This window comes from Pieris rapae, chromosome 17 (genome assembly GCF_905147795.1).
Source record: "Pieris rapae chromosome 17, ilPieRapa1.1, whole genome shotgun sequence".
Classification (NCBI taxonomy): domain Eukaryota; kingdom Metazoa; phylum Arthropoda; class Insecta; order Lepidoptera; family Pieridae; genus Pieris; species Pieris rapae.
The window spans coordinates 2,688,728-2,977,085 of NC_059525.1; the positions used below are offsets into that span (position 1 = coordinate 2,688,728).

At 33.0% G+C, this 288,358-nt stretch overlaps 12 protein-coding genes and 1 long non-coding RNA gene across 20 annotated transcripts in view; 8 read left to right on the forward strand and 5 right to left on the reverse strand.

The window, feature by feature from the left end:
- Positions 1 to 1,698: 1,698 nt before the first annotated feature.
- LOC111001222 (tetratricopeptide repeat protein 17) lies at positions 1,699 to 24,557 on the reverse strand. The gene is made up of 19 exons (XM_045631920.1): positions 24,270 to 24,557; positions 23,620 to 23,991; positions 23,077 to 23,303; positions 22,569 to 22,856; positions 22,232 to 22,341; positions 20,858 to 21,130; positions 18,189 to 18,291; positions 17,711 to 17,869; positions 16,420 to 16,530; positions 15,409 to 15,550; positions 14,250 to 14,474; positions 12,916 to 13,093; positions 12,455 to 12,571; positions 11,924 to 12,130; positions 10,599 to 10,716; positions 9,000 to 9,219; positions 7,813 to 7,970; positions 4,748 to 4,853; positions 1,699 to 3,647 (listed from the first exon to the last, which is right to left on the reverse strand). Exons 1-19 carry the CDS (start codon positions 24,384 to 24,386, stop codon positions 3,507 to 3,509), a joined length of 3,372 nt encoding a protein of 1,123 aa, XP_045487876.1. The 5' UTR covers positions 24,387 to 24,557; the 3' UTR covers positions 1,699 to 3,506.
- A 565-nt stretch (positions 24,558 to 25,122) lies between these two features.
- Positions 25,123 to 29,932, forward strand: LOC111001225 (post-GPI attachment to proteins factor 2-like). The gene is made up of 6 exons (XM_022271022.2): positions 25,123 to 25,447; positions 25,513 to 25,644; positions 26,135 to 26,296; positions 26,730 to 26,835; positions 28,214 to 28,420; positions 29,295 to 29,932. The coding sequence occupies exons 1-6, from the start codon at positions 25,343 to 25,345 to the stop codon at positions 29,420 to 29,422; spliced, it is 840 nt and encodes a 279-aa protein (XP_022126714.2). The 5' UTR covers positions 25,123 to 25,342; the 3' UTR covers positions 29,423 to 29,932.
- A 2,326-nt stretch (positions 29,933 to 32,258) lies between these two features.
- On the forward strand, positions 32,259 to 103,901 carry LOC111001221 (transcriptional enhancer factor TEF-1). Of its 4 annotated transcripts, XM_045631880.1 has the most exons (12): positions 32,625 to 32,951; positions 46,695 to 46,771; positions 84,373 to 84,503; positions 88,772 to 88,901; positions 96,311 to 96,441; positions 96,824 to 96,922; positions 98,280 to 98,320; positions 99,930 to 100,104; positions 100,453 to 100,533; positions 100,903 to 101,069; positions 101,314 to 101,548; positions 102,175 to 103,901. In XM_045631880.1, the coding sequence occupies exons 2-12, from the start codon at positions 46,738 to 46,740 to the stop codon at positions 102,286 to 102,288; spliced, it is 1,338 nt and encodes a 445-aa protein (XP_045487836.1). In that variant the 5' UTR covers positions 32,625 to 32,951; positions 46,695 to 46,737; the 3' UTR covers positions 102,289 to 103,901. The 4 variants fall into 4 exon arrangements, with proteins under 4 accessions (XP_045487839.1, XP_045487837.1, XP_045487836.1 ...); XM_045631883.1 differs by lacking the exons at positions 32,625 to 32,951; positions 46,695 to 46,771 and adding an exon at positions 32,259 to 32,427; XM_045631881.1 differs by lacking the exon at positions 46,695 to 46,771 and having other exon boundaries at positions 32,622 to 32,951.
- Positions 103,902 to 105,660: 1,759 nt separating this feature from the next.
- Positions 105,661 to 114,756, forward strand: LOC111001219 (lysosomal acid glucosylceramidase). The gene is made up of 12 exons (XM_045631963.1): positions 105,661 to 105,786; positions 106,504 to 106,634; positions 108,077 to 108,230; positions 108,798 to 108,939; positions 109,447 to 109,603; positions 110,371 to 110,531; positions 110,998 to 111,121; positions 112,189 to 112,302; positions 112,902 to 113,046; positions 113,521 to 113,600; positions 113,911 to 114,191; positions 114,598 to 114,756. Exons 1-12 carry the CDS (start codon positions 105,723 to 105,725, stop codon positions 114,728 to 114,730), a joined length of 1,686 nt encoding a protein of 561 aa, XP_045487919.1. The 5' UTR covers positions 105,661 to 105,722; the 3' UTR covers positions 114,731 to 114,756.
- Positions 114,757 to 116,378: 1,622 nt separating this feature from the next.
- LOC111001214 (lysosomal acid glucosylceramidase) lies at positions 116,379 to 125,292 on the forward strand. 2 transcript variants are annotated; one of them, XM_022270990.2, is made up of 13 exons: positions 116,380 to 116,526; positions 117,088 to 117,180; positions 118,411 to 118,508; positions 119,277 to 119,379; positions 119,908 to 120,049; positions 121,162 to 121,318; positions 121,589 to 121,749; positions 122,316 to 122,439; positions 123,281 to 123,394; positions 123,711 to 123,852; positions 124,073 to 124,152; positions 124,415 to 124,701; positions 125,160 to 125,292. In XM_022270990.2, exons 2-13 carry the CDS (start codon positions 117,123 to 117,125, stop codon positions 125,269 to 125,271), a joined length of 1,578 nt encoding a protein of 525 aa, XP_022126682.2. In that variant the 5' UTR covers positions 116,380 to 116,526; positions 117,088 to 117,122; the 3' UTR covers positions 125,272 to 125,292. The 2 variants fall into 2 exon arrangements, with proteins under 2 accessions (XP_045487857.1, XP_022126682.2); XM_045631901.1 differs by lacking the exon at positions 123,281 to 123,394 and having other exon boundaries at positions 116,379 to 116,526.
- On the reverse strand, positions 125,268 to 126,386 carry LOC111001215 (mitochondrial inner membrane protease subunit 1). Its single transcript, XM_022270991.2, has 2 exons — positions 125,840 to 126,386; positions 125,268 to 125,692 (listed from the first exon to the last, which is right to left on the reverse strand). The coding sequence occupies exons 1-2, from the start codon at positions 125,945 to 125,947 to the stop codon at positions 125,339 to 125,341; spliced, it is 462 nt and encodes a 153-aa protein (XP_022126683.2). The 5' UTR covers positions 125,948 to 126,386; the 3' UTR covers positions 125,268 to 125,338.
- Positions 126,387 to 127,701: 1,315 nt separating this feature from the next.
- Positions 127,702 to 154,653, forward strand: LOC111001228 (zinc transporter 1). 2 transcript variants are annotated; one of them, XM_022271028.2, is made up of 10 exons: positions 127,702 to 128,195; positions 128,488 to 128,669; positions 131,557 to 131,779; positions 135,789 to 136,037; positions 139,981 to 140,156; positions 141,760 to 141,872; positions 146,738 to 146,861; positions 147,967 to 148,059; positions 150,356 to 150,501; positions 151,829 to 154,653. In XM_022271028.2, the coding sequence occupies exons 2-10, from the start codon at positions 128,493 to 128,495 to the stop codon at positions 151,872 to 151,874; spliced, it is 1,347 nt and encodes a 448-aa protein (XP_022126720.1). In that variant the 5' UTR covers positions 127,702 to 128,195; positions 128,488 to 128,492; the 3' UTR covers positions 151,875 to 154,653. The 2 variants fall into 2 exon arrangements, with proteins under 2 accessions (XP_022126720.1, XP_022126721.1); XM_022271029.2 differs by lacking the exons at positions 150,356 to 150,501; positions 151,829 to 154,653 and adding an exon at positions 148,321 to 148,568.
- A 176-nt stretch (positions 154,654 to 154,829) lies between these two features.
- LOC111001230 (glutamate receptor ionotropic, delta-1) lies at positions 154,830 to 177,104 on the reverse strand. The gene is made up of 9 exons (XM_045631928.1): positions 177,020 to 177,104; positions 161,420 to 161,490; positions 160,398 to 160,586; positions 159,635 to 159,798; positions 159,036 to 159,205; positions 157,440 to 157,633; positions 156,854 to 157,146; positions 156,066 to 156,249; positions 154,830 to 155,689 (listed from the first exon to the last, which is right to left on the reverse strand). Exons 1-9 carry the CDS (start codon positions 177,030 to 177,032, stop codon positions 155,435 to 155,437), a joined length of 1,533 nt encoding a protein of 510 aa, XP_045487884.1. The 5' UTR covers positions 177,033 to 177,104; the 3' UTR covers positions 154,830 to 155,434.
- On the forward strand, positions 169,532 to 172,618 carry LOC123689910 (exosome complex component RRP45). The gene is made up of 7 exons (XM_045631931.1): positions 169,532 to 169,759; positions 169,848 to 169,942; positions 170,035 to 170,257; positions 170,351 to 170,571; positions 170,687 to 170,935; positions 171,798 to 171,973; positions 172,375 to 172,618. The coding sequence occupies exons 1-7, from the start codon at positions 169,694 to 169,696 to the stop codon at positions 172,461 to 172,463; spliced, it is 1,119 nt and encodes a 372-aa protein (XP_045487887.1). The 5' UTR covers positions 169,532 to 169,693; the 3' UTR covers positions 172,464 to 172,618.
- Positions 171,688 to 174,796, reverse strand: LOC111001229 (histone deacetylase complex subunit SAP30 homolog). Its single transcript, XM_022271030.2, has 3 exons — positions 174,166 to 174,796; positions 173,865 to 174,083; positions 171,688 to 172,959 (listed from the first exon to the last, which is right to left on the reverse strand). The coding sequence occupies exons 1-3, from the start codon at positions 174,358 to 174,360 to the stop codon at positions 172,831 to 172,833; spliced, it is 543 nt and encodes a 180-aa protein (XP_022126722.1). The 5' UTR covers positions 174,361 to 174,796; the 3' UTR covers positions 171,688 to 172,830.
- LOC123689911 lies at positions 172,874 to 173,586 on the forward strand. Its single transcript, XR_006750781.1, has 2 exons — positions 172,874 to 172,996; positions 173,480 to 173,586. It is a non-coding gene; the product is annotated as an uncharacterized LOC123689911 (long non-coding RNA).
- Positions 175,122 to 184,885, forward strand: LOC111001226 (high mobility group protein B2). 3 transcript variants are annotated; one of them, XM_045631930.1, is made up of 6 exons: positions 175,122 to 175,231; positions 178,767 to 179,297; positions 179,632 to 179,844; positions 181,233 to 181,393; positions 182,202 to 182,376; positions 183,743 to 184,885. In XM_045631930.1, exons 2-6 carry the CDS (start codon positions 178,887 to 178,889, stop codon positions 183,854 to 183,856), a joined length of 1,074 nt encoding a protein of 357 aa, XP_045487886.1. In that variant the 5' UTR covers positions 175,122 to 175,231; positions 178,767 to 178,886; the 3' UTR covers positions 183,857 to 184,885. The 3 variants fall into 3 exon arrangements, with proteins under 3 accessions (XP_045487886.1, XP_022126716.2, XP_045487885.1); XM_022271024.2 differs by lacking the exon at positions 175,122 to 175,231 and adding an exon at positions 176,322 to 177,193; XM_045631929.1 differs by lacking the exon at positions 175,122 to 175,231 and adding an exon at positions 178,527 to 178,666.
- Positions 184,886 to 189,572: 4,687 nt separating this feature from the next.
- LOC111001231 (protein O-mannosyl-transferase Tmtc3) overlaps positions 189,573 to 288,358 on the reverse strand; it is a 152,230-nt gene continuing 53,444 nt past the window's right edge. Inside the window, exons 2-12 of the mRNA XM_022271032.2 lie at positions 220,853 to 220,989; positions 207,825 to 207,906; positions 201,251 to 201,350; positions 197,247 to 197,362; positions 195,799 to 196,004; positions 195,081 to 195,285; positions 194,449 to 194,712; positions 193,315 to 193,800; positions 192,605 to 192,791; positions 191,906 to 192,186; positions 189,573 to 191,447 (exon numbers count right to left, since the gene is read on the reverse strand). Of these exons, the coding sequence (XP_022126724.1) occupies positions 191,148 to 191,447; positions 191,906 to 192,186; positions 192,605 to 192,791; positions 193,315 to 193,800; positions 194,449 to 194,712; positions 195,081 to 195,285; positions 195,799 to 196,004; positions 197,247 to 197,362; positions 201,251 to 201,350; positions 207,825 to 207,906; positions 220,853 to 220,989 (2,364 nt within the window). The 3' untranslated portion in view covers positions 189,573 to 191,147. The remainder of the gene's footprint in view (positions 191,448 to 191,905; positions 192,187 to 192,604; positions 192,792 to 193,314; positions 193,801 to 194,448; positions 194,713 to 195,080; positions 195,286 to 195,798; positions 196,005 to 197,246; positions 197,363 to 201,250; positions 201,351 to 207,824; positions 207,907 to 220,852; positions 220,990 to 288,358) is intronic.

The following is a 288,358-nucleotide window of genomic DNA, read 5'->3' on the forward strand; positions in this document are numbered from 1 at the left end:
TTATTGCAGAAATTAAAAATAAGACAAAACATATGGATGCATATAACTCTGATCGCCTTTCTTTCGGAAACCTTTTAAATTTCTGGGATGTGAAAAGGAGCCTGGAAGACCGTTTCAGATTTATATCGGATGCCATTTCCACCTTTTATGATTTTAATCTTAAATGCCTGTGTTGAATACATTATAATACGAGCGTTTAAGGATGCGGAAGGACATGGATCTTAAGTTTTAACATAATTGTGACCGGCTTATCAAATAAATGTGAATTAATATTTGCTATCAATAATTAAAAATTACTTAAGTAAGCCCTTAAAGTGAAGTGCCGCTAAAAAGAGACCAACTTTACCAAAACCTTCACATTTTAATTCCAAAAGTGCATTTTATTAACACTCATACGTTATAAAATAATTAAAAATTTCCATATACAAAATCATCATCGCAGTATAAAGTAGTTTGACTCATTTCTTATGATAGGTTATCCTATTATACACACTTAGAACAATGACGCTAAAAGCTCTAGTCCAAAGCTAATCGCGCGCCGCTTTGTGCTTATCACTTTACATCTAGGACTGTAAGATCACAAAATCATATGGTAAGGTTTTTACATTGAGTTTAAAAACAGGGAGCAGTGTTGGCCTAGTGGCTTCAGCGTCGACTCTCGTACCTGAGGTCGTAGGTTTGATCCCCGGCTGTGCACCAATGGAGTTTCTTTCTATGTGGGCATTTAACATTTGCTCGAACGGTCAAGGAAAACATCGTGAGGAAACCGAAATCTCTTAGACCCAAAAAGTCGACGACGTGTGTCAGGCACTGGAGGCTGATCACCAACTTGCCTATTAGATTTAAAAATGATCATGAAACAGATTCAAAAATCTGAGACCTAATGAGATTGTAGCGCCACTGATTTATTTTATTTTAATAACAGGGATTAACCCAATTTTATTTATCTCAGGGATATAATATTTAGACCCCTCATTGTAGGAAATTTGTGCAATATATACAATTTTAGAAACAAAAAAAAAGCACGTCGGAGCAGCTATCTCGCTCAATGTGATGACTCCTAAACGCCTGGACTGATTTTGATAAAAAATTGTGTTCAAGTGGATTCAATAATGGTTTAGAATTACAATTGTTTTTTCTTTATTTTATGACCCAGATTGTTACAGCTTTTTCAAGAGGTTTTTTTCTGTTTAAGACGTGTGTATAGAACAAGGTCTTGTCAACGTTAACATATAATTTTTACTACACATTTATTGTACATTTTTCAGAAAACTCTTGTGATTTTTGTTTTACGCTTAAGTTATATTAAATATAATCTCAATTAGCTGCCCCCGCGAACCCCGTTGGGCCCTAATATGATTTTTTATTATAGCCTTCCTTTTAAGTAGCTACATATACATGTCGAAAAAAGACGATATTTACTTTTCCAGAACTAAAACCTTAGTACTAAATAAAAGTTATTTGTTTTTTTTTCTCAAATTTTCTCTCCATAATGAAGGTATCCTAAGTCTTAGGGATAAATTAAAAAATAGTTTAACCAAATTTGGTATGGTTTTAATATAATAAATACTTTTTAGCCTTTTTATCAGCTTATGTATTTTGAAGAGTTTTGAATACTACACACCAAAATATATTTTTTTTAAACTTCTCAATGATTTCTTATAGTACTGGGATTAAAGACTACAAAAAAACCAAAGCTAATTCGAAATGCCTTTATTAACATCTTAAGATTAACATATGTATTACATATACACTTAAATATAATTGGAATGGTCATTGTCATTTTTCGTTGATATCAAACCCTAAACGCTATCCCTCTCATAGCTACAGAATGTGACAAGGACGTCAATATTTTTTTCGCCAAAACAGGCTACCAGTTAACCTAAAACTGATAGAGAGAACCTAGATGAAGGTTTAATATAGTCCAGTATTAATAAATGGCGTACTGAAATCTTTAATCTAAAATAATGAAAATATTAAAAATATTGGAACCTGTGTGGAGGTAATAAATATCTTCTCATTGGTCTAAGGACATAATAATAAACATATAAAATTGTACTTCAGGTCAATTAAATAATACAAAATCGATACAAATTCGTAACAAAACGGGTTCAAAGTTAATAGATTTGTCTTTAAATCTTAAATTCGATTCCCCATATAACACAACTAGGTTTAATATAATTGTCGCAGTAAAGTTGTGAAATGAGAGAGTTAATTGAATCTTTAGACATTTAATTAAAATAATATAAATAAAGTCGCTAGCATTTTGATTTAAATAAAGCAGCGTCGAAAACGTTTATCTATCTGTCTGACTGAAAGCCAGCGAGTTGATTAATAATGTAAAACAAGATGGCGGTCACGACAACAGCTGATTACTTTTAGAGTCTTTCTTTTGGCAAACGTTGGTTTGTTAGTATGAGTGGATTTTTGTTCCAAATTGTGGTCTTTGTATATCGATCTTTAATGAACTTTCTAGAGATTTAATTAACTCTCTGATTTAACCTCTTTACTGAACATACAGATAACAATGAATCCTTTGTGTATAAAAAACAGCTTAAACTCTATATAACGTCATTTCGTTTAACATCAAAGTAAAAAAAATATTTGATCAGTTTGCCTTTTGTTCATACAAAATAACATTTCTTTGACAAATGCAATGTTCTCTATATAAAGTTTAGACTGTATATCTATAAATATTCATAATACGCGTATACATTATTCGATTATAATCGTCGTAAAAATGTTATGTTACGAATTTGAGCAAAACACATGCAGACAATAAGTTAATTACCCAATGGTATGACATAATTCTAACATCGCACCTGCTTGGAACAAATCATTTTGATACTTTTTATAGTAATATGATCGTTTTATTAAAATACCAATAAACAAGTGTTCTTCCGTCTAAACAGAATCAAATTACTAATAAGACCTGTAATTAAATAATTGAGTGTTTTAAAATAATGGCATTAATACATTCCAACTTCAGAAAGACTTAACACTGTTTGTTGTTTTGTTTTATTGCAAACAGGGACAACCAATCAACCATATTGAGTTGTTAATACAAATCCATTTTGCAAATTCTGTATGGAAGGTAAGAATTTTTCGCTGAACCCTGTCCAGATCTTGTACGTTAGTTACGTACGTGTTCTACGTACGTGTCTATTAGTTCAAGTTTCTAAGGCCAAGATTCACAGTTTAATTATACATTTTTGTTAAAATTTCAAATTTCGGACATTTATTTTAGACATACATACATGAGCAACTTTTAATCTTGGTCATTCATTGGAAGTCAACTGTTACTTAAGTTAGTAAAGATCAGATCTGAAGCCAAATTAAACCATTAACTCCAAATTAGACGTTAACTAATTGAGCATTAAAATTCGTATATGAGTAACGACTCTCAGAAGTTATTCTTAAGTATAAGCCTCAATTGGCTCATAAAGTAATTAGGACATTAATTAGATATTAAAGGTTTATAGTATTTATAAAAACGTGTTTTACCCTCATTTATTTTTTATACCCTTATTTGGTTCCGGAATTAACATAAGACACATGGTAGCGTGGAGACAGGCTTTGGCAGGTTTAAATTGTTCGTCAAATACCAGGGAGTAGCGATACATCCACACTGCTTGATCGAATTCTTCCTGTAAATAAATTTACGGTATTAACTTACACTCGTGACTGACAGGCGTGGTTACAAGTGACTGACACGTTCCTACTCTCGTTTTCGTTAATATGAAATCCTATACATTTTTGACGTACGAAAGTCAAATCTAAATTGAAATCATAAAAGTTTTTGGCACTAATTTAAAAGCTTAAAGCAAAAGTGATGTCAAAAACTGATAAACTGAAATCATTTCCCATGAATGGGGCATTTAACTGGTGCACTATTCAAACAGAAACAATATTGCGATCTCTCTTATTTTATTTATTAGCAATAGTTTTATAATTGCTATAATTTTTGTTAATTCATCTGTATGTATCGTAGCCAATGATAATTTCATGAACGGGTCAATAAATAACTGATTAAATATATAAACAATTAACGATCTCATCACATCATTTGTTAGTGCAAATAACTTAAAACATTTACATTCACCATTAAAGCCTTTGTTTTCTTGACGCATCATGACACAGATTAAGCAGGAGAAATTGATTTAGATTACGAAGGTATTTTAAAATGATAAATTTTACGAAATATCTATATATACAAACTATTACGTCATTATAGTTTGACAGAAATCTTGATACTTTATATGAAAATTTAATGTATAATTTATGTGAATAAAACAAATGTAAATAAGATTTTATACGTTTAATAAGTTGTCTTAATATCTAATATATAAAATTCTTGTGTCACGGGGTTAGTAACCGAACTCCTCCAAACGGCTCGACCGATTCTCATGAAATTTTGTGTGCGTTTTGGGTAGGTCTGAGAATCGAACAACATCTATTTTTCATCCCCCTAAATGTTAAGGGTGGTCCACCCCTAAATTTTTTTATTTATTTTTTAGACAAAACTTTTCGTTTTTATATTTTTAAGATACACCATACAAAAATACATGCAACCCTAAATTTTCACCCCTCTACAATCATCCCTTATGTTTTTTTTTTTTTTGTTAATTATAAACTTTATTTTTTTGCCACAAAAACATGGCAAAACAACGTTTGCCGGGTCAGCTAGTATTTTATAAAGCACTGAAGATCAAATTATAATTGCATATTATTAAAAAAGTATACTTACAAGATATGTATGAGAGATGGCGACTAAAAATGCTTCGATTTTGCTCTTTGGTGATCCATAGAAGGAGAGATAGGCCACGTCCTTGGCGTCTTTTCCTTTGGAATGCCTGTAAAATATGTAATGTTTGTATAAGATATGAACATGACTAGGAAAGAAAATGGGTCCTATTGATCAAAAACAGACTCCAAAATGGCGGATCCTCGATTGACATATCACATAACCAATTAACAAATACATATTGTAAACTTTTAAAATTTATTTTATTAATTTCTGAATACGAAAAATCCATCCCATCAAACAAAGCCTAAAGCCAAAGCCTTTCTATGTGCGCGTTTAGCATTCGCTAGATCTGTGAAGGAAAACATCGTAAGAAAACCGGCTTGTTAAAGATTGATCATGAAACAGATATAATAATCTGAGGCCCAGACCTAAAAAGGGTTGTACCCGCATTGTGCACTGTTGAACTATCGACTTTGTCAGGTTACAGAGTACTGCCTTCGACGCTAGTAGTCCAAAATTTATATAAAATCTTTTAAATGTAAATCATACTTCATAATGTACATCAAATATAGAAAATTAAATAATAGGACAGAGCACTAACGTTTTACTATGAAATTAGTCATTAATGCTATGAGAAAATAAATATATAAAATTATATCATTTTTACATTAGGAAATAATTGTGTACCAACAAATATAATCATAATCTAAAATATGAATTCAAATCTTAATATGAATTAAAGTATGCTAATATAATAATGCAAATAACAACCACAACTGTTTACATTAGTTTTTTTAAATCAATATATTTATATCTCTTCCTGTTAACTTAAGTTTATTATAGATATGTGCACTTTAATTTGCTGTGCATAATATAAATGTCAGACCTGGGGGTCCGTTGTATATAGTATATATATATGTTGATTTGTTATATATGTATAAATTGTATACATATTGATTTATTATTATATGATATCAATTGAATATTGTACTGTAGTAATTATATTTTTTATATAATTTTGAAATGTATTATTCTATTACAACTTATTTATTGACGTCAATTTGAAATGTAATCTTTTTCGGCAAAGTTTCTCGCGAGTAAAAATAAAATGTGATTTTGTAACTTAAAATTAGAAATTTAAGTTATATTAAATTAGATTTTATTTTGAAGTACTTTTCTTAGCAAGGAAATGTTTAGTTTCATTTATATCCTATATTTATTTGATATGTCTTAGCTATATCTCTAATATTAATATGTATTGGTAGCTGCTGTTTGAAGTTTTACGTAAGTGAATTTGTATGAAATTTTATTTCATTTATTTATTTATTTACACTTCGTTGCTAAAGAAACATATATAACAATATATATACATTACAAGGGATGCAACGGGCGGCCTTATCGCTAACAAGCGATCTCTTCCAGGCAACCCTAGTAAGAAAAGAAATAAATAAAAAATGATGGGTGCAAGAAAGAAAGAAAGAAAGAAATAACTTTATTAGACACAAAATACAATAATTGTTTCTATAAAGTAGAGTGCTCTGGCCCCCACACTAGGATTCCCTGTGTTGTGGGCAGCCAGTCTCTTCCTTTTACATCTAAACGTTACTTAATTAATTAATTATACTTAACAAATTTATACCTATTCTATTTTTTTACGATAAGAATGTTTTCTGTGTTAGTATATGACAGCTTAATAAGATATTTTTTGAGTTTTTTAGTGAAAGTATGAAGGGTGATTTTTGAAAAGTTAGTAATAATTTTATTTTTAATAAGGTGGTTAAAGATGAATGGACCTCGGAAGGAGAAAAAGCGTTGAGCGAAGAAAGTGCGTTTTTTAGGATGCTTATATAAAGGTTTGCGTTTGGTTAGATTTGGTGTAGGGGGTGTTTGTTTCCAAAAAAGCCTGCATATTGCCATTAAATAAAGTTGTCTTACAGTTAGGAGCCCTGCTTCGCTGTACAATTTTGAGGTTGAGTATCGGAAAGGTTTACTGAAGGATATTTTAAGAATGGCCCGTTGGGTGCGCTCAATTTTCAGCATCGAGGACAATGCCGCTCCACCCATACCGATATGCAGTAAGATAATATCGACTGGCATAATGCAGTATACACTATCTTGGTTGTATGTGGGTCAGAAGGTTTTCTAAGGCGTTTGAAAACATTTATAAGTTTGCGAACTCGTGAACATAGATAGTTTATTTGAGGGCTCCAACAAAGCCTTGAATCTATAATTAATCCCAGGTATTTGGTTGTTTTCGTGGGCTCCAGGAGAGGACAGTTACATTTGTTGCAAGGGTTCAAACATGAGTGTAATTTAATAGGGGGGATAGGGTTTGGTTTGCTGGTTTTCGAGATGTGAAAACATATGTATTTGGTCTTAGACGTATTTAGAGATAGGAGATTATCTAAAAGCCATTGAGAGATTTGTCGAAGACCTAAATGAGCTAACCGTGAGGCTTGCAAGAAGTGCATAATCAGAAGTTATATAAAAAACAAAATAAATTTATATGAATAAATAGAACCTTAATCTATTAATAACTATATATATTATAATAACTAACTAAAACTGAAAAGCTAATCTTACAAATTCAAGAATAGCAAATAGAGAATTACATTTACATAACAATTTATTTTCCATTTTTTTCCTAATTTACGATCACTTTATTACAAAATATATATTTTATATAGTCATTAAAAGTTTATAATAATTTTTTTTTTTAAATTAATAATACACATCATATTACATCCTTAAACAAATAAAACTCGCCGTGGTTTATTAAAAACGCCGAAGTAGTACTAGTACAAGTACTACCTAGTACAAGACTAGGCTGGAAAATCATCCTAACCACCTAGCTGTTCAACTCACCCTACCCGAGTGTATAAGCCGTCTCAAAAGACGAAGAACCCTTGAGCTCGGCAACATTGTCCGAGCTAATATTATTATGGTAGATATTCCTATTGAGGAATGTCTCCACCCGTCAGTCCTCCTACAACTTATCTGCTCATAGTCAGAGGACTGATTGCACGATGCGCTCTTGAAAAAAAAAAAAAATTAATAATACTCACATATGCAACAAGGCGACCAATGCCCGAAGGGGGTATGAGGCATAATGCTGCGGTGCGAGTGAGTGAGCGGCGGCCGCGCAGCGTACTGCGCAGGCGCCGTGTCCGCCTGCCCCGCACCACCAACTAGCGCTTAGTGCCGCCACCCACGACGACGGACGCTATAAACAGTCAACAAAGAATACCGCCATTGTTTAATCACAATAAGGTTAATTTTTTTTTTGATGTGAAACATTGTTTGTTTGTTTGTTCCCTTTTTTAAATCTTTTTATTATAATGTATCATGTATTCCGTTTGTGGCTATGTTCTTGGTGTATTTGTTTGTTATTATATGTATTTTGTGTTAGCTGTAGGAGTACTATATAAATAAATAAATAAATAAATAAACATCTATAGCCGCACGTAAAACCGATTTCTGGCGTGGCGACGCATGCCGTGGCGTCGCGTCGCCACGCTATATGATATACAACAGTCCAAATGCAGTAGAAAATTTTACATTAAAAATATTTAATGAAAATAATTTTTATTCAACAAATAGACACTGTTATCTGGAAAAATATCGTAATATTATATTTTATCATTATGACATATTTAGTTCCTATCACAGTTTGTTCTTTTCTGCATATTACTTTTACAAAATAATGTCGATGTTTCACATCTGCTAGGCGTGCCGTGACGGCTCACATTTTGTTTTTAATAATAAGTAATCCAACAGCTACTTAACACATATTATTATACAAAACACAAATACAATACACAAAGCCAAAACAGTTTTTAAATTTGTGTTATTTATTAAATTTAAATTAAACCGACCATTAAAAACAAAATAATTAAAATAATGGAATTAAGTTATAGTTTCCTTTTTTTTTCAAAGTTAATTATTACTATTATTATTATTACACATTTGAAACAAAATATTACACTTTTCGAGAAGCAAATAATAAGTTAATAATTACTATCTATTTCTTGGTTTGTACCTACCGCATGAATTTTGAAACTTAAGCGTTCAAATGTAAGCGAATTATAAAAATATCCTTTAATTTATATCAGCTCAAGATTTAAAATATGTACATTTTTGAAAATTATATCCTCCAAGAATAAATTGTACCAATTCTTTTGCCTTTAGCATTGGGAGTGCCCATTTGCACTGTTATAAAAAAATACAAAACAAGACAGGTTTTGGTACTCACAGCTTCCACGTATTTAGCGATCTTAGCTCCCAATGTAACATAGTCAAAGTAGTTGAACAGTTCAGCAAACTGATGAGTCAGTGTCATGATGGGTTGCCAGCCTTCTGTATCGATGCGACTAAGTCTCTCATAGTAAAAATCTTCCAATGGCTCGGATACCACCTTGCATTCCGGTATTTTCTTATTCGACGGATTCATTGTTATAATGTCTGACGGTATTCTGAAATAAGGTTCATTACATTCATATATCAAGATTTTATGAAACTATTATCAACAAAATTATTTCGTTTGTTAATGAGGTTGCAGCCTCAAACCTCACAACCGCCCCTTTTTCCGCACCGACTCACACAAATTGTAGATAAAAAGCAGCAGTGTGCAGTGTTTTTGTCGAAGAAAAGGGAGAAAGCGATTGAGACCGATTGAGAGAGAGTAAGAGAGTAAGAACGCTATTGGTGAATGTATCCGTTTAGTAGTTACACATTAGAACTTTAGATGGAAATTCTATCGCATAACATTTATAATATCATTGGCACGTACACAGTATGTAAACAGTGTGAATAAAAACAAATACATACTGATTATAAACTGGTACCGAATCATCTATTGGGGCTTTTACCTCAGTAATAATTTACAAAGTTTCACTTCAGACATGTGCACTTTGTACGCACGCACGTTTTTTTAACATACATTGATCATTATCTCATTTTAATTTCGTACCCGTAATGAACACGTATACGTACACGGCAGTTATACAGAAATATTATTTATTTTCATAATCACGCCTTTGTCCCGAATGGATAGACAGAGAACATTTATTTATTTATTTATTTATTTAACATGAATCACTTGGTACGATCCTGATATACCTCTCGCTTCATCCAATTTCATCAAATTCGGCATACTTGCTCATATACTTTTAACTTGTCTAGAATTTAGTCCAGGCCAATTGATTTGTTGACCTCTTATAATACCAGAAATATACATTATGAAAAAAACCTAACCGATTTATTAGGAATCACTAGACATGATGTTTACTTGAGTTTAATGGCCTTTCTTTTTTTCTTATATTCTACTTCTTCCCGGATTCTTTCACAAGAAAGATTGTTGATGATTTCATTAAAACTTCTATTTATTTAAGAATTGTTATAGAATGTTTCTTCAACATTGGAAATAATGTAAAAATATGGTATTGTCTTTTATTAACATAACTTTTACACATTTAAAGAAAAACACTTTTTTAACGCATTGAAGTGATGTATAATTGTAAACTTATAATTATTTAAACATAATTTTAAATTTAACCGACGTTTCGCGTGCTTTACAGCGTGCGTGGTGACTATAATAATTATAAGTTTACAATAATACATAACTTCAATCCGTTAAAAAAGTGTTTTTCTTTAAAAATATGGTAATTTTTTACATAATTCTTGTGTACGATTACCCAAATTATTTAATACACCAAAGTGAAACCTCTCAATAGGAAAAAGAGTACCGAAAACAGTTAAACGATTCTTATGGATGCTTCACTCCTATTTGTCTATGGATTTTCTCGAGAAATCAAGAATTAGAATTTCCAGTTTGGTCCCATAAAAAACTTACCGTATATTTGTATCAGAAAAGAGTTGTTTAAAACTGACAATGTGCAGCCAATATCCAAGTTGTATATAATGATGCGAACATTCTTCTTCTGTAAGCGCTAAATCAGCGGGTTGCAGACCTGGAATTACATTTATAAAAAAAATGTATATACATTAGAACCTCTTTAACCCAAAAACCTCTTTCAATCGAAAACTCAACCCTCTATTACTAGAAATAATCTAATATATATATTTATAAAATAATTGGACCTCTGTATCTCGAACATAGCAATGATTTATTTTACAACTGCATAATATAAAACATTACTTCTTCATTACTTCTTTTGAAGAAAACTTAGTTATTTCACTTCTCTTACTCAAAATTAACAAAAATAAATCTCAATCCTAACTCAAAATCTTCCATAAGTCGAAAACTATTACGAGTTTTTGTTGCGTTTCCCTTCTTTTGAGTTCGTTCGACAAATCAACAGGTAATAATAGTAATAATATGTATATACCCTAGACGTATACGTATACGTATTACGTATAGCAATATATTTATGTATTTCAATCACATCTGAATTAAATTAAATTTATTGGACACATAGTAAGAGAAGGCAATGAAACCTCTATAGGATACCAGAGGGAATCTGCCGGGATTAAAAGAGAAGCTAAGGAAAGCAGATGAGGCGTGGTTGGTTCAAAAAAGCAATAAGACTAATTGTATTTATTTATGTATCATCTGTGAAAATATGAGTATCGTGAATCTACATAATAACTAAATTATCAGTTTCATTCTTTTTATAAGATCATGCGACTATTTTTTTAGTATAGTAGTTATTTTATGCTAGCTACGTGGTCTTGACATACAATTATAAAATCAATTTATATAAAATATTGTAGAAACTCTTTTATAAGTAAGTATCGAGTTTCTTGCCCGTTTTCCCCCATATAAAACCTTATCTTATGCAACTAGCATTTTTTAAAATGTGAAATCTTGTAATTTTGACTTTCAAATGTGCCTTTTGATAGACTTAATGCAATTGAAAATAAGTGATTTGACTTTTTGAATTAAAATTAATTAAAATTGAATAATATTAAATATTTAAATTTTCCATCAATAAGAATAATATGTTATGTTCCGGTACGGGTTAAAGTGTTTATCTACATAGGATAGGTCAAACAAGCCTACGAGATAAAAAAGGGCCAACGCCATCGACCCCCTCTTTAGAGGATGCGTTACCGGCCTTTAAAACTTTTTCGCATGAATTACTTGAGATATACGACTAGAGGTGTTAAGAACGGAATTAAACCTAAAAAAAAGTGTATTTTTCTACGTGTACTTACTCTTACACCCCAAAGGCCCACATCCATGCAAAACCGTCTCTACTGCCTTCATCATATGATCGTAGTTCGCTTGATGCGCAAGCCTGTCCGTTCTATCGCTAGGCATTCTCTGTATCACGAAATTGAAGAAGTCATCGCTCATCATATCCTTTGATTGATACGTCTTATCATGTTGTTCTAGAAGCTTCATTATCATGCTCGTATCCGCTGAAAAATAAAAATAAACTTTACATAAGAAAAACATTTTCATAAAATTTATATAATAAAAAAATTTATATATTTAAAAGTTTTGTTTTATTGTAAATGGAAAGGTTAGTCTTATTGCTAAACGTTTAGGAAACTTGTTAAACGTTTCATTCAGCCATTTGTTTGACGTCTTAACTCTTTAATTAATTGTCTAGAGATTCAATTAACGCTCTCATTTAACTATTTTACTGCGACATATATTTCACTTATATAAACATAATACACTTCGCACATACATATGTGTATCGAGAAAGTGCCTTAAAATAAATTTAAATTGTAACTTACATCTATCCTGACTACTGAAGCACTGGATGTTAGTCATATGACAATTTTCTCCTCCCTTCTCACACACCATATTCATTCCTGGCTCCACTTGTGTACAGATGTCTCCTTCTATGAAATCTAAAAAATAAGGTGTCAGACGGTCAATAAATATCGTAATCCTAGCGTTCTCGCCATTATTGATTGTGTGTGAAACGGGGCAGAAATAAATCTAAATTTTTTTGTAATCCATCAGTATCTGTCAAAATTTATTGAATGTGTGCGTGCTGTTAATATCGTCAGTACAATAAAATTAAACAAGCAACCACAAAAAAAATAACTGAGAAAATAGTAATATTAATATGAGTTTTATGGTAATCAAGTATAAATAAATAAATATTACACATAAAAGAAAAACATGGTCGCTACTAAGCGATCTCTTTCACATTGAAAGACCTAAAATCTTTCATGAAAAATCCACTCACCCATCTCTTGAAACTTGTTGACTTCCTTCATGATGCAGGCCCACGCATTTAGGAGATTCTTCGCCAGACCATTCATGAACCCCGGCTCCACTCGCACAACTTGTTGTAGGTGGAACATGTGTGTCCATCTGTGCCGCTTTATCATGTTTAGTTCGCCTAAGAGGAAATTTGTTGCTGGCTGAAATTGTAAATATTTCTTCACATTCCATAGATGTGGGACTCTATCGAAGGCATAGTGTAAATCTTTTTAACTTTGTACTGATTGTGCCATAATATGATCTTCTCATATTATTACAACGCTTAACGAATTTACATTGCTTTTTTTATATTCGTTGGATTTACTCGCCAATAAATCATAGGCTATTATTGTTTTGCGCTGCGCCTGATTCGTATTTAAAAATTTCATAGGATTGTTCTCACTTTAACATGTGAGATGTTTAAAAGCACGAAGACAACAAAAAAATAATAATAATTTAAATAAAATCGGATAAAAATAAACAAATAAGATTAGGTGAGAATTTCCCTTCGATATGACTATTCTAAGATACACCTACGCCACTAAATTGAAATTGATTTTTCGCGACACATACAGTGTAAACTCTATATAACGACACTCAAGGTACTTTGCACATTTTGACATTACGTTAACTGTCTTTAAACAGAAAGAACAAAATTTTATTAGAAAAAAAAGTTTTTATCAGATGTTAGTAATTACATAAAAAAAACAATTCTTATTTGATATATTTTTATTATTGTACCAGTATTTTTTTATATCCTGCGATATTGAGGCATTTTCGTGATAAAGTATATAGCAATCCCAATTTGTATAGGATCGGAGTTCTTATAAAGTCGAGTTTATTTAATGCTAGAAAAGTAAAGCGACAAAAGAACGTACCTACAAAAGTCCGCGGTTTAAACTAATTTCGGCAAATGAAATAGTTATTATATATTTCATTACGAGTGCGGTATTGCAATGAGTTAGGACAAATATCTGCAGTCTTGATTAATCAGTTTTGATTATTTGTACGTGTACTGTGATATTTTTAATACAGTTGCAGAAAAATTAAGCAATTTAATAAAATATACTCAACTAAATAATAATTTATTTTTTATAAAAGAATATACCTAGGCAGATATTTTTTGTTGTCTTTACCCTTTCTGGGTAGGCAAAGGGAACTATGCCCATACAGCCAAGTCTATAGTAGATTTTTTTATTTATAAAGACGTAACGACGTTGTAAAAACTTGAGAAATTTTATAAGTTTTTTCGTAACATAGAAAGTTAAATAAAAATATTCCTTAAATTTGTATCTCAAATAATTTACGATTTATTACCTCATACAAATTCAACCTAAAGGCTTCTTCGGTGGCTGCCACTGCCTCCTCGAAGCATCCCATCTCAATAAGTACGGAGCCCAAAGACACCAAAACCACTTCTTTGTACTTCGGGGGGACAACTTTATTCGCCGCTTGAAGGCAATGCAGGGCGTTCACCCTATTACCCCGAACACGCCAATAGAGAGACGCTAAAACTTGAGTTATCCATTTTGGGGCTGATTTCTGAAAAAATCAATAAACATACTTATCGGGGATAATGTAATAATGTGCAATTAATTTTATTAGAATGGCAACACCACAGATTAAAAATTAAAAATCAGTGGCCCTACAGATTTCTGAATCTGATTCATAATCATTTTTAAATCTAATAGGCAAGTCGGTGATCAGCCTCCAGTGCCTGACACACGTCGTCGACTTTTTGGGTCTAAGACATGTCGGTTTCCTCACGATGAGTTCCTTCACCGTTCGAGCAAATGTTAAATGCGCACATAGAAAGAACGTCCATTGGTGCACAGCCGGGGATCGAACCTACGACCTCAGGTATGAGATTCGCACGCTGAAGCCACTACGCCAACACTGCTGCAACACCACAGATTAAAGGTCCAAAATAAATTATCAATATCAATATGTCAGGGCCCGAACGATCTTGATATTTTTTCCAACCACGAATTTGATTATAGCAAGGCCAATAATGTTATATCAGACGTCCCGTTTTTCCCGGGATGCCCGTATTTTAGGCTTAGTTTAAAATGCCCCGGCGGGACTGTCTCTATCCTGTATTTGAGGCGTTGTCCGTTTTTTTTATTAATTAATCTATGCACCTTATAATAAATATTATATATTTATTAAAAAGGTAGTTGGGAAGAATATTCTAAAAAATATTGTCTCCACATAATTTTGTTTTTTATTTGTTTTTTTTGAAGTTATACTTCTTTGGCTTACTATGGTAAAAAAGTAACTAAAATACAGCAGTGATTAACGATAAATATTATAATCAAAAAGATTTTATTTAAATAAATAAATTATTAGTTAATACTATTCTTCTAACGCGTGTACATAAGTCGCACTCTCTTTTTTTTACTTAGAACATTTTAATTTAGTATTAAAGGATAGTCCGAATTTTATAAGTAAATATATACATATAATATCGACTCACCGTCTTCATTGCTACATATATTCGGTGCCCAATTTCAGCATCTTGCATATGTTCCGCTTTCTCTATATCTCCATCGCCAACATATTCTAGCAACTTCTGTCTTAGAATATCCGATTCGACGACTTCAGTTATTAATTGTTGCCTGTAATATAAATTTATCCGTTTTTTTGAGGGAACTTTTATATCTCATCAAGAAATTGTTAATTACTGGGTCAACTATACTATATTTTACTCAGCCAATAGTCCCTAATCAGCATTTCTTACGTTGAAGAATAAATATATAGGAGTGATGTTTTCATTAATGTTCGGAGTAACGCCCCCGAAAGTATTGCCAGACGCATTTGTATCATTAATTTCTTTTAAAACACCTCCTAATTATGACAAGAAACACAAAATTGTTCCGTGTGCCTCGTACGTCGAATTACCTGCATAATTCGCTAATGTTTCGGGTTTTATCGAACTATGACATCCATTATCAGGATACTGATCTTTTCCACATCAAAAAAAAGATGTCAAGGAATACTTGAAGAAGCGGGAAGACTCTGATTTTGTTTAAGTAGTAATTTTATATTATTTCAAATGTTAAATTTCAGTTTACTTTAGTTTTTGTTTTTTATACATCTTTGTCTATTAACGTAATTGCTTGTTTTTTTATTTTATATACATATATTGTTTATCTATGAAATGTGTTTTTTATATAATATGTATAAGTGTAAGCTGTAAGATTACTTATAATTAAATAAATCGTTTGTCCTAGGCGCGACAGACAGCCCCATTTGCAGAAGCCGTTTCAGCGCAGAGGAATCAGTCACCCACGCAGTCCTGGAATGCGAGGATGTGGCTTACCAACTTACAGAAATCCTCGGAACAGTGAGGTCACTCCTGCGAAGTACCCAGGCTTCAGTGCTTTTGGAAGGAGTTGTGCTGGCTTAGTTAACCAGGACTTTACGTACAACGCACCTATTGCACGTATACGTGCGTAACAGAGTCCACAAAATATACCATACTTACTTAAAAGATTTCCTTCCTTCCTTATCAGTGGGGCAGACGGGCGGATGCCACGGCAACTCATGCTCTTCGTCAAGAGGAACTCCGATCTTGTCAGTAAGAAGTGTCTTCACTCTGTAAGGAGTGCCTATATCAATGTAAAGTGTTGTTTAAAAATAAAAGATTTCCACGAATTTCTCGAAAGGGTCGGGTTACAAAAGATATTGAGATAACCATGAGAGGTATTGTATGATATATGTATCGGCCAAGCCAAAAGAATTCTATCCTTTAAATTTTTCAGGTAATTGAAGAAATTAATTTCACTTTTGGTACATTATTTTCTAAGATATATTTATCCAATGACAAACGCAATATGGCAAATAAATAATAGCAATATATATGTATATGTAAAGTATATGTATATGTTTGTTGAACATTTTGGATTATAAAAGAAATAGGATTAAGGTAATTGTTTCTAAATAAAATAACAAATTCTAAATGCTGTTACTAAAAAAACATACTTCAGCAACACATTAACATGAACAACACACCGAAATAATCATGGCGGAGTAGACATGTTGACAATTTCTTGTTTTATTAATAAAAACGCTGGCTTTCGGTTAGAGAGATAGTTAAACATATTCGACACTGCTTTATGTAAGTCTAACTGCTAGCGACTTGATTGAATATCAATCTTTAATGACCGGTCTAGAGATTCAATTAACTCTTTGATGAACTACTTTGCTGCGAGAAATATATTATTAAAACAACGTTTTAATATTGATATTGTCACTAGAGGATAATATTTAAGTTAGCTAATAACTTTACAGAAATTCCCTTAAGTAGGGATTGAATAATTGATCCAATTTGATATTACATAGATTTCAGACATTTTTACGGTAAGATAAATGAGTTGCAAGACTTTTGCAAGGCTTTACTCTTTCTTATTGAGAACTTTTGTATTGGATTTGCGCGTTATTCTGTATTACATACTGCTATTTATAGGTAGATATCATGTAAGTAATGGTTAGGTTAGGTTAGTCCTGTTGCCTATCAACGTTTAGGAAACTCGTTAAACGTTAAGTTCACTCATTTGTCTGACGGAACTTTAGCGACTTGATTGAATATGGATCTTTAATTAACTGTCTAGAGATTTAATTAAGTCTCTGATTTAACTACTTATCTGCGACATGTATATCGTTTTGGTACTGCTTTAAAAGGTTTACGTAGAACACGCCGTTTAGAGATATCTTAAAAATATGAACAGGGTTTTATGGGGCATATTATCGGGGTTTTGGGATCATCAATAGAATACCTTATTCCTTTATTCTCCAATGGCAAGAACACCGGGTACATCGCCTCCATATTATCGGGAAACGTATGCAATGCCTGTGCACACATTGCATCTGACGGCCAATTTGCGTCTTTGTCAAAATCTTCGACATTTCTGTTTATTTTTAGTGTTGGTGGGTATCTGAAATAACAGTTATTAAGTAATAGATAATTTTTTTAAAGATTGGGCGGAGAATTTTATGGGAACCGGAATGTACGTACGTACGAACCGTTTTTTACGTGCGATCATTGTTAATTACACAAATAAACGTCAGGAAACTTCAAGAAAGCGTATCAATTCTTAAAAGGCCGGCAATGCACTCACCAGCCCGCTGGCATTTAGTGTCCATGGGCGGCGGTATTACTTAAGATCAGGTGAGCTATTCTTTATTTATTAATATAAAAAAACAGTTAATTTACAGAGTAACACTGCAGGTTACGCAAAAGAGTATTTTACTTACAAAAATATGCCACTTTCAAATTCAGAGAATTGATCACTCGTTTGAGTTTTCTTTTCAACATCCGATTGGACTTCTTCACTCTGTGCAATTTGTTCGGGCTTAGCTGTAATAAATTACATAACAAATTAAAAAATCCATTTTATCTTAGTTAATATTTCAATAAAATAAAAGAAAGTGTGTGCATACAAAGTACACGTGTCAGACATTGTAATTAATACCTATTTAATAAAGTTTATGTACGAAACAGATAATATAAGAATACTTGACTTAGAGCCTGTTTCACAATGTATGGATTAAGTGCCAAATGGCTATGCAACACATAAATTATTCGAAAGATAAAAGTTCCAAATAAGATACTTCGCATTTCATGACGTATAGCGCTATCTGACAGTTGTGAAACGCAAAAATACTATTTATCCTACCAATAGGTAATAAATAGCTTATTTGGAACTTATCCGGACATTGTGAAACAGGCCCTTAGACTAATAATGTAAAATGTAAATTTAGATAAATTTGCGCGCCACTGTGTGGCAGAATATGCGAACGATTTACGATTTTACCACCTTAACATTTTGTACCATATTCATACAATAAATAAATTATTAAGTGAAACTTCTTTGTAAATTAATAATAACTAAGGAAAGAAGACCCAATTAATGATCATGTGCCATTATATGATCACTCCATGTATTTGTGTACCTATATTTACACTGTTTATATAAAATATAATAAAATAAAATTATAATATTTTATTTTATTATATTTTGTATGCTGCTTTACTACACAAGACAAGAATAAATAAATCTATATATATAAAAGAAAGTCGTGTTAGTTACACCACTTATAACTCAAGAACGAAAGAACAGATTTGAGTGAAAATTGGTATGGAGGTAGCTTAGAGCCAGGAGACGGACATAGGATACTTTTTATCCCGTTCGACAGCGTTCCCGTGGGACTTGACATGAAACGTCAGTCACTATAAAAAGTGGTATAACAAATAAGAATCAGACTTGGAATAATAAAACGCAAATGATAGCTATGTAATTGACGTATAATGACAGCTATGTAATGACGTATATATGACAATTTGATATTTGTAAGAAATCAATATTCAAAATATTTCTATTAAATAAATACGTTTAATTATTTTTACAATTTACAATTTAATTATAATGATAGTGCTATTGCCCATTCGTATAAACAGTGAAGAGAACTATAAAACTCGGTATTGTCGTATGTATACAGTTCATCCAAAGAATGATGAATGTTTCTATTTGTTGTTGTTGTCGAATGACGCATTTAATCGAGTATTGGAACGGGAACGTGAATATGATCACCAGGAATTAGATTTAGTAGTTCAAACGAATGTACCCCTGTTGAAATACCAACAAAAGGAAGTTTATGATACTTTAATGAAGGCAAACGATGATGAAAATGGTGGTTTATATTTCCTAGATGCCCTTGGTGGAACTGGCAAGACATTCCTCATGTCATTAGTTTTAGCAACTGTTCGGGCGAGATCCAACATAGCGGTTGCAGTTGCTTCTTCTGAAATAGCAGCCACATTGTAAGAAGGATGCCGTACGGCTCATTCAGAATTAAAATTACCGTTAAATCTTCAAACTATTGGAGAACCAACGTGTAATATTGCAAAACACTCAGCAATGGCCAAAGTTTTAGCGGCATCGAAAATCATCATCTGGGACGAATGCACAATGGCGCATAAACGTGCATTGGAAGCACTTAACCGAACATTAAAAGATTTACGCAATGAATCGAGATGTTTTGGAGGAGCAATGATTTTACTGTCTGGCGATTTCCGCCAAATACTGCCAGTAATTCCAAGATCTACGGCTGTCGACGAAATAAACGCTTGCCTCAAATCGTCAAATCTATGGCGCTATGTGACGAAACTGCAGCTGACAACAAACATGAGAGTTACATTGCTTACTGATAAAAAAGAAGAAAAAGAATAAAGATGTAGATGACCTGAACTACATAATGGTATGCGTTTGGTGGTTAGAAAATTGAAGAACAATGTAATTTACGCTACGATAATGATAGGAAAATTCAAAGGTGAGGAAGTTCTTATTCCGAGGATCCCGATGATCCCAACCGATATGCCGTTTGAATTTAAAAGACTTCAATTTCCGATACGTCTTGCATTTGCCATGACCATCAACAAATCACAAGGCCAATCCTTAAAAGTTTGTGGTTTAAATCTAGAACATTCATGTTTTTCCCATGGTCAATTATACGTGGCATGTTCACGGGTCGGAAGACCATCAGCGTTGTTTGTTTTTGCGCCTGATAATAAAACAAAAAATGAAAAAATGTGTATCACAAGGTACTTAAGTGAAGAGCAACCTATGTACTAAAATACAGAAATAATAATGAATGATTAATGTAGGTATTTAATTTTTTTGTATATTTTCCAATAAAAAAACCCAAACTGCTTATTTATTGCCATTAAGGCGGAACAAAGTTCGCCGGGTCAGCTAGTAAATAAATAAATAAGACGTTATGGTACAGAATTGCCATCTAAAGTTCTAATAGAAAATTATATTAGATATGTATAAATAAATAAACTATCATCAAATCGTAACTGTTCTATATAAAAATTTATTTGATTACAAGTTATTTTACTCCATAAGGTTTTTAAGGCTTACCAGTTTGGTCTTCAATCGGTTCGTCCTTATTGAAATGCACTAATATGTCCGCCATATTGGCATGTCTCTGTATATGACTTACGATCCTTTGCAACGTGTAAATAGCGTCCAAATTGGCAGTACCGGTCACTTCCATTAACCTATCATTGTATATCGGACCATCAAAAAAGTATTTTATCAAAGAGTATCTATCACCCAACATTTTTACTTCACTGATCCTGAGTCCTGTCAATTCTGACATCTTTGCGCAGTTCTTTTCTACGTTTTTATAGTCTGAAATGTTACATACCGAAATGTTATACAAAGAGTTTTTTGTAGGAATGCATCGATACGCCTATTTGCCGATACCGATACTCTTATAGAAATATCGCCTATACGGATACCAACGCTTATTGATATTAATTAAATTAAGGTAAAATATTTCAAATGGCTTATGGTTTTTAATTATTATTAATATAAAAACACACAATCTTTGAATAGGATTAAAGGTTTAGTTTATAAAATTCAGAATTAAGAGTAATAATTAAATTATAAGAAAATACTTAAATAACTATAAATAATTAAAATTAACATTGGTAAGATTTTTGTTATTCTATTTTTTATTTAATTTAATACATTAATTTTTAAAGTGAAATATTTGAAAAGTATCGTTGTGTCAGCAATTAAAATATCGCTGATACCGATATATCGGCAAACCCAAAGTATCGCCGATATATCGGTATCCGATGTAAGCCTAGTTGTTTGGCAAATAACTAGCCTTTGAAAATTTAAATTTTGACTATATTTTTTTGACGTTCACACTGTTCTCTACATGAATAAATACATATTTTGATTTGATTATTATTAATTAAAAAATAAAATGTACCTCAGTTTTTTATAAAAACACCCACTAAAGCAAGTGAAAGTTAGAGTATGGGCATTTATAACATTTGAAGCAATAAAACATGTATCTAAAATAAAAACTTTACTGTGCTTATCATTTTGACTAGTTATTTGATTAGAATTTTCAACAAAATGTCCTTATCAGAAATAGCGCATGATCTAAGCACTGTAAATAAATTAATTAGGGTTTAGTATATTATTTGATCTTGAAGAACAATCATAAAAATATTCTATCCTTTTTGTGCATTTTTTTAGTATATAGGATATAATAGCTACAAAACAATCAGGCAGGTCTGGCGCCTGTCATATCCCTCTTTCCTAAAAACTGACTGTATTTACTTAAACTAGGTCTGGTGGGTATTTAAGGCATTTTCAAGTTGGTTCTAGGAAATAACCGACTGGGTTAGTAGTAATAAGTAATAGTATAGTATAGTAAATAAGTAATAAATAATATGTAGTAGAAAGTAATAAGTGTATTACAAAAATACTCACCGTATCCATCAATTGGTTTCATCGTCTTTAAAAATTCGCTCTGCGTTTTAATCCACATTGATTCTTTAAGAATATATTCACTCAACCCTTCGCGCAGTTTATCTATTTTACTTAAAAATAAGATATCTTACGGTTGATTCTTTAGTTTAAGGGTCTGTTTCACAATGTATGGATCTATTTCTTTTCAATACATTGTTAACACAAATTAACAGAAAGAGATGATAGAGTGCACTTATACTGATTTAGTTTTTATAAATATGGGGAAGTTAATTAGTTTTATTATTATCAGTTTTAAAATTTATAAAAATCTTGATTAAAATTTCTTCAAAATACTTACACTTTTAAATTCCGTATTCTTCCACCCAAATGTACATGACATAATGTTGCATATTTGTGTTTCTTAGCTATATCCATCTTTGGATTAATTCCCAAGGACACTTTATAGTGAGCAAGTGATATATTAAATTCACCCAAATACGTATAAATATTCCCAAGCACAAAATGTGCGATAGAGTTGTGGGAATCATGGTCGAGGGCACCATTTAATATTGTTATAGCATCAGCATACTTTTTGGCACGATACAGCAGAGATCCTAAGTTTAATAAGGCTATATCTTTATATTGTCTGAAAGTGTTTAAAATTATTTTATATTTAAATAAAATCTACAAGCTATCATTAATGGCTTTCCAGAATTAGAAGTAGAAGAAAAAAATTAAAAACCTGTTTTAAATTTAACTTTTAAAATGTTTGTTTTACCTAGCTAGGTTTTTTTTATAATTTTTTTAAAGAAATTCAATTTAAAACTTAAAAATATGTTTTCACAAATGTAGTTTAATTCATGTACCTTGGTGCATAATGCACTGCTCGACGGCAGCACTCTAAAGCTTTCGGTGCATTTCCTTTTATTCTCCAAAATAAAGCTGCTAAGTTATAGTGCAGCCACGATGAACTATTTTTTCTTAAGGCACCTGCTAACCAATGCCCAAATTGCTCAACAGATGCTGCAGGTGATATAATATCCAGTGAAGGGTACTCTGGTGTAATTGAAATATTTGTTCTTTTTATCATACTCTGAAAAGAGGAATGCAGTTGAAAATATAATAATTCAGGTGCAAGACAGTAAAAATTTAAAGTTTACAACAACCAATATAATTTTTTCAGTAAACATATACAATACCACTTACTTCGAAAATGCACACTTGTTTTATTATAATCACAAAATAAATAAATGGAACATTAATGTATCATATATGTGAGATTTTAAGGTAGAGTTTAGGATTAGATACAAAAAAGAAGATCTATACAATTCATATATTAATTATCCTATTTAGATTAATAAAACATCAAGGAAGAACCATTGTTATTCAGATAGCTAAAATAAACTTACACTCAAATGTTCAAAAGTAAACATACTGAAGGTCAGGGATGATATCTTTTTACAATCAGGTACATCAATACTTGGCCCATAACTGCTTGGGAGCAAAAATTCTTCTTCTGCAATATTTTTTATGGTACCATCTTCTAAAGGTGTATGATACCAATCAATCATGTTAAGAGGGCCTGCCCTCATGCAATTTTCATCCTTTCCAACATCAACACCTAAATCTGTATCTTTTTCAATATCTGTCCAGAGGTCATCAAGAAATTTTTGCTTTTTTGATAACTCATGGTGCATCTTAATAATTTCATCCCAACGAGTTTCTTGTTTTAAAAATGATAAGAAGTCATAAGGTCGAGCCATTTCAAATGGAGAATCCAGCTGAAATTTGAATTATGTAACTATTTAGTAAATTAAAAATTAAACCCCACACCTATAGCTTAGTCAACATTATCATGAAAACTCTAATAAATAATCGTTTTATATTGGTGTCATCAAGAGCTAACAATTATCTTCATTTAAGGAATATATAATGTTAGAAGTAAATATTAAAATTACTAAATAATATATATTAAGCAGTAGTACAATTTTATAAATAAAATATAGGTTTACGGTAAAAGCTTAATTAAAGAATAAAACAATCAAATAATTTTTGTTACCCTGGGCTGAATTAATCCGCTTTCAGTAACCATCCAGTGGGACGAAGCCTGCAGTCTTTCAGCGCATGTTATTAAAATTAAGAAACGAACGCACAAAATAAATTTACAACTAATCATTGTGTTAAAAATTTAAAGTAATTTAAAAAAACATGATCTTTATAAGCAGACACAACAAAGTCGGCAATAAATACTTTATAATTTTTTAAAAGCACACGGCTTAAATTTATTATTTTTTCAAGTAAATCTCACACTGGTGACTGGTCACTGACACAAGCGGCAAGTCGACAGCCTCAAGCACAGATCACGCCTGAAGCTTAACCACTAGCCAATCGGCAGTCGAGAATCGATGCGATCGGAAGGCGACGACAATACCAACATCGCGCGCACTGCTTAACATCAACGTCACTGTCAAGCACAATAGCCACTGATAGCACAGACAAACACACATTAATTTCATATTGTCTTATAAAATATTATAAAGAATTTTAACTTACAATTATGTTTATATTTAAAAAAAGTATCACAATTGTAAAATTACACAGGTCAGAACTAGGGATGTGCAACTGTAGAAAGAAGTTTATGGCAATCCAGTCTCTAAAGATGTCGCATTACTAAATTATTTTTTACAGAATAATGATGAATTATATGTTACTAATAAAATAGATGTAATCAATTATTTTTAATTCCCTTCATAGGCTCCTTTACACGAAGTTAGCAGTGACACAGTTTAAAATAGGAAAGTAGGTATCGAATAATTAGAGTGGAACAAAGGGCTCTTTTTTCACGGCATGAAATGCGCAAGTCCAAACAACCTGATTTTACCACGCAAGTCACTAACTTTAGTCGACAATTTTACCCTGTAACACATAGTGCACGGCTCCTGCAAATACCAATCTATACTTTTCCAACCCAATGTACTATTCTATAAATATGTCGAGCGAGTGTAAAAAGCCCTGTTTTTAAAGTCAATATGCATTCCATACAAATCAATACGAATGACTTGATTATGTTTTTATCATACGTTCTGTTTTAAATATGTAATAAAATAATGAAAAGTGAGTGAGAGAAAGAAAATGTTAAATGACGCACAGGAAGAGTTAGCACAATCTTTACCAAGAGCTAATTATCGCATAAATGAAGCAGAAAATGTGAATTCACTTATAGTTGTAGAACATAAGGTATTCAATTGGAATATATTGCAATTGTTTTAGGATATAGTATCTAATAGTTAATACAATTTCAGGGTGATTTGTGGACATGTGCACTAAGAAAGATCTGTTTGACTGCTCTCTGGCTACCACTAGGCGCTCTAATATTTTGTTACGTGACAGCTTCTTTATTCCAGGCAGATGACATTCATGAAACCCACTGTAGGGTATGTTTAATTTTTTATATAAGAATTGCCTTCAAATAAAGTTCATACTATAAAATAGCCGGTTTAAATAAAGAGTTGTGTCAGATCCTAATAATATATTACGTAATAATATAACAATACCTTGGAAATATAACTGTCTCCAATTCAGCTAAGTAGTATCCACAGAAAAGCACGGTTAATGAAAAGTTACATTACTAAGCTATGTATATCAGCTTGTCTCAAGACCTATTAATCTACCCTTTAAGTGGTTCAGAATCGAATTTGTGAAAAAAGGAGTCAGATTTACATCTAGATTTTGAGATACTGTATCGTATTCTGCTCTTAGCCTCTACCCTGGGCGCAAGATTCAAAGACTTGAGACAACATATAAGATTTTGACATACAGGAGTCATAGTGCTATTAAGTTCTCAAACTTACCCAAAGACAACCCTCTGATTGTCTTTGGGTTGTTGGTTTCTGATCTTACGCCTTTAAATATTGTTTTTTCCAGGTTTATAACGTAGTACCATCAATAAGTGCAATTACTGGCATCAGCCCTCAAAGGTACGTCTGGAGGATATGCATCGCCTACCACCTAGGACCAAGATTATTGATAGGATCTCTATACTTTAACTACCATAAAGAACGCACTTTGCACATAACGGATGAACAGGTATTACTCGTAACTCGAAAGTATATTTGTTATATTTTTTTTAAATTCATACTTAAAATACCTTACTTATTATAGGTAACCAAGTACACTTATGAACGAACGTCAACAGAAAAGACGTTAAATTGATTCTAAATTTTAATTTACTACAATATCTAGCCAATGGCGTAGAGCAAGCAAGAAACTCTCCGCCACTCTTTTTAACCGCCAAGTTTTGAGTCATACAAATTGTTTGTAAGGCAGATCAGCCATAAATATTCTCGTCAAGTAATTCTCTACTTTCGTTTGAGAGTTTGTTGTAAAAACGTTACTAGATATTTGAGATCGTTTTTTGAGGTCTCACGTAATCTAGTTGCCTTAAAATTATTAAATATAGTAGTGTAGCTTGCCACTGCATTAGCGTGTAAGATTACAATATTAAATATTTTTATTATAGACGCGATTGACAGCAACTAAACTGGGAAAAGCTTGCTATTGGCTAAATTTGGTGGAATTATTTGCTTTGACGGGCGTCACGTATGTCTCTAATAGAGAAAATTATTGTAAGTACTTTCATATTTTTTTTATTACTTAGTACTTTCATATAATTATATGAACATTAATCTATATATTTTGTCAATTGCAACAAAAAAACTTTGTTGTATGTGCTTAGTGTGTAGATGCCTAAACTATGCGTAACTGATAGCAAAAGGTTTTCTGTTTATTTCATAAAGATAACTTAATTGTTTAATATTCTAATTGACCATACATATGCTATTTGGCTATACATAATATGTAAATAAATAAATAAGAACTGAATCAATATTTGCTATTTTCAAACCTGGGATGACGTTTTACCCCGGAAAAAGCTTTACGTCATATATGTATAATTAAGACTGATTTGCAATGAAACCAACATGTCACCTTAAAATTATAATATTAATGACGGTACCTGCCAAGCCTTAATTATCCAACGTGGTCTAATCCATAATAACAAATAAATAAATTTCCTGACTGAAAAATGTGTCAGCCTAATGTCTTATAAGTAGGTCATCTCATGTCTCATAGGTAACGGTATTTCGTTCATATGAACGAACATTGTATGTATATGAAAGAGGTAGAGATGTATTCGAGAACTAAAAAAAAATAAAAATACATCCAATTTAACTTTACGAGCCTGGGGCTTTAGAACACATTTTGCCACAACTTCTACAATGCAGAAAACAACAATGGCGATAATTCATTAATTATTTTTCGCAAAGTGTTTGGAAAAATGCCAGACCAGCACTTAGAACCTTTCCAATTAATGTTTATTGAACGCGGTTCTAGCGCAGGTGGCTTTTTAGCCAAATCAAAAGATTTCCCTGACCTACTTAAAACTAATGCCTGAAACTATTGTGGCATTTAAAATGTAAATGCCCGTTGCAGAATGGCAAACAATGGGTAACGACGACAACTTTTTCAACTAGCGAAGAAAATAGAAATTTTTTAACATTTTCTTTGTATAATTCTATATTGTCTTTTAAAAAAGTAAAATATTCTTGACATAGTCAAATTCGAAATAAAAAGTGTCCTAAAATGCAATTTTACGGGCCAAAGCTGCAAATTTTGCTCAATCTGGCTTTCTTAGTTTTATAAGCGTAGCGCTTCCTAAATCATGGTAATATGTAGTTACGCCCCGAGAGTATAGGCCAGACGTAGACACTCTCTTAAACTGTTAAATGACATTCATTCGTTACATGTAAACATTATTTCACTTATATTCTATTGTTATACGCAAGTGGTTCATATAGAGTAAAACTAAAATCCTTAATTATTTAAAACACCCCGATGACCCAGGAACCGTACTGTAATAATAATAAGAACAATTACCTATCATCTGTTTATAAGAATCAAAATAACTAAATGTCATAAAATTAATACAATTAATTAATTTTTCAGTCATTCACGAGAAGATCTTCATAATTTTCATGGTGGCTTCTCTATTGCATATGTTATGTAGAGCGCGAATTGGATGTATCGGAAATGACGTCTTGGAGCCCGTACGGACCAACAAAATTGTGTGGAACCTATTCTTCATTGCAATAGCAGCTACTACAGGATTAATTATTTTTTTCTTGAGACATCGCCTTCTGTGTAGACCGCTTGGTAAGACACTATGATAAAATACGTTCTTAATAATGTAATAATTATACATTTTTTTTGCATCTTCATAATGTATTTATGGGTTTCCGTGCTGCGGGTATTATGAGATATATTATATAACCATCTTTGTGAGAGGCTGGTGCCTATAATAGGACTAAATTAGTCCTAACAGATAACACCAGCCTTCCATCGCTTACAGATACTATAACAAAACATGACTACCTACTAATTACTATGACTAAGCTAATAAACAAAATTTTCAATTTGTGGTTGCATGAGTGTAAACTGAGTAAGGGTGTGTGCATTGAACGTGTGTAAAAGAGTTGAAATCATTTAAAATATTAACGTGTTTCTGGTGAGCCCAGAACTTTTTTGCCACAGACACAGAGAGGTAAATTTTTGTGTTCTGATTGAAACCATAATTAAAATCATTATTATTCGGCATCTTGTCTCCACACGATTTTATTATGTCTATATTTATTTTATTTATTCATTCACACTTCGTTGCAGTACTTATAATACTTATAAAAGAAACACAAATAACACAATACATAAACCATTACAAGGGACGCAGCGGGCGGCCTTATCGCTAATAAGCGATCTATTCCTCTAGATCTCTTTAACCCTAGTAAGAAAAAAACTAAAAAAAATAAAAATGATGACTACGCAGCGCGAACTAACAGAACAGAAGCGCATAACTAAATCTTATATTTTAAAAAAATATTCATATTTAGAACCTTAATCTAGAAAACAAAAAAAAGAAAATTAATAACTAACTAAAAACTAAAAAGCTAATCTTAAAAGGATTAATGAATAGCGAATAGCGATGAAATACATAAGAAAAGGAAATATAATAATAATATCTTTCTGATTTCAGCTTTCACGTGGTTCTCCGTGTGCGAGTACATTTTGGCCACAACGAATATGGTATTCCACGCGATTGTCGTCTTGGACCTGCCTTTTCACGAAGTAAAAGTAGTTTATTCGGAACGCAAGAGCAATTAATTTTCTATAAATTGTATTTACTAATATAAGTCTTACTGACTATATTCTGCACGTGTTGAGTGTTACAATACAGCACAATTGTATTATATTTGTTTATAAACAATTAGTATTAAAGTTCAATTACTTTACCGCCTATTTTCGATTAAGCTGTGTATTGTTAAGAAAATTTACTTAATTTTTAATTAGACATACTTATCACGGCACTTATTTGATTAGCACAGACATTTTTATTGTACGATTCGTATTCGTATTTCAAAATGTCATTGACAAACAATTTATTATCTGTCAAGTTTGATCTTTGACAGATTTTAAGGCGCGATCGCGATTGTTTATTGATATCCGTTTTGGAATACGAAAAAACAATTATGCATAAGTATTAAATATTGTTAGAGTGATAGGATTATTCTTTTGCTTAATTAGACATTAAATATTTGTCTTTACTGCTAGTATTCACAATTCATTTGTAGTAATTAAGTACTGAAAAATATTCGTTTAAATATAATGTTTTAACACTACACAGAATATATTGTATTGTAAATTATATAAATCATATCTTATATTATATTATATTTACAAATATTAAAATTATTATATTACACTTATATGTAACTGATTTTATTAGATTATTGGAATTTTACCTTATATATAATTTTGTTTTAATGAAAAAGAAACAAATAAGTTTAATAATTTACATTTATGTGTGCCTTAATTATGCACACGCTTAAACGCAATTATATGTTATTGTATTTGTAAAACCGAGATATGATCCATGTATTTCTATTTTATATTCAGTAATGCGTAAATGGCTGATAAGTGTAACACGCGTAAAATGTTGAATATGGATTACTCACGTTAATTAGTATTGTATAGTTTTTATAAACCTTAGTTTCTATAATTGCATATTTAATTTATTTCTTAATAGTAATAATTAATCAACATCCTAAGTCAGAACAGAGAATGGCGAGATATTTTTCTCTAAAATCTTTTTATTTCTGTTTAGGCAGATTGTTATTTTAAGAATTCGGTCGTTAAATGCTGTTGTTATATTAAATTGTCAATAAATTGGTTCAGTTATACTTAGGATTTTATTTATCTCACTTACCTTTACTAGTAGTAGGGGAGCCTAAAAGGGGACTTCGAGATTTACTACAGCGTGGCAGATTAATATACAGGAGGATACCTTGTACCTGGTTAAGTACACCATCCAAATATGATTCCCATGGCCACGCGTCACGGATAAAGTATAAGATTATGAAAAAAATCGCCAGAAATGCTCGGGCGCATCAGATTATGGTAAGGCGAGTTAATTAAATGCTCAAAAGTGTATATTTCACTAATATGACAATTTGCAAGTGAAAGATAGGGGAGGGCTGTAAGTTGTAAAAAAGAAACATCATCTTGACATTCGAGCGTGGCTGATTTTTTTAATTATTTTGAAGGAAATAATTCAAGGATGACGAAAAATATATAATCTGACGATATCCACATGCCGAAAAAATAAAAAAAATCGTCGATAAAATTTTATTTTTAATGGGAATGGTGAATTCGAATCGAAGTAATTAGTAAACCAGTTCTTCCTGTCAAATATTTTTTAAAGAATTATTTAATAATTATTATATAATAAATACAAGTTCTACTTGGACAACATAAACTTTTTGATATTTCCTGAGCTTATCAATCAATTTAGTTCAATTATTAAAAGATTTTTTTTAATTATCAGATTAGGTGAATCCCTCGAGATAATCGTCAGATTATGGGACATCACGTCTAGGACATAAATTAAAGATAAACTTATAATATATATCTATTTAAAAGTATTTCAAATGTGTTTTTTTTGCACATACTTAGAACGACCGCGAGTTTGCGTCACATCCATGCAAAAAAATCACATCAAAATTGAAATCATCAAAGATGGGATAGTTGTATTTAGAATCACTTAACATCGCCTTAGAAAATCTGACGCCATCAATTTAATTTTTTTTTAATTTTCATCCCTTACGTACGACGAAATTAACGTACGTATATTATTAAAAATACGTAGGAAATTGATTCTTTTATTACCAAGTATACGCGAGCGCGAGCGTGATGGACATCCATGGCATGGCATTCTTTACAATTTTGAAAAATATATAGCCCGCGGGGAGACCGCCGATAAAAAGGTAAACATTAAATAACATTTTTTTTATTATTATACAAGCTTCTCAATAGGTCTCTATGAAGTTCGAGTCAATCCCCATTTAGCATCGTACTATAGTATTTATAATTTATATTTAAATATTTGCGTCTACTCATCTACGTGCCTGTATAAAGGTTGGTAACCCTTTTAAAATTTAATATTCTTTACAGAAAATATCAGATGTAATTGTTGTAACTGTAACAAAGTGAAGTTATTAAATTTTTTATATAATATTGTAATGATAAAAATACAATAATAAATAAAACTATGATATCAGCAACCAGATATTATATAAATACAGGTGTATAAGTAGGTATATACTATTATTTGAGTGGCTATATATCATATTATTAATATATATATATGATAACTGCGCAAAGTGCCCTCTACCGTTGCTTTAGAGGTTTTAACATTGCTCGCTAGATGGCACTGCATGTGCAATCAGAAGCATTTAGCAATGTTAGACATTTTCTATAATCTATATTATAGTAGACAGCTCGCTGTGTTTCGTAACAAAGATGGCGGCAAGCGGCAGCTACGCAGGTATATTTTATCACTGTGTGCGTGTATACGTACACTCAATTTCACGTTTGACCACTCTAAACACGCACACACCCTAATATTACCGGGTGTTTGCGGGACGAGGGGAGGAACGTCCGTGAAGTTCTGTCAGCATATGCGCAAACGAGGTGCGCATTCGTCGCGTGCGTTGTCGGGATTCTTTGTGCCATTCTTCGCATACCAATAAGAGTATATTCTTTTAAAATACTCCTAAATTGACATCTAATCAAAATTCGCCCCTTCACCTCATCTTCCAACACCATAATAGGTAAGTGAAAAGTACTTTTTATCGCTTTTTCATACAAATAACAGGAGATTTTAGTGATTTTTATTCGGGAATGTCAACAATGCGATCGCGATCCTGCAATATTTTACATAGTTGTCGTGTTTGCTTGAGTTTGACTTCCGGTCGTTGGGGTGTCGGCATTTCGCGATGTAAACATTATCTAGTTTTAGGCATCAAATATTTGGGAAAGCTCTATAGGGCATGAAGTGTGCTCAAGGTGTTTTTGTGTTGTTAATTTTGCTCGAGTGCTTGCTGAGATGGCGCAATTTTCGAAAGACGCGGTATGGTTCGACCGCGATCCACTTCAGTCGCGTTGGTGGCTTTATGTGATTTGACGTATTCCGTGCGCGGTGATGACACTTGTGAGGTTAATTTATGAAATGTCAAACGTTTTAGATATAATTCGTGAGTGTAATTAACTGCAAACGAATGCAAGTGAAATATATATTGATGCAGTGAATCATTAAGTGATATGGACTGTTATTATTCAAGATTTTATTCAAGGCGTGAGTATTTATCCAAGTTGGCGAAAACAAACAAACAAAATTCCTGAAGTTCCACGAATATTTTTCGGTTTTTACCGCGCGATGTATCTAACTGTGTTTTGTAATCTCAGTTGATCTTTAATAATAATTTTTACTAATTCACAAAAAATCCTATAAATATTAAAAGGTGATTTGGCAGTATTAAATAAGTATTTTATTTAGTTTTTTTATCGTTGAATTATCAAAATTCTATAAATTCTGTTGAGTGGAATAAAATTAGCAAGATTAAAATGTAGATAAAATTGTTAACTTATTTTTTGGGTTGGATCTTATATTCAATACCTTGATTGTGATTAAACTGAGTGTGTAGGAGTCTCGGGGGACCTTGATTCGAAAACCTCCGTGAGATTTGGAGTAATTTTTGCTGCTTAAGTTGTAGTTTAAAATAAAATAATATTTAAAAATTTTTTCGAAATTTTGTGCAATATTAGAAATTTGTAAACAATCCGCCATTGTAAACTTTTCTATTTACCTTGAATTTGCTTATTCAGACCCCTAGATAGGGTCTCGGGGGCCTTGATTTGAACACTTCCGTGACATTTGGAGTCATTTATGGTATCTGAGTTGTAATTTACACTAATTAAATATTTAAAAACACTTTTTGATGTTTTGTGCAACAGTACAAATTTGTAAACAATCCGCCATTTTAACTTTCGAACTTTTCTATTGGTTATCCAATTAATACTTTTCTATTGGTTACTAGAGATTTACTAGAGATGTGACATTTTGCATAAAATTAATCGATTGTTTTTAGTATGAAAAATCGATGATAATAAAGAAGTGTTTTTTTTTATTCCTACTACAATAAAGTTAATTCTTACTAAAAATCGATGATAATAAAGAATTAATTTTTTATTCCTACAGCTTATAAAGCTAATTTTTACTACAATAAAGTGTTTACTTTATTTTCTAAATTTTATATTCAAAAATCAGAGCACCCCACTATCCACGTGGTCCGGTCTTGTCTGTCGGCTTTTGAACGGCTCCGGCGCGAAGGAAGAGCAGCCCCCACCCGCTACGTGCCAAAGGACAGGCATGAAATGCCTGTTCTTTGGTACAGCGGGTGGGGGCTGCTCTTCCTTCGCGCCGGAGCCGTTCAAAAGCCGAATTATTAATTAGAATTATCAGAGCACCCCACTCTCCACGTGGTCTAGTCTTGTCTGTTGGCTTTTGAACGGCTCCGGCGCGAAGGAAGAGCAGCCCCCACCCGCTACGTGCCAAAGGACAGGCATGAAATGCCTGTTCTTTGGTACAGCGGGTGGGGGCTGCTCTTCCTTCGCGCCGGAGCCGTTCAAAAGCCGAATTATTAATTAGAATTATCAGAGCACCCCACTCTCCACGTGGTCTAGTCTTGTCTGTTGGCTTTTGAACGGCTCCGGCGCGAAGGAAGAGCAGCCCCCACCCGCTACGTGCCAAAGGACAGGCATGAAATGCCTGTTCTTTGGTACAGCGGGTGGGGGCTGCTCTTCCTTCGCGCCGGAGCCGTTCAAAAGCCGAATTGTTATATAGTTCGGCTAGGTTAGGTTGGTATATTAATATTTAATTTAAATAACTGTTCAAAAAACCAATTATTATCTAGTACAATTAAGTTAAGTTAGTATATTAATATTTAATTTAAATAACTGTTCAAAAAATGAATTATTATCTGGTTCAGTTAGGTTAAGTTAGTATATTAATATTTAATTTAAATAATAATGGAAAGTGGAAGATTTTCATCGAATATTTAAATCGCGCTCTAAATTCGACTTTTTAAAAATCGATATTTTTTACATCCCTATTCATTTTTTAAACGCAATCGGCCATTTCGAATTTGGATTTTGCCAGTAGAGTGTGTTAGTGTTACAGTACGGATTAGCCGTTAAAAATCCGCTACTTTTTACATTTCTTTTGTTTTTTTGTGAATGTGCGTTATTTTATTTGCATTTTTTTGAAACTTGGTGAACTATGCTTGGTAAACGACCGGCTTATGTGGATGACTTTGAGGACGATGGGTCCGGTTAATGTTAGGTATATATGTTTTGGTTTTTTTTATTTTTTTATTGAAATAACTGTTTCTGGTGCTTGAAATTGGTTGGGGGTGATAAGTAGACCCTCCACCCTCCCTCCCCCCCCTCTCCCCTCCCCCTCTGACCTCAAAATCGAGGTACTGAATTGTAAATTTTACCCCTAATATAATTATAAATTAATATATTATCAATCTTTACAAAATCAACAATTAAATTTACATAATACCTAATATGTTTTTAAAACAATAATATAGATATTCAAACTAGGTAATATTTAGTATGAGTTTTTATATTTTTTTAATCATGATTTTAATACTAACGTTTAGTTTGAAGTGTTTTAGGCCTTTTTAATATAATGGCGTCGGATAACTTATATCGAAATCTAGACAAATTATGCTTTATACTATGCCACATACATAAAAGCTAGCCAAGACCGTTTAAGCGACATACATACTACTTTTTAATAATAAAATTAAAATTTTATATTCAGAAGGGTTTAAGCGGGAAACTATGTATGTTTAGTATACTTACGTTCCTATCCGTCGGACTCACGAATGACTGCCAAGAGTTATTTTGGTGAATATGGTTGATGTTTTTATTGGGCGTCGCGACGCTCAAGACTCGAGTCAAGCAATAAGACGTGTAAACTGCTGACACTCCATGCCTTCTAATGGATGATCTAAAACGATTTATCACGGTGAAGAGAAAATTGAGTGTAATCAAACTTTATTGCTTCTAGACGCACCTAAGCGTCTCTTCTGTTTTATTTGAAATTATATTACAGTGTAATCAAAATGTGTGATACGGATATATATTTTTATGCAACATGACGAAAACGGGCAGGATCCTCGTCTGATGTTAAGTGATACCGCCGCCCATGGACACTCGCACTGTCAGGAAGCTCCCAAGTCCGTTGACGGCAAAACATGAACATGAACTTAGTGAAGTCATTAATTTATTATAGTACATATTATATACTTATAATCAAATTAACTAGTTTGACTATTACGTTAAAAAAGTGTTTTTCTTTAAATGTGTAAAAGTTATGTAAATAAAAGACAATACTATAGTTTGACTATTTTTTTTGCCGGATTATGGAAGTAGGTACTTCTATAGTCTCCGTATGAATAGTAAAATTCAGTGTAAAAAACTATGTAAGAATCGAGACAACCGTATGAGAATTTCCAACTCTGTTACGGTTTTAAGATAATAAAGTTATTGGAAATATGACGTAAGATTTCCTAAGAGTTTAAGTTTTTCAGCAAGGCCCACTTAAACATAATCTGCTCAATATAAGAGTCTTCTTTAGGGTTGTTAACTCAAACAATAACTACTAGAAAACAATTTTAGTTCATGATTTGGTACTGCATTATAATATTTACCTACTTGTATGTAAACTCGAAGTATAACGAATGTTAATTTTTGTATATGTATTTAGTGACTTGCAGTTTGACCTTTAATTCAATATAGCCTAAGTGATCGACTTGTAACACAAAACTATTTTTTTAAAGTAAACTAGTAATTACTGGATTTAACCGAACTGATTACAGCTAAATAATTGAATATTTATAATCTAGTTAATTTAGATTTCCCCATATTCAATAAACCTACCTGCTAGTAATGTCATTTCTAGAAAATCCCTAATCTTAATGTCTAGTTCCCAGCCACGCACCAAACACATTAAGGGTCTCGTAAAATTGCAACATTCGGTTCAATTATGTAAGGATTATTAATACCGTGAAATGCATTAATAATAATATTTCTATTTGGAGTATAACGATATTCACTTAACTGCAATTTTTGACATAGTTTAACCGATATATACTTGCGAAAAATCGTTTTTTGATCTTCGTTCAATCGTAAATAAATTATTTTTATTAGAGGCATTGATGATACGGAAGGCATAAATTGCCAGCGAACGCATATATTACGGCGATTTGATGATTGCGCAAGCTAAAAATCTAATTGACAAATGATAATAATTAGATTTTTTTTCAATTAACTGTTATTTAGTTTCGTTAAAGGTCGTTAATAAATTGATACTTGCAATATACCGACAGTGTTTTTGTAGCTACAATAAATCTACTTATGTATTATCTGTTTTATACATAAAAAATATGCCTAAAAATGTACTGTATTTTTCATACACGAGCCACTTTCTTTCATTAAATCCTTAAAGACTAGTCTGGAATCATGATGCTGCGTCTGTACAGTAGCCTCGCTCTATTCTCGGATTACTATTTGTGGATTATTCCCGCGTTGAAACTGCCGTTGTTCATATATTAGTTAGACGAACCTTTAGTTCAATTACAAAAGTTTCTTAACTAACAAACAATGAAACCAAAAATATCTTAATATATATATTTCTTGTGTGCGTGTGTATGTGACTGAACTCCTCCTAAACGACTGGACCGATTTAGACGAATTTTTTTGTGTGTGTTCAAGGGGATCTGGGAATGGTTTAGATTCACAATTTTGTCCGCTGGACAATGTTTTTTTAATTAATTTTCAATTTATTAGTTGTTGTTGATTTTGGAATGTTTTACATTGGATCCGACAGACGGCGCTACCATCGCAGTGTCAAATTTTAAATAATATTCGAATTTTAATTTTAGTCTGTCCCGAAATTTAAAAAAAGTTTTGTTATCATTGTGTTATATCGTGTGTGACCATGTGCTGGATCGTTAGATATTGTCATAACATTTGAATAATAATTTTCATCAAAATGGCTTATTAAAAATTGAAATTTTGAAATTAAAGACGTGTAGACAGGACAACGTCTGTCGGATCCGCTAGTATTCTTATAATTATTTAGTAAGTAAAAAAGAGTGGCGGAGAGTTTTGCCAGTTCTTCTAACGTTCTATGCCCTTGATTTTAGAACTGGCAGTAAATGTAAAATTAGAAGCGTTTAATGTATATTTCTATTTTTTGACGTTCATAAGTGTACATTATGTTACTGATATGAATAAATGATTTTTGAATTTGACTTTGAATTTTGTTATATTAGACCGAAACAATATTAACGCAACTTTGAATAAATAATCCAAATTCATTCATTTTTGATTCACCTACTACGTGTTTTGTTGTTCCCACAGTAATGTATGCGCCTACTCCTATTTCACAGCGACTTGCTGATAGGAGTGAAACGGTCGGTTTTCTTATTTATTCAAAATGTTTGCGACCACCTGCAACAATTACATCATGGTTGCAGGTGGTTGCAAACATTTTGTCAACAAACCATTGGCGATTTAAAAGAGTGACGTCTCGTCTTCTACCAGTAAATGTAAATTTAGAAAAATGACATTACCCTTTGGTGTTTTGTAAAAAATCCTGTAATACTTGCAGTGGTTAGACAAGAGATTATTAATTTTTTAGTGACGATTTCATAGTGTTAGTTTAAATATAATTCTAATTTTTTCTCTATTTATTCAAAGTTGCATGTACATTGGAGAATATTATTTTATTGATTTATTTATAGCATTCATATGTAGACTAACCTACATACTACATTGTACTACTAACAATTGTTTCTACTTACAAAAGAAATTTGCGAGCAAGACTATCACTGTTCTGGTGATGAGCTGAGGAAACAGTTAAGCAGATCATAAGCGGAATCTTTGACTGCTGGCTGAGTATAGCTGATCTGCACTCAGAGAGCTGTGCATGCTTCTGGGATCTGATATATATTAATTTAATTCATTTAAAACCTTTTCCAGAAATAATAATATCTATCTAAATATATACATTTATATATAAGTCAGCCGTTATCTATTCTCGGTAATCGATTGCACGTGTTAAAATCACTTGTTATTAATATATGTTTTTCATTCTTAAATTCGATCGATAACAAAATATTGAAGGTTTACTCAGAGGTATGTTTTGTAATCAATTTGTTACTGTTTATGTGTAATACTTAACATGTAATATAGTTAGGCTAAAATATAGTTTTATACTTGCAATTATCTCTAGTGTTATATGATATGTCACATTTTTACAAACCGGCCCATAGTTATTAAAAAAATGCATCGCATCCTAGAGGTGTCAATTTTTTTCTAATGTAATAGGAGGCAAACGTGATGTTAAGTATTACCGCCGCCCATGGACGTGTGGGACAAGTGCGTTGTCTGCCGTTATAACATTTCTATATTTACATAACCATATTCATTTTTAACTGCAATATTTACATTACATATTTCTTTGTATGTAACCTAACTTTACCTAAACTATCCAGGGCGACACCGAAACGCATACAAAAAATTACATTCATATCGGTCCAGCCGTTTAAAAGGAGTTCAGTAACATACTGAATGATATATAAAGCTAGTAAATTCGTTTGTCGTTGGTTAAACCTATGGTTGAAACAAAGGATGAAGAGAATTTAGTAAAAAATGTTCACGATTGAGTTAACATTGCAGCTTCAGATACAATATAGAGCCGGGTTCACTTGATAAACTATCGTTATAGTTGGAATTGTTCTTTGCGATTTAATTAAACTTGTTATTTGGTTTTATTTTTGCCCAGGGCTTTGTCCGTTCTGTAAGCCAGCCTTTTGTCTTGTGCAGTCAATTTCTAACTTCCATTGTTGAATATACTGCCTTCCCACGTTTTTTCGTTTCTGACAGATTTTTTTATTAAAGTTTTGCCCGTGATTGATGCGGTGAGTTTTTCAGTTTGTAATGGAAAAAGCTTATATTAATGTTAATGAATATACAGTACAAGTTTCCTTACCGGATGGTGATTATCCTTCTGCACATTATATGTGTGTAAGTGCTAGTATATTAAATAATCCTTCCACAAATCAAACGTGCAACTAATTATCTTAATATAGTCATAAAAGTTATTAATGTATTTAAATTATAATATTGAAAATGCCACCGAACAATCCTTATAATGCAATACAAATTCTCAGGTAATCATATAAAATTACCCTCAATAATTCATTTACTATTCATCTTTATAGTGCCATCATAAGCATATTATCAAACGTATAAGGCTGTGTGCAGTATTATTTATCTGACGTATCAGGAATTATAGACTTATTATATCAACCATTTAAATTATATAAATTAGTATTATTTATAAGATTTTTAATATATAAAACCTGTGCATGTAGAATGGTAATGTAAGAAAACCTATGTCTAATATTAGGTCCTTGCATATGAAATTGGTGTTTTGTCGAACTGACCACTTTGTTATCAAATTGCATTTTTTATTCCTAACCAAAGAGAATTTGGATAACTGGTAAAAATTGAACAATGATAGGGCCGAAACCGCCTTCAAAGATTTGATTGATTTCCATCTGATTTTATTAATTAAAGGGATCAATGAACTACATATAAAGATGGCAAAAGTACATAGATCGAAATGAATTACATACATTCCTCCCATACAAAACGCCAGTTTCATAAATAAGAATATTATAAAGTATAGACGGTAGAAATTTAACGTTTGTGATAGATATTTTTTTTTATGAATTAAATTGTGATTTAAATATTTTTAAAGCATATTCATAAACGTATAATTTAATAGCAATTGACTGTTTTGTCCTTATCCCTCTAGACTCTTTTTTCAAATGAATAAATGTGACAAAAGATTCTCAATCATTTTCTGAATAAGATTTGATTTTCTACAAGTCTCATGAAGTCCTTGACACTAAAAGATTATTTTGTCATAAAAATCTATGCTAAACCACAATCTTTCCAAAGTATAGTCCTAAGATTAGGGGTTATGTCTATATTTATAAATAGTAATGGTGTCTCAGTGATATAGAATGATTGGGATAGTGAACTCGGATCCCAGCTCCGATTTTTATATGCGCATTACGTAATAAACAAGTCGATATCGTATGTCAGAACGTTAACCAATTTGTCTATAAACAGATACATAAAGAAATCATACGGTCAATATGAGTTTCTTAGAATTATTATTGTTAATGTATTAAATGTAAATTATATCACTGATACGGTTATATTGATTTTCATGTCTCCGCCCATACCTGTCCTGCTACTGTGGTTTTTGATAATAGGCACGAATTTCGTAATTTCAAATTAAATCCAACCCCGGCAAAGTGCCGACAATTTCGTTAACAACCTAATAACATACTCCACATGAATTATGTATTTATTACCTCGTTACGTCTTGAAACAAAGTGTAATTCTGATAATTAACACATTAAACGTTGATAAAAATTATTTAGAATTACACAAATATACTCGTATTCATACGGTAATTTTTAACAATACTTACGGGGTTTCTTAGTAGAAAACGCTATGAAATGTTATATAAGTATATATATTATTTTCAGTGCCACTAAAGAAATAATGTGATGTTTTCCTGAACCGGGGATTGCTTAAGAATATAATACCTTAAGCAACAAGTCCATAGCTGGAATATTTTTTCAGAAATTATAATTGAATATAAAAACACTACAATCGTCTCACCTAATACTACGCCATTGATGGAATAACCTACACCAAACAGAATCTTTGACTTATTAAATGCAATTAAGTAGGCGATAATTTATTATAGTAATCCCGATAAATCGTTATTTTATTATCGGTCCCTTTGATTTACATCTGTGGGAGCTGGAGTGTTTTAGCCTCAATTCTCTATCCAGAAGATTGATGTTCCTTTGCTCCCGGCTCGAGCGCGGCTGTCGCGCGATAAATTAAACGCAACTCATATTAAAGCTGAATAATGAAAGTGTGCATCCCATTCCATCCTATATAGATAATCGCTGAGAGAAAAGGATGTGAATAGTTGAGAAAGGACGGCTTTTTTATTATGCCACGACGAAGGTAACCGTTATACGTCTCTTAATGACGGCCTAAGCGATGTCACACGGGATATTCTAAACTCTTTGTTTTAAAATCACATGGTGACGAAAAGTTAAAGAATTAAGTGAAATTATCGTATTAAATTGTCATTTGAATTAATTATTTTTAGAGTTTGCCACATTCTATGTCAACTTACACGTTTGAGGTTTCATTAAATCTTTTCAGAAACAGAACTAAGTAATTAAAAAAAGAACTATGGAAAATCATTTAATTCAATTTTGTTGCTTCTCAAAAATTAAGTTTCATGTGACTGTAATTTTGTGTGTATTATTTACTACATTTAAAACCTATCATAGTGTTAATATTTCAATGCAATATTATTCTTAACAGGAAAACCATGAAAATTAAATAAAAATATAACCAACATATTTAGGTTACGCATTATATGTAGCAACAAGTATGCACTGCGATCCAACGAGATTGCTTGTCCGGCCATGGCGTACCTATCTGCAATCGGTAAATGGTTAAAGTCTCGATATGCGAAGTATTCCACGTGGAATGTCACCGTCACCGTACTGGTACTTATGCACTCGGACGCACTGAATTTTTTCTTATCGCCAATGCATTTTCTGCAAGTTTTCAATGCGAACGACATGTTCCATAGTGACGTACGCATTTGAAATTGTAATACTAAGCACTGGACTTATATTATATCAAAAGTAATGAAATATGTAATGCTAATCTAAAATGGATTCTGGGGGTTAAATGTAGAGTAAAAGATGCAACAGTGATGTTTTTTTATTATATCTGCTGTCCACCAATCATAATCAAACTTACTAACCAAATTAAACTTAAAGGTACATAGTAAAGGATAATGGATGGATACTGGAGTGAAGACGTAGAATGAAAGAACAGTAGCGTTTTAGTATTATTGTTGTTGATCAATTTTAATCCAAACTAACTAACCTGTTTAAAACTTTGGGGACACCTTAACGGACCTTGTAGCAAGCCAAATTTTAAATGTCACATAAAATGATTCTATTGATTACAAAACATACAAGATTTATTAACAAGAATTCTAGTAGTAAATTTTTCTTAATATCTTTATGATTGGCATCTTAACGTCGATGAAGATTTTTTATTCTCTAATTCAGTACATTATTAAGCCCGGGGCAATCCTGTCATCCATCACAGACAGTGCAATCGTTCCGCTGTCAGTTCTATTCCGGGACGTTCAGTTTTCGCTAATGATTCTTCGTCGTCTTCAGATTAAATGTTTATACGTTTATTGTGAATGTTATTCATGTTAAATCCTCAATTTTAGTTTAAACTACAGAAGCTAGTATAATTACTGTAGCATCTATGTCGTTTTCTCTATTACCAGGTTTTCGGATAGATTTTCATTAATTTCTTCCTACCTTCCTTTTACTATATTTAAGTAGAATTATAAATAACACTATGTAAGTATTACTGTTAAATGGTCAGTTCAACATATTTGTAACTACCCTTTAATTTTTCGTGCATCCATTTGATGTTCATCTGCCAAAACTGGCACTCCAATTCCTATAGATGTTACTTCAGTAATTTTAATAATATATTACTTAGTGATATTTCAGTATTGTTATAATTCATATATTCATTGTTAGCTCGGGCGCATCACTAGTTTGTCCTGCGGCACAAGTTAAACGTTGCAACAGTCTCTGTTTATGAGTTAACAAATAAAAGCTTAAATGCCGGATCGCGTTCCGTGTGAGAGAGTTTATAATTTATTTGCGTCGCAGTTTTCTGGCGACGATTTTCCCACAGGGGCGGTGTCTCAAACGAACCGCGCCCGCCCTTTATGTGGTTTTTTGTGGCGGCACAAAATACTCCGGTGGAAAACATTCAGTGATAACTGGTAACAATCGCTGCCGACGGATGCCCCTGCCATTCCTCGAATACCTTTCGTTGGATCTCGGCTCATGCTTTTTCATCTAGCACCGCCTCGCAACAAAACCTATATTTTGTGGAGCTTCCAATTATAATTAATACTTTGTTCTTTTTCTCAGAATAATCCAGTGTAGGAAATATTTAAGAAAATCTATTATGTTTTAATACTTTATTGTTTGAGTCAAATCTAAACACTAGAACAAATTCATGCATAAATGCTTCAATACATGTAGCGTTTTTATGAACGTTCTATTGTTTCTTAATCGCTCCGCTTAAGATTTGATACAGTGATAAGTTTAAAAGTAAAATGTTACGTAAGGGGCGATGTTGTCGATGTATTCCATCTAAGAAGCGTCTGATTTCTTATCGTCTATCTTTCGATCTTAAGAGGCAAAGAATTTATTTGTACAATTTTACCGACTCGTGGGTGAATCATTATTCAAATAACTAAACTTCGATTAGTTTTACATATTTTGGTTTTGGTATGCGGGATTTATTTGTCTCTCTGGATTACCTTTACCATCGAGTTCATCAGTTTTAAAACACTATTTTAACTAGTAAATGGTTTTTAGATAGCCTTACGTTTACAACATGAAAAGTTGAAGAACTTTTTTTGTATGCATTTGTCGCGATTCAAAACGAAACTGCTGTTTTTACATTAACACAAACCATAGTGGTTATCAACTGTAATATACTCAAACTCAAAAATATCTTTATTCAGATAGGTAAACATGAAAACTTATGAACGTCAAAAAAACAAATTAAATTAATTGTAAATTTACATTTACAACCAGTTCGCAAGTCAAGGGCGTAGAGCGGGTAAGAAGAACTGGCAAGAAACTTTCCGCCACTCTTTTCATCATCACTTCACTATGATGTAATGTAAAAAATCTAACGCGTTCATTTGTCTCTTTCTGTCAAAGTGTATATTAAGATAATTGCTTTAATCAAAACCGTTTATAAAAAAAATATAGGGAGGACTTAATACGGTATCGTCGTAGACAGAACACTGCCTCCAAAAAGCCTGTAATGATCTGTAGAAAAGTAGCATTAGTCATATGACATTTGACATTCGGTACTTTTTCAAAGCATTAGAACCATTCATCTAGTTGCGAAATTGTAAATCTCACGGTAGATGTATAACTGTTCTAGTTAAACGATAATAAATCGTATGCTTAGCGGCGCGGTGACTTGTGTACATAATTAACAATAGTGGTATTATACGCGATTTCCAAATGCATTGCAGATAGTTTGTCATGAGCAAATTGCTATTTATGACAATCCATTCTTAAACCCGGATTATACACGCAATGCGTGCGTGAAGATTCAACTAACTTTAGAATAAAATAAATCTTATTATCAGTAAGCTACAAAGTATATGAATAAAAGTGCGGGCGTACAAAGTACACATGTTAGATTTAAACTTCTCTATAAATTAATTATTACTAAGGTAAAAGCCCTAATAGATAATCATGTACCAGTATATCGTATTTGTATTTATATTCACACTGTTTACACATTGTATATGTACTAATGAAAATGTAAATAAATAAAAATCTTCGTTTACTGCACAAGACATTTGGCAACAGAATTGCAATCTAAAGTTCTAATATGTTATCGAAAATATCAACCAATAGCGTTTATTTTTTCTCGACCTCTCTTTCTCACTCTCTCTCAGTCGGTTTGAATCGCTCTCTCCCTTTTCTTCGATAAAAACGCTGCACATCTTCGTGACGTTCCGTAAAATTAACCCTCAAGCGCTTTAAGAAGTTTCACTTCAAAAAATAACACAAGCCATATAAAGCGTCTTGAACGAATACAAATTTTAATGAAAAATGATATCTGCTTCTAATAATTCTTATAGACAATTGAACGAATTAAAACAATTTTGTTTCATCTAATGTTACCTCAGAGCGAAGACAATTCTCTTCATTCAAGGTAAGATTTAGTCGAAATTTAAATTATGTATTTCGCATACATACCCCTTTGACATACGGCATACTTGGCGCTGGACTCCAAATCTAACCTTAAGACCTTTCGGTTAATTGAATAAGCCAAGTGAGCCATACGTGAATCGTTATTTCGCGCAGCAAAAATTCCTCGTACAACATTGTTTCCGTAGTGATAAATAGTCCATTGCTATTTAGCCAACAATCGAGCTTCGATGGGCATTTGGTCAGATTCCGAGGCAGGCAGCCGTGGCAGCCACGTGTGCTCGCATGCCTCAGGCTGAATATGCAACCCTTGCTTGAATTTTGGCCCCTATTCGGAATATTCCATGCACATCGGTTTATGTTGCCGAGCAATGTATCGGTCGAATGAAATGTCCGATCAAATATCTACAGTCTACCTTTTATTCATTGAGTATTATGGGTTTAGGCGAATTTGTTTTTAAATATGTATTTAAGCAGGTATATTTGTATTAATGTATAAACAATTATTACCTAGGTGCATAGTTATGGAAATACTAGCGGACCCGGCAAGTCTTAAATGCAATCTTTACCAAAAAATCGTCGAAGAATTCGTATACAGTTGAACGCAAACAAAAAAAAATCTAGCCGTTTATGAGTTTTAAAATTATTTCCTTGATAATTCTAAATTCTAAGTCGATATATAGCGCAAAGACTATGACTTCTGTCATATTAAACGTGTTGGATGATGTCGCCTGTATGTCATACTTTGTCTTACAAAATCTCGATTTTGTATAGAAAAAATAAATTCCAATTTCAAAATTACTGTTAATTATATTTGGTTGATTTTAAAAGTTAATACTTTCCGTAATTTTAATACTGTTATTATGATTAATAATTTAATCATTATACTCAATAGTATTAAAATAACAATTTTAAGAACTAAACTTTTATAATACCTCTTTATTAAAAACACGAAAAATAATAATTTCTTACTTACGTTATTTTACCAGATTTTTTCTTATTATGAGAGATGGGAGCGCGTATGCAACGAAGTGTTAAACAAATATATATTATTTCAGGTAAGTGACAAATGGAAAGTTTAACACGGTGATCGATACACTCATGATGCACCCAGCGGGATACTACGCTAACCTTGGTAAGAATACCAAATTATTTATCGGAAACCGAAAAACCACGGCATACAACAACACCGCCTGAATATGTATTATGAATTTCAATTACTGCAAGATATGATAATAGTAATTTATTTTTGGTTGCCAACGGCTTACTTAAAAATTACAACTAAGTGTATACAAAAAATTGCCAAAGCCCTGTCTTATTTTATGTTATTTATATAGGTAAAGTTGTGGATACGTTCGTGTATGTATATGAAAGTACTTCATATCCTATACATAGATACATAGTAAGAAACAGAATGGATAAATAGAAAAATAAAAATGCCGTGGTTTCAAGTTCATCACCTGCTACGTAATTCTGTCAGTATAACAGGCCACGCGAACTATAGACATGACGAATATCCCAATCACTATCAACAAATTTTGTTTATTAAAATTACTGTAAATTTATATTCACTTACCTTTTCCTAGTTTAATTAGGTTCAATTTTTAATTTTATATTTATTTAAATTATAGTAGTGAAAATAATCGTTATTATACAATACTGAGAAATCACAGGCTCTAGAAATACAGTCCTCACTACATCAGGACTCGAAGTACCAGTTTTGCATTGGAAATATTCTTAATAAGTGAGCCGATCTTCAAGTGTTTTGCCACCACCCATGAAAAGCCTTGGTTTAGTGCTTAACGCACACGATAAAGTTAGTTATATCCATGTTATCATGACGATGTTGAGCTACAACAGATGAATGAAATATACAGTTATAATATACAAAATATTACATAGCCTACAATCGAATAACGTAATGGTTATCAAACATTTTTTTTATCTAATCATTTAGCAGAAGTCTAGTCTGAAGGATGTATGACGTCACATCGATATCTGTAATTATAGTTAAGACGTAAACAATGATGATACTTATATTTTACAAATTACCTTGAAACGTGAATTTTGTGTTGCAAGAAGTGAGGCCTACTTTTGTCGTCTTCTGAGGGCTAGGATAGCTGTAAGATTTAATCAAAAAATATCGGCCTATGTTCTTTTCCTGACGGACATATATTTGTTGTAATACGAAAAGTCTTGTTACAAGTTTATTTGTTATGGATATATAAGTTGTAATTAATATAATAATAGCCTCGAGCAATATGTAGTATATATATGACAAAGTGTTAAAATTTTCTTTTTATTATATTCAAGCCAAAGTTTATAATTCATCTTTACTAATGTATATACAAACGTTTGTTCCAAGGGACTGTATTAATAAATTAAATTAAATTTAGTTGACCCTTTGAGATAGAGAGGCAAGGTAAAAATCTGATACGGAGAAAATGAAAAAATAACAATATTAAAATTTCGTTAGCTTCACGTTAAACTTTTAATTTAAAACGTCTAAAATCAACAGATTGATCAGTCTTATTGACATTAAGAAAATATATTAAACCTTATAAAAGCTATAGATTGAAAGGAACTGGGACATTTAAGCCGTCTCAGGCTTTCACTTCTTAATTAACCGACAAGTCTCCCTGGGAAACGGGTCCTTGCTGTATAATTTATCTTGTAACTTCCTATTGTAATAATGTATTTTTGATCCATACTAAATATCCATAATCTAATATCTCTTTTCTTATTTATGTTATGAAAATATCCATGCGTTGACGTCAAGACTCAAGGCAGAATACGAAATACCACCTGTATCACCTCAATCTCCGTCAGTTTTTGCCGCGCGCCACCACTTTTGGGAACCAGCTGCTCACTGAAATATTTCCAAACCAAAACTTCAAGAAAACAGTACTAATTAAAAAAAGGCCAGCAGCGCATTTGCGAGCCTTCTGACAATGTGAGTGTCCATGGGCGGGGCAGTACAAAATAAAACACAAATAATTGCGATGTTTTATTTCATTCTTTATGTTCAAGTATATCTTATATAGTTCTATGTATGCGCTTCTTGTCAAATTTTTTTTTCTTCAATTTATCCCTAATGGGAAAGGCAAAGGACTTTAGTCCATACAGCCAGGACTTGTCAAATTATTTTTGTGACAATGGTCTGGAAAACATCACTCGAAAGAGGTGAGGTTTAATTGTACCGTATTACTGGATTACTGCAACGAAAGTGTGATTAAAGTGGTGTCGATTGAACTTGTTACGGAAATTCTCGCTGACTATCTTACAAATGGGTAGCAATTTGTGTACATTTGCGAGGGTTTAATTTATGGAGATCCGATTGATTGGCCAATTAACAACCACTAGTACCAGATCTTAGCTAACACACTCGTTTATTTTGTACTTTTATCTTGGTTTACGGGATTTCTTTTTATAAATCGTCTCTGCACTGATTATTATCATTTAACATTAATTAATTGACTTAATTTAACATTAATAATCTAACACTTACAGTCTCTATTAAGAAGAAGACACTCGGTTCTTGTGTACTATTTTTTCCACTTACTAAAAGACCAAAACGGGAATATTTAAAAGACTTCTTCATAAATATTAATGCAACCGTATATTAAGTATAGTTTAAATAAATAATATAAATAAAACCTTACAAATAATATTAAAATATACATGTCTATGTTTAAAACATATCAAATAACTTCTTAATTATTTTAAAAACTGCTGTTAAATGTTTAAAATCTTAAGATAGGATATTGGCACAGTTGAAATGTCATTTTCATACATAGGTCTATCCACATGTAGATTCCTTTCTGTGTGCATGGAAGTATGATAACATAAATAAATAAAATTATTTGTGTGTAATTCTGCGTTAATCTTGCATACGTCTTATCGTATCTGAACGCCAAAATTTGTTTCCCAGACTATTCGAACACGTACCGTTAAACGATCATTTCTATTCAAATACTTTTGGTTGTTCTGCTAAATTACGAGCGTGAGTGAATTAAGTGGAATATGTCGTGTTTTGAGTTCTTCTTGTTTGAAACTTATAAATGCTCTGTGATGGTCTTATTTTAATGTTCATTTATATATGTTTATTAATTAGTTTGTTATATATTCTAGACATAGGTGGCATCTTAATGGGTAACTAAATACTGAGTATATATCAGAAAATCTACCGTTGGATATTAAGATTACCAAATTACAAAATGAACTTTTCAAATAAACCTAATGAACGTTAATGAAAACCCGGAAAGTGCAACAGATGCAAGTGCTACGCTTCAACTTCGGACGCCTCTATCAAACCCGGCGTGACATAATACCGCACGCCACGCCCCCAGCCTCTCGCTCTAACGCGCTGCGAGTGAGCGGGACAGCCTACATAAAGCCTCCATCAACTGTTTCTAAGAAATGCCAACTGTTATTATCCGTGGATTGTTCTCGGCTTTTGCCTCATGAATGAATACGGCGCCTGCAGGTGCGCGCCCCGAAGCAATTTGGCAATTACCCTCTTCTCAATTTGAAGCACGCCACTTGATTCGGTGGCTCCAATCTCGGCGGGAAGTTGCAGTTTAAAAATTGCCTGAATTAGCATATTCGCGTGTTCGTCCAGATGAGCGATCACCCATCAATCAATCCCTTTGGCACTAGTGCATGCGATTATTTCGGCTTGCATATAAAAAGACTCATTGCTTTGCCAATGATTGAATAATCAATTTAATTTCACGCTTGATCAAGTTTGCAAATGATGTATCATTTCTGTATATAAGCGATTAACCCCTTTGCCTAGGTCGAATAAGGAACGGTATTGAGGCAAAAAGAATTCTTAATGGGGTGTTTTCAGAGGCGAGGATTTAAGAGTTCGATTCATATGCAAAATATTAGCAGTCAATAATTGAACTTGTAACAAAATTTTTGTCACTTTTATAATGTCACAATAATTACACAATAGTGTAATTAGTATTAATCGTGGTAGTGTTTTATTATTAAGTTGATAAGTAATCTTCTTTCTGGCAGCTTATACTTATACATATAATTAGACAAAACACTAAGACAATACAGAAAGCCAAAACAGTTTATATAGATAAACAATATATGTATATCAAACAGAAAACAAGCAAGTACATAATTAGACATAGATACATTATTAAAAACTAAAGTAAACTGAAATTTAACACTTGAAACAACAAATAAAACTAAGAATATAAAATTACTACTTAAACAAAATCCCTTCCCGCTTCTTCAAGTACTTCTTGACATCTTTTTTTGAGGTGGAAAAGATCAATATCCTGATAATAAGTTTTATTTTGTTTGGATTAACTATAATGTAATTGTTACTTAAAATTCAATTAAAGCGTTTATATGCAAACAATCAATGGCAAGCCCCTCATAAATTGTCATTTCAATTGCTTTTTGGATATGTGACAACAAATTCGTGTTATTGTAAGGAAGCTCTTTTGGCACGATTTTCAACTCACCGATGCTCATAAATTCTCTGCTTTACATCAATTCAATACACTTCAGTGAATCATTAAGTGGATTTACGTTTTATTACTCTGCTGTCATATAAAAATTACTACATTTATTTTTGGGTCTCGCGACGCGTACTTTACATTAATAATCTAAGATATTCGTAACCAGACGAAAGACGGTACACATTTCATCGGTAGACGTAAACTACTGTTATAATTAAACACTTTTGCTGGAAAAACCCAAGATAAAGACATCAAGACATTCACAAGACAGAGCGAACTATAACACAATATCCAACAACAAATCAAAAAATCCAACAAAAAAAAAAAACATTATTGACGAACGGGAATCAGAATTAGCGCTATCTAGTTTCTAAATGTTACCATACACCAAATGTCTGTTGAAAACCGGTGATATAATTTCAAACAATGATCAGAGAAAGTAATAAGATTATCAAGTATATTTAGTGTTAGGAGCGTTGGCTATGATTGGCGCCGTTTCGGCAGAGAAGTGGTTGAACCGGTTCCCGGCTTCAACTTTACAGTAGCCTTAACGACTTGCCCACAATAAAATTATACCTTGTTGTGCCTTTATAACGTGTTTGTTTCACGTCTTTCACCTTTTACTAACCGTTCTACTTCTACTTGACATTTTAATTTGATAGCTAATGCTGATTATTAAACGCTAAAACAACGTGGCGAATTGATCAACACGTGCAGATTTTTATTTCCTTATTCACAGTCGTTTAAATGCAAATCTTCGTTTTGTTTTGAAGTATTAAATGATAGTTCTATTTTGTTTCAAGGTATCTAATTCTACTGTGAAATCCGTAATAAAGCCGGTTTATTTCCCATTTTTATTAATGTATATTAAAATTTAAACTATATATTATTATAGTTTAAATTTTAATATACATTTTTTTTCTTGTTACTCGTTATCATAACGTTTTCAGTAGGTACCATTGATCGGAATCGCTTCAGGGGTCTTTCATTCAAATTTATCCTATCCATGGCTTTCTCCATTCTCTTCCTGTTTACGTCTAGTCTTCTTATTCCCTTTTGCTTTTATCTGTGCTTTTTATCTATATACCAAATATCAATCGTCATTGACCATTCTCTTTTCACTATCTATATAACTGATATATTTTGACAGAAATTAGATAAGATTAAGTGTAAGAAATTACACAAATACTATGTAACGTATTTCTAGGTCAACCACTCGTTTACAATTTCTTTTGTTAATTAATGCATATGTCAATACTCCACGAGCCAGTTATGGATATGCACGAAGGAGTGCAATTATTTTTTGAATTGCAAATGTTGAATCAATTTAATTTTATGACAAACTAACAAGATTTTCTCTGCTAGTAGCAAAAAATATGTAATGATTCACCGTGATGCGATCGTTTCCATCCAATCGGAAAATTCCTATAATCTTACAAGACTTTCTTCAGCTAACGTGGTTCAGGCTCTAAACACGCGAACTCGGTATCAATACGCGATTATGTTGCGCAATAAATACACAATTTAGCTTATTGACATAGGCGTAATTTGGTTAAGTACCGGCGCGTGCGATTCGTATCCAAACGTTACAGAACATTCTCAATGTTATCAACGAGATAAGAACTGAGTGGAGGATGACATCACCGCTAAGACCCATGTCTCCATAAAGAAAGCGTTCAGTAGGTAATCTTTGTCTGATAAGATATTATTCAGCTAATTGACAATGCGCGTTTGTTAAGGATACATTGGTAAAAACTGATTGAGGAAGCGGCTGTGATTAGTTGGAAATTGCTTGTTCGACCGTGAAAAGTCGATAAAAGGTACAAAAATGAGATATCAATCCCGAGTCTTTGTGCAAGAGGTCTACTCAAAGTTGACTTGAAACAGACAGGAGCATATCGGATTGAAACTCGAAATCTTAAACCGGTTCCCTTGGATTGTTTATCCCTTTCTATCTCAGTGGGGCGGGTATTAACTCTCCTTCTTCGTCAGTCACTGTTTTTACGTATCTACCGCGGCGCGGGCGACGGGCCGTTCTACGCACTTCAGGGTCACTCGTCCGACTTCGTCACGCTTCGACTTCAATGATTATGCGACAATACGTTAATGTTCAAATTAATTATAACTTTCCAATAATATGCATTTAACCTGATAATAATTATTCATACAGTAAAGGATTACACAGACGTCTAATTAGTATTTTTTATATATACAATATATATGATTAAATTTCAAAGGCAGGTGCAATATGAATTATCCAAGAGTGGTTGTACTTAAAGTGTTTTATTTGTCATCATTAATATACTGCTTTTTAAGCGTTTATGTGCTACTTGGCATGTTCACGAATAAACAAAAACATTCACGGTACTTCGTGACTTTATTTTAAACATTTGCACCGTTTTGCGCACGTAATTCTCTTGTTTTTTTTTGTTCACTGCACATCGCTTATGCCCGACTTTTAACTGTTACAAAGTAAATAGAATTTGCGGTTGGTGTGATTTTTCGGTCTGTCTTCGAGTTTGTGTCTTGTTGACGTAATGAATGGCCCCGTACACCACTCGGAGGTGTAGAAAGAGAAAGGGATCTTATTCAAAAGTAGGTAATGTTTTTGCTGTTCGTGTCGTGTTGCGGCGACGGCGCGCATGATTCATCGACGCGTGGGCGAGCTTATTCTTGTTCTATTCGCACTGTAACTTTTCTTTTTGTATCTATAAGCTTTAATTGTTTATGAGGATCATCATTAAATATCATAATTGATTTCAGAGTAACATCAAGCATTTCTCATCTTGCTTGTTCCACCTACGTGTCTTGACTATTGTAAAGAGAACCAAACATCTGTTCATTAAGATTCGTTTATGTTACCATGTTATCAGAATGCGTCTTTCTATTTACTCTACCTGTTTTGAGTGAGGTGCAGACATTTAAACCTGGTATCACTCTCTATTCATCTTTATCAGTTATTTAACGGTCCACTTTGTTAGCCCTCTTATTTTTTACTGTTCTGTTGTCACAGACGCCACTTTTATGACGTAACAAAAGATTGTAAACGTTCTGTTACCGCTTCAAAGAAATATTAACTTAATTGTCGTTTTAGTTGTATTATGTTTAACAATATAATTGTTCTATATTTAACAAAAGGTGACTTATGTTTTAAATTTATTTTAGTTTTAAGTTTTATTCTATTTGTTAGCTACCTTTTATAATTATCGTTTAATCGTTTTTTTCCACCGTGTCTTGGTGACTTGTTTGCATAAGATTTGCCAGCTGTGAACAAATTTTAGTACCTACTGACGTAGTCAATATTTGTCCATACATAATAAGCATAAAGTAGATATTTAAATAAAAATATATGCCGACTGTTATTTACGAGATTAACGTACGATTCAGAGAGTCTTAAAAGAAATTGAAATATTGTCATTATTTGGGGGCATTTTGAAATAATATAGACTTTATTTACAGTATATTAGGTCTGATGAAGCGGAAACTAATCTGGGCTAGAGAATATATGTAGCACTTAAACATATTATACAATGCATATATGAATAAACGGTTTACGAGAACTATACAAACTTTATTTAAAAAAATCAATATCGGGCATGTGTACTTTATAGTATATATAAAGTTACAATTTATTTTTTGACTCAAAACGGGACATTGCTTTAATTTTGGTCAATTAAAAGTGCATTAAAAACAAAACACTTTTTTAAAGTAATTTATTTAGTAACAGTTACTTGGCTTCAAAGTTACGTATCACAAAATATAAAGGTACCCAAAATGTTTTTATTAATATTTATCAGGAGAGCAATTTTTTTAAAGAGATGGTGACGATCAAATAAGACTTATTAATATTCTGCTTCTCAAATTTTCGCGCGGTTTCTGAAAACGGGACATTTTGCGTCTCACGGTTCATTTCGGGGACACTGGGACTCGTAATTAGAAAAAGGGACAGTCCCGTTAAAAACAGGACGTCTCTTCACGTTACGTATACATTGGCTCGTATACGTTAACATTACAATATTATTATATTATATAATTATATTTTTTTTTCATTCTGACCTGCCCTAGACTAGCTGCTGCTATAGAAAATATTGTTACGATCATTATAACAAATGATGAATCAATATGCCTTTGATATGATGGCACATTGCCGAAGAAACAGTGACAGAAATACAAACTGTACTTCAGAAGACGCTTCGCCTCGCTACACGTGTTCCTTCTTCTATCTGTCTTAGGATGTCCAATACAAATTCGTAATAATCTATGGATGTAGGGTACAGATCATTTAAAGGTCTTCTTAGGAGAATGGATTACAATGCCACCGCAAAACAAAAAGCTCTGCGCGCGCACAATACATTTGCGACATGATCCATTACTCTCACAATAAAGGTCATATTAGTGATATTGAAAGTTGTTTGGGCAATTTATTAAAATATATATATTATATTATATATTCGCGACATTTCTAAAATTTGTTTGTGTATTTAATTAATTAATGTAACGGTATATTCACGATGTCGAGACTTTTATAAGCGAGTCGTGACTGTAATGTTAGCTTTTGGGAAATAATTTTAAGCGCTGTGTAAGAGGAGATAGTGTATCAACTCTTTGCTGGCTTTGAGATATTAAAAACTTAGCTCGAAATTGGACAAATACCGCCTTTTTAAATATGCAGACCCAATGTGTCAGGTATTGATATGGGTTAAGTGGTTTAAAGATATGTTAAACACTTATAAGTAAACAGAAAGTTTTATTCAAAAAAGGCCTGGTACAATCTTTATAAGGTCTCAGATTTTAGTATCTGCCTATTGTTAATTATGTCCTTTATGAAAAGAGCGTATCTACCGATTCTTAAAATCCCGCCAATTTACTTCCGATCTTCTGGCGGTGTGTGCGATTTTTGCGACCCCCTTTTTTGCCCGCTTGCGCAACATCTGTTCGCAAGTGTTGCGCGTGGTACACAAGAATCTGCTATTCTTGGTGAACTATACCCACTGAAACCATCTCGCTGTCGCTCTCGCCTTTTACTTGGGCCTCAGCGGCTTAACTGTTACACTTCTGAGACTCCCATATGTATATTGTCATGTGCATTTCCACTTCGGATATAAGGTTTATATTATAAAAAACTCAATACTCAGAGCATCCTTAGAACCTATTGGTTGATTAATTAAAATTAATTAAAGAAGTTTATATAGTCCCGCTCAGTTTACGTTTAGTGTTTGTTATAAACAGCTATTTATAGTTCGCACTTCATAACAGCGTTTAACGCAATTCACATGTATTGTTACGTGTATTCTAATGAATACGTAAATGTTTAAACGAACCAAGTTCAAGATCTTGGTCCATATTGTATAAGAAATGCATTACAAGAGAATTTCGGATCTCGAATTTAATGACGTGGAATAAGTGATACCATGATGATCATATGTTCCAAAATAAAGATTTTTTTTTTAGAAGTTTGCTATTATCATTTAAAGCCCGGTTCAGATAAAAATTCATTGGACGCAAATGGGTTCCTTTGAAAGGAATTATATCGCCACAGGTTGAAATTCAGAAATGCGGCCAGGTCTGACTCCAATATGACAAAAATGTATTGGATTTTGACAAACGGAAGTCATAGTTCGCGCTAAGTCTTGATTCTGATGCCCCGCCTTAGACCTAAATAAACTGGGAGGAAAAATAAAATAGGAGGTTCTAGTGCATAAAAAACTTAAAAAAAGAGTGTGTACTTATGTACACGCGTTAGAAGTTTTACTTCTTTGGCGTATGGATAAAAATAACTAATATGCAGTAGTGATTAACGTTAAATATTAAAATTAATCAAATTTTTTTTATTTAAATAAAGAAATAATTAGTAAATATTATCACCGTCGTATATTAAATTGATTTAAAAACACCAAAATAATGTTTATTTATTCACACTGTTTAATTGTACTGTTACGAAACACTTGTTCTGAGTATAAAAATACTAGAATATACAATTTGAACATAGTTTTCGATTTTCATGCCACCTATACCTAACTTTACGATGTCGAATTCAGGTGTCGGTGTCCGCGCGCATCGTAAAAATTCACTCTCATCATTTTTCTCCATCGCGCCAAAAGAAGTATAACTCCAATAATCTTAACGGTATTATGGTCTTGGTATCGGAAAATTTGCTTAATTAAAATGGAAAGTACTATTGCAACTGAAAATAGAGTTAAGCCGTAAATGGGGCAATTCATATGCATTTTGATTGCAATCTGTTAATGTTCCGTTACTTACCGACGCCCGACACGTGTTTTGTTGCTATATTTGATTTTATGAGTGCTTCAAAGAAAATACAATTTTAATTAGCGTTTAATTATAAATATTATTATTTACTAACTTCTTAACCATTAATATATTATTACTCTAATCATGAGCTTCTAGATTTGTATAAAATAATAATAGTATTTAAAATCAAGAAAGTAGAAATTTTTCTGACTATAAGTATATAATAATATTTTATTATATGTGCCCTAAACATTATTCCAAAATTTATGATCGCACCAGTAGCCCCAATTTCTGGGTGAATTTATTGAATAATTTACTAAACCGTGTTTCATATTTATGAATTAAAAACAATTTACTAATGTTTACAATTCATCATACGATATTAATTACGAGAAATATCATTAAGATAATATTGTAATTAGACTTACCTTATCAGTTGAGTTTTTTATTATTATAATTTAATAGTGAATGATTAAACAGATGCAGAACGTAGAAAATTAATTCTGGTTGAGAACTAATGACTACGAAACTAATTATTTTTTAGAACTTACATACTACTAAATTCACTATTTTTTAAAACTACTTCCGACTGAATTAATATTTGTCATAACTAATTACTACTTTGTACGTACCATTGTCACGTCATAAGAATTTTCCTTGAAACATTATGAAATTTATCTCAAATGTATATAGTGTCAAATACCTAATACTTAAAAATTTTGACAAATACCACAGACTAAAGATATAATGAGTTACCATGGTTACCATATTAAACTTTATATTTAAAGACTTTTTTAGCAGTGTCGGCCTAGTGGTATCATAGTGCGACTCTCATGCCTGAGATAGGTTCTATCCCCGGCTGTGCACCAATGGACTTTCTTTCTATGTGCGTATTTTACATTTGCTCGAACGGTGAAGGAAAACATCGTGAGGAAACCGACATGTCATAGACCCAAAAAGTCGACGACGTGTGTCAGGCACTGGAGTTAATAGTTGATCGCTTGCCTATTAGATGTAAAAAACAGATTCAGAAATCTGAGGCCAACACCTAAAATAGGTTGTAGTGCCACTGATTTATTTTATTTATAGACGTTAATCTTCACGAAATGCAGTTCATTACTGTGCACACTCCACTTAAACCGATAAAATATGAAAATTTTCAAAGGCTTGAATAAAATTTGCTTATTTAATTAAACGAATTAAACTCTTAGCAATAAATCTGCAACAAATCTGTGAAATCTATTTACAACGGTAAAGGAACCAGTTGTAGATCGTGTTGTGGCAACATCGAAGCAAATCGGGGGGGAGGGAGACATACATGCATTATTCAAGGCTCATTTCTATTCAACGCCGACAGGCCGACCGATAAAAACTTCTCGTTTGACAACTTGGACGCCTGCGCCCTTTGTACTATTGTCATGTTACCCACATTTAACACGAACTTAGTATTTATTACTGTTCTAACTCAAAGATAGATCATGAATGAAGGTCTTCATTCATACGAAACTCGCTCGACAACTTTGCTTCATTTGAATTACTAAACGGTCTACAACCTGGAAGTGAGGTGAACCTGTTCCAAAATCTCTACCAACGTATAAAAAATTTTGGAGTCCTCAGCATCCGCTTAGTTTGGTGTGGGTTTTTTTCTGATGGTTTCCCAAGGTTTGAGGAAACATAGTAAACAATTACTATCTTCTCTATTTGAAAATTTTGTTTGTCCTCACGAAAACTGAAATTTTTTCGCACTGATTAAAAGAAAATAAATCTATTGAACAAATCAAGAGCATTTTTCTACCAATACCGCAATATTAGCAACAGGGGTACCTATATGAGACTGTACTCTATCAAGGCACTCTTCTGTGTCTTGGTAAATTAGAAGAAAAACAACTCAGTAACTCTTGTTGTTCTTTACATATATAAATATTAATCTACCATTTGAGTATGTACGGTTAGTATAGGATAATTTATAGGTGAGAGTTCAAATCTATTATCCATGTATTGGTGAGTAAAAAACCAATTCGATGCGTGATTATTTTGACCTAGTTATAATAAATTAACGTCATGTTTTGTGGTCGTGTGATGTTATTATTAATGAGTCATATTGTTACAAATATAAGGATTAAAGGATTACTAAAGTAAGCTTTCTTAGTCACGATTGTCAAAATGTTTGAAGAGTTTTAGGACAGTTAGAACTCTCAAGATTCATACACACTTATTATGTGTATTGTAATTTAAGGAAAGAAATACATATTTTAGTATGTATTATCTTTTAGATGGTACCTTTTTAATTATAATAAATCATAATGTAAAACAATAATTATAATAATTACTTTAATAATATAAAAGTTATATATGAATTCACAATGTATGGATAAAGTACCAAATAGCAAACTTCGCGTTTTATGACGAATAGCGCTATCTGACAGTCGTGAAACGCAAAAATACTATTTATCCTACCAATAAGTAATAAATAGCTTATTTGGAACTTATCCGGACATTGTGAAAATAAAAGACCCTAAGACTAATTTAAATCAAATCAACTAAGCAACAATATTTAAATTATTATTAGATTGTCGTGTAACGACTTGTCATACGTAGCGTCGCGGAAATGGTGCGAGAACTGGATTACTGTTGGCAACGAGCCCGCGACCACTGAAACATTTTAGATGATTGAAGCTTGTCAAGAGCACAGGAAAATCGGAAAATGTTACGTTAGAAATAAAGCGGATTTTCTAGAATGTTGGGAAAACCGATTATCTAAATCAATTCCTTTACTTATTTTTGGATTCAGTAAGTGACATTACAGCAGCGTTTTTATTTATTTAAATCGTAATCCTAGCTAACTAAAATTTTATATATATAACAATTATACTAAAGATGTGGCCAAAGATGGAATACTGAAATGTTCAAATATTTACAAAGGGAAACAATCATTAAAAAATATTAAACACTTTTAACTATGTAATACCTAATTCGGATGTCTTTTGTAATGGTGTGTGATGATGATGCAGGTGATTTAAAGTTATGGATATTCATACTCCTCATATGCATATTTTGCTTTAACAAGGCTTAAATATTGGTAATTGTGTATCCGGGCTGCGCGATACAAACTTGGTTTTTTTATATTTTTTACAAAATAATATATCACAAAATGTTACTTTAGAAAACCGCTGTGGTTTTGTATTAATGTTACGATAGCAGTCTTGTTTAGGAGCGCGACAAATGCATGTAAATGAAGTTTCTTAATTTTTTACATTGTTGTTGTTGATGTGAGGAACGTGAAACAAAGCAAGATTATGAAAAAAATAAAAGAAAATACGTTTACTTTGGAATATAAGATCATCAAAGTATCAATTATTCCATCATACGTCATTAAATTCGAACCTGTAGACATCCCTACTCATCGGCAAAGAAGCCAGAGGGTGTAGGCCGAGAGAAAAAGCCGGCGTATAAAACTCTCCGTACTCTTTTAAAAAAGCAAATCATCAAACAATACTACAATATTTGAAACATAAATATTATAACCATTTAATTAGTAACAAATATGGACTTCCAAAACTGAATGATTTCTAAATACTATGTCAGCGTAAATCATTTTGCACGTGTATGAAAATAATAACATAACTTGTAACTTCACGCATGATAATAAGATGGAAAGGTACTGTATAGTGTATACACAACTTTACGTCACACCACCGCGTACTGACGCTTGTACATGTGACCTGCACTATTATGTACATTTAGTTGAATAGAATTAAAAGTCCACAGATCACCCACGCACGGGTTGCTATGCAAGGCGCCAAGAGGTAACACGTCAGGCACAACACAGACAAACTTCACAGTTTTTTTTTGTCTATTATAACTTTAACAATAGTTGCACATTCTTGGACTGTTTTTAGTTATTTAATTTGTATGGAAGTAGATATGTGGCCGTTTTAATTAAATGAAATAATATTTCATAATTATAGCCCGTACTAACTGATAAAAACGAACGAGAGCCTCAAAGTGTGAAGGGTTTAAATTTAACTGCTTATAAATTAACTCCGTTTTAATTTAACTCCCTTAAGCCTTAGCTTACAAAAAAAAATAATGAAAAAAACATTGTTCCTAGATAATTAGTGCTTATTTTGTTAGATTACGTTTGTATAGTTATGCAAACATGAAAAACAGTTACTGAGGTTATAATAACCCGCATAGTGGATTGTGTGGCAATGCAATGACATTTTCTAATATAACCAATTGTATTAACCAATTGCTTAACGTTTCAATTAAATCAATTTCGCAATTTCCTCATTCTTAATAGATCTAAGGAAATTATTTTTCAATTATAACTCTTTCCTCGGGATTTCGTGTAAGAATATTAAACTAATAAAACTATGAAGACAAATTGTATACATACACTCATAGTTATTCATACGCCTGAGGGGATGCTACATATAAAAATATATATTAATAATAATAAAAGAATAGTCACAACAGAAATATGTTTGTGACAAAATTCATCTATCCTTGGTGGGACCACATTAGGGAGCTTCTGTATTGTTAATAACAAGATAACAGTCATTCTGTGGTATATGTTTAAAACAATGTTTTGTAAGAATAAATAATTTTGTGTTACAGCTAATCAAACACATGTCATAAAATACATGACGTATATGAATGGGGGTGTGTGCGTATGTATTTGTTAGGTATTATATGCGTGCGTGTGTTAGATTTTGAAACTTCAGAGTCATACTAAATTACGTAATAAGTAATCCCTGTGTATATAACCAAAATACACAAAAACTATCTCAAAAAACAAGTTCTAAAATCTATTTTGTGTTTTTCAATGACTTCTTTGTAATATAAGTGTTGATATAATATTTGTTTGTTTAGGTGTAGTGTTAGGTATAAAACAGGCAATTAAAAAACACGACATAAAAAGAGCATTAACGCTGGGTAGATGCATCGGGCAAACCAATCATATACATATACGGCGAATCAAGACTGCATATATGTCGCAAGCTTTTTTAGCTGCATGTTCTTTTGCGGAGTGGAATTCTGCTAATCGTGGCCGGCAGCATTTTGCGAATACCAACCATGTCGTTACTCGTTACAGTGGTTGTTAAGCGAATGCAATTTTTAATAGCCTTTTTAGTATCAATAGTTTGCTTACGTGGGATAGTCATGGCTCGCAATATAATACATATAAGTATTTTTGCGATTTTTCACCACGCCTTCTAATGATCTTATATAATATATTTTGACGTGACGTCTTATAATAAGATAGAGCCGGCTGCACGCACGAAAAAACATGACGTATGCGGCGTTAACTCGCTCTGAGGCGTTCCATTTAAGGCTTGAAGTGCAAAATTGACATAATTGTATTTATGCGTACACATAAATGTAACTTGATCAATTCAATTGTGATTTCCATTTACCTCCTCTATTTCCATACAAAATATCTATCAAACAATGGCCTGAACTCTTTCGAGAAAAGAATGCTACTGTTTATTGCTTGACTTGGGGGCGTGCACTGTTGTGTCCCCAAAGTGTAAATGATTAGTGAACTAGAGTGGTTCATTGATGGGTTGTGCAATGCTATAATAATTAGGGAAGGTAAATTCTAACAGATTTGTTTGTATGTTCTTGTTTCCTCTGAAATGTTTTCCTTTATTTTCCTTAAAGTGACGACGCTTGTGACATTATTGACGTAGTGTACATTTTAGATTATATTTGCGTATTTGAATTTTATTTTAAGCTTTTCGAAGAGTAAATGTCTGCAAGCCGCGTTTTGTAATGTAATAATAGGTCACAACTATTAGCGAAACAGCAACTTGCTTAGCACATAGAACTTGTAGTAGAGGAAAGAAATTTCTCGAATATGAAGTTAAAATTATATCCTAAGTTTTTGTATACAATTTCTTTAAAATATTATCGTTACTAAATAGTATTCTTGATTTTATTTATTCTCCAACTTATTTCTGGTAATATGAATGATGTTGGATATATACATCAAAAATACATATTACGTATTAAATCAATAGTATATCTTATTTATTGCAGTTCTTGTTTTATTAAATTTTTTCCTTACTACTATTTAATACTATTTGACCTTACTTCATGGAAGAGATCGCTCGAAAGCGATAAGGCCGTTGCTCACTCATTATTTAATTATTTTAATTGTACTATACTTCTTGCAATAAAGTAAATAAATAATTTGACGTTAAGATCTCTCGCTGGCCAGGATTACATAAAATCAGTCAATGTCATGTTTTAAATTAAGTCAGTTTTAAAAATATTAAGCACAAAACATTAAGGCCGGCAACGCTCTCGCGAGCCTTCATGAATTTAGTATCCATGTATCACTTAACATCAGGGGAGACTCCTGCCTGTTAGGCCCATGTTATATTTAAAAAAATAATGTCGAACTAGTCTGTTGTAAAATCATTGTACTGTGGCTCAGCAGTTTAGTGTCGGCGGGTCGCGTCGCCCACGCGCCGAGTCTGTAAATCACCGAACGAAGCGGCTTGCTTCGTACAATCTATGCAAATAGCGACTTAAACTTATTGCTCTCGCCTCTACCTTTCCAAATGCATACTAAACAGCGCCAAACTACGCCTTTGTTCCCGCTTTTCACTTAACAGATATAAACGCTGGCTAACATCGGATTTAGAAGGTTTTATTTGTCGAGATACGATCGCAGTTACAAAATCGCTTGTTACGATTGTGTCGCTTTGTGTAATTTACTAAGTAATGGCTGTTTGAGACTTAAATAAGTCGAATTGGTTCGGAAATACTTCAGTGAGCAGCTGGTTCCACAAAGTGGTGAAGTGCGGCAAACCTGCCTTGTTGCCATCGGTGCCTGACACATGTCAGCCGTGACTCAAATACCACCTTAAGTTTAAAAGGCTCTTTCAAGTCAGGCCAACACTGATTCAGTTCCGTAACATAATTTAATATGAGCCGATGGACTGATCAAACCAGAGTCTGTGTAGACCCGTACAATTTATTTATAATTTTAACCAATGATTTATTAAGACAAATCAATGTTGATACAAGTAATGTTTGAACGGCTACTAAATTTTTTTATACTAGTACTTTTTATTCAGGAAAACAGGGGACTCTATGGGGTAGCATATCAAAATGTTTCATATGCTACTACTAAAAAGTATAAATTACAAACAAAACAAATGTGGCGAGGACAGTCATTCCACAAAGTAATTATAAATCCCATTTTTTATGTCATAAACTATAAATATAAGTAATTTGGGCTAATTAGCCTTAAAAATGTCAGGCTTTTGCAAAATAATTTCCCGCTACTGTGAGAGTTGGTTATGAAAGAATATATTTTATTGTTTGTAATAAAGGTATTTCAATTATGTTAGTTTCGTGAAAGCAGTCTTGTTCCGTACAAAAAAATTGCTTAACCCCAATATTATGTTTTAATTATTTTTAACCGACTTAAATAAACCAATACGTGGACAGAAACGTATTTTCGTATAAGTAGTTTTAAGAAACAGACTTCTGTGTTCAAATGCTTTCAGACTGGCTCGCTTTATAATGCATATAGCATCAAAAGTCAAAGCCAAAAGTCATATATTTATGTAGGTAACATTGTACACTTTTAAACGTCAAAAAAAGAAATATACTTCTAAATTTACGGAAGAGAAGTACTGACAATAAACTCTCCGCCACTCTTTTTAATCACCAGGATTTTTCTTTATACAACGTTTGTAAGCAGCTGCATCCATTACACCATGACCACCACATGACATCATAAGTAAAAAATTATAATAAAAGAAATTAAAAACAATGCTTTGTGCTCTATCAGTAACTGTTTTCCTATAATAATACATTCTGAATAAACACAGATGTATGTTTTCTTTTATGATCTTTAAATTGTTAATCAAGATCTTGTCACTTGTTTATCAAGATCCACCTACCGATTCCCATGCTTTTCTTAGAATTAGACATAGAATGTAACCGGACTCTGCCCGCGTTCTTCCGCATAGATATACGCATTGCGATCCAATTATATACGATACTGAGATATATAAAATGCTAAGTAATTACTGTGAGAATCATTATTCATGCAATTGTCGGCCACCGAACGTTTAACTTAACTTATATAGGCAATAATTAATGCCTATTATAATTGTAATAATCGTGTATTAAGAAAAATATATATATAACATTTTACTAGTAATTTTTATTTAGCAAATAATTATTTTAAAATCTAAAATTGGAAGTGTTATATTTTATTTTTTGTGAATAAATGTTTCTCAAAATTGTTATGTATTTTAGAAAATGATAGCTTGTAAGATATGACATTATATATAATGTAATATAGTGAGAGTGTCCTCTGGCATTCAGAATGTAAATGGGCCGCGGTATCACTTAACATCAGATGAGCGACCTGCCTATTTCCCCTGTGCTTTAGAAAAATGTGGTGAACCTTAATAAATAAATATAAGATTAACCAATTAATATTAGTATTAATTGTAAAAACATGTTTAGACATGTAGAAATTAGTTTCATATCAATTAATATCAAAAAGTGATTTAAAATATATTTCAAATAATTTTTTATACAACAGTATTTTCAATCACATCTAAGACTCCAATCCTTAGTATTAAGACGGTATCATACAATTTATTAAATTGCCATTTACCGTTTACCAAGACAAACCAGATCGCTATCTAGGAGTTGGTCAATGAACGCGAATTGTCCGCTGCAATTGTGAGGCAGCTGGCCCTCAGGGACCCACGACCGTTAGTGCTAATTGCGATTATTTTATGGCCCTTCATGACATACATCCGTGACGGCATGACATCAGTGGGTTTACAGTGATGAAAATTTAATAATAATAATAAATAAGCCTTTATTTTTTTAAAGAACAGGGGGCAAACGGGCAGGAGACTCACCTGATGTTAAATGATACCGCCGTCCATGGACACTAAATGTCAGAGGGCTCGCGAGTGCGTTGCCGGCCTTTTAGGATTGGTACGCTCTTTATTGCTGTATTTACATATTAGGTACATAAAAGTGTGAAATACTAAAAAGTTATCATTAAAAATTAATACTAATAATTAATCGGCAAGCCGGTTGATTTTATTATACAGCTTAGCTTACATAGGCCTCCTCTAAGGACTTCCACTCTTCTCTGTTTCGGGCTTAACGCATACAATGAGGGCCAGCTACTCTTCGCAAATCATCAATTAAGTGAGTAAAACTACAGATTACACACGTTGTAAATCTAATCTAGCGTAAAACGCCAAACAAAACAAGTCTGCAATAGCAATAACTTTCACTATACAGGTTAATCATGAAGTACGTTACGGTGCGATTTGGCTTAACCGATTTCAAAGCACTCAAGATGCAAACTTGTTGCACCTAAGAGCATACTCATAAACTAAGTTAAGCCCTCGTCGGCTTCGAATTAATTCGATTACCAGCGCACCTACATCTCTAAGGCACTCAGATTCCCTTCATTATATACCGGTAACCATAATGAAACTAGGTGTACCGGCTTTGCTTAATTGGATTACGGCCATGTGCTCCAGTAATTACATGTCTTTGTACGTTATTACATCCTTAGTCATATTATGTGCTTAACATGGCTGCTATATAAAAAGCTGTAATTAAACATGCGAAAGCAACAGAGGGTATCCTAGAGACCTTTTAGGCCTCAGTTGTCTGTGTCTGTTTTGTGATCATTTGTTTATTTCGAAACGGTAAATGTGCATGACACACGCCGTCGACTTTTCGGGCATAAGTCACATGGGATTGCCCCCCATAGGTTTTCTTCGCCGTACCAAATGTGTACACATAGAAACTTCGTTTGTGCAGGTCGGGAATAATAGAAATACGAGATCATCCAATAGGTTTTCGCAACTGCAGTTATATTTGGCGCAAATTCTTGGTTCCACTACCATTAGACATTTCCAAGTTCTTTGATGACAAGGACAGTAACAATTGCCACAAAAACATCTCTATCAATTTATGAAAAGCCATCGTTCTTTCATAACTAATTTCAGTTCATAAATATAAACCATTACTTATAATATGCTAAAATCGTTCAGTCGGTTGTAAGAAGGAAAATTAGGAAACATTACCTTTTACAAATAATTTCCCTTACTTGAATTTCGACATTTAATAAAACAACTTATATACATATCCTTGCCTGATTGTGTGCTTATAATTATCCAATACGAATCAAGAACCTCTACTCAACTCAAACATTTCCATGTTGAATCATGACAGGTAACATAATATTAAATATATGCGCTGTCGTTAAAACAGGTAGTGATCAATAAATCTAATTAATAATCTAATGCGGGCTATTTATGTGGGACATGTAGGAGTGCAGAGTAATGTCCTGGCACGGCTTTAACTATGTCAATTATATGGTTTCTATAAGGTAAACCATATGTACAATTTCCTTTTAAGTCTTGAAAACGTGATTGGACAGCACCATTTGGATTTCAATTAAATGCGAATTAAAAACACGTTTGCCGTCTTTGTGGCTTTGTGAAGTATTTATTCGAACATATACGTAGAAATGCTAAGATCTATTGTCGGGTTAAACTTTCCGTTAGCCTTCCTTTTAACTGACTTTAAAAGTGTCGTGTAATCTTGATAAATAACAGACCTCAAGAGAATGCTAGCTGATTAGCATCGTTCTATAAAAAATTATATCGAAAAATTCTATGACTATAATCGTTCTATCGCTCTCAAAGGGAACTATATTAAATAAACAAACAGAAAAAATATATTTCTATGTTAACTTACGAACTTTTCAGTCAATATAATAGTTGTATATTGTATAATCTATATAATCAGCTATTTACTTATAATATTTTTTATTACACACTTCACATTAACGATCAGCGCATAAGTTATATATTTACTTAATGTCCCGTTACCCCTAGATGGGGCATCGGGCGTCCACGGTTAGTCTCCATCACGTCGGTCTCGAGCCTCGTATTTCACCTTGCTCCAAGTCTTTCCGGATCTCTTTGCCTCGTCTGCAACTGGACGGGCTTCCTTGCGGATTCTAATTAAGCGCCTTCTTGGGATTATGATTGGGAGTGTATAGCCTATCCAATTCCATTTGCGTCGCTTGATCTGCTGAATGATCGCGGTTTCGAAATTCGGTTAAACTGCTCGTTAGAGAACTTTTCAGGCCAGTAAATGCCCAGAATACGGCGAAGCCAGCGTTGATTATTTCAAACGGTGTCCAAATAATCATTTGTTTGTATCGATATCAAATATATAAAAGGTGTATCAAAATTTCATTGAGTATCATTTACTTTCATTAAAAGTGTTCAGTATTCTGTCGGTTGATTCTCGCTGGAAGTTGGTCATGAATTCATTGTTTTTGAGGCACAGTGTGATATTGAACCACGAGGAAAGGGTTCAGATCACGTAGTGACAACGACACAGGAATATTAAAGTTCAAATATTCAATGGGTCGAGTTTTTGGAATTCTATACATATTTATGCAATGAATGCTTAAGGAGTTTTATGAATGTAAGTCTTGTGTTGCAAGTTGTAGTCTTGAATATCGAGATCTTCTATCTGCAGGTTGAACATTATGATGTATATAAATTATAAAGTTTTAATTATGTTATTTAAAAAATAGGCTTTTGCTGTATCATTCAGGCCGACGACTTTACAATCAAAAAATAATATTTTTTAATAGAAGAGTTTTTAAAATTAGAACGACACTAAGGTCATATAGGAGAGTAGTGGAATTACTTATTTCATTTATCCGTTAACTATATTTTTTCTATACCTTTGCCTCTTCTAGAAAGGTGTTGTGAAAAGATCAACGTCTTTGACAAAAAAACGTGTAATTATCGATCAATTACCAATATTCATTGGGAAAAGACCGGACCTAGATAGCCAATGTAGTGTAGCGTGGTGCTCCGCTATCGTATCGTTTACGTCACGCTCGTCCACCGTAACAATTCGAGATGTTTCTACTGTTCAGTAACTCTGTATGTAAGAGTTAATTAGTGTTTTATAGCTTGCTTAATTTCATGTTAATGACTTTTTATTTGTGAAAGATTTCACGCTGTACGCGTTACGCTCAGTTTGTTTTAAATTTCATTGAGCCTATGTTGATTTTAGAATTATATATTACCGAAATGTAATAGTAATTGCGTAAATAATAAATATGAATTTAATGATGTAAGTTTAATTCTGATTCAAGAACCTACATTTGTCTAAGTACGGAAGCAGCGAATACATTTTTGTATAAAACATTTAAACACAGAAACTGAATACACTGCATGTTCCGAAATGGTTGATGTCTTTTAGCGCTACAAAATGTACTAGGGCTAAGAGCTGTTGTCTGGTCATCCACAACATAGGAGCTGCGATTCCGTCAGGGGTTCACAACATCTTTCGTTATTAAAAAAGCCTAACTAGCCAAATAATTATTTGACAGGTTTTGATATTGTTATTGTGTTACACGTTCTGGAATACGAACATAACAGCGTGGTAAGTAGTCGGTGGTTCTTATCTGTGTACTGTTTCGCGCTGTCGCCTCCATTTACCAAACTGATCTCTACATCCGTTTTACAAAATACTCTGATGTACTGTATGCATAAAATATTTCATTCGCTGTATATTGTTTTGTTGAAGTGATTCGTTTTTGTGAAAATTTAAACTCTTCTTTAATAAAGGCTCTTTTTTCTCTGCTCTACAATTTAAGAAATGTATTAAAGAAAAGCTGTGTAAAAAGGCTTACTATAAAGTTAACGATTATCTAGTTGATAAAAGGCTATACTATTGCTAGGCAGGCTATTCTTCTATTTAATTTGCTTTTAATTTAATGGTTTGCTTTTATAAAAGGGATGGTTTATTTTTTTTAATTTTGTAAGTATAAAAAGAAGTGGCGCTAGACCCTAAGTCTCAGATTTCTGTATCTGTTACGAAAAATGATGAAAAAGTAAGATCAGCCTCCTGCGTCTAACACGCCGTCGACTTTTGAGTGTAAAACAAGCCGGACAAAGAAAGGAGGTTACCATTGGTTCACAGCCGAGCATCGAAACTACGACCTACTACTACGAGACTTACACGCTGTAGCCACTAGGCCACCATTGCTCTTATTAAACATATATAGGTGTTTTTAATAGTAACATTATCTTTTTTATCATTGTCAAAAAATTATAACGTATTTTTTGTTTCTTAAATATTTGTCATTTCACATAATTGTCCCAATTTTCCTAGTCTAAATCTTTCGTTTCATGTATTGTTAAAGTTTCATATTTTCAGACCAATACTTTATTCTAAACATTACACACAGCACAGGTTTTCTTTCATATTTCTTCTAAAATTTGATATCGTTTAATTTATCAATCCGCGCACGTTTGTGTGTTTATTCCTTTAAGCTAATCAGAATTCCTGTTATTGCTTGAATCGGTTATTAATAGATTCTATGATCAATCACTGTGAATGATGTCCTATAAATTATTTTTAGTATTCAGGCTGGGCCTCCACTAGGGCATCGAAACTCGGTTCAATTCTGAAAACCCGGGTTTTCGGGTCTAAGAGTAATCAAAACCCGGGTAGACCGGTTTTTTCGAGCATTTCGATCTTTTGGCCTCAATCAATTGTAAGCATTCATGAACCCGTGAATGCGTATGAGACCTAGATTTCGAAAACTGCTATCCCTTGCAAAATTTGGTGAAAGTAAAGTGATCCCTATATATCTTCTATTTTTCATAGATGTCCATTCATCGAATGATATCGAAAACTTCTTTTCATCTGACAGTATAATTTTTATCTCGTTTATTATTTCTAGCTTCCTTTTATCAAAGTCTTTGAAAATTATGTGGCGGTAATTTGTTGCCGGTCTTTTCAGAAAGGTACTTTAAATCTTGTGATTTTGAGAACGTTCTAAGAGAAATTCCATCAACTGCAGCCATATGAGACACCATAACCTGCATACTTGGGTTGGCATCAGTCTCAAATGGTGCCGGTATTCATCACCCGCGCAACGATACACCCTCCCCTCTCAACTGCTCCACAGTTCACCCCTCTCATGTCCTGAGATGGACGCGCATTTAACTTGCATATCTTGTTTATGGGTAGGAACGTAGCAAGGAAGCTACTTTTTGTGTCATAAATAATAATTTATTAAAGCGAATTTTTATTCAATTTACTTATTATTGCATTCAAAGTGCTTTAAACTTAATAAACAACAAAAACAAAAGTATAAAAAAAAACCGAAAAACCCGAAAACCCGAGTTTTAAAAATTGAAACCCGGTTTTTTTTGTAATCCTCAGAACCGGGAAAACCCGGGTTTTTACGGCCCGGGTAAACCCGGGCTCGATGCCCTAGCCTCCACTCCATGTGTTCATTCCATTCTTCCATTTCATAGTGATGTATCGTTCTAATTTCAATTTTGGGTAGTCACAGCCTCCTAATGCAGGTCTCAATACATCAAGAAATAAATAATTATTATAAAAAATCGTGGACCAACAATCTTTTGTATTAGATACAAAGTACCTGCAGACCATCATGCTGATAACATCATACATTTCGTTATTCATATATTTTTTTAATTTCTTAACCAGTAGCGGGTTCTATACATACGACGAACGTCTGGTAATGAATCAATATAATATGAAAACAGATTTCAAATACTGTGTAAACGTCGAGTAGTTCTCGGAATCAGATCTTATAATATATAAAACAATTGACTGAAGATAATATTTCCTTTTTTAAATTGTATTACTACACGAATCTCCAATACGAAATAGCTGAAATTGTTAATAATCGCGCGTTTGAAATTCAAGGCTCTACTTTTTGTATCTTTCAATCGGTCATTGACCAATCTCATAAAATTCACTTTGTTACACTCGATTTGGTCTATTGGAACTCGATCGCTTCGATTTAGCGCAAAGTGTTTTTAGAGTTCGATTTTTAAATTCAAAAAGTGAAGCGTGTGAAAATGTATGCTATATGAGTATTGTTTATTACGTTGGTAAGTCGAGTCGACTATAGAAGTGCAATCCGAGTTTGAATTCGCAGCTGAATGTATGATTCATTCTCTAGGTTGAGAGCACACGTTTCTAGACTTTCGCTCGGAGACATTGGGTCGCTTTTTGCATATCAATATTAGATTCAGCTTTGTCGTCTTGGCATGAGTAGCCGTGAGTCAGACGCTCCCATGATTATCGTTAGAAAAATTGGCAGTGTCCACAAAAAATAGGGAAGCGATAGGGATCGGATTTCTCTAATGGCTCATTAGAATGGGTTTAAAGGAACCGCATTTTTAATCACGTCCGCCATTCACACGTGCACGTACAACCGGAATATGTGGATTTACGCCCAAACCCAATAACCTATCTCAATCCATTTTTGACTATCTGAGATAAACATCTTAACCAAATATTGATAAAAGTGTTTTTTTTTATGGCTTTAATTTCGTGTCAACTGGGCACAAGGTACGTCGCCAGTGTCGTGTAGATGGAGAAGGCAACCTATATTTAAAGACGTTCTTTAATTTTATGGGAGAGTTTACCCTGTGAACATTAAATGTTTGACAGTTACGAAACATGAACATTTTGTTATTTTCTTAATAGTTTTAGTTATTTTGAGACAAAGATACAAGAAACTAATTAATCAGAAAGGTGATGCACAATCAGGATTTAAACCCATGACAGTCGAAGACTTGGCTAGTATTCATAGAATTCATAATAACACTTATGTATCTTTATAACGAAGAGACGAAAGATTTAAAAGGTTGAGTTGTTATACATGTCATGTCAAGATTGGCGTCGACACATGCCCCTATACTACAACTTACTTATTCTGGTAGTGCCATATACTTTTCTTGCCCGGTATAAGCATCGCTATAATGAATTTAAGTATTGCCAGTAAATAACCATTATAATATTTGAAGTGATGCAGGCCAATTTAATATATTGAAATGTCTTAATACAACATATACACTATATACTAGTATCTAGAAAATACAGTTCTAGGCTTAATTAAACTATGTACTATTAAGATATTACCTAGCAATAAAACAAGAAAACACTTTGTTATTATTATTAATAATGCAAGGTATAAATAAATGAATTTTGGTTGGGTTTTTATAAGATGTTGGTAGATAGTAAAATTATTTATTGTAAGCACCAAGAACACTGACAGTGTCAGTCTGAGATTTAAAAGTAGCGTCTAGCACCAGTCCCAGGCCTTTTTATCAACTAGATAATCGTTAACTTTATAATAAGCCTTTTTACACAGCTTTTCTTTGATATATTTCTTAAATTTATTAAAAGGCAGATATAAAATAGCCTCTGGGATTTTACTATAATAGATTATCCGTTTTCCCAAAAAAGAATTACTATTTTTAGGTAGTCGTGTACAGGAAAACTGCAGCCTCATTTTATTCCAAGTACCAACATTGTGCGTATATTCTATTCTAGTAAACTCATCACTATTTTTGTATACATATATAATATTTTAATGAATATACTGCCAGGGGAGGGTATGTAAATTTCCGTTAATTTATCTCAGAGATTGCCTACATTTAAAATTATAGATTGCACGAATAGTCCTCTAAGTAAGAGCCTTTCTTACGTATCCTACCATACCCATATATCTCGTAAATTTATTTTGAAAATAACATAATAGTATAATGGTAAAGTATCATCAAACAAGGATAATATAACTCTTTACAGCTCATTATGTTATTGATATCTCGCTGACGTTCAATTCTCGATACACGTGCGTACGTATTGTGTGGTGGGCCATAGTACGGTATTGTTACCAGTTAGTAAACATTCACACAGATAAACATCTTTGTAAGCACGCTTCTAACGAATGCAGATGCAACTGTTATGTGATATTTGAAATGATAGTAGGTTTTTTTAACAAGCTACGTCCGCAAACCATTTCGCCTTAATATTTTTTATCTATGCCTATGGTTTTTCCTAATACTTTTCTCCATTAAAACCTTCAGTCGTCGTCGAGTTTTGCCGTTATTTTGCGATTAATTATTATTTATATAGAATACAAATTGGTTGAAATTCTCAGGCATTAAGGTGTCAATAAAAACAATTCTGCTTTCCTAAACATCACAATACTGGTAATGAAATGTAATTAACAATTTTGCAGTCAGGTACGGGTTTATTAAATTTTTCATACATATATTTTTTCAACTTTTATAACTATTCATTAGAACTTTTGTGTATATCGGCGTTATAGTATTTTGTTACATATATGTTAATGTGTTGTTTTTAGTCAATTGTTTGAGATGAAAGTGAAAAAGTCGAATCCAAATTGTATGTATTTTTAATACATTTGTTAAGTGATTGGTTTGATACGCTTTCGTTGTAATTAAACATATTCTGATGTAACTACCATAAATAGAAACTTGCATTTACATTTTACTTACTTCAAAAATAGTTTATTTTTTATAGTTTAAGTTGCTTGCTTTTTGTGAAATACAACAAAACTTACCAACTTATATTTTCCCAATTTCTTTATTATCAACATACTAATAAAGCTTTTTAAATGTGATATCCTAACATCGTGTAATAAAGTCTTTCGAGAGGATAAATATCATATCCGATATCTGAAATGCATTTAAAAGCTACATTGATTTTTAAATGATTGAAACAACCCCTTCCTAGCCGGGGGCGTTTTCTCGAACATATTGGATACTAAGAGAATTAGATCGCCATATTATCGAGTAGACCGAACAGTTATGCCGTTGAATAATGAATAGAGTGGGGTTCCTATTCAAGTCACGTGCGTTATTGATTTGCTTTTAGCTGTTATTTTAGTTCAACGGTATTTATTACGTATTTTCATCGTCAACTACCATCACTACCGTCTTTAAAATTCGTTTTTACATCAAACTCCCAAGCGAAATTAGAGAATACTTACTGATTAAATTCAAAGCCCTCGTTAAAAGTAAATAAATCAATAAAGCTTTTTATATATGTGACGAATACTTCAGTGATCCTTATCCTTGGGATTTATTTGCTCCAGTCCAAACATAGGCATATAAAACTTTTTACTTTTTTTATTGTCAACTTTACTGAAAAACAGTATATACCAATAAAATGTTTAATTCGTTATTCATTATAATATTCTTTTGTAACACTTTATTATTAGAACGATAAACAGTTGTACATAAGATTTAACACTGATATAAGCATGATTAAAATGATGTATTCCTAACAATCTAGTTATTAGTAAACATTAAGCGGCCCTTTGTTATATGAAAGCGTGGGCAAACCGCAGGGCCGATTCGAGCGTTGAACGGTCAACCGAAAATTAATTAACATACTTTGGTGCGCAGGACAGGTGACCACCCACCATACGTGTATTATTTCTACATTTCCCCCCTGGTATTGGCCATTTTTGTTAATGCACTGAGGGGTTGAATTTGCCCTGCACAAATACCCCTTATAAAAAGCGCTTCAATGCTTGGAAATATGCTGGTCCTGCTTCATAGGACAGTCACTGAGCCGTGACAAAATCAATTGCTTGCTGATCTAATTTATATATTTTTGTTTTATAATACTACAAACTATTTTTTTAATTTTTTACACACTGTTTAATTTTTTTTTATTACTCTTTAATGTATAATACGGATTCGATATTTGTAAATATGTGAGGAACATTAATACTAGCAATACAATAATAGACCTGTATAATAGTTTTATTCTAGTAGTATATTGTCTTTACGTATAATTATTTAACTATTACGTAGTTTCTCGCCCATTCTTCTCCACACGAAACTACCTTTTGGAAGGGATAACTAAAATATAAAGCTATTTAGCGTTCAAATGTGCCATTTTGGGTGGTCTAATTGGAATAAATGATTTGATTTGTCGGGACACGTGGTAAAAAGTACTTTGCTCTTGCATGGTATTGTAGACTCGGGGAAACATGACCGTCAAAGAAGGACAGATTACCATATTACATTGTTAATATACCTTAAGTATTTTTTAAGAGGACAAAAACCACGATTAAGATGTGGAGCTAAAGAAATATTTGAACTTCCATGCAACTTGGGGTAACAAAATACATACAAACCATGATTGGTTGTTAATCTGATAGGGGAATGCAACCCCATAAAGTAACTTTTTTAGTGTAATAATAATGTTCTCTAGACGGATTCTGCAACGCCTGGCATGGTACACAGATATAAAGCTCGAATCTGCAGATACTATTTTATACTACAGAAGTCCGACACGTATTATACAATTGGCGCTACAAGCTTCAACGTGGGTCTGAGATTTATGTATTTATTTCGTGATCTTTTTTTTTCTTCTAATAGGTAAGTAGGTGATGACATATGTCGTAGATTTCTTTGGTACACATTCCGGTTTCCTCACGATGTTCCACTCCATCGTACGAGCCACTGTTGACAGTACACAAAGACAGGAAGTCAATTGGTGCACAGCTGTTCGAAACGTTCCAGAGATGAGAGTCACACGTAGAAGCTACAAGGCAAATTCTTCTCTTGACACAGAAATGAACTAAATAAAAGAGTTAAGAGGAAAAATTCAATAGATTTGCGTAATATCTTAGGAGTCATAATCATACCCTTTAACGATTAATAACTTACAATGGTGTTTATTAACATTGAATCCTTCAAAAATATTTGTATAGGATACCTAGTATGTAAAAGTTAAAACCTTGGTCCATTTTCGTTACATTTTTGTGTTACGTCGGCCTTCTACCAAATTTGGTTTTACAATTAAAAACACTAGGTGTTTACGATTATAATTATGGTCAGACAAGTTTAACAAATAAAATTTCTTTATTTAATAAAGGAGAGCGTGATTTTAAACCAGTTAAAACAATTCGGTGGCGCAACAAAGTTGAATGATTTATTATAATTATTTATATTAATATCTACCCGATTTAATGTACTGATGACCATCCTAAGTACTCGTCCGTCGTAACTCTGATAGCTACTTCGACAGTTACTATGCAGTCAAAATAGGTATTCAACGCATGTTAGGTAGGTAGGATAGGATATAAAATGTACAATTTATATTTTTAGTCGACGGAAACCTATCTGATTACTTTAATTTATATATTGATATCTCTAATTAAGAAGTATTTATTTTTACCAAATTGAATATTTGATATGTCTTCACATATTATGATAAGAATTTGGTATAACTTACCCAACCACTTTGCCAAAATGAAAGGAAACGCACCTGCAACTCCTTTTATGTCAGCTATTCATTGAAAACATGATCAGTGGACATTGTTAATACCGGACCAAATCTTAAGGCTAAAATCCTTTCCATATACAAATATCATTTAAAGTTTTTTAGGATTGTAATAAAATTAAATGAAATAAATACTGGATTTCATTCATTTCATTTTAGTTTACTTCATAACGTTAACAAAAGTAGGATTTAGCTTAGGGTTTCCACAATTATCAATGATTGTTTTTAATAGATTTACATTCGTCACACTTTACTAAATAAGCAAACTTATTTCATATTTTTACCTCCACAGTTATATTTTTAAAACCAGTATGCAAAAACATTTTTATACTAGTCAATAAATTAGCGCCTATTATCATTTTATATTTACACCAGCCTTCATTGTGTGGCAGTGACCACCACAAACCACAACCTTTAATGTCAACGAACAACACGTAATTATTGTAATACATGTAGAGTATTATTTGTTTTGCCCTTAACAAGGTGTTTTGTTTTAACTATAAGTTCACCGACTTTTTAATAGTGCGCTTTACAACGCGGTTTATGAAACTATACTATAATACCTGTACGAGTATTGACCCCTGAGGTAGAACTGTAAGTATGAGTAAATAGTCTCTATAAAACGGAAGATTTGATGTGTGGGTGTCATTGTTACATTATTTTTTACTTTAGTGTAGTACAATTTTTTTAATTTATTTATATCCAAATCATTTAGTTAGGAAAATGCATGTATTGTACTTTTTCTAATATATGATAAATGAAACGCTAGCGTGCAAGTTTAAATAAAAAATTATATGGAAAAAATTACAGTTTCTAGTGTGACAAAACAGATATTTTAATATCGTGTTTTAAAGGACGATATTAATACTTTGCCAACCTCACAGATTTTATACCTTGAAAAGGCTATTAACTACTGAATTTTATACACATAGTATAGAACACATTTTGTACACATAGTATAGAAGATATCTATGGGCTACCAACGAAATAAGTTTATTTTATGTAAGTAACATATAAAATGCACAAATTTTAATAGAATGATTAATCACGTCTACAAGTCTTTTGGTCAATTAAAGGACAGTTATAGTGCATGCAAACAAAAAGCTAGAATTGTAGCGATTTTTAAGTGTATTAAAAGCACATACGTCCTTCGTTTGAAACACGCGATTTAGTGGAATGCATTTAATACCAAAGTACGGAATTATTCCGGTAATTTAGTGCCGTTTAGGCTATCGCGTGTGTTCGTAACGCTTTTTCAGCTTATCAATCTATACGCAATAAGGGGCAGTAATTTTTCATAACAATAGGTGTAAAAAATTCCTAAGATTCCACGAACTGTGATAATAAGTTTAATTTGAATTTATTTAATCCTATTTGCATCAGAAAACCATTAATCTGGTGGAAATATTCGGTTTTGGTACGGTTGGGTAAATCGTGAATCCAAATGCAAGGGGCAAACAGGCTAAAAGGCACGACATGTACAAATGCCAGATGGTCCAAATTAGAAATATTCTTTTAATTATTAAAAAATAAATTTAATGTTATCTTTGTATATACGTCTTCAAATATAACAATTGATGACGTAATTGATGTAGTGAATGCGTCTAGAATTACTTAAATATATATTAAAATTCGTAATGCAACGAAGTTTTAATAAATAAATAAATACAAGGAAATAGAGACTGGCAACAAAAAGCATACAGATACTAAAGCACGGATGTTTGAAATGGAACATGTGTTTGCAGTATCTGAAGTAAGGCTTTTGTTTAAGTCAACGATACTAACATTTACTGAAGTCTATATACCTATAACTAAGGACTAAGGGAGTGGCACTTTAGCTCGGTCAAAGGTACGTTTAGTTGGCATTTCGACGATACCAACTTAAACGTTTCATCACTTTATAAACTCCATATACTTAATACGAAACACTGTTAAGACATTACTATAGTATCATAGGATTGATATTACTTAATTTTGTATTGGATACTATGTTCAGTAGTCATAGACACGTGTCATAAACAATAAGATCTATACTATATAGTTTTATTAAACACATACTTATTCCAGATTAGTATGAATTCGATGAAGTTTATGGTTATATTTATTTTAATGTCGTTGCTTGTTTATTTTTTTTTCCTTGCTGGCTTGCTAATGTTTTAATAGATGTATATGTGTGTAAAATTGTATGCATTCACGTTGTTCGACTTATAAATAAATATGAAATGTAACAGATACAATGTTAGCACGAAATTTATTTTCTTTGTGATCTGTAGAATTCAGTGTGGCACAGATTTTGTTAAGATTGTATGTCAGTAAAGCACCGAGCATCGAAAAACACTGCCATACCCCAGAAGGCAATATTAAAAAACCCAGTGTTAGTGATGGCTATTTTACTCTTGATTTCACTTTTCGTTGCAGGCTTAAATGAACATTATTGACAATATTACCATCTGAGTTATAGCGAGCTATTTGCTCCGCCCCCGCTATTTCAACGCTCAAGTGTCCATTTAACTGCAATCTCAAAGAATCCTTGATACACAGGTTATTAATGGAATGAAGCTATGACGTCTTAGACACTACTAATCGAATTAATTCCATGATTAGCTTGAACTGACACTGATATGATAACATAATGCTGTTTTATTTACGTTCATCCATTGTTTTTTGGCTTATAAGTCCATTGCACTTCTACATAGTTTGACGTTTTTATAATATGCATAATGTCTATATAAATAATAACTATATAAATTGTAGTCAATAAAAAACCTTAATATGTTATTTACAAGACTAGGTGGACTGACGACATCAATGAGGTTGGCTCAAGAAAGACCAGTGTAGTTGGAGGAGGCCTACGTCCTAAAATGGACCAAATAAAAAAATAGGCCTGCCCTTCACAAAGCGAAACTTTTTAATGTGAAACTTCTTTAGACGCATCAGGGTAAATTTTTTACGGGTGAAACGCAATAATAATAATAATTAATAATATTAGCGTCACGAAGCTGTGCAGCGATTTTGTCGAAACGAGCAAAGAGAGCGATTGAGACCAATTGAGAGAGAGAAGGGGGAAATACCTTATACAAAATCCTATTTTTAAAATTAAAATTTTGTAAAGAGAATTTTTGAAATATGTCCTACGTAGTATTAAATACTTTATAAAAAGTAATTTATTGAAATCTCAAATGACAAATCACAAGAACAACCGACACTTCATATTTTAATGACAATTAAATTCCTAACAAATCTTCCTGTTATCTAAAGTTTTATATTTGTATAAATATGAACGACTCAAAAATTTGTTTGCCATAGCCTGTTTTACTCTGGGATAACGTAGTGTTTGAAATTGGTTAAGTCAAAACAAATGATCTCTTAAAACTCGTATATAATGTCATAATGGTGGTCACATCAATAGTTGCTCACCAATAATAAATATATGTAATTAAATTAATTTCATCTAAATAAAATTTATAAGGGCTCAAACCGGCTACCCTTATTGGGGACACTTGTCATATCAGCATTCAGCAATGAGGGGGACGATGCTTTATTATTTTAATTATTGCAGCGCCCTTTGTCAGCCGCGTTCACGAATTACTCTCTCGATTGTACTAATTGAACGCACTCGAGCTTATAAGTCTCATAACTTGCCTTTGTATGCTGTAATAATTGCATTTCACTGGATTCAGACACTATTTATTTACAGAAACTACTAGAACCTGTGTTCAAACCGTTATCAAAAGTTGAGATTATATAAGATAAATTAGGGTTGCCTGGAAGAGTTCGTTTGTTAGCGATTAGATTAGGCCGCCCGTTGCATCCCTTGTATTTTTTATGTATTGTGTTATTTGCAACAAAGTGTGAATAGATAAATTAATTACTTTACGTAAAAATTCAGCAAAGTAAATCTTTAAAGTTGGACGTATGTATCTTACTGGGAAGCAATGACAACAGTTGTAATTTTTTGTAATAAACATATTTTTATTTAAATTAATTTATCTTATAAAATTTTATTTTTGTCATATTAATTAGTTTTTACTGCTAACAACAAAACAAGTAACATACCTGTACTATGAAAATACAATTTTTTAACTTATATACTGTAGGTGTATTAATTAAAATCTAAGATTTACACTTTTGATTCAACGCGTGGTCCGATTTCATATATTTTTCAAACATTTATCTAAAACAGTCCATGGTTTATATTAAATAAATTTCCTGTCAAAGGCCCAGTTGCAATGTAGTTAACAAAGCAATTAATGCATTTCCATAAATGCACATTGATTCAATGAATAAACTATACCATAAATGGTTATAATTGTATAACTCTAACAATAATTTATAAAAGCAATAAAACATGAGCAATCGACAATGTTTTGAGTTGTTCCGTCAATACCGTGAGAAATATGATTGATTTATAAATTAATACTTTAGAATAAATATTGTCATTAAATAAAAAAAATTGTCATCCACATGACATTTGAATTATTAATAGCAGCAGGGTGAACTTGAATGTTTGTAAGTTTAATCTACTACAAAGTTTAATATGAATTATAGTACTGTTTTACGTTTTCTGAATCAATTAATATATCATAATATAAAGCGACTAATAAAATCTTAACAAAGGTATTTGATTAGCAATTTTTAAGTTAATTGAATAATAATAATAAATTTTTCGTTCACATAAGTTGTCTTGCAGTGTTATGTATTTTGTTATCAGGGCTTTCAATTCGAAGTTCAGAGCTCATGCTAAATATAAGAATTTTAATTTCTTATAAATATATTTTCATACCTTTATAAAGACGAAAAATAAATCTAAAATATACAGGAAAATTTATCTTACGAGTGGGACACGGCGCAGCTCGTCGCGAGACTGCATACTTTTACTCTCTTCGCCGATCCGATCTTCATAACGAAATTCTTCGTTTTGATATTATATTTATATTGTTAACATTTCTTACCTGCATGTTTGTAACGGTAAATATGAAAATTTCAAGAATTCCTACGACCTCCAGGGTTCTTATTACGAAGCTTATTTATTTGGTATTATGAAAATTTCGAATGGATATCCTTGAGCGTTTTCTTGGTTTATTGCCGGTAATAAAAGTCTGGAAAAACTGTAAATGACCTGTACCTTTGATATATAGATTTACATTAAGATTTGATATCGTTCCAATTAAATGTCTTGGTGTTATTTAAATGATTAAAGCTATATTGGACAATGTTTGTAAAGATCAACTGGTTTTGTACTAAAGATAAATGCTTCCTATTATTAAATTTTCCTCTTTTGTTTACGGCAGCAGTTAAAGGCTTACATTGTGTAAGTCGGTACATTTTGCTCACGTAGGTTTTCTTAGTATTGTAAGCGTCGCGATTACCTAAATCGTCGAAGTATATTCCGAGAGTATATTCTCAGTATAATACGCGTAATAGAACTAATTTGAGTGCGACCAACCAGGCTCCAGAAGATAAACCACTCCTTATATAAAAATTGTATTCGTTTTTACAACAAACTCCCAAGCAAAATTAGAGAACTATCAGTAAATAAATTCAAAGCCCTTGTTAAAAGTAAATTAATTAATAAAGCCTTTTATAAATGGGACGAATACTTAAATGATCCTAATCCTTGGGATTGATTTGCTCCAGTTCAAACAATTTGTATTAAAAACTTGGCGATTGTAAAGAGTGGCGGAAAGTTTCTTGCCAGTTCTTCTTACCCGCTCTACGCCCTTGACAATTATTTGAATTTGTTTTTTTTTTGACGTTCATAAGTGTACATGTTTACCTATATGAATAAAGATATTTTTTGAGTTTCAGACTATAGCCAAACGAGTCTAGTATTTAATTGTACCAATGAATTAGCTTATAATCTATTGCGCGTGAATGTATATTCTATTATTTAAAACATGCCCATGAACCGTACATATAACCGTAAAAATGTTTTCCTATACGATTTTTTAATATCTTAACAATGCTACTGCACTTTCAGCAACATTTACTATTATTAGTATGCCACAATACGCTACGAAGTTTACAATGTGCTTCCGAATTTGTAAACAGAGTTTGACGTCAATAGAGAACTACTGTTATTACTTTTGACTACGTCGTTACATTATTAGTGTTTGATTAATGGCTTAACATTAAATTATATGATATTTATATGTCTTTGTAAAATTATGTTCACCGTAATTGTCATGATTTTTTTAGAATTTAATTATATTTATTAAGTCTACAACATCATACATATGTATTATGTTATTATTAGAAATCTACTAATAATTTTATAAAATCTTCTACGACGTAGGACAATATATGTAAACATCAGTTTTGCTAAAAATAATTTGCTAGAATAGATAGCTTGTAAACATACTGTAGACCTGTTGTGGTGAACATGAATAAATAAATAATAAATTTATTTCATCATACATCTGTCAAAGATCTTGACTATGTAAAATATTTTTCATGTCCGACTTTTAATCTGTATATTATTGGAATTGCATAAACTTGAGTATGATTCTATATTTAGACTTGAAGGCACGTGCGCTACATTTCGAAAGTTTATGATTAATTTAAATCAGGTTAAAACCGGAGCAGTCCAAGTTTCAAAGTTGACAGTAGGAAATAAAGTTGATAGGCACTTAATTTGGTCATTTTTTTTTTATAGAACCGGGGGCAAACGGGCAGGAGGCTCACCTGATGTTAAGTGATACCGCCGCCCATGGACACTCTCAATGCCAGAGGGCTCGCGAGTGCGTTGCCGACCTTTTAAGAATTGGTTTTATTAATGTAATTTTTTCTGTTGCAGCGAGCGGCGCGCTCGCGGCCGGCACCATTGCGTCCCCGTGGAGCGCGGCGGCCGGCGCGCCCGATACCAATGGCTCGGGCGGCGCCGACGCCAAGCACCTCGACGTCGGAGATGCCAGCGACGATGAAAAGGTAAAAATACATATATGTATGTGACTAACAATTCAACTCAAAACAAATAACATAATACATAAAAATATATCTAATAACTAACCTTAAAATTTAATTATTAAAAAATATTATTAAAAGGAGTCCCTTAAGGCAAGGTTTTTCCGAAGATACTGGCAGCGTTCCCCCTTTGAATAGCTAGACTAATTCTTTGTGCGAGGTAGCTGCCAGCTCTTCGTTCTCCTGTGATGTCGACTAACCTTTTTGATAATTCCCTAAAAAGCCTTAACGGGCTAGGACCCCACAGACCAAGGGCCTCGACACCGAATGGGACAAAATCATATTCAGAGCCTAGACCCCTGTATTTGCAGACTTTAGCTTTAACTAACTGTATTTAATGTAGAAATAAGATAAAATGTAACTTACAAGATTGTCAGTAAAGGCTATTTATTTATTTATTATAAAGAACAAGTAAAAACTCCATCCTTGATTAAAGTGACATAAATACTTTTTTAAAGTTTAATACTACATACACGTCATACAATAGCAAGTTGTTTATTAGTTTCAAATCTTATTTACGGGATGTTATTCAGTTCATAAACGCAATATGGTATCGAGTGCCGAGTGATTCTAAGTAATGTTGAATCACTGTATTTTGTTCAGACGCCAGCAGAAGTGTTATTTTTATTCCCTTCCGAATAGAGCTCGTTAATTTAAATGACGCAGTTAACACGAAATAGAAGCAATTCGTGGTAGGTATACTGTTCAGGAAAATATGATCTATTATCATAAGATGAGAAACGCTCAATAACATCTATTAAACCTAAATTTACAAGAAATTACGGTAACAAGTTTAAAAGGCCGGCAACGCATTGGCAAGATCGCAATGTGAGTTCTATCAATTAACATCAGGTGAGGCACCTGCCCATTTGCCTCCTGTTATAATAAAAAGGGAAGAGTATTAATTTAAATTCTCTTCTTAGTTTTTATAGTTTATTTATTAGAGATATAACTGATTATTGATGTAAAATAATTATTATATTAATATTAAACACTATCAAGGACAATACTAAACGCAGATGTATATTCTGTTTCAAATTATTTTACGTAACAAAGTTTGATTTCAACGTTAGCCAAACACATAACTTATTAAATGTATAATATAAATAATGTATTTAATAACATGAGTGTAAACATAATGAATTAAAACCAAAATAAAGATCTTTACAACATGAGTAAGAGAAAGTCAATTGACATAGAGAATTCAGATGACAACATTCAAGTAAAATACATATATATATATATATATATACATATTATTTTTATTTTCATACAATATGTTTAAATAGAAAAACCATAGCGATGACTGTATATACTAGTAAAAAGAGCTTGAAGATATGGATGACCAAGTTTTGTATATCTTTAAATTTATTGTATGGTCATTTAAAAATAAAAATATCCTGTGGTCAAATGTATAAATCTCTTTTCATAGACTAAATGTTATACTACTTAAAAGTTATAATATGCTATTAAAAGATGTAATAAATATGTTTTATTCACTGGTACATGAATAGTTCATAACATCTGTTTAATGTATAACGAAATAACGTAAGGGAATTTCCATAGTTATTTTTAAACCAATCTGGCTGAAGGTTATATGAAATTGGAGTTTTCCGATGAAAGCTTCTTGTAACGTTGTGATAGTTGACCTTTAATTTGTTGTTGTATGTATTAACTGATTGGACTCAACGCACGAAACACTTGTTGTAAACACAGTTTTAGCAAGACTACCTAAATATTTAACTGACTGGTTGGTGTATTTAAAATATTTTCTCTAGAAGTTTCAAAGACTGTACAAAACAAAGATTAAAAAACATTATTAAGTATTAAATAATTAACAACGTATTATTAAGTATGAAATAATTAACTAAGTAATATTAAGTATTAAATAACAATATTTATTATTTGTATTGGATCTTGTGTAACTAAGAGTATTAAACGAGAATTAATTTATGTACATACTGGATGTGAATCTCTAGATATTAGATACTAGATATTTACCTACGTACATTTACACTATAATGTATGAAGAAATTGTGTAATATTTCTTACCAAACAAAAACGTGGAGTTCTAATCGGATTTAATATTATACGGTATGTATACGGTTTACTTGGCAACGCAGTAGAACCCGGAGATCCTAAGTTTGATTCCTGGAGAAAGCATCGTTGGAAAGCTACTTACTGAAGAAAGTTATTTATGTCGCCAATGTGTCTTTGACATTCCCATATTTGTATTTAAGGCATCCGTAAAACAAGTTATACAATTACGAAAATCTACAGAATATTTATTTAAAGCTATTCGAATTATTTTATTCATAACATTAATTATTTTAATTAATTGCTTGTTTTTTGGCACTTGCAATATGAAATAATAATTGGCTAAAATATTTTAAACATCTGAACCTGATTGGCATGGTCGTTTTTAATTTATCTAGATGACCTAGATTTTTCTGTAATTATTTTTTACATACATTTTGTAATTTAACATTACGGCAAGTTATTTATAGTTCTTGTCCTTAGCCAAAATTATTTTCCATATCAAATTGATTGGGGCTTGCAAAATAGTTTAAAACGTACTATTAACCACAAATAGCTGTCGACAATTTGGTTATTATTACTTTAGTTTCACTTTAATAATAAATATGAGAAACGTTTCTTAATGAATTAATTATTTATACTAATCATATAAAGCGAAAAACCTTGTATTGCAAAATACTTGATGTCTTGGCTTGGCTTTAAGCCTGTAACATCAGGTGGTCGATGGCCAGCTTCTTCCTTTTGACCAAATTCAGCGAAGGACTGGTCGTATTGACATTGTATTACTAGCCGATCCTTTATTCTTTCTACGACACATTGCATCTCTATACGTACTCAAAGTGTACTAAATCAAAAAATCAAAATATCTTTATTCATATAGGTAAACAAGTACCTACATTTATGACAAGTACTACCAGTTCGCAAGTCAAGGGCGTAGAGCGGGCAAGAAGAACTAGAGATCGTTCTAGTTCTTTGGCTATCTGTCTCTGCCTTGTTTCACCGTACGAGACGTATCAACGCAAAATTTCATCCGCATCACCTTAATGGCAGGAAGACACACGGTCCGTTCCAAAAGGCATTTTCTTTTGCGAACTGGCGAACTGTGAAACCGTCACCGGGTATCATCCCTGGGAGAAATTACTTCCAGCTTAAAGAGGGGTGTAAATGGGGCGTCCTGAAGGCTGGAAACCACATTCCAAAAAAAAAAAAATACAACGCTGAAATTTTTTCCCCATTTATAATAATGCAATGATTTCTTTAGTATTCATCTATATTACGGTGCTGTGTATTATGTAATGTTGACTTAATGCATGCAAATTACAATGTTGATTCATTTGTAACGATTTTGTAATTTCGTACTGTGTTCTTGTTGTTTCCTTTCAAAACCTTGAACTTAACCAGTTAGTGAGAACTAGTATTCGCATGCAAATTGAATGTAAAATATTGATTTTAATTAATTTAAACCGTGAAATATGAAATATCATTCTTGGGGCCTGTTTCACAATGTATGGATAAAGTGCCAAATAGCTATGCAACACATAAATTAATCGAAAGATAAAAGTTCCGAATAAGATACTTCGCATTTCATGACAAATAGCGCTATCTGACAGTCGTGAAACGCAAAAATATTGTTTATCCTACAAATAAGTAATATATAGCTTATTTTGAACTTATCCGGACCATGTGAAAGTCTCTATCTCACACGTCATACAGAGTTGAGAAGCAAAAATCTCCGAAGTGGATTTCCCTAAGCAAATTATATCCACCTGAAGAAACAGGCTGTAAACTTTTTATTTATTTACACTGCAAGCAATTAAAGATAATTAAATAAAAATGAGATCAACTGGCATTATCGCCTTCAAACGATCCCTCTTCCACTGTGAGGGCAGTAATTAAATTTAAGAAGGCGTGCTAAACTATACATGTACAATTACTACAAAAACAATTGAAACACGTAGAACGACGGTAAAAATACACACATGGAACACGATAATTACATGCATACATATGAAACTAAGATAATGTTAAACAGTCTTAGTGATCGACAATTTTTTGACACTATTCACTAGACTACATTTTATTTCTCTTTCCTTTTTAGTCAAAAGGTTTAATTCTGTTTGTCTTGATCCCGTCGTATCAAGGAGTTGGATTAACTTACGATACCGAGTTTCTAAAATATATATTTAATTTTCCAGGATATGTCAGCGGCAGATGCGGAGGGAGTATGGAGTCCAGATATCGAGCAGAGCTTCCAAGAGGCACTGGCGATATACCCACCTTGTGGAAGACGGAAGATCATTCTATCGGACGAGGGCAAGATGTACGGTGAGTTCGAGCATGCTACATGACCAGCTCTATTGAGGAAAGAGTACCAAGCAGTGTTGATATGCGTCAAATACGCCCAATGTCTTAAGGTGCAAGTCAGAATGCTTACAAATGTTCCTCGTCAAGCTTTTTGCTGTGTATTCGATTTGCATAGTCCAGTGTCAACGAGCTCTCATTCCCCACTTACTCTCGCAGCTTAATAGTTTTCTCGACTCTTAGTAGAGCGGCTTAAGTGTATGGGGGGTAATATAATTATTTAAAAGATTAATAGATAACAAATGCTGTTTATAATTTTATAAAAATCTTTTTTTTAATAATATTTTCAGGTGATACATAAGCTCTCAGTAAATAAATCATCCTATTTTATAATTTCATTAACACATCCAAAACATAAACAGACCTTAAAATATATTATTAAAAGAGGCAAGGTTCCGAAGATACTGGCAGCGTTCTCCTTTTGAATAGCTAGACTGATTCTTTGTCCGAGGTAGCTGCCAGCTCTTCGATCTCCTTTATATTTAAAGTTAATTTCTATCTTGCTCTATATTTATCACATTTTATGGATTAGCTGTAAGGCATGTTTAAAATATATTAAATCGTAACTGAAGAAGCAAATAGTCTAAGCAGCGATACATATATTTGGGAATCTAATTGAATCATCCAACGGCCCGCTTGGCCGATTCAAAATCGCATGTGTCGATATCAAGGTTTCTAAACAGAACAATGGATGTGGCACGAGTGTCAAGACAAAAGGCATTGATGTGCCGACAAAGCAGTTTTCGCAATAGGATTCCACGGAAGCAAACCGACAATTATTATCTTCGGATCGGTTTCGGGGAACTCGTATCCGCTGAGTTTGCGAAAAATGTGTTCTGATTTCGTCAAAATCTTTGGAGGTTTATGTTTTATTGTGATTCCTTTAGAGGCTTTCAAGTTAGGTTCAAACTGCTAAATCAAATTGTATAGAAGGTTACTACGTTTATTTTATTAGTTCTCTCAAACATACCACGTGTTAAAATGAGGACTATTAGATAGTAATGTAAATATGTTATAGAAATGATATGCTCATCTTAAAATAATATGAGGATTAAGAAGCTCTAACCAGGTCCATGCAACACAACTCTCGCCCGCCAATAAACTGCTAATGTACACTGTAAATACATTTGTGTAGAAAAAAAAATATATTTAACATATCAAGGTTTTTCCACAAAATCAAGTCATTTTTCATCTCACTTCTATTGTACAAACAATGATGAAAATGATGAAACGGACATATAATAATTATAGTAGCCTTTATTCAGATACATTTCTCACTTACATTTAAACACATTTCCAAATAATCTTCTTCTACGGTATCTGTGTGCATCTCCACTTCACGCATGATCAAACTACAATTGGCTACTAAGTTTTTTTGCCGCGCACCACCACTGTAGCCTCCGAACCTCTTAAGGTCTTCAAAAAAAGAGAACCAATTGAAAGGCCGTCAACGCACTTTCGAGCAATGCAGGTGCTTGGGTATTTAACATCAAACAGCCTCCTGTACGTTTACATAAAAAAATAATTAAAAAAAAAACAAAATTCGGACACATTGTTTATTAAACTAATCGAGAACTTTCCGTTGATTGGTATCTTGCAATGAAAACCAAATACATTGCGTCCAATAAAAAATGAATGTATTTGGAATTAGTTCTAAAATGGATGTCGTTTCGATGTGCCCTAATTTTCCTTGAAATCAGTTAATTGCTAAAGGAATCCTCTGAGACAAGAGGAATTTTTTCACGTTACAATGTTAAGTAAGGGTGCTCGTTAAGGCGACGTGACGATCGCTCTTCACTTCCTACAGCAAATTAACAACCAGAACAAATCTTTTTTATATTCAACAGTTAATTATGTCAGCTTTTCTTTTCTTTGCCAGTTTTTCGCAATGGAATGATTTGTTTAAAATTACCTAAGAGTTCTATAAAATTCTAATGTAGAATGCTAAGTGATATTAATGGAAGCACCTGTAGTGGTATGGTGGAAATTTATATCGGTTGTCGTAGCTGAGAGCTTGGTAACCTTAACTTATATATGTTATCAAAAAAAATGTGAGCCGTCACGGGACGCCTGGCAGATGTGAAACATCGATATTATTTTTTTAAAAGTAATATGCAGAAAAGAACAGACTGTGATAGGAAATAAATATGTTATAATGATAAAATAAAATATTACGATTTTTTTCCAGATAACGATGACTATTTGTTGAATAAACATTATATTCATTAAATATTTTTAATGTGAAATTTACTACTGCATTTAGACTGTATATATCATACAGTGTGGCGACGCGTCGCCACGGCATGCGTCGCCACGCCAGAAATCGGTTTTACGTGCGGCTATAGATGTTTCACATCAAAAATTGCTAAAATGAAGTATCAATTGTTAAACTGAACTGTATAGAACGTTTTGCTTTAATATGTTTTGGAACAACACGTGGAACATTTTGCCTTGCTATACCACTCTGTTCGCTTTTCATTTTAGTAACCATTAAAACCTTCTTAGAGATCAAAGAATAAATAAAAAAAATACTCGGATACCTCCAGCCGTCTGCTACATAAGAACATTTTTTTAATATATAAAAAATGCTTGAGTCAATGATGAAACCAATCTATAGGGTTCGACTTCAGATCTGAGTACACGTGTCACAATTACTGCTCTTAAAAAATTAATGGAAAGGTACGATGCAACACAACTCACGCCCGCCACTAAAACACTGTAAATACATATTGATGTAGAAATAAAGAAAATAATAATAGTATATAATTAACATAGAAAAGTTTCTCCACAGAATTGTTGAAAATTTTAATCGAGTCATTTTGCTATGCTGCCACAAATCTGTTCGCATTTCCAATTTTTTTCCATTAAATCCTTCTTAGAGAAAACATATACTAAACGAGAAACTTGTAAACGGACATCTAAGATATCAACCCTCGCTCAAATAAAATAGGCATTTCCCTCCACTACGTGCGTTGGGGTATAATTGACGCGTGGCATTAAAGGCCATTTCGCCGGACGTACATTAAGTTCTCCAGCTATAATACCCGCTTTTAATTAAAGGACTGCCCCTAGACGGAATTGCTAAACAAATCTACCGCAATATGTCCACCTCAAGTGATTTAATAGACGGAAAGAAATGCGGAATTTAAATCTTATTACTCAGTAAATTGTTAAAAACAAATTATATTATGCGTTAACGGATTTTTGTGTGATTTTCATGGTAAAAACATATAGTACAGTCAAAATCTAATATAACGACATCGAGGGGACTACACATATTTGGTCGTAAAAACCGATAGTTTTCAAAAAACTATTAAATTCAGCCGGGACCCTTGGTTTTATTTAGTCAATATAACCGGTATGTTGTTCTAAACGATGTCGTCGTTTTTGACTGTTTTTAAAGTTAGCTGATAATTTACGCGTTTTAATACAAATTTGTTGTTAGGGAAGCGTTTAGAAAACATTATTCTGTACTGATATATTCGAGAAATGATTTTATGGATTGATTAATGGGGACATAGATTAGTTGCTAGATATTTAGACATGACTTATGCACTTAATACAGTGAAAACAAAACATTAAATACAGTGGTATATGACTTAAAGGGAAATGAATTTTCCAAAACGCAGTTGTCATATTGTCAAGGCTGGCGTAAGACGAACATAATTGCGGGCGCTGGTCCAGACAATATATGAGAACATTACTCGCGGACGTGCTGGCCCGGCTTAATCTAGCATCGTCACGGGTCATCTAGGGCTGGTACCATTCAAAGAAACTGGAGTTATACTAAAACATGTTTTTTTTTAACGCTCGATACTTTATAATTTATATTTAACCTCGTACCGAAATATCAAAAAGCTAAGCTAACAGAGGTAACAGCAATTTTATTCTACTTGAATGTATTTTTAATGCATGTTTGAAATTACCAAACCAACAAAATTTTTAAAAATGTCTTTACATTTACGAGTATTTGAAGAAGGTCCTAAGTTCATTCTATAAGAGTTGGGATCACTGCTATAAATTGTTGATTTTTTATTAGGTTACATTTTGGTGCGTCCTTTTCAAGTTCACACATTAATCAAGCCATTATTTAATTTTCTAATTTACTTGCTTGGTGACAGCCCTATATCCACCCCACAGTCCGTTCTCGGCACCCTCGAGACCTAATCTGAGCAACCGTCTTCACGTCACTCCACTAAGGTCTACACATGTCAACGAATTTGTCCGTTCATTTTTATAGCCCGACTATTTGTTGGGGATAGATCCATGAAGCATTGTATAGTTGTGCATAGTAAACAGCTAGCCAATACTAAACATGCAAATAGTGTAATTAAAATATTAATTAACATTACATTGTAAATGTGATAATTAAAATCGCTTCAAATACTTCACAAATTACAATGTAATTAAAAAGTATTTCCATCTCACAAAAAGCTTTGAGGCTGAAACAGCATAGTTGCCGAAATAAATGGTTGCCGTATGACTGAAGCAGAGATGCACGTGAGCGGTAATTTAGCCGGCGAAATGTTGTGGCTAGTTGTTGGAAACAGTTTGGTTCAAAGCGTGCATCGGCGCCGCTGCAGGCACGTTCGTGAGTTAAGACATTCAAAACCGCTCAATATCCTCGCTGTATGAAAGTTTCGTCGGCGCACGGCTTCACGTGGTCCGGGGGAGGCCGGGGGTTCACGGGAGGGCTAAACTATGCGAAGAATGCGCAATTAGTGAGCGAGCGAGCGTGTAAGGGGCCCGGCCGCGCTAGGCGGCGAACGCAGTAAGAAAATATAAAGAAGGGGCGGGCACCGCGCCCGTTGTTTAGCGCCCCGCCCGCCCTGGGCATAACTCCCGATTGTCTCCCGAGAAATCCTCCTTAGAACCGTCTCAACTCAACCCTTTAAGGATTCAACTCGCATATCTCCTGTTTGGGTCAGCGTGAAATTCTGCCTCGACGCGAACGCTTGTGTCGCGCCAGCATTTATGTGTTTTTCCTTCGCCTAAAGCAACTATCTACATATACATATTTTAGACGTATAACTAACTAAAAAAGTTGTTCTGCCGATATAGCACCGGTTGACATACATCAACTCCGTACGCAACCGGACAGATATTATTTTGCATTATTTAAATAATGTTAAATTAAAATACATTTATCTTTAAGATATCTTTGATCAAGTTTTTGTTTACAATTACGTCCAAGGCTTTTGAGAACCTTTTTGATAACATTCTATTGTCCTTAATTCGTTAAAGAAAACGCTCTCTGATGACTTTACATGTTTTACAAATCGTTGCTAGAAATATATTTGCGGCGAAGCTTTTAAAAGGTCACGGCTATACGTCCTATCTATCGGACGTTAATGTGTTTCTGATGGATCTTCGATAACTTCCCGCTGTAGAATAAATTAAAACTGAAACACGATTCGTAAACCAATCCTTATTTCATTGAAAATATCGACGAGTATCGAGATTTAATTATTGGAGAGCGCCTCATTGATAAGATGCGAGATGATTCATCCGTGGTTCTCGAAGAAACTGAATATTCATATGCGGGCAGCTGCACGCACAATTTCATCCAACTCGACTCGCGAGAGCGTAGCGTTGGCACTGGACCAAATTAGCCATCTAACGAACTAATAAATAATGATCACTTGTTTTTCTATTCGGTACGGAATAGTAACGTTCCGAGTTCATACTGCACCCCGCTATTTATAGAGGCGCACACGGCGTTTCGGGTGAAAGCACTGTGATGCTGGATTCGCGCGACACATCACACATTGGTTTATTCATGTTCACTTCCATTTGGGTGACTACTAATTTTGTCACACATAGAAATTCAATACTATGCTGCAATGTGAACATTTCTTTATGATACTAACGACGCTAAGAGATTACACAAATCTGTGTATTTGGAACTATTAATAGGCCCTTATGATATTTAATTTTACAATAAAGCTATATAATATATCTACGCACGTTTGCCTCAACGAGCAAGGGGTTAATTAAATTCGCACCAGCCGTCTCTCGACGCCATCGCATTCCCCGAATTCAATGAGATTTCAATTTACTTTGGCGAGTCCCACTCGCTATATGCTGTCCACAAAATTAATACTTTATTGGCGCTGTTAAAATTGTTCCTCTGTTACGCTGCCTACCAGTCGTTTGTGACATTATTAGATCTGATAATTTTATCGGAATGTATAAATTATTTAAGTGTGTAATAAAAAATATGCTTTATTACATTTACGATGATATATTAGCTATGAAATAAAAAAGGAAAGGCTTTAATGGAAATAAATAAATTGTTACTGAAAAATGTTATCTGTAACCTTGCCTTGCTTTAAATATCAAACAATAAAAAATATTTAGCTCCAAGTATGTTTATAAGTGGATTTTATTGTGTTCAGAACAAAAAATAACATTTATCTTATATTAATCACTTCTTAATTACCTTGAAACATTTAATACAAAAACACCAACATTTTCACAATTAAGCTTTTGACTTTGGCTTAAAAATAACTAAATACCAGAATTAATTTATGAAATAAAGTTTGTTTATAAAACAAATTTCAACCCCTGCCAATCGTCCGCATTCCGACTCGGCTGCAGTTTCAATAATTGAAAATAGCTATTCAAAATATTTTGAAAATTGTTTCATAACGATCTCGGTTGGTGCTGCCTGCCCGTCGCATTGTTGCCTGTTGGGGCGCGTACACTTGTGTATTCACTACTCAAAATATTTCGCGAATATCTCAATTGCCACTTTTCGTGTTACATTCTTTTTGAATATGGAATTGACTTGTCGTGGTATTTGAACAATAGACTTACATTGTAGATTGTTTTACATTTAATTCTAGCGTTGTAACGCCTTGATCTGCAGAAAGGGTATTTGTCAGTAAACAATCTTAGATATGCTCTGTCAAATGTATCACCCTCCACTATGGAGAATTAGTTGGTCAAAGTCCCGCTATTTCTCTTAGATAACAAGTTTACTAACAGCTAAATAAATTATGCTAAAAACACTAATTTTCTTTTTTCTTACCCCCCTCTAAACGATTTTATTATATTGAAAAACGTTTTAACTTTAATTTAAGTAATTTTTGTGTGATAAGTATTGTTGTATCTTTCCGCCCTTGGCGCAGGCAATAGTCTTTCGACCACAACGCCTAGTCTTTGGTAGAATTTTTCCTTTAATTATATATGAAGTTCGTGTATGTATTTCGTAAAATTAAGTATTGTGTATTTCGGAAGCTGGTATACACAATATAAACCAAAAATATAAATTGTCTAACTATGTCAAGAGTAGTAGTAGTAGAGGATTTTACACATAATAATAATGTTATGTTTTTATAATCGCTAACTTTAATTTCTCTGATTTACAGGAAGAAATGAACTTATAGCAAGATATATAAAATTAAGAACGGGGAAAACGCGAACAAGAAAACAAGTATCATCACACATACAGGTTCTAGCTAGGCGGAAACTTCGAGAGATACAAGCTAAGCTCAAAGTGGTAAGTAAAAAATCTAGCCAGACTCAATTATAGCAAAGCACAGACCAGATTAATACGCCAAGGGCGAAGTAAATGCTAGGACTATTTGACAATAGACGCGTAAATAAAAACATTTTCAGTATTTTAAAACGTATGTAAATGTTCGTTTATGCCCACATCTAAATTACGAGTCGTAATTGTTACGTATTGATTTATATATAAATATGGCTATAGAATCTTTCACTCATTACGATTGGTGAAAACGGTTGTTAAAGTCCGAATTTTTACTTTAGAGCTGAAATGTTTTTGATATCATGCTCTGTGTAAATTTCCTAGTTTTCGTCTATTATTAAAATAAAATTGCAAGATATGTAGCAAGTTTAAAACTTGATAAATAATCTAGGACGGTGGTGTGATGAAAGAAAAGGCGATGCAGTCTATGAGCACACTATCTAGCGCTCAAATAGTGGCGGGTTTGCCACACCCGGCGTACCATCACACGGTACATTTTTCAAGGCATGCCTTTGTGTTAATTCACACGAAACTAGCCTTTATTGTGTTGCTTCTATCTAGGCATGTTGTGCACGCGAGGATATACTGAAATAACATCGATTGGCTTATAACTTGTGCTTGTATTCCAAAACAAACTCGAAAGTTTACAAGATCAAATCAATTTTTATAACATACCAGAGCTCGAAGCTTGAGATGTTTCGGAATATAGGCCTTAGGTACATTCAAGTCACTTTATAGACACTTAAGTTGACTCAAGTACTGTGAAGATTGTACTAAGCTGTCTAAGACATAGCTGAAAGTGTAACTAAATTGTATCAAGCGCTTTTGTTTACTCTACAAATGCTATTTTACCTATGCTATATTAAAACTGTTTCATCATAGAACTAATTCTTTCTAATATTACAATTAAACCGAAAATCCCTCATTTTTTAATATAACCTCCAGACTCCAGCTGGATCCAGAGTTTTTGGGCACAATAAGCTAGAATTAAGTCATATTTTAGATTTTAATTTACACAAAACTGTTTGAGTTTCGGAATTGTAATCTAAAAGCTTTTCATATAAAGTGATTTGTAAAACAGCCTAATATCTTCCATCTTTAGGCCCAAGTAACGCATTTTTTTTAATGATTCATATGAATCATTTAATTGTTATGTATATCACCTGTATATCAATAAATCATAGAATTGTTTTTTAATGAAATTAGTATGTGGTCCTGAATCTTTTGTTTTAAATGAAAAATTGGCAGTTTCGAAAATAAGTGTGACACGCAGTTTCTACATAGAGGAAACTTTATTATACAGAACATAAATAGAAGAAAATATATTTATATATTAAAAAAGCCCTTAGTCTTTTTTATAGTTAAACGATGTAATTCTCTATGTTTGTAATATTATTTACATAAAAACATAATTTTAAAGATCCTATTTAGTACTCGTAATTCCTGATAAATTAAAAGAACATACTTTGTGTGATTTTTGATAAACGCGCGGGCTCAGATTTGTATGAATCTGCGCTAAATATGTAAATGAAGTTAGCATTAATAAAGTTAACTTTGGGAAATCATGAGAAAAACTTAAATGATTTCATGGTAGTCGTGAGCAAAAACATCAAAAATTCAAGTTTAAACAACTCATTTTTCCATCAGCTTCTTAACAGTCAAAAGGCAATTTTTGTGCGCTTAATTTAAAACTAGTCGTTTTGCTGGTCTAACGAGATACATCAAATAACTTATGGCAACTGTTTGCAAAAGTTAATTATTTTGATTAAGATGTTAATAATCGACTGCCTAGAGTTTTTTGAATAATTTCTTTTTCCATTACTAATACGCCTTTCTTTTGTTTTCAGCAATTCTGGCAACCCGGTCTACAAGCCGGTACATCACAAGAGTAAGTATATATTTGTTTTAATAATATATTTTTTAATCATAATCAGCTTTCTCGGTACTAGTGTGACTACTGAAGATGACAATAGATAAAGTTATTATTTTTATTACTTCAAGTTGTACCTCCCATTTGAAAACAAAAAACATCGCGATGAAATTGACAGCTGTCATTCGTTTTGACAACTGACAATATATTTTACAAGCGTCTATACCTACTATGTGCGCTTGATGCTTAATTTTTCGTTTCACTCTTGAAAGTTGCCGTAATTTACAAATTATGGATTAGAATTTCAGCTGTACCACATTCGTAATATATTAAATCATTAATAACTGTAAGAACTTAAATTTAACCCAGCCAGAATGTTCTAGTATATAATATCATAATCATCATCATCAAATAAAATCATGTTGAATAATTAAGCATCATGCGCACAAACTATAATTTTATTTTACTTACATCTAAGTATGTTACCTCAATGAATAAAATATATTAAGACTGAATGCGTTACTCAGAGCTTGTATATTTCTGTATATTGTGTACGCAATGAGATCACCACGGAAGCAGTGAGAGTGTTAAACAAACCGGTGCTCAGCCGGAGATCTGAGGCTCGCAGTAGACGCTGCTAATCGCCAAAACATTCAGAGCAGATTCCGTTTAAAAAAAAGTCCCATAGTAAATGCTAATTGTCCTCACGTTTCGTTCCAAATACAACTTACTCACATACGATTAGACTTAAAGTATTATTCGTTAGTTTTTGTCGTTTTTTTTATAGAACAGGGGGCAAACGGGCAGGAGGCTTATCTGATGTTAAGTGATACCGCCGCCCATGGACACTCTCAATGGCCAGAGGGCGGCCTCTCGCGAGTGCGTGGCCGGCCTTTTAAGAATTGGTACGCTCTTTTCTTGAAGGACCCTAAGTCGAATTGGTTCGGAAATACTAGCCTCTCGTTTGACATTAGCCTTTATGACGTTATCGTATTGTTTGTCTTTAAATAACAATATCCACAGACAGTACAGATAGTTAAGTGGCAATTAATTAAACTGTAAATGATATAAAGAAACGTGTTGTTTGCACCTGTCAACTTGTCTCTGGAATATAATTTTTTACACATGTTTATTAATATCATCGATATTTACAAAGACAAATAAGTGATTTTCATCAGTAGAATCGATTTCATAAGGGCATATACTGCGTTAAGGTTTAAGAGTACATAAAAATAACATGGTATAAAAATTTAAGGCATGTAACGGGCGGCATTATCGCTAACAAACGATTTCATCCAGGCAACCCTGTTAAGAACCTTGTACTAAAATAATAAAATAAAAATTAAACAAACGAAAATTTGAAGACTATTTTTGACGGATGGAAATGCGCATCAGGCTTATGTCTCTGGTAATCAGAGAACCGAGTTGGAATAACCACTTTCTTTTCTTCCTTTCTCTTCTTTGGAAGGTTCTTACTTGGAGCTGACACAGTAATTCTTTCCCCTAAAATCTAAAGTATTACACCAGTAAAGGCAATTGAATCTACTGGCTTATTTAAGAAGTACAAAAAATATTATTATAACAATTGGTTAAAACTAATGTATTATTATATTTTTAACCTTTCCAGTGTAAAACCTTTCCCCGGTGCGGGTTACAAAGGCGTCCCGGGCGTGGGCGGCGTAGTCCCGGGCGGGACGGATGTGGCCCCCCCGCCGCCCTGGGAAGGAAGAGCAATAGCTACGCACAAACTACGCCTAGTGGAGTTTTCAGCCTTTGTAGAACACCCTAGAGATCCTGATACGGTAAGATTTAATATTTTATTTTCTTCGAAATATTTTTAGCAGAAAGAAACCATTTAAATGTTCAAACAAAATCCTTGAAAAATCTTCGGTTCTTTCGAACCTATAATAAAGAAAACTTAGAAAACATGCAACTTTTCTGATGTATTTCTTTTAAAACGGGATTTCTTAATAGCCGTTCAACGAATCGAGTTTTAGTTTTTAATAATATGAGAGGCTGTTGATGTAAATAATAAAATACTCATACGGTTTAAATTCTAAACACGACAAAATATTGGTTTTTGTTACGCCAAGAGCTGTGCAAAATTTCTTTATTCAACAATTCTTAAAAAAAAAAGTTTTTTTTTTCAGTATCCCCCGAGCACGGCGTCGGCGCAGCATCTCTTTGTACATATAGGTGGTACTGTCACGTATGCGGATCCCTTATTAGAGGTAAATAATGTACTTTATATATGTATTTATGAAGTAATAATATATCTGTTCCATCATCATATTTCCACGAAAAGAATAGAATACATTTTTATGTATAATGTGCGGTTCCTAATTATGTCTCAAAAGATAAACAGTCGCACAACGCTTTTTCTCTTCAGCATAATTACATAAATTATTCTAATATACATTTAGCTAAGAAAAAATAACAGTCATCCTAGTAATACTTAAACTAAAATAAATTATTTTACCTGAAAAATTTTTTTTACGGCCTTGTTGTCCGGGACTGTCTTCATTAAAGAAAGATAAACTTATCAATTTGTGAATTTTTTTTATTAATCTTAGAATTTAAATTTATATTTTTCATTCCAGTCGGTAGACGTGCAACAAATTAACGATAAATTCCCGGAGAAAAAGGGCGGTTTAAAGGAGTTGTACGAGAAAGGTCCCCGTAATGCGTTCTTCCTCGTCAAGTTCTGGGCGGATCTCAATACCAACAATCTGGACGATCCTGCCGCATTCTATGGCGTCACTAGTGTGTAAGTATCTTCTTCATAAAAAAAAATTCGAAGAAATTATTTTATTGATTATGATAGTGAAACTTTGGGGCATGACTGTGATGTGACGGCAAACATTTCTTTTATCAGCCTTTTGAACCGATGTTTAGAAACTTCCTTCACATTATGAGCATCAAATGCGCACATAGAAAAGTCAACCCTGAGGGTTGAGAGACGCAACCCCCTAGATCAATAATATATCTTTAAATATTGAATATCTTTCCAGTTATGAGAGCAACGAAAACATGACGATAACGTGCAGTACCAAAGTCTGTTCGTTTGGGAAACAAGTTGTTGAAAAAGTGGAGACTGAATACGCCCGGTTCGAGGGCGGGAGATTCGTATATCGCATACACCGTTCGCCCATGTGCGAATATATGGTTAATTTCATACACAAACTGAAACATTTACCTGAGAAATATATGATGAACAGTGTCCTGGAGAACTTTACGATACTACAGGTGAGGATTTTGGATTCTATGTTTTTATTAAAGTTTACCACATCATACATACTACTATATCTATGATATATGTTAGGAACTATTTTATCTGAAATGTATAGCAATTAAGGTAAACACAATATTACGTCACGCATTTTTTGGACCTTAGACCCCCCCCCCCCCCCCATGTAACGCGCCGTAACGTTTTTCTGTACCCAATAGTAAAACGTTTCGTTAACACCCAGTGACTGATTAAACTTAAAAGTTTGCATTTATGTGGTGTAAAGCATCGGAAAGTCGAAAATAATATTAACAATAACGCATAATTCGGTCCCAACCCCGCATCGTAACGAAACGTAACATTATACTTGAACGCTCCCTAAGTACAAAAAATTACCAGCAAAACTACTATATACACTGCCTGATGTATCCAGGTCCAATAATATTTAATATATTATTGGAGTAAAAATAATACATATATTTTCAGAAGGAATTTTACTATACACATAAATGAACGTATATGCAACGCTAGCGTTACGTGCGTACGTAAGCACGTAACGTACACGTAGCAGCTAGCTACGTGTAGAGTGTTTTATTTTTATAAGTATGTGTAGACGCGAAAGTTTAATTAATATTACAATTTCCAGGTGGTTTCAAACCGAGATACTCAAGAGACATTACTTTGCGCCGCGTTCGTCTTCGAAGTGTCGAACAGCGAACACGGCGCGCAACACCATATATACAGGCTGGTCAAAGACTGAAATTACCTTTTATGAGTCATAGACAACAAAATTTAATTTAAAACACTCGCTAAGATAATTTGTAGTGAACTTGTCAATATAAAACAACTTTATATTTGAAAGGAGTTTGAGGTTGTAATTCACTAAATTTTTTTACTTTATCTTTTCTTTTGATATCTGATTCTCACTTTTTTATTGAAATATCTTGCCTGATGCGTTATTTTAATATTGCCATTTTATTTTTTGTTATTTCTACTTTAATCGACCGGTTCGATTTTTGTCTGGCATATTTATTACTTTTTATTCAAACCTTTTGTATCATTATCTGAAACGCATTAACTAAAAGTGCAATAGAATGACAGTTGAAAATCACCCTGCAAATGTCAAAAGATACTCATTTATTTTTTTGTGGTCATTGTTTTAATAACTAATATAAAAGTATTTTTGTAAAATGAAACGAAAATTATTGTCTATTCTCAAGCGACAGCCTTCTATTATCTATGGAACCTAAGTGTAAAATGATGTTATTAATGGCTAGAGAAACCTCGGAGTTGGGCTGAATAGAAGAACTTGTCTACTAGAAGTGTTTGTGAATAATTGAAATACACACAGTGCCTCTAATAATTATGTTACATTAACATAAAATTGAGCGTTTTTAATTTTTTCACTATTCTCAAGTTTAGTGAAAATTTTAAAACATAGTGTAGGACATAATAGCTGTTAAGTGAAGCTTAAGAAAGTCTATTCACCAAGGGTGCAGTTTTATTTGCTATCTGTACAGTCGCTTTATATTTCCGAGAGGAATTTTTATACAGTTTGAACACCGTTTAGAGTTTTATACACAAAGTATCAATTTTAATTAAAATCTTAGAATTTTTAAATCTTTCCTTTTTCTTGTCGTATGAGTCATAATCTTGTTTTGAGTTATATCAATAGTATATTTTTATGACAAATCTTTAAACTATATTTTAGTTTCATTTACGTTAGAAAACTTGCCATTGTATATAGACCAATTTATTTTAATATCTTAAAATATTTCTTTACTGGTCACACTCGCCGTTAAGTAAATTCTCTTAAAATCGATGAAGAATTGATACTTTGAGTTATGGCGGCTATACACTCGCTCCCGGTCGTGATGTCTCAGCAAGTGGATAGTCGCCATTATAGTTCACTTATTTTACCACATCAGTTTGCGTAATGTAAATATTAATTGTTCAAATGTATTATACGATTAAGTAATGTTTGAAACTGTACAGTAATAAATATGTATTTTCTTAATCTCATCTCGTGTGACAATAATCATCGGAGAACTGCGTGATTTTTCATGATTTTTATTGGCAGCTTCATACCTTTAAGCACAAGGTACTGCTTTGAATGACTCAATTTTAATATTGTTTATGATATTTATTATCTGTGTGACGTTTTGTTTTCTCTATGGTTAATGTATGCGTTTTGGCGCGTCTATACTATTTGTCTTGTCAATTTGTGTTGACAATTAACTATGAACTCGCAAGCAACAATCTGTCAAACTAAAACTGGACACACAGATATACATGACAAAATCATAATTCGAATGTCAAATGGCCGAGAAGTTTAGTGTTTTTTTTTTTCAATCTAGAAACCGAGATACTTTTTTAAACTTTACCATTGTGGTATAATACTCAGTATCCAATTGGCGGTTTAAAACTTACATTGTACTCTGTGCAATGATTAGTCAATGAACATCATAAATTTGAATAGGTAACATCTATAGTCTATACAACTTGATATACATATGGATGATAAATTAATAAAAAAGTGGCTTAGTGCAATCGAAATTTTCTCCTTATTTACGTCTGAAGTACAAGCACGACGTAGCCCTCTCCATAACGTGGCAATGATTTGATCTCTCTTTTAGTCAAATGTAGAGTCGTAAATGCTCTTAATTTTAACAACGGTTACTGTGCATTACATCTGTGACTATAATTCTGACTAGACAAGTTATTAAATCGTACTTTAGTACTGAAAAACATATGAAACCTCTTTGAAATGAAAACGAAAAAGCTTGTCTATAAGAATATAGTCATATATAGATTAAGTTCGACACGCGATAGGAAATTATATGAAATAAGAGATTTTTGTATTTATTACATAGATTTATATTAGGTAATTTGTAAAGTTAGATAAGCACGGAGTTTTTTTCTAATATGGCGATGGTCGTACGGAAAGTAAGTTAGTACTTAAGTGTAACTTAATTTTTCATTTGCTTCGACTTGTCAATTTTTTCGGCGAGAGATCTGTAATGTTGTGATTTATTATGTACTCAAATGAGATTGTCTCTTGCTTTTAGTTTATGACGATTAGTATAATTGTAAATATAAATTAGTGCATTTTTAGTTAGTGTTCTAAGTATTTTTTTGCTTCTGAAAGTCTTTCATATCGACAATCCGCCATATCAATACGAAAAATTTTATAGTCGGTAGGTTTGTGGTTGGTCATTTGTAATAGATTTTATCGTAGAAGAATTTTAGTTGATTGTTCTTCGAGTCCCTCCTCAAATGATCACCGAAAACTATCAGACACGTGTACAGTATTTTAAAGTTACGTTAAAGATTTGTATGGAAATTTAATTATATTGTCTTCTTAAAATTCTGTGTTTTTTTTTTAATTATTTATTTCGGATTACCTACCTGAGTCAGATCAATCAGAGATCAGCTAAGTAAATGTATTTAAGTGGGGCCATTCAGGTGGGTCCTTTTTTAAGCAAGATTTTCTTATGTTTGCTAAATAAATTCGGCTGCATTCTGGGAAAGTTTAAAGAATATAATTTTTTTGCGTAATAGGCTAAACATTAAATTAATGTAATCTGCCTTTTTCTGAAATGGATTACTTGCGATTAAATATATCGCGTAAATTTTTAAATCATGTTCTATATAAATTTTTGTCATGAAATGAATTCAATGTGTCAAAAATTGGCTATCATTGGATTTTCCTTATATCGAGCACACATCACATAAACTACTCAAATCCACCGTATATATTTTTTTGCCCACTTTAAGAAACGATGACATAAATGGAAAGAAGCAATGTACTTTTGTTGGAGTTTGGCGACTGGTAACACTGTAACACTCCATGGTAAATACGGTAGAAGATGCAGAGAGTCCTCGTTATTTGGTTTGCATAAATATAGATTGTACAAAAACTATTCTTTTAATTCATTTAGCCAGACACTATTAGCTTTTAAAATCGTCGTTTGTTTGAACTATATTTTTCTAAAGGTGATTGATTGCACACTGAGTAGATTCAAAAGTATTAGGAAAAATACAATTTTGGCAATAAAAACGCAATTACAAACAATATCATAAAATACTGATTGTTTTATGAAGTAATAACAAATGATAATATGAAGCTCATATATAATGGTCATTATCATTCACAAGTGTGGACTATGATGGTGATTCTATGAAAGACTAAAGATGGCCATTGCGAAAATAATATATTTAGTGGCTCTGTTATGTTTAGTATTTGTGCTCGGCGAAGGTAAGTCAGTAATATATCTCTATATGTATAGACGAGTTGTGATTTGTAATTTCTGCCTATTACAATTATATTTATGAGTGAGTAAACTGCTGTTTCTCCAAAAGTTTGTTTGAGAATCGAAAGCCGACGTAATGAGTTTGGCCAGGCCAGAGTTACTTCTTAATTTGTTTTTTAAAAGTAGCAAATTTATCCTGTTAATTTACTGGAATCACTAAGATATACGAATATAATATAAGTCTTGTCTGATCTTCGATGTCCATGGTATTAGCAGGAGTAGGTATAAAGTACTATAAATAGCTAATTATTCAAACAATTTTTTTACAAAGAAGCTACATTGACTATTTTGGTAATACGCCTGCTACCGTTCACGATTTTTTAAAAGTTTTTAGTAAATTATTGGCATTAATTGTTTTTTTTTATTTTGTTTAATCGTTTTGCTATCTTCAGCAGGCATATTATAGTAACAAAAACCACAACATTTTAATGTATTAACATAGTTTTGTTTCTTCATAATTTCATCTTAAACATTCGGTTAGTAAAATACGTTTATTTTGGAACATAGGATCATCATGGTATCACTTACAGTATTATAGGCACATATACAAATACAAACTATATCTAATTATATAGTTAATTTTTGATACCACCAGAAGATAAATTTTCAATTATTTAATAAATTATGTCAACATAGACGATATAAATTTAATGAATATTCAGACCAACCCTGTGCCTCACGAGATGGTGATGATGAAGAGAGTTTTGTTTGTGTTTGTAATTCAACGTACTGTGATACCGTATCCCGGGAAGCACCTGCCGTCGGATCTTATGTGATCTACACTAGTAGTAAAGTAAGTGACAAAAGACATTAGTGATTAGAGTAATATGGGTACATAGCTCAGGTAATATGGCACGCCATAAGTACATATATATTTTATTTTTTGTTAAATCAGTTTGAATTTAATAGTACTCAACAATTATAAATTTGAGGGGATTTACTATCCAAGAAACTTAGAATAAACGTTTAAACTTTGACAAATCTTAAGAATTGTACCGTGGTAGGGTTAATAGTATGTAGTGAGCCATATTACCTCAACAAATACAATAGTAAAATAGAAGAAATAAACTACTTTTTAGAACAAAATTCGCATCAAAAAGTCTGTTTCCATTCCTGAGTATTCTTCATAAGCCATATAATAAAAATATGTATTTATTATACATTATTATTGTATATTAGAACCTTCAAAATATTTTATACGTACTTGTGTATTGTTATACGATGTGCAATGTCGTATTCATTTATTGCCTTTATAATCTCGAAGGATTATTGGTGATATCTTTCATAATTTAATTAAATTGATACAGATAAACACAGATAAATGGAGATATATTATCTATTGTGCATTAAATAGCATAAGGCGATAACTCGGTGCAAGTATTAGCGAGTGCATTAGCGAGTTTATCCTTGCCGAGAAAAATGGTTTTGACAATTTAAAAATATAAAAGGGCTTCATCTATGAGATTTGAAACATCTCTAGAGCCGCCACACATGAGACCATACATTTAGCTGGGATGCTCACATCTACATATATATATATATATATATAATTCTACTTCTCTTCTCTTAAACAGCTGGACCGACTTGAATGATTTTTTTGTATGCGTTTTGATAGCGCCCTAGACGGTTTACATTCATAAATCAGCCCAGCAGATAGTTTTTCAGGTACGAGTCTCGGGTAGCTTAACTTAGCTCTTGGCGCGTAACAATCTGGGTTCGATTCCCAGTTTAAGCCATCTGATTAACTTTTCAAAAATGGGTTGCCGTAGTTGCTTCTTATTGCCCACCTGCAGGCTTGTTTTTTTTTCTTCTGCCTCGTAATAAGCTACTACGTATAAATATTAATTGTGAGTCAATTAGCCTTTGGCAGAGCTTTTACATATCTGTATATACATATGTATAAACATTAAACATATATGTAATAATAATATTATTATTACATATATGTTTTTCTTTGGATTTTTCGTTATTCAATTTTAGTTATACTTAGTTGCATGCTATTTCTAGTTTCTTTTTGTAAATTAATTATGCACTTCTTGTACTTTACCCTCTGTCAGTAGGGGTTCCTTTTTTTATTGTTCCATATTAGGGTTGTCTGGAAGAAATCGCTTGTTGGCGATAAGGCCGTCCGTTGCCTAATAACTTATGTTACATACTTACCTTTTGTTTTATATATATAGTTATGTATATTATGGTAACGAAGTATAAATAAAAATAAATAAAGAAAAATTTCAGTCGGGAAAAAGGTTGGAAAAATCAAATGGTACGATTGAAACATATTCCAACTTGGCTCAAGGGCAATCTCAAGAATGTGATATTTCTGACTTGTATAGTGCAATGGCACAAGACAGTAATCAAAACACAACCGATGAGGATGAATCCTGCGCTGGTAAGTCATAAAATATACAATGTGGAAATGCGTTCGCAATTGCTTGCAGTGCTACAGCCGCGTACAAATTTACTCAGAGAAGCACCATTTACGTGTGTCTTGCGCACCTTAAACATTATTGCTTGTGGGTCGGATAAATTAATTGCACACTGGATGAATATACAAGAATTGCATTTTATATATTTATAAGAGGTTTAGGTTATAAGTTTTTAATTGATTTGTATATATTGTTTTGTTCAATTTATGTATATGTAAAATACGAAATAAATAAATACAGATTAAAATTTAATTATTTCAATTTTAGGCTTTCAGAGTAGGACTAGGTGGAGTAAGCTTGATGTTACGTGTGAAAGCAACGTTAAGTACCTAATTAAATAAAGTTAAAAACTCTTTATGTTATGTCCATTAATATAATGTTATTTGTCCACAAATTTCTCGAAAAATATGTCGTGTTGAGATGACCTTTTTAAATTAGATATTATATAGGTAGTCTTTAAAATGTGGGTAAATATTTCCTTTTAAACTGGTTCTTGAGGTAATTGTTTCATATACTTTAATTATCCTTAGAATGGTTTTGGAGTAGTGTCTCGTTAGACCTACAAACGGACAACAGAGAGCAATATGTCGAAGGCTTTGGAGGCTCTATAACGGATGCTGTGGCTTACAACTGGTATAAACTGTCAGAAGAAACTAGGTCACGACTAATAAGGTACAGTAAATAATGCCCAAGAATTCTAAAATACGGAATGTGTCGTGTTTTAAACAAAAATAGCCTAAATATTTCAAACTCAAGTTTTTTGAGTGCCCCTCTCTTCGAGGTCGTAGTTTTGAAACCCGGCAGAACATCAATAGACTGATAGATGATGTATGAATTTATTTCTATGTGCGCACGCCCAAAAAACCGACGACTAGGAGACCAGAAGACTACATGCATACTATAGTCACCTACATGCATATTAGAAAATAATGAACAAAGCAGATGTGTGACAAACCAAAGATTGTAGCACACTGATTTATGTCATATATTAATCGATTTCAAATAACCGAAGTTCACTGCAGTGATGTTTTAAATCTCTACAATCGAATTAAAGTAATTAGTAAAGTATTAAGTCATTTTATTCCTAGAAAGAAACTAAAAACGATCTAAACGCTGTCTTTTGTGTATTACATTATTAAATAAACTATCGTAAATACCTAAAAAGTATATCAATTTAAGCATATATTTTGGCGAAGATGGCTTGGGTTACAACATGATCCGGATACCTATCGGCGGTTCAGACTTCTCAAATCGCGCTTACACCTACAACGACTATCCTCTGGACGACGAAACTTTGTCGAACTTTACTTTAGCTGAAGAGGATACCGTAATGAAGGTAATTTGAAAGTCACAAGAATGCTTTGCTGTTTCTACATATGTATTAATTTACAATCAAGCTGAGCTGAGCTGATAACATTTTTGCCCGAATTCAATGACGTGAATAATTAAAAGTTTTATTTTCAGCAGTATTTTAATAAACCTAGATATTTTTTTTTATATTTAAAATATACTTTGTGTTTAATTCGTTAAATAATAAATTTACAAATGACTGGGGTGATACGGGAAAACTCGTTTTTATTTCCAAGGTTGTGGTGCATCCTACACCCTACCCCCCAAAAGTGTCAGGGGTAAGTGGGACTCGACGCACACCAGAATCTCTGCTATTCAGATACTGAGAAAATATCTCAAGTAGTTCCTACAAAGCTGCGTTCCAAAGGCTTCCGGGGTCACACATTATACCGGGACCTCAACAGCATGTTAAACTCAAAAACCACCGTTGCAGTACATAGCACGTAGGAGATGAGATCTTCTCCTATTTACTCTGCGTCTTCTAACCCTAGGATTCGTCCCTCCCTCCCTCTCTCGCTCTGTCTCCTTTTGTAACATCACTTGGTCAGTTAGGCACAACAGCTTTCCATACTTTGTCACAGCCGACCATTTGGACAACTCCAGATAAATCAGATGACAATGTTATAAAGTTTGGCCGCAAAACCTTTTGTTATACGAAACAGATATGGGGCAATTAAAGAACATAAGTATGAGGTCGGAAAGAAAGAAATTATTTATTTTACCAGTAAAGGAATGTTTATGTTTAATTTACAGATCCCAATGATTAAGGCGATTCAAGAAATTCGCAAAGAGGAAATTAAAATAATTGCATCCTGTTGGTGTCCCCCAGTATGGATGAAGAATAATGAAGATTTCTATGGCTACGGTCAGCTGAAACCTCAGTACTATCAAAGTTATGCTGATTATCATGTCAGGTAGGATCAAAAATATACGTGCACGTTAGCTAAAATTTTGTGTTATTTTTATTGATAATCTTTTCTTTAAAGAAAACTCTTTTTAGGTTTGGGTCTCAGATTTCTGTATCTGTTTCATGATAATTTGTTCATCGGCAAGTAGGTGATCAACCTCCTGTGCTTGACGCACGCGTCCACTTTTATCGGTCTAAGGCAAGCCGGTTTCGTCATGATAGTTTCCTTCACCAGTCAAGCTAATGTTAAATGCGTACATAGACCGAAATTCCATCGATGCACAGCTGGGGATCGAACCTATACCAGGGATGAGAGTCACACGCTGAATCCACTAGGCCAATACTGCTTGTTGCTTAATCTTATTATTATTAGGTATAAACCAAGGGTCAAGTTCATAAATATGTTTATCAATAAAGAAAGAAATAGTAAAACGTGTGTGCGAAGAATTTATATATGTAATATTATTTTCCAGATTCATAGAGGAGTATGAAAAGCAGGATATAAAGATATGGGCCATCACTACAACCAACCGTCCCACGGCTGGTATTATCCCAGACAAAAACATTAATTCATTAGGATGGTTTCCGGCAGATCTGGTATACGTACTATATATATATATATATATATATATATATATATATATGTATGTATGTATACACATACACATATATATATATATATATATATATATAATTCTTTTTTAAAAACCAATTCTTAAAAGTCAGACAACGCTCTCGCGAGCCATTGAGAGTGTCCATGGGCGGCGGTATCACTTAACATCAGGTGAGCCTCCTCAACCCTGCCCGTTTGCCCCCTGTTCTATAGAAAAAAAAGGACTGGTATTATAGATTATTTATTTTATCACTAATAGTTTGGACCATACCACACAAAAGTTGAGAATCGACTTCAGAGTAATACGTTTTTGTTAGTACTAGGTTACACTGCCAAGAACTAAACACAATTTGTATAAAGTTATTAAAAATGTTGTCTACGGCAACAGAAAATGAACCTCTCTTTTCTGTTACCGTCTTTTCCTGTTCAACATTCAATGCTTTTTTTAAAAATCTGTAGCGCTACAACCTTTTTAAGACTGGGCCTCAGATTTTGTAACCTGTTTCACGATCATTGTTAAATGCGCATATAGAAAGAGAATCACACTGCACAGCCGAGAATCGAACCTACGAACTCAGTTTCAGTCACACTGAAACCATAAGGCCAACACTGCTCTTGCTGTGTCAAGTATCTTCACAAACCAACAATGGGTGTGGAGAGGCGGACGCAACCACCGCATCGTATGTCGGGAAGCAGATTAGGCTCTGCTGTTACCGCATTCCGCTAAGGCGATTGTTGTTTGCTTGTGGTTTTAGTGGGTATGCACAATTGTGAGTTCCACATATCCCTCCCAATGAAGCAGTCGCGTTGCGGTAGAGTATGCCCAATGCATTTCCCCAAGTAAAAAAAAGAAACCCCTGGTGATACGCGCTAACGAAGTACCGGCTACTTCTTCCACATACAACTTCTCAACCACTAGGCCCAGCCATCAGTGGTAAAACTGGTCGAGTATCCCTTTAGGTTATTGGAACTTTCCACCATTTTACCTCCTCAACAGCTTTAATAGGTATGAATGAATTAATACCATACGAATTTATTTAATTGTTTTTAGGGCCGTTGGGTAGCAATCAATTTAGGTCCGACACTGCGAAGTTCCCGTTACAATAAGACATTGATATTTGCTGTAGACGATGAACTGCATATGTTGGACTGGTATCTCCATGGTGTACGTAGAAGATCAATAATAATAATATACATTTCTCTCCACGAATGAATGGAATGTAACATTTGAAGAGAGTGCCTGCGTCTGGTTCTAGTCTCGGGGTGTAACTCTGACAGTTTAGGAAATCGCCACGCTTATAAAACTAAGAAAGTCTGAGTGAGCAAAATGTACAGCCTTGGCTCGTAATTTTTTTTTAACAACAATTTTGTAAAATCTCATTTGTAGCTTTACCATAGTCTATGGTATCTAGCAGATAAATATAAAAATAGGGTTAACTCTGTCTTGTTTTTTTTTCTTCTATAAATATTAAAACTAGGCAATCGATAAGAGTTAGTAAGAGTAAATAAGAGTCTAACTCAAAACTGCTGAAAGCGAGATGTTGTTACAAATCGTTGGAGTTACGCCCCGAGAGTATAGCCAGACGTAGGCACTCTCTTCAAATGTTACACTTCATTCATTCGTTACATAGCAATTAACATTTTACTATTTCGCTTATATTCTGTCGTACGCGAGTGGTTAATATAACGTTAAACTAAAATCTTTTATTATTAAAGCACCTCGATGACGCAGAAACCGTACATTAATTAAATATGTAAAAACAGATGCAGAAAGCTGATAAAACCGTTATGAAGTATATAGACGGAATCGCGGTCCACTACTACAGCAGCTCATCGTCACCGTCTCTTCTTCTGGACAGTATCAAAAAGAAATACAAGAAGACCATACTTGGAACACAGGCGTGTGAAGGTATGATATTGTTATGGGTGATACTTTTTCTAGTGTGCAACTCTAATCTTTCAAAAAAATATTGTGTTCGAAAAAGTTTCCAGGGGAAATTTCACCAGTGCTTGCTCCAAAGATTTTTTAAGAGATTCAATGTAGCCATGTCGTGTAGAAGTCTGGGCTAGATGACGGCCAATCTTCAGCTCTCATAAAGTCAAGAACGTTGGTTGCAAGCCATGCTTGGGTAGTTCGTGCTATTACAACTCCTCAATGGATCTGATATATCCATCCATAATATTGCTGATATATCCATCAACCTTACATTACCCTCAAGCCAGTCGATGTCCTAACTCTTATCCGAGTAGACGTGCTCTTATTTTTATATGGCCAGACTATATTAAAATTAACGTTATTTAAAAATAAGATTCTAAAATAGTAAGATATCTGTTTCCATATATTATTATTGTATTCAAATGAAGTATTTTTATAATTTTATAGGATCCACCGGTTGGGATTCTACTGCAATTAAAATCGGCTCTTGGGAACGGGCTGCGCGCTACATTCGTAGTATTATTGATGTAAGTTTATTTGTTACAAGTTAAAAACACCAATTCTATACGACACTTTAATCGAAATATTTGTCATAAAAATATTTTTCACTTCCAGGTCCTGGATAATTCGCAATAGACAATCTTTTAATTTTTTTGTAATATATATTTATTATGAATATTTAAATAACTTATATTTTGTCTCATATATTATGTTGCTTATAAGGCATCGTACGTAATGTTTATTTTTATTCGTGTGACGTCGTATATAACTTATAAGTAAATTAATATGTAAATCATCATTATACATCAAACTTATTCTCATAGCACTGTTTTGCAGGACATGAATCACCACTCAGTTGGATGGATGGATTTTAATCTTTTTCTGGATAAAAATGGTGGCCCCAATTGGGCGGGAAATAATGTCGACGCACCAATATTAATATACCCTGATAAAGATGAATTTATTAAACAGCCAATGTTCTACGCTTTGGCACATATTACAAAATTTATACCCAAAGGCTCACAGAGAATAACGATTGTTACCAAAAGTATTATGGAAATCACAAATGTATCTTTCGTTACACCTGAAGGAAATGTCATAATGATTCTTCATAACTCGTAAGTATTAAACAATGTTTTATGAAAAATAGATCGGACCCTAACTAATCAAGGGCCTAACTAATTTTTTTGGTAAAGTGTTATATTTGTATGAAAATCACGTGACAAAGTTATTTCTTTAAAAATTCATTATTACGTCTGTAAATATATATATATAATAATATGCCTGGAAGAGATCGCTTGTTAGCGATAAGGCCGCCCGTTGCATCCCTTGTAATTTATATGTATTGTGTTATTTGTGTTTCTTTCTAGCAACGAAGTGTGAATAAATAAATAAATAAATATTTTTAATTAATTCAGACCCTTGAAATATGCGTTAAAAGGTGTAAGAGTGATTAAGACTAAAGATTTAATAACTATGTATTTGTCTATGATTAAGATATATTTATATTTTACGTATTTTCAGGAACTCCAGAACTGTCAAAGTCCACGTACGGTTAAGCAGCAAACGTTACATAGAAGTGGAGATTGAGAAAGAGACGATCAAGACCATCGAGATTAATCCAAATGAATCAATTTTGTGTAAAGTACAATGTTAGAAAAAATAATAAAACAATTATCCAATGTTCTTATTATTATTTATACTTCACAAAAAATCGCTTTATTTACTCATAAAAATACGCCAATATGAATTTCTACGTTTGTATAATCATTAAAAATAACATATAATCTATAAGAAATAGTCTTTATTAAAAAAGTTTAAAAAATATATAAACATTAAAAAAAGTAATTGATTTAAGACTTAAATTATCAAACAACATTACAAGCAGCAGTATTTGAAGACTATTGTTAGCTTGTAAAAAGCTACCATTAGCATAGAATAAAAACAAATAGTGGCACTACAACCGTCTTCGCCTTAGAGCTCTGTATCTGTTACACAATATTTTTTAAATAATCAATCAGCTTTATCTGCACGTAGATGTAAGGCATGCTGTATTTCAAGCGATGTTTTTTACGACCAAGTGTTCCGGACATAAGAAAGAAAAAACCTTGGTTTGAGCCGGGGATTGAACCTACGATTTAAGAGATGAGAATCGCTCGCTCAAGTCAACAAGCTAATAATAAAGCAATAGTGGAAGAGATGTAAAATTTTAATGGCCGGGAACACACTTGCGAGACTCTTGGCAATGTGGCCATGGGCGGCGGTATACCACACGGGGTGAAACGTGATGGTTGCATGATAAAAAAATTGCAATGATTGAGATAATTGATTGACAATTGATGAGAAATCATATGAGATCCCCGCTTTAACTCTGAAAGATTTTATTAAATATATTTATAGCTGTAGGTCCTGTAAATCAGCAAGCGATTGTTTTGTAAGTTTGGCAAAATTTGACCATGACATTCTCAAGGATAAGATATATGTATTTTTCGTTTATTATGTGTAATTTCTTCTTATCATATCTTAACTGATATTAATTAATTACCATCATCAGTCAAATTCAGCAAAAGATATGATTCATAAACACTGAATAACTATAATAAATGCAGCAGTTTTTTTTTTATTTTTCAAAGTTTTTTTGTTTATTTCTTTTTATAAAGTTTTGGGTATGTTATTACTATTAATTTCGAAAAAAATGTCCGATTAGAAGAAAGAAATAAAAAAACAAACTTTTTTGTTATGGGCAGATAGTATTGTCTAATAACCACAATTGAAAAAACAAAGTAAGCCTAAAAATAAAGGAAGGACTGATTTAAATACAGGATGTATGTATACAGATCATTTACTTAGCTAAAGAAATATTAGAAATCGTGGAACTCGTCTAGAGAGTTTGCTTATATTGCTGCTATAATTATTTGAAGATGTCTACTAAGTATGAGTTTAACAAATTCAAAAGGGATTATATAATTAAAGATAAATTTCAGAGTGAACCTAGTAGGCTAGAATTGGGTCGGCTAATGGCGACACTCGCTCGTAGGTACATACTAAATTTCTCATGTAATAATTATACATTTTTGTAATGAGAAATATAAATGTGCAAAAGTCTGGACAAATTTATGATTTAATAATTTAAGCATGCATGGTGAATGTCATGAAACGAGAGAGGTATATCTGGCCCGCTTATATATACATGGTCTCTTCCTACACAGAAAAAAGCCCTTGTAAATTATTGAACTGATAAAACCGTCCGTGACAGTTTTCTTCGTTATTTGCTAGTATCGTAATAATATTTTTTAACTCTGCATTTAATGCTTTAAATAAACAATACGGAACCACCAATTTTTTTAGACCACACAAACATGTGATATATTCAATTAATCGATAAGATGTTAATGCCTAGGTCGGACGTACCAAACACCAACAGTCACATAAGGAAGCTCTTACTAGGAAGTGGTAAGTCTTAAACATACCTTACTATTCTCCTTTTTTTATTTGAGAAAAATATGCATTGATTTGAGCACGTCAGTACATCGAAGCCGAGCTCGCTGTCGGATTTTTGGCGAACCCTTTTTAATGTTACATTACAAGTCAGTCGCCACGTACATCCGCCATTATGACTGCAACTGTGTATGAGATGGAGTACAGGCAAATCGCGAATATTCAGGTGTTGTGAGCATTGTTGTGACCACTCGCAATGTCAGACGCTACCTTGAGAACCATCTTTACAGCGTACCGCACGAAACGTACGATTCCGGGCACAAGATACGTTTGCTTACAATCCTTAAAGTGTCGGAATAGCACAAACGATGTGGGAAGGTGCGCCGTAACTCTATAAAAATAATTGCTGTCAGCAATAAGGAGCTGAACAAGTGCGGGCTCTTTTATTTACTTTGAATGGCATAAGGCTAAAGTTGTATTAATGGCAACATTACAAGTCGATAGAAAGAAATATTGACTTTTAAAATCTAGAGCGAGTTACTTGTTCGTTTTTTTTATCGTTTAATTTTGTTATAGTTGCCAGATGTCAATAAAAGGACGATAAGTGAAAAATGCGGAGTCTACACAATATAGCTTTAATATTCAGTTTTATTGTGATAACTAAGAGTGGTAAGTATAGTTTGTGATGAGTTTTACTTATCTTTTCCTTCTATTTATAGAATATCCGTTCAAACAAACCTTTTTGTCACTAAAATCTATCTATTGTAAGAGTCGTTTTTTCTACGTACGCAGAATAAGGTGAACGATATGTTTTTTTTTTAAGATTTTTGTCTTGTTACGCAAAAGAAGTTAAACTTCTAATTCGTGAATGTTTGTTTGTCACATATGTTTACGACATTATTACATAACATTCAATAACTTTTTGATAAAGACAGTTAAGAATCGACAAATAAATGAATTGATAAAAACTTAATCATGACCATCTTTTTAGTCACGTTCTTCATTACTGAAAGTCGGGTTGGTATCAGCGTCGATGTACTAAAGCTTGTTAGGACCTTTACATGTTTTGTCCAGCAAGAAGAGGGGATTGACCTCGGGTTGTCGTAGCTTCCACTCTACCGGTCAAACTTGTGACAATAATTTTAATTTAATTTGTATATCGCATGCATGGTCTTTTTCGGTAGAGTTGACTTATGTATAGCATCCATCGTTTATAGTAAGAATTAGATATTTACGCAGTAATAATAAACATATAAAGCAAAGACGTGTTATTTACACCTTATAACTCAAGGTCAGCTGGACCGATGTTAGTGATCTCTTTTTAGGTAGACTATTCTCCCCTCCGAATAACAGAATAAGTAATAAAATGTCGGTTTGGTTATTAAATATCAATTAAATAATTTTACGCATGCAAACAGCATGTAATGCCATCTGTTGACAGAACTACGCTACATTTTAAATCGAATTCGTGTCAGTTCAAGAAATTCCGATCTTGAGGAGATGCATAACTAGAATTTTATTCTTGATCGAAGACATGTGTTACCTCATCAAAAATGGTGTATATCAGAAATTGCATGCATAAATATGCATAATCGCAATAATAGGTGCTAGAGAGAAGAGGCCTAATGTGCAAAAGTGCCATTCTTCTTTCGTAATGGCAAGCAATAAAATCTTCTGTATTTGGAAAAAAATAAAGTTAAAAGTAAAAAAAAAAGAAAAATTAAGCGAAACGAAGTTTCAAGAGTCTTTCTTCCAACTTAGACTTAGTTTTCCTTTGAAGTAGAGACTCTAGGGCCGCTGTTACAAGTACACATACGCTAATTAAAGATTTCAGTTAGCGCCTGGAAGTTAATTAGTTAGTAAAACTAGTGTGTATTGTAATAAATTGTAATGTTTTAGACCAAAAATGTCGAGAGCGGGATCTAGGTATCGAAGGCCGATCGATAACGAGAGATCCACCAGACGCCAGCAGCTACGTCGCATATACGACAACAAGGGTAATATATCTATTAATCGCTTTATAAAGTACACCGTGGTCAGAATAATTGAATCTTTTGCAATACAGTTAGAAATAGGCCTAATTTTAGAATCTAGGATTTCTTACGTAAGGAGTTCCTAGCCTTTGGTTACTAATGTGGAGGTAGTTCGAACTAATTGAATATACGATGTGATCGGTCGCACGGACGGACGGTTTTAAGATGCGTGTATGTTTGCCCACAGACTTGCATATTGCGTGTCGAACTTAATATCTTTAAAAAAATGGTATGTGTCTATTGGGTTTATACCTCGTAGTAGTGATAACAGATACTCATCATCATATTTTGTATTTAAATCTATAGAAGATAACTGCAAAAAATATAAAAGTAATAAAAAAAGAGTTTTTATCTAATATCTTTAAACGAGCAATTCTATGTATATATATATATATATAATTGGAATCTTGGAATCGGCTCCAACGACTATCGGAATAAATGATAGAAAATAACAAAAAGGTGGTGTTTGAGTAGTCCCAATTTAAACTGAAAAATGAATCTTCCTGACATCTATCGGCGAATAATAATACTATTTTTTTTAATTGCTTTAACAACATAACAACACTAAAGCTATTCTAGCATATATAATCTATATTGTTCATATTTCATCATTTTATTAGTATGTAATTCGTACTTATATATAATTTCCAAAAACACAATTTATAAAAAAATAACAATACCGAGCAAAGCTCGGCCATCCAGGTACTTTTTTTATCATATGTCACTTTTCAGGCGGGAAAGCGCTTTGAGAAGTCAAATGGAAGAATTCAAGCATTTTCAAGGCTACAAAAAGAGTTGAATGATTTTAACAGAAATGAGGAAAATGAAAATGAAGGTGAGATGATATCTCTACTAATACTTTTTGTATTAAATTGTTTCATTTACTTCACACTTAATAGTTTATTCTTTATTTGCCTTATAAAGATTATTTGACTTTTAACCTTTTCCCAAAATAACTTTGTTCTCGTGTATTTGTCGCTTAGGTTTTTATACATATCAAAAGTGGTATATTTTATACATATTACATATATTGATTTAGTAATGAACACGGTATTTTTTCTTTACCGAATCAATTTCGTTCAAAGAGGTTTTATTTAAATGATACACATATGAGGAGCAGATTTTAGTAATTTTTAATTATTTAATTTTAAAATATGTCGTAATTGTGATAACATTTTGGTGGCATTCAAACCCAAAAAATTCGTTTTTAGACTAAATCATCGAAGAAAAATTCCGATAATTTATTATTAATTTCTATTTTAATTTATTAGAAATAATTAAGTACGATTATTCTTATCTGATTATTAGAGGAAAAAATACTGTTTTATCCACGTGCTGTTTTTATCTACCTCGATAATTTCAGGTCCTTTTTGGACAAGAACTACTCTTGTTTTGAACCAAAATAATCGCTATCAAACAATCCATGGTTTCGGTGGCTCCGTGACAGATGCAGCAGCGTACAACTGGAATAAATTGTCAGAAAGGACAAAACATAATTTTATTAGGTGGGTTTGTCGCCATCTTAGTTTATCGTATTTATATTTTTTCGTTCATGTCATCTGTAATAAACTGCTTTTAGCGTTAAGACCACCAATTTAAATGCTTTATCCAATCCAATTTTATTTTTCTCCAGCTTTTGTAAATAAAGTTTCTTTTTATAAGTCCTTATCTTGCAATCAGTCAGCTAGACTATGAGCAGATGTGTTGAGAGCTGTTAGGCGTTCAGAGCTAAATCTTCATCGAGATTCCTCCTCTCTGTCAACCGTGTCCATCAAGACTTAAGATTTGTCACCTTTATAAGCGATAAAAGTCTATTTATTAGGTCTGGTATGGTTGGTTGCGTGGCAAGCTTATTGGCTGCATAATGCATTTCTAGTATTCTGTATTTCATACTACAGGTCTTGATAATGTAAATATAGTGTTATTTTTATTAAGCAAAAATTAATATACAAAACACAGTAAGAAATGTTTTAGGAGCTGTGGCGGTATTAGCACTTTTTAACCTATTGTTTTTTTTATTACGATACTACTTATAATTAAGGTGAATAATTATCTACACGATAAGTTTTCTTTTTATTGTTAGGTTAAATTATAAAAGTTACCAGCAAACTTATACAAAGAACATAAAATGAATCACTCACTACGCCGGTTCTGCCAAGCAAAAAGTGTTTTGGCCTAAAACGAGAGACCTCCTGCTAATTGCTGTTCACCTGCAGCCTGCTGCATATATTAATGTAAATAATTTTGCCGTACACAGTAACACTACCATGAGTTACATAGAGTACGCAAGCGCAAAAGCGGGTAAATCAAATATTTGTGGACACTTACTGTCATTACTAGAGCTAAAATTCAGAGACAACAGAGCATAACAGTACGATTTCTTAAACAAATATTTATAACAAACTCAAAACTCAAACTCAAAAATATATTTATTCATATAGGTAAACATGTATACTTATGCATGTCAAAAAAACAAATAAAATTAATTGTAAATTTACATTTACAACCAGTTCGCAAGTCAGGGGCGTAGAGCGGGTAACACAGACAGACATATTGTACGTTTAATATTTGCCAAACTCACGATAAAGACCATAAAATAATTTATTTGTTATTACAGTTCATACTTTGGTGAAGATGGGCTGGAATATAATCTCATTCGTACTCCGATAGGGGGCGCTGATTTTTCCACTCACCCCTATACCTACAATGAGTATCCATGGAACGATGCTGCGTTAACCAATTTTACGTTTACTTATGAAGATTTATTCTTAAAGGTAATTTTTACTTTAAATAATATTACCAAACTGGTATTAAAAGCGTGAAATTAATTTGAATATCTTCTGCAATTAGATTAGTAACCGATATATAACATGTTTAAATTTTTTTAAGAATATTTAAAGCCAAATTTTTAATATAGTATTTTATTCATACAAACTCAAAAATAATACCTAAGTTTTAGTAGTAAAATTTTGTCGCCTGTGGATGTGTAGCCCTATTTGGCCTGTGTAGACGAAATATATACCTACTGATACCTTTCTTTTAAGATACCGATGATCAAATACATCCAAAGAGTGTCGAAACAAGAGGTAAAGGTGATGGCATCCACCTGGTCACCTCCAGTGTGGATGAAAACAAATGAACACATCACTGGCTTCTCACAACTGAAACCGGAGTTCTATCAGAGTTTCGCAGACTATCACGTGAAGTTAGTATATTGTTAAAGCATAGTTTTCATCCTCATAATATTTTGATCCAATACTTTGAAATGAACAGACCTGAATTTGAAACAAGCCAATCGTTCATGATGTCGTCAGTTGTAAGGGGCAGGAGGTTCACCTGATGTTAAGTGATACTGCCGCTCATGAAAACTCACAATGCCAGAAGGCTCCCAAGTGCGTTGTCGGCTTTACAAGAATTGGTACGCTCTTTTCTTGAAGGACCATAAGTCGAATTGGTTCGAAAATACTTCAGTGGGCAGCTGGTTCCACATAGCTGTGAAAGTGAAAGGTCGAGGTGATACGGATTGATTGGGGTTTACGATTATGGGTCTAAATACTGGACCGGCTTTTAACTCAAAGGCACTAGGTGACTAGTAAATATGCATAAATGTATGCAACATAAATATTATTGTGCGTTTCAGTTTAATCTCTGAACTAAATGTATGGTGTATGTTAAGCCAAGAAAGCAAATTACAATAAACAATACTTTTTTTTATTTAATTTTTATATGAAACATCAGGAGTCTCGTTATTACAATTATCTATTCTTCTAGGTTCATGGAACTATATGAAAAAGCAGAAATAGACATATGGGCGCTAACGACAACGAACGAACCTATCAATGGTATCATACCCTTCGTCACGTTTAATTCCTTAGGCTGGTTTCCAGCTGAAATGGTAACTATTTAAAATATGATTTAATTTATTTAGTAGTAAACTATTAAAGGGAGAACTTATGTGAAAGGTCTGTCTGCCATCTGTTAGAATTGTGTCAAATCTAACAGATGATTATCTTTTAAGTTAGATCCAACTGCACACGGTGTGCAAATTTCATTGATATCGGTTCGGTAGTTTACTAGTCACAGTTAATAGTTATATATTTTAAGAAGATAATGTAGGTAAAGGTTTACTATAGTTATAAAATAATTAAAAAAACACTTACAAGAATGTTAATGCAATGCATTTTTTGGATCTATTTAAATAATTAATATCAATTAATTAAGTCAAAAATATAGAATATTTTTAGTATCACCAAAACCGAATTGGCATTTCTACAGTTTCCAAACTAAAAGTCAAACCTAAAAGGAACGTAATTGGTTTAGCATGTATCAGTATTAAAACTTTATGGGAATATTAAAATGATTAATATTCCCATAATGTTTTGATTGCTGATTTTCGTGATTTGGTATAGAAATAATATAATAATAACTAGCTGATCCGGCAAATATTTATTTAAGTTTATTATTGCGAGGAAAAAAATTTTAGTTCAATAAAAATAACTATTTACTATAATAAAAATAGGAGTTTATCGTAGAAGCGTGAAAATTAAGGGTTGTATGTATTTTTTCTGCTGTAACCATGTGGAGCACCCTTAGGGGAATAAAAAAATTGACGGTCAATTTGCTGATCTAACCGATATGCACACAAAATTTCACGAAAATCCATTTCGTAGTTATTAACAAACATGACGCGAAAATTTTATATATTTGATAACATATAGTCATTTATGTTATTTCAGGGTCATTGGGTTGGAAAGAATCTTGGTCCAACAATAAGAAATTCACGATTTAATAAAACATTAATTTTTGCTGTGGATGATCAGCGGTATCTCCTACATTTCTACTTATTGGGGGTAATAATTTCCTATTACAAACACTATCAGTTCAGTTTCTTCCCGTCAGCTCCAACTAAGTCACGGGGAAGATAGATTGAATGTAATTACTAACGCACAAACCCAATAACCTATCTCAATCCATTTTTGACCGTCTGAGTTAGACATTTGTGGATTTATTATTGAGTTTGGGCGTTAAAGCATTCGTTTTGAAGAGAGAATAGAGAGAGAGAATCTGATATAGAGATCTAGTACAGTACAAGCCTAATATGAAATTAAACCAATATTATAGATATAATATATCGTATAACGTTGTTTTAAAGAAGTTATATTACAGATGGAAAATGCCGACAGCGACTCAATAAAATACATAGATGGAATCGCGGTTCACTACTATGGAAACTTTGCACCTGCAACCATCTTTGATGAACTTCAAAATAGATACAATAAAATACTGTTAGCCACAGAGGCTTGCGAAGGTAATTTTTTTTGTAAGCAGATTTAATGCAATTTATCCCCCTACCCTCCTTCCTTTTGTCAGCAAAAATGAGTAAAGCTCTCAAACATAATTAAATCCTGTTAAATTAATTAATATAATATACACGCTTTAATTCCGATGGTACTCGTTCTTAGATGTACGTTCTTAGGTTCTAAGAAATTATATTTGGGAAAAAATCAAGCAATACACAATTGTTACAGGACCAATGCCATGGGATGTTATGAGAGTGAAACTAGGGTCTTGGGAACGTGCTCATCGTTATACCAAAAATATTATCGAGGTTTGTAAGATTCATTACAAAACTGACTCTTCTATGAATTCTGTACATACTTTAAATTCAAACGACATTAAACAGTGGTTTAATGGTGTAGCTACCATCAATATGTTTTTTTTAATTAAATAAATACTACCTAGAATGAAAAGATTATTCAAAAACAATGCAACAAATAATTATGTTGTCTGTAAGGTAGTATTGGCTTCAGTAGGAGTTAGGTAGTTAGTTAAGAGGGTAGTAAGTCCTCGTAATTTAAACCTTTTTCTAGGACCTAAATCATCATGTAACCGGTTGGATTGACTGGAATCTCTGCTTAGATGAAAGAGGTGGTCCCAATTGGGCCTACAACTTCGTCGACGCCCCCATAATGGTCATCCCGGAAAGAGACGAGTTCATTAAACAGCCAATGTTCTATGCAATGGGCCATTTCTCTAAATTTATACCCCGAGGATCACAAAGAATATCGGTTACTTATCCATTTTTGGAGTTTGGAAGAATTGACAATGTCGCTTTTAGGACGCCACAGGGAAATATAGTTTTGGTCCTTCATAATTCGTAAGTTATTAGTTAACTAAATGTTTTGAAAATAGAATGTTAAAGATTAACAATTAAGTATTCAGGGGACAAATTAATAAAAAAAAATCTACAACGCTTTCAACTTTTTCAATCGGAATATCTCAAAAACGGTGGCTCTTAGGAAAAAAAGTATTGAGACATTTTTTATAGATAATTATCTGATCTTCAATTTTTGTCTGAGCGAATTTTATGATAAAACTTACGATTTTGCTGAAAATCGCGAAAATCCCGTTTTTCTGACCTTTGACCCCGAGTAAATTTTTTTGCACATTTCCTTTACAATAGTGTATTGAACAATCCTACCAATATTCAGCCAAGTGGGAATTTTTGTAACATCACCCCTATTTTTTAGTCCAATTTGACCAGACTATAATGCCAATACACTGCCTGTATAATGTTTCATATTTTGTACAGTTATTTAAAATATTTTTTTACAGGAACACATTTGAAATGGATGTTAGAATAAATGTTGATGCCATAAGACATATTACAATAAAGGTTGAAGCTGAATCTATTATAACAATGGAGATAAATACAAGGCTTTTTTAAAAATATATGTTTTTTTTATTATCTTCGCCTTTTATTTACACAATTAATCTACCAAACTGGACAATCACTACACTTGAGTAAGAGTACTAATTTTATCTAATGGCCAAATTCTGCATACTACTCGACTGCGTATTAAGCCTTGAGGAACTGCTCCATAAATTCTTGAATCTGAAGAATTACTAGAATTGTCTCCTTCCAACCATACATGACCTCTGGGCACATACTGACTTCTCATAAAATGGCCCTTAACTTTGTCACCAGGAAGTCCTGTTATTCGTTTGCATATATTTTGCTTTGGATTTGTCGGGCACTTTGCTATGATTATATCCCCACGACGTAACCTTTGCATTCGAGGTGTTATATGTTCTGTAAACAATATGTTGTTTGTCTCCAAAGTTGGTTCCATAGATGGACCTGAGCACTGAAAATGTATGCTATATTAGTTGGGTACTATGAACAGTAAATAAAAGAATTTGCTAATTTGTAACTTCTACATGAGCAAAACTGTCTGATTAAACAAAGGTTCTTAAAGATTTATTACTATGTTAGAAATACAGTTTATACATACCATTACAAAATCACCCACATATTCAAAAGTGCAGTGTGTAAAACAAGCATATTGTAGAGCATAACCAACAAATCCTAATGTCTTTCCTAAGATTTTTGTATAACCCATATTCTAATTGATGATTAGAATTATAACATACTATACAAAATTCATGACATTATTAGTCTGTATGCTTTATATACTGGAGTAAAAAATTCACATTAGTCTATGAAGTTGTACCACTTAATAGTAGATATTGGAACACCATAAATAATTATATAGGCAAATGTATTGTTGGTTCCATTTGCTTACATTTGCTTTTCTTGTAGACCAAACCAAACCAATTAGTTAAAAAATCATCAGCATATCAAATCTTCACTGTTAAGTATAATAAGTACACATTTTTCTAATTGTCTACTTTCTATAAAAGGTATATCACACTTTTACTCAGTTATTTGTTAATTGGAGATTTTACTCAAATATCTATAAATTACATCACAGTTTTAAAAGCAATGCCGATAATAAACAAATACTTAAAGGATTAGAAGAAAAAAAAAAGGGCCAAAATGTCAAAAGTCGAAACAACAAAAATTTCATCTTTTTTTTTTCAATTTATCCCTAATGGGAAAGGCAAAGGACTTTAGCCCATACAGCCAAGTCTTATTTTTAAGAATATGAGGACCACCTGATATTTTGTGACAATTGACATACACATTTTTTTAAATTTAGTACATGATTATGATACAAGAGTTTAAATTATTCAAAAAAATCTAGCATCAAAGACAAATAGTTAAATGAATAAATAATTATTTAAATAATATATCCTTTATGGACAATCTTGTAACATTTTATGTTATTTCCACTTTATATACTACTTATTAACAAAATTTAGTTAAGGTTTATGTTATCATATTATTTTATTATCATATTATTTCCTATTAGACACCGGTTTCTTGATCGTCTTTATTTTCAGCATAAGCCTGCCCAAGTGTTCCCGCCCACAAAGATCTCTCGCTTTCCTCATCCATGTGGGTCCTGCCACCTTTTAGATGTCATCTTCCCATCTACGATGTTTTCTATCTTTATTTCTCTTTTTAATGTCTAGGGCCCCATTCCATAACTTCTTTGGTCTTTTTGTTTTACCTGTATTCATTGATAATCCAACCTTTATGCTTTCGTGAACAAGTTGTTCAACCATGATTTTTATATTGTTGTTACCAGTTGAAGTTAACAGCCACTCTAGAACACTTTACGTAGTACTGTGTACCTAAGTTGAGTAATAATGTTCCTAAAATTATAAGTATATTGTTTTTTTAAAGCGTTGATTAGCGTTGGTTTTTTTTATATTTTTTATATTACTATAGTTTATTATACGAGGAATAAAAAGACATACATATATGTTAGCTTTAGAGTTTCAAGGTTATAGATTTTTTGTTTGTTTATATTTTATAATTAGAAAAAAGTACTAAATAGTTGTAATGTTTTTGTGATTTCTTGTAGTAATTAAGTAAAAAGAATTGCAGTAATAAAAAAATATTAATTCCATAAAACAAGCGTGTTATTTATGTTTTTTAAATAAAACTTATGTTAAATTGTGGACATTTACATCCTAGAAGCTAAACTGTATTGGGGCCCGACTGACCCCCACAATACAAGTTATGTTAGTGAATTTTACGATACCAGTTAAGGTTTAATAAGCTGTTTTCTTGGAGCGATACCCGTTAAACCGTATAATATTAACTACAGAAGCAGAAGAAGTAGAAGAGCTCCAGGAAGTCACCATGCAATTTTGTATCTGTGATCAAATGCAAGAGAGTTCATATAAATCAAAACGTCAAGTGATCAAATGCAAGAGAGTTCATATAAATCTGACATTCAAATTTCAAACCAATTTATAGACACCGATCGACTTTGCTGTTCCATCTATTTGAAGGTTGAAAAATGAAACTTAAAAATTAGTCAGTTGTCAACTTCTCGTGATTAACACTGTGTACTTCTGAGTGAATCCATATTATTAAAAAAAAATCAGCATCGAAGCATAAACCAACCTGATTAGAGTGTTAATTTATTAAGTACAAACGTTGTGCTATAAAATTTATAACCATGTGTGCCTATTCTATTTGACTTTTGTAAAAATATTATCAATAATTTAATCAGCTTTCACGATAATTTCCATTGTTTTAAAAGTGGGTTTTTAAACAGCTTAAATAATACATTACAATACTGCACAAGTATGACACATTTAGTTAGTGGCCGTGCTTAAAGTTTTTTTTGGAATGACGTTGAATCAATAACCAGGACTGAATAAGTTGTTGACATTGGTTCACACATGGGAACACACTGAATATTTTAAATTGTTAGCTATTTAAAAAAAAATGTAAGTAATACCCTGATCATTTTGTACCATGTTTTTGTATATTTGCTTGTAAACAGATAAATTACTTCTTATGTTGGTTATTTATGATAATTGTTACTGCAATCAATTTTATTAGTGTATTGTTGTCAACTTGCCTTATAAACTATCTATAAGTATACTACCTATTTAGGGTAGCCTAGCATTTTCACGGTTAAAGTGCAAGTGCTTTAATTTATTGTTAAATATATGGTAAGCTGTATTATTTCTACACTGTTTAATTTTGTTATATTAATGCACTTTTTTTTGTATACAGATAAAATGGGGAAGTATACAGGAAAGAAATGCCGTTTACTATCTATGTTATGGCTAACAGGAAGCTTTTTCATAGTTGAGTTAGTTGTTGGATATGTTACAAATTCCATGGCATTGGTAGCAGACTCCTTTCATATGTTGAGTGATGTTGCGGCTCTTGTCATTGCTTTTCTCTCAGTAAAGGTAAATGGTTTGAACTTTAGAATATATTCTAAGTCTTATTTGACATGTTCTAGAATCTAGATGAAATACTTTACATAGTCTATCAATAAAATTGATGGGTTTACTGTCAAATAAGATTTACAGTTAGTTAAGTAGTTAGGAGTTTCACATAATAGTTTGGTTTATTGGTAGACTAGTTTTTAATAGCCTGTGTGCCTTCAGATATCTGTGAAAGATAGTAAGACAAAGGGACTGACTGTGAGTCATGCTAAAAAGTATCTTTAATAGTTTAGTATAATTTTAAACATTTTAAAGCTACTAAACTATTCCTAATAATAAATAAGCTTAAATTTTTGTCTGTTTTTCCCTGTCAAACCCAATAAGTCATTTTAGTGTTATAATCTCACAAGAAAATTGGAAAAACATTATATTGAGTATAAAAATAAACCTATTTTATGTATAAGTTTTATTACATAAATATTTAACAGATTGTCACTCTTTATCATTAATTATTTTATTTTCATAAAAATAAATCAGACCAAAATCACAATTTTTATAACTAAAAAGTGTGCTGACAATAACTATTAAGACTGTTATCAATAAGAGTTAAGACACACATTGTACTCATCAACCTAAATACTAAACAATGCTTATCATAATCTACATGGTATACTTCAGATGAACAACAGTTCTAACTATATTTAATATTAATATTTTTTTGCCAAAGATAAGTTATATTTACTTATTTATAGTGCTTTTTCACAAACAATATTCTTACAGCATTCTTGATATTGTCTGTTAAGATGTATCAGAGAAACAGTTTTTATTTTGATAAGCTTTTATTCATTATAAATATGTATAATATGCTGATGATTGCTTGTTTATTTAAAAAAAGCTCTTTTTTTGACTAAATTAGCTGTGTGTAAATGCCCAGTGCTTATTCTAACATAATATTATAATATAGGCTAAAAATAAATAAATTACAAACTAATCATCAAGCCATATGATTTTACTTTACCATCTATTCCTAATATACAATTAATTTAATTTATTGTTAAAGATAAAGAATTAATTAGTTTGACATATTTTCTGTATTATTGAGGTGCCCCTGAAAACAGGTGTTAGAGCATATAACATGCAGATAAACCTAATTGTGGAGGAATGGTTTTAACAAACTGTTAATTAATAACAACCATTTCATTTAACCTACACTCAATCCCTTTATCTTTACTGTTTGTCTGAGAACAATCATAACAATAAATTTATTCTTTTAATGTTTTACATAATTTAATGTTATTAATAATATTATTGTCCGATATTTTCCACGTGACTTGGATGCTATTACAGGAACCTGTGACATATTGTACATCCCTTGTTATGCTATATTGTATTTACACCTGTAGTGTTTCCTATGTTGTTGTGAATACAGCATAATTATCTTCTTATCAGCCGACGGCTCTCAACATCTTAATCAATAGAATTATATTTACAGTACAACTTTACTGTAAAGTGTTGAAAACAATTAATTACAAGTATTTCCTTCTCTTCTTATTACTATATTGAGTAAGCATTTTTTAACTTTGAGCCCATAGATGGTCCCTTACAATGGGGCACCAAATTAGAACCTGACATAATCTATAAATAACAACTGTTTATAGAAAATGCTAGCCCTGCAACCGAGTGGGAAAAATTAATTAATTTCAGATTTAATTCATTTGTGCCACAGAATAAATTGATCCCTTTTAGTAAATTTGGTGAGACTTAAATTACCATTACCCATAATGTCTTAGTACATGTATAAAAAATTTGAAACAAAAGAGGAAATTCTGGCGTGTTGTTACTGATTAGATACACTGTAAAAGTTTTCAATGTAGTAATTTCGAGAATCATGTTTTCATAAAATGTATGTACTATAGTATAAATCAAAATAGTTCCAAAAATTGTCAAATATGTAGTTCTTTTAAATTTCTTGGCCATGACGATCGATTTTCACATTTCCATTGAGTCTCGATTGCTGGTAAACCATGCAAGAAAATCTATATGCAACTTCCGTATGTCTAGTGTGAAATAGATTTCCAGTCGATTAATTTCCGCATTTCCATGTTTGGATTAGTATGAAAATAGTTGAGACCTCGGATATCGGGCTTTTCACAACCGTGACAGCCTAATGACGTCATCACGGTAAACTACAATGAGTCAATGTGTAAAAATGTGTGGTATAGTTTTTATACCGGTATTTTCCTCTTACTGTCTGGGTCAAGAACGCAATGTACGGGATTGCAATTCTTATAGGAAAATTAGTACATACCTACATATTCTATACCTATATTTGTTTATATTTTAGCCTTATTTAAAAGTATTTAAAGGATGTCGGGTCTCTCTGCATCTTCTACTACATTTACCAGCGGTTTAGATTTATTGTTCGGCCTTATTAGACCGAGCCTGCAGATTTTCGTTATCGGACGTCCGTCGTTCCACAACTGAGCGTTTTTAAAGCAGGTTTGCCGCGCTCCGCAGCTATGTGGAACCAGTTGCCCACAGAAGTATTTCCGAACCAATTCGAGTTAGGGTCCTTCTAGAAAGAGCGTACTAATTCTTAACAGGCCGGCAACGCACTTGCGAGCCTTTTGGCAATGCGAGTGTCCATAGGCGGTATCACTTAACATCAGATAAGCCTGATGCCCGTTTGTTCTTAAAAAAAAATTAAGATTTGTTTGGATTAACTTCCCTTTCAATTTGAACGACGTTATCAAAGGCTTTACCAAAATCCAAGAGTTAGAAACTTATGAAATATTGTCGGTAGTAAGCCATCTAGAATGAAATAATAAAGAATAAAGAAATGAATAAAGACTTATTATTATATTATTATAGAAATAGGCCAAATATATCAACTTATAATCACCAACAGATGTCACCGAAGAAATGGTCAAAGAACACGTTCGGATGGGCGCGCGCTGAAGTGCTCGGTGCCTTAGTTAATGCAGTCTTCCTTGTGGCACTGTGTTTCAGCATCACAGTGGAGGCAGTTCAGAGGTTTATCAATATTGAGACGATACACAATGCGAAACTATTGGTCGCTGTGGGAACGTTGGGGCTGGTTTTGAATATTGTTGGACTATTCCTGTTTCATGGTATGTATTGTACTATTGGTAACATTTCTAGTCGATACTAAGGTGCTATTTATTTGTTATCTTGCAGCTAACACATATCCATATAATAACATAGAATACAGAAAGGCAAAACAGAGTAAATTGATAAACAAAATAATTGAAACAGAAAACAAGTATTAATAGATAAAAAAAAAAAACTGAAATCAAACCTTGAACAAAAGACAAGAAAGAAAACCTAATTGACTAGGTATATGTGTCAGAAACGTATTTTTAGTTCGGGTTTTATATGTATTTCTCGGATTGATTGTTAAAAAGAATGATTGCCTCAGATTTTTGTTTGTTTCATAATTTGTCAATCTAAGAGGCTAGATATAGTAGGGTAGATATAGCATCGACTTTTTTTGGTCGCCGTTGGAGCGAATGTTAAAATCGCACATTGAAAGAAAGTCCATTGGTACAGTTGGGTATCAAACCTACGATCCTGAGATCGTCAACACTGAGGATAAGAGTCGCACGCTGAACCCACTAGGCCAACTTTGCTTTTGAATTTTTGCCGAAAGCTTTTTTTTTTAATTCACATAAGTAACACGATATAATCTGCTAGAGATTAAATTTTGTATTTTTCTCTTAACATTTTTGATGATTACAACTATTTATAATCAGCGTAATAATATAGATACATCATTTTCATTTGAATCTAATTTGTTAAATATGCTTTGCAGCTTTCGATGAATTTTCATTACAATAACTAAAACACCAGATAGATTTTCTTATTTACCTTGATTTCTATAAGTGAACGTTTTTCTTGAATTCATCTCTGTTTAAACAAATGTTTCTTTATGTCATAAATTAATGTGCCCTGTAAAGTTTATATTATTGTAATATTCAAAGTATAACACGCCAGAATTGTTATGATAATATCAACTTTGGTTAATAACATGTACGGAGATTGTGGGAAATGCCTACACATATTGATTCGTAGTATTTGTTTGCCGAATCATAATTGTGGGACCTTTGCAAATATCATCTTAATTATATTTAACTGTAAATATGATAAATTTAAAAACAAATAGTGCATATTTGTTAGGTTTGAATGTGGTATATTGTAAACAACTTTGAAAGCGCAAACAGAAATCAACCAAATTAAACGGAATTTTATATAGTTTTTAAGCACATGACGAAATATCAAACAAGTAAACGAATTTCAAGCACAGACAGTTAGTTAATTATAAAGCCGGAATACGGTTTCTGGGTTAGGGGGTTGTTTTAAATAATCCATCTATATTTTAAAGTCTTTTTCCCGGAGATACACTTGCTACGGCTAGGGTTGCCAGATTTTTTTTCGGCCTATAAGAGGCAAATGCTTCTAAAAATACGAGATATTCGTTTTGTACCGGGGCATTTAAAAACAAAATTATATGGAGATATTTTTTAGGGTTAATTCTTCCGAGGAGCAAACAATTTTTTTTAGTTCTAACATACATATTTATAAAATTCAATTCAATTATAACTGTACATATTTAGAAACTCATTATATATTTCTCTCATCAGTCCACTTATTGGGAATGTGTGGGAGTCCACTTATTAGGAATGAGAAAGGGTTTGAGTTAGGCATACTAAAAACGTTAAGTAATTCGATTCCGTTAGCCGTTAATGCACACATTATTCAATTTTAATTATTAAGGATTTAATTTAATAATAAACAAAACGGAAAATGGTGCGAATACGGGACAGAGACAGTCCCGCCGAGACAGTTTAAACTAGCAAAAATTACGTCTCGGGACATACGGGACGTATGGCAACGCTAGTCCTGACATACCTCTCTTGCGTTATAAAATTTCATGATATGCACCATGCGTGCTTGTCGCTTATGGGAACTCTATAATAACCATTCACGTACAACAGATTATATATTGCTGATAAATGACATGATACATAAAATCCTGATTAATGCTAAGAGAAAGTGTCCACGTAGCTAAAACTAAGGCGATTAGGCCGCCCGCGCATATAGATTTCACTATCAAGATTCGGTGTAACCACGTAAATGATAGTATCGTCAGTGTTAAGTTTTAAACAGAAATATTATATTCTTTATCGGTATGAGTAATATAAATTATAAAAGAGATTCCTACGAAACTTTATATTAAAGTGGTAATAAATGCCATGCTCAGTGCCAAGACATATTCGGGATCATTCACCCGACCTATCAGCTGATTTTTAGAGATAAAAACATTACAGAAAATTAATATGTAAACTGAATGTATCAATGGGGTCTAATGATTACCATGACCGTCAAAGCAACGTTGGAATTTGTATTCATTGTTAAATAAACCTTGACACGAAGCAATAAGGACGACATTGAACTGAACTAAAATTCTAATCATTAAACATGATTTTAAAAAAGGAATGGAACAGTAGATTTTCACAACTCGCTCGCTTATTCAAAGGCATGTCCAATTATTTAATTTAGCTATTTTCAATTGTCAAGGTGACATACAATAGGTGTTTGCCAAACAATAGATGCCGGCTTTGTTTATTGTCCCCGTATTGAAATTAACGTTTGGAAATAGCACAATAACCCGTTGATAACAGAGCTTACTATCAATGCGAACAAGTCGGCCGATTGGAGCCTTTTATTTATTTCCGCATTGAATATTTATAAATGTAGGCCATTATCGTATTCTAATCAACTGTTGAGAAGTGTTTTGATACACTCCTTATACGTACGTACGTAAGTTTAATGTGCTTACAAATTTTGGAAGGTATGATGTGTATAAGTATTATTTATGGCTTGAAACTACCTGCTGTAGCTAGGACTTTTAAAATAATAAGTAGCAGTTATTCTTGCTTAATTATACATTAATGGTCTGAAACACTTCTGGTAGTATTTCTAGTTAAATAATTTTGTCCCATGTTCCGCAATTTCAATAATTAATCTTGGTTTCTGCTGTGAGAAATGTTCAAATAAATTCAAAATAAAATAAAACAGCTAACGGTCAGACTGCTTATTCGGTTCGATTTAACATAAACAAAAAGGTTTCCATCCGAGGTCAACAGACCAAAATATTCCTGGAAGAAACAGTATTAGGTTTAAAAGTGTTTTTGTACACGTCTAACTATACAAAGTGTCTTGTGTTACTACAGAATTAACTGTTTAAAGCCCGTTTAAATCTTTACAAATATTAACAATATACACAGTTATTAGTATATTCGTTATACTAGTTTTAGTCCCTTTTATCTGAACCCCTTCACAGGGCACATGTCTCCTACAGCTTTTACCATATATCTCTATGCATGGCTTTCTTTCTCCATTCTCTTCCTTCTAACGCTTATCTTCTACCTGCCTTTTATAGGGCGCCCCATTCTCCCTTCGTCCTTTCTATATTGACTTTATTAATTATAGTTATAGTTGATTGAATAATTTATAAATTTTTAACTTTCATTAATTGCAATTTTATTTTATTAAAAAAAAATACATTGTTGTAATAGTCGTAGCAGGAAAAACTTAAAAAAGTACCATCCTATTATAGTTAACATAAAAGAAATGCTTGGTGCATGGTTGAATATAATTTGTGATATATTGATAAAAACTTTTTTACCCGTCATATCTGAAATTCTTAAAAAAAATGATTGTCTGTAGAGTCGGATTACTATAGTTTGACGTCACAACGTCATAACAAATAATTGATGATAAGATTGCATACTTTTATGAATCAAATTGAATTGTTTTTATAATAATCAGTTTTTGTATGGATACAAAGGAATGCGAATCCTCGTACGCATAGGTTAATCGAGTGGGAGATAGATAGATGCGGCGCTAGCGTACAATGAGCGTAATGGGACAATGATTCATGCTTTGTCATGCGTGCAGCTTACGTTTTAGCCATCGATTTATTAGTTGTCACGTCAATAATACATAACAGAACTAGATTCTACTAATAAGACAAAACGTATTTAAAACTTCATTGTGTAGTTTCTAAGTAGTGTTAACATAGTTCCTGTTAGTACGAATAAAACTTTACTTTTACAGAACACGGCAGCAGTCATGGCCACACACACGGCGGAGTTCCACCTCCATCGAATGTCAGACACCTCACAGAGTTAGTAAATAGCAATGCGGACATGGCCCTTGGGCATGCGACCACAGATAATGAAGAGACTGACGAAATGGTACCACCCAAAGTTGACAAGCTACCGAAGAAGCAAGCGCCAAAAAGTACAGACCCAGGGCACTTAAATATGAAGGGAGTGTTTTTACACGTGCTCTCCGATGCATTAGGTAAGTAAAGCCTCAGATAAAATATATCCAAAGTGATCTTGCCATTATCATAGATAGACATATATAGATAAAAAAAATTTATTATGAAAAGTGATAACGTTGATATTTGACTAAATAGCCAATTAATAAAGGCTTCGATCAACTTAACGTGGGCGAAACCGCAGTACCGATAGTTATGTCCATCCTAATTTGTATTTGTACATAAATAGTTATGTACAAAAATAACACAAGAGCTGCGTTTTGTACGCATTTCTTTTGTTTTGTGTTCCCGTGATTCTGAGAACGCTAAGGGCATTGACCAATGCATGACGGCCGATTAATTCACACCACCGCCTTCGGACTGTTGAAGTACGGATTAGAATTTCTCTTCCACGAGGCAATACTTGGTAACAAGATATGAGTCTGTTAGAGATAACTTTTTTGATATCAAACGCATATCAAAGAGTACAATATTTATATTGACATCCTTATCTTATATGTTAAATTCGTTTTAGTAAAAAAATAATATCTGGAACGCCAGACCAAAACGATAAATACTATTTGACTTTAAAAACCATTTCGGGTGATTAGTGGCTTCGGAACATATATTTCTTATTTTCAGTTCTGTTCGTATTCATTTAACAAATTAATCGTTGCTAAATTCAACAACCCGACAAAACGCGTCTTCGCAAGATGGCGTCGCTCTAAGACGTACCATGCTTGTAAGCAAACGTCCAGATTTTCACATGTTAATTGTCATTAAATTAAACAATTACATATATTATAAGTTAGCTCATTATTCATAGTCTATTTATAAAGGCCATTGAGCTAAAATGTTCGAGTTGCGTTACAATATTACTACGAAGGTTAGATACATTTATTTCCGGTTAATAGATTCTTGTAGAATTCTGCCTTTCTCGCTGAAGGTTGTATATAGGTAAGACATAGATAGCTCTATGGACTGTATGTGTATTTCTCTTAAATATGTTTACTTTAAATTAGCCATTTTTATATTTTTTTTCTTCAGATTTTACTTTATTTTAATTATAGGTAGTGTTAAATTTTATTTTGTTTATTCATTATTTATGCACTTCTTTTTTTACCGTGTGTGTGTGTGTGTTCCCTTTTTATTGTTCCATATTAGGGTTGCCTGGAACAAATCGCTTGTTAGCTAACCTAACCTAACCTGCTTTTTTGTATGTATATTTTTTAAGGTAACGAAGTGTGGATAAATAAATATAAAAAATCACCTAATAGTGCAGTTAAAAAAATACCTTTTAAAAGTGAATTTATCAATTGAGGTTCTTAAATTCATTCGTGAGAATGCCTAATGTCCGATTTCTCAGGATAATTCTAAAATGATTGCTTCCGGTGCATTCATGCGATTTTATCCGCAAAATCAAGTAATTATATTTCAATAAGACTGAGATTGGTCTTTTGAATGTATTTTTCTGTTTGGTAAACTTTACTGTTAATTCTTTAGTATATATGTATTACAAATGAACTTATAGTTTATTTTATATTATATAACTTTCTTTAAGAAGTCTTTGCTTCCCAAATATACATACTTTACTCGGAAGTATATACTGTTGAAAAAAAGGAATATATTTGATTGAACAATAACTTGACTATTTCCATGTTTTTTTTAACTTTATCAAAATGTTAAATAAACAAGTAAATGTAAAATTAGGAGCATTTAATATGCATATTTTTTATGTTCATAATTATGTACATTTTACCTATGTGATAAAAATTATTTTGGTTTTGAAAAGTAATCCTTTTTTATTATAAACCATTAGAGTAGCTGATACATTTTTGTGTCTGTTCTATTGACCTATTTCATGATACTCTTTGCCCCTAAAAGTATTAGTATTCCATCAGATAGAGACCAGAGAGAGACCTACCCAGTTATACGCCACGCTAATTATCCATAGATAAGTCCATTTGATATGAAAAATTGGATGTATTTTTTATCACAAGGCGCTCTAACGCTCTAAACAGATAATAAACTGTCATCACCTGCAGGGTCAGAACTATCTAAATATATTATTGGACCGCCCTTCGCAGTAAAAGAAATCTGTTGAATTGTATTCAGAAAATCCTTTCATTTAGTTTATTTATTTTTTATTTTACTAATTAGTACTAATCATCCTGAATCATGAATCATTATACATATTGTCAAAAACAGCAGTGATTTCCATGCAGTGTTTGTGTATACAGATAGAAAGATAGCACGTCTGAGAACTTGTTTTTATCTTTATATAATTCTACTGTACTTGTGTATGGCATTCCTCTTAAACAGCTGGACCAATTTGAATGATTTTTTTGTATGTGCTTGTGTGGTGCCCTGGATGGTTTAGATTCCCAAATCAGTCCGGCAGATGGCGCTGCACACAGATCTGCCTGCCACTATGTCTTTTAATTTTTGGGATTTTGTGGGGCCTATAACACCCACAGTGTTGGCCTAGTGGCTTGAGCGTGCGACTCTCATCTCTGAGGTCGTAGGTTCGATTCGTGCACCAATGGACTTTCTTACTAGGTGCTCTTAACATTCCCAAGAACGGTGCAGGAAAACATCGTGAGGAAACCAGACCCGAAAAGTCAATGGCACGTGTCAGGCACAGGAGGCTGATCACCTACCTGCCTAATAGATTGACATATGCTCACGAAACAGTTACAGAAACCTGAGGCTTATTTTATTCATTACATCCTACAACCGCACAAATTTTGACCCTCTATAAAATTATTGTCCATTATAAGCATCGCGTCCGCATCTATTATCGGCTGGTTTAAGTGACTTAGTTGGTTCGAAAAAATATTATTTCTTCAATATTTTGTTGTGTCTGATTGGAATATGAATGTGTGTGAAAAATAAACTCTCTTTATAACCTTGGGCGGTTCGATAACTGTGTTATTGACATTAATTCTGGAATATACAAAATGCGAGCAATTTTAACCTTGCTCCACTTTCTTCCTATCGTTTAACTGATGTGATATCGGGAATCATTTCAAACACTTATCAGTTCGATACCGATATAGTCTAGTCAGAAGTAGCTTGTTAGTTAAACTGTTTACAATTTTCTATAAAAAGAACAGTTTGCTATATAGCCTTGCAATCATTAAAATGCCAGCAGCGTACTCGTCAGCTGTCTGCCATTGAGTGTCCATGGGCGGCGGTATCACTTAACATCAGGTGAGCCTCCTGCCCGTTTGCCCCCTGTTCTATAAAAAAATGTACTATATTATTAATTATTTACGGTTTTATCTACTTTGAAATCTTTGTATGTTGTATATTCGTGTATATAAATAAACTATGGCTCTTATTCTTTCACAACAATTGATGACTGTGATGAGTTTATTTGACCTCAGTTTAAAAAATATAATCCTGTATCAGTCTTAGTTATATCTTATATAGCGGGACTTGTAAACACGGGGAGATGTATTTATATTCCGAACTAAAACTAGAACGAACAGTATTTATAAACCAGGGACAAACAAATTATTTTTTAATTTGGAATAGAAATTTAAAATGACTTTCAGTGGGTGTAAAAATATTTACGTATTCTGTTCTACTTGCAAGTTTTTGTGAACTGAATTATAATGTGCACGATTTACATCTAGTCCGGAATTATAAATAGCATCAGATTGAGAATAACAATGTTTTTCGATAATATGTTTAGGCCTGAGACGTCATTGGATACAAATGTATATGCCAAATACAAAACTTAATATTTAGAACCCTACCCACTAAAACCTGACGGATGCCTTCAGCTTGCGAATAGGTAGAGGCAGGTCACAGCGGAGCCCTATCCCCACTCCCCCCCCCCCCCTACGACGCCTCTACGTAACTAAGGCTTTAATTCCCGTAATCTTTTATCCCGTTCCAAAATCTTTCATCACATTCCAAAATCGAATTGTTTTCAAATCGACTGTGTGTTCAATTCAACGTGTAATTTTGTTTCAGGCTCAATAATAGTGGTTATATCGGCATTAGTTGTATGGTTGACTGAATGGGACTACCGATTCTACATTGACCCAGCCCTTAGTATAGTATTAGTTATTTTAATACTTACCTCAGTGTGGCCACTATTGCGGGAGTCCGCACTTATTTTGCTACAAACTGTACCTACACATATACAGGTAAGATTTATTTATTAAAAAGATTTCCATCACAATACAGAAATGGATTTAAATAATTGTATAACATTGTAGGTCATTTAAAAACCTTAAATATGATTGCGTATTTCTACTTCACCATACCTACTGCTGATGGAGTTTATTCTTTTCATTGCAAGATCTCATGTCGTAATAGTTGTGGCTTTATATATCATCTATCTGTCTAAACTAATTGCGTGGCAATAGTAGTCGTACCTACAAAGGATTTTTTGTGTATTTTTCACCAGAACTGGCAGTAAATGTCAATTTAGATTCACTTAAATGAACGCCAACTTATCCTAAAGAATGAAACATCGAATTATATCATATTACAATGCGCGGAGGTGATGAGAACTTAGAGAACTGGTTGTGGTTAACCTAAGTAAGTAACCCAGAAGGAAAAATCAGGTGGCCATCACGAGAGAGGCAGAAACCGATGGAAATCGTTTATTTCGATGACCTATTTCTAGATTTGTACCAAATCGTGCAATCAAATTTATACACACGTGTGCGGTTAGCCAAACAATAGTTTTAGTGATAAAGTTCGTTTGGTTTGCGATAAGACAAGACATATTGCGCGAGTGTCCGGACATTTCGTCTGTTTTTTTCCGACAATGCCTTTGGGCTTGCTTCATGTAAAAAGATTCAGATAACCAGATGCCACAATTTTGGTAATTGTTTTGTCAGAAAGGTGTTATGGTAAATTTAAAATATGCGGTACGCTGCGTACCTATATATATCCTTCTGTATATATTTTTTTGTTTTTCTATTTCGTATTATACAGTAACCCCCTGAAACTTTTGCATATAAGACAGCCAAAGATGGTATCTGCTTAAAAAATGTTTACAAAATTTCAGTGAATGGAAAAGATTTTTTGATAGAGATCAAGAATCTGAATTTGAATTCATCTTTTAAAGGAAATTATATACGTGATAAGGCTGATTTTTATGAACGTTACGAAACAATATTTTTATAATAAATACATATATTAATATCACGTAAACGTACGTACGTAAATTGTATTACAAGATACTATGTCATTATCAATGCCTTCATGTTCCAAAGCAGCAGAGAATATGTATACCATGAATGTTATAAACTGTATATGCAGCGCTAAGAGGTTTCTACCCTAGCGTACTGTACGTTTTGTCGATTTTTTCCATTCCTTTCTTACCATCTCGCACCCCATTTGAATATATTAAAATTAAGTTTACTCATGAGGCGTATCAAATCTTAATATATATATTTCTTGTGTGCGTGTGTATGTGACTGAACTCCTCCTAAACGACTGGACCGATTTAGACGAAATTTTTTGTGTGTGTTCAAGGGGATCTGGGAATGGTTTAGATTCACAATTTTGTCCGCTGGACAATGTTTTTTTAATTAATTTTCAATTTATTAGTTGTTGATTGATTGATTTTGGAATGTTTTACATTGGATCCGACAGACGGCGCTACCATCGCAGTGTCAAATTTTAAATAATGTTTAATAAAAATGGCTTATTAAAAATTGAAATTTTGAAATTAAAGACGTGTAGACAGGACAACGTCTGTCGGATCCGCTAGTACACATTTAAATGTTTGTGCAGGTGGACGCAATACAAAGGCGTCTGTTGGACGAAGTGGACGGTGTGTTGGCGGTACATGAATTTCACGTGTGGCAATTGGCTGGAGATAGGATTATTGCCAGTGCGCATATAAGGTCAGTTGTTTGTATATTCTATACTCTTATTATAATAGGACGGAATTGTATTGTTCATGTTTGTGTACGAATTAATAAAATGTAACTTAGCTAGTAAGTGATCTCTTTCATACAATCCTAATATAATATATTATGTAAACCAGTGGTATTAAAGAGTATGTTATGGTAGGAAGGCTCTTTCTTGTAGATACGCAAAACACCCCCAAAATATAATTTAAACAATAACAAAACTAACAAAATAAGTAACAAGTAAAGACAACTAAAAAGAAACTAGATTATAAATGTCTCACCGTGAACTACGTCCAATAAAAAAATTGAATAACTTGAATTAAGTTCGGTGGCGGTATTTTGAAGATGTTTGATTAAAACTTTTTGTTGAATGCTGTGTAACAACTGACAAATGGTTTAAAAGATGAGTTTACAACTAAAACATAATTAGGGTAAAGAGGTTGCGACGCTAACAATAAAAAACTTGCCTTATCTAATTTATGAATCTAAATTACTTTTGGTAATAATTTTGTCAGAAAGGTGTTTTGGTAAAGTTATATATAGAAATAAAAATTCTATAAAGTATTCTTCAGTCTTCTTAAATCTTCTACAAATGCGGTACGCTGTGTATATGCTACCTTCTAACAAAAATTTTCTATTTCGTGTTACCCTTAAAAGTAAACCGTTTTCTTTGTCTCAAAATTTTCTCAGTGTGTTTTTTTGGAAAAAGGAATTAGTTTTAGCTTTTAAATCGTTGATGTGTTTATTCCAGTTGAGGTGTCGACAAAAAACCTTCACGCATCAAACATTTTGACAAACAATTTCAAAAGCAGACTTTTGAAAATTATCAAGTAAACGATTGCATCATTCATTATCATACACAATCGATACAAGTGCCAAGTTAATCAATTTTTTTAGGATTTCCAATTTTAAAAATAAAATTCAGATTGTATCTATTGATTTAATCAATGGTTATAAATTCTATTATATTTCAATTTTTATCGACGTGACTATAAGGTGGAGATATCAACAGTCATTTCTACAACTCAGATTCGGGCTTATTAACTTTTGTATGTAGTTAGAAAATTGTATTTCAAATTTCTTGCTGTTTCCCTAATAAAACCTCAGATGCTTCTTTAAACTTTTTAATAACCACATTTGTTTTCATTAAGTGCTCGCAAAGTTCGACCACAAAAATCAAAAAGTTTTAAGTATTAAAAAATTCAACAAAGACAAAAGAATCTAAATAAGATTCTGTCAAAGAATCTAAATAAGATTTAACATTTTGCATCTAGTCTAGGTGAAATAGTAGAAAAAGCGCATACGGCTTATCATTATCATATTCTTATCGGTGATGTTCTGCCAAACTAGTAAAGAGACAAATAATGATAGCATAATACATTTCCTAAACATGGGCAAAATTATGTGTATGACATTTTTATAGCTTTTGGATGTCTACTGATGTCTGCAAACTATGGCTATTTGAACCTGTCAACAATATTCACAGTATTATCTTTTATTAACATAGCCTTTTTACCGGATCGAAACTATGTATTCAATCCGGTAAAAAAGTGTTTCCTTTAAACATTATTCATTCGCAAAATTACCACACTTCGACTATTACTTCAGATAAAATATTTGATTGATAATGATGATATTTGACTTTTAGTTATCCCGAAATTTCTAAAGTACATAAATATTATAAACATTTTGAAGATCATAAGTACAAAGTAAATACTTTTTTTAAGTACGTACGCAAGTCAGTTTTATCGCACCACTACGATAAACCGCTGAAGTGAGAAACTCGCTGAAGCCAAACCAAATTGGATTCTTCCTACAAGAAAAGAGCATATCAATTCTTATAAGGCTGGCAACGATAAAAATATTTGTATGCAAAAAATGTCGTCATGGGTCCGTCTCGAGACTTTTTACGCTTTTTAACAGCAACATAACATAACTGAACGAGCTCTGTCAAATAGGTAAATAGTTGTAGGTTGTTGCCCTATAGTTATTTAGCGTGATGGGCCTTTGTTAGCAGTGTTCTTGATCGCTTTATTTAATAAACACTACATCGATCATTCGTATTTTGACTTATTCAAAACCAGAACGAATTGATAGTATAGTTGACAAATTAGTTCATTAAGTTAATGAACTAATTAGTTATGGTGTTTAAAGCGTAATTAAAGCTGACCTTGTCAAACTGTTCGTGTAGAAGTAAACTACTAAGTCCTAACAAAGACTCGCAGAACTAAAATGTAAGTAATATATAATAATATATATATAATAATAATAGGCTTCTTATATACGTTACTCACTGCTATAAGAGCCCAGGGGTGGTGCGACGGACGGACACTCTTCTATGAATATAGAATAGGTATAGAAAGATAATATATATGTGAGGAAATTTCTTAAGAAAATATGTATAATTATTTATACAAACGATGAAAGAATTTTTTAATATCGCTCCAGTACCTTTTAAACCATTTCGTTACATACATACAAATGTTTCCTCTTTGAAATTTTAGTATATATCTATAGCTATAGCTTATGGTCCCGCGTCGCAGTATATTTAGAAAAAAATAAGCTTCTTAAAACGAATTATATTTACATTTACATATACATTATAGTATTTGCACTTGACTAGTTATGATGTAAAAAACGCGGGATTTTGTCAATATGTGTAAATAGGTTTTAGTAAGTGCTCATGAATTTTGGCTAGTTTTTTTTGGATGCCGTGATTTCATTGATTCTAAACAACGACATGGTGCTTTGTCTAAGGTTTTTTCTGGCGCTTCCTGCCATTTTCATCCTTGTATGATGAACATGATAAATTTAATGTATGTAAAAATAAATAAAATAATGTAAAAATGAAAATGATAAATTTATGATATTTTGATTTTATTAACAGAAACCTTTCATAAATCTATAAAAATGCGTGTAATTGTTTACCATAAAAAAATTACTTATTGTCGCATTCTATAAATTTAATAGCATTGAAGACATAAGCTCAAATAATATTAAAAACTAAGTCACTACTTTGCTATATCAAGCTAAATACAAAAATAATATTGCAATGCGTTTCCGCACAGTCATATAGTTTTGTATCGAGATAATCTTGATTTGAGAAATTTTTCGAAATGAATTTCCACTTGGCAGATATCCAGAAGTCTTTGTCTCGTGTCAGTGAACCAAGTCTTTTTATAAATGCTGGAAATGATGAGAAATTGCAAATGATAATGGCGTTTGAGGCACTGCATTATTAATTTAAAGAAATGATGATTATAATAATCACAAACTAGTCCATACATTGCATATCTATATCTGTATGTTACGAAATGTTTCAAAAAGTACTGGACCTATATTAAAAAATAATAGATATTTTATAATCCAGTAAAAATATCTTTTTTATTTAATCGAATAATTTAAAAACATCTTTGTGACCAATGAGGTTTTGATGGGATTAAAATCTACCCAAATAACAAAATAATTGGATCGGGAAATTCAAAAAATCTCAAAAACAAACATCTCCCAAATGAAGTGTGTACAAGAGGCTGTAGCATGTTAAATTTGCATTTTGCATATAAAATGTGTTCTCATTATACGTGGCCCAGATTTCAAGTCGAGTTATCTTAACTTTTGTATGTACATTTCTAATTAGTTTATAATCACGGTTATATTTTTAATTCCTTTTAGTCCAATTATATGTTTAATAGATTAAAATTGTGTTTTAGTTGCTGCTTATAACATTGCTTAGAATTGTAAGTGTATTTGTCTGGGAAGTTTATTGTATTTATTATATAATATATTACCGCGATGTATTAGACACAAACACACACATAATCTTGATACACTATTATTGTCAGAAATCAGAATAAACCAAAAGAACAAAAAGGTCACACCGGATCAAAGGTAAAAAAAACTGATCTATCCAATTCGTTTAAGTTTAGTCTAGCAGACTAAAGCTCCAATCCTATTTTTTATTTATCCTATTTTAATATTATTTGTACGGCTTTATTTACTCTATTTTGTTTATATTGGTTATCAAATATAAGTGTAAAGAGCGAAGAGGTTGCTTTCTATCCGTCGCCAAAAATGGATTGTCTTCATAAGACTACCACGGTTCACCATCCATAATCTCAGATTGAAAACTTCTGTTTTCAATCTGAGATTGTGTATTAATTATTGGGTTCTGGCGTAAAATTATTTCATTCTTTGAAGTCCCGAAAATATTTAATTGGGCACGATTCTGGGAGTTCCTACCTACTAGAGCTAGGTTGGGAAACTTGATTGGTCCTAAAATATACTATTATATTGAATGTAGAAGTTTCTTACGCTTATTATATTTAATCAATATCAAGTGATGAATGCATAGTTTACAATTAATTTAAACCGAATCAATAATTTATTGTAAGAGATTTATTTAACCTCTCACTCAGCTAATAATATTCATAGAATAATTATGTTTGAGATTTGCATTGTGTTGTTGTCTGTACTCGGTTCTATATGTCTATCTGTACACTCAGGCATTTTTCCCAAAGGAGTTGGCTGAACCTCCACAACTTTTAGATTATAGCTTTAAATAAGTTTTCAATTGTTTCATTGGTCACTCTTTGATACAGGTAAGTAGGGGATTGCCAATGTCTGTTTTTTTATTTTGTACGTATTCTATTTACATACCTAGAGTGTCGTAATATACATAAAATAAATTCTTAATACATGTCGAGCGATATTATATGTTATCACTCGTATATAATAAATACACGGGACAAAACATTATTTTAAGTCAAAGGCTTACATGAAAAACGTCTTATGTTTTATATTTTTAACAAACCAGTTCGTATATAAATAGAATGTTTATTTACGTATTACTTCAACAGATGTAGAAACTTATCAGAGTACATGAAGATAGCTGAAAAGGTGAAGGAATTCTTCCACAACGAAGGAATTCATTCTACAACGATACAGCCTGAGTTTGTGGAGTTACCCTTAGATGGAAATGAGGTAATTAATGTCCCCCATGCCCCACTCATTGCTAAATTTTAAGATACATATATAATTGTTCGATTAATTTTACCCTATTATTTTTTATCTATAGACCATCGTATACTATAAATGACATACCTAAATAGTTATCCTAATTTAACGTAAGAATATCATAGTAGTTTTAACGGATTTGTCTCAATTCGATAATGACAGTTCGAACTAATATAATTTACATACAAAAAAGTGCTTGCTTTGCATAGTATTTAATATCGTCTGATAGCGGAACAGATAAAACTAAATTTTACGTAAAAATCGCATACTTTTGCAATACTAGTGACTAGCCGTTTCCTTTGATATTTTTTTACATATGTTTAGTTTAATGTACTTTTTAGTTCGGTATTGTATTAGTAATGGCCTAGTAGCTTTAGCGTTTGACTATCATTCCTAAGGTAGGTTCGCCGGCTGTGCACCAATGGACTTTCTTTCTATGTTTGCATTTCACATTTGCTCGAACGGTGAAGGAATACATCGTTAGGAAACCGGCTTGACTTCGTCCTAAAAAGTCGACGACAAGTGTCACAGGAAGCTGAAATACTGGCCTATTAGATTGACAAATGATCATCAAACAGACAGAGAAACCTGAGGCCTAGACCTAGAGCCTAAAGGTTGTTTCGCTAGGTTTAAAAAAAACTTTATACTGTTGTGTGTTATTGTGATGTAAATGGTGTTTTTATTATACGTAAAAACTAAATCACTGTTAGCCTTTAGTCTCTTTCAATCTTATTGTTGTTATGCTGTGATTATAAAAGACATGAGTGCGGTGTAAAACAGTTCATTTTTATGCATAAAGGGGATATGTTAGTTACGTGACTAAGGGCCTGTTTCACAATGTATGGTTAAAGTGCCAAATAGCTATGCAACACATAAATTATTTGTAAGATAAAAGTTCCCAATAAGATACTTCGCATTTCATGACGTATAACACTATCTGACAGTCGTGAAACGCAAAAATACTATTTATCCTACCAATAAGTAATAAATAGCTTATTTGGAACTTATCCGGACATTGTGAAACAGGCCCTTAATGGATTATATTACTTATGTACTGTAATAATTTTTGCAGATGATCAGCTCGTCAGCAGAGGCTCCATGTGCGTTACATTGCCCGGCGAACGACTCGTGCCATAACGCTACTTGCTGTGGCCCCAACCAACAGGTATTGAATTTATTTCTCTCTGAATCTTCTCTATAAACGCTAATTATATCTTATTTTCCCTTAATATGTTTTTCTATTTTATTAATCCTTTCTATTCTCTCATCTTTGCCAATTGTTCTGTTTGAATTCCTAAGCTTGTATATATTTATCTATAATTAACGTATACGTATACGCCCGTAGAAAATGCGTGCGCTACGACGCGCATTATTTTTAGGTTTATTATGAATAGGTCGAAAATTTTGCTTTTCTTTTCAATTACAGTTTTACAGTTTAGAAACAATAAGGGTTCGGTAATATTTTTCATGGAGACGCATTCGTCGCACCGAGTTGCCGTTTAGAAGATTTTATAAATTATTTTTAGACAATATAACTTTATTTTTGTATCGCATAGTATTTGTACTCCTGTTGTTAAATAGTTTAACTGTTGCCAATTGTGATCATGAATAGATATAATGTGCCAAATATACATGTATGTGTTAAAAATAGTAAAATATTTGCAATGAACTTTACCTAGTTTTATTATTTTTTTTATGTCATTAAAAATCTTTCAGACAGCTCTAATAATACCAATTTAGTAAATCCCCTTATAACACGGTACTGTTTTAACGCATTTTCATATAGCGCGGTATTTCACACATTATTTTTGTGTCATTTATAATGATTTGTACGCATTTATATTTCAGAATATAGTTTTTTTAAGATTCAATTCAAAAAGAAACATTTGTGCATAACGCGTTATATGGGGTTATGCAAGTATAGTCATACAACACGTTTCCTATAACGCCAAACCAATCTGACGTGTTCATATTGGTTCCGCGTTATATACCTAGATTTTGAGGGGTTAGTGTACGCTCTCGTTAAGAAGTTAAATGCACTAAACCACACCTCTGGCGGTGCCGTAATATAATACAATTACTATTTCTCAAACTTACCGTAAGGGCTAAACAAAACGCGGCAATTGTATTTTTAAAATATTATATAATTATTAAAAAAAAAAACCTATATATACGTGGATACAGTTAGAAAGTACCTGCGTTGTATACAAGCGACACTCCCCGCCAGAGATTAAACATGATTTAATTGTATGTAATCCAAATGTAAACATTTGCCAATACTAATCTAACATAGTCACAGATAAAAATGTAGCTAATTAACACAGAGTATTAAGTCTGTTAAACAGCAGTGTTGCTAGGCTATAAATTTGTCAACGATTTTAATTTATTTATCATATTTGATTGGCTTGATGACGTAAGAAACGATGACATCGAATGAATATTGAAATATTTTCGTAGAAAAGACTCCGTCAATTTAGTTATTACAGTTTCATAACATCAAAGGTCATTTACACACGTTATGCCAACTAATTTAGATATGTAAATTATGATTTGCTTTTGTTTTTCTTTTTAATGACGCATTTAAAAGTGTATATGTTTGTTTAATTATGAATAATGTCATGCGCTTATGTGTATGAAATCCTTAACACACAGAAACGTATCGTAATAAGTAACTTGTAGGTAAATGTTTTTTGGTTTAAGACAATCTGTTGTTTCTTCACGAGTATTTACACATATTAAGATCAAAATTAAATTACAAGATTTTTTTTAGTCTTAAATATATTTTTTTTTTGATGAAAGTTTAAAGAACCATTTTTGATGATAACGTGGACTAATATAATGATAATACGCCATTTTAAGTGGATCCCGTGACAATTGACCATTATAATCGGCGCTCCAGTTGATTAGGTTTGAATTGGAAGAATATAGTTGGTTTCGTAATAAGTATTTAGTTAGATTTACTATTTTTTGTTGCTTCTGTAGTTAAAATAGGAAACGTAGATTACAGTTCAAAATAAATTGTAGACTTCAAAATGTATGTTTTGTTTTGTTAATAAGTTTTGTCTTTATATAGAACAAATGAAAACTCTCTTTGACTCTTTTCGTCATATCGTAGACACAACCTGTGTGAAAGAAACAAATTATATTACATAGTTACACTTTACCTGTGTACTAATTTCAAAAAATAGACGTTCGAACAAGTTTCTTTTATCACGTAATATATTGGAGTATAAAAATCGGAATATCCTTAATATTCATATTGCCTGCATCGGGATCAGTCCCTCACTTTCACACCATCAAATAACACAGCCGAATTGGGTACAACTTTTAATATTTTTCCTTTTGTAAATGTTTGAAGTCGTAAAAATTTGAGTCAACTAGTAAATAGTTTAGTTAAGCTTTCACTTTTCTGTGATTGTTATATGATCTTGGTAAATAAGCAAATACTTGGATGCTTCCAGAAACAAAGTACACCATCGCCGACCGTCACTCCGTACATGTGCCGGCAGAGGAATATGGGATCCCGAACGGAGTCCCTGAACTCGAATCTAGGTACAGGGAATCAGGCAAATCCGACTACAAGGAATTTAGATGCCTTAGAATGCGGGTAAGACTAAATTATATCAATAAAGTAAAGAAATGTTAGCATAATTACGATAGAAAAACGAGGGTATGTCGGTGCATATTATTATTTGTATTATTATTGGTATTATGATTTTGTTCGCACATTTTATAACGTGAATCGTATCTAGTCACAATGGCGTGCAAATATGTCTTAATAAATTTTGTGAAATTGTAAATGACGTCTTATACATGATAAACCAAGACTATTTTATAGTAACGACGAAGTTTGAATCTAGTCCGATTCACACACAACTGGTCATTAGTAGATATTCCATAGGTCCGAATCGTTGTTTTGTTTTTTTCGTTCTAGAAAGAAATAAGAGCCGCCCATGGCCATGCGTAATATTTCAGAATCCCTATTAAATTCGCAAAAACTTGTAATACAGGGTTCGGTAGAGTATTTTTTTTTTAAGTTATTTTACAATCGAAAATTTTACATCAACAACACACAACACAACAACTTAATTTTGTCTTCAATACACCCTATAAACAACAAAAATATGTGAAACGCAAGATCTCGTCAGTACCATACCACCAGTACCAGTAGTATCTTGAGGTTATTATGAAAAAGTTACAGCATGTGGATTTTTTAGAATTTTTAATAAGAATTAGTAAAAAAACTCAATTTTCTTATAAAAACGCAAAATAAATTTGTATAAGTCTGCAGGGTTTAAGCTGATGACCCCATCTAACCCCTAGTTTCGTTTGATCCACGACTTTTTGTCCACCCTCTATATGTATCTGTTTTTGGAATTGAATATAGAGAGTATAGTATGCCTGTTTAGGCGTACGCGTAGGAGTATAACGTATGTTTTGAAACAAGTAAATATAGAAAATGAAATATTACCTTCTCAGTTGTCAGTGGTTAATTGTAAATGGACAGGCATATAACAAGAGAAACAGAAAAGTGGAGCAACATAGTACTTAACTGGTGTCCACAAATGAACATAAGAGGAAAACAATAAAGATAAAATTTGTTTTATGTGTAGGAAACTCGTCAAACGTTTCGTTCAGTCACTTATCTGACGGAACTTCAGCGACTTGATTGAATATCAATATTTAATTAACTGTCTAGAGATTCAATATACTCTCTGATTTAACTACTTTACGGCGACAGATAGACCAGATTTAGGAAACAGAAGTTGCACAGAGAAGGACACAGTGCAGATGGCGGGATTTGGAGGCACCGTTTGCCAAGGGCACAGACATATTTAGAAATGAATAAGATGGTGGAAATAAATATATAATTTATATTTAAATGTAAATTATCCGAAATAATAGCCTTAATTTAACTACTTTCATTGCTTCAGGTCCCTTTTGCCATCTCCTATGGGAGAGAACCGACTCGCAGTGTGACAGACGGCCTCCTAACACACAACCAGCTTCTCCCCAATACACATTAGTTGTGTTACAAATTATATATAATGTTTGGAAGTTAATTTTTTGCTGGATTTTGTTTTTCAAATTTTAGGGAATTCAAGTATTCATATTTTAAAGATGACTTATTGGAGCACATTCAAACAAACTTTTATCTTTATAGACTTGAATTATAACAAAAAAAATTGCTAAATTATTTGGTCAACAAAACTTTTGGCGTACTTAAAACCTGTGCCTATATTTATTAAATTACAACAAAGTTATCAAAGAAAAAATTAAAAAAAAAGCAGCGCTCGGTGAGCATAATTGGAACTATTATTAAATTCAATTATATAATTAATATGAAAAAGATTTGTAGGTTTTAAATTAACCATAGACGTACAATAAAGTTATATATATATACAGCCTATATTTATTTAGATTTTTTTTTATTGTATATCAAAAATCATCTTTAAAATATGATTTTACTATAACGCACACTACCAAAACGTGTCAGTATTGTTAAATATGCTACCAAATAAACAATAGGAATGTGTTCTTAGAAATAAGCGTTTCAAATTAAATATATATACCCCAAGTTGTTGCCACGGAAGATACGGAATTTATATCGACTAATCGAAGAATAAAATATGATTTCATCATTTAAATTCTGGAGCTGTTAAATATTAAGTTTGACAATTGCCAGTGCCTCATTTGTTTCATTGATAATTTTAGCTTTAATGAAATTCATGTAAAACCTGCTTGAGTGTTTTAAAAATGCTTCGTCTTACATATAAATATCCCTTGATTTTTTTTTATATTAACCATAAAACATCAATATTATTCTTCGATCAGTTTAAAGTTGTCAGTTCAAAAAATCGGTTGATAGTATTAGGGAAGTTTTCGGCAGTAATTTCGTTAGTATTTCTTCATATAAGAATTACAAACATTTTGTTGATTTATTTGTTTTGCATAGATTCTTATGTTTTGGATTAGAAGGCTATCCAAAATATTTACAACTAGACAAATCTATGATAATATGTCAACGACATTTTGTTACAATTTTTGTGGTAAATTGTTGCGTTGAGTCTCTTGAAATGTGTTGCCAGCATTTCTTTGATTTCTATTTAAAGGTAAATTAGGCATATAAGTATACCAGGGTTGATATATTAGAATATTTCCATTCATATGCACAGTTTCAATATAAGTACAAGCATTGTAGTTATATATCATGTTCATTAACCTATTGATTTTATTATCTAAATTAATATTGAATACTTGAAGATAAAGTATTTTCAATTTGGCCAATTTGTGGTAATACGAACATTAATCGAATAGTCATTGAGCAACGCTTCGTATATATTTGGAACAAAACGGAAAATGTAACAGTTAAGAATACTTGACATAAATACCTTAAAGTATTCACATACGTCAATATGAGTAACAGGTATGAAATGGAAACGCGCTTCCATACTTTTTAATACGCCCACAGAGCGCTTAAGTTAAAACTTCCTTCTTACTTTTCTATTGGCTATTCGATTATTGTTCGCGATAGTCTATTGACTATTCTCTATGGCTGATGTAAAGTTTACCCCTGACTGGGCGCTAACGTATGTCTATATAATAATACTATATAAGTTCTATATAACATTCTCGTTAAAAATTCAGTACAATAAACCTGTCTTTCATTTATATAATAATATTTAATTTGACCGGATCAAGAACCGTACTAAATTAGAATTGTAAAATAAATTAACACTAAATAAACGTTGTTTCTACGCGGTAAATTAATAGACTAGTTTAAAAAAGGTGATATAAATATTTATTTGCTAGACATGTTGTTAAAATGAAACAGGAATAGTATTTTATATTTTTATTTAGATTGTTCCAAGCATTGTTCACACCAAATATAGTGTGCATTTTTAGGTTAAGTAATCTAAGATAATTTGTGACAATATAAAATTAAATTATATCTTGTAGTGTTATTTTACAAAAATAATGGATCGTTGATAAATTATTTAGACAAAAAATAATAACTTGGAGACCTTCGTATTAACCAAACGTAAATATTTCGACCAGGCTAAGGTTTTTCGACCATACTGTCTTTATAATATCGAAGATATATTTTTAAAAAAAAGCTGACGAAGATTCTCGAATAGAGACTAGAAATGTTACACATATTTGTTACATTCAAAATGTCATCATTCTTTACTTGAATATTTAAAGTGAAAATTAAATAAAAATTAGTTTTGTATTGTCACAAATTGAAATATGTATTAACAAAAATTGTTTTTTATACTTAAAAAATGTGATCGTCTTATTATAAGAAAATTACTAAAAATTCATTAAATGGTTTGTAAACGCCTTCTAACGTTCGTAAAGATCTTGAACGCTTTATCGTTAAATCAAACGTTATGATAGTGAAATATGTTATAGGTAAATACCAGAATAAGCTTTTCAAGTTTTATACTTTATTTATACAATTATGCATAATTTATATGTGTGTAGACTCGGCTTGGGTTCGGTCATATTTGGGTTTCAATATTTTGCAAAAAATTTTTTTTGCGACGTATCGAAATCATGGCGGTTAAAATAACAAGTTGGAAGATATTTTTTGTGTATACGGACTTTTCTTTTGATATAAAGCTGTACACAATTTGCAAAATACTGAAAATCAAATGTATGTATGTTTGAGACATTGACAAAGTGCTGTTGTTATGGTTCGAATGTTAGTGAAATTGTGAAAATTTTCACAGTTAATAAAAATGTACGAATTAAACAGTATTTTATTTCCTTATCCTTTATATAGTTACAGATATGATTTTTTTTCTTACATATTTTCATAAATTGCAATATTTTGTATATTACCATTTACTTGAAAACTTTATGTATTAAATCTTAGAATAATCAAAAATATTTGCATTGTGAAGTGCAAGGTGAAGAAAGTATTAAAATACTTTGAGAATTTTTTTCTTAACTGTAAATAGACCCAGACTAATATTTTACCAAAGAACCCGAATTATGCAGAAACTTGTTCATTCGCTTAACGTAAGATATTAGGGAATAACTCTAGTAAAATCATGAGGTACAGCTCTTATGCCACAAATATCATGATGTGTCCAGGCAAAACATATAAAAAAATCTTTTAATTTGTTTATTTAGGCAGCCTTAAGTAAAAAATCTAAATAATGTTCAGGAAAAATGCCATGAACGACCTACCCTAGCAAAATGTGATATAAAAACTGTTGTGTCTGGGAGTACGTAGTGTGTGTGTGCATGAGAGAGAGTGTGTGTAAGTTTTACTTAATTTTTTATACATCAATCCTGTAGGAGGTTATATAAGGAATTTTAAAGGATATTAGGGTCTCACGATACAAAGCAATTTTTTTTAATAAGAGGTATAAATTTCTGTAAGAAACTATTTTTAGCAGTAAGACCGCCCATTTACATCTTTTATCTTCATTTATTTAATCTTATTTTTCTCTTGTTTTGTGTTATCGTGTTCTAATAAATTATTATTGGTATAAATAACAGACTAGCATCAACTTTAAACCGACAATTTATCGATACAATAGAGCTGATGGCGTCCTCACAGGAATGAGTCTAGTCTCTCCATTCTCTTTCTTTATAACCCAATACTCCCTGCCATTGATAATCTTCTTTTTCGATTTTCCTTTGGTTTTTCCAAACAAAGACTCGTAAGGCGGTGGACGGCTGTCATCAAATGTAGCTGGTTCAATCTTTTGTGATCTCTTTTGACGGAACCTTGGCTGTATGGCATCTCTTTTGGGATGAATGTAGCGTTTTAGGGATATCTAGAAACACAGAAATATTTTTAACTAAGTTATTTATACGTTATTAGTTCCCATTGTTGCAGAGTATCAGTAATCACGTATGAATTGGTTATTGCGTTTGAGCTTTTGGATTTCCTGGGATTATTAGTTAAGAGCTAGCGTATAAGGCCAGCAAAATTAGCTCTAGTGACTAGTGAAGCAAACGTACGTTTGCCTGAAGTTCGCGAAAGATGAGACGGACGATACAGTGTTTCGGGGAACAAAAATGAAAAACGTCAAATGTTTTTTTTTATATTTCAATAACTCGTAAAATATGCAATATTTAAAATATTATAATGGTATCATATTTAATTTTTAAAGATTTGATCAATTTAAGTTCATAAAACAGTAAACTTACTTCTGCAAGGAAGACGGCAACAGCAGCTGCTAATCCCGTCATCATAATGTAATATGTCATCAGGAGATCTGTGTTTCTCAACTGCCTGTCTTTTGATTGTAAGTCCAGAGGGCAGATCTTAGTATCAGGTAAGTTACGCTGAGAGAGGTGCGAAAGAATTCCCGAATGTATTACGCGCTTTATACTGTAAAAGTTGATTTATTTCGTCTTAAATAAGAATAATAATAAAAACTTTATGATTGTGACAAAATTGATCGAACGCTAGTCCCAACATTAGGGAAGGCCTGTGTTGTGGGTGACTAGATTACAGGAAGCGTCTTAGATTTACATCAAAAGAAACAAAATTCGTGTACGACCTCAATTATGCGTCAATGAATTAATACGTAAAAGGGTGTGTCATTCTGTCTTTTAATTGTCTCTGTCTGACTAGAGTTATACATATTTTTAGACATCCGACATGAATTGCCAAAACAGGGAGGGAAAACGGCACTAATACTATAATTATGAAAAATTTGTTTGTATTTACAAGCTCCAAAACTACTACTAAACTACTAATAGCATTCTAATGGTGTAGATCATAAGAATCCTACATTATCCCTGATGAAGATGGATCGTAGACTATATAGTATGAAAATGTCCAACCTTGTCTAGTCCATCATTTATTTACATAAGCTTTTCAACGTGTGAGTGTGTACATAAGTTTTTTCTTGCAATCCTTGACTATGAATTCTACGCGGCAGTCATAGCACAATCGTCCACCAAATACAGTGGAAATTCATTATACTTACACAGGATTAAATAGCGATTTCAATTTCGACTTGTGTTGGTATGCAAACGCTCTCCTTTTGGTCATGAACACACCAGGTGCAACTACGTACGTGCATCTTTCAGCTTCGGGCACGCCCAGCCTGGTTTTTTGTAAATAGTCGTTGTACATAAGGTATTGTAGAGAAACGCTTGGATGGACTAACACCGCTCCTTCGGATACGTAATTAAGCAACGAGGAAGGATCTCTAACTGACAGGAAACTACCTCGTCCGGACGCAACTGTTTTTAGTAGGAAATGTATTTCTTCATCCGGCTAAAAGAATATAAATATTAGGAATAATTGTAAGGGTTTTCTGATATGTTTACAAGTTTTATTAATTCTGCAATATTTCTTCTTCTACTAGGTCTCTGCCACTCCAAAATGAGAAGAGGTTTCTGCAAAATGACGCTTGCTCGGTTTGTCGATGAGATGATAAAGTATCTACTGGTTACGAGTAACTTAATCGCCGACATACTCCAACTATAAAGTCTACGGGATGTATTTATAACCAGAATAACATAACTCTTTGTAATAAAAGCAGTAATAGTTGATACTAATAATCTTACGTTTTTGACAGTATTTTCTACAGCGCTACCATCTGGAGCAATCCATCGATAGTTTTTCTTATATAAATCCTGAACTGTTTCTATGTCCAAAGTGAATTTCGATAGTGTCAAAAAAGCAGTCAAATTTGCTGTATAGAATGCTGATAATAAAATTATAAACAGCCACCATGTAGCAAATAAAACACGGGTTGTATCTGTAATAAATGTTTCATTATGTTAAATATGTATAAGTTTGAATCACCGTTGCTTTTTATGAATTTGTGGATGCCTTTTCATTCTGTGGGCCATTTATAACTTGTGTTAACCACTTGCTTGCTTTAACTTTTGAGCAAGTGTTTATTTGTAACGTTGTAATTGTTAACGTGTTAACCGTCGTAAGGAAACCGACATATCATAGTCGAAACATTTTAAAGTGATGATCGAACATGCTCATGAGTTTCTCCGAAAAGAGTGGTAATAAATTATAACGTTCTAGACATTTTTCTAAATTTGCCGTCATAAAACGCTTTTGCTCTTCAGTCTAATTAGATAAATTACTCTAATATTACTGTGTATACACGCACAACGACCATGTTTAAATTGCTACATAAAAAAATAGCTTTCATTTGAAACGTGTATTAGTATATATTCTTAGTATAAAGTAAAAAGTTCTTTTTCCTGAAACAAAAATATTTTTTCTTTTACGATTTTTTTTCCCGGAACAAGCGATATATTTCAATCAATCAAATGCCTTAATCCCAAATCTTGACAACACATTCTAATAATATATGGGTAATATTTCGTACACGTTCGAAAAACACGATTTTGTAATCTCGCACGATTCAATACTATGAAAATATTTTATGGATAATATCGCTGTAATTATTACCGATATATATATATATATCGATGTAAACATAATGGATGCAATGATAAATGATCGAAAACACTAAATTTACTATAACCTTGATTTGTACTTGGGTTTTTTACTGTTAAAGGCTAATGGCATCAAAAACATAACTTGTAAAAAAGAAATCAGTCAGCAACACCTCTACCGTAAAAAGGTGTTAGATACATGTAATACCAAGTCGGTTAATTTCTTCAGTCTCTACTTAAGCGACTCTCTGTCATAAATTAACTTAATTAGCTATCTTAACTTTTGATAGTTACTGCCATATCATTTTTACAAATATTTTATGTTTTAAATAAATACATTGACATAATGGCTATTTGTTATTGTCTATTAGAAACGCCATAGAGTTTTCATGATCGGTAATTCAGTGGGTGAGTGACAAAATTAAGTCATGATACATTACATACCCACACTTTTACACCATTACACAACACAACCAAATTGGTTAGTTAGGCTTAGTTAGATAAATTGAATCACAATTAGTTAAATGTATTGAATACTTTTTGTTTGTCTGTCCATTTTTTAAATCTTTAGTAAAATGTATCATCCATCACTTATCTTATCTTTGGCTATATTTTCAGTCTATTTGTTTGTTATTATATATAATTTATGTTAGCTGTAGGATTACAATAAATAAATAACATATATGACCAGAATAGTTTATATTTATTATTGCTATTGACAAAGAATAGCGAGAAACTTACTTGCAGAAGGAGACAACGAGGTACCCTGCTTAATAAAAGCTCCATACACGAACCAAAAGCTCGGAGATAGGCGTATATAATTCTCGTCGTCTGGCATTAACTTACTACGAAGCTTCGTCAGCAGTGTCAAGCACGGTCCATATATTATAACTGCTGCCAGGGTTAGTAACCTAAGAAAATACATATCTTACATTTATCTTATTATCTTATTATTTATCTTATAGATAAATAAGAATTGAAAAATAAATCGATTGAATCGTTGGAAGAAAAACAAAACACAACACAAACAAATTTTATTATGTTTTGATTACTTAAAAAAAACCAGGACTTAATAGAAGGTAAAATAATTATTTATTTTGTATAATTAAGATAAACAATCACGTGTACGAAGTAAAACTGTTATATTATATAATTACTTTATTATTACACTTTCTGATGTACATACTCAAAAGATCTTGCTGACGATGGGAAGCGAAGAACTTTACGTAACTATGTGTAGCTTACTTAAAAAAATTCTCAATCTATAGATTCTGTATTAAATACACACAACACGTGTTTTGAGGATTGTTAATTATTTCAAGATTTACTTTTTCCCTTACCAAACATTTTCGTCAAAAGGTGCAAGAAGTCCAGAACCAGCCGCCGATTCCTTTGGGCGTCTTAGCAACATCATCCAGTTAGACTCATCAATTACCGTTGAGAATGTAACAAATTTATCTGTGTTCTTGAGAATTGGAATAAATGCCGCTGCCACATCAATACGCTGTGGACATTGTTTTTGCTTCAAAATGTAATCCTGCTTGAGGCTTCCTTACCAGCAGGCCTGCTCTGTATAACCTAACCCACTCAATAATAAGCAACAGACGTAGATAGTAGACATAAGGCACCATTTTAGTTGCTGCGGAGCATGGTGTCATTCAAGCGCCCTCCATGACCTCGCCGCGTCTGGCACTACAAGTCAGCAGATACGGTCTATACGGTTGGTCGGTTGGATATAGGGAAAGCCTTCGATCGGATGTGACAAAGCATTCCTCTCGAAACTTTTAGCTCCCCAAGAAATTTTACGAATGGATCTCCAGCTTCCGGCTGATCGGAGCATAAAGGTCGTCCAGACCGAGCATGCTCCAATCTTAGGCCCGTGAACGTTGGAGCTGTGTATTTCTACATATCAATGATATTTTGCCAGCTTTAACTTAGAAATATTAATTCATTCAAGAATAAGTGTAGCAATTCCTAAAAATCCGGCAACGCACTTGCGAGCCTTCTGGTAATGTGAGTCTACATGGGCGGCTGCATCATTCATCAGGTGAGCTACCTTGTTGGCCCCTGACAAACCGATAAGTTTTCCATTTAAAGACTTACTTTGGAGTGAAGAAGCCCAATGAGGGATTCCTGTGGTCTGTCATCGCTATGCAAAATGTTCCCTTCCGGAACGACAACTTCGTAAGTGAAATTGAATTTCTTCTGTAATATATGTACCAAGTCGAATGCTACTCCCCTGCCTATAAATGTGCCATTTTCAGTCCTTTCCGCCCAACTATCAGGGTAATTCTAGGAAAAATACCGTTAAATATAGTATTTTTTTTCTATATATTATTTTTTTCTAGTTCGACGTCTGTTAAACTCACTCTACCAGAACGCTTCACTTAAAATCAGTATCGGTTCTCTGTAGCTTCCCACAGCGACTGACTTTTTTGTATTCTATTTCGATACAATACTGAATACACCCTTGGGATTGCGCGGTACAAAATATCAACATTGATGCCCGACTTCACGTTATAATTGTCGCTAATGAGAGTTACAGAGTTAAATAAATAATTTGTATTAAAAACTTGGCGATTGAAAAGAGTGGCGGAAAGTTTCTTGCCAGTTCTTCTTACCCGCTCTACGCCCTTGACTTGCGAACTGGTTGTTAATGTAAATTTACGATTAATTTAATTTGTTTTTCTTGACGTTCATAAGTGTAAAAGTTTACCTATATGAATAAAGATATTTTGAATAAAGAATGCAGCTATATTTAACATATTGTTTTCTTGATATTTGAATTATAATTTTGGTATTTTTTTGGATTGACGGCATCACATCAATATTTTTGAAGTATATTTGATTAGTATTTTCTGGCTTCAGTAAGTATTTTACCCTGTTTAATCAATTACTATAAATAATATAAATAATAAGGGCTTTTAGCATTTGTAATATAAAAAATAATATTATATCACTATTTGTGTGGGCACTGGAAACGTGATCACTATGCTTAGAAATTTGCGATTCCATTTGTTACAGATTTAAGTAAACGTGTGTCTAATACAATGTTTAGTAATAATAACGTATAATATATGCTCATGCTTATTTCGATGAGAAATGTAATTATATCAGATACCTACATTGATCGTTCCAATCCTCAAATGCGTGCCATTTACAAAATTTTCCAACTGGTGACGTTCAGGTTTAATATCTGGAAGACACAAATTTCACTTGTTATAGATAAATATATAATTACAAAAAATGCTTATCAAATTTTCTCCAAGAATTTTGTAATTCGGACGAGCGAACGTGAAAAGTCAAAGAACAAATAAAACAAATAAACGCTTTACACATAAAAATAATGTTTTTAACTCAAATGCAATATTATTAAAATCAGAATTAGTTTTGCAATTGCAAAGGCTCTGTATTAATTTTACCGACAACAGCATAATAGAAAACAAATGCTTCGCAAATAACTAAGTATTAAACATATACATATATGATAATTAAAATGATATAAATAATAATAATAACAATATTTATTTAAGAGACAGCTATTTTAATGGAACAATAAATCTACTATTAAAAGTAGTTGCTTTTCGTCAATCATCAATCGTAATTTTCATCACTATTTCTCTTCATAAGATTTACACAGTAGATGATTTTGGCTTTAGTTACAAAATTAAAAAAAAAACATCCAGATTTAGTTCAGTAAATCCATTATTGCTTTCTTTGGCATGACAATATTTCCAAATAATTGTAAATAATATATTTAAAAATATTATATAAATAATTAAAACTGTACCGTGCAATGGATTATCATCTATAATTCCGCAAAATGTCGCGTTGCACACAGTAGAAAAGATAAGTTCTAATCCCGCCATTGCATGTCGTGTACTGATTACCGTAACACAAATATCAAGCGGTGACATAGGGTGGCGTAATGGAGGGTGGACATATAAATATGAAAGCTTTAATGGTCGGCCAATCTCAATAATCGAAAGTATACATATTATGAAACTGTTTTATCAAAGTTTTAGAGTATATCTAGGCCTGTATTTACTTTGATTAGTGCGAGTGCAAGTGATTGGTAATTGAGGATGATGAGTGCAAGTAGTGTCTAATTATTGTTTTGTGGCTCTGTTAAGTAAATTCAGTTGTGAATAGTTTGGCAGGCACGCTGCAAGTGAGGGGCGCACGTGACGTCACTACGAAAAAAAATAGAACACACTTCTTAATTTTACAACGCAGCCAACTAGTCATCTGCACTAATGCCACTAATAAGTCGCTTTCCACACTTGCTCTCTCCTAATCACTAATCAAAGTGAATACAGGCCTTATAGGACGTTAACAAGAAGCTGATTGGATTAGGGACGAATGGCATAACCATAGAGTAGTGTTGGCCTAGTGGCTTCAGTATCCCAACCTTATTTCATGAGGTCGTAGGTTCGAGCCCCGGTTGGCACCAATTCTTCCACATATCTATGTGCTCTTAACATTCCCTAGAACGGTGAAGGAAACATTCGTGAGGAAACCGGCTTGGCCCAAAAAGTCAACGGGGTGTCAGGACATAATGACAAATGATCATGAAACAGATAAGAATCTGAGGTCCAGACGTAAAAAGATTGTAGCGCTGTTTTATTTACATTTTTATTCCAGAACCAAATAGCGGGGACTTTAAACTTACTTTAATAATAAATGAGCTGAAATTAAACATGTATCTAGTCTACTTATGAACAAATAAGGAACTAAATGAAATTTCAAAACTCAGTACCTCATAATTAGCTTTTGTTAGTTTTAAATGATAAAAGAAAACAACTGTAATTATTATTTGTTTTCATACGCTTGATGTAGACCGACATGCCCTACAAGGGAGGCAATAAGCAGTAATGATTTATGTAAATAACATGATATTAACTACAGGGTTACGGAACATTCAGATGTTATTAATTGATTCCACGTAACAGTAAAAATACATTATACATAATATATTATAATACAGAATCAAAATATTTTAATTAGTAAAAAAAATTTATGAGGGTGATCAAAAATATTTATGTTGAATCGGATTATGTTGAACGCAGTTTTATTTATATTTATACCTTTTTTTAGTTGTATTTGTAAATAGTTACGTACTAAATTTATAATTTTATAGTGAGTGCTTTGTGTGTAAGGCAAGGTGCTCTTAACTCTCTTATTGTTCCAAAACTAATATTATTTCTCTATACGAGGACTGACCATTGCGTGCCTTTCTTTTTGGAAAATATAACGGGGTATGTACTCAGGAATTTTTATTTTAGTATAAAATTGTATATATTTTAGTATAAAAGTGTTACAATACAATAGATAAAGTCTATTACCGTTCAGTAACATACTTCACTTGCTAAAGCACAAGAGAGAAAAGATGTACTGTGTTTTAGTCAGATTACATCATAATTCTTCAATATGTTTTATTTCATACCATATACCATAAAGTAATCAGCCTCTTGTATTTGACACATGTCATCATCAACGTAGGAGCGAGTGTTAATAGCGCCCATTAAAAGAAAATTCCATAAGTGCACAGAAGTCATTCAAACATAATACCTCAGGGATCAGAGTCCCAGACATCACGGCTCTTCTATACTGTAATAAATAAGTATATTGTAGTACATTATAGTTAATTTGATAATATTCAGCATATAACTTATAAATATCGATCTTAATAATGGTAATTGCTAATTGAAACTCAATGAAGCATGGCCATCTTCTGATCATTATCTATCTCGTTACTCATTCTTAATCCAGTGGCGCTACAACCCCATATTATGGGTCTTGCTTTAGCGGATTCAACGGCTTCTTTCATTATTATTCATTTCACAGACAAGTAGGTGGTCAACCTTCTGTCTGACAAATGTCGTCGATTTTTGCATTTGAGACGTACCGATTTTCTCGCGATGTTATTCCTCCACCTACGACTGAGATGATAGCCGTACGTTGAAACCCTAGGCCGAGAAGGCCAAGATTGCTCTAAATAATTTTTAGGCACGTGTGTAACCGAAATTCCCGAAGTACGTTGATTTTGGGTGTCTCAGACCCGTAACATACTAAGCGCTCCCGTTTTTTTTCTGTGCACGCAAGTTTTGATTATGGTCATTGAATGGCACTATTATAATCTACCACCTTTGGTTTGGAGGGGTGAAGGATTATGGGTCGTTTATCAAAGAAACGATAGTAATTAGCACAAATATAACTTTTATTTGGTAAGAAGATGAATGACAGCAAGAACACTTAGTTACAATCAACCTTCATATAAAGTGTTGCCACCTAGTTAAATTTTCAAAAACTATTTTACTTAAATTGCTCAATACTCCCACTAAAATTTAAACTAGGTACAAATATAAAAAAAAATAAACTCCTACTGAAATTAGAGTTGTGAAAAGAAAAACAAAATGTGATCTCTTAAATAGATAAAAGCTTGAGTTGGTAACGCTTTAGTTAACATATCTGCTAATTGACTGTTACTAGGAATATAATTTAGTTTAATTACACCCAACTCAACCTTTTCCCTTATAAAATTAAATTTCACATCTATGTGTTTGGTTTTCTTATGATAAACAGGATTGCTAATTAACTTAATTGCACTCTGATTATCAACATACAATGGAACAGATGTAATATTTTCACCTAAATCTAATAATAATTGCTGTAACCATAATATCTCTTTTGCAGCTTCACAAGCAGCTACAAATTCTGCTTCAGTTGTGGAGAGAGCAGTAGTCTTCTGTTTCTGGCTACACCATGTTATAGGTCCCCCATTCATATTAAAAATATAACCTGTAGTAGACTTACGCGTATCTACATCACCTGCAAAATCTGAATCCGAATAGCCAGTGAGATCACTACTTTCTCCATAACATATACAAAAATCTTTAGTATTTATTAGGTATCTAATAACACGTTTAATGGCATTTACATGTTGTTGACTTGGATCGTTTACATATCTACTCAAAACATTTACAGCAAAAGAAATGTCAGGCCTTGAAACAGAGCTCAAAAATAACAAGGACCCTATAGCTTCTCTGTATGGAAAATTAATAATATTTTCATCAATTTTCTTTGAAATAACAACATTTACATCTGCAGGGGTACTGGCAGGATTTGAATCACTCATACAAAACTTCTCTATTAATTTTTCAATGTAATCTCTTTGATAAATACAGATACAATTATTTACTCTCTCTATTTCCATTCCCACAAAATATTTCAATTTTAATTCTTTTATTTTAAATGTTTGTTTCAAATATTCTATAACTCTTTTAATCATTGAGGAACTGGAAGAGACTACAAGTGCATCATCAACATAAATTATTATGAATACTTTCACCCCATTGAAAATACCTACATAAACACAACTGTCAGCCTGAGATTGCACAAAACCATATTTTATTAAAAACTCAGTAAATCTTCTATTCCAACAACGAGACGCCTGTTTAAGTCCATACAGTGATTTATTAAGTTTTAGGATACAATCATTTTTAAATGAAATTCCTTCTGGTACTTCTATAAAAATATTCTCTTCCAAATACCCGTTCAAAAAAAGCAGTCTTTACATCAAACTGTTGAATTTCTAAATTATATTTAGCTGCAATAGAAAGGATAATTCTTATAGAGTCATATCTCGTTGTTGGAGAGAATATTTCTTGATAGTCAATATCTTTTATTTGATTAAATCCGCGTGCACATAAACGAGCTTTAAACCGTTTTACCTGATCATTTTCATCCTTTTTTATAGCAAAAACCCACTTTGTAGTAAGCGTACGTTGACCAGACCTCTCTACTGGAGTCCAAGTATTATTCTCTTCATGTGCAAGCAATTCTTCATCAATAGCTTTCAACCAGTCGTTTCTTTGTGGACTTTTCATCGCTTCAGCATACGTTTGTGGCAGTGACAGTTCAATTAGGTTTGCTTCAAAACGTCTATTAATCCTTGGTCTCAAATTTATGTTGCTTTGAATTAAATCATCATCTAATTCTTGAGAAGGTTCATATGTAGGGTCATTACTATTACAACTCAACATGGTATCTTCATTCTCTGATGATGAAGTTTCCACAAGAGTATCCTCTACATTTGTTTCTTGCATTTGATTTTGTTGTCCTAATGTCTTCACTTCATCGTCAATGTATATTTGTGTAATATTCTTCCTTATCTCTGGAACATTATGTTCTTCAAAAATTACATTTCTTGATATTTTAACCTTTTTGGTTTCTGGATTGAACATCCTGTAATTGTTATTATCATACCCAATTAGTATCATTTTCTCACTCTTTTTGTCAAGTTTAGTTCTTAGCTGATTAGGAATATGGACATATCCAATACTTCCAAACACCTTCACATGGCCTATATGAGGTTTGATGCCGTTCCATAATTCAAATGGTGTTTTCTTAGGAGTTTGGCTGGAGGAAGTCCGGTTTAATAAATATACTGCACAATTCACAGCCTCAGCCCATAATTCCAGTGACACATCCCTTGCGTACAACATTGAACGTGCACTCTCCACAATGGTACGGTTCTCTCTTTCAGCACGCCCATTTTGTTCTGGTGTATATGGCGCAGTACACTCATGAATTATACCTTCTTTGCTGAGATAGTCATTGAAGGTTTTATTCACATACTCTCTTCCATTATCAGTATGCAATATTCTGACACTATGCATGTACTTATTTTTGATCAAAGCATTGTATTTCATGAATATGTCCATCACATCACTTTTATGTTTGACAAAATATACATGCCTGTAACTTGTAGCAGCATCCTTAAATAATATAAAGTATCTCATACCTTGGATAGATGTATGACTCATAGGTCCACAGACATCACTATATACAAGGTCACCTGGCTGTAGTTCTCCTCGTATAGATTTGTGAAATGGAAATCTGCACTGCTTTCCATATGCACATGCTTCACAAACAAAATCAGTTTTATCACTGTTATTCAGTTTCAAGCCTTCTACCACATTATCAGCACTCATACTCTTGATTTGTTTTAGGTTAACATGTCCCAGTCTTTCATGCCACATTTTAATGTTATTTTGATCACTTTGAACTAAGTTACATGTATCTGAGACCACAGCTTTAATTTTCAATTCGTATAAATTATTTTCTGTTATTGTTGCACACATTACCAAGTCATTTCCTTTGTAAATGAATGCACCAGAGTCTTTCTTGATAATGATATATGATTTACGCATTATCACACCTTCTGAGAACAGATTTCGTCGCAAATTCGGAACATACAATACATCATGTAGTTCACTGTTCTCCCACTGTCCATTGACACATCTCTTTATTAACACCTTGCCAATGCCAGCCACTTCCACTGATTGTTTGTTTCCTAATGTCAATGATTTCTGGTTACATTCCAATAGTTCTACAAAGAACTCCTTTCTATAGGTCATATGTGCAGAGGCACCACTGTCTAAAATCCACACATTGTCTTCAGCTTCATGGAATTTGGTTTCTACATTAAACGCTAACAAGTCTGCACCTTCCTGTTGAGGTTTTCTATACTTGGATTTCTTTGGAGCACGACATTCTCGAGAAAAATGTCCTCGTTTCCCACAATTATAACATTCAAATCTGTGTTTACTGTTTTTATTTTGATTTGAATTACTAGCATTTCTATTCAGCTCACTTTGTTTTGGGCTATTTTTCCATCCTTTCTTAGCCACAAGAAGAGCGGTTTCTTGTTCTTCTTCACACTGTAAACTAGCTTCTTCATCTAACAAACGAGCAGTGAGATTGACAAGAGTCTGTTGCTCTGGATCCAAAGACATCCACGCTTGACGGAGTGATCTATACTTATAAGGCAGTGTTCCAAGTATTTTTGTTATCACAGCCATTTCACTAATACTTTCGCCACTTTCTTTTAACTGCTTGGCCAATGATTCCACTTTAGAAATGTGTTGAGCTACACTGTCATTTGTAGACATTTTATACTGATAAAACTTTTCATGGATCAACATTTTACATAATTCACTCTTCTGTTCGTATATTGATTCAAGTTTTGTCATTATTTCCTTAGCAGTTTCACAATTTTCTATTAAAGTTATTTGTTTAAAGTCCATCGAAGATGTTATAATAAACATGGCCATGCCATCATTCTTTGTCCATTCAACATTATTTCCAGCCGGTTTAGGCACTGAAATATCAATCCCTTTTGCTTTTAGGGCACACTTTATCTGGAATTTCCATTGCCTAAAGTTATTTCCATCAAATTTTTCTAAGTTTATTGACCGCATTGAATCCATTTTGAGGTTATTTTGTCAATTTCTTCACAATACGATTGTAACTTTTTCTTTGCTATTTTTCTTAAAACTTTCAATTGCAGAATCTACTGGGCCCATAACCTGAAGGATTATGGGTCGTTTATCAAAGAAACGATAGTAATTAGCACAAATATAACTTTTATTTGGTAAGAAGATGAATGACAGCAAGAACACTTAGTTACAATCAACCTTCATATAAAGTGTTGCCACCTAGTTAAATTTTCAAAAACTATTTTACTTAAATTGCTCAATAAGGGGCATGCTTTAATCACTGCGCTAAAACTACTCTGATAACTAAATTGTTAAAATGTTATTATACCGTCAACTACTAATTTGTATCTTTAAGTGATAATAGGGTCCAATAGCTATAGCCTCTGTATTGTTATTTCTACATAATGAGACACATCATTATAGAAAAATAACATTATTTAGGCAAATTAATGAATTAACCTACTTACATACGCAAAACGGACCAAATTTGAGCCTAATTGCGGAAATTGTGTCTACCTACCTACCTACTTAAATAAATTTTACGCAGTTTTGCCCGAGCCATCAAAAAAAAATTTTTATTGTCGCCTGTTTTTCCCCTTAAATATATATTTTTTTGCAAATGGTACTTTGATTTCAAATTACACGTCGAATGGATGAATGTCGTCTTTCTGTTTTTAGTCGTTTAAAAAGCAGTTAATTACAAAGAAAATTCAATTCAATGGCGTTAATAACTTGATGTCAAACGTGCCGTGCCAACTTAGCGGTTTTGAGTTACATAACAGTTTTTTTATAATAGTTGTAGTATTTGTATTGCATATTTTAAATTACTTCTCAAACCGAGTGTACAAGAAAAAGATTTAAATCGATTGGGCTTGTAATATAGAGCTATTTCTAATACATTGTCCTACGGGGAACGTTCTATATAAGTTGGCATCACTGATCTAGCCTGTGACATTGACGGATGTATATTGTATACCAATAACCAACCTAACACTAAACAAGTGCAAAAAATAAACATACAACCTAAAAATAAAGAAAAAAGTACCTCAAATACTCTTTAATTAAAGAGTCTTTATTATTTATGTGGAAGCTATAATTGTACTGAATGTTGTCAAGATGAAAGAAACCCAAATATCAAACTCTGAAAAAACTTTTGTACAAAAAATTATAGCTGGTGGCCACGTGAGTATATTTTTATAAAAAATGAATAATAAAATATGTATTTATACTTTAATTCATTTGATCATCATGGAACTAAATACTTTTCCAGCGTTTAGACGGGCGGACTTATAGTGAAACTAGAAATCTTCAAATCTCATTCGGCTCAGATTATGGAAGTTGTATTGTTTCACTAGGAGAAACTAAGTTAGTCCCGTTTTTATATATATATACTATATATTTTAATATTTTATAAAGTAACCTTTTTGTAACATGTGCTGACTTTTTATGATTTCTAGAGTCTTGGCGCAGGTATCATGTGAAGTGGTTCAACCAAAACAAATTAGGCCAAATGAAGGTATCATATTTATAAATGTGGACATCAGTCCTATGGCTGCACCACAGTTTGAGGCAAACAGACAAACAGATCACACAGTAAATCTCAACAGATTATTAGAAAAATGTTACAAGGATTCAAAATGTATAGACCTTGAATCTCTATGTATCGTGGTTGAAGAAAAGGTATGTTACACATATTTAAATTACAGTAATTAATTTAAGTATTAAAAAAATAATGTTATCACATGTATATTAAAATCTAATCATCTATTTAAGGTGTGGTCACTGAGAGTTGATGTTAAAATTTTAAACCATGAAGGAAACCTTATAGAATGTGCCAGCATAGCCACACTAGCTGCATTAGCTCATTTTAAAAGGCCTGATGTAACACGAGTGGGGGACAAAGTTATAATACATTCTATTGCTGAAAAGGATCCTATTCCAACAGTCTTGTACCACTACCCTGTGTGTTTGACTTATGCCATTTTTGGAAGCGAGTTAGTAAACTATTAATGTATATTAATCTGAATTAAATCTTACACGCTATGAAATTTTATGAGATTTAACTATATCATGCTCCTTTTTATAACATTTCTTTTTACAAAATTTCAGTATTCTTTTATCTGATCCAAGCTACATAGAAGAAGCAGTATGTATGTGTACATTTGAGGAAGGAAGTGCCGGTGGGGGCTTGCTTGTTGTTGGCATGAATCAATATAAGGAGCCCTGTTTATTAGATTTGACAGGAGCTGCCATACACAATGTTAATATAGTTCATAAAGCAATACTAAGTGCATCAGAGAAAGGGAAATCTGTTGTTGATGTCTTGAAGAAGGCTATAATCAGTGATGATACTTTAAGGTAGAATATTTTTTAGATTCAATATCTAAATTTAATATAAATAAGAAAACTTCCTACCCACCATCATAGTTCTAACTCTATAAATTTCAAGTATTATTTTCTATGTTAAATTAAAATGAGTCTACAAAAATAATCAAATAGAAGTAAATACTTGTCTAAGAAACAACTGAATTAATTACATTAAATAACTTTTTCAAATATATAATTAATGTAATTCTAAAATTTTATGGCATATCTACATTTGGCCGAGTTTAGGGTCAATGCAGCTGAAATTAATCAACCATTTATACTTGCACCTTATTGTATTTCTGTTTGTAATCACGTTTTTATCAGTGTTTTGCCTAAATATAACGAAAGGAATTTATAGAAAGGGCCATCTGAATTGATAAAATTGGGTGTTTGCTGTAGCACAATCTTTTGTAAGATTCCTGTGAGTAACAATTTATCCATGATAAAAAAAATGAGTATAGGTTTCACTAACCACTTCCTACTAATTCCTTATTACATGCTTCTTGACATCCCCTTTTTCCATCCAATTTTGACTTCAACCCATCAGATAAATTGTTAGAAGCGGAATAAGATAACAAGTAATTTCTAAAACTATGATATTTAATAAATTATATTTTTTTTTATTTTAACCCTATTCAAATGAGTGAATTAGTAAGAACTAGAGAAAAATTTAAATGAATAATCATGTAACCAAGCAACTGACACATTGAGGAATTTTTAAACATTTCAGTAAAAATATTAAATTGACACCTTATAATTTTTTAATTAAATTAAATTTAATCCTGGTTATCAATAACTTAAAATATATTAACCCTGCAATTTAAATGAGACCCATAATATATAATGTTCTCAGATTAAAGAGAGTCAAGATTAATTATGCAGATATTATAACAACTGAACACAAGCAATCGCTAATCAAAAAGGATCTGAGCATTTGCCTTAAGAATTATAATGCTAATGATATCAACCCAGAGAGTGATGTGGAAATGGATGATGATGTTCAAATAGTTGAACCTAGCAAATATGATGGTAAATATTTTTTTCCAAATTCCAAAGTAGTTCCAAATTATATGCGTGCATAACAATAATGCATTTAGCTATATCTTTTGTTTAATATTTCCCAGTATATATTCATACTTGTAACTTTTATTTTAATCTAATACAGTCAATTAAGGATCATATCCTGCTATGATATATAGACTAGATGTCTATAATTTTGTATAACCTCTTAGTTTGGGTTTTATTGTAACTTACCAACAATCATTATTCATATAAATAGTATTTTATTTACAATTGAAAACATTACAAAATGAAAATGATAAAACTATTTAAAGCAGCTATTGAAGTACATTAACATCTTCTAATTTTTCATTCTCATATAATCTATTTTTTTATTGAAAATTACAGTTGTACCAAATATTTTTTTACAGTTGTCCCAACATTACCCAAGACAGCTGAACTCAAAGTCAAGGCAGAAAAATCAGCATGGATAGAGATATCTTCAGAAGAGGATGATTAAATCAAAATAGTTTATACAATTAAATGTTATTAAATCTCTTTAACAATACTTACATTAATATTAGCATTGCATTTCCCTTTTTCAATTATCAATCATTGTATTTTAATATAAAGTAGAAAATCTTTTCTACACTGAATAAATATTATGAGACCACATGAATGAGTACATTTGATAAACAAAACAAGTCATTATGCTTCACTTCAAGGACACTTAAAATTATTAAGTTCATAAGAATTATTCATAATAATTATATAATATATGTACAATTTTATAGAAATAATTAAATGAAGATTGGAAATTAAGGAAGAGAAATTATCTAATCTAATAACTAAATTTAGTCTAAAAGTTCATAAATAATCACTTGAATTTACACAGAGTCACAATTCATTCCATTTTTGTGATCTAATTTATTACCATTAGTTTTCACCATATAAATGAAATATGTTATGATCTCCTTTTCATTAACTGGCAGAGACTTGAAGTGCTTTTGTATTACCTGTGAACAATGATTTTTATTTTAATCAATAGTAAAGGTTTGTATGGGGTGGGAAGTTGGGATGGTGTTGGTGGGAATCACTGATGAAGTGAGGTCAGCATTGCCTATAAAAAGCCAAATAAAACCATCTGCTGTGTTATGTAGTGGAACACTAATGTAAGCAGAACCCCGGCCAGTCCGAGTCATCCACGTCCTAGTCGTCCACCCTGGGACCTGCTGCAGCCACGCTTCCGCGTGCCCTCTACCTAGAGCTGCAGCTGAGCTAAGGATGCAGGGCAAAAGGCGAGCATTCTGCGCCTTAAAACAGAATCTACTCACTAGGGAGGTAACCCGCATAAAACCGAGCTTGTCTGGAAGCTTTAAAGTGGCAGCCCCACTATCAGACTAGGGCACAGTCGGCTAATCTCCTGCTTGCCTGAAAAACAACGATTCAAGAAACTGAAACAGCGAGAAGAAAGGCTCGCTGTGGACGCCCTCTGCCCCACCTAGGGGTTATAGGACATAAAGAAGAAGAAGAAAGGTTTGTATAACTTATGTCACGGATCAGAACCAATTTAAGTGTATGTAATTTATTTATGTAAGATTGAATTTACCATGTCTGTATGTAACATGGTCATTTGTTATTGACATGTGGGTTTTATTTAAAAACTTAAAATAGTATAATAACACATACTATTAAAATATAGTTCATAAAGTAAAACATCTTATTTCTTATGTGTTAAAAGTATTGAAGAATAAAATCTGAAAACATGCAACCCAGCACAAAGAGCTCATGTGATTCTAAGGATTTTTAATAAGAAATTAATAGGACCAAGGGAAAGGACAGGCTTTAATAATTATTTTACATTTTAGAATCATTCATTGGCTACCAAATCTCCTACATAGCTAATTTTTGTTGTACTTACATCAGCTAATTGAGACTTATTAAGTCCTGGCCTTGTGGGCACCTTGTAATGCTTCTTGTACCTCCTTAATGTATTCACTTGTAATTGAAACCAGTCTACCTCAGGAGAATCTATTTCTGCTTCATTACTGTCATCCTCCGAGTCTTTGTTCCTTCTCTGCTTGGTACGAGCACACTGAATCATTGTTTTATGATAATCACAGATGTATGTGTGCCTAGCCTATAAACATATTGCACAATAAGGACCTCTTAATTACACTGGTTATGAATGAAAATGTAATATATTTAAATGAAGTTCTAACCTGATGATCGATATTTAGTTTGAGCCTCTTTAGGGCTACAGTCTTTTGTATTCGCTTGCTGTATGACGCGTTGCCAGCAAGTCGCCTACATCGGTCACTGTCATCCACAAGGCAACATATTTGATCAGAATTACCTCTGGAATCTTCTTCTCCTGTACTAAACCCGTTGTTCATTTGATATTCCCGTTGAATCATATATAACAGGTAAATAAACTAACTCTCTGAATTCAACTTCCTTCTCAACGGTTTGTTAAACAGTTTACGTATTCACAAAGATTTTCGATTGAGGTTATGAGATGCAATAACAATAACCATTTTCGATAAATAACGCGACAAATAGCATAATTCGATCTCAAAGAAAGCCAGTAAGGACTAACTCTACTTTAAAGAAGCTCAACCATAAGTTATGCACTGCACTTTTACCAATTTGGAATGCCCATGGCTCAGTTATAAGTTAAAAAAAAGTCAACTTTTTCCACTTTTCGTATAGTTTCGAAGAAATAAATGACTAAACCATTACTGTAGCTTATATTTACATAAACAATCACTTTTATTTCAATCTATAACACAAAATGGATGTTTTACACCGACATTCATTGAAGTAAACGTCTTGACGCTATTACAAACGCAACAGCAATAGCATTTTTTTCATTTTCAATTCGCTCACAATCGCAATCAGAATACACATTACACACACATTTATAGCAGTATAAACTACGGAATTTAGGCTGTAATTCCAGGCAAAACCGAGTAAATTCGAATGTGTTGTTGAAAACTTCTTGGTGTTATAATGCACACAAATGTTTCTTGTCGTGTTAGTGTGAGTGCATTTCTATTCCTATGCATCAATACGTACTTATAGTTAAGTATAAACAAAAAATAAAGCCGAAGCTCTCTTTATGATTGGTTACAAAATGGCGGGATTTTCAATTTCCACCAATCAGTTAGTTTTACTAATGACATCGACTATTCATGTTTTCGTTACGATGTACGGCACAAAGTTCCCTACGTAATAAGCGCTGAAATCGTGTGATCGTTTTTAATAATAAATATAAAATTACATTCGGTAAGTTAAATAATATTTCAATTTGTTATGTGTGTTGTGTAATTCAATTAAGGCTTCATGAAATAGCTATTTGTGTCTGTAGCTGTGACTTATGCGATAAGAGATATAATTTTTGTGAAGATATTTTTAGTTTTACATTCTAATTTTGTAAGCAAATGGCTGCCGAATGCTGATTGCTGCGACGAAGTAGTATTTAGTGACTTCACAGTTTAAACTATACTTTATATACGTACGTACATACATAAACGCGAAGATACTACCACCTTAAACCTAGTTAAATTATAAATAAACAAATTACGCTTATGTGCTATATTCATTTTAATAAATGGTATTCGAATAATATATCAACCTAAATGTACTTACTTAGTTGTAATAAGTTTAACATTACTTACCTACCTAAAACGATGCCGTAGGTCTGTTTTGTTAATGTTTATTCTTCAAAAATACCTTATGGATGTCTCATAAAATTTAATTCAAATACCTGTATAAATTAATATTTATAATTATTTTAATTAAGGGTATTTTCGAGAATATGTATATATTTATGGGGTAGAAATTAGTGCCCCCTCTTGATTTAAGTACGATTTTTTTAATAAAAATTCAAACCTACGATTTATTATTTTAGGTTCAGACCCTATGAATTCTAGTAACAATATGTATAGAACACGATGTTTTATAAAATAAGCATTTGTAAATTGTAATAAAACACTAAAGATTTATAATTTCCCGTTTAAGGCGACTGCTTCACCTTAATAAATATGTATATTGATAATTTTCTATTGACACCTACTGAGTTCATGAAGAAATTCTTTTTATACATAGTGTTTGAAAATCGATTTAAAGTCTCTGATAATATGTTTTTTCTCAATATTTTTAATGTACTACTATTGTAGTGATACCATAATATAACTAACTAGTTTTATTTCAAGTTAAAAATTACTACATACTTTTAAATTCAAAAATGCACGTTCATTTCGATTTATTTGCAATTGGTTGCAATTATTTTTTTGAATACTTTTCAAATGTAATTCTTTCATAAATACTTAAATCACACGTCTAAAAATAAAACAGAGAAAAGTTTATAAAAAAAATGTAAACAAAGAATCTCATGAATTCGAGGGCCGGGAGGTACTAGGCTATAGGTACCTATTCGTCTTATTGACCGGTTGCTGGACGGGCTCGTTATCTATTTGGGTATAGGCTGTCCTTTTCTTTGCCGTATCGAATATTTTTGTGACGGCCGCTGCGCGTTGAGGGCGCCACTATATTCTAGTCATAGCGTCTCGTTACGCGACGTTGCCAACTGTATTGACTTTACGGAGACAAAACGTTACGTGCTTTAAGTGATCAAGGTACATAAAGCCGGCTTTTCGTCGTTATAAACATTGCGAATCTCGTGTTATATCAAACTTTAAAGTTGTGTGATAATTGATAAACATGTACCTGGTAAAATTATTGTGAGTCTTTGTTATAAAATTATCGGAATAGTAGAATAAAACCAGTGGTTTTCAATAATCAAGTGGGGTTTGTGTTCAGTGTTAGTGTTATTGTACAAGTTTAAGTGTCAATATGGATTGAGAGTTATTCAAACAAAATAATCATTAATTTGGAGGATAAAGAAACTGGTTAGCAAAAAGCGGGGATCTTGATATGGGGGATCGGGGAGCGACGGGGGGCGCTTGGGGTGCGCGCGACGATGCCTCGTGGTGGTCAGGAGGCGCAGGTGAAATACAGCACCAACAACAGATTAATGAAGACATAGCAAGAAGTACTGCAGCTGCTACTCACCAATTATACACATACAAAATGACTGGAGGCTTTTCAAACACAAGCGGAGACAATTCCACACCTAATTTTGATTATCGATTAATAAATAATTCAAGTACACGAGATGAATCGCCACAACAAACATGGTGGTACGCTGCAGGATCAGTTGAAAATCAACAGACCTCATCACCTACGGTAATAATTAGAAGTAACTCTGTTTTAATATACCGATGGCCATTGAAATTAGTTACATTATTTTATAAGACAAACTATTATTAAACGTTGACTACATTTTTATCAAAATAAATGTCGTAAACACCACGTGTATGCTACAGGCTATGTACGATTTCTTAATAATATGAGTAATATCACTTTCAATAACTTCCAAGGTTAAGGTATTTATAAAGTTCGGAGACTTGTTCAGATCAATGACCCTTCTACATAAGTTGCAATAACAGCATTGAAGAAACAGTCGCCCTAATTTACTATAATTTTATCTATCCTTAATTAACACATACATAATAATGTATGACGTCATATAACAATAGTAGAACAAATATCACATAATCAGTATATTAAGTATTAAAATTTTAAGTTCTAACAATAGTTACGGGCTACTCAAGACGCAGTAATATTTACGTTTATAATTCTTGTAAATTTATTCTGATCCCTATAAGTATATAAACTGGTTCTAGGATAGCTAGAATTTTATGGTTAAGTTAAAATCTCAGGTAAAAAGACAAAACTAAGTAAGACTAACTAGTATAAACTGAAGTGAAATGTAATTCTTACGAGTACTATATTTTTGCTATGGAGGTTATAGGACGTTACAAATGAATTGAACATACTTTGAAATAAAAATGTATGTTTAACAATTTGCTTGTAAAGAATGAAAATGGGACTCAAATTTCAATAGAAAAGCAACGGTTCATGGGGCGTATACATTTGCGTGTCTTTTTCATTGATCACGGATTTGTGTATTATCTCAAAATAATAGTTAATGTTTCAAGGAGAATTCAACAATCATGGTTACCACAAATAAAACCAAGATGTTTAAGGCATTCTGGCATTGCATTACGACCTCGAAAAGGTCGAACCATTTGATAATTATTAATAATACATATTTTAATGTGACTAACTTAATGCGTATATATTAAAGTGAAAGTAATTATTGAAGGTCGTGTCCCTGACTCGTAATGAACTTAAAAATAAGTAATAGGATAGGGCAACACTCGTTGGCGAGTACTTGCTACTCTTTGTTAACTTGAAATTTGTAATCAACATAGTATTTTTTTGTGACTGGCATCATATAAATTTTCTTTTGTGGGATGATTTTTGTTAATCAGTTTAATTAATATAACGAAATTATAATACGATGTGACCGATTGGGTGTGGCCGATTCCGTCGGCGGGCTCTGATTTTTTCGATTATCTTGGTTACATAATTGTTGTATACTGTACATGACAAACATAAAACATTAATTTGATATTGAACAAAATAATTTAAGTTTCAGAATCAAAAAAAATTATAGGCTAAAACACTCCTGTAAAATGTTTGATATTCTGTAAAATTATTGTAAATTGTGAGAATTGACAATGACAAATGAAGTAGACCACTTGAAGTCAATGGAATAATTTCAACAAAAACATGGATCTCTATTATTTAGTGGTAAATTATAAACACTATAGAAATTGCCTTTTAAAATGTTAAGTATATAGTATAGTTGAAGCATCTTGAACTTAGATTTATTTATTTAATATTGTTTCAGTCTCAAAATCAATCAACATCTGATTCTGAACAAAATAACCAACAAGCAAATGGTATTCAACAAAGCCATCAAGTATTACAACAACAGCAGCAGCAAGCTCAAAAAGATCAGCAAAGTCAAATGCAACAAAATCAGTTACAACAACAATTAGAACAACACCAGAACTTACAGCAAGCTATTCAGCAGGCTCAAAATTTACAACAATCATTGCATCAGAACCAGCAACAGACATTGCAACAAATGTTGCAACAACAACAATTGCAACAGCTCCAACAACAGCAGCAACAACAACAACAGCAGCAGCAGCAACAACAACCACAACAGCAGATAAAAATTGAACAAACCAACAATCAACAGAACATAATACAAGTGACACAAGCTCAAGCTCAGGCTCTGGTTGCACAAGCTGCATTGCAACAGCAAGTAGTCCAAACATTGCAACAACAACAGCAAAGCTTACAAGAACATTTACAGGCTGTCCAACAACAACAAATTCAAGCTGCTTTGCAAAGGCAGTCGGCGACACTGCAGGTAACAATGAATAACTATAGATGTGAATTCATATAAACACTAAGTTCTAATATTTTTGTAACTTAATATTGTGAAATGAAATATTAATTCTATAAATATATAAAAATTCCAATTCTTTACTGGTTACATACTCTCAATCTATCCAAATCTTCTACTACAACTATCTTTACAAAAATTATGTCCATATTGTTTCATTTTAGGCATTTTTAAGCAAAAATTTGTATTAACAAGTGTTATATGATTGTATACAAGTGGTTTTCTTCAGCTTTGTACTTAATACATATAATAGTTGTTAAGATAACAACAATCCAAAATAATTGTTGTTGTATTACAGGAATTGCAGCAACAAGCACAACAACAGGCGTTGATCTCACAAAACACACCTAAAACCAGAATGCCAAGGTCAAAACCACCAAACAAGCCAAGGGGCAGAATGACAGCATATGCTTTCTTTGTACAGTCATGCCGTGAGGAACATAAGAAAAAGTATCCTGATGAAAATGTTGTATTTGCTGCATTCTCAAAGAAATGTGCTGAAAGGTGGAGTGTAAGTACTTTTGATTCAAATTCAAATTCAATTTCAAAATTTAATTAAAAAGTATTTCTAAGGTTTTGTTATATATAATATATTAGTTTGTTTGAACTATATACCAAACTACTATTATTACAAAAGTCACAATAACAGGCACTGGGTACGGTGACACTACATATAAGTATAATTTACAAGTTTATATATATATATATATATATATGTATGCATCTAATGAGTCATGTAAAACTTCTTTTGCCAAATATTATTTCCAAAATTATTTAACCAAAATACTGAAATAAGTTGTTCTAAAAATAATAAAAATATTGTATTATTATTTAGTAATAATGTAGCCTTTTATTCAAATCAACTTAGGTACACACATAAACATAGATCATATTAAACTACGTATTAGAAGATTGGAAAAAATATTCTAATATCTAGCTTGATTCCTGCAGATATGTTTGCCAGTCCACAGAGGCCTCCTCCAATCTTATATTATTTGAGACGGTAAATGATGATTTTCTTTGTAATTTAAGGTTCAGGTTTTTTATTGAGGAAGTGCAAGGTGTAAAACAGGTGACCTAAAGGCCAGATCATAGGTGTGAATGAAAACTTGTAGACTAACCATATTTATGAACATACTTAAGTGTCGAATAACTTATAAGTGTTCTGTCCCTTTGTCTCATGGCTCTTTTTAAATATGACTGTGCCAAATCATATTTGTTTAAATAAGGTTTATGGATATAAATTATGTTTTTCCAATTATTACTTACACTAACAAACAACATTGACACAAAATTAATGAATATAAAGTAAATTTTAGTAAGATTTTTTTAAATACACATTATTAAATTAAACTTAAATACCACACGTAGTTTGAGTGAAATCAGAACCGGAATATTTCGTAGGGAGTATTTACAACAGCCTCCTGAGATACGAGAAGTATTAGTGGACCCGTTTCGAACACGCCGCCGAAGATTTTTGGTAGATGGAATCTGGTAGCATGTACGCCTGAGTACATATTTTATGTTGTAATATTTTATTTTTTGACGTGACAACGTCTTATAAATTGGTTTGCCGGGTGACACTTCAAGAAACTGCGTTACGCTCGCTCACGTTATGCGCTCACAATGAGAGCGAGTGAGAGGCACGCGTCCCTTCCACTCGGGCATTTGTATAAATAAATGTTTTAAATTGTTACTATTATTTCATCCTTCTTCCTACTATACGAATGAATATTCACATTAAAATTATTTTACCTCTCAAAGTCGTTGTCACGTAAAACATTCGCCCGTATACCGACTTTACAGGCAACCAATTTTTTCCTATTTAAGTGACATGTATGTTCTTTATGAGAATAAACTTTAAACCTAATGAGATTTGTTTACTTATATTATTTACAGACAATGTCAGAGAAAGAGAAAATGAGGTTCCACGAAATGGCGGACCAAGACAAGAAGAGATACGACTTAGAGATGAAGGACTACGTACCGCCTAAGTTTACGAAAGTTCGCGGACGCAAGCGGCAACAACCGAAGGATCCAAACGCACCGAAGCGATCGCTGTGAGTTATGGTCATGAATCTTGTGAATTTAGATTTAATATGGAGATTTTTATTATTTGTGTTTTTGTGTTTATCTTTTCATGTTATAATGTATTTGTCTAAACGAATCCACTAAACCGATTTTGTTGTCTAGTAAGCTATTCATTTTAACATATTGAATGATTTATTATTATAACAATAATAATAGTATATATCCGTTAAAAATATGTAACTTTAGATTGTTGGTGAATTTTTTTTATTTGCTAAGTTGTTTAAGATAAAAAAGGGCTGCTACTTTAGAGAGATGGAGAAAATGTGTTGGGCGAAGAAAGTGCGGTTTTTTGCATAAATTTGACTAACCGTTAGATATTTTGTTTAATCGTACAATTTTGAAATTGAGTACCGAGCGAGCGATTTTACTGTCCAAGCGAAATTAGAGAATTATCACTGAATAAATTCAAAACTCTCGTTAAACGTATAATAATCAATAAAACTTTTTATTATATTGACGATTATTTAAGTGATCCTACCTTGGGAATGATTTTCATCGGATCAAATAGTTTTTATGACTTACAACTTGGCGATTAAATAGAGTAGCAGAGAGTTCAACAAACGTCTTTTCTATTGACGTTCATAAGTGTACTAAGGTACCTATATGAAGAAAGTAATTTTGTGTTTGTAAAGGTTTCATAAAAGATAAAAATGGCAAGTTTTTAGTATTAAAGCAATCATTACATCAAAATTTATAATGTAACGAACGCTTAGCATTAAATGGCAAAATACGCACATAGTGAAAAAGCAATGTTAAAACAATAATTGGCACTTGCAGATCTGCTTTCTTCTGGTTCTGCAACGATGAAAGATCAAAGGTCAAGGCAAACAATCCAGAATACACGATGGGTGACATCGCAAAGGAGTTGGGCCGTCGATGGGCGGCGGCCGACTCCGATACTAAGACGAAGTATGAATCCTTAAGCGAGACGGACAAGGCCAGATATGATAGGGTGAGTTTATAGTATATAAAATTGTGTGTTCAATCAATATAACCAAAAATACCAAAATTAAATTAACAATCGTGTACTCTGCGAAAAGTATTGACAATAGAATAAAGATTTTTTTTATTATTTTTGTTATATGTGTTTGTATAAGGCAATAAAGGATAAATAAATAAATAAATAAGATAAGTTAAATAAAAAAAAATATAATTCAGGGATTGTAATGAGTGTGAGTGAGTTATTATTTAAATGTCTCATAATTTGGAATTATTACTTAACCCCTTCTTATCTCAAAAATCATATCAAATATTTAGATCCTTCTAACTATAAGCTATGCTCTTCCAATAGATGTCTATTGAAAATTCCATCCCACAGCTCATCCTTCATAGGCAATTCATTTAGAATTTCCGCCATTAAGTTGTGGAATAGGCTGTCCGACTCTATTCGTCTTTTAAAACTCTTCTATATAAACATTTCCTAACCTTATCATCATCCTGATTAATTGTGACCTGTGTAATTCTTGTATCTCCTCTTCTTTTGTATTACATCTCTGTTAGCTATTCATGAATCCTTAAGATTAGCTTTTTAGTTTTAGTTAGTTATTAATATTCTATTTTTTTTGTTTTTCTCTCGATTAAGGTTCTATAGATAAATATATATTTTTTTATGTAACTTCTGGTTATGCACTTCTTGCGCTCATCATTTTTTTTCTTACTAGGGTTGCCTGAAAGAGATCGCTTGTTAGCGATAAGGCCGCCCGTTGCATCACTTGTAATTCTTATGTATTGTGTCATTTGTGTTTCTTTGCAACGAAGTGTGAATAAATAAATAAAAAGGTACGAATATTGTTCCGACCAATCAGAGCAGAGTAAATGTCTCGAATGGGGTCGAGGCGCCATCTTAACTTTTGAGAGTGCCTTAAGGGAACAGCCGAACAGTTCTGATTGAGTATTCAGTAGAACAATATGGTGTTGAGAATTTGGACCCACTACGAGATTGCGATTAAGGATTCCTTAACCCGCTGATGGTTATAATGTAGGCTAAATTTTATTGTAAGAATAATTTTTCATGTCCTTTGTCCCACTTGTCAAAGTCGTGGCCTAAATTATTTATTTATTTATTTTTATTTTATTTTATTGTTTATTTCGGAAAACAAGGTTCCATAGCAATGTTATTAAATACAACTTAATAACTTAAATCTAAGTGTTAGTAAGTAATTAGCCGTTCACTTTACAGCCAGCCTTTTAACTTAACTAGCGGCCTGAAAGATGTTTACCTGTAGCGTTTGTTACAACATTCCATAAACTGGCTAATGCTTAGGCCATCCAAGTCATTTTTCTAGCTGTTTCATTAACTGGCTGGCATTACTTTTCAGGAAATGACAGCATACAAGAAGGGTTCACTGGTGATGGGTATTCAGCCGCAGCAGATTATGATCGAACCGGAAGATGAAGAGGTGGAGTTCAATGGTGATGATGAGTACAAGTGAATTCAAAATACATTCAAAATTCAATTTAGCGATGAGCCTATGGCGTTTTGGGTTGAAATTGCAGGATAAAAATTGCGCAGATTATTATACAGTGTAAACATAGAACACCTTTATAACTTCAAATAGGGTTTTGACTCAGCGAAATCCAATTAAATATAAAAAATGAAATATGGATGCTCTGTGGAAAATTCGAGGGTTTGCGTTGAATAAGAATAATAACATAGTTTCCAGAACTTAGGAAACTAGATTAACATTAGCTGACTTTAACGTTCAAATCACCAAATGGAAACGCAAATGGAATTTTCTTTCAATGTGCGGAAAAATATCTGTGTCTACGTAACTGAAACCTTTTTTTGTGCCATGCCCCAACTTAGCCTTTCTAAAATTCTTATGTACTACACGCATAAGATAATTAGGCACCTCGCTGTAATGATGTCATAGTGTACTAACTGTATACCAAATTAAAGTAACACTCGCGATAGCAGGTATCTATTGATTATTAATATCAACTTTTATCAATTAAGGGGGTCAAATGTTGATATGTTTTTTTAAACGGTTTTATTTAGCTCACCCCGTTTGTTTTATTTATTATTCTTGGGTCAACGATTAATATGAAATTTTGTATACACTTTGGATTTTGGTGACAATACAATTATGTTTATTCATTATCATTATAAATTCAAGATGGCCGCCGCTACAAAATGGCGGATAATTTATGTTTTATTAATGCCTGAAGAATATGAGGCCAGGTTAACAAAACAACGGAAGCGATATACACCGATGGTAGCGTCAGAAACGCCTGAAGAATATGAAGTTAGATTAATACAAAGCCGTGAAAGACAAATGCAGCAGTTGGGTTCAGATACGCCTGAACATCGCGATACGAGGTTAAATAAACAAGGAGAGCGTACCCAGCAATGCAGAGCTAATAATCTGCAGGCATTCGAGAATGCTAGCAAGAAACCTTGCAATAATAAAGCACTAAATGAATTAAACAGAATGCGAAATAAAAACTAAAAACTAGAAAATTAAAATGGGTAAAAAAAATAAAACCGTTTAACTTAAAAAGTTTTTTTACCTATTTTTTTGGTAACAGGTCTACATCCATAGGTTAATAAAACAAATAATTTTAGTTTATTTTCTAATACAATGACAGCGTAGTATTTGATTTACTGATCGTATTGTCGCGTCAAGGGTAGGCGGTTCCACGTTCCACACAAGTGCCAAGTTGATTTGTGCGTGTAGTACCATACATAATTTTTAATATTAAAAAATTGAATTGTTTACATAAGAAATTTAAATCATAGATTAAGGAAGAAATTCCTATTAAGTTATTAACGAAACACTATGGGCCTGTTTCACAATGTATGGATAAAGTGCCAAATAGCTATGCAACACATAAATAATTCGAAAGATAAAAGTTCCAAATAAGATACTTCGAATTTCATGACGTATAGCGCTATCTGACAGTCGTGAAACGCAAAAATACTATTTATCATACCAATAATATAATAGCTTATTTGGAACTTATCCGGACATTGTGAAACAGGCCCTAAGTAAAATTTCAAAATATAATTATATAATTACATATTCAATTTAATAAATGTTTGCCTAACAATCAAATTGAAAAAAGAACTTAGGAAACAAGGAACAAATTACTTTGTAACCGTCCGCTTGAAAAAATATAAATGTTTATTCGATACTCATCGGCAAACAAAAACGGACGGCGTAGGCCGAGAGAAAAGGCCGGCGTACTGTCGGCCTCAAAAAGTTGAGGAGCATATGCTTCGTTGACTTGGAGTATATAGAACAATCGAATGCGTTTCACGCAGTGTTGCTAGTACGAGCTGGTGTTGCCAGGTGGAAAAATTTAAATTGCTTTTTTTAAAAATTTAAATTTTGCGTTACCAGTTTACACTGTATAGTAAAATAATTTAACGCGTTTTCTTGAGAAAGTAATGGTCAAGGACTTTATTTCAGAAAATTGTTATTTGCGTTAAAAATTTATGGTCATTCAATAACTCCACGTTTCGCAGTCACCGACTACTTTGGCACTTAGAATGAAATTGTAATCGCGTTTTCATTACAAAGAATACTAAATACTAAAGTCACTCAAATTCTCTCAAAATCTTATTTTTGAGAGAATAAGTTCAATCAAAAAACGACTTGCATCTTCCGGCTGTAACAAATCAATTCCAACAATTTCTATCGGCTGATGTTGCTATAAGGTACCGAATCTCAACTCAAAAAATATGATTTAATTAATGCAAAATGTTGAATTTTTGAGAGCAAAGGTTTGTGAATCAGAATTTGTCGACTTTTTCGAGTTTTAGTAGACTTATCTGCCATTAATGTTGTGAGTTTGATCGAAGTGGTCTCATTATATAGTCTGTGGGGCAACATAACGCGAATATTTTTGTAACTTATACTTTTTTTCTCTTCACATTTTACTTGTTCTATTTGTATGGGCAAAGAGGTTTTTGTTTAGAACTTTCAAAAGCAAAAGATTTACGGAGATACTGATGGATACGGTAACGATTTGTTGAGTAAGTTGTCAATACTTGACAGATGACAGTTGACACTTGATAAATGTCAGTTCTAATGTTTCTCGGGTTTTCCCATCTTGTTTTTGTAATACAACACCTGTTGTAAATTCTCGAAATAATTGCTAACGATTTTGTAATGTTAAAAAAATTTACGTCTAAAATACGCCCAGAATCGTGTCCTAATAGTATTAATATTTTATTGCTTTTTGTATATAATTTATGTATAAAATTTGGTTCAAAGTATTAAAGATTGTTTGAATAGCACCTTAAAAAACTGTGATATATACGAAAATTACAATTAAGGTGCTAGTTATGTTTTCGCATTATATTGCCTTGAGACGGAACTATAGCAATAGCTAGTTTTAGATTCGAATAGAGGATTCGAAGTCATTTAATTAAGCTACTTCTAAGCGACGGAATTTATTTTATTAAAACTGTAAATAGTGTTTAGTTAAATTATTGGTTTAAGTAGAAATGTTAACCGGCGAACGTTAATTCGAAATATTATAATTTGAATTTCGAATTATCGGTTTGAGTACCATTTTTCGTATAGACAAATACTAGGTATATTTTTGCATACAAAAGCCTAGCGGCTCCACATACTTAGTACTTAAATGTGTACATACATTGTCCTAATGTTTTGTTGATCGATTATATGAAGTAAATGAAAAATTGTTTTATTTTTACCTTAATCCTTACCAAAATTATATGATTCCATAATTTTCACTAGTTTTCTTGATGTAACAGCTAAACTGATTTTCATAAATTCTGCTACGTACCCCAAGTCGTGGCAAAATGGTCCAGACAGAACCACTAGTTTAAATGGTGAGTGCTCCAAATTACATTTGTTCGATATAATATATACCACCAGCCCACATCGTGAGTCTTTATATTTCTTTTGTACCATATTTTTGCAATGAATAAATTATTATTTGAAAAGTCCATAAGGGTATATATAGTTTTTTTTAAATATTTTTTTAAATAAGAGAAAAATTGCCAATTTTCATCAAACTGGTATGCTTTGCTGAGAGAAAGCGAACAGTTCTGGCCTAGACTTTAAATGTGTTGCCTACTGCCTAGACATTTTATAGAAACTGCGAAGTTCCCATAATATCTGGACCCAAAAGTTTGTTTTCTAAAATAAGTGAAAAAATTGGCAAGTTTCATCAAACAGCATACCTGTTGAGAAGATGTGAAGAGTTCTGGCCTAGGCTTTAATTGTGTTGACTTGATGTCTGTCAGATTTAATATAAACCGCGGAGTTCCCATGTCTGCACAATATGTTTTTTTTTTAATTTAATAAGTTTAAAAACTGCTTATTATTTCGTTTTCTCTCACTCTTCTTTATTTTATTCTTGGATATACATGGTAGGGAACTAGCCCCTAATGTAATCTTAGCTATAACCATTATTACCCAGCTTCAAACAGTGTTATATGTAACATATATATTTGAACATACATACATACAACAACCGCCATCGAACGTAATACACGCACATACAATTGTATAGCAGTGGCGAAGAGTCCATACAAGCCGATTCCCACCGGGTTACCTTTCAAAAATCAGTTCCATATTCATACAAAAGTATTTACATTCTATTTCATTAACAAAGTATTATTAATTAAATGCCTGCGCGATTTACAATAGCAATAGTAATTCTTAGCAATACCCTAAGTATCACATTTCATTTTATAGTCGTAAATTAATCAGCGCGTCAATTTTTCGTACCTAAATTACATTAAAGGTAACTCGACGAATTACAGCTTATCTCGGCCAACGTTTTACTATGAGGCGAAAAGAGACAGAGCGTGTCAAACCATCTCTTTCTAATGCTCGCTAACTGTACGTAAAATTTAAAGAAAGATAAGGCTGATCGCGACCGGCTTGCAGTTCTCTCCTCTCCTCTATTAGAAAGAGACAAAGAAATTATTGTTATTGAACCACGGCACGGGAGAAAGAAAACACGACAAAATTAAAAAGAATTAGCGTTATAATGAAATCCTTCGCAAGTCATATTCTTTTTATTTTGGCATATTTTCGCGTTCCATTTCGTTTGGTTGAAAATAGATTATTTTTAGTATGTGACATGTGTTCCTATACCACTGGTGCGTGATAATTTCGTTTGTTATATTTTAATATTTGTGTTATTTAAACTGTGACTGATTCTGTAAGGTAATTTAATCGCAGATTTGGTTAAATACTGTGGATTTTGTTTGTTATTATGGCTTTAATTCATATAGAGTGCTGTTCAACATTTTTTTGGACCGGCTTCCCTTTGCCAAAATTTCACCCTTCGCCACTGTTGTATAGAGACAACTGTTATCAAATTTTGCACAGTTCATCTGTGGGTATCTTGTGATACTCTGTAATTAGTATTGATTGTTCATACAATTATTGATCTTACCTTGTTATGGTTTTAAAAAGAAAAGTTCTTTAAAAGAGAGTCGATTTCTTATATTTCATCTTATCCACTTCTCTGATAATATGATTCTCTATTAAAATATTTATTTTTATTAATGGCCGGTTTTAATAAAATTAGTAAGTTTATACGATTCAGTGTGAGCTTGTTTTTCGCCTACACTATTATTATTACTTATTTTAAGTAATAATAAGTGGTCGCGCTTGTCATGGTCTTCTTGATTGCCCACAAGCGCTCACCAATCGAAGTTAAAAGTTCACAAGCGAGTGGCGGGTTCATAACAGCAGTTTGATTATAACATTAATAAAGCGAATTAATATCACGTAATACTAAATACGTTTACGTACGTAATTAATATCACCTTGATGGATTTTAAGTATTGGAACGCTCTTTTCTTCAAACGGTGTGTAAAAGAAAAAACTTGGTGATGAAACAGTGGCGGAGTTTATTGCCAGTTCTTCCCTTCAGTAAATGTAAAATTAGAAGCATTTTAATGTATTTTTTTTGACGTTCATAAGTGTACATTATGTTACCTACATGAATGAATGACTTTTGATTAGGTAACTGGTTAGCAGCAGCCTTACAAAACGCTCTGTTATAGAAAGGTCTTGTTTGTAAATAGCACCTCCTTTATATTGATTTAATTTGTATCCCTTTTTGAGAACTTGAAAAGTATCTTGTTAATTAAAAAGATCGAAATCGCTTCTTATTCCTGTAGATAGATTCGAGACACGGGAAAAAAACGCATAATAATTTGAAACATCATTTATTTATAAAAATAAATGTTTTGACGACAAATAGTTATAATATTCGGGGTCCTTATGAGTTCTACTCCCGTCGGAGTACCGACCGGAAATGTTTCAAGACATTGTAAAAAATTCAGTTTTTACAAAAGTACTTTGTATCTTAAAACATTAACAACATTACATTTTCACATCTACATATTCTAATAACGGTCGATCACCTCATTTTAACATTGGCGTTTTATGAAAATAATACTATAAATATATTACATTAAGAAAGCCATTCTATACATGAATGTTATAATTTTTAAATTTTCAAATCAAAAAATGAGATGTGGTTTTTATTTGTTCCAATAATGTGCAATTTAATTTGAACATATTTTTAAGGTTTCATAACATTTACGTATAAAATGGATGTCTAGGCCGGTGAAATTTTAAATTTTGAAATCACTTTAGGCTTTCCACATGATTACGGACTAGGTATCACATTAATCTCCAGAAATTAAGTATAAAATGGTGATCATACACAATCTACATTATTATAATAGATTCTATTTTAAAATAAACTCTATGGACTTGACGTAATCCACGTTATTAATAAAAAATGCCACAGAACACAATAGAAACGATATTGTCAACGTATGAACTTATATACTATGAAAATAAGGATTGAATTTCATAAAACTAATAAGTGTCAGTCACTGTGTACCTAAACGATATAAAAATATGCGAAAATAAATTTTAAAGTTCTTATACATAAAGGAACAATTTTTGGAATAAATATTTTTATAATAGCAACACAAAGGACATCGTTTGAATATTTTTTCCGCAAATATCTAAGTATGGTTTAATCTAAGAGTAATTAAGTAAAAATTATTAAAAAAAAATATATTTTAAGGATGCCCTTTCGAAAAATGTCAAATAAAGTGACTAGATACTTTACAGATTACAGTTATACCGTATACACATAATGGCTAACGAAGAAAGCTCATCCGATATCTACATACAAAATCTAAATGCAATAAATATCACGAAATGCAAAATACTAAATATCTCATAGTTTAATAAGAATTAAACACAATGGGGCAATTGTCTCCGAGTTTATATTTTCTACAAAAAATGGTAGAAAATACCATTTTCTATCATTTAAGAAAATTAAAGAAAAACTTAACTTTTTCAAGTTAAGTTTTATGTAGCAAAGCATTAAAAGAGCTATTTCTGGTAGTTATTAGTAAGATTATTGAAATTCTCTGAATTTATCAGTACCCTTAGTGCGAAGTTATATTGCTTTTTGACAGCATGACTTTTGACAATTTGTATAGTCTGCTATTCGAGTGACATTCGTGCTTTTTAGTTTCAAATATGCCCACGAAACGCCTGTAACTCTAGACTCTAGTTACATACAAATACAATACTATAATGATAACTTCCATTTTACTCAAGGGTTACCGAATCTGTTAGAATTCAGGTTTCTATTGAAATATTATTTAATATGGCCTTTAAATTACTGAAAGCAAACGACAAAAATGCAAAGCTCACAAAAGAATCATACCCTGGTAGTAAATTGTTGATCTCCGTATCGCTATGAAGGGTCAGTTTCGTGCGGATCCGGGGGCTGTTGGGGGATATAATTCCATCTAGCCTTGACCTCTGTGGGGGGATTAGTGGGGGAATTCGTAGGATTTGTTGGTGTGACCGCCGCTAGTCTCGCCCTCACGACCGCTAGATGGCGCTGAATGTAGTGTTCGTGTGGCGCGAGGGAGGCTGCGCGGGTGAGACATTCCTCGGCGATAGCGAGCTTGCCTCTTTCAACCGCGACGACGCACAGATTGTGTAAGGCTTGCACGTTATCTGGCTCCAGTTCGAGAATGCGGCGGTAGCACTGCAAGGTATACATTTGATTCTCATAAACACGGTCCATATATTTAATTATCTTTATACGTGTGCAGAGTTCAGTAGCGATAGAGTATCTTATGTTATTAATGTTATATTAAATTTAATACCAACATGATCGTATTGGCTTAGTGTTGTTGGGAGAGTATTTGTACTGTGCATAAAAAAATAGTTATAATACAGTTCGGTAATCTTTTTGGATTTTCAAACAATTATGCTATAAAATACTATCTATGTTTAATTTAATTTTTTATCTCAAATATAATTATATGACTCTAAAATGAAAAGAATACACATGAACATAAATAGATTGTAAAAATAATTCAGAAATAATAAACTATTTTAAACACAGGCAGTAATTGTGATTTCTTTTTGATAGCCTTATCAGCAGCATCATTCTTAAGGGAAACAATATACGTAATAATAAAAATATTATTCGGTACTTACACTTTCCGCGGCATCAAGATCTTTAACAGAATTAATATAAATATCTCCCAAAAGCACTAGCGCCTTCACATGATCCGGGTGATGCCTGACGAGTTGCTTCAGAAACGGTGCGGCTTCTAAAGGCCGTCGCCGATCGGCGAGCAACAAGGCGAGGTTAAAGAGCGCGGATCGGAAGTCGGGTTTTAGGTGAACAGCTGCGCGGAACCAGCGCTCGGCGCATTCTGCGTCACCTTCGTCCATACAGACCATGCCTAGGTTGAAGTGCACGCGTTCGTTTGTAGCTGAAAGATTAGGGACATTTTTAACCGACTCTAAAAAGCTTAAGAGATTCGTCGTTCGCTTGTCCGCAAAAGTTTAGTTAAGTTTAGCTATTGCTTAAATACTTTGATATATTTTATTTATTTATGTACATATACAGATAAATAATACAATTGACATAATTTAATAAAGAGCAGGGCAACTGGCCGGCTTATCGTTTTCGAGCGATCTTTACCAGGCAATCATTGTGAGAAAAATAAGAAGAAGAAGAAAGATAATTAGGTAATTCTTGAGCTGAAGAAAACTTATTTAGACAAAAGAAAGTAATTAAAACGTATGTAAACTGTGAACACAATAATAAAAAAGGACACTGAAAAAACACTGCACAAGTATCATAGGTAATTTACGGTAAACATATTGAAATATGAAAGTTACACTCACCATCTTTGTCAAGTAACTTCAGCAAACGTGATCTCGCGAGATGTCTCAAATCGGCGGCGCCAAGTTCTTGAAGCAAGATGGCGGAGTTCAACAACGCTTGTTCGTGTTCCGGCTCCAGTTCCAAAGCCTTGTCGAGGTAGGCCAGGGCTTGGGAAGCTTTGCCTTGCTCCAGAAGGACTACACCTAACTGGAATTTGGATAAATTTGTTACTTCTAGAAATTTCATATTAGGTAAGTATTTTAGTACTATTAGTTTTTTATTTTTGTTAGCCCGAATTCGTTTCTCTTTCCTTATGATATTAAATAATTCTATAAAACATATTTGTAAATACTTCAGTGGGCAGCAGGTACCAAAAAGTGGTGGTGCGGAAAACTGCCTTAAAAACGCTTAGTTGTGCAAACACGAACTTCGAGATGATACGAGAAAACACACATTTTGCACACACTAAGAATTACATGATATTTTATAAGCCAATTAGAATTAGTTAATAGTACATAGCCACTGTCACACACACACATACACACATACCCACACCCTGCATACAGCCATACAATTCTTTTTTAACTTCAATTTCTTTTTTGAAAACCAGTCTTTCAATACCTTCTCAACTGTAATCTTATTTTTGTAAATGTTACATGGGAAAAAATAAATTATTATTATTATATTTAAATGCATTAGATGTTTTTTTCTATAGGCATACAATACTTACATTATAATAAATATCCGGATTCCCGCTATCATACAACAGAGCCCTTTCGTACACTTCCTGCGCTTCCTTAGTCCTGTTCAATTTAATCAGAATGTCCCCTCTATTAATGTACGCTTGGGTGTAATCCGCTCTCATACTAATCGCTTGCCTATACAACATGTCCGCTTCCTCCAATCGAGTGGCGTTCTTTGATATCAAATTCGCCAGATTCAGGAAGACATTTAGATGATTAGGTGCAATTCTTGCTTGGTACGATTCCCCTGGTTTCGCTTTTGGTAGAAGAGATTTCGCCTGTACGTACGCGTCTTCAGCATCTTGATACCTCCCGAGGTGGTTAAATGTTCTGCCGACGTTGATGTGAGCTCCGACGTCATCTGGCTGGACGTTTACGGCTGTTTTGAAGAACTCTAACGCCTCCCCATATCTCCCTTCAGCCTCTAAGGCGTGGCCTACATTGTTGTAAAGTTTTGCGTTGTTACGGTTAACCTGAAAGATGTCTTCGTAAATATTCACGCAAGAGGTTGTAAAGTCATTGGCAATTAATTTTTTGAATCAAGAAATTAATCGAGTGGACTCAATGAAATAATTGTATTCATATACCATATACACTTATGAACTTCAACAGATTAAATTGAATCTAAATTTACATTTACTACCAGTTCGCAAGTCAAGGGCGTAGAGCGGGAAGGCAGAACTAGCAAGAAACTCTCCGCCACTCTTTTTAATCGCCATGATTTAAATCATACATATTGCTTAAACTGAAGCAAATCAATCCCAAGGATTAGGATTACTTAAATAATCGTCAAAGTTATAACAATCTTTGTTGATTGTACGTTTAATCAATAAGTGTTTTATATTTTGCTTTACTTGGAAATTTTATATTTTAAGCACTTTTAAATATAAGGCATTCCACTGTCTTTATACCCAAGTAAGTTAATGCTGATAACACAAATGGCATATTTAAATGACAAATACTGCAGATAGAGCAGTAGGACGAAGCTATGGTAATTTGTTATGTAATGTAAATGAATGAAATTTCAGAAACAACTTTTTTGACTTCAACATTAATGCATTTAGGAGTCGATCGTAATTTTTGAAGAATTCCACTCCTGGCACTGTTACGGATATGCATACCTTAAGTCCAGATGCAAAAATGGTGTATTCAGTCTTCCAATCCCAATTCCGTACGTATGTTTTGGCACTAAAGGCAAGTAAGAGGAATATAAGCGTAGAAGCAGCCAGCATAGCTCTCTTCTTGGCTAAAAGTCTCCATCCGTGCGCGATGATAAGACACCAGCCCATGGAAGGCATATAAAGTACTCGCTCTGCCACCACAAACCCTACTGGGAAGAACAGGTTTGAGGCAGGCAGGAATGGAAGGACCAGTAATGCTAGACCCTGAAAAGATTTATTATTTATATTGGATGAGCATGAATTCTGTCTTTAAGAACTTTTATCTTAAGGATGAAGAAATCTACATACACCTTTCATGTAGTTTTCAATTCTTAGTTTGGGTTTCAATTACTTAAAAAGGGATTGCTTTCGAAAAAACTATCCGAACAATTTTTACCTTGAAATAAAATTTATATTACGTTTCCCAAGACGTCCGAGGTTAATTATGATTACTATTTTATAGAAGAACATTATATTTATTGTTTTGATTAATTTTTATTTCCTAATGTTAATTCAAAGGGGATATATGACTACAAAACTTTTTTTATACATAGATAACAGACATTTGTATAGTCTTTACAACTAATACGTACCATAGATAAAGCCGACGAGCGCGTGCGCAAAGCATGTATCCCTCCCGCAATTAGTGATGTGCCAAGTGCGAGCGTGGCTATGTTTCTCGGATCCCGCCAAGATTTCAGAAGAGTCACTGTACCCATTGTCCAATCGCAGCAGAGTGCTTCAGGTAGGGTCAGTAGCCATGCATTTAACGCTGGTAGATATGCAAATGTCAGATGCCTGGAATTTATAAAGATTTCCTCTTTAAATGTTTTATAAAACATAGCTTTGCGGTGTAATTTAATTTTTTTACACTTAGGGATGATTTAATTTTTTTTTACAATTCTACACGTTATACAGGTTGTTCCAAAACCAGCTCCAATTTAGGTTCTACGATTTTTACGACTTCATTTTTTCTGGTTTTGGTGAATTTCCGCGTTTTAGGTAATTTTTGGGTTTTAAAAAAATAAAGATAAACAAATGTTTCTCTTTTTATAGCTTACCTAAAACTAATTGACATAAAAAAATAAAACCTACTTATACAACTATTACAAAAAAATGATTTTCAAAACAGAAATAAAAAAAAAATATTAAGGAAATTTAATATTATAAGAATATTTTAATTCAAAGATATTTTAAAAACTTCTATAGTTTAAGATTTTTATTTCGGTACAGTTCATTAAGGTATCCCTCCTGTAACATACCTAAATTAAAATTTCAATTCTAAATAAAATAGTTGAAAAAGATGTTTACCTAGCTGGTGGATTAGCAGCTCCAGCAGGGTTGTCAAATCTGGTAAAGACAGGTAGTTGGGCGCCCATCACGTGAAGCCTGGCTGCCAGCAGAGCGAGTGTCGCAAAGCATACAGTTGTGATTCTTCTAGCAGCTTCGCCGCATGCACATCCCCAGCCACCTTTGCCCCAGATCTCCAGCCAATTTTGGCCAGTAGTCGATCGGCGCTGAGAGATTAGGAAATGAAATTATATGCTTTTACCAGTTTTGTATGCATATGCAAAAAGTACCAAAACTTTTATGGGGCGAAATTCAATAAGTAATATTTTTTAGTAGTACACTATAATATAATATATTTTATATATCAAGGTTAATATCATGTTATATTTACTGAATGATATCACTTAATACAAATTTATCTGAAGTTAATTCTTCTCCAATGTTAATATATATAAATTCCGCGTTGTTTTTCCGATTGACACCTAAACTAATAAACCGATTTCAATCAAATTTTCAAACCGTATGCAGTTTAATCTAAGTTAATAGATAGGATAGATTACATATATACATAATTCTACTGTACGTGTGTATGTCACTGAACTACTCTTAAATGGCTTGACCGAATTGCATTATTTTTTTGTATACGTTTGGGCGGAGCCCTGGATGATTTAGATTCACAAATCGTAGGTTAGGTACGTAAAAAGTACTTTCATACTTTGCTTAGTATCTTATAACTTGAAATATCATGCAGGACAACGTCTGTTGGGTCAGCTAGTATTATAAATGATAAAAAGTTTGAATTGAATGGGCCCCAAATTTGCCGGACTCTGAAGAAGAAAAAAATTGAGAATATTGAATTTATTTTTAGACGTATAAATAATGTAACCTGAGGTGTGAAATAATATCAATAAAATACCTACATCACATACTGTTATAATGTAGCCTCGTATGACACTGTATTATTTTTTGCTTAGTCATTTCCCATCGAAACATGAGACTATAAAATACTCAGGCTCCTTTATCATCAGCCGCAGACACATTTGTTGACTTACAGATAATGTTATTTTGTGATTCTTATTTTAAATTTAAGTTCTGTATCTATTAAACATATTTTAGTTTCACCGAGTCAGCCAGTTCTGACAGTACAGTAGTTTATGGAAGATATGCTTTATGGTTGCAGTGTTAGCAAAGTGGTTTTAGCATGCGACTTTCATCCCTGAGGTAGTAGGTTCTATTCCCGGCACCAATAGTCTTTCTTTCTATGTGAGCATTTAACATTCGCTCAGTGAAGGAAAATATCGTGAGAAAACCGCCTCGCCAACCCAAGTCGACTGTGTATGTCAGGCACAGGAGGCTGATCACCTACTGATTTATTTATTTTATTCCTTAAGGCAAATTTCCGCAACGAGCATCAACGTTCGTCAGTAATACAGAATAATACAAGAATGTACTGAAGATTCATAATATACCTTCTGTGCTACAAAGAGCTCGTAAACAACACAAACAGCTGTGACTGTGATGCCCTGCTCTTTGCACAGCATCGCGACTCCCACGCACCCTGTACACGCAGCCACATACCGCCAGTCTGTAATTACAATAGATATTCTATATTATATTCATATAGGTAACCAAGTGCACTTATGAACATCAACTGAAAAGATGTTAAATTGATTCTAAATTTTCATATACCAGTTCGCAAGTCAAGGGCGTAGAGCGGGCAAGAAACTCTCGGCACTTTTTTTAATCGCCAAGCTATATACTTACAAATATTTGAACTGCTCCAAATCAATACCCAAGTATTGAGATAATTTACGTTTGACGAGAATTTAGAATTTATTAAGCGATACATAAATATATTAAATTAGCTATATGTGTCTTTATTATGTTTACTAAGTAAAATTTATTCATTGCTGAATGGAATAGCGCTAACATTGTTATTACTTCACTCATAAATTCATAGTCTATTTGTTTTAAAATATGTATAAATCATATTCATACATCTGTCAAAATGAAAATTTGACTTATTTTTATTAATTAAAGCAAGCAAAAATCAAGTTCAAAAGATCATTTCAAATCTTTATAATAGGACTTTAGATCATTCTTGCTGATAATGGTTGTTATTCAAGACTACAAAAAATAATTGACCCGAATCAAGAACAATCTCTCGAGCGAACTTTGCGCCAGTATGAAATTCTACAAAAAGAAATACATATAAAAAACATATTCTTTTTATTCAGCAAACAAAACACGGCCTTAAATACGATATTTAAATATTAACTACACTTTAAAACTGTGCTAAATTTGTACGTTTTTATAAGGTATTCATTTGTTTTCTGCTCCCGTGAGAACATAAGCTAAGTGGCAAATTGAGTCAGAATAATAAAGGACCTAGGACGGCCCAGATTCAAATGAATAGAGAAAAATATAGTCATTAAAACATTTGGAACAATGAAACTTAAAACAATGAAATTTTTATGAAAAGTAGCAATTTTGCTGTTACGAAAACAATAAGAAAAGTGAGAGAGTCTTCCTGTTTAAAATAGGCTTTGGGTTTGGTGCGGCTCGAGGTCAATAGATGTTTAGTTTTTTTGTCACAAGGTCAGCCCACAAACTTCACAATGTACAAATTGACCCGAATATACTATGAAACTGCCAGATAATCAATTATTTTTACTTTGATAAATACACCGCAGAGAGAGCGAATCTCATAAATGTAAGAAATAAAATAAATACAGCGTTTTCAATCTTCACACAATTAATCACTACCGACGAAACATGAACACAATTTTCGCCCAAATTATTTATTTATTTATTTATCCTTTATCGCCTTATACAAAAACACACATAACAAAAATAAAAACAACAGTTACAAAAGATTTTTTTTTTAATTTATATATTTTCACTACATTTTTCTATCTCAACAGTAATTACTAATACGATATAAGGCAAAGGGCGGCCTTATCGTTTACAGGCGAATTCTTCCAGGCAACCCTAATGAGACAACGATAAAGAAACATGAAAAACAATTAACAAAAAAAAACCAAAAAAACTTAAAACAAACGTTAACCCATTAAGTGCGAGAGATGATCAAGACGTCTATCAGGTTCTGGAGAGTAATTAGACTCAAAGTTATCAGCAAACATTTCTGCTATCATTGATGGCTCAATAAGTTCATCTGCCTCATTTTTTAAAACCGATGGGATTCCAGTTTTAGCGCTGAATTAAACGGTACAAAATCAAAATTTGGTAGAAAAATTAGTGGCCCCTATCATGGACAATTTTCGTTTACGATATAAAAGTAGGTACAATACAAAAAGTACACATGAAATTATTTTCCCTACACCAATTTCAACTGTGTTTGAACTGAAATTAGATATATAATTGTCTAGTTTGCAAATAATTCCGGTGCAAAGTTCTCAGAGATAGGGCTTATCGCCCACTTAACCGCAGGCTATATTGGAGAACACGACCCAAACGACACAATAAGGAGTTGCCTGTACTTTACGGTAAACGTACCACTGGGCACATAACTTTATATACAATACTGTTTATTCAGAAAGCTCTTGCGTAATTGTTGTATAGGTGATTTAATACTATTATTTATTCTAGCGACCCGCCCCGGCTTCGCACGGGTGCAATGCTGGTACTAAATACACTACAGAAAATCTGTGAACGTTGTATATAAAAATGTGGGTTATCCATAAGAGATAGACATATACCATCACGGACTTTTCTGTAGACCTTTTCAATGTGTACAATACTTAGTACATTATTTTGATAAAACTCGTAGGGTTCAGCCTGCGTTTGCAATGTAAGCGGAAAAAATGTAATTATTTACGACATCACATTAGAAACCTCAAAAATAACAGTACTTCTCCAGTATTTAATGGATGTTATTATACATATAAACCTTCCTCTTGAATCACTCTATCTATTAAAAAAAACTGCATCAAAATCCGTGGCGTAGTTTCAAAGATTTAAGCATACAAAGGGACATAGGGACAGAGAAAGCGACTTTGTTTTATACTATGTAGTGATGTAGTTCGCCCACAATTCTTACGCGTATTAAATAACGAAAACATTAGCCGTATCCACTACAACAACCGGATATCTGCAGGGCACTGCGTCGTATCATCTTCTATGTCGTCTTCTACGTCTATGAAATAAAAATTATCAAAGAAACAAGCAATCTGAGGACAAGTTCCATAAAAGGTATTTTTATTCCTACTTAAAATGAAGCTGTTAAACTAATATTTAAATCCGTTTTCATAGTTGTTCACTTAGACGTTCACGTTATTATGTGTATACTCTGTGGTGTTTTTATGATTCTATGGTATAACTAGTGTTATTTCAATTCCTTTATTCATTAATACAGTCATCTAAAGCCTTCAGCTGAAAAACTTATGACGGGGTAAAATAATTGGTATCTTTATATTCATAGAAGCTTAGAATAAAAGTAAAACTCTAGTGCAAGATCTTAAGAAAAGTGTCGAGTACGTTGCTTTTTGAAAAAAGTGGACATCGTATAATAGCCTCCTCATTAAGAAACGGTTGGAGTGTAGATCCTCAAACATTTTATAATGATAATATGTGCATTTCTTCAATCTGCTAAAGTTTATAACACATTTACTTAATGTACTACTAATGAAAAAAAGAGTACGTGAAACATTTTAATTAATATAGAATTGATTATTGATACACATGATATAATAATTTACTATTTGAGACATTACTCATAAGGGCAAGTATTGAAGAAGAAAGAAAAGTGAGGGAGCCGGCATGCTACTCAAAAATTCGACGGCGTTCATCAGGTACAGAAGGATGATCACCAACTTACATATTAGACAATTGCAAAAAAGAGCACCTAAATCTTCTAACACCACTGGTTGTATTCCAATTATTTTAATTAAATTATTGCAACTTGTTTAATACAAACATATAAACATAAATGTTTTCGTTACCATTATTATAAAAACTCGCCAAAAATAAAACAAACTCGAAAATGTAAGTTTTAAAAAATGATGAAAAACATTTCCTGCAGTAGCTATTTGTTGGAAATTGAAAATTCAAATTGCAATTTATTATATTTTAAATTTGGAATGTTATCAATCGTATATGATATTTATTTAACGTATTGCATATTAAATTTATGAACATTTAATAGACGAAGCATATATAAGTCTGGGGTTGTATAATAGGTTACCTAAACTATGTATACGTATAGTATTAACGATTTTGAATGCAATCTTTTATCTTCCTGTTATATCTGGGAGACAGTCTAGTGAGTCCCTGAGGTCGTTAACCCCAGCTGTGCACAAATTTTTCTTTCTATAAATGAAATTACTTGCCTTCGGAGATAACAAGTTGCTGGCTTGTTTTAGAAATCAAACGCCTACATACTTTGTCATAAAAATCCTGTAGAAACAGTATTTATTTAGTAACAATCTTTTATGGTTAAATGTAAACCACTTACCGGTACAACGTCTCCTACTAGCTGCCCTCGCGTAACACAATAATGCTCCAAGAAAGAAGACAGATGACAGCATCTCAGCTCTACCGACTACACCTGTCACCTGAAAATATTGTCAAATGACTTTAATGTTTACTGTGTAAAAATTATTATGTCAATAATCACAAAATGGCGCTGATCCTAGTTTTTCTCTCATATTTCCCTTTGCTTTACGCTTAAATAAGGTTTATTTATAAAGTAACTATATATGTATGTTGTGTGGTTGATATTTAGTGTGTAATAACTATATGTATAATAAGCTGTAAAAAGTCAAGTGAAGTGTAGCAGTGGGGTATACTGGACTAAACTGGTTTTCAGGCTAAATAAGTATGTATGGCCGGACGGACTTCTTCGACGCTCGCATTAGATATAGACGTTACTTAAACTTATTGTTGTTAAATTTGTGGTTATTTTTTGTTTAATAATTAATATAAATATAATCTTATTGTATTTATGAATGCCTAATACCTTCACTAAATATATACGGCCTGTTATCGAATAAAGCAGCGTAGTTTGGACGAAGTACTTGCAAGAAACTTTGGGCCACTGTTTTTAATCTACAACTATTGCAATTTATAAGATGCTCTGGAAGGAGCTGCAACATTTTGCTTGTTTTTGATATTTAAAATAAACGTGTAGGCTCAGACTGTAGGCATGGCGAAGTAGCACATACCTTATAGTGAGAACAAATGATTAATTGCTTTTCTCAAATTAAGATATCTATTTTTACATGTAACGTTAATTGGATTAAAGTATATTTATATATATAGTTATAGTATAATAGTTTTTTAAATTAAGCTAAATATATTTTTAATCGATCTAATAAAAACCAAACCACATTGATCTGTGATGAATATTTAATGTCCAGCTTATTTATCAACTAACCATGAATATATCAGGTTTGCGGTTTTGTTGAAGTATTATGTACCAATGCTAGTCATATTAACTTAATCAGTACCTTATTGGCTCCACAGTGCAAGGAATCGTAATTGGCGCGTTTGGCCAATTTTCTTTGTATTTATCGATTCTGAGATAGCCAATGTTTTTTTTTTAATTTAATTATTTATCAGAAGAATTTCTTTAGTATTAGCATTTTATTTTTAGTACCTAGATGACCGAGGAAATTTTTTGGAAATTATATTTAGGTACGAAATGATGGAATATAAATAATATTTTTCGAACTTATCTCACTTCTTCGAACGACCTATTTGTCATTTTTCTTCCAATAAAAATAAGTAAGTTTATGTTTAACGATGATAAAACACGAATAAAATGACATATACATATATATAACAATTCTAAAATCTATTGAAAAATTCCGAGGTTAATTAAGGCTTTCAATACCACAAAGAAATTGTGTTCAGTCAAAAGCTTGTTAATAAAAAGCAAAGTGCAATGTTCCTTGATAGAAATTATCGAGAGAAATATTGAAAGCGCAGTCTGGGAAAATGGAGGTGACCGCTTAATAGCGAAAAGCTCCGGCCCCTCTGTTAGCGACGTGGACATAATAAAAGCAAAAATTTTAACTTTAACTTATAAAAAAATTGCATAAGTATTTAGTAAAGAGCTAATTGTTTGCTGTTTATTTAATTTAACATGAACTATAAGGATCCTTTACTTAAGAAACTGTATTATATATAATAAAAAAACAATGAATTATAAGAGATAGTACACTTAGCCCCCACACTAAAATTCCCTGTGGGCAGGTACTCTCTTCCTTTTGACTTATTAATAATTTTAGATACTTTACGTTATAATTTCTAGTGAATATTTATTCAAAATTAATAGTGAACATTTTGTTTTTAAGGACGTGGTTAAATAAGTAATATCTACTAAACACTCAGCTAAGATTTAAAAAAAAATCAAAGTGTCAAAAATTGGCTTTGGTTGGATTTTATTTCTATCGAGCGAAGTTATTTAAATCGTTTATCGATCTTTCAAAAAGATAGATAAACTACTCAACTCCACCATATATTTTTTCCATTCTCCGTACTTCAAGAAATGATGACAAAAAATGGAAAGAAAAATTTTTTTGTTTCTTTGATTGGATTTTGGCGACCGGATAGGTCCTTAATTAATAATGTCCCTTTTTAAGAAAGGGGAGATTTCGACACTCCCCTGGCTAGCTATTCGGTCACACATCTGCCTGATTACGTGTCTAATATCCTATATCCTGATGTAGGGGTCGCTGTTCATAAAAAAAAAAACTATTAATTTATTGGCATGATAAAGCCTAAACATCTATTCTCTCAAAGTATAGCGCCGTCTAAAGCCCGCGTGAAGTAGCAAACATAGTTAGTGCCCGAAGTGCTGTCAGGTCGCCCGAGGCTGTCCCACGACTTCATTACAAACAGTTTTACTTGGAAACAAGTTACACATCACTAAGGAGTTTAACACTAACGTCAACATCAGATAGGTTTACTTTTATTAGCTTAGAGTTTATTGGAAATTGATCGAATTTCTTTGTTCGTTGTTTGTGTCTCTTTATAATTAAAGCTATATCAACGTTCTGAAGGAATTTTTATGTTTGCATGGATCCAAGTTAATGTATTAATAATCTACAAATTGTTAATGTCATGAGTTCAGTATCCACTTTTTAATTTTCTGTGTAGGTATGTAGGGGACAATATTTGGGGCATTCCTAACCAGTAATCAGGATTTTAAAATGCATCTGAGTGTACTAAGTACAATATTCATATAGTTCTACAGATAATTATTTCTTATTATCTTTATTATTGCTCCTGATGCCGAATTCAGCCTTCAAACGTACCCCTTGACAATAGACTGGCGACACCCTTGACATTTGGTAATGTTGTTGTTTAGTATGAGAACGATAATTTCATTTAAGACTATTTTTCTTTCAAGATCGCATATATATTATGGTGAACATAAACTCTAATGATCTATTCAAATTTTAAAAAAATATTTATTCATTTAGGTAACACAATGTACACTTATGAACATCAATAAAGAAATACACATTCGCTTCTAATTCTACATTTACTGCCAGTTCTGAAACCAAGACCGCTCTCTTTTTAATCACCAGACTTTTTGTTATAAAAAATGTTTTTAAGGATTTGCAACCTTAAAAACATGTTGTATTGTTGTTCCATATGACATCTTTTGGTAATAGTTAAATAATGTTAAAAAAAAACAAAGATTTGACCCCTACCAGCAGTAGGCGTGAGAAATAGGAGGCTTGCGTGCCTAGTCGAAATAATCGCATACGCGAATTCAAGTCCGACCAGTCAACGAAAGTAGCACCAGTTCACGAGTATGACGAATGGCCAGCCCGACAACTTGACGTATTGACGACTATGACTTAAGAAAGGAAAAAAATATTACATATATAATAAAAAAGGATGAATTGACAGAGAAAGTGCATTAGCCCCACAAAAGGAATCCCTTTGTTCCCTGATACATAACGGAATTACCAATCTGCCTCCGAAAATCCAGCCAACAAACGCCTAGCTACAATGTGAAAATTAGGCAGTTTAGTCTCTTTCGCCTTTTCAAAAACGGTTTCATTATTTCTTATACAATAACGCGATATAAAAAGTATCCTAATCTATCTAACGTGTATTGGTGAAGCCAGCTAACAGCGAAGAATCGCTGACGCCCAAGGATTAAGCTTATCTAATTATGTCACCTGAGGATCATAGATTTAATAGATATTGATTAATTTATATTTACGATTTATCCAGATTAATCCGTATTTACCCACATATTTGTTGAGCCTGACCTATTTTACACTCTGTTTATTATATATAGTGTGTTCATAGATCAGACTATGATAAATAAAATTTTATTACTATACAGGACAAGCAATTAAATTATTACGAAATTTTCAAGGCACTATTAAAATATGAAACACTCGATATATCTATTAATAAGCCACACTGAGCAAAAATGTACTTATAATTGTCTGATCCATGACCACACAAATTTTATAGTCTCAGCATTTTTAAAGGCAGTTTTTGCCGCGCTACGAGGAACCAGGTGCCCATTGAAGTATTTCCCAACTAATTCGACTTAGGGTCCTTCAAGAAAAGAGCGTACCAATTCTTGCAAGGCCGACAACGCACTTGTGAGCCTTCTGGCTATGTGAGAGTCCATGGGCGACGGTTAACATCAGGTGAGCCTCCTGCCCGTACCACAACGCAACAACTTATTAGTTCTGACTTTGGGATTTCGGTATCTGTGTCAGAGAGATGAGATTAATAAAATTTATTAATAGATAAGTAGGTGATCAGTCTTCTGTGCCTCACACATTTTGTAAATTTTTCGGTCTAGGCTAAGGTTTACTCGTTTTCCTTCTCCGTGCAAATGTTTAATGTGTATTAAGATAGGATTGAGCACAGGGTTGAGAGGCGAGCTCAAGCCATTAGGTCAACACGTCTTCCAACTTGAAAGCCTAACTATTAATGGAAATATCTCCAATCCCATATAATACAATGGTATTGGACATTATACTTCTAATTACTACAGTAGGGATCGTCACCCCTAATCGAAGGAGTTCCGTCATAAATGGTCCAATTAATTAGAAATATGGGTATCAATAGCCACAATTCAAAGGACATAGAGTTAATATAGAACTTAATTACTTAGAGAGATTAGAAATAACACAGCATATGTATAGAATAAGAGAGGTTCAATTGTCCGTTGTATGTATTGTTTTGTATGTGATATACATGCAAATAGTTGCCGCATTGGAGTAATGGTAGCTTACTTTATTAAAATATATAATCTTTGTTCTTTGTGTTGTGTTGTGTTTCTTCTAGTACTTGTTGTATTGTAAATTAAAACACAAAGGTAATTTAATTATTTTAACTTATTTTTTTGAGTTTACATTAATACAAACCACAGTGGTTTTCAAATGTAATATATTGTGATATACTATATTATTTTTTAAATTTAAATAAAAACTAAATGAGGGTAGCGGTCATGGCTACACCATAAAAACTCTATAGTGAAGAAGCTTTTAGCCTTTTAGTCTTTTATTGTGTGAGAATATTAAAAGTTTTACCATAGCAGGTGTAAATTATGAAATGCAATTTTAATGGAAAAAATGATCACGTTGCACGTGGCCATTATTCACAAATTCTAAATTACTAACTTGTGAAGAGTACAAACTTGCACTGTACTTGCGATTTTAATAGGCATGACGAAGTAATATTACTTTTTTATTTTCGTGAATGCAAATTATGAAAACACGACACAGATGTGTTTTACAATTTTCTTTTGATTATTTAGTTGATAAATTGTAATAAGTATAACATTCTCGTTTCAGTGAGTACATAGGTTGACATCACTTATATTGTTTTAAGGTAATAGATGTATCACTTAGTTTATGAAACTTTTATAAGCAACATTTTTTGTTAGTCCAGCAATCGCAATACATCTACTCCTAGTTTAACGTTAGTTTTACAGGATTAAAGACAGCCAACCTAAAACTCTAAATTACTTCAAACACTTAAACGTCAATAGAAAAGATGTTAAATCGATTCTAAATTAACATTTACTTTACAAGTCGTAACTTTGATTCAAACAATGTATTTCATTTAGTTTAAACATCCATGCAAAAACCACCACCGAACTAAACTCGTGTCGTCACGAGAATTTTATATACATACATATGTGTTAAAAATGAAATGTTGTCAATTAAAAAGTAAACATTTGCAATCCAGTTATACCCGGCTATCAGTCAGTTTAAACAGCCATCGGCTGTGACAAACGACAAAATGTAAATGTCAGCCAAAATTGGAAGTGAGTTAAAATGATGCTGGGGGTCGCATGTGGTTTTAAATTTTGGTAAGCTTACAAAACCCTGTCAATTGGTTTGTTTAATGGTGCCTCGATCATATGTACAGGCTTTTTGTTATCTTTTTATATTACTCAAAGAATTTTTCCCCACAAACAAATAAATATTTACAATATTCTAAAACTACACAGTAATAATAATAATTATAAATGAATAAATAGAAAATTACAAACGTAGGTGGGGGTTTATTTTTAATGTTGGCAACATTAGCGAGGAAAGCAGTACTCTGGGGTTACCAGTACCATGTACCAGGTGCCGATTTAAATCTTTAATAAGCGCCTGTGCACTTGAATCCCACGGCCCAAGAATGACTTTTACTGTTCTATTCTGTTCTACGCTCTTTATTTCAGAACTGGCAGTAAATGTAAAATTAGAAGCACTTAATATATACTTATTTTTAACGTTCATAATTAGTACATACATTTGAATTGAATACGTACATTAATTATTATTTAATAGTTTTTTCGACTACCTGTACATTAAAATAAGTTTGACGAATTCAAATGCGTTAAAATTAGTGTAATCTTCATATATTATAAGGTTATAATAATGGAATTGTAATGAATTGTAATTGTAATTTAGTTACTCTGAGCATTTTAAACGGGTTTTACTCGGTAAACTCGCTATAAATTTTAATAAAACAAATTCACAAGCAGAGCTAAGGAGGCAATGGTCCCAGGTGTTTTGAAACATTAGTAAACAATCTTAGCAACTTACAGCTTCAGTGTGTATTGGGTGCACAGCGAACAAGATGGCCGCCACGAAACTTGCGAATTCTGGGAGAAACATTGCGCATACTCTGAAACAAAGGGGATCCTCATTAGAACTAGGTCATTGCTCTAATTATAGTTTACTAAAGCCTTGTATTTAATTAGGCGTATTATGACAAAACATAGAAATATGTTTAAGAAATATTTCACTATTCAAATTATATGTGTTAATTATAAAAGTATTTATTACATATTTTTATTTAAATATGGGAAATAATTTTGAAAAACCAAAATCAACAAAGTTATAATGCGGGGTTATATACAATATTCATACATATTTAAATTTAATTTCGACTAATACATAGAATATGATATAGATTATTAATACACCATAAGCCAAACTTCAGTGAACATAACCACCGGAAGAATTATTTAACTCTAACAGGTTATGCCTTAATTATACATTTATATAAGAATTATATTTTAATTAATATTAATTTTAACTTGGTATTTTTTATTTACATCTTACCTGAAACGGAATTGGCGTTACGATATAAAAATAATTTCATATTATAGTACGTTGTAAGGTATCTAATATATAAAATTTGTGCCACAATGTTTGTTCCCATACTCCTCTGAACGGTGCGACCGATTCTTATGAATTTTTTCATAAGTCTGAGAATCGGCTATTATCTATCGTTCAATCTCATAAATTATAAGAGTTGTCCACTCCAAAAATTTATTATTTATTTTTTTACAATTTTTTTAGTTATTATTCTTTCATGATAGAGGAAACAACAAAACAAACAACCTTTAATTTTCATCCACCCTCTACGATCAACCCCTATTTTCTATTTGTTACCTGAGAACATATAACTTAAACTCTGAGGTGTATAAAGAGAAAAATCACAGAAAAACCTGAAAAGTTTTAATTCCGGAAAACCGAACAGTCTCTGGGGTAGGGTATCAAAATGTTCCACGTTGGTATGTGCTAAAAAGGTAGGCCTATTAATGAGAACGAAGTTTGCGGGGGCAGCTAGGTTTTTAAATAAATTTTACGAAAGGATAAAATAGAACGTGTGTCTGTTTGTGTTAATAAATTTAGTTTAGTCGGAAGTTTATGAAATTTCAAGTTCCATAGTTTCCATTGTTCCCTATATATTCAATCGGCCTATTTGAATGCACTGCATACAGAAGGAGCGGTTAGGTCAAAGTCATTTTAGATCGTTAAGCGGACGTCCGGTGCCTCTAATCTTACTACCTAAGCACCTTACACGAATGCAATATGCATGTCTTCATCTACTTTATGTACGGCACCTGTTACAGTTCGTTGAAATAGAATTCGCATACAATATTCATGGTGTCAAGGCGTACGATATTTATAAGCTATCGATTTTTATGAACGAAGTGTTTTTATGTAGCAGTTGTTGACTTTGAAAATATATTTTCCCTGACCAACGGACAAATACAGATATTTAATTCTAGAATGTAATTTGTCTCTAGTGAAGAGAGTAAATTCTGACAATAAATGTCGATCGAATTAACGAGCTACTCAATTCAGACGTGCGTCATACTTCAAGTTTTCTCACCTTGAATATCAGAGAGGAAGCCTGTGAATAATCTAAAAATAACTTGTTTAAATCTTTGAGGTCATCCCATACATTAGTAAAAAATAACAATGCTGGCCAGGCTACTTCTAATTAATTTGTTATATTGTTTTAAAATAAGTATTGTTTGATGATTTCGTTTTTTAAAACAGTACCGAGAGTTTTTTATGCCGGCTTTTTCTCTCGGCCTACACTCTTCTTCTTTGCCGATGAGTAGGGATGCCTACAGGTTCAAATTTAATGACGTGGATTAAGTGATACCTAAATAAATTTACGTTTCTTATGTTCCACAATAAAGGTATTTTATTTTTCTATTTTTAAAATAATGTGACAAATATTAAGATCTTCCGGGTCTTTAACAAATAAAAACGGTATATGTAGAAAAACAGATTAACCCCAAAATCGTACACAAACAATGCCTAAAAGCCGTGTGTTATTATAACAAAGCGTTTGAAAGGCAATTTGAAAGTTTTGTGGGTTTCGTCAGTGTTCACGATACCCGAGTGCTTTCATTTCAAATAAATACTTTTAATGTATTTATTAGTTCTTGGTTTGACCCAGTTCATAACTTGTTATCATGTAAAAGAGATTACGAGTAATTGTTGGGAACTTTCTATTTACAGAATTTGTTAGTTTATGGGAAAATTGTAAATCTATTTATAATCCAAGAGCTCACATGGAAAAAAGATAATTTAATGTGTCAATACGGAATAGGAATAGTTTTTTTTAATATTTTCACTATTCGATAATTAACATGGCGCATATCAAACATGTTTTGTGATCATTTGTTTTTGTTTAAGAGAACTTTTTTGATCTTTTTCCCATATTAATTTTCTTAAGCGTACGAGTGTGACTTAAATACGCAAATAATGTACATAGTGGTATAATTTGGAACCATCAGAATTAAGTGTCAGTTATAATTTATGGACAATCAATCATAGAAATGTGTAGTAATAATAATAATTAACCAAACCTAGTGCAAAAAACTATTGATTTACAAGCAGCATTTACTGTACACATCTTCATACAAAATTTCAATTTCAAAAAACAAACAAAACCATTGTAAATAAACTGAAGTATTCTCGAATCTCCTTAAGCACTCATTAAAATCGATGCACTTTATTTTTGTATTACGGCTTTGACGGAAATGATTCGATCGTCTTAGTCTTGACATTGGTAATAATAATATCGGCACAAAAACTAATAAACATAAACACATCAACCTCAACTTTGAAAATTCTACATGTCAAATTTTCAATAAATACGTTAGGTATTTATTGAAAATTGATTATATGATTGATTACGTTGAACTATCAGATGCTTTTTCTTATATATTTAAAAAAAATTAATGATAAAAGTATCCTACACCCGTCTTCTGGCTTAGAACTTCCCCTCAAACTATCAGCAAAACCGATTCAGCCATTCTTGACTTATAAATGGTATAACTAACACGACTTCTTTTTATATATATATAAGATTCTAGATTTCCGTAGTCTTGTAGTGTCTTTCTTTCCATGCGAGCTTTTAATTGCATAAACAATGTACAATTTTCCAATAAACAATCTCTATGAATAGTTCCCAGGTTTTAATCTGTAAAATTTATAAGCTGTATAAGCACAAGATTGTAATTTGAATTTCGAATGCTTTACATGTCTTAGGTAAGCAAAATCAGATTTAAAGTTCGATGTGACAATAAACGTGCAACTTTGTTGACACCTCAGCACCACAGGTCCAACACTATCTAATTGAGTCTGTGCACCAACTTCGGTCGGAATTAAGGTTCTCGTTAGTGACTTTTTGTGTTACTGCCAGAATCTCTATCGGAGTTTGCGAAACATTTATACGTCCTCGTAGTTTTCGAGCTTGTATGTAATGAGTTCCTCGATTGGATGCGATACTGGTGTGGGTTTAGTGAAACTTTTGAATGCTCATTGTTTTTATTTGATGGAGTTTGGATGTTATTAAGAGAAGTTTTTTTCGTTTTTATACTGATGGAATGATTCTCATTTAGTGTCTGTTCGTAATAAAGTATGTAATCCGACCTAAAAGTCTTCAGGGATTCCAATTGTACAAATTCATAAAAGGCCGGCAACGCACGCGCGAGCCATCTGGAATTGAGTGTTCTGATTTCACTTAATTAACGTCTAGTTTTTTTTTAAATAAAAACCTTATATAGTAAAAAAATAGATATAGGGTTTATATAATAAAAACACCTTGTTCTACCAATAAAAACTCTAAACACGAAAACATCCGAACATTTGAGATCTATTTATATCTTTCAATGTGAAAAGTTTCAGTGTTTCATTATTCCCAGAAACTTGCATGAAATATTTTATTTGCGAAGTTTCCACTCATACTTTAATATTTTCCGTTTTCACGTGTAACGAAGTATGCTTGCCATCTTTCTCTTTGAACCCGTCTCCAGAATCTTCGTTGCCATGCCAACCGTATATCGTGATTAATGAGGAGTGAAACGGTGCGCAACCTCTCTCTTTGGTGCCACTAAAATGAAAGAATATTCGAGTACACTTACAACATACGTCTCATGTTTGTCAAAAGATATTCCAACTCAATATTAATATCATTATATTCAAATTAATTCTATTTTGGGAGTAGGCGCTTTCTTGTTGCTGTGATTAATTTATTCACGTGTTCGCCCACGCATTTGCGTTTTGTGTGTGTAATACTGCTGTGACAATTTACAAATATGATTACTATAAGCTTCGTTATATTATTGAAATTTATTGAAATTGACTGATGTCACTTTTACAAAGGATAAGCAACAAACTTGTCCTGGTAGCAATGAGATACTAACAAAGGATTATGTTACACGAACATTAATAAGTACATTAACAGATAAAAATCATTTACTTACTACATTATATCGGGATCTTTCAATATTTAAACAACTGGAGTAGTTTTTCCTAGCAATCAATTGATGCTGCTACGAGGTTATTGTCTACGAAACGTAGGCTATCGTCTCAAAAGCTTCGTAGCAGCATAAGCTATTCTCTTCGTAGCAAGTATGGGCTTATTTTGCTCTTCAGACTACCAAAGTACTCTCTATACTATAATAAGCTTTGCAATATTCAGTAATAGTACTAACTTCGTCCAAGTAGATTTCGTTTGCATGGCAAGATTTTGACACCACTTTTATATTAAACTTTTTGACACTATTTATTGGTTGGATGGTTGGAATTTAAAGCTATAGACTCCTAAACTACCGAACCGATATCAATCAAATTTGCACAATGCAGTGTGCAGTTTGATCTAACTTAAAAGATAGCTTACATCTGAATTTATACCCGCAATATTTTTTTATTGCAAATATTTGTTTATTATTTGATATAATTCTTTCACAGAAGAAACAGACCTTTCACATAAGTTCTACCGTTTCGCTTGAATAGTTTACTACTATGTAATATAACAAAAACCTTAGCCACAGCAACGCTTGGCCGAGTCTGTTAGTCTCTAACCTTACCTATCCTTACATATTATAAGGATAGGTTAGGCAGATCTTTCAAGCTATGTATAAACTATTATATGATTTGTGTGTTTATATTTATGTTAACTAACAGTGCAATTATTCCGTTCTACGTAATAGATTATATATCACAAGCGATCCATTCGACCACAACTAATCAATCACGTCGATGCGCCCCCTATGTCAATCCTATCGGATATGTTAATAATGCGACCATAGTACTGGCTATTGAAATGTATATATTTTTCAATGATTCTTAGATTAATAGGTACGATCAAGAATTTGATAAATGTTGTAATTACGTAAGCATATAGGGGGGAGACTATAGTGAGATTTGATTTCATTATGTGGTGATGACGTCAACTGTATTTATTTGCTTTATTAAACGTATTACCCATACATTGTGTGTGGTTGAAAACGAAATACATTTTCATGGATTCATAAAAATGAATACTTTTATCTACTATCATTTTGAGAGCTTTGCTTACTTTTGTTAAGAAGAAGGGAGGGGGGGGGGGGTAATCAATAGATAATCCGTAAATCTGCTTTTGTAATACTTGAACGGCCTCTGAGGCCAAATCAGCGTGCTATTATACACATATATATATATATATATATATATATTATATATATATATATATATATACTAAAATACCTAACGTAATATTAGCGTATTACTATATTATTTATATTATGTACTGTGTATTCTTTATTTAAATTGTTAATGAAAATATATTGAAGTCGTCATTATTTTTTCGCTTCATAACAGTAATTATTCTTTGTGTATCGCTTATAAATCGTTTAATTACGTTATGAGTTCATATCATTTCCAAATTTCTCAATAATTCTTTACACATTCGTATTTCATTTGAAAAATGATAAACAGAAAGCTTTTATGTACGTAATACAAGTTGGGTAACATAATTAATTATTGTATGTAACAGGACAAAGGGTCGGAATTAAGGGCATTTATGACGTCTGCGGCGTGTTTCAAGCAATGAAAAACTAATTCAACGTAGTTAAAACTCCCTAGATGGTCGTCAAGCCAGGGGAAAATAGCCCTTATTTCAATTCCGTAAATATTAAATTTACGTGTCACCTTTGGTCAGGGTTGCTGAACACATCTGTTTATTCAGTCTGGTGTCAGATGAAATCTCGATTTAATATAAAAATAATTACTAATAGATAGCGACTGTTATGTTTATATATGACCTTAATGTCCAAGTTTTTTATATGCAACTTAAATATAAGTTTCATTAAAAATTTAAATTAAAAAAACCGACACATATCATCCACACACGGAAAAACATGACGCATGCGGCGTTACCTAAGTTAAATTTAAGGCTTGAAGTGCAAGCGAGAAGGCGGAACGAGCGACAAAGAGGCACAATCGGCTGCGTTCAGCAGTGTTCGTTCGTTCGTAAAAAATTGCCATAATTGTATTTATGACATAATTGTATATCAGTACAAATGAATGTAACTTGATCAATTCAATTGTGATTTCCATTTATTCCATCTCTATGTATATCCATACAAAATATCTATCAAACAAATAAAATTAAAATTTTCTTTTGAAAAATGTGGTTACATCAGTATTTTTTTATGACGTTGTCACGGTCGTCAACTATCGTCAGTAAACCGATTTTATAGACAACCGTTTTTTTAACTTTGTATTCGCTTGTGACAACCCTACGGCTTAACTGTGACTGCAACGCGCGGTTTCACAGATTTTTTTTCGGTTCATTAAGTCTCGAATGATCCACCGCTCCTCTTGTTTTGGGTAACAAATTTCCTTATTTGCGCAATCCGAGGGACGGATTTATTTTTAAAAGATAATTTTTGTATAATTTACATTTTTAAGATGCTCTTTTCGTTACTGAACGGAAATTAAAAATCCTTTGAAGTGTAATAATTTTTGAGTGTTGTTTAAAATGGTTTGGAGTTCTTACCTCTTCTTCTTTTATTTTACAGATTTAGAGACAATATCAATATGGTGTAATAATTAATTAGCTTGTAACTATGAAACGCTTTTCAGTTTTTTTTCATCGAATAGTTGTTACAAGTTCGATATATTTGAACTCGTGATTCGTAGGCAGTTTTATTGAAATTTTTAGGCAAGTATTGGGCAGTCTGTGTCTATAGTAAAACCAGTTATGTCTATTACGAAGCTCGAAAGGAGGGGAGAGGGTGCCACAGTGGATGGGTTTTTGCCCTCATGCGCCTGAAGAAGTTTCACTTCAAAAAATCAATGCATCTTAGACCTAATGGGGATGCGAATAAATATTTTTAATTATAGCTCGGGGCGCTAAATTGACACTCAAATGTTAAAAAATTCATCAAATACAACTCATATTCTACAAAGGTATTGTATTCTACGAAACGAAAGAAAAGAACTCTTAAGAATGGAGGATAAATCGAGCAGATTAGGTTCATATTATATTTTCAATAGGTAAACGGGATCATGAATTTCAAAGAAGCTTAGAAGTTTATGAAAAGTTTCAGCTGTGAAGTACAACGATTGTTTGGCTAAACGTTTAACTTGAACGAGTATCATATGTACCTAATCTGACGAAAAAATATATGTGAAAAAGTTTATTAATAAACCATAATAGACGCTAATAGTATTTCAACTATACGAACTTTTTTAATGAAGATCTTAAAATTCTAATAACTTTAATACTTAGCCTGATTTTAACGCATTAAATCTTGCAGCGAAAACCTTAAACTTTAGTAGTAATCGATTTTAGTAGTTTTAAGGATATTTTTTTATAGAACAGGGTTAGCATCAGGTCCCGCAAACAGGCGGGACCTGATGCTAAGTGACACCGCCGTCCTTGGACACTCTCAATGCCAGAGGGCTCGCGAGTGCGTTGCCGGCCTTTTAAGAATTGGTACGCACTTATTCACTAATATGAAGATTAATACATTTTCCACACAAGTTTGCTTTAATGATTAATAACATTTTTCTTTTTTAAATCTACTGATAACTTACTTAATTGACATATGTTTTCTGTTGCGTATATTTTGCTTAACTAAGTAATCTGTTTTGGCTTTGTATATTGCCTAAGTGATTTCTTTTATAATATGTATATGTAGCTATAAGTTTACTTATAAAAAAAATAAACTTTTTTATATTGTTTTTGTTTTCCGATTTTTAAATTCATTTGGTTATATCTTCCAAAATACACAAGGATTATGAAGATGATATATATAAGTCTGAAATAGATAACAAATTCAACAAACGGAAACTAACATCGCAGTGATAATGTTTACTTCGTATAAACCGTTGAAATACGAAACGGTTAACCGTTGACCGCACAATTTTGCATATCTAACTAGAAAAGGTTCTCTTTTGTTTACATTTCCTACAATTTCTTTTGTATTGTTAGAAATAGTCAAGCGAAATCTGTTTCGAGCAACGTAGGGATCAGTTAATGACAAAGAGCAGATAGCTTTTTTTTAACCAACTTAAAATAATTAGTATTCTTGATTATTTTACTTCAGTTGTAGTCTTCAATGTAAAAAAACATTTAGTTTTATAATTTACTTTTCAAGTAAAATTAGCGCCGTCACGGTAAAATGTTTCATTACAGTTGGCAAACTGGACATCTTAATCCAGAGGGGACGCGAGTGCGTTTCCGTCCCTTTAAAGTTTTTTAGCGCGTGACTGTGTGGCGATGTCCCTGCTGTGTATTGATAATAATCTATATACATCCGCAAATGTCAGTATTTTACCGTGAATGTAACTAAATGTCTGAACAGTCCGCATCAACCCCAAGTCAATCATAAACGGCTGATCAAAGTTCCACGGTGAAAGGTATCAGGTGTCATCATCAGCATTATTATCAACACACACTGGATTTATAATTATATTTATTTTTTATAAGTAAGTAGATACGGAAAAAAATTGTAATAAGTATTACGTATATCCTAAAACGGAATTAGAGAAAACAAAACAACATAGGTACAGCGGGACCGTGAGATAAGTAGGCAATAATTTGGATTACACATATGATAAACTACTATATAACAATGAAAAAACATATAAGGTAAGGGAAACACTGGATTTAGTTTATTCATATATAAAGTACTACGGGAAGAACAAAAATCTAATATATAAGATACTAGCTGACCCAGCTAACTTCGTTCTGCCTAGCAGTGTAATGACTTTCATCTTCTTTCATCGTGTTAACTTTAGTGACAAATAAATTAAGGATTTCATTAAGGTACTTAATAAAATTATTAATTTTTTTTTTGCAAATACAGAATTTTTTATTGCTTGTCATTGCGAAAGAAGAATGGCATTTCTACACACATTCATCTAGCGCCAATATTGCGATACTGCATGTAAAAGCACTTTCTGATATAAACTTTTTTACATGTCTTCGATCAAGATTAAAGTGTGGTAATACATCTACTCATTTACCTCAAGATCGGAATTACTTGAACTGACACGAATTCGATGTAAAATGTTGTGAAGTTTTCCAACACATGGCACCACATGCTGTTTGCATTCGTAAAATTAATTAATATATTTATTGTTAATAATAATAATAATATTCAATAACTTATCCGAAATTTGATTAATTTTTGCAATTCAGAGCGGAGGAGAATCCACCGAAAAAGAGATAACTAGCTACTATATTATGTGTATTTAAGATGAAACTGCTTATGTTTAAATGTGTTTTTGGCACATGACATATTGTAAATATACTATAGGTGTAGCTGTGAGGATACTGAAAATAAAATATAAAAATAATAAATAAAACATCTTTTTTCTTCTTAGGGACGACAAATTTTCTAAGAAGCATTTTAAGAATAAATCAAGAAATTAATTAATATGAATCACCCACTTATGACTATGGAATATATTTAAGATAAGGTTTTTAAAATGTAAGCTAAAGAGAATTAAACGATAAAACCGAAAAGCTAATCGGGTGATCTTTATGTAAAAGGATTAAAGAGGAAAATTGGATGTTGAGCATAAACTCGGGATAAATTCGTGGTGGACATAGCAAGTGGTAATTAGCAGTAACTAAGGGGATCGGACGGTCGCCTGATTAAAACTGGCTTAACTTGAGCACTTTGGCTCTAGAAACAAATAGAAGTACTACGCGGTAATTATACCTAAAACTTTTGTAATACTGAATCTATTAATTAACAGTTTTAATTGCTCATTAGCAGATCTAGGATTGAAAAGGCTTTGAATTCAAATAATTTTCTCAAGAAATCATAAAACAGTTTTGTGTTTTCGAATATGTCTTACGGCCTGCCGTTTCTATAAAATAACCATCTTATTTTACATTATAGATTAACATTATAAATATATTTAATAGTTCGAGTAGGATTTTGTTTTAATTCATAAAATATCTTCCACTTTGTGCACGTTTTGCGTAATATTAAAGTGGTGTAATAGTAGATAGTACCTGTAGTCCCAGAGCTGATACAGTCCTCGCTTAACGAATAAATATTGCATAACAGAAATCAAATGCTGCTAGCATGAAACGTACACTGCACATGGAGCAAATGTTTTAAAATCGTTTTTATATTCCATTAATCAATTTCTAATTACTTTTATTATTGTGTGATAAAGAAGTTAATTAAATATTTATTTTTTGTGTAATTGTAAAGTAAAATGGTTTCTTGTTATTTTTTTTAATCATTTTTGATAAGTTATTTGTGCTAATACAGGCTATATATTATTGCTTTAATTGCTCTTAATTTTTCATATAACAGCATCAAAAGGGTAGCGTTAGTAGGTTAGGAGGCAGGTTCTACAATGCCGGAACGTCCGCAAAGGTTTGTGCAAAAAAAATGGGACGGGCATTTATCACTTAGGGGTAATCAAATACTCTACTTATTCTCAGTTCTACCGAAAACACGCAAGTTTTCATCGAAATTGGTCAAACTTATTTCTATGACTCCTCTCCTGTGTAGGAGATGATTCTGGGACCTAATACGTAGTTAAAACATTTCATTAATTCACTCACTCAGTTCAAAAATCGAAAAATCAAAAACACGATTAAGAAATTAAAATAACGTAGTAAAGTAGAATCTCTAGACAGTTATTTAAAGATTAAATTCAATCAAGTCGCTAAAGGTCTGTCAGACAAGTGAGTGAACGAAACGTTAACCGAGTTTCCTAAACGTTCCTAGGCAACAAAACTAACCTAACCTAACCTAACTATTTAAAATAATTCATATCACGGATTTTCCAAGTTCTCAGTTCTTAACGATCACACCGAAATAATCACCGCGGAGTCGACAACCTGTTTACAATTTCACCAAAGACCACAATTTCAAACAAAAAACTACTCAATAAACAAACCAACGTTTGCCAAAAAAGACTCTAAAAGTAATCAGCTGTTCATCAATCATGGCCGCCATTTTGATTTACATTATTAATCAACACGCTGGCTTTCGGTCAGACACATAGTAAAACGTTTTCGACCCTGCTTTATTAACATCAAAATGCTAGCGACTTGATTGAATATCGATGTTTAATTAACTATCTAGATATTTAATTAACTCTCTCATTTAACTACTTTACTGCGATATATACATATTTTAAGAAATTTAACATTAAATTTGTTATGGAAGAGCTGGAAATCCTGACACAGGTATTTGTTTACTTACATATATTACACATAATATTGCGTGTAATGTAATAAACATATTTTATTTATTATTTATACACGACAATTCTATATGTAAATATAAATTTATAGACTGTTAATTAAAATAGTGTTGCCCTATATGAAACACAAAGTTATTAACTATTCGAAGTTTCAAGTGGTTTCAATAACGCCATTGATTTATTGACTCCTAACAATTAAAAGTTCCCAAAATCAATCTACAATTAAGGGTTAACGACGCAGCTGTGATTGGACTTTAATATTAATTAATTTTAACTTACGCAAATATGAGAGGCATCTATCGAACAACTTGGACGGTTGCTGAAATTTCCATTAAATAGTTATTAATTTTCCGATTTCAAGGGTTCGCTGAAATATAGATGTTGATTCAATTACTTTCAATATTTCAGATTTTCTTGCGTTAAAACGGTTCACCTGTTTATTTAAATATTTTTAAGACGTTTTTGGGGTTAAAATTTTCTATATTAATTGAATTTTGTGTCACCGTACCACGGGTAAGACGATTTCAATTTTTTTTGTGCTTTGATTCTAACATACATTTTAAATTCCTGGGCAATTAAATTATCCTCTACTCTCTATAAAATTTAAGTTCCTTTTTTATGTATATATATACTACAATCACTTTGACAAAGACACACACACACACAGACTATGAGATAGCACGATGAGTTTTTTTGTTCTGGTTTAAACTCACGCTAGTATGCGTATTGCGTCTAATTGACGTAAGGGATACATACATCCGTCCTATCGTGATTCCACAGAGATATATCTCTGATAGTCAAACGCAGAAGAACGCTTTGTAAGCAACCTGGCTTAGTAAGGAGAACACTTAAATATGTATGGATCATTCAGGATAGGAGTACCTACTTGTTTTTATATGGTACAATAGTATATATGCCGTTATTAGGGGACAAACATAGGGACAATTACGGGCCAATGTCTCCTTAACATGTTTTTGTCCTAGGCGGGACAGACGGTCCCGGTTTGTAGTCATTATCAAGTCTAACAAATTTTCTCTGTACTCAATCATTGTTATGGCCGAGTTTGTAAAAAACGTTTCGTTTGACCGTCTCTTCTCCGACTACTTTGTAAATCCGACTACAACCAAGCATTTTGATCTTTCGATTTGACAATCACAATTAATGTGGCCTTTTGGTATAAATAACCGCCTACAACCTCATAATCTTAACCTAGAGCTAATATCTATATATACTATATGTTATAAATCATATTATTAAAGATTCGGATAATCTGAGATATAGAGGCGAATAGAATATTTATGAATTACCTGTAATATAGTAGAGAGACGAGTGCGTGCAAAAGCAGGTTGACCAGATGGTAGCCAGCTGGCTGCAGACCATGGATAGCGTAGTTCCATCTGAATGTCAACACCGTCAGAGGACGGTACGACTTGTGTGATTGTTCCTGGAAGGAAAGCGGTATTTTAAGTTTCATAAATATATCACTAGGTCAAATAATAACATATTTATATGTGAAAAATGCTTTGTTTATCTAAACTAGGATTAGGAATTCAATGTGAAAAAAATCGTATTCCGTTAATAGAAATAAAACTATATAGTCACGTACATAATTTTTTTTGGAAAATAAATACTTCGTAAACAAATATACGCTTATAAAACATAGTAGGTTTGTAACAAGTCTTCGCTACCTTATTTTAATTGGGTATTGTACAAATTTAACCAAGGTAAGTAAAATTTTCAGAAAATTGTCATAATTAATTCCACCTTGAGAATTGATACCTTGTATAAGTATTTTAAAATCTTATTAATCTTATAAAAATTGGTTTACAATATAACAAGACACAAATACAATATAGATTTACCAACGCGTGCCAATGCTCGGAACACTGGTACATAAGAAAAAAATATTACTTAATGTGACACTATGCATAACGAAGAGAAAAAAAATCGATCCAAAAATTAATAAATTATGGGAAAATGGATTTAAATGTGTGAGGGAGCACCGATGGAAATTCAGACTTAGCTAATTAGAATGTATAATGCTCACTGACACTTCACTTAATACCTATTGTATATTTTATTTATTTAATCATCTAAGGGATCTCTTATACCTCTATATGTATTCATAGTTATCAAAGAACTAAACGAAAGTTGATACTATATCAATGCTTATTCGAACTGCACGTAGCAAAGTATGAAAGGATAAATCACCTTTACGAACGTACAAAAATGTCGGTGTCACATAAACTTGATTCATGGGGTACAAAATTAGCTAGAGTTATGTAGCTTCTTTAAATGAAATTCCATGTCGGGTATCAGCTGCGGTCATTTGTCATTTAAAAATACAACTTTTGAAACGAAGGGTTTATATGGAAATATTTTGTGACGATACCTGAGTTTTTTGGACATGTAACAAAAGAGGTCCAGAAAATTTAGAAAAGCTTATTGTGAATGGCTTAGTGTAAGGCACCCGACCTCAAGCCTCAAGGCAGTTGCAGGTCATAACATAACCCAGCAATTTGACACCCAAAAAATGTGCCTACAGAAATGATTAACGCGCCTACAGAAGAAATGTGAGCAGCCTGCTAGAGCAGTGTTAGCCTAGTAGCTTCAGCGTGCGACAGTAATCTCTGATGTTGTAATTTCGATCGCTGGCTGTGCACCAATGGAATTTCTATCTATGTCCGCCTCTTATTCGCTCATACGATGCTCATCGTAAGGAAACCGACATGTCTCAAACAGAAGGCTGAGAACCTAGCCTATGAAATCAAAATACTTAAACAAACGGATGCAATCTGACTCATACAGGGTTGTAGAGACATTGGGGTATTGACGGACCAGCGTTGAGGATAAAAATAATTTATTCATAAAGATAACACAATGTATACGATACTAAACTTACATTTACTGTCAGGTCTCAAATCAAGAATCTGAAATTATAAACTCTCCAGAAAATCTCAGCCAAGATCTGCAACTAACAGCATACTGCCATATGGACAAGTATATACTTTGTTCATACATTATAATTATAAATTGAATTAATAGTCCTGTACGAACATTTTTCTGTATTCAAAGATAACAGTTTTGATAAGAAGTTTTGTTTTGGTTTAATTATGTACATCGATGCATACCGCATCTGACCTGAATAATTTACATAGAAATCCCGGATCCCTGGTCAGAGTATGACGAACTACGCGTTCATAGACTATACACGCCGAATTGTTCCCTCTTCGTTTTTTGAATTCGGTTATCAATTGTCGTCAATTTATTTCGTATATTGATTAAACCTGGAAACACAGTAACATTCTAAACTTTTTACTTACAAACAATACAAGAATTTACGTAAAGAGTGGTGTTATATAAAAGACCTGTTAAAGGTAAGTTTCATGTTACATATTCGTTAAATAAATATATAAACTTCTCTTTCATTATGTCTATTCATGAAAATATCATATTGTAAAGTACTGTTGTGCGAGGATAAAACGCGATTAATTATTACAAACACCCTTTTGCCAGCCTAGTATAGTTTTAAATAGTGTAGATAACGCGTTTTCCTATAATATAATTTTGAACTTTTTCTACTTCTCTAAAACATTAATTCAGCTGTAAAAATGACACTAATTCAAACCGATGGAGATGTGTATGTTTGAGCATTGCTCATCCGTTGGGAGATATGTAGGTTGGAATATTACGCTAAAATACTTTGGTATTACAAGATTGTTTGGAGTGGTTTTTAATGTAATAATAATTAAATATAAAAAACAGATTAAATTCAATGACAATATTGATATGTGAAATACAGAGAAGGTCACCGTTATGAACTTTTTGATGTTAATCTTCTTTATGCGTATGAGGGCAGATTTTTTTAGGAAACGTCAAATGTCAAACAAACGTCAAAATGGAAAAAATACACGCTATTGATTGATGTATTCAATTAGAACTTAGATATTAGTACTTTAGATGGCAATTCTGTAGCATAACGTCTTGTGCAGTAAACGCAGATTTTTTATTCATTTATATTATCATTAGCACATATTCAGTGTGTAAACAGTAATATAGGTATAGGTAGTAATATAGGTATACAAATACATGGATTAATCATATACTTGACATGATCATCTATTGGGGCTTTTACCTTAGTAATGTATACTTGTACTCACGATTTTATATACAACGTAGATAGGTTTTAGATTAAAGGCACGTCTTAGGAACGTGAACAAAACGAAAGGTGGCAAGTCAAAACCTATAATGATATGAATATTATCTAAAGGTGTCGAAAGATAGGTGACTTGGTCCGATTGTTGACAAAGCAGTAAAGGAGAACCTGAATGACTGAATACCACGACAAAGAGGACTTGCACATAAATTATTAAAAATGGTGATAACTACCAGTGAGAATCGCAACGACCATATTTACACCAATTTGTGATAATCAAGTGCCATATCTCTTATTTCGTGGGTATGAGAGTCAAATCGATCCTTTAATATTGATAGTTTCAAAGGTTTAAAGTGCAAATAAATTGATATAATAATAATGTAATTAACGCCCATTGAGTAGTTGTTAATATATAGATCTAGCAATATTGGCAAATCAAATAAACCACATGTTACAATTGACTTTGATGTAGTTAAATTATAAGCTCTGTGATAATGAGCAATGTCAGTAACTTGCTCCGGCATATATAATAAATGATTATGTATAATTGTATATTTTTTATATCTATCTTAATCTGTTTAAAGGCTAGAAGTAACTAACTAACATACGTTTTTAACGTAAGTTAAAACTCAATTTTACAGCAGTAAGCCAGATTTTCATTGAGACTTTCTGTAGAAGTTTTGCCATGATTGACATACGCCGGCAGTTATTGGGGTCTTACGATCAAAATTCCAATACATTTTCGACATATGGAAGTCATAAGACTAAAACTGAATTCTTCCTTAGACGTGCTAGTCCATACGCTTAATGCATAGTGAGTGAGTGTTAGAACTCACGATTTCTGGGTTGATAATCGTGCTTAGTATTACATTCCACATCTATTTTTATTCATAAAGTAGAAATGATTGTAGATAACTTCAAATCAAATTATATTCCATCCTTGAATTTAAATTGGAATTATATTTTTTTTCAAAGGTGGTAAAGAAAGCCGATAAGCCGATGAAATATTTATAATTCTTACAAGTAGAAAATGACTTAACATATTTAAAAGTAATCCCTCAAACTGGGTATCTTTAACAGTTCTAAGTTTAAATAAGTTATTTCTTAGTAGTTTAGTTTTCAACATAACTTCAAAATCTTGTTAAAAGTTTGGTGTTTTAAACGTTGTATAGTAAGTTTGTAACAAGTCTTCGCTACCTTATTTTAATTGGGTACTGTACAAATTTAACCAAGGTAAGTAAAATTTTCAGAAAATTGTCATAATTAATTCCACCTTGAGAATTGATACCTTGATAAGTATTTTAAAACCCTAAAAACCTTATAAAAATGGTTTACAATATAACAAGACACATGGACATTAATACAACACAAATAAAAGCACTCACACAAACACAATATAGATTTACCAACGCGTGCCAATGTTCGGAACACTGGTACATAAGAAAAAAATAGGACTTAATGTGACACTATGCATAACGAAGAGTAAAAAATCGATCCAAAAATTAATAAATTATAGGGAAATGGATTTAAAAGTGTGAGGGAGCACCGATGGAAATTCAAACTTAGCTAATTAGAATGACCAATGCTCACTGACACTTCACTTAATACCTATTGTATATTTTATTTATTTAATCATCTAAGGGATCTCTTATACCTCTATATGTATTCATAGTTATCAAAGAACTAAACGAAAGTTGATACTATATCAATGCTTATTCGAACTGCACGTAGCAAAGTATGAAAGGATAAATCACCTTTACGTACGTACAAAAATGTCGGTGCCACATAAACTTGATTCATAGGGTACAAAATTAGCTAGAGTTATGTAGCTTCTTTAAATGAAATTCCATGTCGAGTATCAGCTGCGGTCATTTGTCATTTAAAAATATAACATTTGAAACGAAGGGTTTATATGGAAATATTTTGTGACGGTAGGTACATAATTTTTTTGGTCATGTAACAACAGAGGTGCAGAAAATTTAGAAAAGCTTATTGTGAAGCTTAGTGGAGAGCATTCGACCTCAAACCAGATTCCGTGCTTGTTATCTAATAAAAGCTCTTGCAGGCCATAACATAACCCAGCACTAAGGCATACATAAGAAATTGTGCCTAAAGAAATGGTTAACTAAAGAAGAAGTGTGAGTAGCCCGCTACAGCAGTGTTAGCCTAGTAGTTTCAGCGTACGACACTAACATACTTAAGGTTGTAGTTTCGATCGCTGGCTGTGCACCAATGGAATTTCCATTTATGTCTGCCTCTTCGCTCACACGTTGCTCATCGTAAGGAAACCGACATGTCTCAAAAAGAAGGCTGAGAACCTAGCCTATGAAATCAAAATACTTAAACAAACGGATGCAATCTGACTCATATAGGGTTTTAGAGACATTGGGGTATTGACGGACCAGCGTTGAGGATAAAAATAATTTATTCATAAAGATAACACAATGTATACGATACTAAACTTACATTTACTGTCAGGTCTCAAATCAAGAATCTGAAATTATAAACTCTCCAGAAAATCTCAGCCAAGATCTGCAACTAACAGCATACTGCCATATGGACAAGTATATACTTTGTTCATACATTATAATTATAAATTGAATTAATAGTCCTGTACGAACATTTTTCTGTATTCAAAGATAACAGTTTTGATAAGAAGTTTTGTTTTGGTTTAATTATGTACATCGATGCATACCGCATCTGACCTGAATAATTTACATAGAAATCCCGGATCCCTGGTCAGAGTATGACGAACTACGCGTTCATAGACTATACACGCCGAATTGTTCCCTCTTCGTTTTTTGAATTCGGTTATCAATTGTCGTCAATTTATTTCGTATATTGATTAAACCTGGAAACACAGTAACATTCTAAACTTTTTACTTACAAACAATACAAGAATTTACGTAAAGAGTGGTGTTATATAAAAGACCTGTTAAAGGTAAGTTTCATGTTACATATTCGTTAAATAAATATATAAACTTCTCTTTCATTATGTCTATTCATGAAAATATCATATTGTAAAGTACTGTTGTGCGAGGATAAAACGCGATTAATTATTACAAACACCCTTTTGCCAGCCTAGTATAGTTTTAAATAGTGTAGATAACGCCCTTTCCTATAATATAATTTTGAATTATTTTTAACTTTTTCTACTTCTCTAAAACATTAATTCAGCTGTAAAAATGACACTAATTCAAACCGATGGAGATGTGTATGTTTGAGCATTGCTCATCCGTTGGGAGATATGTAGGTTGGAATATTACGCTAAAATACTTTGGTATTACAAGATTGTTTGGAGTGGTTTTTAATGTAATAATAAATATAAAAAACAGATTAAATTCAATGACAATATTGATATGTGAAATACAGAGAAGGTCACCGTTATGAACTTTTTGAAGTTCTTTTTGAAGAATCTTCTTTAGGCGTATGAGGGCAGATTTTTTAGGAAACGTCAAATGTCAAACGTCAAAATGGAAAAAATACACGCTATTGATTGAATTAGAACTTAGATATTAGAACTTTAGATGGCAATTCTGTAGCATAACGCCTTGTGCAGTAAACGCAGATTTTTTATCATTTATATTATCATTAGCACATATTCAGTGTGTAAACAGTAATATAGGTATAGGTAGTAATATAGGTATACAAATACATGGATTAATCATATACTTGACATGATCATCTATTGGGGCTTTTACCTTAGTAATGTATACTTTGTACTCACGCTTTTATATACAACGTAGATAGGTTTTAGATTAAAGGCACGTCTTAGGAACGTGAACAAAACGAAAGGTGGAAAGTCAAAAACCTATAACGATATGAATATTATCTAAAGGTGTCGAAAGATAGGTGACTGGGTCCGATTGTTGACAAAGCAGTAAAGGAGAACCTGAATGACTGAATACCACGAAAAAGAGGACTTGCACATAAATTATTAAAAATGGTGATAACTACCAGTGAGAATCGCAACGACCATATTTACACCAATTTGTGATAATCAAGTGCCATATCTCTTATTTCGTGGGTATGAGAGTCAAATCGATCCTTTAATATTGATAGTTTCAAAGGTTTAAAGTGCAAATAAATTGATATAATAATAATGTAATTAACGCCCATTGAGTAGTTGTTAATATATAGATCTAGCAATATTGGCAAATCAAATAAACCACATGTTACAATTGACTTTGATGTAGTTAAATTATAAGCTCTGTGATAATGAGCAATATCAGTAACTTGCTCCGGCATATATAATAAATGATTATGTATAATTGTATATTTTTTATATCTATCTTAATCTGTTTAAAGGCTAGAAGTAACTAACTAACATACGTTTTTAACGTAAGTTAAAACTCAATTTTACAGCAGTAAGCCAGATTTTCATTGAGACTTTCTGTAGAAGTTTTGCCATGATTGACATACGCCGGCAGTTATTGGGGTCTTACGATCAAAATTCCAATACATTTTCGACATATGGAAGTCATAAGACTAAAACTGAATTCTCCCTTAGACGTGCTAGTCCATACGCTTAATGCATAGTGAGTGAGTGTTAGAACTCACGATTTCTGGGTTGATAATCGTGCTTAGTATTACATTCCACATCTATTTTTATTCATAAAGTAGAAATGATTGTAGATAACTTCAAATCAAATTATATTCCATCCTTGAATTTAAATTGGAATTATATTTTTTTTTCAAAGGTGGAAAAGAAAGCCGATAAGCCGATGAAATATTTATAATTCTTACAAGTAGAAAATGACTTAACATATTTAAAAGTAATCCCTCAAACTGGGTATCTTTAACAGTTCTAAGTTTAAATAAGTTATTTCTTAGTAGTTTAGTTTTCAACATAACTTCAAAATCTTGTTAAAAGTTTGGTGTTTTAAACGTTGTAACTATTGACCAAACTTTTGGAACTCGGTTTAGGAGTTTTCGCAATGTTTTAACATTGCAATAATTTTACATAGCTTAATGAAGTAAAAAGTATGAATCTGCAAATATATATTGGATAAGTTATGTTTGTAATTCTATGTTTAACTTGATGAAACACGAATATAATGACATTTTCTAGAAATGATTCCTAGATCGATTTATCGCACCCGAAACCCCCCGTATACTAAGTTTCATGAAAATCGTTGGAGCCGATTCCGAGATTCCAATTATATATCTATAAAAGAATTGCTCGTTTATTTATTTATTTATTTACACTTCGTTGCTAAAGAAATACAAACAACACAATATACCTAATATAAATTACAAGGGATGCAACGGGCGGCCTTATCGCTAACAAGCGATCTCTTCCAGGCAACCCTAGTAAGAAAAGAAATAAATAAAAAAAAAATGATGGGTGCAAGAAGTGCAGAAGTTATATAAAAAACAAGATAAATTTATATTAATATATAATATAATAATAACTATATATATTATAAAAACTAACTAAAACTAAAAAGCTAATCTTACAAATAGAGAATTACAAAACGAACAGGAGATACAAGAACTACACAGGTCACGATTGATCAGGATATGATAAGGTTAGGAAATATTTATATAGAAGAGATATATAGATATAATAAGATTTAACGTCGTTTATTGTAAAGTCGAAAGAAGAAGCTTTAAATATAGAAGGTATATGGAGCTTTCTAAATCTCTTTCGCATGTCGGCGTTCACGTCAGTCAGCCTAAAGTGCACTGTTTGCCAGTGTTTATTGCTGAAGTTATATTTCACGCTCATTTCATGTAGAATCTAATTTTGGCAACATTCAGGCTCCGTGTTAAAAGTGACGGCTTACTGTGAGATACTGTTTGGATCATTTAATGCAACTTTTTAAACTTTAATTCTACGGTTATCAGGCAAGATTAACGTTGATGTACAGTTATTTAATTAATATAAAATATATAATATATATTGAATATTACTGATATGACTATTAATATTTAACTAGTGTGCGGACTTCAGCTTGTACTACTGATTTCTTAGTCGTAGGTTCAAACCCAGACTTTGCACCAATCTCCTGTCTATTTGCACATATAACACTCGTTCATTAGTGTACATAGTTCGTCATGTACCTTAGAACACTGGCTAGTATTTACATTCCTTTTTATGTGTAATAAAGAACATCGTGACGAAACCAAAAACGTCGTTGTGCGGCACGTGTAAGGCTATTAAAACAAACAAGTGATCATGAAACAGATACCTGACTCTTAAATGCATACAATATTTTGCCCATACAATAACCATACAAGTAATATATTCTGGAAATGAAAAAAATGAAATACAAGGCGCATTCTAAGACTTAATAATCAATTACCTTTCAGCATTCCAATTTTAAAATGAGTATTTATTTGTTCAGAATTATTAGCAATTTTTTTTTTGGATAGGATAGGCAAATGAAATTACGGGACATCCATAAAGGACTGTCATCGCCCTACTTTCGTGGTCTTTATGTATGCTCTTTTTTTAAACAGTTGAAAATTGTATCTCATAAGGAAAAACCACTGGGTATCGATGGCCATGCAGTTCGCTATTGAAAATATCTAGTGGGCCGTGGAGACTTACAGCCATTAAGGTGTTATGGATGAAATTTGAGTTACATTTAACAAACAACTCTTCAGAACACTGAAAAATGCTATATTTATAGTTTCATAGTTCCACAACTAAGCGTTTTTTAAAGCAAGTTTTGCCGCGCTATGTAAAACTAGCTGCCCACTGAAGTATTTCCCAACTAATTCCAGTTGGGGGGTTTTAAGGCCAGCAACGCACTCGCGAGCTCTGGCAGTGAGAGTGTCTACGGTATCCATTAACTATGCTTCCTGCCCATTTGGCCCCTATTCTATAAAATAATACTATAACTTGTAATTTAAATCGATTAATGTATTCTGTACGGTAAACAGTTTACATATTTAATAAAAATATATTTAAAAAAAAACAAATTTATTACAGTATTTCAAAGTTTGTTTTGCTTGAAGAGCTTTGTGATGTTGAAGTTTCGAAGCTTAACCAGTGTGAACTTGATAGCGTCTGCATATAATATTTTTAACTTACACCTATCGCTTGAAGATATTGAATTTCTAACACTGAGAACAGCGTTACCTCACAGTAAGTTTCATATTTTGTTGTGACAAATATTTTTTTGTTCACCATGTACAGGATGGTTTGGGAAGAGGAGAAGCAGAATGTCTGACCGTGATCATCATCAAACCTGAAAGGAGCTTGAGTGAGGTTTCCAATGTTTAGATATGGGAAATGGCGTATTCTTGACAGTTTATGTCAGGTGCCAAACTTGCCTATTAAATTGTGAACAAACGATTAATCAAATGTTATACAGTAAACGTTAAGATTACAGACACTATTACTAATAGCCATATACATATTATAAAATCTGATAAAAGCCAAGAGGCTGATTGCAGATGGATTAAAAAAAAAAGGTTTTAAGTGTGTTACATTTTAAAAGCCTGTAAAGGTATGTTTGAGTTGTGATTGATCAACAACATCTCTCATAAAATATACGCCAAATTTGTGATTGACCAATCAAAAACAAACGACGCGCGCTAAACTTACACCATACTTAATTATTATCATAAAAGAAGCCTTTACTTACCCACTTACTTATTCGATTTTTATGGATTTTTAGATTATTTACCAAACGACCTATATAAAACCTTGCCATTCTCGTGAGATATGGTGACAAATATATAGATTCCTTCAAAATATATTGTTTAATACTTCGTTGGAGCGGTGCCTAGTGCCTAGCCTTGCTTGAAACTCAAAATAAACTCTAACAACCCGAATATTTTCAATTTAACATGATTAAGTTATCTACAATAGACCTATAACAACTTGTCTGCTACGATACTAAATCCTACGCTTTACGATTTCAGAGAACACATGATTTATGTAGACCCTAGATATAATCGTGGTGTCATAAAATTGTGTAAAATAATTTATTTGTCATACGCTCTATCTACGTTGAGATAACTGAGGGTTTAATATATTATTTATGGTTGAAAAATTTAACCTTTTAAAGCGACGATAAATGGCGAAGAATTTTCAACTTGATAGAGTTTTATTTCTGAGCTTAAAAATTTAATGTACGGGAAAAGTGGTTTATCATATTTCACATCTTCACTGCTCACACAGCATTTGATCACATTGTTATAGGCTCTTGTATTAAAAAATATATAGACAAAAATAAAAATATTTGTTATATAAATGGTAATTGGTGTTAAAAAATTTCTGTATTTGTTTAGTGATTATTTTTTTTTTCTAGTACGGAATCGGGCACACGCCGTCGACTTTTTGGTACCAAGGCATGCCTCAAATTAATTTGGCCCCCGAAATAAGAATCTACCAGCGCTTTTTGTTCAGTGCGATCGCCTGTTAATTACTGGCTTTCAGCTGCAGCAGGGTCACCACTCTGTCAATCCAGCAGTACTTAGATAAGCCTCTTTATCGATATTGACCCGTGCGCTAAAGTTGCTTCAGCCAACGTGGCTCATCGTCTATGTTGTTCTGGCCTGCCAACTCTTTTATTTCGGAATGTATACGGACTCTTCGTGACATCCCCCCTCCTAGTCGGCCCCAGGAGTTTTAGTAATTTCTGCACCTCAGTCACGGTCATCGTTCAAGTCTCACAGCTGTACATTAAAATTAGTGCTACGTGTCGCCGTCTGTCGCCAGGAAAATATCCGTCCGAAGTACGTCCATTATGAAATCCAGTGTAATGGATCGCACTTCGATAATACTAATTCGATGTATAAAAAATTCAAAACACATTTAGTTTTTGTTCGATACAATTTTCACAAAAACACACAAAACCATATTCCCGATATTGCAACTGCATTTAGCACTAAAATACTTGAAATTGCAATTCATTCCTGTTTCGATAACAGCTGAATAAAAGGAAAATGTCATGAATAAAATTTTAGTCATACAGCCAGGTCGGCGTTTCAAAGCCAATTTTAACTTATGAAAACATCATTCGTAGTATCCATTATGATAAAAATATTTAGCGATACTACCACTAAAGCATTGAAAAAGTCAAGTGACCTGTTTTAACATATTTAGTTACACATTATTTGGGATGGAATCTCGCTGTTAGCCTGAAAGGCTTTGACAGCTAAGTTTGGCTGTTATAGTTGGCTAAAAGGGTTGTTTTGTCGGCGTCTCATTCGAGACTCGGATTTCTGCTTGGGCCGGCGTGAGGTGTCCAATCGCCTGAAGCTCAGAATGAGAGAAGTATGGTAAATGACCCCGTCTTATTCAATAATTCATTTTAAGGCAAAAATCTACGGCATGGTCGAGGACAAAATCCTGTTATAGCCTTTAAAGAAAACGGAGACATTGACTTAATTAAATGCCTGTCATAAATGAAATGTATTAATTTTTCGGATTTTGTATTAAAAGACATCATAAAAAACTATGTTCGTAGTATGTTAAGAAAATTCAATACAGAGAAATATTAAATTAAGTCTTTTAAAACGTAAGGGAAATATTTATATGTTATATTTATATGTTATATTTATATGTTATGTCTATATGCGCGTAATAAATTCGTTTCTCCTAGGTATATAAGTATTGTTAAACACATATACTTAAAAAATAATAAAAAAGTTGATTGTTATTTATTTTGTTTAAATGTTTTTGTATTTTATTTGGAACACATTTGAATATCAGGTGGTAAAGTTTCTCTGTATTCCAACTGAACCGTATGATTTTTTTTCCTAGATCGAATTCAGACATTTTCCCCAAAGTGAAGCACAGCTTTCAACCAATTTTCGGAGCTTTCATATTAAAATGGGTTGACGTAAGTCCGAGCAATATCAAAGCAAAATAAAATATGCGAGCTTTTCAACTCGGGCGTGACCAATAGAATTTCGCGAGCTTTGTTCTTAAAATGTGGCTACAATCAATATCGCTTGTAATGGAACCCCTTGTTTGTTATTTAGTCTCGTGTTAAATAAAATAAAATTACTATGTGTTTGGTGTGGGTTCTTTAATAATTGTTTCAATTAGTATATCATCAGCATAGAAAAAAAGAAGAAATGCCTACAGAGGGTAGATTACAACATTATGATGATTTATAACATATAAATGGTTATAAGCCACTATAGGTTTTAATAAGATAGTGATAGCCCCTGAGAATAGTAATGACGTCAGAGGTGTTCGGTAGGTGTCCCAACATTCGATTGGTCACGTAGCATTGTGACAATTTTGTGATATTCCCAGCATCGGGGATTCTACGAAAATTGGGTCGTTTTATTGATAACCAAGTAAATTGGATCCTGTTTCATAATAGCTAAAATTTCTGCTAATACCAACGTTAAATTTTTCGACGTCAAAACAAGAGGTTTGTTTTTTATTTGTCGGCCGATGTTAATGATGGAATAAACAAAAAAAAGCTAGTTCGAATTTCAAATTCAATACAATTTAAGAGAACATATTATATACTTATATTTTAAGATAGTATACATATGTAAAGTAATTTTGGGTTATAGTTTGTCAGTATAATAACCTTTTGAAGGTTATAGAAGGTGTTATTAGGTACCTAAAGGTGTATTTCTTTTGAATTATTATGTTAAAACGAAAACTGTTAAAAGATTTTCAAATTGGTGCGTCTTAATCTGGACCTGCCAGATCTGCTTAAACCTATAAATAACCTCCTCTTAATATAAAATTAATTAAAAATAAACATTATGCAGAAATTGTTTAACATTTTTAATTAATTAGGTACGACTGATAATTATTTCATAAAAAGTTACACACTAAAGTATATACAAACATAATTATAAAACTGTTTTCAAAGGTATTCAGTAAACATGCTGCCAATCATATTAAAATGGTTTTTTCAAATAACATTAAAAAAGACATTAAAAATCGGTTCAAAGAGGCTTTTTGCGGAAAGAAAAATAATTCCTACTTCTTATGGACTTTGATGGATGATCTAAATGAATTCAATTTAGGTTTTTGTGAAATCACAAATGCATTATCGTTGTCTTATTCTCTACTTAAAGGAATTTTTAAATTAATGAGATAATGGAGATTGTGATTTAATATCAGTGGAATATTTAATATATGAAAGACTTGACAATGGCATTGATGATAGGAAATTTAATAACTTGTTAATAAATAAAATATAAATAGTTGGTCAATTCCGTAAAATAGATAAAAACGTCCACAGAATATAAACGTTCTGGTAAACGATTTTGCGTCATACGTCACAGCTTAACCGAGAGTTCTCAAAATGAATATTCAGATTGAAACCTTTAACAGTGGCTATTAATTTTAGTTTATTCCGTCACCGCTCCAGGCACGTAGGTGATTGATCGTGGCCTGCTGTTTAGTGATTGACGCTTTTGTTCTGGATTTTAAAACGTAATCTGTAACTAAACGGTAGTGTATAGGTTGATATGCGATGAATTGGTTTAAATGATTTTGCATGAGGTTTTTGGTACGGTGAAATTTCAATGCTAAATGGATTTGCAGCTTTATCTTTCACACATTCAACTACTCCTTATCAAAATCCATCAAAAATACTTACCTATATTTATAAGTGTAAATATAACAATTTTTAAATAGTTTTTATAATCGCATAAACAAAAAGGTTTTGTGCAAGTCCAAATTACAATACACCGTCAATCGAATAAATATGTATATATTTTAAATTTATACAAAATCAAAAGAAAAGAATTCAAAAGTCGGCAGATAAAAGCGGTATTCCAAGAATATCTTGCAAATATAAAATTAGTATTAAAATATGCTTATTTCATTCCACGTCTGCAAGCTTAGCTAATTGAAACAGGTTATAAGGACCCGACCATGCTTTATTCCCGCCATAATTCATTTGCATATAAATGAAATGTTGCCCAATTTCTTTGCTATGCTTAAGTTGTATAGTGGAAATGGACGAAAGCAATACTAAGCTTATGGATCGTGTTTTATTTATTTATTGAAGCTCACCACATCCTATGTAAATGTTTTTAAATTAAGTAAATGACAATTACGATTAACAAAAAATTACAAAACGTTTTATTTTGTTATAAATTGTCTCTGCTCAAAGACATTATTTAATCTGATTTACTTAAGTATTGAACATGAGAAAGTGTCCAGTACTTATAGCCTCTAATGTCAATCTCTTCTCCAAGGAGATGACACTGTTCTTGTTTAAAGTCTTTCACTTAATAATGTCAATTCAATATTTATTTATTTATTGGGAAACCAGACAGATACATCCTTATAATAAAAATAAAACACAATACAAACACATTGGATGCATCCACAACAGGTTACACTTATACAACCATAAAAATAACACATGACAACAACACACATAATAATAGTAGAGAGTTAAGACATTATGAGCTGCTTTATTTTATTCTTAAACAAAGCAGTAGTGGAGTGCGAAAAAGGGTCAATGTTTTTGATTGAATCTAGAGAAGAACACATCCTGTGAAGAGGCTCGCGGAACCCAATGTTGGTTCTGGGAGTCTGAAAATTAAAAGTTCTATGTAAGCGTAGAGACCTGGCAGGAACATTAAATGGTATGAGTTCAAGAAGATCTGAACAACTTATTTCATTTACGCATATTTTTCTCACTGTGACACAATCTATTAGATTACGCCTAGTACTCAGAGAAGGTAATTTATATTTTTTTAAAAGTTCCTTGTAATTAGCTCTAGTTAGCTAATAGTTTGAATAGCCTCAACATTCACGTGTTGGTGAAGCCTTTGTGGGCTGCATTTTTTTGATTATTGTGGCAACATCCTCTACATTAGATTGACGTAAAATAATAAATCTTTTAAAGTTGAGCAATAAATTTAGCTTTAGTGTTAATTTTGATTCATGCATAGCCTAAAAATCTGTGGTTTTTTTTTATAGAACAGGGGGCAAACGGGCAAGAGGCTCGCCTGATGTTAAGTGATATGCCCATGGACACTCTCGATGCTAAATAATGATGTAATAAAAATGGCACTCCAGTCAGATACATGTATAATGTCAAAATAAACGCTCATAAAGACTCATTTTCACATAATTTCAGGGTGGACATTAACCAGACAATAATGTTAGCGAAGTGAGATCGCCGCTCGTAAAACCATTAGCGCTCCGATAGTGACCGCGCCCAACGATTTATATCAAAGAAAAATATGCTGCAGGAGTAAATTGTTTTTGGCGTCCTACTTCGCCTATTAACCTAAACTTTACTTAGTGGCCATTAGGGCGCAGCTATTTCTATATTTAGGATAATAGTCATTAATGCAGGGTTCACTTTAAATAAGGGCCTCATAGCCTAGCGGTCTTTGTATGTGGCCGCTGTGGTGAGGGGGTACTGGGTTCGATTCCCGGTTCGAGGATAAGTTTTCAATTTATCCTCGGCCTTTGGTAGGGTTGTACGGTACCGGGCGAGTGCTTAAACCGTACATGGTGGGCACGGTTGAATTTCTATAGTATGCAGTGGGCAACTATGGAAAGGAGACTGTGTAGGTTTAGAACGTAGCAATACGTTCTAGGCCGAGGATGGTAATTACAGTGGTCAGTAATTCAACATTCCTTTTGGTGAGTCGCGTCCAACGCGCCTACAGAATGCACGTGTGGTACGCGCTCTGCATGCGCTTAGTTATTTGTGAATGCGTAAGCGCGTGATGTGTTTTATGTGTTATTTAAATGTGCTGGAGTGACCATTCTATGTGTCTGTATGGTCCAGATTAAATCATTGCAAGAAATTTATTAAGACCTTGGTGTCTGGAGCTGGACACAATAAATATTATATCTGTGTCTGCGCGTGACGATAGTGTCTTGAAGCGCGAAGATTTATAATAAGTTGTGTGGTATCTACACTTTGTGTAAGGGACAGTGACCCACTGTGTGCGAGTATTGGTCCTTATTAAGAAATAACCACTACTGTTGAAGCGATTGGTCATTGGATTAGTCGTTGGCGGCCTGGTGGAACCGGGGGTGAATTACGCCATCTGCGCGTATTGCGTCATCCAAGGGCGTGGCGTAATAAGCTGTGTGTGTATATATATTTGTATAAGGAATAGAGACCCATTGTGTGTGTCAGTTGCGGCTGGGAGGAATTGGCGGTACCCCATTTGTGTGTGATTACGTCATCTCGACTAGCGGCGGTGATTTCAGTTTAAGCGTATGAATTCTAAGTGTGTATAGATTAAGATTTTAGAATTTAAGTTTATAGTATTTATATTGTTTAGATAGTAAGCTTTTTCTTCTTTCTTTCTCTTGGTAATGGGTCTTACACTAATTTTGGTGTGATAGTGAAAGACACATTACTGGACGGGCAAGGCCAGGTCTCCATAAGGGGCCTGGACCAATTTTTGTCGGCAAGATGGCCGAGAGTGACAGAAGGAGTAGGTCTCGCTCTGGATCCCGGAGGCGGGAATTTATACGTGACCTGTCGCCCCCCTCTGTTGTGGTGAAGGCGAGTAAGAAGAAGGCTGCGAAACACGCAGTTGGTCTCGAGGAGGCTGAGCGGGAGATGGTGGAGCAAGTGGCTCGTTCAGCTTTGGAACGCCAATTGCGGAGTGCTCGTAGGGAGGCTAGGCGCAAGGAAGAGGCGGATGTTTCTGAGGGCGCCTCAGAGGCTGAGAGGACGGGAACCACGTCATTAATGTCTAGTGACATTAATGACGTGATTTTTAAAGAGGTGCCTGAACTGAGGGAACGGATGGTGGCCCAGGTTCGTCGTATTGTGGAGATTGCGGCGAAGTCGAAGAACTTAAAAGGGGACTTTGTCCGTGACCTCAAGGTCGCAGCAAAAGACCTGGGCGAGATTGTGGAAAACCTTGCAGAACGGTGCTTGGAGGGTGATGAGGGGAGGCGTCTCGAAAGAGATAATAACCGGCTGAGGGCCCGAGTGTCTGACCTTGAGTCGGAAATTTGTGCCCTTAGACGGGACTTTACCGAGCGTACAGCCCGTTCTGTAGAACAGGAAAAGCAAATGGTCGCTCTAAGAATGGAGATGTCGAGAGGAAACAAGCAGTCGGACGAATTAGCGGGTCTATCGGTGAATGGACTCCGCGAAATTATGGCGGGGTTTGTATCGGAAGTTAAAGGGGAGTTGTTGGCGGACATGATGCGGGCGGTGGGAGGCATGATGGATGCTAAGCTAGCTGGAATTGGAGATCGCCTTCTCCCGAGGCCGACCATTCGTCCTCCTCTGGCGGCTTCGCGGGTAGTAGATGTGGGTTCTTTTGGTGGAGTCGAGGGGCTTGCTGCGCGGCGGGAGACATCTGAGGTAGGCAATGTTGTCATGGAGGTGACTGAGAATTGGTCGACGGTGACGGGGAAAAAGGGAAAGAAATCAAAGGCGGTTTCCACATCTAAACACACTTGCGGGACATCTGGTGTGGCATCCTCTGCAACGCCCCTGGTGAAGGCCGTGCCTCCTGAACCATTGAGGCTGCCAGTTGGAGGACTATCCCAAGCAAAACCTGGTCTGAGGCAAAATGGTCTTGGGGGTGTAAAGTATGGGCAGGCTGAGCGCAATACTACGCGGACGCTCGTGGAGCCTACTACTGCTGCTGTTGTTCTAACGTTGCGGAAGGAGGCGGCAGAAAGGGGCCACACGTACGCCGCCCTTCTGTCCAGAGCCAAGCAGGACATGAGCCTGTCAGGTTTGGGCATTGAAAGGGTGAGCGTGCGTACAACTGCTACAGGGGCGCGGATGCTAGAAATCCCGGGTTCCCAGAGGGGGGAAAAGGCCGACCGCCTCGCCGCGAGCCTTCGGGTGGTGCTGGCGGACGTGGCTCGGGTGGAGAGACCCATCAAATGTGCGGATCTTTACATCCGAGACCTCGACGACAGCATTACCGTTGAGGAGGTGGTGGCAGCCGTGGCAGCTAAGGGTGGTTGCTCTGCTCACCAAATAAAGCCCGGGCAAATCCTTAGGCGTGACAATGGTATGGGGGACATATTTATCTTATGTCCCATCTCTGCTGCCAAGAAGGTAGCCGAAGGGAGGCTTCTTATTGGGTGGAGCTCGGCCAGAGTAGAGATACGCGAAGAACGACCTCTAAGATGTTTTAAATGCATGCGACTGGGGCATACAAGAGAAGTGTGTACATCAGAAGTGGATTTAGGAATGGCCTGTTATAGGTGCGGGAAGGTTGGACATAAGGCTGGTGATTGCGGTTTGCAGGCACATTGCGTGGTCTGTGCTTCGGCTGGAGTGCCAGCGGGGCATAAAATGGGTGGACGGGCTTGCAAGCCTCCACCGATTAGCAAAGGGGGTTTTATTGTGGCTGCGGAGCATTCTTCGCCGGAGGTGCTCATCCCTGGGGAGTCTGGTGCAATGTCTGATTAATATGGATAGAAATTGCACCAGCTTCCTACAAGGGAACCTAAACCATTGCGCTGCGGCGCAAGACTTGTTCTTGCAGTCCATGGCGGAGCTGGGGGCGAAAGTTGCGGTTGTTTCTGAACCATACTACGTGGCTCAGCGGAGCCACTGGATGGGAGACACTTTGGGGGTGGTGGCTGTTATCGTAAGTCCGATGGATATGGCTATTACCCTTAGAGAAAGGGGGCCTGGGTTTGTCATGGTTGACTGGGGGCTTTGTTCGGTAATAGGCACTTATTTCTCCCCTAACAAGCCGCTTAGGGATTTCGAAAGCTTTATTGACTTGGGTCGTGCGATCCAGCGGGCCTTGCCCAGGCCAGTTATCCTGATGGGAGATTTAAATGCTAGGTCCACCGCCTGGGGTGACACTTCTGTAAACCCAAGGGGGCCGCTTCTGGAGGAGTGGGCGGCGGAGTTAGGGCTTATATTTATAAATAGGGGGACGGAGCCTACATGTGTACGACCACAGGGAGTGTCACGGGTAGATGTCACGCTTGCTTCCTCAAACTTCGCATGGAGGTTGTCTGGATGGGAGGTAATGAGGGATTTGGAGACGTTTTCAGATCACCGTTACATTAGGTTTGTCGTAAATGCTTCTTTAGGACCACCTCTGAGGTCGCGGACCAGTCGTCGGACTTTTCCGCGTTGGACTGTTGGTCGACTTAACTGGGAGCGAGCGGAAGAGGTTGCCATTGTTCAGGCGTGGTGTGCGGATTCAACCCCGGTTGAATGCGTAGAAGAAGGCGTCCGCAGACTCCAACGGAACATGACTGAGGTGTGCAACGCCTCCATGCCTAAGTGGAGACCGCCACCTCTGCGGAAGGCAGTCTACTGGTGGACTCGGGAAATCGAAGACCTTCGCAGGGTATGTAGTAGTGCTAGGAGGACTTATCTTAGGAGTTGCCGACGAAGAAGTGATGATCCGCAGGTCAGAGAGGGATTGCGGTTGGCCTACTGTAGACACAAGAAGGTTCTTCAGGTGGCCATCTTAGACGCCAAGAACGAGGCACATAAAATGTTCTTAAAGGAGTTAGACAGTGATCCCTGGGGGCGCCCTTACCGAGCAGCTCGGAAAAGGCTGAAGGGCGACCATTCGGGGTCTGTTTAACTTATGTCTACGTAGTGGACGGTTCCCGATAGCATGGAAGGAGGGCCAATTGTGTCTCATCCGAAAGGAAGGTCGTGCGCCGAACAGCCCTGGAGCTTACCGGCCCATAATTCTCTTAGACGAAGCTGGTAAGGCGTTGGAATGGATTATTGCCTCTCGTTTGGGCCGTCACCTCTCGATCGTCGGGCCGGACCTGGACGAAGCCCAATATGGCTTCCGGGCTGGTCGCTCTACAATCGATGCTCTCACAGACCTAAAACAGCACACCAAGAGAGTAGTCGAGCGGGGTGGGAGGGCGTTAGCAGTGTCTCTCGACATTGCCAATGCCTTTAATAGCCTTCCATTTGGCGTGATCAGAGAGGCCCTTAAATTTTTCGAGGTTCCCCTGTACTTGCGCCGAATAGTAGGGAGCTATCTGGAAGGACGACAGGTCGCTATTGTGAACGGACAGGGAGAAATCGTTCGCTATCCGGTGATGTGCGGAGTTCCACAGGGATCAGTTCTTGGACCGTTTCTGTGGAATATTAGCTATGATTGGGTGCTGCGAGGTGCACTGCTTCCTGGGATGCGCCTTTTCTGCTATGCAGACGACACTCTAGTCGTAGCGAGCGGAGGGTCATTTGGGGAGGTGGCTCAGCTTGCGATGGCCGGTACAAGGCTTGTTGTTAGGCGGATCCAGGCCCTGGGTCTCAAGGTGTCCCTTGACAAAACGGAAGCCCTGCTATTTCATGGCCCGAAGATGGGTCCTCCTTCGGGGGCGGCATTGGTGATTGAAGGCCTTAGGATTCCAGTGGCCCCCTCCATAAAATATCTTGGTCTTGTTTTAGATGGTCGCTGGAATTTCGAGCCCCATTTTAAATCTCTCGAGGGGAGACTTGTGAGGGCGGCAGGAGCACTTGGCACGCTCTTGCCTAACCTTGGAGGCCCATGCCAGAGCGTGCGCCGGCTGTACTGCGGAATCATTCGCAGTATGGCCCTGTACGGGGCCCCCATTTGGGACGACGCGCTGAGCAGGCGGACGAACCGTATGCTAATACGGAGGCCGCAGCGAGTGATCGCGGCTCGGGCAGCTCGCTGCTACCGTACAGTATCGTTTGAGGCGGCCTGTGTGTTAGCTGGTACTCCTCCTTGGGAGCGGGAGGTAGAAGTGATTGCTGCCTCATACCGCGCGAAGGCCGAGGTAATGGATAGCGGGAACGTCACATGGGGGGAAATAGCGGGGCATGTGAGGCGTCATGCCAGAGACATTCTTTTTAAAAGGTGGTCTGACGATCTTGCTACGCCCCGCGCTGGTGCATTGACGGTAGGGGCAATCCGCCCAGTCCTAAAAGACTGGGTGAATAGACATTGGGGTGCTGTGACGTTTCGGCTATCGCAGATATTGTCTGGGCATGGATGCTTTGGTCGGTATCTATATAAGGTGCCTAGAAGGGAGATGCATCCGTTGTGCCACCACTGCGGCGCTCCAAATGACACGGCGGAGCATACTGTGGCTGAGTGTGTCACCTGGACAAGGGAGCGTCATGACCTGGTATCGGTTATAGGGGCGGACCTCACTTTACCGGGAATTATAATAGCCATGCTAGGGAGCGAGGAGGCCTGGAGTGCAATGGTCTCCTTCTGTGAGCATGTAATGCTGCAGAAGGAGGCAGCTGAGCGACTGAGGGAGAGGTCTGGGGATGATTGTAGAAGGACCGGTAGTTCAAGGTTGGGGGCTCGACCTCGAGTAGCCCGGAACCGCAGGTCATGATTAGCTCTCTATGTCGGATATAAGCCCGGGTCCCTTGGGTAGAATGCCTAGCGAACCCCGAGGGCCCATCTTAAGGGCGTGTGATGGGCTGAGGTGGTTTTAGTGGGTAGGGTCTCGCTACCCCTCTGAATAGCAGAGGGTTTTGAGTGTAGATCCAGCCCCACAGTCCCCGCGTTAAGTTCGATTCTTGATGCGGGCCTGCAGAAGTGCATTTCCACCTCAAAAAAAAAAAAAAAAAAAAAAAGGGTTCACTTTAAATATACATATTTCATGTATATAGCCCACGGATTTATTTAAATTATTCATTGTATTTGTTATCACAATTAAAAAATAAAAATGTGTTTTTTTTCATTTGACATTTCATTTGAACCCTTTTAGCAAAAAAATACGAGATAAATATATTTTTAATTTATTTTTAATTTTTCAACACGCCTAAGTTAATGAGTGAGTGCATGTTTGTGAATTAAACAACAACTATTTAATAGAATGTTACATGAACTAATAAATAATAATAATAATTAAAAAAAACAGTGACGCTATAACATTTACGTTTGTTTTATGCACCAGGCGTGGCAAAAACAACCTTAAAATACCTTCATTTAAGTTAAGGATTCATCCATATTTAAAACATTGAATAAATTTAAACAAAATAAATGAAGTTGAATTCTCAATTTCTAATCCGAATGGGGCTCGCCTGGGGAAGAGTACCCTGATACAGGCGTGTCTCACAAGTTCTGGGTACTTCTAAACGCCTCAAGCCAATTCAGAGTTTTGCACAACTTCCACAATGGCTACATAGAATGGTAATTTGCTTTATGTAACGAAAATTCTTCGATTGATTGCTACTACGGAGAAAATTTCGCCAGCCACTGTTTTTTTTAATTATAGCGAGTATAAACCTCACAGGTAAAGTAGTCGAGAGGAACTAAAACAAATAAAAATCAAATTAAATACTTTTTCGGTGTTTAAGTTTCGTTATACAATGAACAGCTAAACTTAATGTTGTCTATCTAAGTATGTTTGAAAATTTGACAATTAGAAGCTTATCGGTATTATAATTAAGAATACCACAAACAGATATTTGCCAATAAAGCCGTAATGCAATGAATGGATGATGAATTACGAAGGCCACAGCCGAAGGTTCCAAAAAAAACCAAATGTTTTAAACTTATTTATTAAAATAAAAAAATTACAATTAAAATTATAATTAAAATTACAGCTAGTCAATCCGAAGTGAGGAAATTGAATGCTACATTATATAAAATAATAAAAGACACAAAGAGGCTATATTGATTACAAAGCACAACGTGAGGCACGTGTAGTTCTTATTATAAATTGCGACATAGCGATACTGCTGACATCGTGTAACCTCACGGACGTGTAATACTTAATAAATAATAAGTTGAAGTGCATATTCCATGGTATAGGACTTCGTAACACCTCCCTCCTAAAATCAGCGACTATTCGAGAACTTTGTTTGAGAGAGTAGCTGATGAAATGTGTCCGGGATTCACTTTAACTAGACTGGGGTCTTCAGGAACTTGTTCTCTTCCAGGATGTCCTTTTGTTTCAGATTTAATTCCCATTCGTCTATATGTTATGATACAAACTAATATAATCGTAATCACCAATACTATATATAGAGGTATTGTAGTATGATATAAACTTATATCCTCATATTGGTTTAAATGTACCGGAGGCTGCATAGACATCTTCGTGTTAAGACTGTGGAAAGTGTTCAGGTCTACAGATGCCAGATTTAATATTGGTTGTTCACTATACTTGGATTCAATTTGTTGTGGTATTTCCAATATCTTCACAATATGACCTTTTATACGATTATTCACATTAGTAATGGTAAATCCTGGTGCCTTGAGGTAACAGTTAAATGGAATGGTTGCTACATAACTGCCTTGTAGTGTCCTATATTGTTCTTGTCCACAGAATAATTTAACTTTCGTTAAGGTTGGAAAACTCATTGTATAATGCTTGTCATTTGAGTTGTTCTAAAGCTTCATTTTGCAGGACAACTGAAGTTAAGGGGCAGGACTGATTGAGTTCCTGATGGGTGATCAACTGCTGGATACAATCATGTTTATCTTTCCTATAATCTGGCTTTGAGGTGCAAAGAAACCACGAATTCAACTTCGGACATTCTGTCTCTATGTACCTAGACTCTTTTCCAGAAATTGCCAAAAATGGAGAGATAGGAATAAGGACTTAATGGTTTTTATTCGGGACAACAGCTAATTTATAAAGGTCATAGGTATAGGATACAATAATTGGAACTTTTATTACTATTACAACTTGCCTCTCTGAGTAAAAATATTTAATAATAATAACTTAATTATTTCATAAAACTGTCTAAATTCTACGTCAAGGACTTTATCACTAGAGTATAAAATCCTAAGTTTACCTATCATTACTTTAACATTATTTAAACTAACACGGCTGTTAATTTCCGTTTCTAACTTATGTTCATTATCGCATAATCTAGGTTACCAGAAATGCTTTTAATAATGGAACTTAGACCGTCAATGAGTTCCCTTTTGCGACGTACTGACTCAAACATACTAAGTTCGTTTGAAATTACAGCTATTTTATTATTAAGCTGTCTCAAATGAGGATCAAATAGAGAAAGCGTCAACCATAGTAGTATCCTGTAACAAAGTGGGATGTTTAGAACTTCGCTTAAGGCGTGATTTTGCAACGGGACCACGCTTCTTTTTTGTATATATATGAATGGGAAGATCCGCGAGCACTGTGTCTTGCGTATAACGTGGTGCTAATTTCTGTCGGGCTGCCATGGGATTACGTATGAAAACTTGTTGGTCTGGGGTATAGTCTTTTTCAGGTTCTCTGTCTTTATTTCGGTTTTCAGTCAATTGAGTCCTGTCATGTAAGGAGGTTTCGTTAATAATTTCATATACTTGAGTCATTCGTCTTTTATGGTCCTGAGAATACTGATGTAATAAATGTTCGGTTAAGTCTATGTCTACAGGGTCACGAGGGTCAAAATGTCCTGTAATGAGGTCTAATGGCCTACACTTCGTGAAACTGTGAATAGAACTATTATAGGCTAAAATGGCATATGGCATAAGATTAATTGCCGGTTCGTTTGGTTTCTCTAATTTTAATATTCTTAGATGTTCAAGGATAGTTGAGTGGAATCTCTCAACGATTCCATTGTCATTCGGAGAATGAGCTAGAACCTTATGATGCTGAATTTTGTGAAGACGAACAAATTCTAAAAATATTTGATTAGTAAATTCAGTACCTTGATCCGTAACTACAGTTAACATCATACCATGATGGGTACAAAATATAAGAAGAGCTTGAACTACGCTTAAAGCTGTGCTATCTCTCAAATGATAAGCTTGTGCATATTTGGAAAACGCATCGACTATTGTAAGATATTTCTCTGACTGAACTGTGAAAAGATCGAGATGAACTGTCTGAAAGGGTTTAGAAGGGGGTGGAACTATACAGAACCTCTGTTTAATTGGGCACCTATCATATTTGGCTTGACCGCAAATATTACACTCGTTAATATATTTTGAAATGCTATCCTTCATTTTAGGCCAGTAATACCTGGAAGATAATGCTAAATAACATTCTGTAATACCACGATGATTTGTTTTTCCTTCATGGTATTTCTGTATAATTTCCTGTTGACGTAAATAGTCCTTAACATTTTCTAATTCAGTTTTCGTTAAAATAAGATTCATTGCGGAATTTTTAAAATTACTTTGTATTATGGGGATTATTTTATACATAGCTAATGGGGGTTGGATTAAGATTCCTGTCTTGACCTTGGGGTTTACATATTCCTTAACTGCATTAATAACGTCATTGTCAATATTAGTCTCAGTAATTTGTATAGTCGTTTTTGTATGTGTCTCGAAAGGTTTCGTTACAGTTGGTCGCTTTTTAATGTCACCTACGAGGACAAAACATATCTGTCTCGTAAATTTATTTAACGGTTCGTCAGATATAGGAACTTCAAGAATTGGGTTTTCGTCACTGGTATGAACTGTTTCAGTGGCAGAATCAGACTGTGATGGAGGTCTTTCAGATGTATTTACTATGATGGAACTCACGTCCTCATTGTGAATTTCGACGCGAGATAAAGCATCGGCATTGGTATTCTTTTTGCCCTGCTTGTATTCGGTGGTAAAATTATATTCACTTAATTTAAGTCTCCAACGCGTTAACCTAGAACCTGGTTCTTTAAGATTCATAACCCATTGAAGTGGCCTATGATCTGTGACAATCTTAAATTTTCTGCCAAATAAATACGGTCTAAAATATTTAGTAGCCCACACTATTGCTAAAAGTTCTTTTTCTATTGTACTATAATTAATTTCACTCGAATTAAGTGTCCTTGATGCATATGCTATAGGTTTGTCACTACCTATAGTTCCTTGAGAAAGTATAGCGCCAATAGCGAAATTAGATGCATCAGTCGTAAGAATAAAATCTTTATTAAAATCAGGATACTGCAAGATAGGATCATTTATCAATAATAACTTACATTTTTCAAAGCAATTAATGTAATTTGAATCGTTAAACGTTATTTTAGATCCCTTTTTAAGACACTGCGTCATAGGTTTTGTTATACGAGCAAAATCAGGAATAAATTTTCTATAATAACCGACTAAACCAAGGAAACGCTTTATTTCAGTGGCGGTTTTAGGCAAAGGAAATTTTTTAATTGATTCTATCTTGTCAGGATTCGGCTTAATACCGTCTTTACTAATTATATGCCCTAAATATGAAGTTTCAAGCTTTAAAAATTCGGATTTATCCATTTGTATCTTGAAATTTGATTCCCTTAATCTTTTAAAAACCTTTTCTAGATTTACCATATGTTCCTGTAATGAAACACTAAAAACTATTATGTCATCGAGGTAAACTAGACATATAACATTTTGAAGGTCTCTAAGAACATTATCCATAACCCTCTGAAAAGTTGAAGGGCTATTCTTTAAACCCATGGGCATTCTTAAAAATTCAAAGTGCCCATGTTCTACGTTAAAAGCTGTCTTATGAATATCTTGAGGGTCCATTTCGACCTGGTAAAAGCCACTTGCCAAATCTAACGTAGTGAAATAATGGCAGTTACCTAACTTATCTAAAACGTCATTAATATTCGGTATGGGATACTTATCATCTATAGTTTTCTCATTTACTTTTCTAAAATCTATTACTAGTCTCCACTTCTGTTTCCCAGAAGCATCAGCCTTTTTGGGTACAATCCAAATAGGAGAGCTCCAGGCTGAGTCCGAAGGTCGAATTATACCTTGCTCTAACATCTTGCCAATTTGATCTCTAACCTCTTGTCTGTGTACATGTGGATAACGATAACTCTTTGTATAAACTGGTACTTCGTCAGTAGTTTTAATACGATGTTTAATTTTATTCGTGAAGGTAAGTGGTTCACCTTCAATATAAAATACGTCTGCATAACGAGAACAAAGTGATACTAAATTTACTTTTTCTTCAGGATTAAGATGGTCTGTGCGAAGACGAGAGATAACATCATCAACACGATTAGGCTTAAGACAATCATAGCTTTCAACATTAAATATTTCAGCATGTGCGGCATGATCAAAGGAAAGTATTATATCATTATCTGTTGGATTTTCTACTTCTAAATAACCACGATTATTTTTGACAGATGTAATGCATTCATGAATAATACAATTACAGATAACTTGTTCTTGAACTAAAACATCACCATCTAGCGTATCAATAGGAACTCTTATTAACTTAGTACTATTAGCAGGTATTATATCTTCATACAAATTACAATTTCTAGAGTTATACATATGAATCGGATTCGAACCAAATTTAGTTACTAATAACTTATCCTTAAGATCAATTTTAGACTCCCATTTAGTAAGTAAATCGAGTCCAATCAAACCATCGAAATAATCATGAAATTTATATAAAAATAATTTAATATCTTCATTATTATTTAATTCCGAAAAACAAGGTAAAGTAATAGAATAATTATTCCTAGTAGTTGCATGGACATTAGTCACCTCGAATGGATCAAATGTCAAAGGTATATCTGAAAAATAATTACTTACGGCTTCGGGGCTAATAAAAGACTGATTAGCGCCGGTATCAATTAATAACTTAAGTGGTGGATTGTAAATTTGAATATACGGTAATTGTCGTTGAATATGCAAATTAATTTCTATTTTGGCTTTTCTAACTTGACCGTTTTTTGAAAATCCTGATCTGAAGTTGAACTCTCTTGTGGCTCTTCAACAGTAGGAGGTGAAAAGTCATTAGCGTCTTGATACTGTTCATAAGTCATGTCATAAACAGGCTCTGAATAATAATATTCCTGATAATAAGGGTCATAGTAATAGTCATGTTCATAAAAGTCATAGTCGTTTTGGTCATATAATTCGTTAAAATTAACATCTTTAAATTTAAAATAATTAGAAGGTGGTGGATTACCATGTCTAGACCAATCATGCCCGGTAAAGACGGGTTTAGGTTGAGAGGTCTTAGTAACATGATGACTTACACCACTCATCGGTTGTGGACCATTATTAATTGGTCTCTGTTGAGGTAATCTGAATACATTGCTCTGAGGACGGTAATTAGGTGGAGGAGCACCGAACATCTGCTGAGTTCTAGTAGGACCACGAGGCAACTGTGGTTTCATAACTGGCATAGGCATAGGCATAGGCCTATTAGGTTGCGGGATCAAAAATCTAGAGGGGCCTGGCTTAAAATTAGGTACAAAATTAAAGTTACGCTGAGAATTATGGCTGTTAGGAGGATTATTATCACTATTATAAAATTTTCTATCTGTACAACTCTGGTTGCGCTGTTGAATGTATAGCGTATTTTGTTCCTCATGTACAAACTCGAGAGCTTTCTCTATTGACTCCGGCCGCATGCATCTTATTCGAGATCCTAGGGGATCACGAAGGCCACGCAAATAGGCTTGAAGAGTCAGTTTTCTATATAACTCTCTCTTTGCTTCAATGGTACTTTGAACGGAATCGTGCAAGCTAACATAGGTCATTATTATACTGAAAAGATTCTGACAACGCTCATAAAACTCTTGAGGCGTCCCCGAATCTTGACTTATAAGAGACAGATCGTTATATAAAGAGGTCTCATCACGGTGGTCTGCAAAATTATTTATCAAAGAATTACGTATACTGATCCAATTTTCGGAAATTCCATTTGAGTTTAAAGTCCGCGCAGCAGGTCCAGTAACCTTATTGAGAATACCATTAATAAGTGCTAAATTACTTAATTCATAACCCGGTTCCGCTGTTATAAATTTCGCCACTAATTGATCACATAAATTAATAAACCTTGTAAGAACATTAGGGTTACCATCAAACTCGGGAACTAAACGTAAAGCCTTGAATATGTTGTCAACTAAAAGCTCCGACATATTTCCTGTTAAATTTCTACCTAAATCAAATTCTAAATTTCTACGTATAATACCTAACCTAGGGGTTCGTGATTCTCTAGGATGGAAAATCTTGGTATAGGATTATAAAAAAAAACTTAAAGGATAATTTGGCAAGTCTAGATAAAAACTAGGTACTCACCACATCTGGTTTCTTTGATAAATCTATGTCTTGATTTCCCTCTGGCTGCAGGCTCTTGTAGGTTTCCGAATTTGCCCGGTCCGCGATCGATTCACTGACTTTACGAACAAATCCTACCGACTGCGCCAATTACGAAGGCCACAGCCGAAGGTTCCAAAAAAAACCAAATGTTTTAAACTTATTTATTAAAATAAAAAAATTACAATTAAAATTATAATTAAAATTACAGCTAGTCAATCCGAAGTGAGGAAATTGAATGCTACATTATATAAAATAATAAAAGACACAAAGAGGCTATATTGATTACAAAGCACAACGTGAGGCACGTGTAGTTCTTATTATAAATTGCGACATAGCGATACTGCTGACATCGTGTAACCTCACGGACGTGTAATACTTAATAAATAATAAGTTGAAGTGCATATTCCATGGTATAGGACTTCGTAACAAGCGATTCTGATGAGTGTTTGTGTGAATTTGAGAATGTTCAGATTTTTTACAATTGACGTTTTTGTTTGTTTATCAAGACAAGACAACGTCTATCGGATCCGCTAGTTATTAATATTTTTTATTTATGCACACAACATATAGCCATTATAGTGTATACAGTATACAATAAAGATTAAAATTTCTTCCTACTATAATTATAAAAATGTCTATATTTAAAAGAAAATACAAGAGTATAAACGTAATTTTTAAATTTTAGTATGTACGCTCCTAGACCTTTAAGGTAAAAAGAAATATACTAAAGCATACATAATATCACTCAATAAAAACTTTTTGCGAGAGTTAAGTAAATCTCGTAATATTTTAGTAAAAGCGACAGGAATGTACGTAGCAACAAGCTGTAATATCTGCGTTGCGGACGTTAGACCGCGTAAGGAATTTCCCGTAAAAATATGTGGAAAATATTCCAAAAGTAATTCCCAAGTCCGGTGGATTTGTTTCTGCAAAATCACTTAATAATGCGGGCGGGAACCGGGAAGTAGGCAAGGGTCGGGTCGGGATGTCCTTTCACGACTTAATTCAGAAAAACCGTGAGATTGCCGGATCTTTATGTACTGTTTGCGAATCCGACCGTCAATGTTTCAACCCTTCTAGTGTCTATAATATAAAATGTTATTCCGGCACCGAGCGGAAGTGACGTATTAGCGACGGCGTTTCTTTTGATCCCTCGGAGCCGTTTCTTATGTTGTGTATGGAGTTATATATCGCAGCGTCGGATTGAAAGGTCGATCGTCGGTGTTTATTAAGTAATCTAGTTATTCGTTAAAGCGGCACGTAGCCTTAAGAAGCTTGCATACATCATAATTCCGAACCGAAAAACTGTGACCAATTCAATAGATAGTAGCTGTTATTGTGTTTAAGGTAAATAATTTTCAATGCTAGAGATTTTATCGGAATTTATACTCAGGATGGTTCTCTTAGTATTTAGTATACGGGGGGTTTCGGGGGCGATAAATCGATCTAGGAATCATTTCTAGAAAATGTCATTTTATTCGTGTTTTATCAACTTAAACATAGAATTGCTCGTTTAGAGATGTCAATCAAATAAAAACTTAAATATGAACATAATTACCTCTATTCGATAATTATATTCATATTTCATCATTTTATTAGTATGTAATTCGTACTTAAATATAATTTTCAAAAAACTCAATTTATTAAAAAAATAAAATAATATCGAGCAAGGTTCGGTCATCCAGGTAATTATCGGTAATACAATTACATCATTTATTTATGATAAAAAAATAAATCAGTGGCACTAAAACCTTTTTAGCTCTGGGCCTCAGATTTCTCTATCTGTTTCATGATCATATTTTGCCAATCTAATAGGCAAGTAGGTTAACCTTCTGATACACGCCGTCGACTTTTTGGGTCTAAGGCAAGTCGGTTTCTTCACGATGTTTTCCTTTACCGTTCGAATGTTAAATGCGCACATAGAATGAAAGTCCATTGCTCATGGCCGGGGATCGAACCTACTAACTCAGGAATGAGAGTCGCACACTTAAGCCACCAGGTCAACAAAAATGTATGGCGTATATGTAATTTAATAAACCTCCCATAAAAGTGAGTGAAAATGAAAATTGCACTGAGCAAAATGGAAACCGTCAAATGTGATTTTCGTTAAAAATGTGTCTATAAATTGTACCGAAATCCTGTAACAAGACTGTAACAAATATATTTATGTCGTGGATAATGACAGAGAAATATAGCGGGGTGACCGGTCAGCTACGTTACGGAACGTACAGAATTGATCGAGCAGACCTTTAGTAGATTATATTTAGGGTACGTGGAACAATAGGGTTTAATATTGCATATAAAACTATATTTAAACACTACATAAATTACATCGCCTAATATAGTATCAACGACTTTAGTTAATGAACTAAAAGTGTTTATTCATAATAAACAATTCATTATAATGTGTACGATTTGGGAAGCCTTTTAAGTAATCATTATAGTAAATTGGGTAACAATTTTTTTTTCAATTACAATTTATTTTTATAACACCCTTGAGTGGATGAGTCAGTGTGTGCATGTGAGTAAATGTGGCAGTGTGTGAGTGTAGTGTAACTACATGTTAGGTCTCAACTCTCAGTAGTATGTGTTTTAATAAGCCAGTCTTTTTAAGATTCTGTACTCGAATTAGTAACACATTACTAATGTTTTTTGTCGCTAAAATAACTAATTTTTTTAGTTTTTTTTTGATACTTCGCTGCCTATGCACCCTTGAATGTATTATTATTTTTCGTAAAATGATAATACATTGTTGAAGTACATAGTACGTTCGTACGTAGTTAGAATGGGGCATTAGGGATACTTCAATGTATATTAAAGTAAAATAAAGAAAAAATAATAATAATGTAAAATGTGTAAAAAGTATGAATTACAAAGTGGTATAACTTTCAACAAACGCAAACAGAATTGGTAACAAAAAGAGCCAGTAAAAATGTGCAAATACCTCTCAAATTGTTCGAATTACAATGGCAGGAAAAATCCATTTTCTAAGTCGCAAAACTGAAAGTCGCTGACAAAACCGTCGTAGCGCTCTACCCGCCATGATTACAAAGTTTGGAATGCCCAAAGATTTTTTAATGAATATTAATTCCCCAGTAAAACAAACTTTACTCTCAGCCACGAATCGGTAATTGCTTCGTTTTTCGTTTAACTTGAATTTCTGAATCTTCGAAAAGGCTTTCACTGTGTCAAGTGAATAGTATATCGTTGCCCTAAACCTCTTATAACTTTTATCGGGAAATTCAATTTTCCCGATGTTGAATCTTAAATGATTCCAAGATAAAATTCAATTGCAACAAGATAACTTGAGTGGTATTCTCGAATCATATGCTTTATGCCAATAAATTATTCTTGCTATATAACACAAGAATTATAATAATATTATAGATCTTGGCCTTAGATTGTATTTATTTTATATTTTTCCTTTATAGCTTAGAAGGTTAATCTCTCCTCTTACCTCACCCTGATTCACGTACATTTCGGGCCTCATGCCAGTTCCCTCAGGAAGTTTTATTTCATTATAAAAGCAAGTATGAATTAGACAGAAAACCCTGTCTAAGAACTTCTTCTATTTTATTTGTTTAATATTTTGCTATTAATATACATTCGCAATTCAGTACCTATTCATTTATTCTTCGTTTGATGCATAAAATAAAGGTGGTCTCTCTTCAGACGGTAGCTCATGTAGTGTCGTAACCAGTAAGAAAACATCTGGAGCTAGACAATCTGTTTCCACTGGTTTCTGTCCAGCGCCTCTCTTATGGGGCCGTTCAAGTAAGATGGGGGGTGATGGGTCTTTAAATTTATTATTTGGTGATTACATCAACAGTAATTATTTACTTTACACATTGTCTATGCTTGAAAACGAAATGCACTTTCGAGAATTCCTACAAAAAAGAATACGCTTGATAAAGGTTGTATGAAGTGAAAAAGAAATATTTATTTACTGGAGCGAAAATAGTAGTACCATAATGATTTATATTTCTTACATATTTATGTTATAAGAATCTTATCTCATCCCGACGCAGCGTTTTATAAACTTCTGCGTCTAGTGTTCGAGTTAATCCCAAAACTTTGATAGCGAACATTGTCCACTTTAAAATGAGAAAATTCTCAAGCTTTAAAATTACCACCTCATCCAAACGCTTTAACTTTTGCATATCAACGATGTCTTCACAGGGAACATTTAAATTGATTAAAACAAGGTTATAGTCGGTGAATAATATATCATATTTTTGAGGTGTTAGGTTTTTACGTATTACGTTTATATGTAATGTTTTATGCTATTTATCATAAGACTTTGGAGCTGGTTTTTTGACGACTTTGAATGTCCCAGGTCTATTGATTATTTTTCTTTATGTAAGAAGGTGCATAAGCGTTCCTGTACCTGATATAAATCATTTTATCGGTCTAATGTGTTGTATTATTTAACACCAGGGCTCAATCCCAAGACCACCAGATTGTAAGTCAAGAACAGGCGGCAATAGATCAGGAGGCTCACCTGATGTAAGGTGATACCACTCTATACTCCACCATATATGGGCACTGCTAGAAGGCACGCAAGCTGTCGGCCTTTTAAGAGGTACAGTCACATTTGAAGGACCCTAAGTCGAATTAGCTCTGAAATCAGCAGCGGGTCATTATAATTCTGGCATTTTATAATTTCATTCACATGGCTAATTTACGATAATAATTGCAAATGTTTTGTTTCTAAAGTAATTGAGGGTATATATAACAGAGTAGATCGATGATATATTTCAAGATTAAAAGAAAGATGATATATCCAAGAAGCTATCTCGTCGCATTGCGGGTAAATCGGCGCGGGATTTTAATTGCGTGTTATACAAGATAATAGGAGCTGAGCTATGACGCCACGACATTGAGAGAGTTACTGTCAATCGAAGTATAAAAGAGAAAACATAAGTCAACGCTGAAAAGAAAGCGTAAATTTGCGGGTTTTAGTGCATTACTCTTAGTGGTATTACCTTAAATACCTTGCGGTAGAAAGCCGCAGGCTGCCCTTTAAGACTAAGTTTGCCTACACATTTTAATGGTACACGATTTGGTGAGTGCTTTTGCATGCTTTTCCCCATTCGAGTTCGCTACATCATTATTAACGTCATCATAATTAATGTATGGGATATCTGTATTTAATTGGAAGATACGAGCCTTAATTAGAATTTCGTGTTTTATGTTCGGAAAGTGTTGTATAGAAGTTAATATTATAAATACGAAGCTGTTTAAACAAAAAAACATACAAAAAATGTGGGCGTTAGTCCAACCAAATATTACTGTCAAGTAACAGGACGTTAATATAGTTTACTAAATTGTTTGACGCGCTGCTAACGAAGATCTGTCAGTTTTGGCAGACTAAAAATACATTTATGCATGTTTCGATAACTGATAAAAACATCTTAGGTTTTTAAGACTAAGTAATACTATTGAATTTCCTTTATGTCATTATGACATATCGACTGTAAATAGGGGGGGGGGGGGGGGTGCTTCCTCCAACGTACTTTATTATCTATATGTTGACGGCAAAGAAAATACGAAACTAAAATAAACGCTTTTGAAGTGTGTGTTGCCGCCTTTTAAGATTTGGTACACTCTTTTCTTGGAGGACCTTAAGTCGAATTGGTTCGGAAATACTTCAGTGGACAGCCGGTTCCACAAAGTGGTGGAGCGCGGTAGAAACCGCCTTAAAAAACGCTCAGTAGTGGCATGTCGGACATTGAGGTGATACGGGTAGAATTTTGTATTCTGCCTCGACGTCCGATGATGAAATTAGGTAAAGGTATTGATCCGAACAACTCTTTTATTATTTGTTAATAAAGTGCTTTATTTGGTTTACGTAAGAAATCACTGAAATTCTGAGTTTCGAGTCCGCAGTAAAAACAATCCAATAAAATATAAATAGTCAATTATATATGTATTGTGTTGTTTTTTAGTGTCAAATCATTAAGTCGCCTCTTTGTTCATTGTTCTTTGTTGTATGAATTTTAAATTGAATCTCTGAGCCTTTATTAACAAAGAGGAGAATAAATTAATAATTTCGTTTATTAACGCGTACATTTTCAAAATATAGTTAACGTATTGAATCACTTGAATTTAAAGTGGAACATTAGATTAACGTGTCAAGACCGAAAATAACACATGGCTTAAGATGTGTGCCTAAAGTTATTATTTTGTATAAATTTATTGTGTTTCACATTGACAACAAATCTGAAGATAGAGACATCTATTGACACCTATGTACATTTTTTACGAAAAAGTTCCGTTCCATCATAGAGATGTCGCTAGCTTGGTCGTTACAATATTACGTTTTATTTTTTTCACGATAAGGAACTTTGTTCCCAAAAAAATTTATAGCCACTTTTTTATTTTTATAATTCATAAATGAGATTTGTAAGCAATGATTATTTAAACGGCAAAACACAGAATTATAATTGCACTACGCGATTGTTTTCATCAAATTAAGTTCAGCCATAAACTAACAAATATTTAATTATTTTACTATGTATCGAATTTTTTTACTAGTAACTTTCGTTTACTGCAAAATATGTCCAAAAGGGATTCGCGACAAGAAATTTTTGCAATTCAAAGCAGTTTCGTATTGTTTTAGTTACGAAAGCTTTCATTTCGGAATCTGATCGCAAAACACATTATGCTAAATAGCTTCTAGCGAATTTTCGTTGTTTATAGAATTTTTAATCTGTATAAAAAATCCGAAAAGGTTTTATATGAAAAACTTCAGCAGGGATTACTGATACAACAAGTGTTTCCAAAAAGTTGGTAATAGTTTTCATAGGCTGTTTAATATTATTATTCCTCTAGTACGTAGAAGCTCCTCACTAAAGTATTTCCAAACCAATTCAACTTAGAGACCTTCAGCATACCAATTCACTCTCCCACTGGCATTGAGAGTGTTATATAAAAAATATTTTTAACGACCAAGGCAAAAAGAAGGGAAATAGTTAAGTACCTATGTATATCTGATATGCTTGAGTATGATGTTCTATTTGGCCTATCAAATATAAGACATAATGTAGTTTTTTTTGTCAAAATAGCTGAAATAAAAGGCCATTTATTAATTATTGTATCATTTATTTCTAAATAATAATAAATTCTCTATATTTTACTATCAAACAAAATTTTATGTGTTTTATATTAATTACAATAGTCCATTAAAAAAGCTATAAAGGTATACAAAACATAATTTAAAATATATTCCGTATTTGAATGTAGCAAACGAAACGTGGAGCGGGCTATTTCTGTGTTCGCGTGGAAATTTGAAAAATATCAACGGGTCAGAAATGGGATTTCGACGTTCTGTCGCGTTTGAAAATCGAATAAAACTAGACTCGCTAATAAAAGTTGTAGCGGACAATTGCGGTTTCCCCAAAAATATTTTACGGAAATACCAAATGATAAGTATGGAATAAAATGGTTAGTCTATAAAAGTAGTAATCGTGCGTTTCACGTTACTCACATCAATAGTAAAAATTCCAAATTCAAATTCGGAATTATTTGGAATGTCATTATATTTTGTCTTTGTTCACGTGCGATAGTAAAAAAATAACTAATTATATAAAAATATTCGTATATTAACTATCTGTTTATTACGAGACTAAAAATAAATTTAGTGTTTAATAAACTAAATTTGATATTTTTCCCAATATGTATTTTTATATTGATGAGTTTAGTGTAGTTTTAACTTAGGTATTGTATTTTTTATTTTCATATTATTTGTGTCGTTTATAAGAAACTGTTTTTAGCAGTAAGACCGTCCATTAACTTCTTCAATTATTAAATATTTTTGTAGTTTTATGTTGTTATTAAGATGTTAATAAAGTTTTATTATTATCTGAATGTCATAAACTTATTTAGTATATATGTACGTAAATTTGCTGCGGAATAAGTATTTTTAATGTGCAATAATATTTTTGAACTAGCGCATAGTCGTGGATAGTAGCAAAATATCGCTTTTACTTGGTAATTTTCAGACCGTTGAAATTTTTCTTCCGTCCCTGATTACGCTGTCTTTGAGAAATCGTTTTAGTTCAAATGTAATTAGCTAGAGTTAACTCTGGTGCCAGTTGCCACATTAATTTTTCTCGTAAACGAGTATTAAAAATCAGAATTGTGCAGTGATTTTTATTTAATTGAAAAACTTTTTTGGATCGTTTAAGGATTTATTCACTACACATCAACTGACGTAATAATATAACAAAAACAATCCATAAGTAAAAGGCAAATGAACATCACGTTTGTAAATAAATGTTAGGTTTTTTTAGTTAGAAAAGTGTAAGAATATATGTTAAACAAAAGACGAAACGTTTTGTATGATTCCCTTAATTGTGATTGGACCTCTCTAGCTCAATCGACACTCGACAAGATCCGTCGATTCGTTGACCAACCATAGACTAAACGTGCCATCTCGTTTCTGCCTCATGTCTTTTTTTCCATATAAATACAAGAAAAATAATTTGTAAGCAAAATATTTTTTAAACCTTATCGGTAACCGGAGAATATTATATAAAGATCATATTACTTTTTAATTCCTCTTTAACGGAAGAGAACATGGATTTCCGCACTTTGCACTAGAGCCCTTTGCACCCTTGTTCGCTTGCATAAACCAACTCGAGATGATTTTAAGGAAAAAAGGTTATCTTGTAAATTCTTTAAAAAAAGCACGTTTTACTGCTTGCACCTGCCCTTTAACTTCTTCCGTCCTTCTGTATATTAAGGCTCAAACACTTTTTCGTTATCACTCACTGGACATCAGCCAGGCGCCGTAGGTCCTCGGTACATTCTGTGTTCAGCTTACGTCAGCACCACGTTTGTTGTCTACTCTATATATAAGATTTCCGCGGCAGTAGAAAATTTATTTGTATATGTTATATATAAATCCTAATTCATTCATAGCATCGTCAAAACATTTCAGGCAAATTGTATTTACTGAGGATTTCGAATTCAATCAAATAAGCCTGGATTGAATTTCGTATAAATGTATATCAAGTATGTATGTCTTGCGGAGAATTAAGTAGAGATCTATATATTTATTTTGCCTCATAATCTTGTTTGTTAGTCAATGATTTAGAAACCGAGATTGCTTTGGTTGCCTTGGCCTCGCCAGGTTCTCAACTCCTGAGTCGAATAGAGTACCTACTAGTGGGCTTTTCTAAGGACGTGGTAGACTGATCTTCTGGTTGAATGTCTTTAAGAATTACATCGAGTACCTACACGAACAATATGCACTATTCTCATCAAACCACACTTACAAACCTAGAAGTGAGGTTGATCTACAAAATGCCTCCCATCCCCCCTTTTTGGAGTTATTAATATTATTTATGGCTAAGGCTTTTTAATGCTCTAACGACATAAATATATTGTTTGGCAATCGTATCAATTTACGCCAATTGAATACCAGGTAAATAGCAAATTTTCCATCATATATAAATCCTAAAAGAAACAAAATCGAGCGTTACAAATGCGATTTGTTTGACATTTTATTGATTACGTAACCGAAAATCTATGTTAAATATGTAAATTCAGTTAAATTACATCGTTCCGGCTAGTCGGCTTTACCCTGGGGGCTACGTAAATACGTTAGGAACAGTAATGAGATGACAGCAGAATTAACCTTGGGGATAAGCTGTTTTAGCGTATTTAATATGATGTAATATAACAGTACACGCGGTTGTTGTTGGCACCAGTCACTAGAAGGTATTCAAATAGTCCATCATCAGCGTTATTTGATACATTTCTGGACGTAGGCCTTTTCCATTTTTCTCTAGTACGCGCCCTGGCTTCTTTGTATGCATGGGGATAAAAATCATAGGACTTAAGAACAAGGAAAAAATATCATATAATTATAATAATATTATAAAAAATATAATAATTAAGATTATAATAAAATTACATGTGACATAGATAATATATTATATCTATGTCACATGTAATTGTTACATTTAAACAAATGTTGACCCAACCGCAAGCTATCGACTTACCGTCAAGTTGACTAGCTTTCCCAAGATTTATTGCATTAGGAGCCATTACTATGTTTAGGGGATATTTAACCTAATTTAATCCACAAACAACTGATCACATTGAACCAACCCTATTAAAAGTATATTTTTAAAAGCTCCGAAAATACTCGCCGAATAAAAATTTTACGTTTTTAACAATAAATAATCATCAACGCAGTTAGTGGCTTCAACGTGTGACGCTGATTTTTTAAGTACACAAACCCTGTGTACTCTGAAGGAAAACATCATGAGTAAGCCGACTTGTCTCGGGTACAAAATCGACTATATTATGTCAGACAGAAGGCGGAACACCTACCTGTGTATGAAATTATGTAGTAGTATTATAATATTATGACTATATAAGTTAGCATAGCTTTAAGCATATACAGTAAAATATAGAAATAGGTAAAAAAGTAAAATATTTTATTTTTTTATTTGTAAAAATCAAATATTTACTTATTTTATTTATTTAAACTTCGGTGCATAAAAAAAACACAACACATTACATGAAACTTATAAGGGGACCTTATACCTAACAATCTATCTCTTCCAGGCAAACCTAATAAAGGAAAACCTAAAAAAGAAATATAATAGTAAAGTGCAAGAAGTGCATAACCAAATATTATATAAAAAATAGAACCTTAATCTAAAGTTATATAACTATAACAATAAAAAAAACTAATTTATTTAATTAGGTACGCATGCATGCATTCATTAAAGTAGGAACGTTTTTAATAATTATTTAAGTATAAAAAAGTACTACTGAATAATGAATCCGTATGTGTCTGTTATGTTGAATGTATAACTATACTATGCACACACTTAGTATATATATTAGTAATTAATAATCAGAGTATATATGGAATCATCTGTTACATTCTTAGTTAATTGTAAATACTTTTTTTAGTTATTTTAAAAGTTACAAAACTGTTTAAGTACTCTCGTATACTTGTTTACGGGTCAAAGTGTAAAATGTTTATTCTATTTCGGTTCACTTTTTAAACTCCAGTTTTATACAATTTGTAAAAACAATTATTTTAAGTAATTGTTGCTCAACTAACGGTTAGGTTGACCCAACCGCACGCTATCGACTTGCCGTCGACTCAACTTTCCAAAGATTTATTGCATTTAGGGCCATTACCCACTAATTATGTTGAGGGGTTTTTATTCGAACACTCCTTGTGATTTTATTGGGGCGTGGAAGGGTACGAAATTGTTTCGATGGATTGTACAATTAATGAAACTAACACGGAGTTTGAAATATTCTAGTAGATATAATTGGTTTAATAGTTTTTTTGACTTGTTCCAGCAAAATCCAATCTTGACTACTACTATACAAATAGTTCATAGCTTATTTGTTGAACTGAATGACTGTTTGTTTAGCCTGAACGGTATCGTATAGAATCTCAGGGCACTGATATTAATTTAAGTATATTCCTTTAAAGAATATATCATACATATCTGAATATATATAAATTACATGTCACGTTGTTTGTCCGCTATGGACTCCTAAAGTAAGGAACCGATATCAATCAAATTTGCAGACCGTGTGCACTTTGATCTAATTTAAAAGATAGGATATCTTACATCTCAAATTATACCCGCAATATTATTTATAGCAAATATTTGTTTATTATTTGATACAATTCTAACAGATGGCGCTGTGTTAAAAGTAGTTCTCCTACCGTTTCTCTTGAATGGTATATTATTACTACTATTTAATATAACAAAAACCTTAGCCACAGCAACGCTTGGCCGAGTCTATTTATTTTATTTATTTATTGGGAAACCAGACAGATACATCCTTATAATAAAAACAAAGTCAAAAATAAAACACAATACAAACACATTGGATGCATCCACAACAGGTTACACTAATACAACCATAAAAATAATACATGACAACACACATAATAATAGTAGAGAATTAAGACATTAAGAGCTGCTTTATTTTATTCTTAAACAAAGCAGTAGTGGAGTGCGAAAAAGGGTCAAGCGCGAAAAGTCTGCTAGTATACATATATATTACAGATATATATTTTGTAAGCATTAGATTTTAATGTTTATAATACTTGTTATTACTTTTATAAACATTTTAGAACTTTACATGTGAGAACGGGCGTCTAGGATTTTTTTCTATTCATAAGTCACATAATGCCTGTTGTAACAGCGATGCTATGTACCTGGACTTTTGTAAAAATATTGTTCTAGCTTTATTTCGAACAATTTGATTTTACAAAGTACACATTTAATCCACCTCAGTGAATGCTTTTTTTAGAATTGAGGAATAAAGGATCTTTGAACGTCACTTAAGCTATAGACAATTATATTATAAATGTTGTTTTGTTTTTTCATAAATAAATTATCCAGCTACTTATATATGAGCCTTCTTGGATTGAGTGTCCATGGGCGTCGGTATCACTTAACATCCGTTTGCCTCATGTTCAATAAAAAAAACACACATTTATATTATTCTCAGATGTGAAAGTCCTTATCAATAAAGAGTACTAATTACGCTTTTAATTCGTACTTCACGAAGGCTTTAAAGGTAACAAAACTTTATTTACATACTATCTAAAGAAATAACTATACTTATAGCTTGTAATTGCTGTGACAGTCTGCATGGCGCTTCTTATGCCAACCCTTTAATACTGTTTTCAAAAGTAACCCCAAATATATATTTAAATTAAGAAATAAGGTGTAGAATCGCTTGCAGTAAACTTAAAGGGGCCATCCAAAGTTATTTGCCAAGCACAGTCTAAGATTAATAATGAAGCTATAAACTCCTACTGTAATTAACTTAAATGGTTAAAACTCAAACATTTCCAGTTATTTTTTATATTTCCCTCCAGTGTTATGAATGCTAATGTCTTGACTTACAAATGAAATTCCTGTTATTTGAAACGTGAAGATTACCTGTAACAAGAAACAAGAATATGAATTTATTATATACAAGACATCTGATACTAAAACCCGAGAAACCAGATCTTTCAAATTCCGATGTTTTGTTTAGGTCCTAATATTCTATAAATATATTATGTTGATAATATGTAAATATAGTTTGTCTGGTCAGACATTAGGGATTTTTAGTGAGGAATTGTAAATTAAAAATGCTTTGATTATCCTGTGTGTTTTATAAGGCAAATATTTTTTATTATTAAGTTGGTGATAATTGACCAGTTACAGCTTTGCCATAGTCATCGCCACAGATGAGTAGTGTTGGCCTAGTGGCTTCAAGTTCATTCTCAAGAGTGTCTTCCCTCAAGGTATCGACCTTGGCAGTGCATCAAAGGTCTTTCTGTCTATGTGCGCATTTCCTTCGCTTCGGTGACGGAAAACATCGTGAGGAAACTGACTTGCCTTCGACAAAAAAAGTTGACGGCGTGTTTAAGGTACAGGCCGATCACCTACTTGCCTATTAGATATACAAATAAAACAGATACGGAAATCTGAAGCCCAAACCTTAAAAGGTTGTAGCGCTGATTTATTTATTATTTTTCGTCGGCGCAGTACAATTTATTTCACGACATACACATTCCACAATAACAAAAAACTACACCGATCGGTGAAAATCCTAAAAGCAACAATCCCATGTAAAAATAAACTCTCGATTTTATGTAAACGATGTTTCGCAACTGTCAGCGGTTAAGCAATAACTTAGTTGGGAGTATTATGAGGCGGGTGTCGGATACCCGGGTGAGCCGACCCTACAGATTTATGCTTCACTAACGTGCCCAAAAATAATTGGATCGCGACCGAAAAATAAATTGGCGTGCCCCTCGCCCGGCTCAACTAGAAATGCCCTAACGATTCGTTATTGAGAATTGTAAAATTACCATAAACCCGTGATCTATTGTGATGTCAAAGATAACGAGATAAATATGCTCCCTTGTTGTTACATTTTTGACGGAGAAATTCTTGATAGTAAACGATAGTTAATGATTGAGTAGTAAATATCTTACCTCTTCGTCGGCCCTGTATCGAAAATATTAGTAATATTTAATAATAATAATATAAAGTCTTTATTCATTTTAAGTACATTTTCTTTTCAAAGTGTAAGATTTGGAAACCCTTTTAAGTAAAAATACCTGTGTCAGGGTTCCCCCCTCTTCCATAACAAACTTAATTACTTAAAATAATGCATTATTTAACCATTTTTTTTGAATCGTTTCCTTTTTAATTTTCTTTTTTGAACCGTCATCATCACACCTGAGTGAGTACAAGAGTCGTGCATGAGTAAGTGTGTGGGTGTAAATGTGGGAGAGAGTGAATGAGTGAGTGAGTGAGTGAATGAGTAAAGTGTACTTTTTAATTGCAACGAATGTTCGATGTTTCTATAGTATTTAACAGCGTTGATTTTATAAAAAGCTTAATATATTGAAACTGTAAATTCACTATCGTGTTAATGTGATGGGATAGGTGTAGTAAGTTCGTTCATCTTTATATATACAGAGTGCATACTTTTTGAGGTTTTATTGATACAAAAAATGTTTGCAATTCAATACGTTTTTCAAACCAGCCAAACTACTTGCGACTTGGCATTTATAATATAGATAGAGAGAAGATCGAGAAGGACAAAACCATTTGAATTATTGAATTATTGGTAGTGCACATTAGTCTTTAGTGCCAAACAGTAGCAAATTAGGAACCCACAAACATGTCTTAAATCTTAATAGAGACGAGAGAGAAGTGGATGTTAAATATAGACTAAATTTATTTATCTCTAGTAAAGAAACGACGTATTAAAATAATAATTTAGATACACGTAAAAGCAAAAAAATAATAAACTTAATGTATTTGTATCTTTTAGATAAATCTGTGTCGAATCCCGACGGATCAGTCACTCAAAAAGTATTAAATAAAACATACAAAGTTATCTGTCAAATAGATGGTATCAAAGGACATTTTGATGTGTTGTCCAAATTCTCTTTATCAACGTGATCGGTTTTACTTTATTTATTTTTATGTTATTTTAATTTTGCTCACAAACACAGAAGGTCACGATGATATGTTATATGACATGATGACATGACATGTGTGAATAACATGAGAATCTAATAAGGCTGCAACTTCTTCACTATCGAGTAGCCTCTCGAAAGAACTCTTTGTTCTGCCAAGCATCCAATCCACAAATATTTGTTTTACGATAGCTTTTAATTAGAATAAATATTATGTTTTGAAAATAATCCATACACAGTTGACTTAGTACAAAGAAACATAAGTTTCATAATAGAAATAGTATTCCGTGAATTTAGGCACAGTAAAATGCGAATCAAGTAGCGGATCATAGTGCTACAAAATATGCACACGAAAATGTTCTTTAACCCGTAACTGTATTACGGGGTAATACCAGGGTAAAAAGCACTCGATTTATCAGATAAATTAATAAGCGTCAGCAAAATTGGTTGTTAGAAGTATAGTAATTGAAAAGGCACTTAGAGATTCAGCCAATTGGCTTAAGTAGTTAAGAAGCGTTTTATTAGATAATGCTGCGCAAAGGCACTTGCTACAGGTAATATACGTATATATATATATGTCAGCGATTATGAAATAAGAGAACACGATGTCATTTGTTTCATTAAAATGTCAACACCACGCAATATCATAGATGTACAGATTGCCAGCCAGTGGACTGTGAAAAGTGTGGTTAAATTTATATGTATTAAATGTCAGTATAGTATATATGTAGTTTATGTATGTGCATTAGGAAACTAAGTATATGAGAGGATATATAAGTGCCTAGCAACTCTACGGATCTCTAAACCCTACAGACGTACTCTAACACATAAATAACTTTTGTATAATTTTTTTAATAAATACATATATAAGTACGGGATGTCTGCACCAAGAGAACTGAGATAATAGACGGAGCCCTACCAGTAGGATTAAAGATTCGAGGTGGTGGGATTATCTCAAAGATATCGGGCGGGCTCACCACGATAATTAAGGGTTGGTATGCGCCATTTTGAGAGGAATGAATAATAGACATCTTCCAGGTTGTAAATGGTCAATGTCTCAAAGTCAAGTCAGTAGTGCGTTGAATTGATCGTTAAGTTCAGTTACACTCTGATCGTCTTCGTCTGATCCCGGTGCGCAGTGATTTGTCAAAAAAAGTAGGCCAGCATAAGTCACTACGAATCTGCGACATATATAATGTAACGTAATTTATTTTCATGTAATGATTTATACATAAACAATGTCAATTATTGAAGTTTTTTTTCTATATTTTGGATATATGTATATATGTCTAGGTATAAGTTCGTTATGCAAAATACTGTGTTGCATGACCTATTTCGATTAAAAACATTTCCTATTTAAAAATGTAATTCATATTTGGCAGGCATCACCCCATACAAGTTTATTCTAAGTGGTAACACTATCAAAACGTTGTTCCCCACCCATCGGGGAATAACTAAGAGCAATTCTGTGTTGACCTTAATAAACTTGATATTATAACTAATTTATATTATAATAAAGTCTAATTTGCATTGATATGTAATAAAGTTTAAGGGACATCGAAAAATAGATGCCAAAGCCATTAGTATGGAAATTTTGATTAACATCATTCTTTGTGATTTACAACCTCATTCATTATTGCAACTTTTATCCGCAATTATCGAATTAGATTCTGTTAAAATATTGATTAGATGAAGGCTCATAAAATGAATCTAAATGTCAGTTTACAAGTTTTCAAATTGTTTATCGGGTAAAAACTTAAATAAAATAAAATAAATCAGTGGCGCTACCTCTTTAGGTCTTGGCCTCAGATTTCTGGATCTGTTTCATGATAATTTTTAAATCTATTAGGTAAGTAGGTAATCAGCCTCCAGGGCCTGACACACGTCATCGACTTTTTGGGTCTAAGACATGTCGGTTTCCTCACTATGTTATTCTTCACCGTTCGAGCAAATGTTAAATGCGCACATAGAAAGAAAGTTCATTGGTGTACAGCCGGGGATCGAACCTACGACCAATGCCAATATTGCTTACTGTAAAAAATTATTTGTCTGTAAATCAAACTCATCGAAATGTATAGGTAAACGGTTGAGTTTTTACATGTAAGAATTGTTGTTCATTGATTGTAATGATATTCAAAATATAATTCATTAATTACTCGGAATGTTTATCTCATATAATTAGGACCAAGAGTATTTAACTGCGTCATTTCGCCTCCCAAACATAAATACATAAACCTAAATTAAATCAATAATTACAGTATACTTGATAAAAAATACTTATGTACAATACAATATAGTAATGTCTAAATTATGACACTAAGCCAAAAGATAACATTAAGGTCTCGAAATTTTTAGAACGCCCTTGGGATGGTTTGAAAGAAAATGTGCTTTAAAGGCGACATCTGGCGACCCAAAAGTAATTTACGATGTTAATAACATTGTATATTACTTAGAGTAGGTATAACTGGTAATAAAACTTGTATTATTCATACGTATATTGGGCGATTAAACAGCGCACACATGAGAATAAATTATTATGAAAAAAAAATGTTTTTTCAATAATTATGTTTGGTACATACCAAAAATAGGTGTGTAAATGTCTATATGATAACGCAGCATAATCTTAAAAGTTTGATTGCTATAAATGTTTAGAGTATTAAGAATGTTATTAAAACATAGTAGTAATAATAATTAAAAATAGATAAATAGCTGTGAATATTTTTTTTAAATACACACATTCTAGCCCTAGAATCCTAGCACGCAGGTCTGTGGCCAAGAAGCAAGACAACAATGTCAAATCTCTCCTTCCCTAAAATGGGACCTGATATTCCTCTATATTATAATAGAATGAGTTCCCATCATAGTCCTCGAGTCAATAAGTGTTGCTGCAGTTCACTGTTGCATCTATCTATCCACATAACTGTGTTTAATATATGTATTGCAATTAGTGGACTTGAAAAGTGAATTTTCAATTATTAAAACAGAATTGAAAAGATCAAAGTACTGACTGTTATATTATTTAAAGTCTACTTCGACGCTTTTGATTTCAAAACCCGTTTCTTTTAAGGCTATGAATATTTCAGTTTTTTACTAAGCTTATGTTTTATAAATAGGAATCACAATGCTTTTTGACGTAATATTCGTAAAAAGTAAAATAAATAAACCAGGGACTCAATAGATTTCTGTATCTGTTTTCTGATCTTTTGTCAATCTAATAGGTGAGTATGTAATCAGCCTCCTGTGCCTGATACACCCCGTCGACTTTTTGAGTCAAAGGCAAGCCGGTATCTTCACGACGTTACAGTCCACGAGAACATATAGTCCATTTTTATTTTATTATTTAGTTCGCAAAAAGTGATATTAATTTATACATTATTTACTGTATGTCGTCTTATACAAGTCAGCTGCATCTTATTAGGATTAGCTGTAAAACTTATTAGTTCTAAACTTTTATCATCGGAGGCGGAATACGAAATTCCACCCGTCACCTAGATGTGCGTCGTTCCTGCTATGTTATTTAACACAGTTTTCCTACGCAGCAACATTATGTGGAACCAGTTACCCATTGAAATATTTTCGAACCAATTTGACTGGGGGTACTTCAAGGAAGGAGCGTACTAATTCACACAAGACCGGCAATCCAGTCTCCTGCCCTCTATCATTGAGTCCATGGGTGCTATACCGTAATTTCACTAAATATTATGTATTTATGTTGTTGTATGTATGTTAACCTACTTGGACTTATTTATTTATTATTACTTCACTGCAATAATATAATAAAATTAAATGAAAAGGAGAGCAACTGGCGGCCTTATCGCTTTCGACCGATCTCTTTCAGGCAACCACTGTTGAGAAAAAAAGAAAATATATAAAATTAGTTAAGGTTGCGAAAAATAAAATTTATAAAATTAGTTAATATAATGCATGAATATGCAAAATACATAATACATATAGTTATTTACACAAAACTAATGACACACATGAAAAATAAAAAGTGCACATACGATAATTCAATATCACTTAGACTTAAGTATTGTTACGCCAAAAAAACCATCTAATATTAGGGCTTTCGCATTAATTCGGCGATCGTTACTAAAACGAAGCGACATTAATAATACTAAATAGAGATATATAGCCGCCAGTACCTCCAAATACAATGTCGTATATATGAAGTATAAGCTTATTATCGTTAATCAACTGAAATCAAAGCAAATTGCATACACGGTATGTTCGTATCAATACATTTAGTCCGCAAACATTTCAACCAAGAGCACACACCATATTAGCATTGCTATGCGTCTACATCCAATACAATCCAATTTGGCTAAAAGCAAGCCTGCATGCCGACTGTAAATTGTAAATTCATATTTATGGAGATATGACATGGCCATTCAATTCCATATAAACGTCTAATTCGGTTTGACTAAGTGAATAACAGTGCATATTTGAAGATGTAGTGCGCTGTATTTTGTTATTTTGCTGTCTCTGGGTAAACTCTGTTTATGTTGCCTTACATAAACAGATAAAGCTCCCAGGTTTGGATGATTTCATTTAATAAAGTTCCTCTATTTTTTCAGTTTGATTAGCTTTAACTTCAAAAACAACATTTAGAATTTAAACTAGGATTTGTCTGGAGTTTCCGCTTACTAGGCATATATAAACCGTGGACCCGTTTTTAAGCTTTGTGTGAATGATGCTAGTAGATCCGCAAGTTTTTCGTACATGATGATTCATTTTAAGCAACTAGGACCAAAATATGTTTGGTCAAAACTGGTCCTAATTTTTAACGTAACCCATTATTATTTGTTAACTCTCATATTTTGGAATTAAAGCCATTTTGTACTTTCTTTCTTTCATAATTTAGTAGGTAAAAGCAAAATTACGTTTCACCTTTCGTGCTTCCGAACATCGAGCTATGACCCCGGGGTCATAATTAATTCAATGCGGGAAATAGAGCAGACCAGATGCCATATTCAATTTGATTCTTTTCCTCATTTGATGTTAAGTCGGTTTGACAGCAATGGTCTTTTATACTTTTGACAAACAATTTTGGTACTGTTTCTTAACTGAATTAAAAAAAATGTGAAACTATACAGTATAATTTAAACAGGAACCTTCTTACAAATTTCTTGTTTAAACACATTACACAGTGTTTGTTAAAGAGGACATGATTACATTATTGATACAATAACGTAATGCGAATAAATAAGCTTCTGTAACTTCTAGTTAACACTATATTTCTGATAACAAAGTATTTACTAGGAACTAACAAGTTGTACGTTCCAAATCTTTATTAATGTTAGAGATACTAAGTTAAGGGAAAATCTGCATTTTAACAGTAGCCTATGCATTTATTTATGCGATTTATTTTTGTACGCCACAATATAATATAAAAACATACATTTATTGTTCTAAAATTAAAAGTATTTACCCAGGAAGCATACTAAGTCCATTACTTTATAATAAGTTCGAAAATGATCTGATTTCCTATGGTCAAACGAAATAAGCCAGTTTCCGTACCAGGGGTTTTGTAGTAGCGTTAAAATTAAGTCCGACATATATGTGACACAGTGACAAGGGTCCGGCATTGTGTTGCTTCGTGTTAAATATATATTACATACAATTATGTAGAGGGAACGAAGGACTTCAAATATTAACATTGTTAAAGTTATGTCAATGTTTTCAAGAATAATTATAATAATAATAGAAGCATTATGCGATGCTGTAAAACTATAACCGTACTCTATGGGGTATGGTAAAGATGTGTTTGTTTTCCATTAAATTAGACATGAGACTTTATTGTTGATTGAACCTTACACTTTAAAATTAAATAAATTGAGTGAACCTTACGTTTGATCGTTGAGCTAAGATCAAGTCATGACAACAAGTCATGACATGAGATCAGTCAAGACAACATTAAGTGTTTCAAGCACAAAACTAGAAAAACTAAGTATGTAAATTTAAATAATTATAATATGTATTTAAAAATTTATTGAGTTACCTAATATTCAATTGCATAACATGCTGGAATTAAAATCGCCGCCATTTCGCAGTTGCTAATGCATATTGTACTTCGCATTTTCTTGGCAAACGAGCACGCGGGTCACTTTGAATGTGATAATCGCCGCCCATGGACACATCCGACGCCAGGGGCTAGCGGTTGTGTTGCCGACCTTTCAAGCAACAGTACGCTCTTGAAAACCGCTAAGTCATATCGGTTTGGAAATACCTATACTGGCAGATTAATCCACAACCAACTCAATTTTGGTGGCAAATACAAATACCCAATAGAATTTAAAGACAGTATTAATAGATTCATAATTCTAGTTCCAATGACTGCTGATAAATGATTGCAGTACAATGAGTTAAACAAACCTACATGAGCAGTTTCAGCTCATAGGAAGATTAGATTTGACGTTTCACCAGATTAAAACTCTGTCATACCTGTTACAATTTTTTAAAATTATTTGATTGAATATGACAGAAAACTACTGTTATTTTTAGCCGTCAATACGGAATTTTCACTTCAACGAACACTAAGAACGCCATACTTTCAAGTCAATGTTAGCCTAAGACTTACTAAAAAGCCTTTGAGCAGCTGCTCTCAAAATTAAAATAAATAACGTATTTCAGCAGCCGGCTCTCAGTATTTTCTTTAATAAATATTACTAAGAAAATATTTTGGTAACTTAAAAGCTAAATAGACGACCTCATTTAAGTATAAGGAATTTTATCACAGCCAAAGTGTTTTGTACTTTTAGTTGGGAATTTCATCAGTTGGCCTTGAATAGAATTAATTACTTCATAATATAGCCACATTATGATGTAATTAATACTAGTCAAGTCTTTTACGGCCTAAATATAACTTATGGATTCAATAGAACATATAGTCAGCACATATTATCTTATACGTAATCCTCGAATCGGAGCAGACAGATTTTTGAGCTTGATTATGATAACTTTCGGAACTCAAATTTCGCCTTTAATTCATCTCAGGTCGGCAAGTATATACAAAAGCGTTTATATGCCAAACAACTGACGGGCAGTCAGAAATATTTATTTGAATTATTTAAAAAATGTTTCATAAATAATTTTCTTTGGCAAAAGGTAATACTTGTTCCGGCTCCTCCAATCTCAGTTTTGGGTTAAAATAAAATTAAAAAGACGAAACCCTAATTAATCGTGAATGTAATTAAATACCCGGTGGGTGAGGGTTTTGCAACTGACAACATTAATTAAGAACCTGCTAAAGGCTATAAAGGTTTTAGAAATGACAGTTTTTAGAGTTTAGCCTAATTAGAATGAATGAGACCTCTTGGAGTCGCAACTAACTAGCAATTTAGATTTTTTAAACTAATAAGCTATAAGTGACTTGATTATACCATCAAGACAAATATAAGAGAGAAAGATTTTTGTTTTTGTAACGACGAAGGTTTAACGAAAAATTCTTCCATCGATTCATTATATATATATTTCATTGTATATTCATTATATATAGATTCATAATATATGTTACTTAGTATTTTTTTATATTTAAACGGTTTTATTGTATAACATAAAGAATTAACTGACGTAGACAATGTACTAAAAGCTTCAAATTCGAAAGGTCTCAGGTACCTGTCATCACACCATCAGCATTGATCAGATAAAATAAAATCGTTGGGCGTGTAAAATTTCTATCAACTGCTATATTATCATAATAAATGCTAAGCGTATGCAATCCGCCATTTTGTAGCGGCGGCCATCTTATATACAGAATTTATTAAATAATGTTGTTATCAGAATTAAAGTTTACGAAATTCAGATCAATCGGTCAATAGGAAGGGTGCCAATTTTCAATTACCAGACATGGTAGCAGGGCTGAATATAAGCGATTATAATTTTCAGCATGGTGGGGTTCATATAATGTGTGCAATTTTGCGGACGGTGAAAAATTAATTCTTAAGAAATTTTATTAATATCTGCATTACTATTCGTTTAAATACACTTATTTTTTTGATTTAAGTACCTTTAGTGGCAATAGGGGCAGGTTTGGTCTATTAGCTGGAGATTGCCATTCTCCTCCCCGACGTCACAACTTCTCCCGCAATAGAATTTTGTATTTCTTTACTAGCTCGAACGAAAACACCACGTCCTAATAGTTAGGCACCAGACCCAAAGAGGTCACAGAAAGGAAATAAACAGATGCAGAAACCCGCCAAGGGTTATAGCGCTGTTTTTTTATAAAAGTACAGTGTTTTCTCCCGTTATCATATATGTTAATAGTAACAAAACTTACCAGATTAAGACCGATTCACGGGCAATCAGGTGCGATGAAGTTCGAAATTTGAATTTTATTAAGTAAGGAGTTTCTTTTAATGTATAAAGGAATACCTAATTATGCCGGAGGTATGACTTTCAATTCTCAGATCTTACGATTTTAAGGAGCGTAGCGGTTTCGCAATCTTCATTTTGGCATACATCCAAAGTCTTACTAATGGGGTCACAGGCAAAGCTGAACGAATGACTTATAAGGCATCTTATTTCTGAACAAGGTGAAGCCAAATGTAAAATTATGGCTTTGATAATTATCAGTGTAATGTAAAAAGGTTTTATATTGTTTTTATTAGTGCAGTTGACGTCTGTAAGTAAATGATTACAGTATATAGTTTAAAGTTATTTGCAATGGTAGATAGTGCAGGAAGAACCAAAAGATTACAAATTCAAAAAAATGAAATGTAAAGTACTTTCAAGAGAATTTGAAAAATCTGACCAAATAGTAAAGTTAAGACGTACGAATTCATTTTACGTGTGCACTCGAAAAGTTCTTTGTTGAAAGATAGCTGAAGATGTGAAAGTTTTGGTATTATTCCGGTGAATTCAAACGAGGCTCTGCTCTGTATAATGCGGCTTTGTTATTGCCAACGTCCAGATGACGGCCGACCGCCACAAAGGCTTTCGATGAACCGCATTCGATAATTACCATCGCTGAAATACGTCAACATTGATCTGAGATGTATTAAATTAAATGTACGTATCATTTGCTTTTTGACAAATACAAATATTTATACCCTATACAATAAGTCTTATTTTAAATTCTATCGGAATAGAACAGACAAAACATAAAATAATGTCTACATAATAAAGTATTTTAATTGATATTACTTCACTTTCTTATACCTTGTCTAGAATTTACAACAATAAGGTGGGCGAAGTGGAAGAATGTTTTAGATAAAATCTTGCGACATGCTAGTGGATTATTACGTGTACTTATAATTTTATGTGCCCGGAAAGCCTCTATCGCTTTAGCTAAATTAAGTGCTACGCTTAGCTTTGCGGTGGTGCTTAATTTTTATTGCATTTTTACATGAAAGAAACCTTGCACGATATTGCATAACTACAGATTAAGTTCACAGGTAAAGAAGTTAATTTGACGTGTAATGGTAATCTATAATATTATAAAGTTTGTTTTATTTAATACTAGCGGCGCAACCCGGCTTCGCACGGTCCACCCGTCCACCACGTTTATTAAAAAAAAGATAGGTTATGATATATTCTTTAATATTGTGGAAGATTTTTTTGTTCTATCATCAATATTTTTCGCAGCGCATGCGATATTTTATAGGTTTTTTTTTAGTTTTAGTAATTTTTTTTTACCTTACCTAAACCTTATTTTTTTATTGCAATTAAAATAGCCTATATTACTTAATCAGTGATAATGTTGCATTCAAATGATGAAAAAAATAATTAATTCGGTCCAGTTCTTTTCAAGCCAATTCGTTACAAACACACTTACATACACATCTTTCCTCTTTATAATTAGTATACGTAGATTAGTATAGATCGAATTTATGGGTGTAACCGCAGGGTGGAGCCAGTTATTTAATGTTGATTTATTAAAACATAATAATTCTACGTGTAAATGTACGTGAATTGCAAATGTCTTAATTATATTTTACAAAGTTTAAATAACTTTTGGATTAAATAAATTGGATTATTTGACGCCAGTTGCCCTTCTTCGTCTTTCATTGAATTATGTTTAATGTTTATATTGTAATGTAACGAAGTATCAATATATAAAAACAATAATAAATAAATTATTTCTCAAATATTTTTGAACCAGACTAAACTGTTTGTTAAATTGAAATAAACATACATTTCATTCCGTTACACTTTTTATTCGTACAAACGGATGATTTAATACATTTTATTTTACTTACTATGTAAAATAATATAGTAATAAATAATACATAATCTTATCTTAAAATTACGGTAGTAAGCCTACATCTTATTCAAATCGCTTTCATACTAACCAAAGAAATGTAAATCGAAATTCTGTCACATACAATCTTTTTAGCTGTCAAGAGGCCGCCAAAATAATTTTGCAAGTTTTCATTTTCCGGACAAAAGAGATGGATGAATGTGTCATCCCTCAAAATTACTTTTGTTACGGAATTGCTTCTTTTTAAGCTTAAAGCTCGTGAATATATATTTAAATAGCAATGAAACTTAGTGAAGATTTACTGTGGCAGCTTAAAATACATGTTCTAGGCTAGACCATCCATCCCAGAATAGACCTTTGAGGATTTACGATGTGAAAAGATACACTTGTACGTTTCTTGTATTCTATATTTATTTACTATTTACGAACGAATGAAGCATAAATATAAAATAAAATAAGAAGGTTTCATGTACATTTTTAAATCTAATAGGCAAGTAGGTGATCAGCCTCCTGACACACGCTGTCTAAAATACTTTTATACAATACATTTATTATTGTTCAAAATATTTCTATAAGTGTACTTATTATTTTATCATTTTTGTTTATTAAGCTGCGTGAAAAGTTCACACCGGAACATATAAAATTGTCTCTTCCAGACAGGGTTGTCTAACCTAAGGGTTGAACTAAAAATATCAAAATTTAATTTCACAATCGAAGCTCGTTTCTTTGGTCATTCGTAGCCGATGCCTTTTATGTGCTTCAACTTGAAGTCTATATTGTGTAGCATTTGTACGAAATGAGCGCATCTGCACTGTCTGAACTATTTCAAGATATAAAATGAAATTGTTGAGGTGGATCGTGCAATATTGTGTTCTATTTTTCTGTTCATGTCACGGCTACAGCCTACGGGCTTCAATAAAAGAGCCCGAAGGAAGTCTATAGAAGCCAATAACAATAACTCATAGATTATATATAGTTTTATTATGAAGTTGTGGAAGCGATAGATTTTGTTATATATACACACAATAATGATAGACCACAGAACGATAAAGAGGCAAGGAAAAATTGGATTAGATAACATCTTCGATCCTTGCAACTTCGAAGCTTGCTACATGTACAATTTTTTTTAATTTAATTGTTAATAATATAAATATAAAGCAAGTCTATGTGCTACATTAATTTAACAAATGTTTAACGTCCAACATATCCTCGAGTCTAATTCAAGGAAGCTTTATATATATATTGAAATATATAGAGGTACTAGCGGATCCGACAGACGTTGTCCTGTCTACACGTCTTTAATTTCAAAATTTCAATTTTTAATAAGCCATTTTGATGAAAATTATTATTCAAATGTTATGACAATATCTAACGATCCAGCACATGGTCACACACGATATAACACAATGATAACAAAACTTTTTTTTAATTTCGGGACAGACTAAAATTAAAATTCGAATATTATTTAAAATTTGACACTGCGATGGTAGCGCCGTCCGTCGGATCCAATTTAAAACATTCCAAAATCAACAACAACTAATAAATTGAAAATTAATGAAAAAAACATTGTCCAGCGGACAAAATTGTGAATCTAAACCATTCCCAGATCCCCTTGAACACACACAAAAAATTTCGTCTAAATCGGTCCAGTCGTTTAGGAGGAGTTCAGTCACATACACACGCACACAAGAAATATATATATTAAGATCTATTAGTAAGTATATAAAAACCAGTGCAACAATTTTTAGAAGTGGATATTTGTTTACTGATCATTTATTTTATGTAATAGACAACGAGTTGATACTTAGGTGTGACACGATGTTTTCTTTGGTACGAGTGAGTATCTCTCTGTATGCGACAGATTGCTTATGTTTTTCATAATAATTGTTAATTAACTGCCTATTAACGTATTGAACGGAAAAGTTTTTATGATATAATAAATTATTGCTCAGCCAGACGTGAACGCCCACGTTCATCGTAATGGACAGAACAATTCAACACCTACTGAATAAAATTTATTACGTAAGAATATAAATACAAGAATATACAGGTACGCAATTTCCTGTTTGAAGACATCGCTATATTAACACAATAGTCTGTAATCAACCTAATTGAAAATTATTAGGTACTTCAAAGATTAGAATTTCAAGACTTCATTATTTAAGTAATTAAATTAAAATAAACATTCAAAAGCCTTTTGTCAGATGGAGTCAACCCGATCTAACTCAGGCGGTAATGATTCTAAAATTGATGTAACGAATCAAAAGCATATTAAGGGTACTTATAGAATAAATACATACATGAACATTTTGTAGGAACTAATTTAATTTAGAACCCAACTGTCTAAAGTCTTAATAAATGTAAGGTACCCTTGTCGTTTTAGACGAAGGTTCCTGAAAATCTCTCCATCCTATTTACTATGCACATTTTTGATGAGCTAGTTTAGTTTTTTTAATAAGCTACTCTGAGGTAATTACTGTTGTAAAATGCTTTCTACTATGACGGAATTCTGAAATGTACGGGAAATTTCAGTACATCTAATTTATGACCTATCTGGGTAAAGAATTTAATACTCTTAGGAATTCTAAAACAAAATACTTTTAAAGGTCTATTAAAAATCTATGCACATTTTTGATGAGTTACTATTATTTTTTTAATAAGCTACTCTAAAGTAATTACTTTTGTAAAATGATTTCTACTATGACCGAATTTCTGTACATACGTCTAATTTATACTCGTAATCTACCTATTAAAAAAGTTCTTAGGATTTCTATTACAAAATACTCAATAACTCAACATTACAAACAACTCATGTATACAAATATTGTAAATTTTATTTCAAAATAGTAAGTGTGGAGTTTCTTGCCCATTCTTCTCCACACGTTACTACAATTTGGAAGGGGCAACTAGAATCATCTTTATATTTTATTAAGACTCCAATGTGCCATTTTGGGTGGTGTAATTGAAATAAATGATTTGAATTTAAAAAACAAAAAATAAATCAGAGGCGCCACAACCTTTTTAGGTCTAGGCCTCAGATTTGTGAATCTGTTTCATGATCATTTTTAAATCTAATAGGCATAGGTGATCAGCCTCCAGTGCCTGACACACGTCGTCGACTTTTAGGGTCTAAGACATGTCGGTTTCCTTACGATGCTTTCCTTCATCGTTCGAGCTAATGTTAAATGCGCATATATAAAGAAAATCTATTAGTTAACAACTGGGGATCGAACCTACGACTTCAGGGATGAAAGTCGCAGTCTAAAGCCACTAGGCCACTTCTCACAATTTTAGTTCAGTTTTTTAATACTACTCTGAGGTAATTACTGTTGTAAAACGCTTCCTACTATGACGGAATTTCGACACGTACGGGAAATTTCGGCGAGCACATTAAGGCGTCGTCACTCTCGCTTTAATGTAGATAAAACATTAATATGTATGAGCTTAGCTTGTTTGCGGTTAGGGCTTAGATTTTGAGACACGATGAATAAAGAACAAAATGCTAGTTAAGCATTGCGTGACGTAACGATGCTATCGAATATCCGACCCTTCAACTTGTTATCACAGAACTTGCTTCGAGCCAGGAAATACATGGTTCTACCGAGGTAATTGTTGGTGCATATTTTATAGTGATAATGGAAGTATATTGACCACAGCTTATCGGAACGTCAAGAGGAACATAGCCGTGGTTTTAATATTAATGGAAATCAGGTACGGGCTTCATGTTTAATTATTTATTTAATGCATTTTCAGCCGCATTTTATCATGCTTAACAATATACGTCAGTGTAGGATACAATTGACGCAACGACTAGGAGGTTTGGGGCCTTCAAGTATTACACAAGCACTATAGGGGGGAGGGGATTCCTTTTTTAAACATATTAACCGCACATTGTCTTTGAAAACAAAATGCATATTTGAGGATTCGTACAAAAATTAATACCTTTATATCCTGTTATTATTGAGAGCTTTGCTTGCTTCTGTTGACAAGGGATGAGGGGGGGGGGGGATAAATTGCATGAAACCTGCTTGCGGCGGAAAAGGCTAAAAAGAGGGTTACGAATAAGATATACAAGGCAACCGGGAGATGTTGGAATCGGGTATGCTTTGTCGTACTTTCAACAAATCTAGTAGGTATACTAAATGAGAAATAAAATAGTTCATAATAAGAATGTAATAAATATAGTAAATGTTCGAGTGGATATTTAAAAATCGAACACTTAGGTTTCATTTTCGAACTCTTTAAATTTTATTCCTCATCGAGATTCAATTTGTGCGTTCCCATTTTTAACTGGTCGTTAGTAGGCCCTTCGCAGGGAATAGGACACCAAATGAGGCCTTACGTCCATTTTGACGGTAAATTGAATACGAATAGCGGAGAATCTCGTTTAAAACCCTCGGCAAATAGCAAATTGTAAATAGGTAGGGACGTGGAAAGCGTTCGGACCCTTTGCGACTAGCGACTACTTTTATTTTAGCTAAGTTCTCTTAGTAGTTATATTAGACATGACCTATTTCTAATTGTTTATATAATGTGAAGACAAAAGTGGTTAATTAAGTGGGTTTCAGATCAGCAGTGGGCCTGTTATGCAGCTATTTTCTAATGCGCAATTGACCTTGGTTGGTACGGTGAAAAACAAAAGAAACTCGCAGCTTCGGCATAAAATTAAGCGTGTCAAGCATCAATTGTGAAAAATCTTAGAAGATGCTAAAATGTTTCATGGTACATTCGCAATGACGATCTCCATTCTTAGAGGATGTCGCCACAATAAACAAAGATTGCTGGAGCCCACGAACAAAGGGTTTTCAGTATAACACAATATCAATTACAATACAATAACCATACAACTCACCAACACGTTAATGTCGAGGCTATTCAACTTCTTGACACTACGGGAATAGTGAGAAGATGGAAAGGGACAAAACCATTCGAATTAGTGTAAGTGATACACAGTGGTAAGAGAAAAAAAAAACACTAGAACATAGTGTCTTCTCTAAGAGAATTGATTTCCGAATTGAGACTATAAGAAGTTATAACACTTTGTTATGTCAAATATCTTACTTAGGGCCTGTTTCACAATGTATGGATAAAGTACCATATAGCTATGCAACACATAAATTATTATTCGAAAGATAAAAGTTCCGAATAAGATACTTCGCGTTTCATGACGAATAGCGCTATCTGACAGTCGTGTAACGCAAAAATACTGTTTATCCCACCAATAAGTAATAAATAGCTTATTTGGAACCTATCCGGACATTGTAAAACAGGCCCTTAGTAAATTAGTTTAGTTTGTAATTAGTCTTATGGGACTAGATCGTAATGTTAAGTGTCTTTGTGCAGAGACAATACAATTTTTTTTTATAGAACAGTGGGCAAACGAGTAGAAGGTTCACCTGATGTTAAGTGATACCGCCGCCCATGGATACTCTAATGCCAGAGGGCTTTGCGAGTGCGTTGCTGGCCTTTTAAGAATTGGTACGCTCTTTTCTTGAAGGACCCTCAGTCGAAATGACACGAATTTAAGAATTTTAAAGATATGAGATGTTTTACGTTTGCAACAGACGAGTCTACTTTAAAATTTATTGGATTCCTACGTATGCTGAAGTTGACTTCAATTTAATTTTCGTTTTTCACGGTCCGGAAATTCCTAACCAGTTTTAAACATTTTCCAATACTCATTCGATTGCGAGCCGTTTTTAGTACGCGTTTGGTTACGATTGAACTTAGCTAATTATCGTGAAATTGCGTCGAAATAAATGAATGATTTGCTAATCCGATTTATTTACTAATATAATTAGTAATTATAGGTAATAATACATAAAATTGTCATCAGTACACTAACATTCATCACCTGTTAAAATTGTATGTATTAATATGTTTAGAATTTATTAATGTAGCAGGCTCAGATGACTTTATGTGATACCGCCATGGATACATTACCAGAAGGCATGCAATTACGTTTGCAGCCTTTTAAGAATTGGTTAGCTCTCTTCTTGTACGACCCTCAGTCGAATTCATTCGGAAATACTTCAGTGGGGAAGTGGTTCCACATATTGGTGGTGCGCGGTAAAAACAGCTTAAAGAGAAGTATTATTGAGCCTACTAAGTCTCTGCCCTGTACAAAATATATTTCTTCGCCAGAAGCAAGTATCCTTTTGTGTCTCAAAATATACATAGGTATTATATTTGTGTTAAAAGTACCCGAAGAATAGAACAGAGTTTATGGGCTATTATTAGCTGCATTGTTTTAATAATATTTTCACTTTCCGTGTTATAAGTAGGTGTACTATAAAATATATAACCATTCTAATTGTGTTGTGGCATAATTAAATGAATGTATTCTATAGAGAAATTTTCTCTTAGTAATTATTCTTATATTTGTCTTTTACACAGATTCTTTTGTGACATCTAAATTGGTCTGACTGGATACTGTTATCACACGGCTATATAAACTACATGGCAATAGTTCGAAAACGTATCTTATTGCAAAACCCTTTGAAATGAATTCCTTGACTTTTATTTAAAATTATTCAAAAAACTGTTTTATTAATTTTTAAACATTTAATTCTAAGGTCTAAGATTAAGTTTACTTAAATAAAATAAATAAAAATATTTTACTTAAGAAAAATAAAAATTCTCGGTTATGGCTCTTCTAAATTCAATTAAATATCTTATTTTTAATGTGTAGGTGCATGTTAGTGAAAGACTAAGTGTGAACGAATGTGTTAATTAATGAAATGTGCAAATACATATTAGATCTTAGATGCATCTCCAACACTGCATATGACGTGTTCCTAAGACAGTCTTTTAATCCTATTTTTAGATTGTAGAGATTGTATTACCTACCCTCTCAGGGTAGGTAATATTATCGTTAACGTTGTATATAAAAATTCAGCTACACATTTACCTATTAATAAAACAAGGCTGATGAATATCGTGCATTGTAAAATAAATCTTAATTAATTAATTAAATAAAAAAACACGACACGTAATAATAAAATAAATCCGATAATCACAGAAAAATACGGCATAGTCATCTCCCGGACAGGGGAGCCCATAGGCCAAATTTCACTGAATTACAGGTGGGATTGTGATATAGTAAATAGTAATAATGAATAAATCTAGATTGTAATTTTGGATAGCATACCTAAGTATGACAAATAGCAAGCGTTCTTCCAAACGGGCATAGAAAAATTGGAATACCTAATTTGATTTATAGAGATAAAAAAAACTTTCTAAAAAATATAATTGTGCTTGACATCATTTAATAATTAACTAATTCTTGTATTATCTCCTTTGTTCGAATAAAAATCTTTAATTAATAGTTTCGTCAAAAATCCAATTAAGTAAAGATTATTCAAAAGCTAAACAATATCAGTAGAATGTTTTCAATTGAATTTTTATTATACAACTTTTACACAACAATTAGTTGAAATTATTGTATAATTAGGTTGAATCCGATCTCTGTATAATATAAAAATATAAGTCTTCGATTAAAAATCATATAATACGTCTTTATTATACCATACCATTGAAACTATAACGAATATTATTGTGGTTTTCACGGGTATTGAGAGATTTAATTGCCACATTATCTTAATATATATATTTCTTGTGTGCGTGTGTATGTGACTGAACTCCTCCTAAACGACTTGACCGATTTAGACGAAATTTTTTGTGTGTGTTCAAGGGGATCTGGGAATGGTTTAGATTCACAATTTTGTCCGCTGGACAATGTTTTTTTAATTAATTTTCAATTTATTAGTTGTTGTTGATTTTGGAATGTTTTACATTGGATCCGACAGACGGCGCTACCATCGCAGTGTCAAATTTTAAATAATATTCGAATTTTAATTTTAGTCTGTCCCGAAATTTAAAAAAAGTTTTGTTATTGTTAAACTGAACGCATCCACTTAATATTATGTAGTCTGTATCAGTCAATGTAATCTGTATCTGTCAATGTAGTCTGTTATAATAAATATATCGCCCCTGTCTGTTCCAAGATATTGAGCGGTTCGTACCATTGTCTAACTCAGCTGTTTTATTTATTTCTCTTTATTAAATTCCTACTCTAAAATAGTTTGTAACAGGTTATGGGCCCAGACGCCCGGATAGAAATAGGGAAGTAGGATTTATAAAGTGATAGGCATCACGTTGATGCAAATTGATTTCGTGATACGTCGCGACGTCATTAACTTTTCAGCTTACAATGGCGGACCCCCGTTTTGCTCAAATTGATCGTTTGGCGGGCCGTGATAATTATCCTACATGGAGTTTCGCGGTGAAAACCTTTTTAGAGCATGAAGATTTGTGGAAATGTGTCAAGACATCGGGCATGGCTTTTACGAAGACCGAAGATACGAAGGCAAGGTCAAAAATAGTCCTTCTAGTTGACCCTATGAACTATGTTCATATCCAGGATGCCACCACGGCTAAGGAGGTATGGGATAACCTGAGAAAGGCTTTTGATGACTCCGGCTTGTTGAGGAAGCTATGTTGCAGCGTTTCCAGCCTCACCAGGCCTAGAGAGTGGATGCTGGTACATTGATTCAGGAGCTGCAATGCACATGACAAACAAGAGAGATTGGCTTTATGACTACGGACCTGCTTTAGTAACAAACATTAAAGTTGCAGACAACAAAATATTAACAGTAAAAGGCTGTGGTAAAGTAAATATAGAAACATATGATGGTGAAAGTGAATTAAAAATTGGTACAATACAAGTAAAAAATGTTTTATATGTGCCAGATTTGGCTGTTAATCTTCTGTCAGTCCGCCAAATGACACAGAATAACTGTCAAGTAAAATTTAGTAAGAATACATGTAATGTTTATAAAGAGTCTAAATTAATTCTCACTGGATATATAAAGAACAATTTATATGTGGTTCATAATGAAACTTATGCTTTGATGTCATCTGTACATCTATGGCATCAAAGGATGGGTCATCTAAATTATAATGATCTTCAGAAACTTAATGAGTCTACAGATGGAGCAGATATAGAATCAAGTAGAGAGGAGCATGTGGTATGTAATACTTGCTTAAAAGGTAAGCAAACAAGGCAACCATTCAAACATGCTGGCACAAGGGCTTCCGCCCTCCTGGAGTTGGTGCATTCAGATGTATGTGGGCCAATGGAGGAAAAGTCTCTCGGTGGTGCCAGATATTATGTCACTTTTGTCGACGATTGGTCTAGAAAGGTATTTGTTTACTTTATCAGCTCTAAATCACAAGTACTCGAAAAGTTTAAAGATTTTAAGCTACTAGTAGAGAATCAATTAAATGCTAAAATTAAAACACTAAGATCTGACAATGGAAAGGAGTATGTCAATGAAGCATTTGATAAGGTTTGTAGGGATTCTGGTATTAAACGTCAACTCACTATACCCTATACCCCCGAACAGAACGGCATGAGTGAGAGGATGAACCGAACTTTAACAGAACGTGCTAAATGTATGCTTATTAATTCTGGCCTACCTAAGAAGTTTTGGGCTGAGGCAGTAGCCACCGCTGCATATGTTATCAATCGCTCACCAACAAAGTCTTTACAATATAAAACTCCTGAGGAATTATGGTCCGGCATTAAACCTAATATCAGTAACATTAAAGTGTTTGGTTGCAGAGCTATGATGCATGTGCCAAAGGAGAAGAGGTTAAAATGGGACTGTAAGTCAAAAGAGCTTATATTTGTAGGTTATTGTTTAGAATCCAAGGGTTATAGATTGTTTGACAAAACTGAAGGAAAAGTAATGAGAAGCAGAGATGTAATCTTCCTAGAAGAAAGTGTAAATAAAGATTTTGCTTTTCTACCACTTACTGATCGCAAGTAGTTATAAATGAAGATAATTTAGATGATACTACTGACATGACTTTAAAGGAAATTGATAGTGCAGTCTGTGCAAGTGATGATGATTATGTCCCGGAGCATTCTATATCCAGGAGTGAATCACCTATAAACAGAATTAATTTAAGGTCTAGAAAACACAGAGCTATGCCTACCTTCCTCTGTCAGAATGAAATTGAGAAATCTATTGAGCCAGATCCTGAAACATTGGAGCAAGCCTTGCAATGTGAAAACTCACAAAAATGGATAAGTGCCATGGATGATGAATACAATTCATTATTGGAAAATAATACATGGACTCTGTCAAAACTCCCTTATGGAAGGGTTGCTATTCCCTGCAGATGGGTATTTAAAACTAAATTAGATGGCGATGGAAACGTCACAAGATATAAGGCGAGGTTGGTTATAAAAGGTTATCAGCAGAAACAATATATAGATTACAATGAAGTCTACGCACCTGTTGTGAGATTAAGTTCCATTAGATACCTGCTTGCAATAGCAGCTAAATATCAGCTCAAGATAGAACAGCTGGATGCTGTCACAGCATTTTTACAGGGTGACATAGATGTGGAGCTATACATGTCACAACCATCCAGATATGATAATGGGACAAAAGAAGTTTGCAAATTGAATAAATCAATATATGGTTTGAAGCAAGCCAGTAGAACTTGGAACAAAAAGCTTGATAATTTTTTGAGTAGTATTGGATTTTCAAAATCGAATGTAGATCCTTGTGTCTACTATAAATATGAAAATGAACATGTTATGTTTATAACTATATATGTTGATGACATTTTGTTGTTTCACAACTGTCAGGAGTCAGCAAACAATATAAAAGTAAAAATGAAGAATAATTTCAAAATGAATGAGCTTGGAATTGCTTATTGTTATATTGGACTTTGTATTTCATACAGTTCAGAAGGAATAGCCATTGATCAAACTAGGTACATAGAAAATACATTAAGACGTTTTGGTATGGAACAATGTAACTCAGTAGGAACTCCAATGGAACCGAATATAAAGTTTTCAAGTTCTGAAAAATTTGAAAGTATACCTTACCAGGAAGCCACTGGCTGCTTATTATACATCTCACAAGGAACAAGGCCAGATATATGCTATGCAGTGCATACATTATGTCGATATAATAGTTCTCATACAGAAGAGCATTGGAATGCTGTTAAGAGGTTATTTCGATACTTACAAGGTACAAAGTATCTACAGCTTGTATACAAAAGTAATGTTGATGAAGAAATCACTGGATACTCAGACTCTGATTGGGCTTCCTGTACTGAAGACAGAAAATCATGTACTGGATACATTTTTAATTTCCAGGGTGCAGCGATATCTTGGAATTCAAAAAGGCAGCAAACTGTTGCCTTGTCTACTACTGAGGCAGAGTATATGGCGCTCTCAGCTGCTACTCAAGAAGCTATGTGGCTGAGACAGTTGCACTGTGAACTGTGGCCTTCTTTAAAGGTTACACCTATTACTTTGTACTGTGATAATCAAAGTGCTATTAAACTTACAGGTACTTACAGTTATCATGCTAGGAGTAAACACATTGATGTTCGTCACCACTATCTGAGGAACAAAGTTGAATGTGGTGATGTCAAGATTGAATATGTGGGCACTGATTCGATGGTTGCTGACTGCCTCACCAAAGCCCTACCGAAGCCCAAACACCAGCACTTCCTCATCGCTATGGGTTTGCGTTCAAGGGAGGATGTTAAACTGAACGCATCCACTTAATATTATGTATATATGTTATAATAAATATATCGCCCCTGTCTGTTCCAAGATATTGAGCGGTTCGTACCATTGTCTAACTCAGCTGTTTTATTTATTTCTCTTTACTAAATTCCTACTCTAAAATAGTTTGTAACAGTTATCATTGTGTTATATCGTGTGTGACCATGTGCTGGATCGTTAGATATTGTCATAACATTTGAATAATAATTTTCATCAAAATGGCTTATTAAAAATTGAATTTTTGAAATTAAAGACGTGTAGACAGGACAACGTCTGTCGGATCCGCTAGTTCATATATATAATTTACACAACTATGCTATCTGCCTTACCTTGAAACTGAAATGATTTATTTATTGAAGTTTACCATAAAATATACAGGACTATATGTCAATTTTAGTAATGATAAATGTTACAATAATATAAAAATTTAATAATAACATTGAATAAAACTACTTGTAATGTTTTCTTATACTTAAGAAGATATAGTAGACTAGATATAATAGACTATAATATATATATATAATAAATTATAGTAGTGATATATATATCACAAGCTAAGTCGATTCTTACAGAAAGCTGTTTAAAAAGTCTGCGGATTAGTAATTGAGTTATGTAGCGATTTAAAAATTGTTATCTCATTTTAACAAACAGTTTGTAAACAGTTTTGCAGTTGTACCAACGAATAAAAATATATTCGATTCATATACACATAAACTTTTCGCTGAAATAGTTTCAGTCCCTCACCTCCTAATGGGGCATGGGTCAGACAACGATATAAATAAGGCTGGAAAGGTTTGGTCAGGTTATGTGGTAGCATCAGGAACAATTTTATATCATACAATGAATCTCACGGCATGCTTTTGGAATATTTTGAAACGTTTCCCTTTCATTGTTATCAGACAGACTGACAGTTTTTGCATCCACCACTATGTGGTTTCAACTACCCACTGCAGTATTTTTAATTACACTAAGGGTCGATCAAGAACATTCTTAGGCAACGCACTTCGCCGCCATCTGGTAATGTGAGTGTTTATGGGAGGCAGGTATCATTTTA

Bases quoted from the DNA above. Each gene is read 5' to 3' on its own strand.
- LOC111001230 (XM_045631928.1), bottom strand. The intron at 157,147-157,439 runs GTAAGATTATTA...ATATTCTTTTAG, and splicing joins TAGAAAATACTGTCAAAAAC to CCGGATGAAGAAATACATTT. The intron at 155,690-156,065 runs GTAAGTTTACTG...CTGTGTTTCTAG, and splicing joins TTGCCGTCTTCCTTGCAGAA to ATATCCCTAAAACGCTACAT.
- LOC111001228 (XM_022271028.2), top strand. From the start codon at position 128,493: ATGGGGAAGTATACAGGAAAGAAATGCCGTTTACTATCTATGTTATGG. The intron at 146,862-147,966 runs GTAATTAATGTC...TAATTTTTGCAG, and splicing joins TACCCTTAGATGGAAATGAG to ATGATCAGCTCGTCAGCAGA. The intron at 148,060-150,355 runs GTATTGAATTTA...GGATGCTTCCAG, and splicing joins GCTGTGGCCCCAACCAACAG to AAACAAAGTACACCATCGCC.
- LOC111001215 (XM_022270991.2), bottom strand. From the start codon at position 125,947: ATGGGTTATACAAAAATCTTAGGAAAGACATTAGGATTTGTTGGTTAT. The intron at 125,693-125,839 runs GTATGTATAAAC...ATACATTTTCAG, and splicing joins ATGTGGGTGATTTTGTAATG to TGCTCAGGTCCATCTATGGA.
- LOC111001214 (XM_022270990.2), top strand. From the start codon at position 117,123: ATGCGGAGTCTACACAATATAGCTTTAATATTCAGTTTTATTGTGATA. The intron at 124,153-124,414 runs GTTTGTAAGATT...ACCTTTTTCTAG, and splicing joins ATACCAAAAATATTATCGAG to GACCTAAATCATCATGTAAC. The intron at 124,702-125,159 runs GTAAGTTATTAG...ATTTTTTTACAG, and splicing joins GTTTTGGTCCTTCATAATTC to GAACACATTTGAAATGGATG.
- LOC111001225 (XM_022271022.2), top strand. From the start codon at position 25,343: ATGTTAAATGACGCACAGGAAGAGTTAGCACAATCTTTACCAAGAGCT. The intron at 25,448-25,512 runs GTATTCAATTGG...ATACAATTTCAG, and splicing joins TTATAGTTGTAGAACATAAG to GGTGATTTGTGGACATGTGC. The intron at 26,297-26,729 runs GTATTACTCGTA...TTTTTATTATAG, and splicing joins TGCACATAACGGATGAACAG to ACGCGATTGACAGCAACTAA.
- LOC111001219 (XM_045631963.1), top strand. From the start codon at position 105,723: ATGGCCATTGCGAAAATAATATATTTAGTGGCTCTGTTATGTTTAGTA. The intron at 106,635-108,076 runs GTAAGTGACAAA...GAAAAATTTCAG, and splicing joins TGATCTACACTAGTAGTAAA to TCGGGAAAAAGGTTGGAAAA. The intron at 113,601-113,910 runs GTAAGTTTATTT...ACTGTTTTGCAG, and splicing joins ACATTCGTAGTATTATTGAT to GACATGAATCACCACTCAGT.
- LOC111001222 (XM_045631920.1), bottom strand. From the start codon at position 24,386: ATGATTAGTTGTAAATTTATTTTGTGCGTTCGTTTCTTAATTTTAATA. The intron at 22,342-22,568 runs GTAAGTATTTTG...CTTATTTTTAAG, and splicing joins AGAATACGGAATTTAAAAGT to TAAAATAGATAAACTGCGCG. The intron at 4,854-7,812 runs GTGAGTATTATT...CATATTTTACAG, and splicing joins TTGGTCGCCTTGTTGCATAT to GCATTCCAAAGGAAAAGACG.
- LOC123689910 (XM_045631931.1), top strand. From the start codon at position 169,694: ATGAAAGAAACCCAAATATCAAACTCTGAAAAAACTTTTGTACAAAAA. The intron at 170,936-171,797 runs GTAGAATATTTT...TAATGTTCTCAG, and splicing joins ATCAGTGATGATACTTTAAG to ATTAAAGAGAGTCAAGATTA. The intron at 171,974-172,374 runs GTAAATATTTTT...ATTTTTTTACAG, and splicing joins TGAACCTAGCAAATATGATG to TTGTCCCAACATTACCCAAG.
- LOC111001221 (XM_045631881.1), top strand. From the start codon at position 32,918: ATGGACTGTTATTATTCAAGATTTTATTCAAGGC. The intron at 88,902-96,310 runs GTGAGTTCGAGC...TCTGATTTACAG, and splicing joins GGACGAGGGCAAGATGTACG to GAAGAAATGAACTTATAGCA. The intron at 98,321-99,929 runs GTAAGTATATAT...TAACCTTTCCAG, and splicing joins CAAGCCGGTACATCACAAGA to TGTAAAACCTTTCCCCGGTG.
- LOC111001226 (XM_022271024.2), top strand. From the start codon at position 176,882: ATGGGGGATCGGGGAGCGACGGGGGGCGCTTGGGGTGCGCGCGACGAT. The intron at 177,194-178,766 runs GTAATAATTAGA...ATATTGTTTCAG, and splicing joins AACAGACCTCATCACCTACG to TCTCAAAATCAATCAACATC. The intron at 182,377-183,742 runs GTGAGTTTATAG...ATTACTTTTCAG, and splicing joins ACAAGGCCAGATATGATAGG to GAAATGACAGCATACAAGAA.
- LOC111001229 (XM_022271030.2), bottom strand. From the start codon at position 174,360: ATGATTCAACGGGAATATCAAATGAACAACGGGTTTAGTACAGGAGAA. The intron at 174,084-174,165 runs GTTAGAACTTCA...ATATGTTTATAG, and splicing joins AACTAAATATCGATCATCAG to GCTAGGCACACATACATCTG. The intron at 172,960-173,864 runs GTAAGTACAACA...CATTGTTCACAG, and splicing joins ATAAGTCTCAATTAGCTGAT to GTAATACAAAAGCACTTCAA.